The 288,358-nt window shown below is 44.8% G+C and overlaps 4 protein-coding genes across 9 annotated transcripts; 1 reads left to right on the top strand and 3 right to left on the bottom strand.

The window, feature by feature from the left end:
- Nucleotides 1–74,807: 74,807 nt before the first annotated feature.
- On the bottom strand, nucleotides 74,808–197,824 carry Pkd1l1 (polycystin 1 like 1, transient receptor potential channel interacting). The gene is made up of 53 exons (XM_036201099.1): nucleotides 197,746–197,824; nucleotides 194,550–194,652; nucleotides 190,560–190,671; nucleotides 181,526–181,629; nucleotides 179,934–180,382; nucleotides 171,268–171,438; nucleotides 169,935–170,054; nucleotides 169,336–169,504; nucleotides 168,656–168,895; nucleotides 167,077–167,209; nucleotides 163,629–163,835; nucleotides 160,036–160,217; nucleotides 157,106–157,324; nucleotides 155,079–155,239; nucleotides 151,595–151,948; nucleotides 150,697–150,756; nucleotides 147,915–148,091; nucleotides 146,456–146,533; nucleotides 144,240–144,382; nucleotides 143,291–143,408; nucleotides 139,177–139,288; nucleotides 134,122–134,320; nucleotides 132,883–132,939; nucleotides 129,427–129,636; nucleotides 128,143–128,385; nucleotides 126,397–126,507; nucleotides 126,146–126,300; nucleotides 124,779–124,879; nucleotides 122,481–122,673; nucleotides 117,622–117,705; nucleotides 115,360–115,567; nucleotides 112,539–112,645; nucleotides 111,133–111,349; nucleotides 108,552–108,725; nucleotides 107,417–107,536; nucleotides 107,262–107,336; nucleotides 105,826–105,879; nucleotides 105,506–105,632; nucleotides 104,157–104,292; nucleotides 103,146–103,230; nucleotides 102,537–102,713; nucleotides 101,001–101,119; nucleotides 95,965–96,075; nucleotides 91,570–91,690; nucleotides 90,788–90,871; nucleotides 90,124–90,266; nucleotides 88,579–88,813; nucleotides 86,373–86,477; nucleotides 85,725–85,865; nucleotides 82,003–82,109; nucleotides 78,722–78,983; nucleotides 75,705–75,866; nucleotides 74,808–74,960 (listed from the first exon to the last, which is right to left on the bottom strand). Exons 1-53 carry the CDS (start codon nucleotides 197,822–197,824, stop codon nucleotides 74,808–74,810), a joined length of 8,067 nt encoding a protein of 2,688 aa, XP_036056992.1.
- Nucleotides 197,825–204,436: 6,612 nt separating this feature from the next.
- Nucleotides 204,437–216,820, bottom strand: Hus1 (HUS1 checkpoint clamp component). Of its 3 annotated transcripts, none has more exons than XM_036201621.1 (8): nucleotides 216,725–216,820; nucleotides 216,164–216,291; nucleotides 215,908–216,084; nucleotides 214,532–214,642; nucleotides 213,499–213,573; nucleotides 209,223–209,322; nucleotides 207,378–207,497; nucleotides 204,437–205,903 (listed from the first exon to the last, which is right to left on the bottom strand). In XM_036201621.1, the coding sequence occupies exons 1-8, from the start codon at nucleotides 216,774–216,776 to the stop codon at nucleotides 205,821–205,823; spliced, it is 846 nt and encodes a 281-aa protein (XP_036057514.1). In that variant the 5' UTR covers nucleotides 216,777–216,820; the 3' UTR covers nucleotides 204,437–205,820. The 3 variants fall into 3 exon arrangements, with proteins under 3 accessions (XP_036057514.1, XP_036057515.1, XP_036057516.1); XM_036201622.1 differs by having other exon boundaries at nucleotides 214,532–214,639; XM_036201623.1 differs by having other exon boundaries at nucleotides 216,675–216,790.
- A 6,137-nt stretch (nucleotides 216,821–222,957) lies between these two features.
- On the bottom strand, nucleotides 222,958–257,174 carry Sun3 (Sad1 and UNC84 domain containing 3). Of its 3 annotated transcripts, XM_036201182.1 has the most exons (10): nucleotides 245,484–245,517; nucleotides 244,149–244,210; nucleotides 236,917–237,020; nucleotides 235,359–235,399; nucleotides 234,344–234,515; nucleotides 233,225–233,309; nucleotides 229,287–229,402; nucleotides 227,825–227,992; nucleotides 224,734–224,826; nucleotides 222,958–223,257 (listed from the first exon to the last, which is right to left on the bottom strand). In XM_036201182.1, coding segments are annotated over exons 1-10 (963 nt in total). In that variant the 5' UTR covers nucleotides 245,486–245,517; the 3' UTR covers nucleotides 222,958–223,137. The 3 variants fall into 3 exon arrangements, with proteins under 3 accessions (XP_036057075.1, XP_036057077.1, XP_036057078.1); XM_036201184.1 differs by lacking the exons at nucleotides 244,149–244,210; nucleotides 245,484–245,517 and adding an exon at nucleotides 257,052–257,174; XM_036201185.1 differs by lacking the exons at nucleotides 236,917–237,020; nucleotides 244,149–244,210; nucleotides 245,484–245,517 and adding an exon at nucleotides 257,052–257,168.
- Nucleotides 256,809–276,926, top strand: C10H7orf57 (chromosome 10 C7orf57 homolog). Of its 2 annotated transcripts, none has more exons than XM_036201187.1 (7): nucleotides 256,809–257,387; nucleotides 261,009–261,194; nucleotides 262,585–262,693; nucleotides 264,806–264,962; nucleotides 267,759–267,856; nucleotides 269,103–269,275; nucleotides 276,215–276,926. In XM_036201187.1, the coding sequence occupies exons 1-7, from the start codon at nucleotides 257,333–257,335 to the stop codon at nucleotides 276,259–276,261; spliced, it is 825 nt and encodes a 274-aa protein (XP_036057080.1). In that variant the 5' UTR covers nucleotides 256,809–257,332; the 3' UTR covers nucleotides 276,262–276,926. The 2 variants fall into 2 exon arrangements, with proteins under 2 accessions (XP_036057080.1, XP_036057079.1); XM_036201186.1 differs by having other exon boundaries at nucleotides 269,055–269,275.
- Nucleotides 276,927–288,358: the final 11,432 nt, after the last annotated feature.

Here is a 288,358-nt window from a genome sequence, read left to right as displayed (position 1 = left end):
TAATGGTTACCTATAGATATTAACAATGTGCTTAGTTATTGTAGGTAACTGAAGTGTTTTAGTTTGCATGAACAACCCACTTTCATTCTCTGCACTGTATTTCTCAGGTCATCACTGCCTTACAGAGTAGTGTCATGAGTGAAATGGGCAGCCAAGCAACTTTCTGGTACACAGAAAACGCTTTAGCAAATGAGCCTTTCCTTTGTGTGAATTGTAGAACCTTGCTGAAAGGTCCACATACCTGAGTCTTTGGATTATTGAAAGTTTACAGGAGAGCCTTCAATTTGTCAAGCCTCGAGCCACCATTGTATGATGTCATCACAGATCCTATTTTGATTTAAGACAATGTTAACCTGCTTTGTGTTGCCCTTCAAAACTGTTTTCTTTCTGTGTGCTACCAATTAACTCATAAGGCATCCATTATTTCCTCCATTGTTTTGAGAGACTGGCTTTGAAAACGTGTGAACATTCCAGGATCATGATACCCAGGGGCTCAGGATGGCCAGGCCCACAGACCCCTGGCGTGTTTCCTGAGCAGTATACAAGCCTGCCAGCCAGATGGGAAATACTAGCTCTGCTTTTCATGAATACCACCCCCATGCCTGAAGATTAACTGGCTTCTTTGGAATCCAATTTCGTTTCTACAGAGCTATTAAATGTGAAACATTTTTAAGAGAAGTGATAAGATTATTTACTTATATCTTTGCTATGCAATTTTGAACCATTAAATGTGACCTTTTCAGATCTTCTACTAAAAAGTACACTGGTTTATATTAAGTGCAAGTAGAAAATTCAATCTCCTCCAAGAACAACATGTAATTTTCAGACATATTTTACTCATATTAAACATGTGGTTATTGCATTACTAAAAATATCAAAACAATTTATGACTTCTGGAAAATCCACAATGCTGGTTCTTATTTATTATTATTATTTTTTTAAGCAGCAGGGTGTGGGCTGGTGGGAGTAATCTGTCCTAGTTATTTTCCTTCAGATATTTTTAGTGTTTCTCATTATAGAAAGCTTGTCAGGAGGAAAGCAAACTTTTGTCTTTGAATCTTAGAGTAGGATTCTCATCTTCCTTTAAAATTTTGAAGATTTAAAAATCTCATATTTTTCAAGTGAAATCATGTAAAATGCATTTATGTGAATAGTTTTTAATCTATTTCATCTGTTTCAAACGATCAAATAAATCTCTACTTCTCAGCTTGTGTTCCCCCCCCCTCCCGGTATGGTAGAATTGATATTTGGAAAATGCAAAAATTAAATCACAGATGACTGTGAGTCAGTGAGAGGAGCTACATCTCAGGCACAAAAGTCTTGGGGTATGTGTCTGGGGGAAGAGATGGCCACAGACAAGGCCAACAAGCTGATAAACCGAGGCACAGGCTATATGCTCCCAATAAGGACATCTAGAAACCCATAGGCATTTGTTCCTGGGGAGGACACAGCATCCACTTCCCAGCCTTCAACTGTGCTTTCTGGTTGTCTCCCTCCTGACACTTAGACTGTTAATGTGGGAACACGAATCTTGCCTTGGTCATGGCTGCTGGTCTTAGCCACTGGTCCTTAGCTAGTTCTCCCTCTACCTGCTTGGTCTTTATTTAAGAGCCAGGGACAAATTTCTTCAACTGTGAATGGACCTTGGAGTTAATTGCTAGTCTCTCTGTTCATTCTTGAGCCTCTAAAATTGCTGGATTCCATGAGACCCTTGCTGTTGAATGCTGTATCCATGTCTGTAGGTCACACACATCACCCTGGGGCCCAGACCTCAGTAACCAGTCACCCACCACCTGATTAGTCACTTATTTCTGCTCTGTTGACTTCATTTCCAACATTCCACTCTAATCCATCTACTTCTCCGTATTGCAACCACCTAGCCTTAGTCCAGATCACTCTTGCAATCTCTTCCTTCATCTTGTAAAAGCTGCTTAACTGGTTTCTTGCCCTCTCATTTCCCCATCCTACACTAATTTATAATCTACAATACAACCAAAGATCCTTTCAAAAACACAAGTCTGATCCTATCTTTGCTCTAATTAAAATGGTTCAATGGTTCTGCTTCTCATGAAGGAAAAACCCAACCTTCACATGATAAATAAAGTGTTTTGAGCAGACTCAGAGTTTTCATGTGTAGGTAAGGGCTGGACTCAGTAAAGCTGACTCCAAGAGCCTCTGACTAATGACAGAAATCTCCCTTGTCCTGGGGCTCTCTGAGGTTCAGCCAACATGTGGGGCTACATGGAGCAGTCTTCCTGCAGACCCCATCGAGTATCGTTCATTGGCACATCTTCTGCACATGTGGAGTTCTGTACTAAGAAGTCTAATAACTCATGTAAAATTGTAGGGGAATTTATCGTCTACTACAAGGGGCTTTGCAATAAATTCCTCCATTACAGGAAATATTTAGTCTCTACCACTGAAGGCATCTGTTTTCTGTTGTCAAAAATTTCTGTCTTTGTAACCCGGAGTCTCTGTTGGCTAGAAATGCCAGAAAAGTTGGAACCAGATATATTAGCCATGAATTTTAAACTGCTGAGCACTGGGGCCTGAGACCATGAACTCCTTTAGCTTCCTTTAAACACATTCTTCTCCATCATTCCTAAAAGACGTTTTCCCCTGCTGGTTCCTTAACAACCTAAGGAACTCAAAGTGGGGAGTGCTTAGTACACCATCGGGTTTCACCACAGTCACTTTTCATTTTGTGATTATAATCTTCCAATTGTATCCATGCTTCTCCCCACCCCCACAATATTTGCTACTTTTACATGCCATGAGAAGGACTCAGTCTTGTTAGCCTTCCTACCGTGCCTTGGGCTAGTTCTTAGTCTGATTCTTCTAATGTGTTCTTTAGATCTTCATCATTTCTTTCTTTCTTTCTTTCTTTTTTCCGAGACAGGGTTTCTCTGTGTAGCTTTGTGTCTTTCCTGGAACTCACTTGGTAGCCCAGGCTGGCTCACAAAGATCTGCCTGCCTCTGCCTCCTGAGTGCTGAGATTACAGGCATGCGCCGCCACCACCACCGCCTGGCTTCTTTATCATTTCTTACCAGGATATCTCCAATCTTCATTTCTGGACTGCAGTATCCACTGTCTTCTGTCAGACAAGTTTCTAAGTCCACCACAGCCATCTTTTAAAGTTCTATCAGGGAGTTAGAGCTCTGAGGATGAGAAGGATTTTGGTTAATATGTGTACCAGGGTCTTAGACCGCATCTCTAGTGGCTAAGAGGGTGCAAGTATGCTTAACACTCTGTTCTCTTCACAGGGAAGCAATCCAGTCCTTTCCCATTATCTCTACCAGCTGGCTAGGAAAGGGGAAGTTCAACACCAGTACTAAGGAACTTTAGACGGGAGGACCAGAAGTCCAAGGCCATTCTCAGCTACACAGTTAAGTTTAAAGCCAACCTGACACACATGAGATCATGTGTACCATGTCTCAAGTGCATGCATACACACACACACACACACACACACACACACACACACACACACACACACACACACACACAAGAGCAGGTGGCTCCATCTTGAAGAAAGGATGAGAAAAGGAGGATACTGGATCTCTACTGTTAGCAAGGCTAAGCTGTGAGTTTTCATGATCACATACAAAGGCAGATGGAATCACTGATACGGACCTGGCTGAGGCATTTCCCAGCTTGTCCTGGGCTCTAGGGAGAGTGCACTTTGCCTATACTGTTTAAGGTCTGTCCATGACATATTTTGGCCAATAAAGCATGGGCAGAGATGATGTAGATCACCTCTATGTAGAAGCCTATTTTTCTCTATCATCATCATTACCATCACCACCATAGCTGTTACCTACATTGCCATCATCACCACCACAACTATGGGCATTACCTCCATCACCATCACCAACAACACAGGTAGGTATTACACCCCCCTCCCATTGTCATAACCACTAACATAACCGTTACTGCCTTCACCACCACCATTGCCACCACCATAGACAATTATCTTCATCACCATCATCATTGCTACCATGGCAACAGCCACTGCTTCCATCACTACTAAATCCATAGCCATTACTTTTATCACCAACATAACTACTTCCATTGTAGTCATTATCTTCAACGCCACCATCCCCATAACCATCACTTACATCACCATCCTCACCACCATAACCATTCCCTCCATGACTATAATCACCACCATTATCACCACCACCCTCACAACTATTCCCTTCATCTCTACCATGACCACCACCACAGACATTATCTCTGTCACTATCACCATCTGCATACCCATTATCTGAGTCATCTTCATCATCACCACCACCATCACCACCACTAAGAACCATTACTCACATCATCATTAACTCATTATCACCACCGTTTTCATAACCATTATTCTGATTGATACTATTATCACTACCACCACCTTAGCTATTTTATCATAATCATCCCCACCATTATGACCACCACCTCTATGGACATAACCAGTCTTCCTCCTGCTGAACACTTAGCTGTATTCCCATGTTTAAACTGTTTTATTCTTTTTTTTTCTGAGACAGGGTTTCTCTGTAGCTTTGGAGCCTGTCCTGGAACTCGCTTTGTAGACCAGGCTGGCCTCGAACACACAGAGATCCACCTGCCTCTGCCTCCCGAGTGCTGGGATTACAGGCGTGCGCCACCACCGCCCTGCCTAACTGTTTTATTCTTAACACCTTAACTTTGTGGTATGATTTCAAGACACCAATAATGAAAAAAAAAAGTCAGTAACACCTTCCAGAGGAAAAAGAGAAGCCACTAATAAATATAAAGAATATTTCTGGCATCAGACTAGCATTGTGAATCCTGGCTGTTACACGTTAATAGCAAAGATTTAAAGGTTGTGAAGGAAAAGTCTGGTTTTAGTGAAACTGCCCATCAAGTGTGAGAATGGAATAAAGTCTCTGAGACATTTAAAGACTCATAGATGCTTTCCCCGAATGAATCCCTTGTCACAGCTATTCTTCATTGTCAAGTTGACTACATCAGGAACGAACCAAAACCCAAGCCTCTGGGCACACTTGGGAGGGCTTGTTTTTCTTAATTAAATCATTTGAAGTGGGAGAATCTACTTCTAATCTGGATTTTTTGGGGGTGGGAAGATCCACCTTTAGCCTGAGCTACACTTGCTGTTGGCAGCCTGTATAAAGGACATGGAAGAAGGAAGCTTGTTTGCTCTTGGCCTGCTGGCTCTCACTCTTGCTGGCAAGTCCATTCCTTCACTGACATAGAGCCGGCTTCTTTAGGATTCTGGGGGACACTGAAGGCCAGCTCAGACATCCAGCCTTATGGACTGAAAAACTACTGTATTCTTGGGCCTTCCATTGGTAGATAGCCATTGTTGGACTAGCTGGACCACAGCCTGTAAGCCATTCTAATAAATTCCATATGTGTGTATGGGATTTCTTATATATTATATTACTATATATTACTAATATATAGTGATATATATTCATTCTATAAGTTCTGTTCCTCTAGAGAACCCCAACTAATACATCCCCTAAGATGTATCCTAACTTGAGGGGAAAGAGACCAAACCCACAAAGAGGACAGATGGCTCCTGAAGAGTTGTCTCTAGGAACATGGGTCCCATATAGAAATGTGGTAAAGGAATAAGGGAAAGATGAAAAAGATGTTTTACTTTAACTAAATCTAGCAGTAAAACTAAGAACACTTATGAACCCAAATCTCGACTCCATGGGCCTTTAGAGCGCACAGTACAGTCTTATCTAGAGAACAAGAGGTTACAGATACTTAGAGTGATGGCAGGTGACCTCCCTGCTCTGTGTCCCCTCCCTTTACACACCAAGGAAAAGCACTGAGAATCCCAGGATTAGAAGGAAAGAAAGAGGAAAGAGGAGGCAGAGGTGGAATGAGGAGAAATATAAGGTAATTCTGTGCCAAATTAGAGGGAGACAACATGATGTAGATTTTGAGATACTGGTAGAATACAAGAAAATATGGTCAACATAAGAACATTTAAAAATAAATCTTAGTTTTCAGCAAGGTGACCTGAACCCATATGTGATAAATTTAAGAACCTGAAACACTTCTATGAAGACATAGAACATTCTCATGTCCTGTACTTCTGATCATACCCTTGGTCTTAGGAACAGTATCTTCCTGTTCTTAAAACAATTGCAGATTGTGTAATTGCAGCACCATTTTATAGAAGGACCAGAACATCCACGGATGTAAGTATATGGCAAGTCCTAGAACCCATGGACTAAGCTGCTTTGGGACCACTTTATTTTTCTAGAAGCAGGAAAGGGCACAGGGCAGGTACTGGTGCATAGTACTCACATGTCTGGAAATGTCATTGCTCTAGGCTGACAACTGATAATTAAATGAAGCAGAGAATTTTAAGCTCAAACAGAACCTCCTCTCATGCTTGAAGGCATCTCTTCGTCCTTGTCTGCCTCCTGAAGTAGCTGGAGGAATCAGCAGGCCTCTCTCCATCCTTTTGGACTTCCCGAGATAGCTGATAAGGATTCCGAAGGTGTCTCGTCCTCTTCTGCCTCGGAGGCAGCTGTGAAATCGTCAGATTTTGTTTCCTGTCCTCATCACGCTGCCCCTTTCCTCTTAAGTCTTTCAGGGCCCGCCTCTACTACTTTTGTGAGACTGTACGAAGGTGCAGCTCTGTTCCAGGCTGGTGGCCCTACAGATCCAGCAGTGAATGTCTGTCCTCTGAGAAAGTGTTCTGTATCACTTTCCGGCATCTCCCCTCACTGTCCCTTCTAAAATGTCATCCTTCCTTTGCTCTCACTCTGCTATTCTGTCCTTGAACTGGTTGAATGTAGCCCCTCCCATCATCTAATTTTCTTGTTTTTTTTTCCTCTTTCGTTTCTTTTCTATTTTTTTTTTTCTACTTCATGGCATCTTTAATTGCACATTTTGCCATTATTTTAAATATTCCAACATCTCTTTCTTTCTTCTTGGATTATTAATTAAAAAAATCATACACCAAGAGTACAGCATCAGGAAATATTTGATAAAACTAGCAAAGATTAATAAGGTTTATATTAACAGTAAATAAAAACACTCTACTTCTCCTGATCCTATAGAGGTGATTCCCTTCCGTCCATCATTTCCTGTGTGCAGACATGCTGGTCGGGGAGTCTGCTGACCACTGGCTGGGTTGGTGCCGGGTCTGTAGAGTGGACATTACTGATGTGACACATCCTCTCTGATCTATGGCTTGGGTCTGTGGAATAGCCACTCAGCAACAGAGCTGGTGAGCACTGGCGAGTGTTTTCAGTGAAAACACTGAACCACGCTTTGAGCAAGAAGAGATTAAAATTGTGAGTTGATAAGAGTCACTAAAGCCAGTAGGAAGGGATGGATTGATGTCTACCAGTACTGGTGGAATACAAACAAGAAAATACACACAGAAGCGTAGCCACATGTTAAGTGGCTCTTTTATTCAAGCGAGCTGAAGATTTCAGCAGCTTTCAGTGAGGAGAGGGATTGGAGTTAAGCTCAGACCTGCAGTCTTAGAGCTTTAAACAGGAAATGAACTGGATGGTTAATTGTGCACAAACCATTCTATACTAGAAATTGATCATTTCCTAAAAACTGTATAAAATTTAATCAGTATCTACTTTTTATTGAATTGTATCTAAGAAACTGTGCTGTATACAATAAATAAACATTCTTACATTAAATATACATGTGTATACACATGTACATAGATTATATTCTACACACACACACACACTTCACTGGAAAATATGATTCTTGGTAGTCCAGCATGCTGAGCTGCAGGCTGAGGGCATCCTGGCAGTGGGGGATGGGGCTCTGTGGGGAGCTTGGAGCCTAATAGCCCTCTGCTCCCACATAAGTGAGGGCAGCAGCAGAGCACCCCCATAGAATGTATTCAGGGCACACCTCTCAGGTTTTCATGTTTTGAGTTCTGTCTCTCTCTCTTTGGAAAAGCCCAGGAGGTTGGAGATTCTCGTGTCTTACTTAGGTCAAGGTGATGAAAGAGAAGCTCATCAGGCTTGCTCTGGATTGTTCCTGACAGGATGGTAGTAGGAAGCATGCTGTCCCTCAGCACAGGCCTCTCCAGTTTGGCAATATTGGTGAGAAGTCAGGCTGAAGAAAGAGCCAGGAACCCTGGTCCAGTGCAGAGCCTTCCACAGGTAGATCCTGTATGCCAATCGACAGTGGCCAGTGAGCTGACCGGCTCAGGCACACTACACTGAGTGTGATGGGCCTGGCAGGTGCACTGTTAGGGAGTTCATTTTGGGGTTCCTGATAGATCCGTGTCAGTGTGTACCAAGTGGCAGCTAGAAGCAGGTAGATTCTGGTGTTCTTCAGCTCAGCAGATGGCTGTGGTCAATAGTCCTGTTGTGGGAGAGAGGACTCCAAACATTTTCACTGTTAGGAAATGACATCTGAGAAGGTGGATATCCTAACACATCCTACCCTGAGTGGTTTACAGTTGTGATGTGTCAACGTCAACCTAAAATAAAAGGTAACATGAAATTCAACATTGTGGTTTACAATGGAATAAACATAAATGACAAAGTAAAGTAACCAAACAGCTCCAGAGTAGATATTCAAAGATGAAGGGTGCTACTATGATTTGGATACAAGTCCCTGAAGGCCAACGCTTGGACTAAGCTCTGGCACTATTGAGAGGTGTTGGGACCTTTAGGAATGGGGCCAATAGATGAAAGGAAGGCTATTTGGCACATCATTGAAAGGTTTACTGGACATTCATCCTTCTTCTTTCTCCCTTTGCTCCATGCGGCCACAATGAGCAGCCACAATTTCATGGAGTACTCAGCACCACGATGTCCTTCCTCTCCACAGGCCCAAAGGCAAGGTGACCAGTCTACCATGCACTGAAAGCTCTGAAGCCACGGAAAAAGAAACCTTTCTTCCGTGGAAGTTACCTATCTTAGGTGGTGTTGTCACGGTAACGGACAGTTGACAAATATGGATGTTAGAATTTTTCATATGATGATAATGGTGCAGAATGGATGTAGAGGGAGAAGAAATGACAAGGAAGGAGATTGGGAGGGAGAAAGCACAGGGGGAAAAGCTGGAAGAGATTGGCTCGTGGGGCCAGAGAGACTGCGCAGTGGCTAAAGCGCCTGCTGCTCTTGCAGAGGAGCCGTTTCCATTCCCAGCACCTATGTCGAGTGGCTTTACAACCACCTATAACTCCAGCTCCCGGGGGTCCTGCACCCTCTTCTAGCCTCTGTGGGTCCCTGCACGCACATGCACATACACACAGACGTGGACATAGATACAGACACATAAGTAAAGATTAAAAATAAATGTTTTAAAAAGAAAGAAAAAAGATTAGGTTTCTAAGAAGAGAAACAAAGATGGTGGAGGAGGAAGAGAACAAAAGAGATCCCAGAGGGGTGCACTAACTAGCCCCTCTCCCCTCCCTGAGAAAGGACTCCAGGCTCCTCCGCCCCCAGAACCCTGCTGTTTCATCTCACAATTTTTAGCAGCTCTCTGGCTATTTGAACTGCAAAAGACAACATCTGACCTCAAGATGTCCCTGTAAAATATAGCTGACAGAAAGGAGCCCCGTGGTGGACCTAAATATTCTTTCCTTGGCATGGGGCTGTGAGAACAGAAGGAGGAGAGACAGACGGGGGTAAGTCTGTGGCTACCAGCTCAGGAGATGCCCAGATGTAAACACACAATTTCAGTGGATGGAAAGAAGCAAAGGGGAGCAGAGAGAATGTACTGTCAGCCAAGCCATACGCCCCCGTGACTGCTTTTCTTAAACAGAATCCCCTTTCTTCATACTTCACGGACCTTAAGTGACCAAGATACATGACATCATCGTCTTTCTTTAATATCTGCTTGAGACAAACCTGCGAAGGGGAAATTACCATAAAAATTTAAGCCAAGATGACTGCTTCCAGCTCTGAACACACCTGAACTGAGGGCTGGGGTGACAGGCTCATCTGTTGACAGGAGCAGCCACAGTGCAGGAATTCATGGAGGTGCTTTTGTAACTGGGCCCCAGGTTCAGGGCAGGCCTGTGTCATGACCCCTCTTGCTTATGGCTAGGTTCTTTCCAAGCAGTTCTGAGAAGCCATCTCTATTTGCCTGGTCACGTCCTGGTATCAGGGACCCCTCAAGGGTTCCGTTGGGGTGGGATTGCTCATCCCTCTCTGCGGCCCATGACTGCCTTTCTCTGACTTCAAGAATTGTTAGTTTCCCTTATGCAGCAAATTCCGGTGGCCACTGTCCGTGGGAGGGGCGCTGGCTCAGGGACTGAACAGGTTGAAGTTCAGTAATGCTCACTCCTGTCGCTGGGCAAGTGGAGGCCATAGCCACACACAAACACTCCAAACAGATGAGAAGAGGGGTCCACGCTCTGTTTGATTAGGAGACCCGACTAGACGGCAGGAGTGAGAATCAGCAAGGTCACATGCCAAGCCACGGGAGGTTCCGGTGGAGAGCGAGCCACGTTACCCACGAGAGGATACAGATAGCAAGCAGAGTCCTGGCCACTGGAGAAACACAGAGGCTATCCTCTTTACCTGGGAACTGCTCTCTCCACATTCAGGGGTCAGCTGTCACTGAGGCCTTGGAGGCTCTTTCCCCTCCCCAAGGTCAGGCAGAGCCTCTGGGGAGAGGGGACTCCAGTCACCCAGCTCCAAATAGGTCTGCTTCTTCCAGAAAATGAGCAGATGTAGGCACTCTTGTCCTCCTTGCGGGGCATCTGGAAGGCCTGGTAGGAAGTCCCACGACAGAACCTTCATTGTATCAGAGTCCAGCGTGCATGCCTCACTCCAAGGCATCCAGCTCTCTGTTCTCATTTTATGCTGTGGCCGCCTCAGCCCTGATGACACAGACTCTGTATGTTGGTACTGGGGGTTGGCAGCTGCAGTGAGGGTGAGGGAGGCTTGGGAAGCATTTGTGCCTGCAGCTGGAGTGGTAACATCCCCCGGGGGCCTCTCTGGCTCTATAGTCCTGTTTTCACTCCAGGGTGCACAGGCTCTTAGCATTAATGGAGATCAGTAGACATCATGGCAGTGGGTAATACACCCCTGATGAACAAACCAAGACCTGGAGGCTGTAAACATACCCAAGCAGGCCTGTACCCTAAAAACCAAGTGTTGGAGGGAGGCTAGCATATCTGTGCTTAGAAGCTTCCTGAGATGGCTTGAGGTCTGACTTGGTGGCATACTGAGTGTGTCTAGCATTCCCGAGGATGGATCCAGTTCCCAGCACAGGAAAGAAAACAGAAGTCTCCCCAGGAACTGACAGGGTATACCTATGTCTGGAGATGGAGAAACACAGCCTGTTTCACACTGTTGAGGTGAGGCCCAGAGCAGCCAGCCTAACAGCCTAATGCACAGTCCTAGGATCCAGGTAAGTAATATTGGATGTAGGTAATCAATATAAATGTGTCAGAGGAAAAACAACAACAATAACAACAACAACCAAGGATGCTCTCCAAAGTATGAATAGACTGGAGATAAATTACCCCTCGAAATCAGAGCTGCGCATCTGCTCTTCATGCCAGAGATGGTGCAGACAAAGTTGTGCTCAGGGTCCTGAGGCTGCAGATGGTCTCCACCATGCTTGGAGAATATGTGAGCTGGGGTGAGCTTGGGAACCTTCAGAACAGCCCCTGGTCAAGCAGATAACCCCAAGGTCAGGTTAGCCTTAGGGATCAGAGACCCACCTAGCAGGATAAGAAACAGGCCAAGGTTCAGAAGCAAGAGTTATGTGGGGGGGAGGGGCTCATGCACGGATCCTATGCAGCCACTTGTTGGCACATCCAGAATCTTTTCATCACTGGAAATTTCTAATCATGCAGTATAGAGATCTGTAGAGTCACTTCCACTGAAACGATCTCCTAGTGACCAGTGGTCAGCATGGGGACCTCTATTGTGTGGGCACTGGACTGACAACTTCTGAACCAGAAAACCTCTGGATAGCCAGAATACATGCTCTTTGCATTCAAGACTGTCAGCTACTGGCTGTGACCCCTCACAAGGACGGAATTGACACAGAATCACATGACTTTCCAATCAAAAGACAGTCAGGCATCACAGGTTTAGAAATGAGGAGAAAGAGGGGCAGAGTCTTACTGAATGTGCCCTTGGTGTGTGCAGGGAGGAGCCCCTTAGAGCTGCACAGCAGCAGCCTCTGGGCTCCCAGCTGGGGCAAGCTACCAGTGCTGTTCAAGCTGAATGCTGACAAAGATGTTAGCTTGTCCTCACTCTCCTCACGGTGAAATGAGTGTTGGAGCAGTCTTCCTCGTAGGCTTTTGTGAAGTGAAGGTTTCCTGGGTGAGAAGCACAGCCCTTTATTGGATGCTGGCAACTGTTTCAGAGTCAGGAGAGAGGCTCCACACTCAGGGTCCTTACGTGGACTTCCACCTAAATGGGTTAAAAACAGAACAAATCAAAACAAGAACTACAACAGCCTTGTGACTTTGGTAACAGTTGCTATCAGGTCTGTGGGAAGACTCTCCTCATGTTGAACCCTTCCAGACTTCTCTGCCAGAATCCTACAAGTTTAAAACCTGCTTGGTTTATTTCGAGTAACATGTTGTGTCTGTGTGGCTACACACTGACTTTGAGCCACTTTCCGGCACCTGTTCATTTGAAGGAGACAAGTTAGCAACGGAATAAGGAACGCTTTCTCTTACTTTAAGTAGGTAGCAAGATAACATCCCAGTAATTATACTTCAAATGACATCTGGGGACTGGAAATTGTCATGTGAGACCGTGAGACACAGCAGCTGTACATGGTCTCATGAGGTCAGCGGTACCTGTTAACTTAGCCCCGGCCTCCAGCAGTCTGTTGATTTCAGGTCCAGTGGTTGATCGCCATGAGGAGCGAGATTCTCCAGGAGTGACCAAGAAAAGGATAGGACTGTGAGTGTTTCGGAAACTATGAGGATTTGCTTGGGAAATCCTGACTTTCATCATGTGCAAGAATCTCATAGCCCTGGAACTAAAATTCTCCATCTTGGCCAAATTAAAAATCTTCAAAGTAAGCCTTTAAAAATAAACATTAAAGATTGTCTTTATATAGCACACACTATGGTTAGAACATCCACTGTGTTCTCTGCCTGCTGAATTCACTCAGGACTGTAATCACACACCCTCTGCTGCCCCCGCCAGATGTTGATGGTCATATAGCAAGAGGATAACAACTCCAACCCACTATAGTGAGGGGCAGAGCCATGGCGACGTGATTCAGTTTAGATGGGGCCGTTAGGATGGAGACCACTTGATGGCTTCGCAGTAAGAGACAAGTGCTCATAGACACCCTCTTTGTCTCTTGCCCAGCGATGCTTCGTGTTACCCCAGGACTCCTGCCACCACGATAATCGCTATCAGAATGGAGCTAACACCAGCTCATTTTATGCTCTGAGATGTTCAAAAGGGTAAGTGCAATAAACCTCTTTTCTTTACACCATTAGCTTTCCTCTGGTAGTTCATTATACTAACGAAAATCAGAGCAGCTACACAAGAACCAAATTATCTGAAAAGTCCCCAGATAGGTGATATTTGAGAAGGATGCCACAGCACATTGCCTCTTAATTCTTCTACTTACCAAGTGCTCTCATGCACACATGTACCCCCAGGTTGAAGAAAGAGGATGTCTCAAGCCCAGCTAAAATCATGGAGTGACACCCTGCTCCAAACAAGCCATCAGCCAAAGCTTTTGCTTCAACAGTGTGGCTAGGATGATGAGTACACAATCTATGTACTTCAGACACAGGACCCAGAGGCCCTTAAGCTGGAATTGACTTGACTGTCCCCTCCCTGAGGACTAGCTTTTATTGTACCATAAAGTACCATGCCAGTTTCCCAGCCCATGAACCACAATAATGACCAAGTGACCAGTATGACACCATAACACCAAGGGTGCTGTATTGGCACACATACCTTGGCAGTTAACCAACAGCCCTCTCATTGGGCATGATACCAGCCCAACAAGAGGGAAATCATGTCTGGTACTGGAAACCTAGCCACCTTCCCAAGGCTATCGAAGTATGGATGGTAGAGGAGAACTCTGCATAATCCCTAACAGCAATCTAAATGTTTGCCCTCATAGCCACAGGTAAGTGTAGTCTTCACCCCAATCAAAGAAACTTCTTTCCCTTCGAAAGATGGAGAACACTACAGAAAACCACAACCAGTCAGAACGCAGAGTTGTGGAGCCTAGTCCCAATGGGTACACTTACAAAAATACACCTGAGACTCAGAGAACATTGCAGAAGAGGGTGTGCAAAGATTCTAAGAGTCAGGAAGTGTTATGTGAGACTGTGTCTCTTTTTCACGTCAGAAGCTACACCCAGTAAGTCTCACCATCACGACTGACCAAATGTGAGATGAACAAGGTTGGCGTTAATAGACGTGCCCAAGTGGACAAGGAAGAGCCCATGAGGACTCAACCTGACACAAGGAAATGCTGAGAGTAAGAGGAACAGACTTCTCCAGGGAGGAGCACACGGATTGGTTGTTCAGTACCGAATGATCAACCCTGAAAACATTCATCCAAGTAACATTATACAGGCTGAGCAGGTTCTGTTTAGAGACATATACATATGCATGTACACATATATGCATGTGATAGTAATCAATGAAAAGAGAGGTCATGAATTTGAAAGAGAGCAAGGAAGGGTATATAGGAGGGTTGAAAAGAAGAGGAAAATGTAATTATATTGTAATCTCAAAAATTAAAAAAGCTATTTTACTTTCGATTTAATTATGTGCATATGTATGGGAAGTGGATAGGGTTGGGGCAGTATGTACATATGAACACAGTGCCTGCAGAGGCCGGAGTGGGTGTTTTATTCCATGGAGCTTGAATTACAAGGGCTTGTGAGAAGCCTGACATGGGTGCTGGGAATGGACCTTATGACCCCTGGACCAGCAGCATCCACTGTTGGGTGTGGATGGAATGGACCTTATGACCCCTGGACCAGCAGCATCCACCACTTACTGCTAAGGGAATGGACCTTATGACCCCTGGACCAGCAGAATCCACCACTTACTGCTGAGGGAATGGAACTTACGACCCCTGGACCAGCAGCATCCACTGTTGGGTGTGGAGGGAATGGAACTTACAACCTCTGGACCAGCAGCATCCACCACTGACTGCTGAGGGAATGGACCTTATGACCCCTGGACCAGCAGTATCCACTGTTGGGTGTGGAGGGAATATGGGACTTACCACCTCTGGACCAGCAGTATTCACTCTTGACTGCAGAGCCCTCTCTTCATGCAACTGCTTGAAATTTCTAAGATTTATTTAACAGTTTGAAAATAATGTCTCTAATAATTGCAACTATGAAATGACTATCCTCATGAATAGTGATTTAAGCTGTAATTTATCAATATCTGCCCTAAGACTTCAATACTTTATATTCTTTGGCTTGATAGTCCAAATTTCAACAATTTATCCCCAGGAAACATTTCAAAAGAGGGGACAACTTAGAAGCATCATGATGTTCATTACAGAATTTTATAGTAGAGAAAACAAGACAACTGTTTACAGCAGAGGCTGGGCCGGGGCGAGTTTTCTCCCATTCCCCATTTGTTTGAGTAAATAAAGCTTTATTGGAACGTGGTTGCTCTCATTCATTTACGCTTCGACTCTGTCTGCTTTTGTACTATAAAGGCAGAGACACAGATCACATGGCTCACAAAGTTGCAAGACACTATCTGGCCCGATCTGTAGAAATGACTTTAAAACTTCTGCCTAGTCACCAAGTTACTCTCCGTATATCTTCTGGAAAGCCTGAGTTTAACTGTCTATAGTATTTTAGGCTTTTTTTTTCTTTTTACTATTGTGAGGGGAATCCTTTCAAAAAATGTTCTTTTTGTTGATAGTGATGGATATGGGAAAATCCTTTATCTTACAAATATTTACATAGCAACCAAGACTCTGAATTCTCTTACTTGTGTGGTCAATTAATCTTGACTCGATCTTGTTGAAGTTTTTTAAGGTGGGTGTGGTGTAATATCTAGAAGTATTAAAATAATAGTTTTTAAAGTTTATTTATTTTATTTTTTATGTGCATGAGTGTTTTGCTTGCATGTATGTGTGTGTAGTATGTGTGTGTGCCTGGTACCTGAAGAGGCCAGAAGAGGTCATCAGATCCCCTGGGGCTGAAGTTACAGATGGTTGTGGGTGGTGAGTTCTCAAATGCAGTCCTCTGGAAGAGCAGTGAATGTTCATAAAAAAAACCAAAACAACCAAGTGCTTGTGAGGATGAAGAAGAGCCTTCTTCCACTGTTGATGGGAATATCCAAGGTGTAACCTGGTGGCCAGCACCCTGACAGTCCTTAAAAATGTGCAACATATAATGACCACATCACCTAGTGATTCCTTTCCTAAACACATATAAAAATAAATTTAAAGCATGTTCACACAAAAGTTTTCATATGAAGATTTTGGGCAACATTATTTCTGATAGCAAAAAGGTTGAAATAATTTAAAAATGCCCCTCAGCGATGGGAACACACGTCATGTCTGTGTGACAGGATGCTATTCAGCCACAAAGAAAAGTGAAATACTAACACTCATCTCCACAGGAGTGAGCCTTTGAAACATGCTGAGTGAGTGAGCTACATTTGACATGATTCCATTTATAGCAATTGTCCTGAACAGGCTCATTCATCATGGCGGAAAGTAGACTAATCCATGTGGCAAGAAGCTGGAATGGGGGGAAAGCGCTAAGGGGCATGGAGTTCCTTTTGGGTGATGAGACCATTTGGCTGCTAGATCATGGTGATGGTGGCTTCACCTTGTGAATCAACTGCAGCCTACCACGTTGTTCCTGGTAGTGGCACATTGTATCTAGACAAGTAACCTTGACTAAGAACATGACTTGGAAATCATGGAGTAACTCAGACATGTTTGCTGTTGTGCCTACATGACAATGCCACAGTGCCACTGTCACTAGCTTTGACCTCCACATGGACAGCAGTCTCTGGGGACAGGGTGCCAGGCCTAGGAACACAGGGCTGACTCACATCCTCTCAGACTCGGAAGTGAGCCTTTGGAACCATCTTCTCTCTCAATATTCTGCTTCACATCCAGTGACCTCCCAGCTAGAAGGAGAGGATATAATACTTCGAGCTAGGATCTGTCTGACGGAATGAGGATCCCTGCTATGCATTTGTAGTCAGTTTTCCTCTGACTATCACATCTTGTCTTCATGTAGCTCAGTGTTTCTGCTTTATTAAGAATGCAGTTGCAGGAATCCGTGAGTGTTCTACTCCAAGACAGGATGTCTGTGATGTCCAACTACAAACAGTGTGTCTGTCTATGGTCTGGCTCCAAAGGTTCCACCAGGTGGGCACTGCAGTTGTAGAGGGGGAAATGGGAAGATGGGGAGGTTCTGGGCACATTAAACTACTCTGTAATACCGAGACTCAGCAGTAGTCATAATTATTCAGTCTTACAAGATGAAAAGATTCTGGAGACTGAGGGTGATGCCAGTTGCACCATTACATGAACACATTGAATGCCACTGAATTGTTCTGTGGAGTTAATTAATAATAGTGAGAATAGTGAATTGTATGCAATTTTTAGTCTATTGTTTGTTATTGTTGTTGAAAGAAGGAAGTGTAGAAGTTGTACCTTTCCATCCCTTGAGCCCTCAGACCATTGGCCATGGTCCCTGGAGCCCTCAGACTGATGGCCACAGTCCCTCAAGATCCTTAGACTGATGGTCATTGTCCCTGAGATCCTTGGCAGCTGAATCCTCTCTCCCAGCTGTAAGGCTGTTCTCTGATTGCCATAGTGATGGTCATTGTCCCTGAGATCCTTGGCAGCTGAATCCTCTCTCCCAGCTGTAAGGCTGTTCTCTGATTGCCATAGATTCTCTCAAGGCCTGTGACCAAGCTTTGAACTTGCTACGAACTCTCTGGAGTTACCCTGCTATCCTCTGGCCAGGCTGCTGTAAATAACAATGACCATAATGAAAAGAACTGCTTAGGATGCAGCAGGAGGCTCTGCAGACTCCCAGGCGTGTTGGGGAATGAGAAATGTCATGTCCAGGGACTGCTTCATGGACCCAATGCTAATAAATCATAATAATTAAATACAAGTCCTCATTGTTTGAAATTCATTTCTTTCATTCTGTGTAGCATGGCAGGAGGGTGAAGGAAATGGCAGATTGTCCTCAATCGTGATGTCTTCCAAGGGCTAAGGGCTAGTCCAGGGCTTACCGGCTGTTTCATCTGTGGCTCCCAGTTGTTGGGAGACTTGCTTATCTTTAAGGAAAGTTTTTATTTTCTTCTTTCCTGTGTATAGATGGTGAAGGTGAATCTCGGGTGTAGACAGCACAGAGCCTGGAGGTCGGGTAACAGTCCCTTACTCTGTTCTTGCCAGACTGAGTCAATCATATTCATGCCCATGTAACTGCACAGTATGGCTGGCACATCAGGACATGAGAAAGTTGGCTTCAGTCCTCTTCAGTATGTGTATTTTCCCAGAGGAAGCCAAGCTCTGGTGCACTAACATCTCCCAGATCTTTGTGTCTTTCCACTCTCAGAGTTTAGCTCTCACACTGGCAAAATCCTCCAAGGGCTGGTGCCTGAGCTGAACAGCTGTTCCCTGTGCAAGTATCTGGTTTGTGGCATCTTTTTCTGTGCTCCACCATTCCCTTTGCCTTCATGGGTGGGGCAATGCAAAGAGATTATACTTCTTACCATGTGCTTACACTTTTGTCCAGAAGTCTCACACACACTTCCTCTCCCAGCTGCTTACCCACACCAGCCCCACCTCCCTCCAGAGGTGATGGGGTACCAAGTTTCTCACTTCTCAGTGAGGAGAGCTGGGAAAGAATGAGGTCTGATGACACTGATGGCTGCATTTCTTTGTCCTGGCACACAATCTTTGGGTCTGGTTGTTTTTCTGCTGCAGAGACTGTCCTTGAGCAGAAACTGTGCACTGGCTCCTATGGCTTCTGTGCAGTAGCACTAACCAGGAGCAACACCCCCAAAGTCTCTAGACATTGTCAAATGTCCCATTAGGGCAAAATCCTCTCCAGTTAAGAACCTCTGGTCTAGCTCATCCTGTGTCTGTGTTGAAGTTCTCCTGTGCCCTGGATATTTGCTGGTGTGGGGTTGGAGCCCTTACTGCTCTTGGCCAATGTGTGGCTCAACTGTTTTTGCCTAGTGTGCTTTTGTTCCTGTTGTTACAGTAGTGTTGAAGGTCAATTAAGGGAAAGCCGCCACCTTCTAGCCAAAATAATAGAATCGACCTCTAGGTGGAGGTGTGCCACTGTTTGCTCTCTTAATAGTTAATCCAGTTGGCCCAGCCAACCACCTGGCCAAAGGACCATCCCTCAGGAGGGTAGATCTATCTTTAGCCACGCTGAAGAGATAGAAAGAATAATTAGCTCTTTAATGAGTGTTAGTTATTTATTTTGGCGCTCTTACCCCGTGAGGAACACGTCCCAAACACGACAAATCCACAGAAGAGCTGTTTATTAATATAGGATAGAGGATAGAGGTGACAGGCCTGTGTGAAGCACACACGTGAGTGAGGAGAGGAGAGAAGAAGAAGAGGAGAGAGAGAAGAGAAGAGAAGAGAAGAGAAGAGAAGAGAAGAGAAGAGAAGAGAAGAGAAGAGAAGAGAGAAGAGGAGAAAGACCTGTGCAAAATGGTGCCGGCTTTTTAAAGAGTGAGCCGCGCATGCATACAGGACCGCATGTGGCTACTCCAGGCATGCGCGTAGATTGCATGGCCGCCTGAGTGCTTTACGCAACCATGTAAAGCCTCGGAGTCCTAGCTACGAGAGATGTTCTGACCTGGAAATGGCTATTTTGAACCGGAAATAACTAGGCGGTACGCTGGAAAAGCCCAACCGTGTGGACATGTTGTGATTTCCTATCAATGGGACCATACCTTTCCTTCGAAGGATTTCTGCCCCCTAGCACACCCACTTATGATCTGCCATAAAATTCTGTTGAGTCTGTGTAGCTGGAGTTTTCTTCAGTCCTGCCTGGCCCACAGTCAGGACAAATCTCTCTCACCCGCCAGTCCTGCAGCCACTTAGACCCAACTGTGTAAACACACAGAGACTTATATTGCTTACAAACTGTATGGCCATAGCAGGCTTCTTGTTATCTAGTTCTTATATCTTAAATTAACCCATTTCTATTAATCTATAAGTTGCCACATGGCTTTTGGTATTTTAATATCTTTCATGGTGGCGGCTGGCAGCGTTTCTCTGACTCAGCTTTCCACTTCCCAGAATTCTCCTCTCTGCTTGTCCCACCTATACTTCCTACCTGGCTACTGGCCAATCAGTGTTTTATTTATTAACCAATCAGAGCAACACGTTTAACATCCAGAACATCCCACAGCAAGTCTGCTCATCTTCCTTCATCCCAACACAGAGAGGTGTGACTTTTTCTTCTTCATCTATTTAAGAAGTAGGAAGGATGCTGTATCCTGGAATTGTAGGAAGAGGAGGGCCTGAGGAATCAGACTGCGTTGGTCATTCCTTTGACTTCATCTCCCCCAATTTCAAGGCAATGACTGTATCTGCAGTAGTGTGCTAGTCAGCTTGGACTCCTGGAGCAAAGTACTCACACACCAGGGAATCCAACAGCAGACATTTATTCTGCCACAGTTCTGGGATCTGGCTGTCTGAGAGTACATGTGGGAAAGGTTGATTTCTCTGAGACCTTGATCTTTGGTTTGTAGACACTGTCTTCTACTGTGCTTTCACATCTCCTTTCCCTCTGTGTGTGTTCATGTCCTTATCTCATTTTCTATAAGTACAGTCACAGTGAGATCCACCCTAATGTATAAGTATAGAGTGGCAGTGAGATCCACCCTAATGGTTCTATCCTATTTTAATTTCCTCTTTAAAGACTTTGTTACCAAATACAGCCCCATCTAAGGTCCTAAAGTTAGGTCTTCAACACAAGAGAGAAGAGGGGAAAAGATTAATCCCATAACACCTAGCATTTGGCATGAAGATTAAGCAAAACAATAAAGGAGTGAATACAGCCATGCACCTCATGCTTTTACCCATTGTCATTAATTTAACTCATACTTGCTATCTGACTCTCCTGATTTCATCTCTAAACCCTCACTTTCTACCGTCTTCCCAATGATCAACTAGTCGGAGGAATTAAAATCTCCCAGCCTCAAATTCAATTTTGTATTTTCCCCAATTCTCATTTATCCTGTGCTGGCAACACAGAAGTGGTCCATAATTGCTCATACATATCAATGTATAATCAGTTACTTGTGGGGCGTTACAAAGCATGGTGGCATCATGCGTGTGTGGTTACTGAACTGTGTCAAGAGACTCAGACAGGAAAGCATAATGAAGAAGATTCCTGACAGACATTGAGACAGAATGATGGGTCCCCTTGGTTGTGTAGAGGAGCAGAGCCCAAGATAACAGCATGGCACATGGATGAACCGTGTGACCCCGGACCACACAGCACAGCTGTGAATGAAGATGGCTCACATCTGGCAAAGGCTGAGGATGCTATGAAATAGCTCCTGAGGTTGTAGGTGGTCTAAGTTTTCCCAAAAGGATTGAGTTCACTTCTATTATCTCTGTGGTCACCTTTTGCTCAGGTCTAAGAGGAGAATCCTGATCCCAAGTTAAGAGCTCCAGCTTGACATGATCAGATTCATTGTGTTTGTGACCATCACTGCTTACTGGGTGATCATCTCAAGCATCCAAGTTCTGGTTATTATTATTTTTGGGAGATCAGGACTATTGTTATTAATAGGATCATCAAGATCACTAGCAGTCAGCTGAGCACCTGTTGGTTATCTGTATTGTTTCCTCCTGACATTGAATGTTTGTGGTTTTATAAGTGCCCCTGAGGCTCCAGCTGGCTGGAGTCCATTACAACTCCTTCCTCCTGCCATAGGGTCTGGCTACAAATACTCTTCAGTTTCAGAGTCTCTGATGACTTGTATTCTATGTGACCTGAGATCTGCCTTTTCTTCCATTTCTTAGCCCTTCTGTCTTGGTGGAAGGGTCTTATTCCCACCCCCCCATGACTACCACCACTACACAAGTCACTACACTGGGATCTGGGTGCAATGATGACCCAGGTGGGGGCAGTACTACCTGTGTGATGGGAAATGTCTTGATGAAGGTGAAGGTTGTGTGAATGTTGCCAGACTCTTAGGGGAGTGGTAGGTGGATCAGATTTCTGTTTTCCTGGCTCCACCTTCCTGGCTTTGCTGCTGTCTCCTACTGGCATCTGTGACCCACCAATGCTATCTGCTCCAGGAGTCAGAAGAGGGGAAGGGATCCCAGACAGATGGGAAAGAGTGGGGAGGGTGCATAATAAGTAGTGATGAGAAATTTCTCATGTCCACTGACAGAAGCACCCATGTCCAGGCTGCACTCATCTCCACCACCTTGTGCAGCAGGCAAAGCCCAGTGTAGGAGCCCAGAGAGCTTTGTTTAAAAGGCCTGCAAGTCTTTGCCTGACAACAGGACAACAGGAAACCTTTGAAGAATGCTGTTCAAAATATTTAGTGATAACATCATCAGGATTCTTTTAATACTGCTTAGATTTCAGGTAACTGAGATTTTCATACTAGCAAATCTTCCCTCTCCCCTCTCCTTCGATCTTGAGACCAAGAGTGAGAGTTGAAGATGTGGGATTCGGGCTCCAGGCCTACCCAGGCTTCGCTCTGGAATTCCCAATGGTGAGGATGAACAGGAGTACATGGATGCAGTGTGAAAATGTACAGTCTTATGAGTGACAGGTCAGAGGAGAGTATGAGGTACCCATCAGGGTGCAGGGTACAAGATGGATAGTCTCCATCCTCTATCCAAGTGATTCTGATGTCTTCTGGATCTTGAGGGCCTGATGTTTGGGTGGTATGGAGTGTAGGAAGGTGAGCAACCTGCCCCTCTAGGCAGGCAGGAGTGCCCCCTTTCCTTTATCCATGCTGATGAGAGTACCTTATGCATTTATGCTAATGGGCCAGGGGGTTCCCTAGCAAGAGATAGTCTCAACCTAGTAGGGTGGGTACTTCTCTTCTAATCCCTATAGATGTCCACCAGTCATCTGTGGGAAGCTCAGAAACTTCACAAGGAACTTCTATGAGCAGGGTCACCTTTGCAGAAGCTCCAAAACTCTGACAAGCCCTCAAGGCCTGACCAATCAATTGCAAAGTGGGGTACATTTGTGCTTCTTATCAACTAGACATTCAGCTGATGGTATGCTAAGTGCCTCATCTCCAGGGCCTCCACGTGCAGATGTGCCCCCAGCTTGCTGTGCAGAGAGAGGGAAGCTCTCTACCTGCCAACTTCCCGTCTCTCATGAGACATCTCTGCACCTCCTTGATGGCACATCTACAGACCAGTCTTCCCTCAGCAGAACAGAACACACAGGCAGAATGTGGTACAAGAATAGGCAGGTCATGTTCTGCCCAGTTTCCATCACGTGTTCAGCTGTTATCCTGGGAACGTGAAGAAGTTCGAATAGAAGAATACATGTAGGCTGGCCTTGGATCAGTGGATTTCAAGGGCATTGGTTTAACCCTCCCACCCCTAAGATTGCAGTAAGATTTTTTTTTCTTTAACATACTACAATAAACATGGGAATTGGGTTAATGGTAAGCATTGAAAGTGATGATGATGATGATGATGATGATGAGTTAAAATGTAGTGCTGCTTAGTGGCCACATGGACAGACTTAGATAATAGAAAAAAATTCCATTGTCCTCTGTAACATTGCTTACTGCCCATCCACTCCTCATCTGCAGTGAGGCTGTCACCCTCCCTACTTTGGAAGTTAGAGTAGATGATCAGGTGAGGTAGGAAAGGTAAAACTCACCCCTTGGAACTGGGCACAATGTTCACGAACACCCTTCTGTACAGGGGGTACAGATGTCAGAGACCCTACTGCGGTTCATGAGGAAGTGCAGGCCAGACTAAGTGTTGTCCGCCCAAGCTGACTGGCTTACACCAGAACTGTTGCCCAGCCCTTTTCTTAAACAGAGAACACTGCAACTCCACCCAAAAGCCAATCCAGTTTCCAAGTTGGGCTTTGTTCCTTGGACAATTTAACATCCAGCCTGGTGCATCTGCACCTGGACCAGTTGGAGGCACTCTGGCCAGATGGTGCAGGATAAGCCGATTACTCCATGCAGTGCTGTTCTGGTTTGGGAAGATGTAACGACCTCCATTAATGTGTCAGTCTGTAGGGAGCATGATTTGAGTCACGATTGACAGGCTGACTGGTTCTGAACCCTCTATAACCTGGTGAATTCATAAATGTCCCTATTAGGAGGAAATTAAAATTAAAGCTCTGCTGGACGGGTTATAGACTAGCAGGAGGAAATCTCATTAGGAAAGTGTAAGGAGATCACATTTCCCCAGTATTCGGAACAACAACCAGGCAGCGTCAACTTGTTATTTGACATTAAGCACTGAAACCAGACTTTTATTGGGATTGTAATGGACTTGTTTTTCTGTTCCCACAGCAGTAAACAGTGCTCATTCTGCATATAATGGGCTGTGACTTGCCATGAAGGTCCTGAGATGGGGCAAGCACACAGGGATGACAATGAGCAGAAGCCACGGAGCTCCTGTGCCAAGTTCTATATCTGTCTTGTTCTGTTTGTTTTTTTGAATGTCTACTTGCTTATCTTTCTAGACATGCCATGTGTTATAGTGTGTGTGTGTGTGTGTGTGTGTGTGTGTGTGTGTGTGTGTGTGTGTGTGTGTGTGTGTGTGTGTGTGTGTGTGTGCCCACTTTAGCTGAGGAACTATTGTGAGACCCCAGGTTACTTCCCAAGCATTTACTTTCCCTTCAAGTCTCCCAAGAGAGGTAGTGGAAATCCACTCTTGGCAACAGAAGAGAGAGAGCATAGAAACAGGACCCCGGTAGTAGTCAGAACACAGCTGTTGTTCCATACATAAGTGGCACACACAAGAAGGACTTCTTCCTTTCTGGATGTAATTTAGGTCTCACAGCTTTCCTTCCATGCAGAAGCAGTTCCAATTCTCATTTCCATCACAGATGCAAGAGTGGCAGGTGGCAGTTCCTTCTCTGATTGCTAGAGACACAGGTGCTAGATCTTTGGTTACAGTCTTAGAGGATTCTGAGGCTGCTTTTTCTGTTGTTCAGGTAGGCAACCCCTGTGCCTCTGTCTTCAAGTTCAGGAATTCTTTCTTTTCCATTCTTCCATTAAACACACCCAAACAATCCTACATTTCAGCTAGCCCACCTTTCAGTTCTAAAATTTCTGTTCAGCCTGTCTCATATCTTCTGTTTTCCTGTGGGTCTTTGTACTTCGCTGTTTTCCATTTTCTAAGTGTATTTGTAATTATTCCCATTAACACTCATGTAATGACTGCTTTAAAAACATTTGTTTCTGTTTCCTTCTACTGTCTCTGTTTTATTATGCTCCGCATTTAGACTTTATTACACATTTACAGTGGTTTGAAAAAAAATGGTCCCCAAAGGGAGGGGCATTATTTAGATGTGTGGCCTTGGAGGAAGTTCGTCATTGTGGGAGTAGGCTTTGAGGTCTCTTTTGCTCAAGCTTCCCTCAGTGTGACACCCAGTCCACTTCCTGTTGCCTTCTGATGAAGATGTAGCCAGCATCATGTTGACCTGCCCATGCCATGCTCCCTGACTTGATGATAACAGACTGAACCTCTGAAAATGTAAGCCACCACCTCAATAAAATATTTTCCCTTAAGAGTTGCTGTGGTCATGGTGTCTCTTTCCAGCAGCAGAAACCCCAACTAAGACAACATTGGTTAGGAAGGATTTTCTTTTGATGCTGATGTGTCTTTAGTTTGGAATTCTAGGTTCTTCAGCTTTTGATGCTTTCCCAGGAGTATTTTTGATGGGAATGACAAAAAAGAATGTAAGCTCAGCACAGTCCACCACAGTCCATCTATTCCTTTCTGAGTAATAGACCAAAATAAGACTGATTATGCACAATGTGACTAGAAAAACACCACTGGTATTTCGTGTGACATCCTCATGTAAGTCATATCAGGCAGGGGCAAGCACACTGCCTTTCCTGTGTCCACAAGCTACTACCCATGAATGGCCCAAAGCAAGGCAGGGACATGGTTGACAATGTCTCTTTGATTCTACTACTTTTTGACAGTTCTTGGTTTTTATAAAAAAAATATGGGTCGTATATGTACTCCTTTCTTTTTCTTTTAGGACCACAAATGTGTTTAGGGATGACTGTTTGGGACTAGGCAACCTATCATGGAACTCATCCATGGAGAAAACTGAATCTTCCTCCTTCAGCAGCCATTAATGGCCTTTAGTTCTTTACCCAGCACTAGGGCCTTGTGAAATTTCCCTATTCATGCTGGCCAGTCAACTGGTGTTGCCACTGCACAGGTCTTATTTAGGCGACCATCATGTTGAATTTTCACGAGTATATCCTCTCTGTCATATCTAGAAGACACCATGGAGCAAGGAGTATCCTGATCCTCCAGCTCTTACAATCTTTGTTCCTCTGTCTTCTGTTATGTTACATGAGCCTCAAGTGTAGGGCTTGTGTGCAGCTATAACAATAGTGGTGGCTCACTCCTTTAATCCCAGCACTCAGAGACAGAGCCAGGCGGATCTCTGTGAGTTTGAGACCAGCCTGGGCTACCAAGTGAGTTCCAGTAAAGGTGCAAAACTACACAGAGAGACCCTATCTTGAAAAACAAAACAAAACAACAACAACAACAACAAAGACAACAGGGGCAGAGTGGTCTTCACTTATTCTCTGCATTTTGGCCAGCTGTGATAACTGTAATAGTCTCCATCTTTTGCAAAAAGAAGATTTTTTTTTTTAAGTGAAGGTAAGAACCTATCTGGGGCTAAGGATAAGAAATTAGTTTAGGAAAATGGCAGTAGTAGATTCTCCTCTAGGGCCTATGACCTCTCTAGCCATGGTAGTTGGTTAGGTTTACAGCACCAGGCATGAACTCCATTCTATTGAGCAAGTCCAATTAGACAGCTGTTCGTTATTCTTGAGATAAAAGTGCCATTATTGTACTTTGAGGATATTTGGCGTAGCCAGACATTCTTTTGGTTCATAAGCTTTACAGCTGGGTGTGACTATTGTTTGTATTTTCTCTTGGCAATGTGCACAGAGCCTTTAGGTACTATGAGAGCTATTTCTCAGGAAGGAGGTAAGCTCATTTGATTCTTTCTCCTTCTGGGGAGATCACGCATAAGATTTTGAATCTTAGTTATTGTGTTTTTCAGTTATAAACCTTCCATTTGGTTATTTATATCTTCTACTTTCTCCTGTGGCTTTTTGTTTTTTTATTTTCATTTCTCCTGAGTATACAGACGATTGCTTAATGAAATATTTGGATGACAGGTAGCTGAAAGTCTCTGTTCCCTGTCTTGCTAATCAACCTTGCCATAAGCCCTTGGTCTACAGAGAATAGCTCCTTTGGATCATTTTTTTTTTCTTTCTGTGCCCAGGGCCTTCTCCATCCCCCTGTCTGGAATATAGTAGGCAAGAAGAAATTCTAAGGAATTCACCTTGGCGACCCAGGATCTTACTCTAGCCAATTTATCTTATTTCCATTTCAAGGTCCTATTATGTTTTATCTAAAGTGGTTAGGCTTCTTGGTTACACTTGGCAGAAGGAACAAGGAAGTAACTCCATTATAATGTTCCATAACAAGAAGTGTGGCATGGTGTGGTGTGGATGGGGGTGGAGGCATGTCTCCGGTGGGTGGAACCATGAACAGCACATCCCAGTGGGCATGTGAAGCACAGTGTATAACCATGTAGAGCAAGCATGATAAAATCTGGCCAAAGAGTTCTTAAGAAGTTGTGCTCTTGTTTCAGGCCAGGGAGCTGAGGCTAATTAGGTCTTATTCAACAAATGCACCACAGAAATAAAGCAAAAAGAATATTAAAGGAAAGAACTCTGGAATAAGAGATTTTCATTAAAAAATATTTGGCTAATTCCAAGCTAAATGTTCATGGAAGGGACACAAGGAATGGGTGTGAGGTCAGAGGAGCATCGCCTTGACTGTGAGGCTAGGAAGATGGCTGCTCTCTTTTATTTGAGCCTTAAATGCCTATCTGAGCCACACCGGATGCTGAAATACTGGATTCACACAGGAAGTAGGGATGGGCTTTTGTGCAGAAAGAACAAAACAGCATATGCAAATTGAACACTGGTTGAGGAAGTACAATTAGAAACCCTTGGAACTTTCCATTACCATGTGACAATCAGGCAAGTTGATTGTGCCTGGATAGCCCTGAAGGGAGAACTCAGGAACCCCGGAGATCACACAAACTTTTTCTCTTAATTGTCCTTCTCTCTGTTGCTCTTGGAATCTCCTGTCTCCACCCATCCTTACCTCCCCCCACCCCATGTATAACTCCACACACCTGAGCTGACTGTGAACACACATAAGCCATGATAGATGGTGAGGGACTGAGAAGTCAGTAAAGAGAACAAGAGTCACAAAATAAATATCTAGATACATACATGGAGAATTGCTAATTCAACATCTTCTCTCCAAATGTTAAAGTCAACAAAGGGATCCAATTCCTTTCTTAGGGAATAAAGGCACTTAAAAGGCAACTTTAAAGAGGAACTGCTTCACCATGAAAAGGTCCAGATGTGCTGATGTTTTAAAAATATTTTTAAGTAAAAATATGACTGCTCCAATGAAGGTCTCACAGTTCTCTGTTTAATGTGGCTATCGTTTAGAAGGGAATAAGACTATTTATAAGCTAGGAGCATTTTAATTCTTTAAGTTAGGAGTAGATTCCAAGTCTTACAGAAGAAGCTTTTGAATTTTGAGACTATGTTACAGCAGGCGACTTTGTCCGCTTTAAAAAGCATAATTACAGTACAAACAAATCTCCCGCTGTAGTTCCAGGCATCTTAGCAACAAGGTCCTTGGCTTTAAAGTTTAAAGCCTAGTTTAAGAAGTGAAATTTAGAGCCATGCATGATGAATCTGCAATTTCAGAGCTTGGAAGGCATCAGCAAGAGGATCACCACATTAGAGGTTGGCCTGGGCTACCTAGTGAGTTCAAGGCCAGTCTGTGCTACATAGCGATATCCTGTCTCGAAAAAACAAGAGCAAATCAAATAAAAGGAATTGTATTTCAGTAGCTAAATAGATGCGTGGCAGTCATGCACGCACTGCTCAGAAGCAGTTTGTGATTGTGTCTACAGAAGCATTAACTTTGGGGTCCAGATGTCAACATCACGTGCTCCACCGGAGCTGCTTTCTGCTTCCTTGCCTGTGAAGTTTCTAAGATGGGATTACGCAGTAAGTAGGCCTTTGATCAGGCTTTTAGGGCTGACCTCACCGTGGTGAGGTTTGTCCATGTGGTTTCATGTTGTGCTGTTCACTCCTCCTCACGCGGCATGGTCTTCTACCGGGTGAACACAGACATTTGTGGGTCGTTTTATGCCTTGTAGTTTTCACTACTCACACCTCCGTTAGAATTCCTGCGGGATGTTTTTTCATGTCGATGGCCGGCATCCTTGTTACCTTGCAAGTCTGCATCTGTGCATGCTTTCCAGGTCCTTAGTTGTAATTTCAGGGTTTGTAGCTGCCACTCACGAGTGCAAAACCATGGGAGGCAGCATTGGCAGGTGGAAGCCAAGGGGCCCTAAAAAGTCATGCCACACGACAGAACTCCCGGGGAGATTTTATTGGGGGAGGGGAAGAAAGGGATGCACAGTGTGCCTCTGGAGATATAGTGCCGAGGATAGAGGAGGAAGAAGAGAGGAATAGAGAGAGGAAGAGACGGGAAAGGGGAAAGCAAGGGTATGTAGATGCGGCTTCATAGGAAGAGAGATGTGACGTGGTTTGCTTTTAAGAAGGGCATTTGGCGCATGCGCATAGAGACTACACAGCCATGCAGCATGCACACAGACTACGTAATGACGCAGCTGTAGGACCCTGGGGTTGGCTAGGTGATGCCGAAAATGCTAACAATGAGTCTCTTGAAGGGTTGTACCAATTTTCACTAGTTCAGATGATTTCCCTTTCTTTCTGTGTTCTTCACGTCCCACTGGGTCATGGCGACTAATTTCCCAGTAAAAGCTCCGGGATAAAGAGAATGCAGAGAAAGACAAATTCATGTTCATTGAGAGTGTACAGTGGTGTAGCCACTGTGGAAATCAGTGTTGAAGTTACTAAAAAACCTGAAAGTAGAACTACTATATAGCCCAGCATGCCACTGAGTATCACCTAAGTGAGTGTAAATTTACATGTTATAGAGATGCTTACACACCTGTATTTACAGCTCTGTTATTCTTAACAGCCAGGAAATGGAGCCAGCTTGTGTTGCATACGTAGAATAGAATTTGCCACAGCTGTAAAGGAAACTGAAGTTATGACAGTTTTCTGGAATCTGGGGAAATGAATTTAAGTTGAAATCATGTTAAGCTAAATAAGCCAGCCTCAGACAGACAAATTTCAAATTTGTTACCTACATTTAAAATTACACACACACACACACACACACACACACACAATATGTTTGCAGGTTAAAAAAATCTATAAAGGGGATTACAAGACAGAAGGAATAGGTCTTAAGGGAGGTGGGAAGTAAAGGAGTAATGGAATACAGGTAAGAGGAAGGTGGGAAGGAGGACTATTGGGGGAAGGAAGGGAACCAGCTGCAGGTAGGGCATGTGTGGAGGAGGCAGTGGTAGAGCAGAACCAGTAAGAGCCATGCACAGTGGCACATGTGTATGGCATGTCATGATCCAACATACTTTGTATGGTAACCAAAAGAATTAATAATAATTTTAAAAAGGACTACAACAAAACAGATTTCATTAATAGGCTGTCTAGCTGGAGCTAATCCTCACCAAAAAAATAGGTATCTCTACCCAAACAGTGGTCCTTCAGTACTACATGAAAATGCATACCCTGGATCTTCAGCGCCTCTGGGCTGGTCCTCACCTGCTGTGACTTTGTAATCAGTGAAACACAAGCCCATCTCACCTCTTCAAATACAAGTATTCAATTCCCTTGGCATGTATTCAGCATCCCTTATTTTATAGTCTCTCCTACTCACAACTCACAGTGATTTCACCTAATTATCTCGAAGAGCAGCATGTTAACTTAACTCAGGGCTCTGTTTGTTTTCTCGAGTGAGACCAGTGTCTACACTAGCTGGGCTCTGAGCAAGGCAGGCCTCGGCCATGGCCTTCTGGACAATGTTTTCTCCAAAGATAAGCTTTGTAAGAATTCCTGAAAACTGATGGTTTTAGTCTGTGTTACTGTAAAAATACACAAAGTGGGACAGTTAGAGAGATTTCCATGGCTCACAATTCTGGTGATTGAAAGCTGGAGACACCATGGCACTGGTGCCCTGATTAGGGCCCCTGGGTATGTTTCAGCATGGCAGCTGGCACCAATGGCAGGAGTGTATTTGTGAGAGCTCCTTTGGAGACTGAGGAGGCAAGTGATCACAGTGGTGGAAGCTGGACTTGCTCTGTTACAATAAGCACCCACTCTTGTAGGAACTAACTGGTCTTTTGATAAATACGTTAATCCCTTCTGAGAGTGGTGCCCCTACCATCTAGTCAACACATTACACTGGGGTTCAGCTTCTAATATGTGTGTCTTTGGCAGATACACTCAAGCTTCAGTCAAACCCTGGAACTAGACATGATTTTATGTCCAAAGGTAGACTGGCATAAGTGGCAGTCAGAACAAGAGAGACTGATGACAGCCAAGTCTTGGTGATAGCTGCTGGTGTGGTCAGTTTACTGAGGACACTGTTGTTCCTTATAGAGTGTTGTGGCTGTGAGTCAAACTGAGTCCCCTAAAAGATACACTGATATTTGAACTCAATTGATGACACCTTGAGATGCAGCACAAATGTGTCATCACCATTTCTAACCTGTTAAATTTTCTGCTGTGTCCCAGCTGACCCAAACAATGTAGGAGCATGTCTTTATGCACAGGCGCTAATGAATGAAGGAGACAGATCAGCAGTGGTCCACAGAGAATCATTAAATGATGCCACACATTCACATCTGGATTTAAACACCATAATCAACCATTCAGCAAAGTATTTCTCCTTTATCTTGAAGAACATGTAAACTACTACCTCTGTTATAAAGATGAGCAAGATCTGAGACATGGGATGAAGTCTCTCATTCCTTTGGAAATGTATGTGGCTTGGGGAAGAGTAATATTCTTGTAGTTTCTATTCAAGTGGGATGACACACAACTCAGAAACAAAGAGAATGATATGGTAAGTCAACTCGCCAGCACCCATGAATGCTTTTTCATCTGGAAGTGGGGTTTTACAAATATAATTAACATGAAGTGATGAGGGGAGCCCTAATCCAACATGACTCATGACCTCATAAGAGGGAAAGTTGGACACAGAGCCAGGAGGAGACTGCATAAGGAGAAGCAGAAGCTTGAAGGATGTTGTCACAAGCCTAAGAGTGGCCAAGAACACAAGGAATAGACAGGATAGAGCCTCCATTAGAGTCTTCAGAAAGAGTGTAGATGTGCACATCCTGCATTGCAGATATCCATGTGAGAAGCAGACGCCAGGCACAGGAACATGAGGACTGTTCTAGAAGCCAGTGCTTGCCTGTAACACCTGTCTTCTTGTCCCCAGAGCTCTTCCTGTAAGATTTTTCTTTCTGTAAGACTTTCTTGCCTTCTTCACCTCTAAATTTTATTCTTAAACAGATGACTAAATAAACCCAGCACACCAGATTTCTCAGTGGAGCCCAGAGCAAGGAAAGCTGGCACCCATCAACCCCCAGGCCTGCCTTCCTCAGGCTGTCTCACTGCTGAGTCTATAGCTTGAATGAGTTCCCAGGGCACACACTCACTGCTTGTCCATGTTTGCACACTCAAAGCCCTCCTTCCCTCAGACCCTTTGAGATCAGGGACTACATTTCCTCTGAAGAGGCCTCATAAGTGCTGGGACTTTCTACATGACTTGTCTGCTGTGGGATGTTCTATATGTTAAATATGTCGCTCTGATTGGTTAATAAATAAAGCACTGATTGGCCATTAGCCAGGCAGGAAGTATAGGCGGGACAAGGAGAGAGAATTCTGGGAAGTAGAAGGCTGAGGTAGAGAGCTGTCGCCAGCCGCCGCCATGACAAGCGAGATGTAAGGTACAGGTAAGCCACGAGCCACATGGCAACTTATAGACTAATAGATATGGGTTAATTTAAGATATAAGAACTAGATAACAAGAAGCCTGCTGCGGTCATACAGTTTGTAAGCAATATACGTCTCTGTGTGCTTACTTGGTTGGGTCTAAGTGGCTGCAGGACTGGCAGGTGAGAGAGATTTTTCCTGACTGTGGGCCAGGCAGGACTGGAGAAAATTTCAGCTACACTTGTCCTTTGAACTCTAGTTACCAAGTGATGGATTAGTTCATGCCAAGCCCCTCAGCAAAGTCTGTGCTCATGCTGGTGTGAGCCTGCAGCGGACTCTTCCCAGATGTGATCACATAGAACATGGTGATGACAGAGATGAGGGAGGCTGTTGGGGCCGGAGACAGACAGTTCTGTCACTTGTCACGTCAGCTCTGAGCTGCTGAATGGTGACGGAAATCTGCATACACAAGACGTTTAGAAGCAAAAGAAACATCTAGTTTCCTACCTTCTGCCCATCCTGACTCCCTGCCATGTCCTTCTACAGGCCTAGAATGCAGGAAAATCATGGCTGGAGTACACTAAAGGTGCCACCCATAAACCCGTGCCAGCCCTTGTAAGGAATTCCACCCACCTCCAGCCTGCTTTGTCAGGATGCAGGGGTGTAGAAGGTGGGAAGAGAAGAGGCCAGTGTGCACAGGTACGTAAGGTATAGCATTAGTGTGCTCTCATTGGGATTGGTGGCTTTGGTATGGAGATTACTGTGTTCTCCAGTGTAGTCCAATGTTCAGTTAACCACTACATTCTCACACAGAGGATTCTCGGTGTATCCAGCACACAGAGCAAAGGATTTCACAACCTTATTAATAGCCTCCTCTACAGATGAGGGAACCAAAGCTCAAAGAAGATGTTTCCCATGGCGAGGTCCTAAGTCCTATTTGAGTGCCAGAGCCAGGATTTCTTCATCTCAACTATTTCTCTATTAGGGTATTTGCATGTGCTGTTGTTTCAAGTATGTGTTGTCTGTCCACTCAGGGCACACAGTGTCCTTGCCCACTAAGAGCACACACTGTCTCTGTCCACTAAGAGTACACAGTGTCCCTGTCCACTAAAGACTCACACTGTCTCTGTCCACTAAGAGCACACAGTGTTCCTGTCCATTAAAGACACACACTGTCCCTGTCCACTAAGAGCTCACACTGTCCCTGTCCACTAAAGACACACACTATCCCTGTCCACTAAAGACACACACTGTCCCTGTCCACTAAAGACACACACTGTCTCTGTCCACTAAGAGCACACACTGTCTCTGTCCACTAAGAGTGCACAGTGTCCCTGTCCACTCAAGGCACACAGTGTCCTTGACTCTTTGGAGACACTATGTCCCTGTCTACTCAGTGTAAAGCCAGAGTCCCTTTGACTGAGTCCTTCTCCATCTCCCCTGGCTCATTTTCCTTCTCTTAGTTGTTGATGGGTCCCCAGAGCCTCATATATCTCAGAATCCTGTCCTATTCACAGTCCCACACATCCCTTCTCCTAAGGTCTTTTCTAAGATGGCTACTGTCTCTAGCAGCCTCTCATTGAATTCTGCAGCTAGCTTTCCACCACTCTCTCCTGCATCCTTTATGCCACTCAGATTATTCCAATATTTTCATAGTGTTTCCCCATCTCTAGATTTAGTGCCTTGTTCACCTCCCAGAGAAGTTACACCAAGTTACACCTTGCACCAAACTGTAGCCATAGCTCCAAGGATGTGATTCTTGTACCTTTCTGCCCACAAATACTTTCTGGCATCTGACACAGAGCATACATTGGCTATTTCCTGCCGGGGGTGGGGGTGGGGAGGGATCAGTAATTCATTGATCTAACTTCTCGGAGAAAGGCACCATGAGAAGCCTCCACAACCCTGGGTGATGCACCTCAAGGAGGCTGGGGTGAAGTGTGACATTCTCCAGAACACCCCAACTTGGCCACTGAAGGAACAGGACATCTTTTTAGAACAAGATGTGTTACCATGAGGTAGTAGCAGAACCCAGCATTCTATCTGCTATTCAGAACTGGCCTCTGGCTGCCCATCTAAGCAAGTGAACATGGGACCCAGGGCATTCACACATCCTCCACAAAGCACCAATAGCCCCTTGGAACCAGAGATGCTCACGCTGGCCCACAGAGCATAGGGTAGGCCCCGAAGGTGGTGTTCTGGCTAGAATTCACATACCAACAGGCTTTTCAATTCTCAGCATGACTTTTGTGGGTTCTCCTTCACCATCTTCCATCATCTGTTTCAGAATCAGCAGAGACCAACAGGCTGACAGATGACAGAAGATGCTGCAGGGCATGAGCCCTCTTGGTGGTGGCTGGTAGGTAAGGCAGTGATTAGGGCATGTGGACATGCCCTTAACTGTGGGAGAACACCCCAGGGTGGCACAGTGGCTGCAGTGAGAGTGGTGTTCCCCACTTGGAGATGACACTGAGAGTATCCACCCATAGAATGAGAGCAGGGAATGTGGCCTTGACCTCTACCCAGTTTGACTGGGTACACTGTCTCAGAGAAGTCTCCCCATCATGGGCTGAGCTTCCCATGTCTGCACCAGTCTTCCCTGGGCACCCACAGGCCCAATGTGTCAGACAGGTTTCCCATGTGCATTTTCCTGGGGAACACCTCTAGGCAGCAGCAACTGGCTGTGGGAATGTCACTTCAATGATTCCTGCCTGCCGCCTGTTGGCTGTGTACCGATAGTCCTACCTTGAGATATCTCAACAGAGTTGGGGCTTGTGGAAGGAATCCTGATGGGTGGCATTGGCACGGCGATCAATTGATACACAAATGCTGTTGTCATCTTGGGGAGAGGAAGTGGCTCTTTACCCTGAGTGACAAATGTAAGGAGTTCATCACCCAGAGGTCATGTTGGTCAGGTATATTACAAGAGAGATTATGAGCCTCTAGCAAGTAATAAATGGCAGAGGGGTGATTTGGAAATACCGAGTCCATCCTTCTGCCTTCTTCTGTGTTTATTTTTTCCATTAAAAGTACACTTCCATTAAAAAAAATTAGAAGTGCTAAACAGGAAAGGCAATAAAAAATTAAATACATCTAAGAATAAGATATGATGGTGGCTGTTTTGTTCCAATTTCTTCAGCCCTATTTTGATGACTGTACAATTAAACCTACTCTATCTGAACAATTCTGTATCTTGTTTTACAATTTAACATAATACCATAAATATCTAACCAAGGCATTTGCAGTTCCTTGCAAGCACTTGCTAAATGGTTTGGAAAAACCCAAGGATATTGGATTATTTCTAAACATACTATAATAATTAACACTGTACACCTAATTTCAGTTAGAGTTGCTTCTTTTGGTCATTTTTTCAATGTGCTAAGTTTTTTTTTTTTGTTGTTGTTGTTGTTTTGGTAAAGTTTGCCCATGCAGATAACTGGATAAAGGATCTAAACCATGGGTTAAAAGCACAGATGCCTTGTACGGTTCTCAGTGCAGTAGGAATCTGGATTGACAGGACTACAGCGCTCTGCACCATGATGGAAATTTGGCTTACCAGGTGACCTCTGCACTCATCCCACATCTTACAGGGCAAACACAATGGTTAAGACAGTCAGCCAAGCATTGTCCTGGCCACTGATGCCACACTATTTCTTGACTGATACATGACACGTTGACAGTTTTTGCGAAAGGCCAGTTGACTCTGTTGGGCCAAAGCCCATCTTTGTTAAGTTTGGCCCAGAAAGCCTTCCTCCTGTGTGGAGAGCAGAGATTCTTTTGTCTGCTGCTATCTGGGACATGCTTCTGCCTAGAGTCCCTAAGACATCACAGGCTGTGTAATCCTGGGTCTGTTTGCTTCTTTCTTTGGTATTTTGATCCCTTTTGACTTTCACAGGTGGTTCGTGTTACTGGGACCTGGTTTGTTTCTCCTAAACAATGTGCACTGCACTGCTGAAAGAATGGTTCCTATCAAAGAGACTGATGATAACAAGAGCTGGCTAGGATGTGGAATGCTGTGCATACTGTTGGAAGGAGCATAAGTCAGCAAAGCTATTATGGAAAAGCAGTCCTCAAGAAGTTTAAAGTAGAACTGCTGTGTGATGCAGCTACTCCATTACTTTTGGGTATCCATCCAAAGGATATGAGTGTAGCATCTTGAAGAGACATCTGCACTCTCGTATTCATTACAGTCCTGTTTACAACAGACAAGAAACTGAAGTGACCTAGCTGCCCACTGCCTGATGAATCAATGAAGCAAATGTGGTTCATGTGCTACATGGACTCTCAGACGAATGAACACTTGTCATTGGTGACAACATGGATGGGGCTGGAAGTCACTGTGTTAAGTGAAATAAACCAGGCACAAAAGCTAGGCACCAGGTACTTTCACTCACCTGTGGACTCTAAGAATTGCTGATCTCACAGAAGACAGGAGTAGAAAAGTGTTTACCAGAGGCTGAGGGAGAGCAAGGGCATGGGAGGGGGGAAGACTAATTGATGGGTTTGAAGATACAGTCATGGACAAATAGGAAGCTGAGGGTGCTGAGGGTGTATAGTAACCATAGACAACAGTTCTGTATTTCTGTTCTATGTGTTCGTGTGTGTGTCCTGGGCTCACGACATAAGTATATTATTTTGAATGCTTTGCTGCTTTCATAGGCAATGAAAGTATCTCAGTTTTCAGTTTTCCTCTCTTTTATTACTAATGGAGTTAACCCTATACACAGGCCCCATAATTATTTTCTGATATGTGGTAAATAATTACTCTTGTTATTACTCAGCTATCTAACTACAGGGATCTTGTTGGATTTGTGTGTGTATGTGTGCCCCCGAAGTAGTTTTTGGATCCCCAGGAGCTAGAGTTGCAGATGGTTGTGAGCCTGATGTTGGTGCTGGGAAGCTAACTTAGGTCCTCTGTAAGATCAACAAACACTCTTAGCCAATGACCATCTCTTCAGCCCCAATTTATTTTCTTCTTTTTTTTTTTGTTGTTGTTTTAAGTGTGTGTGTGTGTGTGTGTGTATGTGTGTACGTATGTATGTGAGCAGATTGTGCCTGTACATGTCTGCACATACATGTGGAGGACAGAAGTCATTGTCAGGTTCCTTCCTCTAATGTTCTCCATCTTGTGTTTTGAGACAGGGTGTCTCACTGAACCTCAGGTTGTCCAATCAGCTATTCTGGCTGGCCAGCAAGCCCCAGGATCCTCCTGTCTCTGCCTCTCCAGGGCTGGGTTGATAGGCTTTCTCTGCCATGCCCTGCTTTGTGTGTGGTGCTGAGGACCACACTCAGGTCTTTATGCTTATGTGGCAGACATATTACACACAGAGTGAGCCATCTCCTCAGACCCCTGTTCTTATAATTTCTATGGGCTACATGTGTAACATTACCTATGTTCTGTGATGTGCCCTTGCCTAATGCCAAGCATACTGCCTCATTAAAGGACTGATTTCCCTAAAAATGTATTCACTGTAGCTGCCTGAACCACTAGCCTGGCTGTGGAGAGTTGCTCTGTGCTGTAGCTGCCTGGACCACTACTAGCCTGGATGTAGAGAGATGCTTTTGCTGTAGCTGCCTGGACCCCTAGCCCGGCTGTGGAGAGATGCTTTTGTGCTCCTCTCTTGCTCTTCCCTTCCTGGCGCCTCCAGCCTCAGACTCACCCTTTCTGATCTGGGTCATGTTTGTTTTACTTTTCACGACAATTTATTAAAATAAGTGAGTCTCTGTTTTTAGCTGCGGACCATTTCCTCTCTCCTCCCCCAAGAAAAACAGAGATAGTTGGCATTTCTAGTGCTGGAAGGAATGTCTCAGAGAACACTGACCCAAAGACCCTCCACAGCCTCATTAATCAAACCCAAATGGGATGCACCAGAGCTGGACCCAGACCCTTTCTTACTGTGGGATCAGATTGCAAAGGCAAGGGAATTTAGACATGAAGTATTGCCAGAGGCCTGAGTGTAGGGATAGGCTGGCCCTGCCTCACAAGGGCTGCTGTTGGATGGAAGGCAGAGGAGAACACTGTGGCTATGGGATGTGGGATGATAGCCATGTTCATCATTCCACATGTGTACAGGCTTGTCATATTGGGATCATCATGCATGTAATGAAGCCGAATTCCAGTGGGGGTCTTTACTTTCTCTCTCAGAACTAGAGAGGAGCCAGGAATGGGCAGAAGAAGGACTGCTCCATGCACCTGTGGACATTCTACTATCCTGGGCTCATTGACCTCAGCACTGTGGTTTTGACATCAGAGGAGGCCAGGGCATTCTGTTGCCCCACCAGCACTCAGGCACAGACACAGAATTTCTGCTTTGTGATGCAAAAGTGTCGTCCATTTTGGTTGGAATGAGGCGAAGTAACTAAAAATTAGAGAAACTCATCTTGCTGAGGATAAACTTGGCATATTCAGCAAGTGGTGAGTTGAATAGGCATTTGCGATGTTTGTGTTTCATTCTCATTTTATTTTTCCTTACTTATCCTTTGAGAATTTCATTCATGCATTAAAAAGTGTTTCCATCATATTCACCCTCTACTCCTCCCTAACTTCTTCCAGAACCACCCCCTCTCCTTCCCAACACCATGTCCTATTTATTATTATTATTATTATTATTATTATTATTATTATTATTATTATTATTAAATAACCCACTTAGTCCAATTAGTGCATGAGTGTGGACCCATCTGGTGGATCTTGGTCAACCAACCTATCATGATGTTCCTTAAGACTTGGGGAGGAGGATTGTGATAGAGAAGTTGTGTTTACGGCTGTCTATGCCATGACACTTAAGCTCTACACTTGGATCAGTTGGGTCTCTGGATTTGCTGCCATCTGCTGCACAGAGAAGTATCTCTTATGAGAACCTACAGCTGTGCTAGTCTCTGATACTGAGATAGGTGTATATTTTTCTCTGAATTTTAACATGCTCATAGGTTTGTATGACAATTAAGATACAGACCCAGCTGGGCAGTGGTGGTGCATGACTTTAATCCCAGCACTTGGGAGGCGGAGGCAGGTGGAGCTCTGTGAGTTCGAGGCTAGCCTAGTCTACAAAGCAGGTTCCAGGACAGCCAGGGCTGTTACACAGAGAAAGCCTGTCTTGAAAAACCAAGGGGGAAAAGAAAAGACACAGACCCAATCCATCAGTGTCTCTCATTCTGTCCCCACCCCAACTGTTGGCCACCATTGATCCCTTTTGTGTAATTTTGTCCTTTCCAGAAGGTTGTATGAAGGAGATCACACATGCTAAGACTGAGTTCATCCACACAGGGGTCTTCTGATTCATTCTGTGGTGTGGGTCAACAGTTTATTCTATTTTGTTCCTGATAGAATCCAATATCTGATGTACCCTGCCTCCCGTGAAACTGTTGAAGGATTCTCTGAATTGTAGGAATAACCTGTTTCTAAGAATGAACCTACTATTTGGAGTTCCCACCAGCAATATGCTGGGAGACACTGCTGTCCCCTGCCTTCATCAGTCTTTGATATTAGTGATATACAATATCATTGACCTTAAAGGCCTTTCCAATAGTTATAATATGTCATTCCACTTTAATTCCTGTAGTGGCTGGTGTTGATCACCTTTTATGTGACCATATACTATTTGTATATTCTCTCTAGTGAAGTGCCCAGGTCTTTCCAAATTTTTTTTTTAACCTTAATTGGGTTCTACACTTTCTTAGTGTTGAGTTTTGAGAGTTCTTCATATACCTTGAAGTGCTTTGTCTAAGCAAGACAAATGCTGGCAGATGGTCCCAGACAGAGTTGGCAGCACAAGAGTAGTTCAGCCAGGTACAGGTACAGACAGTGTCAGGAGCCCCAATGCTGGGCTAGATCTGTCAAGCAAGCCCACCACTGAACAAGCAGGGGTTTAGCTTCACATGGACAGATCAATCTGTGTGTGTGTGTGTGTGTGTGTGTGTGTGTGTGTGTGTGTGTATTGTGTTAGGAAAGTTTTCCAGTGAGGTGTTTCTGAGCCAGAGTCTATCCCACTCCCCCATCTGTGTCCTATCATCATCTCACATCCATTCCTTACTCTACTCCAGCTGGCCACATGGTTGCTGTTCCTCCCCCCCACCCCATGATCCACATCTCAGCATCTCATGCCAGCTTCAGGCTGGGTGGACTTGTTTCCAGCAATGCTTGGATGTCGGACTCTCTTGCCTTCTGTACTTTCATCCCTAGGCTGTCCTGCAGCATGTTCTCCCCCAGCTTTCCTCTGGGCCTTTCCCCAGGGGCCACTGGTCCCGGTCTCTAGGATTTATTGGCTCTGCCAGCCCTTGCCCTGTATCTAAGATACAGCATATCTCAGATGGAGTCACAGCCTTGCCCATATCTATCTTTTGTCTGGGCAATGGGAACGACTGCCTGATTAACCTCCCTGGTCCTCTTCCCCGTCCTGGCTCGTTCTCTAGCAGAGATCCTGAGACTCCACACAGTCTCATCTCTGTGCATCACATTGTCCCTTGGCTTCTCACGACATTGCAGACCTTGCCACCACTGCCAAGGACATGCTCGCTCTGGCCCTGCTAGCCCTCCTTTTTGCTCATTTCTATTCTCCACCCCAGCTCCTGGCGTTTAGCTAACAACTCTCATTATAACCTTTCACTTCACCTCCTCTTTGCAGTCTCTTTGTGTTCAAGGCTCAGATTCTAGGCAGTGTATGTCCCCACCCAGGAGAGAGTAGAATTATGATTATGCCCACGTGATTGCAGCCAGCGGCCAAGAAGTTACACTAGGTCTAGGAAACGTTTGAATCAGCATCAAATTCATAAGGAACATTCATTTGAAATTTGCACAAGGTTTAGTCAGGGTAAGGGTCATTGTAGAGTATCTTAGAGAGAAGCGTTCACCCTTACATGTTGATGGTAACTGTGGGACTTGGTGTTTGAAACTTTTCACTTATGTGATAGTAATTGTGAAATAAAAACAGAAGTTTTAAAAACCATTGTTTTGAGCCCACTCCCAGGAATAGATTTATCAGTAACATGCCACTGATTGGCTCACAGGCAGCTCATACTTTACAAGCAGGGTCATGCGCTTTTTGCCCCCAGCTCATCTCGGAGGCACAGGTCTGTCACGTGGAGAGATAAATCACAACCTTAGCGGGAAGCAGGAGTGAACTGTTAGAAAAAGTAGAAGTGCACACTGCACCACTCTGGTAGACGAGAGTCATCTGCCCTGTGCCTACCTGGGTTTTCCACAGACCTCCAGGTCACAGGAAGTTAGAGGCTCCTCAGACCTGTTGTCTAGGAGCCCATGCAGCTGAGGGTCAGGAGCAACAGCAGTCCTTCTGGCTGCAGACGCAAGCTTTGTTCTCTGGGGACATTTTTCAAGTAAAAGGGGGAAAGCGCATTTTAATGCTGCCTTCTCCAGGTGCTGGGACAACAGGGCGACCTGAGAGGGAGGGACACTCCTGTGGCCCTTGGCAGCTGGATGGAGGAGGCTTCATGAATCCTAGGTTGTCAGAGCTCACCAGCTTGTGTCTTCCACTCAGCTGCCATGGAGGTAGGGAGCCATTCAGAGCTGCTCTAGTGGGCCACCAGATGAGTGCAGCCTCTGGGCCCCACTTCACTTCCTTCCTCAGGGAAGACTCTGAGTTAATGTTGATTTTATCTCAGCTCTTTCATTTTAAAGCCTATAAAACAATGAAATATTAACACACCGAACCACCACAGCCATTCACCTGGATCCAGTCAAGGTTAACATTAATCTACATTTCACTTCTGTTTCTCTATGGCTCCCTGCCCTTCACACACACACACACACACACACACACACACACACACACACACACACACACACACACTTTTATGAAACTATTTATACAGATAGACATCCTGATTCTTCTTGAGTGACCGCCTCAACGAGCACATTCTTCTGTGTAGTTATGGGGTTATTATCATGCCTAAGAAATTTAGTATTGACCCAAATGTTTCCCTTTCTCCACAAAATATCTTTCATATATATTCTAATAAAACCCAAGATCCGGTCTAAAATGCCATGCTGCAGTTGAATGTCATAACTCTTTAATCTCCTTTCATCTGGAGCAACCTCCTCTACATTTTTATTCCTCATGATTGTAGTTTTTAAAACTTAAGCCAGTGCGACCTATGCGCTTATCAAGAAGTTGACTGTGTGCCAGGAGTGCTTGACCTCACACGTTAATGGTGTATCTTGAGATTTACTGTGCAATTGCCTCCCTCATTTCGGATGAGAACCATCACAGTAAGAGCTTTATCCTAGAGTAGACCCCAAACCCGGTCCCCCCCTCAACACTGTCTAGAAGGTAGAGAGAAGGTCTGCTTGCGTGGATGACTTCACTGGGTTCCTCCGGATGGTTTACTACTGTCTGATGTTCAGCTCGAACAGGAGAGGTTCAGTCCCAGCTCTGTCCAAATTGCTCACAACTGGCAAAAGGAAACTCGGATGAGGATCTGCACAGTTGACTCTCACGCATCCCAGAGGTAGCTTGTTGTCTTAGTACTGCAGTGTCTCAGTAAGGAGATTAAATGGTCAAACTATCTCCTTTCAGAAAGCTATAAGCTCCTTATGTTCTGAGAGCCCAAATAATCAGGCTTTGGGGCAGGCTTAGGTAAAGCCCTGTGACTATCAAGGGGACATGTTCAAAGCCTGGTCTTCTGGCCTAGCTCTAGTGGGTGCTATTCATGGCATCTCATTACAAATATCTACATAGTGGGGCTAAAGGTAGAGAAAATGATGTCAGCAAGCATTGTGATGTCCAGCTGCACACTCATTCCATCCCTGAGATGGAGAGCTATGGGACACCAAGGTAGAAGGCAGCTAGACAAAACAGGGTAGCACAGTTACATTAGAATAGAGCTCAATGAAAGTTCACATTTTCTCATGTATTTCCAAAAATTCAGGGCAAACACTCTTGCCTTCCATTAGACATCAAGTGTTCCAACCCAGGAGGCAAACACAAGTATCAGTTCAGCTCCAAACCATAGCAGGCGGCTTTATGAAACACATAGCAGCACCTGGCATGTAGCCCATGCATCCTAACTTCATCCCTCTCCTCTGTCCCCTAAGCTCCAGACCTAGCAGCTCCTTGCCCAGGGAGCTGAAAGGAAAGTTTTCCTCTCCTGCCCAGGTATCTCACCAGCACCTCAAGACATCTCATCTGTCCAGGACAGTATAACACTTTACTGGCTGTCACACTGGCCACTGAGCTGTCATGCTTACCTGTGAACAAAAATGCTTTTGGGAACACAGGATGGAAGACAGCATTTTCAAACTTGTTCAGGAAATAGTCAAATTCTTTTCGTTCCACCCTGTCCCGCCCCTTTCCTCCCTCCCCTTCCCTTTGCTTCATGGGAGCACATAGCTAGCTCTCCATTGCATTTGACACGGGATGCTGGGCTGTGGAGAGAGCAGCTGACTACAGAAGCTCAGCTTCTGACCCTTTTGTTCCCAGCACAAGTTTCTCTGAAAATGGTGAAGGTGGTGGACAAGACAGACCTTTACCACCTTTGGTGAGGGTGATGAATGGAGGGAGAAATCCATCCTCCTGAATCTGTGGATTTGAGGAATGTGTCTAAGAGGAGACACAGACCAGCAGACACAGAGATGGAGGCAGACAGAAGTGCCCTTGAGTAGCACTCTAGGGACATAATGAGACCCCAGGAACCTCGGGTGCTGCTGACTGGCCAATAAAGCAAGAGCTCCCTCTCTAGGGTCCGATCTTGGTTGCCTGCTGTAGATGTCCCCACCCCAGCATTGCATTGCTCAGCTACCTGCACCTCTATGGTGGGCGGCAGTTCTAGCTCATCAGGGTTCAGGTCACAGGGACAGGACATCATCGCTGAAGAGCCCAGGAATGTACCCAGTGTCTGGCTGGGTATGGCCATTGGCACATCAAGCCTCATGTACATAGGCATTGGAGATACTCGATGAAGTCAGGCTTTGCCTGGAAAGGGAAGACTCACCACTTCAAAACTGAACTATGGCAATTTGAAGTAATGTGTTTTATTGGCGTAAATTCTTATGGAATACATTGTTCTGTAGGTTGATTTTGCTTTGCTTTGAAGAAATACCTCGAAGTTCATGACTGAGTCATCAGTTGTTTTTGAGAAGTGGATGTGATGATGTAGATCCTTCTAGCCTTGCCTTCTTGGCCCATATAGGTTCCCAGCTGATCATACCTTCTCAGGGGTGTGGGTACCATCTTAGCACTCCATTGGAAAGGATTGCACAGTCGCCCTTTGCTTGCTTAGGGTGAGCCCACAGAACCCGCATTCACGCTGGCTATCTATCTCTGCTTAATCATGCTCATTAAAATAAAGCAATAATTCAGTTTTTCCCTAAGAGCTTCATTAGAAAGAGAAAAAATTAAATTTACTAAGGAAAGGAGGAAACTATTGAATAAAAAATAAGACAAGTAATTGAATTGTAGGTCCGTGGCTGATTCGATTCTGACACATGGAACTAGTAATGAGATGAGAGAGTGCTCTGCCTCCACACAGCACCCGCTAATCCACGCAAATCCTCATCATCTGCTTCCCGTCATGGAGTACAGTCTGGTTTTCCCAGGATCCCCAGGACCCATGAGCATCACCAGTAAAATCTGCAGCACACCACCAAGTGGGATATGTTAACATCCATTTTGCTCCTCAAACAAAACAAAATAAAAATCTGAAGAAGGAAGTTAAGCTCTTGCCCATGTTATCTATTACACAAAGTCTTCGAGAGGCTGAGAGTCACACATGGAGGAAGAAGTGACAGTGCTGGGACTGAGACCCCTGTGCTCTTGCTTGTAAACATATGCCACCCCACCCGCTCGTGACACCCTCCTCTAGGAGGATGTGCACAGTGGGCCGGAAAATGACCTTGCCAGGTGTGGCTCTAGCCGGTCTAGATCTGGAATGTGTATCCTCTTTGACAACTTAATCAAGTCCAGCAGATCCAGGGGTGAATTATTAGTAAGTTCAGGAGCACAATCCTAACATATAATTCTTATATAGCTAATTTACTTAAGAATGGATTTTTTCAGTTAAAAAAATCCATAAGCAAAAAAGATGATGGTTAATGCTTTAAAATGGCACTTCTTTGTGGGAAAATTGAGTTGAATCCTTGTCTGGGATACAGGGCTGCCAATCATGGGTTCTGAACTCAATAGTTAAAAGCACTCGCTGTTCCTGCAAAGGGCCCAGGTGTGTTTCTCAGCTCACTGGGTAAAGTTGGGTAAAGCCTAACTCACATGGCCTTACCACCTCCTGAGGTACCGGGCACACATGTGGTACACTTGTGTACATGCAGAAAAACACTCATATCTCACAAAATAATAAAATAAATCTTAAATTTTTTTTCTTTTTTTTTTTTAAAGAAGGCTTATTTCCCCCTCCCCACCCCCCGACAGGGCTTCTCTGTGTAGCCTTGGCTGTCCTTGAACTTGCTCTGTGGACTAGGCTAGTCTCAAATGCCATACTTTCCTTTCTTCTCTTCGTGTATTTGCTTAGATTGCCCACCTGATTCTAAGCTGACTTGCCAGAGGCCAATGCAGCTTTATTTATCAACTAATCAGAGGCACATATATTAACAGCGTACAGAAAGACACCCCCCAGCACTTCTCCTTTTCTATCTAATCAAAAAGGAAGGTTTTAGCTTTAATATAGTAAAGTTATATATAACAAACAGTTTTCAAGCAAGAATTACTGTTACAATATCTAGTCTATTTGTATTTGGCAAAATTAAAGATAATATTCTATCTATCCTATATTTGTGAGTCTAAGGTTTTATTTCTAATTTATCTCTTATCATAACCAAGGAAAATTATAATTATAACTATTTAGTCTTCAACTAAATCCCAGAATGATACAATATCATCTAAGTAAACAGAAAGTGTATTGCAAGCAAATTCCATTATTCTAGAAATGACAGAGACATCTGGCTGCTTGGATAGTCATCCAAAGCTCCTCTGCAATGTTGGGGCATCCATCTTCAGCCAACAGGCCTAGAGTCTCTGGCAGACTTTTTAGTGACGCAGGAAATTTGAAGGACTGTCTCACCTATTGGCAAAGTTCATTAGTTGCTTCTCCCTGTGTCCTGTAGAATGTCTGGCAGTCTCCCCTGTGAAGCAGGAACCTGAAGGACCATTTCATCTTCAAAGTTCAGTGGTCAGCTTCCTAGAATTTCCTCAGGATCTCTTGCTGGGAGAAGGAAAGTATGAAGCCTAATGCCAGCAGAGAAGAAACTTGAATGGGATTTCACATAGTTCTAGCAACTTGTGAGATCACCATGTAGAAGAGACTGGGAGCCTGAGTCAATGGTGGTCAGTGCTGGGCAGGATCGAATCTGGCCGGCTGGGACTACTTATACTTCTTGTCTGCTGTTTAAATTTAAACCTCGTGTTGGGATCAGGAAGATGAACTAGGGGTGAGAGGATGTCACTGAACCTCTTTATTTGTCCCTCTTCCCATTGGGGACACATTAAATCTCTTTCTGTCTCTGTCTCTTTCTGTGTCTCTGTCTCTGTCTCTCTGTGTCTCTGTCTCTGTATGTGTGTGTGTGTGTGTGTGGACACGAACACGCCATGGCACTCATGTACTTTGTGGAGTCAGTTCTATGTTTGTACCAGTTCAGGGGCTCGAACTCAGGTTGTTGGGCTTGTGCTGCAAGCGCCTTTGTCTGAAGAGCCATTTCACTATCCTCCCACCCCCAACCCCTTATATTTCAGGACACTGTTTCCCACCGATGAACCTGGAGCTCACTGTTTCAGCTTGATGGCCGGCGAGAGAGTACCTTCATACCCCAGGCTGTGCTTATAGGTACCTGACATTTAGGTGGGACCTGCACTCAGAGCCTCATGCTTGTACAGTGGGCTCTTCACCTCTGAGCCTTCTCCCCGCCCTACCCGTTAAAGGACTCTTTAAAGAGGAATGGCCAAGCTTAGGGCTACCAAGACCCAGGCTCCGACCCTAACAACTCAGACCCTAACAGAGGCTGCTGGAGGTACCTGGGCCACCCTCAGCTTCAGGAAGTGATGCTTCATTTTGTTGGACATCACTGAGGATTGGATGGAGACTTGGGCAGAAGAATGAGGTCAAAATTAGGGTATGAAATAGTCCAGACTGGGAACTCTTCTCTACTGGAGGCCTATATACAACAAATGTGCAGGAGAAGGGTGAGCTGCACTAATGTCCCAGTGCAAAGCATGGGTGCCAGCGAGCCTCTCACCCTTCTCCTGGTCCTCTTCCGCCTCCAGAAGTGCCTTTAGTGAACTGTTTCTTCCTCTCTTACTATTCACATCTCCCTGTACAAATTCTGTTCAAGGACACAAGAACCCTTGGAAATCTCAGTGCCTGCCACCCATGGTTCCACAATCCCTGCCTGCAGTCATGGCGGCAGAGGTGGTACCATCATGACAGTCCTGGAGGACACCACTTCCCACAGCCAGCCCTTAGCAGCTGGACTGAGCTGTGTGCCCAGCTCCCTGATGACGATGTCCATGCTTCAAGACACAGGTTGGCCAATGTGTCCAGTCTCAGTGCTGACCACAGGTAAGGGCCAGAAGTCTTCATCCTGCCCCTGGCACGGGTATTCATGTGAAATGAGCCATTCGATGTCCATTTCACAGCTGACCAGCTGTCCACCCCTAGCCTTTCCTGAGGTGAGATGCATCCCTTGGCAATGATGGCATGGGAAACCCTGCCCCTTGTAGTAGACAGCCCTGGAGACAGCTTCTTGTGTTTCCTGATCTGTAACTGCTGGAATTGCCCCATGACAAAGGGGCAGGACACACACAGAGGACCCCACCAGCACTCAGCACTGGGGTGACCCCTTTGCCTTGGAAAGTTAGAGTGAAAAGAATTCTGATTTTAAACAGTCTCTCATTGTGTGGCCCCATTGGAGCAGCCCTGTTGACCTCGGACCTTTAGTCCATTCACCAAAACAAGGTGAGTATTTCTGAACCCCCCTCTCCTTGGCTTAGGGAGGACCAGAGACTAAATCTGAACCTATTTACATTCCTTTCCCTGAAGGTGATGAATGGCTTCCCCTCTTGGAGCCAGGCCCCTCCCGGCCTCTTTTGTTTGCTACTCTCATTTCAAGAGATGGGGAATGCACTGAGCATCTTTTAACTGTTTACCAGCAGAAGGGCAAAGATCAGATTACCAGCTTGGGGGCGATTCATCTTTCCTCCCAAATCAAAGCCATGTGGACACAGAGTCTGTGTACATATCAGTCCACTTTGTGCATTCAGCTGGGTCAGGAGAGGCCAGCGAGGACCAAGCCCAGGAGGAAGAAAGAAGTACTAATTAGGCCTGAGTGGGGAGCCAAGGGGGTCCTTTCTCCGTCTTCACATTAGGATTTTTTTTTTCTTTTAAAAGAAAGTGTCTCCCATTTCCTTGCTCTTAGACTAAATACCAATGCTTTTCCCAGGCTTCTGGTCTGATGTTTTAACCTGAAAGATGTTTCCATATGTAAAAATATATTTCTGACTCTGCTAACATTTATGCCTGTGTGTGTGTGTGTGTGTGTGTGTGTGTGTGTGTGTGTGTGTGTGTTTAGGCCAGAGGTTGGCAGTCTTTCTATCCTACTTTCTGATTGGCTAGACCGGTTGTCTAGCAAGCCTCTTGGAGCCTTCTGTGCCCTGAACCCCCAGGCTGGCATCATAGATGTTTACTGCTGCACCTGGCTTTTTTTGTGGGTCCTGGGTGTCTAAATTCAAGTCTTTATGCCCGCGTGACTGTAACTTCACTGACTGAGTCATCCCACCAGCCCCAGAATTATTTATGTCCTAACTATGAGAGCCCAGGTTCATTCCTGTAAAAAAATACATGATCATTCTGAGAGTCTAAGATGGTCAAAAGATGGGAGAACCAGTCTGCTGACATGAAATACACAGAACAGTATGGAATATACCACCAGAATGCCCAGGCACCACCTACAAGATTCTAATGTCTTGCCATGTGTGTGTCATTGTTTTCTAGTAGTTACTAAATAATAAAGCACAGAGACCATGGAGCCCCATTGGGTCCTTGTCTTTTAAATGAATGTTTCTGATTTTCAAAAGATACTATATTGTTGTTTCAGATGAATGTATCCAATCTTCAGTGACTGTTTCCTGACTATGCTACTCTGTCGTGAGTTTGCATCCATTGAAGACTGTGATCATGCATTTTAATAGTATTAGCAGAGCCAGGTACACTCATTTAAGTAGCATACAGTATTGCATTTCCTGCATGATACAGAGGCCAGTCATAGTGATGGTGATATGTAGATTCCTGCTGCCAGGGCTATGGCGGCTGTGAGATTTCACCCCTTACCACCTCACAAGGCAGGCATCTCCAGCTTCAAGGGTGATGGCACAAGATACAAGATTCCTGTGCCAGAGACAGGAGTCATTATGACTTACTTCAACGAAACAGCTCTCGCCACAAAGGAAAAGAAGAGATAAGTTTATTCTGGAGCCAAATGTGAATAACCACGATCAGGGAACACAGATTCAGATCTCTAGAAATACCTTGTTCCAATGGCATCAGTTTCATGATTTCTTTTTTAAAGTGACAGAGCAAGGAAAGTGATAAATCAACCTACTTTTCAAGTACACTGGTGGGTACATCAGGCAGGCAGGCTGCAGCAAAGCAGGGAGACTCTGCTATAGGACTTGAATGCTGCCTAACAGCTGTCTTAGCACTTTGGGCAGTGGAAACAGGGATCTAATCACACATCCCAAATGATTTATCCAGTGGTAACAACTGATGCTACATCACATACAAAGGAGAGCAATGAACAGGCATTAAGGGAGCTAGAGATACCCCAAGACAATTTGGCTCTGGACTTGCAACATTCCAACTTTTCCACTTCAATGTGGTTGTAGTCAGACTTTGCAGACACAAGACTTCTTCACAGTTACAGACAAAGCTGTGGGAGGGTTGACATAAATAAACGGGTTCTCTGAGGTTCTGTGACCACAGGGTGGCCTTGGAGGCCCCAGAGACCCTAGCATGAATAGCCAGTCAAGGGACAGAAGAGGTCCTGAGTCAGGGGATCCTGAGGGGTTTTAGTAGGTAGCAGGACACCCTAGTCCCTGTTTTCTCCTGGAGTAAGACACAGCCTCATTCTGATTGGCCTCTCCAGGAAAGAGCAGGCAAGGACTAGCTGTCTCCAGCAGGAAGCTGGTGGGAGAGCCAGATCTCCTGGTGCATAGCCACCTGCCGTTTGTCCCCTCCCTCCATAGACATGACAAGTGGATTTGTGATACATCCAGTTGTTCTCCTCAGCAATCCCGGGGCTCCGAATCGCCCTGCTACATCTGGGAGTTTCCCCACTCGTTCATTTCCCCGCTACTCTTGTGTTGGAACCTTTAATTTGGCCCAAGCTGCTGGGTGTTGAGTGATGATGCAGGCATTTACTAAGTGTGTTCTTGATCATCCACAGCTGTGGGCAGGCTTGTCCTGAACAGGACTGGCTAGTCTTTCCGCCTCTTTCTGCCCTTTGCCTTTGCACATCATTTATCTGGCTACAGATGTGCTTGCTTCTGATTGGCTGGGAGCGGTTCTTTGTAGGTCTAGTACACAAACTCTTCCACAGTTGCCTGGGGTAATTCCATCTCCTGTCTCCTTGGTGCTTGTCTTCTCGATTTGCTCATGAGCTCTTGTTTCAGAGGAAAATTTTATTTAATTTTTAATTTTAAATTTAGTCTTTAATTAAAATATATCATTTCCTCTCTTTCTTCTTCATAAACATTTTTATTTATTTATTTATTTTCACTGAAATACACTTACATCATTCCCCCTCCCTTTTTTCCCCTCCATCCCCTCTCACATCCCCCTCCCCTGCTCCCTTTCAAATTCATAGCCTCTTATTCTTTAATTATTATTGTTATTATATTGTTACATATATGCAAATAAATGTATGAACCCGATTAGGTAGGTTTAATGTTGCTTATATGTATATATTCTTAAGGCTGACCACTTGCTATTGGATAATTGTTTGGGGTGCTCATCTCTGGAGAAGACTACCATGCTCTCAGCAAGTTTTAATTGCCTATAGCTCTTCATCTAGGGGGAGCGGGGAGCTGTGAGATTTTTTCCATCCATGTTGGCATGTCAACTGGTGTTGTCATTGATCAGGTCTTGTTTCAGCAGCCATATTGTTATGATATCATGGGTGCAACCTTCCTGTTGTATCTACAAGTCTGAATCTTCTTTGCTTCCTGGCCTTCTGGCTCTTTCAATTTTTCTTTGCCTTCTTCCTTGCGGTTTCCTGAGCTTTAGGTAGGTATAAGGGTTGTGTTGTAGATGTATCAACTACGTACCCCACAGTCAATGTTCTCTACATTTTGACTGGTTGTCTTTCTGTAGTGGTCTCCATCAGCTGGTGTGAAAGGAAGCTTCTTTGATAAGGGGTGACAGTCACACTTCCCAGTGGATATGAGGATAAGTATTCAGAATGCAGTTAAGGATTATACTCATTTAGGAAATTTCCTCTTTGGGGGAAAATTTTAAACAGTAAAGTTATTTATTTTTAAATTTTTGAGCTGTTTTGTTTCTAATTAGGAAATTGGTTCCTACCTTTAAATAATTCCCAAACAATAATTGTTTCCTAATTTTCTTTGAAAAACATCAGATCAATCTCACATTTTTCATGAAATTTTGAACACTCTAAGAGCTTGAGGCCCTTTAGACTGAGGCGTGATACTGATTTATTTTGAATGGGAACATGTCTCAGCCCCTTTTAGGAGGTGCCCTTTCTTCCCCCTTGGTCAAGTAAAAGAGCCCTTTGGTCCTGCACAAATCACTTCCCCAGCTGCTTAGATTACAAGTGCTCAGACTTTCTGGACACTGGTCCCTGACATGACGTCCTGGAGCGCACCTGGGCTTCCCAAGGAGCTTCCCAAGTGAGAGTGTCCATCTCATCCCAGATTCATTTGGTGTGTCCTTCGGGGCATAGTGTTACAATGACATTCGTAACCGATGTCCACAAGATCACCCAGGGCTGCTGGCTGCTTTGCTCACCTGTTTCCTCCTGATACCTAGACTCTTGCTCTCTGTGCTTCAGAAGCACTTGGAGTTCCTCCCATTCAGACTGTGTTTCCATCTCTGGTCCTTTGCGTCCCGTTCCTCCTTCCTGCCACTTCTCTTACTGGGGGAAGCTCAGTAGCTCCTCTGAACGCCCATTACCAAAGGGCGCCTTCTCCTCTCACCTCTTCTGAAATACAACTCCTCCTGTGCATGTGATTTTTCTTCCTGACAGTAGGCTTCCTGATAACTATCCACTGTTGCAGTATGTCTTCCTTATTATCTCATGTCCTACCCACTACCAACATTCTATTGGTTTCCTTCACTGACCTGTTCTCAAAGTTCACAGCAGAGCTCGCCACAGAACAGAATTAGAAATATGTGTGTGTAGGTGAGCACATGAACGAAGGAAGGCATAGAGTTTCCAATTGAGAAAAAGTTACATTTTTGGCAACTCTCTACTGAGTTGAACTTCAAGCTCTTCCATTTGTTTCCTTCGCACACATTTTTTTTTTCCTCAGCTATTCCTAGGCCCTGTGCTTTTGGCTTGAAGTTTGAGGAAGGTACCACATTTCAGAGACTCACTGGTATTTCAGTTAGAAACATATTGATTGACTTAGCACACTAACTTGATGGGAATACGTTATGTAAACATGGAATCTCCATTTTTGCCAGTTTTCTCTCATATTTTCCAGTAGTGGTCAGTCAATTCACAAAGCAAATAGCATGCACATCTCCTAGGCTTACCAAGGTAGTGCACTTGTTGGCTGCACCCCATAATGACTGGAGTTTGAATGTCTGCAGTTCCCAATTGCTGGTGGAGAATATCAGTCACTTTTGGTGTGTTGGTCTTCTAAGGTATTTTGTCAGTTGCCTGTTGTGATCTGGAGAAAAGAACGAGCAATCATGTCTCCTGTGGTTGGGCACCATTTGAGTTACTGGTGTCCTCTGTTCATCCCTCTGGTTGATTGCTGTCCTTGTCTTACAGCAGTCCTCCTCTACTCAGAGGACAGAGGCAGGGAGCACGCACATCCGTCTTTATGCTTCTAAGACTGTGTGGTCAGCTATGATGTTTATTATCGGCTTAGCATAGGCATCCCATTTCCCTCATAACTAGCATGCATGATTTCATTATGAATTTTATAGACTGCCTTATTTTTCTTCATGTACAATGTAATAGATTACATTATTCTATTTTCCTCCAAGGAACCATGGTTCCATTTCCAGGATAAACTCACTTTTCATGTCATCATTACAGCCAGCTGAATTGTGTTAGTATTTTCCCTCAGATTTTTGAAATGATGAGCATTAATTAGGAATATCATCTTTGTTGTTTACAGTGCTGGAGACAAAATCCAGGGCTTCGTATGAGCTGGACAGGCACTCTACCCGGACAGTCCCTCAGTTCAGTAAGATTGCTCTTCCTTTTTCATTTCCTGTAAGGTACTCAGCCATTTTCTTTGAGAGTCAAGATTGTTCTAGTTTTACAGAACAAGCTTTTTGTATTGCCCTCCTATTTTAATGTTCTGGAAGAGTTTGTAAATTATAAACATTTCTATACCAGCAGGATGCTGCTTCCTGAACGTCTTGTACAGATGCGGGTGTAACTCGCTTTGAGTACCACTGGATTCCCGATTCTATCTCTTTAATGTTTATGATTTTGACTTCCTGTTTGCCTTGGAAAATTGATTGCATGTTTCTAGAAAATGGGTAATTTACTCATCTTTTCGTAAGTGCTGTGTTCAAGACGGTAGTATTAGTTTATTATTCTTTTTCCTTTGCTGGTGGGTAGATAGGTCTTTTGTTTGCCTGTCTTGCTTTTTGATTGACTTGGGATATTTCTGTGTCTCTACTAACTCTGCTATAGACTGCCATGCCTTGGCATTCTTTTCAAAATCCCGTCTTTGCTGTTGTCTTTCCACTGGTCCACTGTTTTCCACTCAATTAGCTTCAGTGCCTATCTTTGTAATATCTATATTCCTATGTTCTTTAAGGCTATTTTATATATTTCCCTTTAGGTTTTGGGGTTCAACATTAAAATTCTTTCGTTTCAAACTTTCTTGATTTGTAGTAAACATCTTTCAAAACACAAAATTTATTATAAATACTATACTCATGATATAAATTTGCATTATAATTCCCCTGTAACCCAAAAGTTGTTTCAGTATATTTTAAGTTTGTTGTTGGCAAAACATCTACCATTATGCTTTTTGTTTGGTCAGAGAATGAATTCCTGGTAATATTACACAGTCCATCTGCCTCCAGCAGCACAGACACTAACCCAGGCCTTTCAAAGCTAGTTAGCAGCCAAGGATATGGGCGTGTCCTCCAAATTTAATAATCTCCTTTGCAAATTCGAATCTGAGAATGTGGACTTTAAAAACAAGTTCAAACCCAGTAGCCTAGCTGACTTCAAAGCTGAGTGCGAGTAACCATTTTATATTGAATTAGTCAAGCCAAGGAGAGAGAGAGAGAGAGAGAGAGAGAGAGAGAGAGAGAGCTATTAACTTAACAACATTCAATTGTTCACTTTACAAATAGAACTTTATTTCAGAAATCTTATATAAATAGATTCTGTTCTGGTCTTGTTCAGTGCATTATTAGATCTGGATGATAACTTGTAGAAACAGATTCAGCAGGGAGATCAAAGCCTATAAAGTAAGATCTCAGGCTTTCCATGTTAGGCAGAGTCAGACAAACAATCAAACAGAAATACAGCCATGCTCAGCTCAAGCGCCACTGGCAAACACAACGCTCAGGAAAGGCCAAACTATGATCTGTGACCACTGATGTCACATGAACTGATTTACACCTTGGTTTCCTGTTCACTTTCGAGGACTGAACAATTAGCGGCTATTTGAACCTTAGCTCATTCTGTAAATGAGATGGCAGGCAAAATGGTACACAGGTGCTGGCAGTATGCTTCAACTCTTAGTTCTCAGCTGGTGACACTGTTTTGTGTTTGTGGTGCCAGCCTGGCCAAGATGGGTAGTAAAGTGCAGGCCTTGGGAGGTAGAGCCAAGCGCTGCTTTTAAGATGATTTGTCTTGGCTTGAAAATATCAGCCATTGCAAGTCAATGCTGCTCTGAATGCCTTCTTTTCTAGGGTGGTCAAAATTCTCTAAAACTGTGAGCTAAATAAATCCCTTGCCTCCTAAGTTGTGCTGCCCTTTATTACATCACAGCAATGCCAAAATTAACTAATATGTAAGTGTAAAGTGTCTGAAGGTAGTACCCCACGCCTACAAAATTACCAGAGAGCCAGGTGGTTAACAACTGCATCCCTGAACCAATGGACCTTGGTCCAGAAATGTTCCTAGTTTGTGGCTCAGGCCTTGCTTTTCTTAGTCTTAAAAGGTGATAATATACAACATACTTCACCGGGCTTTTGTAAAGATTAATTAAGATCTCAAAGAACTTAGAAAAATGTTTGGCTTCTAGCAAGCAATTATACACAGAGAGAGCAAGATCAAGAGCAAGAGAGTTAATATAAGCTGTCAAAACAAAACTCTCTCCATAAAAGTTTATATTCTCGTTTTTTAAAAGAATCTTACAAATCAGGCAGTTCTGGGCTAGAGAGATGGCTCTGAGGTTAAGAGCACTGGCTGCTCTTCCAGAGGTCCTGAGTTCAATTCCCAGCAACCACATGATGGCTCACAACCATCTGTAATGAGATCTGGCGCCCTCTTCTGGCCTGCAAGGACACATACAGGCAGAACACTGCATATACACTAAATAAATCTTAAAAAAAGAATTGGGCAGTTCTGCTGTTTCATGGGGGTGGGGTGTGTGCAGAGTCCTAAGGAGAACACAGGTACCATTTTACTTACCACTCATCCCACAGCAGAGGCATTCTGGGAAAGCAGTGGCACTCTGGGAAAGCAGTGGATGCAGAAGGGCTTGAGGCCCAGAGTGGTATCTTTGCTTGTGAAGGAGAACTGATCCACTGCCTAGAGATGGAGGCTGACTGCTGCTGTCTAAGCTACCTTACTCAACAGTGTACAGGAAGGAGTAGGGTCACATGGGCCCTGCCAGGGCCTGGTCCACTTGTAGGCAGCCCCTGCATCTCAGGTTCCCTGGCATGTGCTGTATACCAATTCAAGCACCATAGTGTCACTAAGAAATGGTCCTAACCCAGAGCCATCACCTTCCAAAACTACAGACTCCTCTGTTTTGACCTGGTCCTGGAGCTAAAAAACTAATTTCTATAGCAACATGACTCCTCAGACTAGAGTCTTAAACAAACAAACACACACACAAACATCAGACCAAAGGAGCACATTTCAGTCGATAAATAGGGTAAATATGTGAACAGTCAATTCACTTTTAGAGAAAGTGGTCAAGCGATCAGCAAGTATACATAAACGTTGAACTTCAGCGATCACCAGAGTGTGCATTTCAGTAGTAGTCTGGGTGGGTTGTCACAAACTGACCAGGACGTGAAAGAAACCTCAGTGTGGGCACTGACTGCTGGAGGAGAAACTGTCTTCCAAGAGGCTGCGGGAACCAGGAGAAAACGATCCAGGAGACAATTCAGTAAAAACCATCAGCTTCCAGGGGCCAAGTGTAGTCTGCCTCATTCACAGGTTCACAGGCAGACTTTTCCTGAGCCAGCAGCTCTGAGGATGTAGGAGCAGGCCTGAAGGTCCCCGCAACCACATCCATCCTCTGCTCTGCTCCACAAGTATGTGGGTCGCTGGCCTGGCAGGATCGTTACATTTTAATAATGTAAAACTACATGAAAACTGGAGTAGCAGACATCAGATTTACCTTCCTGCTCAAATTGGAGGAGGAGGGGGGAGGGGAAGGAGGAGGGGGGAGGGGAAGGAGGAGGGGGAGGAGGGGGAGAAGGAAGATGGAGAAGGAGAAAAGACTAAAGCAGCTGGGATTGCAGGTCAGGCCAGTTTTTGTTTGTTTTGCTCATTGCTGACTCTGCAGTAAACAACATAAAAAGTCTCACCCACGTGCACCACTGTGCTTTGTTCTCATCCCCTCTCCTGCCAGCTTCTCCCATTTCCCTTGACCCATTCTTTTCTGGTTCCTTCTCTCCAGTCTTTCCTCCTGCTGCATGTCATATAACTTCCATTACTCTCTCTTTTCCCTCATATCCTACTCCCTTAAAATTGTTTCCACGTCATGGTCCCCTTTCGATTTTCCTGACATCCCTCATCACACACACGCGCACACACATGCATGTGCACACATGGACGGACACACACACACACACACACACACACACACACACACACGCACCTAGATTCTGCATATGAGAGGGAGAAATGTAGTATCCAATTCTGGCTTATTTTGGTTAACGTAATGTTATCCCTGTGTTATTATATCATGCCGAGTGCCATGATTTCATATTTTTTATGGCTGAAAACTTCCACTGTGCACATGCTCCACAGTTTATCTATCCACCTGGCAGTGGCTGGTTCTATGTCTAGTTCCTGTGTCTAGTGCAGCAGTACACACGGGCATGCAAGCACCTCTGCAGTAAACTGGCTCGGAGTTCTCAACTGAGCATGGTTGGATCCCATGGTTGGATCCCATGGTTGGATCCCATGGTTGGATCCCATGGTTGGATCCCATGGTTGGATCCCATGGTTGGTCTAGTTTTACATGTCTGAGGAACTTCCACACTGGCTGCACAAGTTTCTGTTCCCACCAGCCCTGTATAATGGTTTCTTGTGCCCCGTGTCCTTGTCAACATCTCTTGTCCGTGTTTGCTTGATGCCAGCCATTGTGAAGGGATCCCAAAGCAGCTCTCATAACCTTTTCCTGATGGCTAAGGCTGGCTTCATGCCAGCCCCATACAACTGTTGTTACTGTGGCCCTTAGTAAAAAGTGCTATTAGTTATTATGACAATACAGCATTACACTTTCTGATCAGGTTTGTGTTGACTATCCAAGGACTTCTGTGCTTCAATACTAATCTTAGGATTGTTATTTTCTAGTTCTGTGAAGAGTGCTATTGGATTTTGACAGGGATGTCCCTGAATCTATAAAAAACACTTTTTGTCATATATCTGTTTTTACAACATTAATTTATGCCTAATTTTACTTGGAACTTCTCATTCCTTTGGTTGGTTTGATAGGCATTTATCAGTCTTGTTCATGTTTTCAAAGAACCAGGATTGTGTTTAATTGATCCTTTGTATTATTCTTGAATAATTTATTCAGTCTACTTGGTCCTGACAGTCATAATTATTGCCCCTTCTCTTTAAAAGAATTGAAATTAGCATACGAGTTAGATAATATTAAGACATTTTTGACCAAAGTGTGTTTTAGTGATTCTGCTTGCTCCTCTCCCTCATCCCTTGCCCACCTGATCTCCTCCTTCGGTCTCCCTCTCCCTCATCCCTTGCCCACCTGATCTCCTCCTTCGGTCTCCCCCTCCCCCTGGTCTCCTTTCCTCTTTCAAGCCCCACCATTCCCCATCCTCCTTCTTCATCCCTTGGTATCCTCTCGTGGCCACCTCTCTCTGTTTTACGTTTCCCTCACACGTACACCTGTTGATATGTCCACACGTCTACATCACAGGCTAGGATCTGCGCACGCGAGGGAGAACTCGTGGATTTTGTACTTGGAGTTTGGGTCACCTTGTTACCTTGTTTAATGTTGTCCTTTCTGAATCCATCCATTTGAAGAATCCCTAAGTGTTGCTCACTCTGCTGAAGAAATGCTGCGTGCTCACACTCTACAGCCGTCAATGGCAGATGGTGGCTCTACAGCTTGACCCACTTGAGGCTTAGGGCTACCAAAATCCAGGGTTATCTCAGGGGCCACTGAGAGTGGGGTCCGCACTTCATTATCTGAGCCCCGCTTCCTGCAACCTGCTGCTTGAGCATTCTAGTTCCTTCCTGTCATCTCTATCCTCAGGACCGGGGGGCTGTGGCAGGCCGAACTCAGTTGTTTTCTGTCCCCAGTCCTCCGGGTAGGATCTCTCTCGGGCTCATGCCTGGTTGATGCCCTCTGGGACACAGAGTGACACACCCTGCTCTTCACTGCTGACTCATTTGCCTGAGGAATCACTCTCTCCCGAGCCTGCAGCTGGATTTGGGGCTTGGCCCTTTGCATGGGGCTCATGGTTCCCCACCTCTGCCCGGAGCTGAGTCTGGCTTACTCACCAGTCACCTGGAGTTCTCCTGGGGCTTTCGCTTGTTGGTGTCTGTTGTCACCTTTGTGGATTCCAAAGCTCTTAATCTTCTTTTTCGATATAGTCTGCTCTTAGAACTGATTCTTCCCTTTGACCAGGTCATGTGGAAGTAGTTTATCATCCACCAGTCTACACGGAAGGCTTCTGTCTTGTGTTTTTTAAAAATGCTTTTGTTTTTCATTTTTATTCCCTTTCTTATATTTATCTGATTTTGTTTACATTTTTGTTTTCATTCTTGGGCAGTGTTTTCCCCTCCTTCTCCTCCCCTCCTTCCACTCGTTCCTTTTAAAATCTCCTGGTCTTTCCTCTTCTTCATATCATTCTTCTCTTTCTTTTTAGCTTTCTTTTACACAATTTACTTTTCTCCTTTCCCCATCCCATCCTTTATTTCACTCATGCAATAGCTCTACATTCACTCTTCATAGCTTCCAACTCCACATCACGCTCTATGTTGTCTTTTCCAGTATGTGTTCTTGGTCAATAGTGGTGTGTTCGTGGGATTTAATTTATTCCCACTCTGCCCTCCCTGAAACGTTCATCCTCACTCTTATATGATTATAAATGTATTTGTATATCTTGTTTGGCTTGCTGTTATTCTTTTCTCCTCCTAGAATGGTATTGGGAATAGAGCTTTTAGTAGCGGTCAGCTCCATAAGATCCCCAGGTAGAACCAGAAGATGGGATCAGAACACCAGATGAGCAAATTACAACACAGAAATGAAAAAAACAACAACAACAGACAAGAAGCGAGGCAACATGAGTCCTTCATTACACTCTAACTCAACCACTGAATTCAAAGTTTGCGCCATGGATAGAGTGTTGAGTGAAGAATTAAAATGTTTTAAAGATGACAATGACATCTATGAGACACAAATCAGCAGCTGAATGGAGTAAGGAAATCAATTCAAGATATGGAACAGAAAGTCAGAAACATGGATAAGAAAGTCAGTAAAGAAATCAAGATTTGGAGGGGAAAAGAACCCCGATAGAAATACTGGAAATAAAATGCATTTCAACTAATTAAAAACAAACAAAAACAAAACCCAAACCACCTCTCCAACAGACTGAATCCAGCAGGAGAAAGTGATAGAGGAAAAGAAAGAAGGGACTGTGACATTCAAACATCAAGAAAGAAAAGAGTTTGATTATAATAGCCATGAATTACAGGGTACAACCAGGGAAAACCTTGAGTTCACAGAATTGTGGGATCAGAGATAAAAATGGATGGCATAAAAAAAATCTGTTTAGTGACCATGTAGCAGGAACCTCCTAAATCCAGGGAAAGAATCAGACATCTAAGTAGAAGAAGCATTTAGAACCAGTGAAGAATCCCTCTACTACATTATAGTCAAGATACCAAAACTACAGAGAGAGAGAGAGAGAGAGAGAGAGAGAGAGAGAGAGAGAGAGAGAGAGAGAGAATATTAAAATCTGTAAAGAAAAAATGCCAACTAACAAAGGCAAAGACATGAGAATACTTCCCATCAGTTCTTTCAGCAACCCTAGGAGCCAGGAAATAGTTCAAGTGCTGAATGTAAACAGCTGTCAGCCCAGATTGCTATGCTCAGCAAAGCTGTCTCTTAAAATTGTGGAGAAATCAGGATAGTTCAAGAGATGCACAGACTAGATCAGTTCGTGACTGCCAGACCAGCTCTGCAGACAGTGCTTAAAGGGACCACACACATGGTGGACAGCATGCTCGGTGGGCAGCATACTTGATTGACAACATACACAGTTAACAGCATACATGATGGAGGAAGGAAAATAGCCTTGACATGAGAGTACAAAACAGAATAAACCTCATGAGGGGAACAGATAAATACAGGAGAATCAAGAAAGAATCCAATGCAGTAAACCAGCCAATCCCTGACATTCGGAAGAAAGGAAAAAAAAAATTCAACCAAGCAGAAAATAACCAACAAGACTCAAGAATTAATGAACCCTTCTCAATAATATTCCTAAATGTAAATGGTCTTAACTCTCTGGCTATATTTATATGTAATTATATCAAGAATTTCATCAGAAATGTAAACCCTTAACTTGTGGATCTATATAAATTCTAAAACCACATAAATAATGTCTTAAAGAACTATGTCCAATTAACAAGTTGTACTATAGGAAATAGTAATAATGATTTAATGTGCCTATTTTCCTTCACTTGAAAAATTAAAAAAAAAAAACTGATTTGTGGCAGGAATGTGGAAGAGTTGTAGCTGCAGATTAGGAAAGACATAGAATGACTGGTGGGAAAAATATTGCTTTAATTATGCCTAACCATATTCTGCTATACTCATACATTGGTGCCTAGCCCAATTGTCATCAGGGAGGTTCATCCAGCAACTGATGAGAACAGATGCAGACCCACAGCCAAACATTAGTCAGAGCTCATGGAATCCTGCAGGGGAAGAAAGGATTGTGGGAGCCAGAGGGGTCAAGGACACCACAAGAAAATTACTAACCTTGGCTCATAGGGGCTCACAGAGACTGAACTGACAACCAGGGAGCCCGCATGGGACTGACCTAGGCCCTCTGCATATATGTTACAGTTGTGCAGCTTGGTCCTCTTGTGAGACTCCTAACAGTGGGAACAGGGCCTGTCTCTGATTCTTACTGGCTTTTGGGACCTTATTTCTCACACTGGATGGCCTTGCCCAGCCTTAATACATGGGGAGGTGCTTAGTCTTACTGCAACTTTATATGCCGTATTTTGTTGATATGCATGGAGACCTGCCCTTTCCTGAACAGAAACCAAGAAGTGCATTGGGGGTGGGACAGAGTTGGGTGGGTGTGGCTGGGATGCAAAACAAATAAATAAAATAAAATAAAAGACATAGATAGAATGTTGTAAGCAGAAACTAACTGGCCATTTTGGTGAGAGTGAGGAATACCACAATGATGATAGCATTGTGGAAGTGAAGGCCAGACTCATGGGGCTTCAGAGGGAAGCAAGGACTCTATTGGAAATCAAAAGAGAGGCCATTGCATTACACTCTGACAAAGAATCTGACTACATACTGCTTGTGTTCTGACATTTCAGTGAGGGTGAATTCAAAAGAATTTATGGAGGAAATTCAAAACAGCATAGTATATAAACAGTTCAATGTGTTTAATCTGAGTGAGAATGAGAATTCAAAGCAAAAAGCAGAGCCAGAATATGTGAGTGATATGCAGTTTGTCCAAGAAAAAAGTGTGAATGTATTTAAGGTTTTAGATCAGGTGGATGCTGACAAATATGTGTAATTATTAGAGAGGATAGTCCCATTGAAGAGAAACAGTTCACGTTGCACTGGGACAATAGCAAAGGATCCTTTATGGCAGATCTCACACTTGAAGACTCCAGTTGTAAAACTAGAAACCTAATCTACATACTTTTGTTTAAAGAGAGTTCCTGAGAGACAGAACCTTCAGGGGCACCAGCTTAAACAGGACCACCTGAGGAAGTATTTTCCCTGACCAAACAGGCAGCTCAGTGGCTGCTGTAGTCATGGCCCCAGGGCACCAAGCCATGCCTCAAACTTGAGGCACAACCTGGCATTGTTCGCATGGTGCTGGTTTTGGAGGTTTATAGAATGTAGGAGTTACAGGGTCACAAAGACTTGTGATGAGGTTTCAGGAAAAGCTAGCAAGGCCAGGCGATGTACAGCAAGGTCAGAGTTCCCACAGAGATGTCAAGAGAGGTCACCGTGTGAAGCTGTAAACGTGAAACCCAAGTTGCAATGTGTATCCCAGGATGTTGGGGACGTCAGAATCATGGGGCACTGTCAAGACACCAGGCAGATCCAGTCCAAGAGATAGCCCATGTGTGTTGCAGGAAGAGGGATGTAGGTGCAGGCCTGTTGGAAGCCAGATGATGCCAATCACAAATGCTAGGTGCTGAGTGAAGCTATAAGGCTTGGTGTTTGTCTTGATGGGTTTTGGTCTTGCTTCAGCCCTGTCTGCCTTCTATTGTGCCCTCCTTCCTCCCTGGAATGGGAATGCTTACTTTGTGCCATTGAAGACCTTTGTAATTTGTTTCCTACTTTGAGCAGCTAGAACCCAAGATTTATCTGTGCTCAGTGTGTGTCTGTCTGCAAGAGAGACAGGCAACCACATTGCTAATTTGTAGATCTATGTCTTCTGAGAATTCACTTTCAGGATTGTCCCCCGTGTTGTAAAGGTGGCCTTTGACACTGTGGAACTTACAGGACTCGACCCTTCCCCTGATTTCCAAGGCCCTTGTCTTCTTGAAGCAGATCAACTTTGAATGCAAGGCAAGACTTAAGATTTGGGGAAGAATTGTACCAATGAACAGTCATGACCTCATTTTAACAACAACAACATCAATAGCAAAAGATGTTGAACAAACAAGTTCTTCTCAAGTGATGAAATCAGGACTTCTTGTCCTGTGGAGAGAATCTGAAATCTTTGAAAACATATTCTTTCCTAGCCTTAGGTCAATGAAGAACCCAAGAGAACTCAAAATAGACCATTGTCTTGCCCCACACAAATGTTTCCATTTATTTTGGGGCTCACTGGCAAACTTGCTTCCAGAAGGAGTGGGAACTAGACTTTGTTGACAGTAGACATTTTGCCAATGTCTTCCTAGCAAGACAGATGGGGTACATGTTCTGTCCAGGAGCACCCATCACGTCAAATAATAATGGCAGTGTGTGCTGGTAACACAGTTCTCTGTAGCCACTGGCTGGCCGAGTTTCCTATGGCAGTGTATCTATGGGATTCAGACTTCCAAATACTGCTGAGTACATGGCAAAAAATATGCTGAAATGCATATAATGCTTTTAAGGAGCAAGTTGTTGGCTCACTCAACCATAACATCACTCAAAGTGGCTTACAATTCAAGCAGCTTGTGTCTATGTGCCTGGGTCAGCTTGTCCTCACCACATCTGCTTACAGATACAGACACATTACTATAATCTCATAGGATTCAGGGTTCTGAGGCTTCCAAAATGACTCCAACTTATAGAATCTGAAAGGACAAAACTCTGCCTTCCCTCCTTTGCCCAAGAGCTTGATAGCATGGAAACGTGTTTAAGGGTCACAGGTGAGGCTGGAATCTCATGAGGTGGAAATGAGAGCAGATCTGGATGCCCAGCAGCTGCTGGGGTTCAGCAGGCATCTTGTGTAGAGTGTTCACCTTGCAAACACAGGTGAGGAGAGGATGGCTAGAAGCTGGAGAAACCTGATGTCTAGTACAGTCTTGTCTTTACTATTATTCTCTTGTCATTCTCTGCAAGGAAAATCACAAATATTTTAAATTAATTTCTCAGTTAATACAAAGTCCTCCCTACCAATACTTCTTGCTGGTCCTAGGCTGGGATGGTTTTGTTCAGCATCTACATGGCAGCTCAGAACCATTTGTTGCTCCAGTTCTGGGGGGATTTGATGCCCTCTTCTGGCCCATGTGGGTACTCACACACACACACACACACACACACACACACACACACACACACACACATACACATGCACACACGTGCACATGTACTCACCACTCATGCACACACATATGCACATAAAATAATAAAAATTTTAAGCTATGTGGGTCACATTTGTTTGTTTGCTTCTGTACTTCTGGGCCTGCTCTGAGACCTGTGTCTGCCCCCTTCCCAATGTCACACAGTAAACACTACTGTGGTTATATGTGAAGTACAGCTCCTTCCTGTGCCAGGCACCAAATTCCTTCCTCTTGGCTATGACTCAGCATCTAAGGAACCAGCTACCTATAAGAGTCATCCTTGTGTCATCCAGAGATTTTGAAACAGGAGACTTGGGCCCTGCAGGGCAAAGGGTGTTGATGTGTGTTTCAGAGGTCAGCACACATTCCTGAACTTTCTAACCTAGTTTTCTTGCTCGTGTCAGGCAGCAGGCCCTGGATGATGGGGAAAAACACCACTAGTGTTCACAAGGATACAGGAAGAGACTACGCAGGAGAGAAGCCATATGACCACAAATGTCTGGAAAACTACTAACTCACACCTATTTAAAAAAAAGGCCACAACTTGATCAAGGCCCAGGGCTGGTGTATTCCCACTTTTCACTAGTTCTACTGTAAGGAAAACCTATAGTAGTGAGAGAAGTCAAGGAGACTGTCGGTCGGAATAGATTTGTGCAACTTCATTCTACATTTTCCCAAACACTGAAAAGCAGACAAAATAATCACGGCATCATCACAGTGACTGGTGACATGTGAGACTGTGGCACCCCCTCAAACGCTACCTGTAACCTGAAATCCCTGTCTTCCATTTAAGACAAACCCAGCATGAGGCTGGATGAGTGTCCGTGACTTGGGACACGAGAAACCTTGCATCTGTTCCAATTTTCCTTTTCCTTGGTCTCACTTAAAACCAAATAATCACCAACTTGCCATGGAATAGCAAATCACTCTGGGCATGCCTGCTAGTGGTGACATCAGCACAGAAGAAAGACCTTGGGCACTATTTACCACCGTGGACACTGGCTGCCAAACTGCCAGAGAAATGGAGTTGTTGTTTTCCCAACAGTGCTGTGTGGGTGACATGGCTGAGGTGTGTCTTGGGGGTTCCCATGTGATTTACGAGGATCCTGGCCTCACAGGCCTCCACATACATCTCCGTGCTCTGTCACTTTTGAGGCCCTGTGCATACACTTTGGTAACCATGTAGTGCTTAGAGAAAAGGCCCCTCTATTCCTATTTAAAATTGTCACTTTATTGGAAGAAATTAATGTTTGAGTATTGCCCAGTCTCATCCAGGGTAAGAAATCAAAAAACAAAAAACTGAGATATCAGCTTCTCATATCATCAAATACTAGGGCCCAGATATCATTCTCTGTTTTAAAAAAAAATTGTGTGTGTGTGTATATGTGTGTGAGTGTATGTGCGTGTGAGTGTGTGAACGTGTATGTGTATGACTGTGTTTATGGATATACGTGTGTATGTGCTGAATGCATAAGCATGCTCATGTACATTAAATGTGGAGGTCAGAGGACAATTTGCAGGAGTTGGTCCTCTCCTTGTGAACTCAGGGATTGAACTCAGGTTGCCTGGCTTAGTAGCAAGTGCTTTTATCAACCGAGATATCTTGCTGGTCCCAAGTATCACTTTTATAAAAGCTTTACAGACTAAAAGGAGAAAGTGAAAAAAATATTTGAGTATTTTGTTTTCCTTTTATCAAATTAGTGGGATTCCTGGGAACACTGGAATCAATGTGAAACTGTGTGACCCTTGTCTTTAGTAATATACAGTTGCACAAGTGTTTGTGATGAGCTATTTCCTCCCCAAAGGAAAATGTTTTAGTGCTAATCTTCAATGTCCAGAAATTATGGCTTTGAGGGAAGTGAGATGCTCATCGCAGTGAGCTCTAGTCTGGCACAACCATGTCCATACAGAAAGAGAAAACCTGACAATGAAGAAACAAAGATGGGGAGAATGCCAATTAGAATTAGGTCACCCCAAGCCAGGGGATGCTGAGAAGCTAGGAAAACGGCCAGGCATGCTCTTTCCTCTGGGACCATGGACCTCAGGTCTCCAGACTATGAGACATCATATTTCTGATTGTGGAATTTGTTACTGCACTCCAATGAACTAATACAGCCCTTTTATGTAGTATTTGGGAACAATCATTATTGAAGTCTCCCCCCCCCCCCCAAAGCCGATGAAACAGAAACTGCTTCAAAAAGCAGCCGGCTCAAAGCACATTCCAAGCCTGGGAAATTCAAAGATTCCAGTCCCGTGACCCACCCCCACTAGAGAGAAGGCAGCTTTCGTAAATAAATTCCATGCTCGCAGTGACACAGAAGCTCTGGTCTATATCCAGTGTCACCAATGCTGGGCCAGCACCCATCCAAAGGAGGGGGTAAGCGTACCAGTATTTCAACTTTGCGGGCACATGTGTGCCAGAAAGGGGATAAATCGGGAGCTGCAGAACACTTCTCCCTGTGCAGCCACCTCAGCAGACCCAGGGTGGAAGCCGAGAATGCTTATCGCAGAAGGCTCTCTGCTTCAGCGTCTATGGCTGCGTTTTACGTTTCTTGCACTCCTGATACACCCAAGAGTCGTAAATCACATCTAAGATGTTCTATTAAGTTTAACAAGCTTTTCTTGTGATGTCCATCCAAGAAAAAAAATATACCAAGATATACTTAAAAATATAGAAAAGCTTAAGGGGAAAAAATGTTTTCTAAGAACTATTAAAACTATTGTTCACCACAGTGACCCTGTCTTTATGCATTATCTGAGCTTGAGCAACACAAGAGACTCTTTCAAAAAGGTTTGCAGTGGGAAAGCATTTCAAACTTAAAAAAAAAAAAAAAAAAAAAAAAAGAGCTCTCAGAACAACCCCAAAGTTCTTGCAAATCCTGCCCTTGAAGTTGCCCATCAACCTTTGCCCTGTTGTACTTAGCTTTGGGCCCTTTCCAGCCATAGGCGCTGTCTATCATGTTCTGCTTGCTAATCAGTTTACTAAGCATGGACTGTGTGTGTCTGCAGAAGCACAGGAACAGAGAGTACAAGGAAGGGGCTGTAACTCTGTCAGCACGGGCAGAGCCAGGACAGGAATCCAGGTGGGAAGATCATTTTTACTGGAGTCTGGGAACACAGTGGTCCCACATCTTGGGAAGGTCGGGTGCATTCCTCCTAGAGGCCTCTCCGTTTCGTTCCATGACTGCAGTGTTAGTGGCCCCTTTCTGTTTCAGAGAAGAAACACGTCACACCCATATCTAAATGAGCACAGAAGCTGCCCAGATTATTGCTCATCTTTCCAAGATCCTCATTTTCTGGGATTGGGAATTACATCTTCTTGGTGGACACAGCTCATTTTCAGAGTTTCAATGTTGCTCACCATTGCCTCGTGAGTCCCCAGAGTGGTGACAGGCACATAATGAACCTTGGCACTCCTTTTTAGTAGTCTACATTAAACCCATATAAAGAAAGAAGACTGTGTCCATATTAACTCCTTTTGCCTTGCTCAGCTGCCCTATGGGGAGTGACGCAGTGCTCTTTGTCCTAGGGAGGACATGTGGTAAGAGGCCGCACTATGTGCCCAGAGTCCCCACTCTGTAGTGGAATGAATCACTGTCAACAGTAGCTTAGCAGTGAGACCTTGAGACATCTATGCCTATGGCAGAAGGAGAGGGGCCATCCAGGGCCCTCTGTTTTCCTCATGTGAGGGCTGGGATGGATTTACTTGAACCACAGCCTGCCTCCCCCTCCAGGATTCCAGTTCAGTGTGTTAAATTACCTTGTACCCACCCTTAAGATAACACTGCATGACTGAAGGGGAACATTGTGGAAGCCAGCTGTCAGCACAAAGTCTGTATCAGTGGTCCTCAACCTTCCTAATGCTGTGACCCTTTAGTATAGTTCCTCGTGTATGGTGACCCCAACCATCAAATTATTTTGCTGCTATTTCACAACTGTAATTTTGCTGGTGTTATGAATCGTAATGTAAATATCTGTTACATGGCCCCCCTCTGGGGTTGCGATGCACAGATTGAGAAGTCCTGCTCTAGACAGAGGTTTGCTGTGGAGCTGGTTGCTCTAAACCATCCACATGGTACCTACCTCACAAACTGGCAGAGTTAAGGGAAGAAGCTGTAAGAAATGAACAGTGACTCTCAGAATTCAAGTTCATAGCACGACCCTGCCTGAAAACAGAGCCATTGGCTTCTGCACAGGAGGCTTCTCTGTAAGCGCAGGTGGCCTGTGCATCATCCCCCAGATGCGGAACATTATTCACCCAGTCTTTTCCACCTACAAAACCTTCTCTACTTCCATCCTAGCAGAAGGAACTAAGAAATTACACTTTAAAAGAAAAAATTTGTGTTAGGGACAGAAGCCAGGGTCTTATGCGTGCTAGACAGGTGCTCTATGGAGGATCTGCACCCAGCTTGAGCGTGTCAGCTGTGTCCTGAGATAAAGTGCCCCCTTCTGGCTGACTTATCCTGCCTTAACTGTATTCATGAAAGCAAGTCAAGAGTAAATTTTATGGGGCAAAGCCCCCACAGCATCTCCCAATTGCCCCTGCAGAGTCAGGCTTGGCTAGCTTCTGCAGAGAAGGGTCAACCTGAATGGTGAGGGGCCTGGGCCACAACAAGAAATGGAGTAGGAACTTTTCTTTCACTGTGGGTGGAGGTAGCTAAGAGGCAAGGGCTAGCCAAGAATCACAGAATGAGCAATGAGCCAGGGGCGAGAGGAGGCGGTGGGCGGTGGGCCTGGCAGCCACAGCATTCTGCTGCTGTGAGTCACTTAAGCACAAAGAACAATGCAATTTGCAGGTGGTTAGTGATGCTCCAGGCAGCCATTCCTGCTATTTTAGAGAGATACCAATCTTAATTATTATTGGTTAAGATGAAAAACAACTGCCCTGGAGTTAGGAAAATCAAATGGATCCTTTCCTTGGTTTCCATCACACAAAGGGGAGTCTGTTCTGCAAAACCCAGTTGGGCTTGGCCTGCTCAGGGACCACTGACACCCAGCTCCTTCCCAGAAAGACAGCTAACTTGCACTGCAGAACCTGGGTGCTGCAGGCGTTGGCAAACCCAGCTACGGTGGCTTTTGTGTAATATGCTTTTGATAAATGTCTCATAAAGTGACTGTTCAGAAAACAATTGCATTTTCCAGTGGGAGGAGAGTAAAATTGACGATTGTGGTCATGCCAAGTACTTCATGTCACACAAGAACAGCTTGTCCTTGGGGCACAGATTACAAGTATGAGCCTTTGCAGTCTCTGGCATGAGCATTGCAGAGTGTTAGGAAACGGGCATGGATTCTGATGCAGAAAGAGTGTGGAGGGGCTCACAAGAGCACACGTTATGCACTGTGCACATGGCAACTGCTCAGACATACTTGCAATTCTGGCCATTAGAGTCATGACATAGATGTCCACAAGTGTGCTTATAGGGGACTATGGGAGGAGGCTTGTATCTTAGAAATGCTTCAGTGGGAACTGGAAAAACAGCTCTGGCTAGAGTTCTTGCCTCAACTCTATCTACAAAAACAACTCAAGTGCACTTGAGGCCCCTAGCTTGAGACCCGGAACCATTGAAAAATGTCTTTGTGGGATTTCTGAATCAACAGTCTTCTGGTTTTTCTTAATCTTAGTGAAAGTGCCTCTGATGTACCCCTAATGGTCTGTTATGCATGGAGATCTGATGTAAGCCTAGTGAACTGTATACATGGAGATCTGATGTACCTCTAGTGGACTATATACATGGAGATCTGATGTACCTCTAGTGAACTGTATACATGGAAGCTAATGAACCCCAAGTGGACTATATACATAGAGATCTGATGTAACCCTAGTGGACTGTATACATGGAGATCTGATGTACCCCTAGTGGACTGTATACATGGAGATCTGATGTACCCCTAGTTGACTGTATACATGGAGAGCTAATGTAATCCTAGTGGTCTATATACATGAAATCTGTTGTATCTCTAGTGGACAGTATACATGAGATCTGATATACCCCTAGTGGACTGTATACATGAGATCTGATGTACCCCTAGTGAACTGTATACATGGAGATCTTATGTAGTCCTAGTGGACTGTATACATAGAGATCTGATGTACCCCTAGTGAACTGTGTACATGAGACCTGATGTACCCCAGTGGATTGTATACATGGAGATATCTTATTTAGGGTTGATCCCTTTTAAAAGAGTGCTTTAGACATTAGGAAGAGGCATTAGATTTCACTAAATACAGCTGTAGGGAAAGTCAAATGATACTTTACTCCTCTTTTGGTAAAGGGCATTAATATTTTTTTAATACTAAAAGTAGCCTTGATTTAAAACTCATGATCATGGAATATTATTCTTTGAATCTGCTGCTGGATCTTATGTGCTAATGTTTTTTATTTATTTGTTTATTTGTTTTATTTATTTATTTATTTATTTTTGGTGTCAAAATAAGTAGGACTGGTAGCTTTTGTAGTTTGGGATCTTTGTATAGTTTTTAATCAATGTAGTTCTTGTTTTATGACAAGACATTTGACAGATTTTCTTTTGTGTGTTGCAGAACAGTTTGCAGGCACTCTGGGCTTAGCTTTTCCAAAGTATGAATCTCAGTTGCTCCACATCTGCCTAGTGGTTTCAGAGGGGGGCCCTTCAAACTCTGCTTCTGTTTGTCTCTTTTCCGGTCAATTTAACTGCATTGGATTACAGACAGCCAGTTTGCCTTCCCAAAGTTTTTATTATCACCCAGTTTCCCCAAATGTGTTTCCTATTTCCCCTTTGTATTTTACATATTGGCATTCACTGTCACCATCATATTCAGCTGTAGGATAGAGCTGGTGGCTTACAAGTTTGCCTTCACTGGATCACTTTATCTTGCTGTTGGTTTTGCTCAATTGTGCTTCATGTTTATGATTTCTGTCCTCCTGCTTTGCTGAGTGCATGTAAATCTTGCTGACGAACTGGGTTAAATATAGACTGTTTCCTCTCATTTAGCTGCCTCTGTGAATACTGATTTTTGTTTTGTTTTGTTGTTGTTGTTTTTTTGTGACAGGATTTCTCTGTGTAGTTTTGGTGCCTCTCCTGGATCTCACTCTGTAGACCAGGCTGGCCTCAAACTCACAGAGATTCTCCTGGCTCTGCCTCCTAAGTGCTGGGACTAAAGGTGTGTACCACTGCTGCCCGGTGTGAGTACTGATTTAATAGTACACAACAGCCTTGGTTCTGTTCTCTCAGCCTCAGATCTCATGGCATAGACATTCACATGGTTCTCTCTCTTCCAAAAGTCTGTTGGGAATTTTTCAGATTTTGCATGTCACAGAGGTTGTAGGAACTATTTACTCTACATATGCTTTCTTGCTTTTTAAGTTTGTCATGCAATTGACCACTGTATTTCTTATTCCCAAAAATTATACTTTTCCTTTCATGTGTCCCACATTTGCTGATATGAGGCTTCAAATCATTTTAATAATTAGAATAATAATTAGTAAAGCAGAGCAGCTTTTTAAGCTTTAAATCATGTAGAAGCAGACAGTGATGCTATCTAGACAGTAATAGAATGATGTTTTTACTTTAAGCCTAGTAACTAACTCTGTTACGTTTTACTACAGATTTAACCGACTTTTTTTTTTAAACCCTGGGATAGAATTCCTTTTTAGATATATGGATAGTCCCTGACTTATGATGGTTGAAAAGTATAATTTTTCAGTGTTAAGGCAATGGTTCAGAGTTCAAAGATTAAAAGGTAGTACTACCCTTGCAAAGAATTCAGTTCATTTCTCAGCACCAGCATTTAGTAGCTCACACGTGCCTGTAAGTACAGTTCCAGGGCATCTGACTGTTAAAGACCTCTTCTGGCCTCCACAGGCACCAGCACACACAGGTGCACATAAATACACATACACATAAAAATAGATGATAGATGGATAGATGGATGGATGGATGGATGGATGGATGGATGGATGGATGGATTGATAGACAGACAGATATATATGATAGAGAGAAAGAAAAAAGGAAGGAAAGAAAGAAAGAAAGAAAGAAAGAAAGAAAGAAAGAAAGAAAGAAAGTAAGTAGCTAGATAGCTAGATAGATAACAGATCTTTTCAGAAATAATGGTGCATTCTGTAGAGACCATATTCAGAGTTGCAGATCCTGACTGATCCAGTAGGACCTGATCCTGTGCCATGCTATGTTGCTAATTCTGCCATTCAGCAATCCTGGTGAATCAAATGCCTTTCTGTGCCCCATATTTCAAGTTCCAGTGGGATTTTCAGGATGTAGCCCCATTGTCAGTGGAGAAATATCTGTAAAGACCTAGATCTTTATCTTCCCTCTGACTTATGTACAGCTCTCTTTCAGATTTCTCTGTCCATTATTATTCCTAAAATAATTTTAACTTTTTCCAAATTACTTTCCCTGTTTTCTCAGACCCTCATCCTTTGCTCATTTTCTTGCAAATCTATTCTTATTCTTCTCTTCACTGTGTATAGAAATGCATTTCTCTATATCTGTGGATATAGAGAAACTTCTTTCTCCATTGTCTACTTATTCTTTTCTTATTTCATCTTTGTGCTCTTTCTTCTTAGCTTTGTACTCGACTTTCAAAGAAGGGTTTTCTTCATTGAGTTATTTTTCACGAGAAAATACCTTGCTTGCCATCATCGCCCTTTTGTGGCAATTGCTTTTAGATGTGTGCTCCTGTGCCCTCTCCTTTGAATGGCACCTCCAGATGTGCTAATCTGGAGTCCTGTGCATGCTCTCGCATATGGCAGCATCCACATGCACATCTTTTCCCTCTCTGTTCTAATCCTCAGTGCACTCAGAAGGCTTCTTAGAATTGCCAGTCACATTCTATGCTAGAAGACATCCCTCATCTCTGGGAGATGCACTTTCCATTTCTGTTTCTCAGGCTCCTTATTGATTACAATTATAATGGGAAATGATGGGGCAGATAGATATCCACGGCACCACGGAAACTTGGAGTCTTGCCATACATTTTAAATAACTTAAGCAATTCTGGCCAGAGCACATCTTTCCACTAATATTATTTTTAGAGGGTTTCTTATACAAATCCATCTCATGACTTCAAACCACCTTTGGAATATAAAAATTGCTATGTAGAAAGTTAACAAAAATAATTTACCAGTCTTACCCCAGAATCTTGTTACACTCAAATGCCAACTGAAGGAGTATCCACTACCCTTGACTCCACTGTCCTCTCCCATTGTTTTTCTAGCAAAGAAAGTTCTAGGCTGTCAGACAAACCATCGATCTTCACCAGAAGTTCATCCAATAGGCTTGAAAATTCATCCAGGTAATAATTCTGAAGGGAAGAAAACTAGATTAATAAATACATACAGGAATGCAATGCTTTTCTTTTTCCCTCTATGTGAATTATTTAGTGATGTCAACTTAAGAAAATTTTTACTATGCTATAAAATATCTTGGACACAGAAGTTAGAAGACCTGGGTGCTGGTCCTGTTTCTTTCTGTCTGTCTTGGTTCCTTCATTTCTGGTGTGCACAAACTGCTTCATTCATAAGTGTTACAGCTAATAGTGCTTTGACAAAGAACCACTGAGTGAATCTGACGGCAGTCATGGGCACATGATGGGTGGTAAGCCCTATCCAAACACAGTGCAGTGACTGCCTCTGTCGGCCTCAGGATTGCATGGAACGCTATATAAACAGCAGTCATGGATGACAGCTGAGAATTCACTGTCAAAATACCTAGGTTTGACTTGTTTGCATTAGTGTCTGGAGTGCGCAACCCAAAGTGCCAAGGACTCCATGGTTTGGGTAGAAGCAAGTGGGTAACTCAAGAAAAAACCAGAGACTCTACCTTCTAAACCGTATAGGGTGATTATAGAGATGTAGAGAGCAGTGACTGAGACTGCCAACCCTGTGAGTTCTTTAGTATTTCAAGGGGAGATTCTGTGAGATCCACTAGGATTGAGAACTGATTTTGAGCCTTTGCAGTAAGAGCTGGTACACAATCACCATGGTGCTCTCACTGCAGAGAGCACGCCTTCATGACAGAGTCACTGCTCCGAGGCCCCCCAGCTTACATGGTCTGCAGCAACCTCAGTCTCTTCCGGGCTTGTTGTTTCCAGCCCCAGAAGGGTGAGGACTTTATGCCAGGCATAAACAGCAACATTGTTAAGTGTCACGAGAGATTTTCTGTGAAAAGACTTTCTTTTTCGGAAAAAAGTCAGGAGGGAAGCCCTCAGCTGGAGGAGAGAGAGAGAGAAAAAAAAAATAAAAGAGAAATTCAGTGTTATCAAGCTATGGAATGATTGCTAATTTGATAAACTATGAAGTGAATATTACATCTGCCACGGCTGCTTAAGGACGTCTCAGGAAGCTTGGCAAAACAAAATTAGGAAAACAGCACTCGTGTGTGGAACTCGGCAGTGAAAATGTATCTTACTATGAAGCATGCTGTGATTGTCTCATGATGGTGTTCCTGTGTATGACACAGCATCTCGGCTGGAGTGTGGGTCTGTGTCTGAGAGGCAGGAACGAATCAAAGACTCAGCAGGCTGCTGCGTCCTCCTCGTGTGTGCTAAAAGACTGTGCCCCCACCCACCCCGATATGAGTCCTTAGGTTATTTATTTCTTCACTGCTGACTGAAACGTGTTAGTTCACATCCCATTTATTTTGGAAAATAGCTCAAACAAGCAAAATATTTAGCCATTTAGAGTCTGTCTGCTTTGGACACCCTGGAGAACCTCACGTGGTGCTGTCCATTGAAATGGACAAGCTGTACTGACAGGCCCCAGGAGCCAAAATTCACAAACTCACTGACCCAGAGCCTCCTTCTCACTACTGCTGCTGAGCCACACCCTCTGAACATGTCAGTACCCCTTCCGAAGACCCCCTTTCCCCTCTCCTGGATTATTGTCACCTGACTCTGTTATAGCCTGTGTGTATGTGTTGGGAGGGGGGTTTCTTACAATGTAAGGGGCTTCTGTTATGTGGAAATACATCAAAACATCTCTCAAAAAATGTCTCTGTGTGTTGTCTCTCATGAGCATAACTTTGATCTTGATCATCCCTTGAATGCCTTCAACCCCTGGCAGAACTGTGTGGGGACAACAAGAGCTGGAGCATAGACAGCTGACAGCTGGACCTAGATATCTGCATGTCTGAGGGCTGACTTTAAACCACAGAAGTCATGTTAAATAACAAAAGAAGCTGGGTGTGATGGTGTAGATGTTTAATTTCCAGCACTCAGGAGGCAGAGGCAGGCAGATCTCTGAGTTCAAGGCTAGCTTCATCTCAGAGTGAGTTTCAGGACAGCTAGGGCTACACAGATAAATCCTGTATTGAAAAACCAAACCAAATCAAGCCAAAACTGGGCATGGTGATACATGGTTTTAATTCTAATGCTTGGAAGCAAGATACAGTGAATTCCTAGATTTTACTGGCTAGCTAGTATAGCTTACTTGGTGGGTTCCAGGCCAATGAGAGGCTTTAGCTTAAGAGTTTTTTTTTTTTTTTTTTTTTTTTTTATAAAAAGGTAGTTTCTGTATTAGTGGGTCAATAGATGGATGATGGGTAGCTAAGTAATGATAAATAGTTGGCTGGGAGGGTAAATGAGTAAATGTTGTTTTGTTTTACTCTTTTATTCTTTGGGAAACCTACAACCCAGCTCCCAAATAAATATACATGGAGGCTTATTATTTTTTACAAATGCCCTGTCTTAGCTTGGCTTGTTTCTAGTCAGCTTTTCTTAAATTATCCCATTTACCTTTTGCCTCTGGGCTTTTATGTTTCTCTGTTCTATATACTTTTTCTTTACTTCTTACTCCGTGGCTTGCTGTGTAGCTGGGTGGCTGGCCCCTGGTGTCCTCTCTCCTTTCTTTCTTGTTCCTTGATCTTCTCTTTCCAGATTTCCCCTCCTATTTATTCTCTCTGCCTGCCAGCCCTGCCTATCCATTCTCCTGCCTTGCTATTGGCCATTCAGCTTTTTATTAGACCAATCAGTTGTTTTAGACAGCATAGTAGCACAGCTTCATAGAGTTAAACAAATGCAACACAAAAGAACGCAACACATCTTTGTATCATTAAACAAATATTCCACAGCATAAACAAAGGTAACACATCTTTAATATTCTACAACAGGTAAGCGGTTAGGATGGAGGAAGAAATGAAGGATGGATGGATGGATGGGAAGCAGTGAGCAGGGAATGTGGACCATTGAAAGGAGCTAAGAGTGTCAGTCTTGGTGCCGTCAGGGTATGAGCATATGTAGCCACTTACAGTTTAACAAGCTATTAATGAGAACATTGGCAGAACTTTATGAAACAAAGAATTGGAAGTCATTGAGAAGGCAAAGACCAATTCCATTAACTTGTATTAAGCTTCACCATGCACCAGGAACTACCCTGGGGAGGTAGAGTTCCTGGTATAGCTGCCTTTGAACGTGGCTAGAATTAAAAGGGAGACAGAAAGGACTATCTAGGACCCTGACTCGATGAGGTCTGCTTAGAGTTTAAGGGGAGAATCAGCTGGCTGGGACCGTGGGTGTGAAAGTGTCACTCTAAACACCATCTTTTAAAATGAGTAGGGTGGGCTGGGCAGTGGTGGTGCACGCCTTTAATCCCAGCACTCTGGGAGGCAGAGGCAGGCAGATCTCTGTGAGTTCGAGGCCAGCCTGGTCTATAGATTGAGTTTCAGGTTAGCCAGGACTGTTTCACCAAGAAACCCTGTCTCGAAAAACAAATAAAAGCAAAAACAAAACAAAAAGAGTAGGGTACACACAGGAGGGATTCAGTAGAAGCTTGAGATCAGGTCAAGGGTGAGAAGAGATGTAAGTCATCAAGTAGGGGACCAGGAAGGCAGTGTCCTGAGGAGGAACAGCTGTGGTCTTGATGGACTGTTCTCAGTGAAGGGAGATCTCCCCCTCACAGGGCAGATCAGGTAGATCTGGGAGGATTTATTTTATGTTCCCATGAGATCTGGCCAGGGCAGTCTGGACTTGCCTGTCTATATGGACACAGATGGTTTTGTCCTGATAGCAGATGAGACCTTCATATACTTTGACTTTAGGGTCTAGGATGCATCAGGAGAGCTACGTACCATTCTGAAACACAGCGTTGCCGCCAGCAGAAAGAGGGCCCCAGAGTAACAACAAGTCACGGCTTGATGGTCAGACTCCAAACGATTGTGCGGTGCGTCCTTTGGGCTTCTTCCCAGAAACGGAAGCTGCAGCCCAGGAAGTGCATCTGTAGAGGTGCCAGGTGATGGCGTCCAGGTGAAGAGCAGAAACTGGTGCAAGTGGGAATGGGCCGCCAGCAACAGAACCCCCAACAGCTGCAGGGAGAAAATGCCAGGACGCTGACTGTCAACTCTCTTTAAGGAAGAGGGCTATTTGGGACTTCTAAATGATTTTAAATGGTTAAAAGCTTGGAGAAGGGGATTTTGTGTACAGCTTGTCATCCTGGTTTAGGATCTCCTCCCAAAGAGGCCAGCCTCCATCAGAGCTGTCCCTCCTAGGGTTCGTTCTGTTTTTCTATCTGTATCTGCACTTTCCAAGCCACCCAGTAGTTCTGAAGAGGGGCCTGTGCTCCCTTCTCTGTTGTCAGAGCTCTTTAAGCTCCACACCCCCATCCATCCTCCACTGAAGCTTGGGAGACTGTCTGATGACCAGGTCACAGTCCATGCACATGAGCCATGTGGGCCTATGATGGATGATTAGCTGTAAAGAGGCTCACCCTTTTTGGCCACCTCTGCTATCAGTGACCTGCCCCTTCAGTCTTTGGCCATGAGCATCTTGCCTGTACATTGGACTTCTTCTATATGGGGCTACTGCTACTATGATGGTCTCTTGCCTATACATGTCTAGCACCCAGCATGGGCTATGTAAAGATAATGACTTAAGAAGAATCGGGAAGGGCTACATAGAGGCAAACTGGTTCTGGTTCAGCTTGTAGTCTGGCTGTTAGAGACAGGGACTTGACTGGGTCTTAGGTGTAGTGACACCACCCAGTTTGTGTCACACTCTCTGGATGTGTGATGGTGTGATGTCTGGTTGACAGACCACCATCTTGCTACCTATCTCAGGAACCACTGGCCTCCATTTGTTTCCCCAGCCCTGCATTTAGAATTTCTTGTCTCTTGCCTGACACTCATTGAATAACCTCAACTCAAGTGGTTTGGCACACATCTCTGTGGGAACGAGGAGGAAGAAAGCATAGTCTAGGCTCAGCATGGTGGGACATGCCTGCAATCTCAGTGCTCGGAAGTGGAGGCAGGAGCATCAGGAATTCAAGGCTATCATTGGCTCTATAGTGGGTTTAAGACCAGGCTAGGTTACAGAAGACCTGGTCTTGAAACAGAATAAAAAAGGGATGGCAACTTTGCCCTGTGGGTAAAGGGACTCACTGTCCTAAAATGCCAGGGCCATTGACAATATCATAACTGACAGTTTAGGTTCAGCTCAAGCTGGACTCAGGTAAACAGAAGGATGGCTAGTAGGTAGCTCCAACCAGCAACTCCCTCGGGCAAAGGGGCATCTAGTTCTCTATTAACACATATCTGTAATAGACCATAGTCCCCATGCTAGCTCACCACCTCTTCTGTACCACCAACCACCTCCCAACTCTAACTTCCAGGCCTTTTCCACTCACATGCTCCCTCCCACTGATACCCACTTAAAACTGGCAAAACTCTCCCCACCTTTTGCTATTCTCTCTGACCCCCAAGAGACAGCCTTAGCAGTGTTGAGTTTCCCCCAAACAAACCTTTCTCCCCACCCACAGAGTGGTCTGGTTCAGCGGTTTCACTGTGCCCTTGTTTACATCGCCAAGCCTGATGAACCCACATGATGAAAGAACAGAAAAGATTCCTGAGAGCTGTCCTCCAACCTCTGTGCAAACGCCCCCCCCCCAATGAACAAAAACAAATAGACAAGTAAACAAAAAGTAAATGTAAACAATTCTTTAAATGCAAGAAGCAATGCAGGCAAGCCAACAACCACAACCACAAACACAACACACACACTTCGGACAGTGCAAATGCTGCTACATAAGTTAGATATCATTTATTGTACCTTGAGGTTTTCTTAACATAAAAGCACTTTCATATAATGCTAAATGGTGTCAATAACAGTTTATTGCTAGGTAGGGACCACATAGATCTGTATCGTTTCTAAGGCAAGCAGCCTTCTTGGGCACACATCAGCCATGTGTTTCCCGGAAGGTTTATTAGCTGGCCTCTGGTGACATCTGTGATTGGGTAGGGGCAGCCTGGGTTTAGGTGTAGCTGTAGACTCTGAGAGCTACTCCTTCTTCTTTCATTTGCTGGCCTGTTCCTCCAAGCATAGGACCAGCGAGGTCTGAGGTCCATATTCTCTGGAGCAGGAGACTCTTGTTTGGGTCGTTGTGGGCCTGTGTGAGCCGTGAGCCCTGAGAGCCAGAATGTCCTTACAGTAGCCACCTGGCCAAATGGTTCTCTTAGATTTGATAGCAATGCTGTCTGTGGCAGAGGTGGGAACTTGTGCTGCACTAGGCCTATGGGGCTAAAGTGAGCTCCTTCCCAACTGGGACCTGTTCAGAAACAGCAGCCAGGAACACCATCAGAGCCTAAGCTATACTCTGGGCCTAGTTTGGGCCTTCACTCTCCAGTCAGAACTTTTGTCCGATCCCTGCAGGGGGACTTGCCCTGCACTGGCACAGAGCTCAGGCATTGCCAAGCACCCACGCAAACAGCTGAGCACCATATACCCATGATGCTCTTTTGTCCTGATTGGTGTTTACTTCTGTGTTCTACTGATGCTGTGTGGTTCAAGTGAGGCAAATAATGCAAAGGGGGTTCTAGCATGTGAGAGGAGAAGTCTCTGTGTGCAGGGCTTGGGTGACAGATGGCGGGGGGGGGGGGGGAGAAGCAGCATGTGGCTATTGAAGCACCTGAAAGTTACAGTCCCAAGGCCAGTGCCATCCCCTTTCTCAGCTTCTTGCTCCATCATCTGAGAAAACCACCTTTCCTACCCACAGCTCATTGTGATCATTAAGCATGTTCACATACAAGAGGCCCTCCACAGCATTCCTGACACTTAGAGAGAGGTCTGTAGATGGTAATGACCACAGGAAATAACCATAATATGCTGTGGGAAAGTGTGACACAAAGCCAGTGTTTAATAAATCATGGCTATTGCTGTCACAAATGCAATTATAATACTGATACCCCTTATCTAAACCCCACCATAATGGATTAGGTGGCTAGAATTCTGGATGGTGTGTCACCCTGTGAGAAGTTTGCTATTCCCTGACTAGGGTGAACCAATGTGTTGGTTGGCTAAGGAAGTTGCTGGGGAAGGGGAGAGAATTCTTACTGCTGGCGCAAAGGCTCTGGAGAGAGACGGATGCGTCACTGTTGAAAAGGATGTCATGGTGCTCAGGAAGCCGAGGAGGTGAACACATTTCAACATCCAGAGGAACAGGAGGATCCCCTGGAGCCATCTTGCCCTCTAAGGGAAGAACACAGCGGGTCAGTGTGTCCTGCCAATGATAATAAGGAGGTGTAGGCACAGGCACACACCTGTGAGCTATGCTGAGACACATGTCCATTTAAGGAGTTGTTTAGACCACAGGTCTCTCAGGGACACCAGGTCTCTCAGGAACACCAAGTGTTAGTATCTGCAGAAGAACACATGTCAGAAGCAGGAGTCAGGACACATTTTAAGACATCTTCAGGAGGGCCAGGCTGGTGGAGACAGCAGAGCATGTCTGGCTGGTTGCCCCTCTGAGCTTCAGTCCACTGTGCTGTATGGAAATGGCCATGGCAGCATCACATAGGATGCTCCCTCATCATGTAACATGTTACCAATGCTTTCCTTGAAGATACTGAAACTTTAATCCTGTGATAACTAGGAGGGCTCCCACATTATAGCTTTGTAGTCTATGGCTCAAATAAATGCAGTGATGGAACAAAAGACACAGCAGGATGACCCAGGGGCACGCTCAGAGTCCAGGTCCAACACAGGTGACCCATAACTCCTGGGTCACTCAGAAGCTGTGTACCTGCCTAAGGCTCGCTGGGAAAGGCCTTCAGTACATGGCCTCATCTACTTTCCCCAAGAGAAAGAGAGGAATGCTGAATGCTAGAACTCCATGGGAGCATAGGCTCAAGATTTTCAGATTGTTTGGGAAATGACCAGCAGCCACCTCTGACAACTGAGGCCCAGGGAAGTTGTGAGAGGCTGGCACATCTGTGGCCCCTTCAAACCAGTAAGACTCAGCTGTGCTTGGGAAAAACAGGGATGATGGACAGCATAGCCAGGACTGGATAGGAGACCTACAATGTGAGACCTGGATAGAGCTGCACATTTTCTGGTTGCTGCAATTTAACAGGTGAAAACAAGCATGGTGATTTACTTTGCATTTTATTTAGACCAACATGTAAAATAACACGTGCATTCAGCACAAATGGAGACGTTTGCATATTAAATTTGTGAAATTCAACAAGTATTTTATATTTGGAGCACGTCTCAATTTGAGCTGGCCATACTTCATTCTCTATACTCTCAGGGGGTCAGTGGCCATGAGACTGGAGAGCACAACTATGGTGTCTCTCTGGACCTCTTTCTTGCCTATATCTGATCGGAAGGATACCAGAAAGCCTTCTTTTCATTATCATATTTACTTATAGGATATCTATCATGTGCCAAGAGGTGCTCTGCCCACACCAGTAAGAAGAGCATCCTACAAAGTGTTTCAGGAAAGAAACTCCAGGCTATGATGGAGTTGGGATCCAGGCTGATGCATAGCTGTGGTTGTTGGGTAGAACAGACAGAAAGTGAGCTGAACCATGCCCCTACCCCCCACACCCCCCAGTAAAAAAAAGTGCTGATGAATCAGGAAAGGTAGACCAGAAAGCCTACCAATGATGAGACAGTGAGGCCAACAGTGGAAAAGAGAGTCATCATCTGGCCCCATATTGCTGCTGGGGAACAGTAGTGAACAAGCTGCTAAACTTCCTTCATAGAGCTTCTGGCCTCTTGGTGTATGACAGACAACCACATCATACTGTACAACAAACATCTCTATAGATGCTAAGTTCTGGCAAGGAGGTCCTGGGGTGGCTGTGGCTGACCCAGCTCTTCTTTAACTTTACATATTTCACAGAGTAACTGAGACTGAGAACAAAACATCCTAAAAACAAAGAGAAGGCACTTGGAATAGCCCGAGCTGCTCATTACTGTGTGCAAAGGCATTACCCAAGGTGGGAGAACCTGAAGAGCAGTGTCCTGGGGTTCTACATGCTGCGGGAGCCATGAGGTGTTAGGCTAATGTTTCTTAAGACTTCCTGTTTTAGGACAGAAAGGAACAGAACTTCTTGTCTTGTGTGGATAAAAATAAGATGATTTTCCTGACTTTTGTGATTGGCATACTAGGCTCCTACAAGTTGCAGAAATTATAATCCAAGATGCAAAAATATCTGGAATCCTGCTATTGGTGCTTAGCACAGAGATGTCCTACAGTGCTCTCCATGCAACGAGTCCCTGCTAGGATCAGCAATGTGCACAAAGCATGGGTTGTGCAGCACCATGGGGGTGATGAGCAGGAAGTGGAGGAGGCAGGCTCATTAAGGGGGTGGCAGCTACTCATGATGTGAAAATGATGTCTACCTGGTTTGTGCCTAGCCTTGGGACTCATGAGTGCTTGTGGAGTTCAACACTCAGGTGTAGGAAGTACAGCTTCAGGGCTTCCCTCATGCAAGGGCTCTCTTCTTAGCCTGGGAGGGCCCAGGACTGACTCACAAAGTCACAGGACTAATGACATCTGCAAAGGGAAGATGATTTGTATTCTTGTCTTCCAGAAAGAAACCCAGATTGTCCTCTGCTTGGGATCCTTCAACACAGTGCCCCCAGGCTGATGAGTCTTTGGTGTTTCCTCAGCTGGGCCACTCTGGCTATAGGAAGGTCCTGACACCCTCTGGGCCTCAGTTTCCCCAGGTGTAGTGTTGTCTTGGCAACACTCTGTGTTTCTGCTCCAAGGTTTACCAGGAGTATAGATGGTAAAAGGTGGAGAAGAGAAGATGGGTGGAAGTTGATATACCCTCTGAGGAGACAGGGACAACATCCCTTATCCAGAAAAGGAAGGCTGGAGCTGTGGTGGAGGAAGAACACCATCCTTGTTCCCTCAAAGGCTCCATGCTCAGCAGAAAAGAAATGTGGGCCCAGGGTTCATCACAAGAAGAGCCAGAGGGAAGTTATAGAGAAGAGGCAGAGCTGGGAGCGCTGAGGTTAGAGGGGAGCCAGTTTCCCCACGTTTCAGGTTGTTCTGGGAGCATCTTGTCCAGGGTGTGAAGGTACTCTAGGTACAGGATGGCCCTGGGGCATTGACAGCCCTCAAGGAAGGTAGAAAAAAGACTTAGAGAATCTGTGGGTAGGTAGAGGTGTTAGCTGTGACTATAGCAGAGTAAGATAGGAATAATAGATTCAGTTTGATATATCCATTGTGGCATGAAGCAGTGGACCTCTGGGGAGCCTGGCTGGTTGTGATAGAATCCCCTAAACTCCAGGTCTCCTTCCAGGGACTTATTGGGGCCCATCCCGCATATTCTACTTGGTCTTCTTGGTAGAGGTCCCATTCTACAGATGGAAGTCTAGGAGATGGTGATACAGGGACTTATAGATGGCATTTCTCCCTTTCATGGCCTCAAGTCTTTTCCTGAGCCTCAGAGTCATCACTTATAGAAAATACCTGCACCTAAGACCATCGCCAGATGGAAGGGGAAGACAGGCATGATGTAGCTAAGCATGTTAGAGCCAGCCTCCTTACTGTAGGCTGTGTTGACTGACACCTGCTTCCTGATGCTACTGCAAGTCCATTGGCATCCCTGGCTCTCAAGTTCTGCTCTACATAGCATGCATGGATGCCCAGCTGGTGGGCACACCAAAATTATCCATATCCCTCATTGCTTCTAGTGCCACCATCTGTGAGCTCACAGCATTCCCATCCAACAGAACAAACCCATCTCACTGAACCTTCTATGACAGATGTCCTTGTATGACAGATGTCATTGAGCAACATCAGTTATGGCTTGCTTCTTTTGGGTACCCTCAAATCCCCTATCATACCTGGTTCCATGACACCATCAGACTTAGGTCCACATACATCTGATGAAATCCTTTGTGGAACTGATCAGTGATATTCTCAGCAAGGGTAGTGAGGTGACCAGAGGCTGCATAGTAGGCCAGGGCTACCCCAACCATAGAGAGCTGCAACACAGAAGAGAGAGAGGTCCTCAGTCGGCTGAGGGAGGACTCAGTCGGTATCCCAGACCCTTTGGTGACAAGTTGTCTGTCAAACATTAAGTTGGTGGTTGAAGAGATGACTCAGTTGGTAAAGTGTAGGCATGAGGACATGTGTGCAATCTCCAGAGCCCATGTAAAAATGCCAGTCATGGTGGCACATGCTTGGAATCCCCATTGACACCCAGGGCTGGCCTCTGGCCTCCACATGTTTATATACCAACACACACACACACACACACACACACACACACACACACACACACACACACACACACTGCTACTACCACCACCACCATCAGATGCCAAGGAAACCTGATTTCAAATGCTATTCTGCCTCTACACCACAGTGGAGAAGCACAGTGAGGTTGGAATTAGTACCTATAAGACTTCCTGATAAAAGGATTTTTCCTTTCAGATAAAAATACTTTAGTGTCATTGTTCCACATAAAGAGACTACATCAGAGAGGATACCTCCAGCCAGTGTCTTGGTTTTCTCCAGTAGCTGAGGACCCCCTTGGTGGCCATTTCCAAGAGCTGGAAACAGAGGTGGGTCACGTTGAGTACCAGGAACACCAGCTGGGATGGGACAAAAATAAGTAAGACAAAGGAAGGGTCAGCTAAGGAGTTTTTCCAAGGTCTAGACTTTTGCCTGGTTCCATTGCCCATCACCATTTATGTGGGCATGGTGCAAGCCTCATTCCTTCTCCACAGCATTTGATAACAAACTAGCCCTTCAGTAGGCACCCGGGCAGCTTGGTATCTCTTCACACTAAACACTCCCAGAATTCCATGGGAAGCATTAAGACATGCTATTGACCCTGAGGCATGGGAACAAAGCATGGGTGTCCACAGCCACTACCGGCTCACTATACCAGCCTACCATTTATTCACAAGTTTATAGGAAATTGAAAGCCATCAGCAGGGGCTTTGTGAATTCTCCATCCTCTTTGGGAGGTCTGTGTACTGTGCCTTTTTGGGTCCAATCTAACAAACTGCAAATCTAATTAGAATCAAGTTGGCTTTGAGTCCTCAGAGAAGGTGTGAAACAGTGGTAGTGTGCCATATTATCCTGGAGATTGCTTCTCCACTCCAGTGGGGAACCACAGTGATGTTGGAAGTAGTTAGTATTGATAAGACTCCTGATAAAAGTATTTTTCCTTCCAGATAAAAATACTTCAGTGTCATTGTTCTGCATAAAGAGCCTGAATCAGAAAGGATACCTCCAGCCAGTGTCTCCATTTCCTCCATAGTAAAGAGCCAAAAGAAAGGCCAGGGAACTGACCTGGTTTTCTAAACTCTTGACATTTTTGCCCAACATGGCTTCATTTTATTTTTTCTGCATGAATTATAATATTTTAAGATATCACACTAGCATACTTACCTTGTTTTCTGACTACTTTTTCTTTCTTGGTGCCTAAGGCGAGAGCCTCTCCTATCCCAGCCCTTCCCAGTAGTCCACACTTGTCCTTCATGCTTATCCCATTCCAGTCTCAGCCGTGGCTACCTCTAACACTCCCTAGACTTCTTTCCCTTCCTGAAGCCAAGTAGTCTTGACTTGTCCAACAGTAGAACATGGTTCCTTCAGAGAGAAATGCGAAATAAGATCAAAGCCAGTGGCATACCATGGAGATGGCTGCTGAGGCTTTTGACTGTTCACTGAAGTGATGTGATCCACTGGCACCTGGTGCTATGGACTGGGTTAGGGGGGGCAGATATCCCCAAATTAATGTTTTGGAGCCCTAAACCCCATAATGTCTCTATTTGGAGGCAGACCTCAATGGAATTAGTTAAGACTAGGTACAGGCATGAGCCAGGGCTCTGTGTCTATAACATTGGGGTCTATCCACATACTGAGGCCCAAAGGGCAATACTTTCTCCTTGTTTACTGGTGCAGAAATAGAGCCAGGCTGTGAAACAGTGAGAAGATGGCCTCCCACCACCAAGGAAGGACTCTTCACTACAGCCCAGCATTGCCAGGACTGGATTTGGGGTTTCTAGCTGCCAGATCTTTGTTAGATAGATGTCTGTTATTTAAGCCACCCAGCCAGCAGGAAGTAGACCTATTCACCTGACAGGGATACATGGCAGTCCCCAATGGTTGTCTGAATAGTGACAAACCCTATGAATACTGTAGCGTTCTTATAAATGCATAGCTAGCTATGAGAAGGCTTAGTTTCTAAATATGGCATAGTAACTGATTAACAGTAATAACCAATAATAAAATAGAACAATCATAACAATACACTGCAATTATACCACAATACACTGTAAGGTTGTTTAAAATGTAGGCGTCATTTACTTCTGGAATATTCCACTCCATATTTTCAGATCATGGTTGACTATAGAAAGTTAAATGTTGGATGATGATGAGGGATGACAGTCTTTTGTTATGGTGGCTGGGGCTGACTAAGTCTCCACGATGAATTTAGTACATCGAGGCAGTTGAATATTTATGCTCATTTTATATGTGATGGTTGGTTTCCCCACTGGGGATCTTCCTTGTCTCAACACATGATTCATACTGCATGAAAGGGACATAATAAGAATTACTCGGATGGGCCAATGGAGGGCCCTAGTTCTATGGAGGTAGAAGGTATTTAGCCTGGAGAGGTGTTTAGCCCAGGTGGAGCCCCAGTTCCCTGTGTCCATGCAGGAGGCCCAGGGCAGGTGAACTCACCTCAGAAAGCTTAAGAAGGTACTGTGGGACTGAGGCATTATAGAAGATGCTGAATGACTCTACCAAGGATGAGGGGACAAGACCTCCCGTGGGAAGCAGCTCTGCGCCTAGGGTCACACTTGTGAAGAGTCGTGTTGGAGGGTTGTAGAGAGTGAAGTGTACAGACACGGCGCTGGTGCCATGATCAATCCACCTGTTGGCCCTGAGGGCGGTCAGGGCTGAGTGGGCTTCATGCCTAGAAAGCAGCTCAGGTTCAGAGGAATGACAAGAAACAAGGCTTGGGAGTCCAGGGAAAATCCCATTTGTGGCACCATGACCAATATACCCAATGCCAGCCTTCATGGGGACAGATGACCCCTAGACTTCTGATTTTTGCACAGACAGTCCTTCTGTGGGCTAGGGTCCCCACCAGGAGCCCACTGACCCTCTTTCCCTCCTCCTCCTCCTTGTCTCTGCAGCAAGGATGTAATCCCAGCCAACAGACAGTGACTACCCTCACCTGTGCCCTGTGAGGGAGAGATGCCCAGCAGCCCTCCCCAAGGGCCTGCAAATATTCACATCCTTCTTTTCACAGTGGACTGTATGGATAGAAAGAGGCTATACTGATTCATATTTAGTAGCAAATCATGTCCTTTTTTGGGGGTCTGGGCACACTACTATAACTGCACAGATTGATTTCCTATGCAAAAGCCCCATTCTGTGGTGCAGGCTGTGCCATGAACTGTGCCCAGGGCATCCTGTAGACCTGGCAGGGCACCTGATAACAGACTGGGCTATAGGAAGCATAGTATATGCGTGCTGTATCCATACATGATGGAAAGCCCACTCCTCATCTGCTCAGTGAAGTTAAAGGCAGCCTCTGTGACAGGAATGTCCTTCTGTATTGTGTGAGTATGTGTTTCTCTCATTGGTCAATACAGAAGCTGCTTTGGCCTATGGCAGGGCAGGGTAGAGTCAGGCGGGAAATCTAAGCAGAGATACAGGAGAAGAAGAATGGAGCCTGGCAGATGCCATCCAGCCGCCCAAGGTGCAAGATGCTAGCAAACCAGGAATGCCATGGCCACATGGCAAAATACAGGTTAATAGAAATGGGTTCATTTAAGTTGTAAGAGGTAGTTAGTAATAAACCTGGCATTTATACTTAATGTAAGTTTCTGAGTGATTATTTTATAAGCGTCTGTGGGACTGGGCAGGACACATAAGAGCCTCTGGCTACACATGTGTGTTCCCCTAGGAGTTAGGGGAAGAAATAATCAAATAGTCAAAACCATGTGAGCACCCTGCTTGGCACATAGTGAGCAAAGGACAGAGGTTCACCTGCTTCCATGACTCTGCAGGCTCTGGCAGCCACTCTTAAGGAATGTCCTGTTCTGTTCCCCTCTATGCACTTGGGTCTGAACACCGGAGTCTGAGTCCTTCCACACTATTGTTCTGGAACACTGCTCAGGCCCTAGCCATGCTGGCCTGCCCAGAAGCTGAGCCCACAGCAGACATGCCTCACCTCGCAGCATGGGGCCCAGGAGCCTCTTGCTGATGCTCACTGACCTTGTTCTTCCTAGGCTGTGCATGGAGCCTTTCTTCTCCACCCCACAGGCCTCAGGACCACCAGGAGCCATATTTTGGTCCTCAAGGTCATGACTCTGTGTGGGTAGTGCATCTTCCATGAGCTCTGAGAATGGCCTGGGAGGCTATAGTACAAACCACCAATCAAGTCACGCCCCCATCAATCCCTGTCCCCAAGTCTATCTGCGTTGTGGGGCTCCCAAGCACTATCCATACAGAGTACAGCCAACTATGTTGTCAGGGACCCTGCCACTCTCAAGGACCATTCTGCAGCCTACTTCATGATCTCTGGGATCAAGGCTATGCAGGCTGCAGCAGAGGAGTTAGCTGTGTGGGGCTGGCCAGTCTGCAGAACATTGCATTTATACAGTGATGCTGTCTCCAGGCACCCTTCCCCATCAGAAAATAATGCAAGAATATTCTAGTTTCAGGGTTTTAGAAGAAAGAGACTTCTTTTGCCTAGAATGCCAACTCTAGAAGTGAAGAGAACAGTTCTGGGGAAGAATGTAGAGGATACAAAAGGGTGCTTGGAAAGGGCAGAAGGAAAGTTGGCCCTGGCACCTGGAGATCTCACGCTACCTCCCAACTGTCTGAGGAGCTTAACTGATCTGCCAGCCCCTGTCCCCGAGTCTCCCAGTATACTTACTGTGCATGCAGTACCAGAAGAAACCTTCAGCTGCTTGATCACAGAAGGGCCTATGAGATGGCACTGCCCTCCAAGAGCTCCAGGCTGAGAGAGGAAGCAACACAGAGTGTTAGAGCACTGGGACCTTCGATTGACACTGTACAGCATTGCCGACAAGGGTCAGGGAGCATGGGTCACTGCATCTGCAGAATCAGAAGTTCATTGTCCTGAGAACCCGAGGGGGGAATGCAACCAGTACTCCAGAAACCAACTTTCTGCAGATGCAGCCAACACCCCCACCCTCCAGCCTCCTCTTCGGAAAAGGAAAGCATTCAAATGCCTTCCCCTTGAAGTCTCCCTCATGTGAAGGACCCCAGGTGTCCCCATGACACTCATGGAATACAAGAAAACCAAATGAGGAATGATAAAATGACAAAATGTTTGAGAATCCTAGGACAAAGATCTTATGTTTTTCAAAAAACAGAGAAAGTGAATGAGAAACGGGACAGTACAAACTCAGGACCAGCCTTGCCCTTTTCTGGAAGCTTCCCTAATGCTGCTGCCTTAGCCGTGGTGCTCTGGGGACTTCTGAACCCTTGTCAAGCTAGCAGTAAGCTAGCTTCTTCCTCAGTCTCACCTTGAACCCTGGTTAAAGTGTCCAGGCCCTGCTTGGGCTGACAAGCATTGACTGGAGAGCATGAACAGCTTAGAAGGCCGTCATGGGCCATCAGCTCTTACACTACCTTGCAGTTCCCTTCACTGCCATATGGACGGTTTCTAACAGACAGGAAATGAATGCCCACCTGAGCTCCCCGGGCTCCAACAGAAGGTCCTTCTGGGTGCAGCCCATCCAGCAACGTGCTCAGAGTCCAGTCCCACCAGTCATCTGTGCTCCTCAGGTCCCCAAAGGAGTGTCTGGCATTTCTTAATCCAAGAACAAAACAAAAAGTGTGCATGAATCCATAAGAACAACAAGGGAAAAGTTGGTGCTTTTTTTCTGCCATTTTCCCCCACCCATGTTCTAGGTATTCTGTGAGAATTAAGCCAAAGCAAGCTGCAGTATGAAATACAACCCCAGAATTTACTTTGCTCCTCAGTGGCAGAGGGAAGAGAAACAGCAGGAAAAACATTTGTGCATTCACTTGCTCACTCATTCAACAAACATTACTGTGTACCTACTAAACACCAGGCAGTCTTCTAGACACTGGGAAACAAGATCAAATTCCTGTCCTTCTGTGGGGAAACAAATTATGTATGTATGTATGTATGTATGTATGTATGTATGTATGTATGTATGTATGCATGCATGCATGTATGTAGGTATGTATGTACATGCAGCCTATAATAAAAGAGTTTCAACTTATAATATTTTGACTTTACAGTGGTACAAAATTTCACCTGCCAACACTTCTGTTTTTCATTTTTAGCACAGTATTCAATTCCATGAGATGTTCAACAGTTGATAATGAAGCCGACTTGACCTCAGCTGAGGTCACCAACTGGGGGCAGATGGAATGTCCTGAGCACTGTTGGTGATGGTCAGGTTAGCCGAGCTACAGGGAACCGGTCACTTGAGCTGGTGTGCACCAGGCAGAGAGCCAGCTGCAGGCATCTCTTAACTCCATGTTCAGGGACATGACCTCCATCACTTGAGGAGAGCCACACCAGAAGAACTCACACCAGACGAGGCAGGCCAATGCTTCCTGCCAGAGCGCCTCTGCCTGGGTGGCAGGCAGGGACTCCTTAAGAGTAGCTTGGGAGGTGACGGGGGAAAAGGTACTGTAATATCTTACAAACCATGTAAAAAAAGCTGGACAGTTTGATAAAGAAATCAAGGGCAAGGAAAAGCCTTCAAATACGTTAATAGAGAGAAACAAATACCCCCACCAGCAATTTATATATACTGTCAATCCACTCAATTTCCAGAGCATATGTGAACAAAACCCCAGGAGCCATTGACCTGACTCCTTTTAGTTCATTCGTTCGTTCCTTCGTTCGTTCGTTCGTTCGTTCCTTCTCTTCTTCCTCTTCTCCCAAGTTTTTATTTATGACCCGCCCCACCTAATCCCTGTGTGTGTGTGTGTTTGTGTGTGTGTGTGTGTGTGTGTGTGAGAGAGAGAGAGAGAGAGAGAGAGAGAGAGAGAGAGAGAGAGAGAGAGAGATGTGTGTGTGCAGGTAACAACCACAGAGGCCAAATGAGAGAACTGAGTGCCCTGCAGCTGGAGTTACAGGCAGTGGTGAGCTGCTGGACATGGATGCTGGAACCGAACCTGGGTTCTCTGGACGAGCACTACACACTCTTACTGTAGAGCCTTCTCCAGCTGTAGTTCCTCTGCTTGGGTAGAGAGCATCTCCTACCCATTCAGGTGTTTGTTTTGTTGTTTTGCACGTCTGGAGCCTAATCTATGTAGGCCCCTGACCGACTGCTAGTTCTCAATCTCACACTTCTCCAAACACTTGGCCAAACATCTTGTCAAATTCTAAGCAAGTGGGAGAGCTGCAGAGGTATCTAGAGGTTGTGATAAGGAGACAGTGCATTTCCCGGCAAGGAGGAGAGAAAGGGGCAAAGTCAGGGTGGGGCCCAGATAAAGCCCTGAAAATAGTTCCAGCCTCTGGGAGAGAGCTCTGGACAAAGAGAAGGGCGAAGAGCTGGAGGCAGGGAGGGTTGTTTGGCAGTCAAGCTGGCTACATACTTGTCACTTAGTATGTCCCATATCTGTTTTAAAAAACAAACTAGTGATGTTTAATATCCAAACTGAGTTCCCATAACACTTAAAACTTTTTAGATTTTGTTTATTTTTACATGTATGAATGTTTTCCTTGCATGCATGTCTGGGCACCATGTGTGTACCTGGTGCCTTTGGAGGCCAGAAGGGGGCATTGAATCCCCTGGAACTAGAGTTACAGATGGTTGTGAGCCAGAGTTAAGAGTACCAGCCAGTACTCTTAACCGCGGAGCCATCTCTCCAGCTCCCCACAACACTGCTGAAGGTGCTGGAAAATCAACCCTGAGGTGGCTTTCCCCACATTTAAGTATGTAATCTATCACCGAAACGCACCTCTAGCCCAAGCTTACATGGTTCAGAGAAATGTCATCACTCTCTGATACTTGCTCCCTATTGGGACACCTTGTTGTGACCCAGAGCTCATACATCCCTCACCCACAGGAATCATCTCCTGCTCATTCCCAGCAAACTGGAGAGCAGAAGGTGAACTGGAGGATCCAAACATGTCCTGGTCCTGTATGTACTAATTACAGCGATTCTATCAAATGGGTCCATATCGGGAGCAGTGAGGAGAGAAGACATGAGCAATCAATCTCAGCTCACTGGGATGGAGCCTGGCTCTGCCTCCAGTTACCAGTGCCTAACTTGTGGCTTAGTTTTGTTTTGTTGTCTTGGGATTTCATGAAGACTTTGAGTTCAGAAGTACTTCAAATACAGATTAAATGTCACAAGTCTGCTATTAGGGTATATTTTGTTGTTGAAGAAATCTAGACTTTTCTGAGGTTTATAGAGGAGGACACTGAGTCCTGGAGCCAAAAAGGAGCCACAAGAGCCCTCCCTGGATTCCATAGGATTCGCTTCTCCTGGGCTTGGTCCCCTGATCTCTCTGGAATGCTACAAATACCAGCCCCTCAGGACTTGTTGATTTTTAGGATTAGGTACTGGGGGATGAGTGAGGCAGCCAGGGTCCACTTTAAACATTCCATTTTGAACCAGGATATATAAATATGGCCTGCTTGGTGACCAGACCTACAAGAGGCAGTGAAGTTTCTCTACGTTGTGGGAAACGTAAGTTGTTTAAGCACACCTGGGTCAACATCTCAGTGGTATAACTGAGCGTACTGGGCCCAAGTGCACATAGGGACCCTACAGATATTATCTCACCCAGAATTGGCTATCGAGAGGCATATGAGAAAGATCTAGTAAAAAGAACACAGTGAAATGTGAGATCGCAGTAAATTAGCCAAATGGGTGTTTCTAGCGTTTTGATTTCCGTGTCTACAGAAAGTGCCACACACATGGTCTCTTTGTTTTGCTCACATCGCCCCCTCCTGGCACAGTCTATGCACCTGTTCAGTTGAAGAACTCAGTTGTTAGAGTAGAAAGCTTTGCCAGATGGGGCACAGAAAATACCATGTAGCTTCCCCAGAGCTGCAGCAGTAAGAGGTGAGATGACCGAGCTATGGCAAGCCCAAGTGTTGGGACCTTGTTAAAGATCAATAGTCATAAAAATACAGGGAATGACATTCGTGAGTCACCATCTAACAGAGTACCAGTGTTCCTCTGCCTTACAGAATCTAGAAATATGCCCTTAAATCAAAAAGATGAAATGGATTTTACTGCTGCCCTCTCCTGCCCAAAAATGTGACAAATATATTTATATAAGACTGAATGAGAATCAAAGGCAACACATCCATGAAAATGCTACAGAAATTAGTATTAAAATATTCCCTACAGAAAGAGAAAGGAAACCCTGAACTTGTGGAGTTGTTACATCCCTGTCACTAGGAAGCAAGCAATTATTCATATTGCTAGAGTCAAAGTGCCTTGGAGAAATTGCCTGAGTTAGCAAAGTTCACTGACAAAGGAATGCTCTATTAAGTGTGTCCACTCATCTCTTTGGGCATCCTAATCTCAGGGGTGTCAAGATCTCCAAAATATCCACATGGCAGGTGCCAAAAGAGTGTGCCTCTGCCTTGGACTGTTTCTTTGGTTAGTGTTCCCTTATGATGGAAGTCTGTTGCATTTAAAAGAAAGAAAGCAAATGAACACTGGAGACGTGGTAGAGAGCTTGACAGAGTGTGATACTTTGTCACAAATCATAAACTTCAACTGTAGCCTTTGGTTGAAGAACACTGATGCTTTTCTGCAAAATAGATGGTATCACCCCTTGTTCTGAGAATTTCTTTCATTTCTGACTCCAAATGAGATGGCAAGCACATGCCCAAAGTCTGCATATGGAGCCTTCTTTTAACGTGGGTAATTAGACAGCTTTTCCCAGACTTCATCTGCAGCCGTGATGAAGACCTTTCTCTAAGCTCAGTCTGTAGAGGTGAAATGGGTAGAGGGTTGGTAGGGCACCCCCTTCTGGAACAAAGTGAAGGAAACTCGGAGTTCTCTTTGGTGTGAGTGCAGTGACCATGAACTAGTGCCACATTCCCCAGATCTGCAAGAGCTCCCCAAACCTCCTACCTTGTAAATTCCTTCCTGATGGCTTGATTGAGAGAATATTCACCTGGAGAGACTCTCCCATATGTTATAAACAAAAGCAGCAGCAGCATGAGGCTGTGCACAGAGATGTCTCTGGGAGGAGAGATTTGAGAGTTAGCATGCTTGGAGACCCTCACAGAATGTGTTTTAAGGAGCAGGGCATCTATGCCCCTGTTGGGATGTATTAGTGTAAGGCATGAGATGGGTTAAAGTTTGCATTTATTCTTTGCTTTTTAAAAGACTCCTACCCTCCTCCCCTCCTTTTTATTAGTTCTTGGAGAATGTCACACAGTGTACTTTGACCATATCCATCTCCTCGCCAACTCCTCCTAGGTCCACCCACCTTCCCTACCCATCAACGTTGTGTCTTTATTTTTATTTAACCATCAAATACAATCTGTGCTGCCCTTATACTCTGGAACGTGTGGCCTTCTGCCAGAGCATGATCAACCTACCTAGGCCACACCCTTAAAAACAAACAAAAAAAACCAACACAAAACAACAACAACAACAAAAACCCCACAAAACCTGGCTCTCCTCCCACTGTCTATCACTTGCCAATAGCTCCTTATCTAGCAAATAGGGATTTCAACACCTATGCCTTTGTCTTGTTCTTCTATGTTATCAATATTCAGCTTTCCTGGGTCCATTTTCTGAAAAGACTATCTGTTCATTGAATCATCTTCATGTTTTTGTCAATAAACACACGTGGGTTCTGGGCTCTCTCTTCTGTCCCGTTGATCTAGGTGTCTATTTCATTGGTCTATGACTTTTGTTTCTGACAACAGCACACAGCAGCTTCTGCACCTCCATAGTATTAGAATTCATATTAGAATTGCAGTGTCAGCCTTCCAAATTCATTCCTTTTCAGAATTGCTTTCATGACTCTAGTTCCTTTGTTCCCCCTTACTCATTTTTGTTACCAGTTTGATGACATCAGTTTTCTAGCGCCTAAGGTATTTGGTGAGTGCCCTGAAGCTGCAGATCAGCTTGGAACACACTAATGCACTGCCCTCTGCGGGTTGATGTAGGTAGTGCATTCTTTCTTCATTTTTTTTCTCATCAGAGTTCTGTGGGTTCGAGTTTACAGTTCCTGAATACTTGCTTACATTGTTGTTTGAATGCTTGGATTTCTTCAGTGCTACAGTAAACAGTTCACATATTCTTCACTGCAGGCAGGTAGGAGTGTAACTTATTTGTATTGTGTGAGTGCATGTGTGCAGGCTTTCACGTGTGTAGATGCATGTGTGTGCATGTGCACATGCGTGCATGCGTGTGCGTGTGCACGCAGGAGCCAGCTCTCATGGGCTGTCCACCTCATTTTTAAGACCTGAGCTTGTGCCTCACCCATTCTCCTGCACTGGCAGAAAGGGACTCTCGCGTCTCTCCTTCCCCAGTGTTGGGTTTCAAGTGTATGACTGTTTTTACATGGGTGCTGACTATGAAACTCGGGTCCTTATGTTTGTACAGAGAGCACTTTACAGCCAGAGCTTCCACCTCCTCAGCCCCCAGTTGACTTTTTTTTCTTTCTTTTCTTTTTTTGGTTTTTGAGACAGGGTTTCTCCATGCAGTTTTGGTGTCTTTCCTGGAACTCACTCTGTAGACCAGGCTGGCCTTGAACTCACAGAGATCCGCCTGCCTCTGCCTCCCAAGTGCTGGGATTAAAGGCGTGTGCCACCAGCTGGCCTCCCAGTTGATTTTTAACATCGCCTGTTATCTTAGAAGCACATACCTTTTGGCCAACTGCCAGTAAGGTGTTTGCTGTTTTTCCTTTAAATCACCCATCTTCCCTCCGACCTCACCCTCATCTCACTGGCCCACATTTCCAACCTGACGTTTAGTGGAAACGGTGAGAGGGTCATCTCCACCATGTTTCTGAGTATGTCGTGGGTAAATTTGCCGGTCAGGTGACATCGACACCCTTCATTTGTTTATGGGAACTCTCTTCCCTGTTTGCAAGTTTGTGAACTAACCCTTTCATGAATGAGTGCTTGATTCTGTCAAGCACAGTTTGTGCCTCTGTTGAGAGAGCCCATGTTTCCTTGCTCAGTCTAGTATGTGGGAGATTCACTGGCCGCTTTTCTGCGCAGGTCTCTGTCTATCCATAGCTCCATTTCTCTACAATTGCTTTGCAAAGTACCTGTTGAACAAGCTGGTGCTCTGTGCTGTAGACTGGCCACTTTACCTCCTCTCATTACTCATGTGATCTTAGTGGAAATTGCAGGTTCCCAAAGAGAAAAAGGAAACGCGCGGCTCTCATCTCATCTGTGTGTTTTGATCTGTGTGTTTTGACCGCTGTTCATGCGCAATGCCTACATTCATCAATCGATTTAGAGTTGCAAAAATGTTCAGGTTCTAAGTCTGCCATTTGCTTTCCTGAGCCCTGGATGGACCATCTCTCTAAAGAGAACATTTTCCCCCCTGCTGCACACTTCCTAGAGTAAATTAGGGAAGGCAGGATGGGTAATTTCTTTTTCTAATGTTTAACTGGTTTCTGAGCATCTCTTACTTAGATTGGTGCCGCTCTAAACCATTGGCATTAAATGTATTTCAGGAGCTTCAGTTCATACAAGTGCTGGCTTTGAGTTGATGCCAAGTTGCCCGTCTTGGCAGATACGGGCCCCTTCCAGTGGCTGCTGAGTCCTAGGCGATGGCTGCTCATTCTCAATTGCTTCCCTGGTTAGGAAGTGATCTGAGCTCACACGGACATTTTCAGTCACAGACCTCAAACCAGAAGCCAGGTTGTGTCTGGTTATTTTGTAAATGGACACAACCAGAAAAATAGCACTTTTCCCTTTTTAAAAAAAAGCTCTCCATAATTTAATCCTTATGCCATCTAATTCATGCTGAAGACGACAGGCTTTGGTACTTTTGAACTAGAATCCATGCTTCCTTTCTCCTGCACCATAAACAATTTTTTTCTAGGACAGAGGCAATGACAAAGTTAGAAGGCTGTCCAATTGCTCATGGGCCCTGTCTCACTGCAAGTTAGTTGTTAATCTGAAGGAAGGCACTGGTGTTCTGCCAATGACGCCACTGGGGACTAATGTATCCCCCTGGTTTCAGATTACACTTCAATCTTTCAGGATTGTTTTTCAACTTTCCTGAGTGTTTTATGCATTTCTCGTTAAGGTTTTACCAGCACACATGTGCCCAAAAGTCTGATGTTGAATTTTATCTCACTGCACACACAAAGGACAATGGCTCTGGATGCTTAGTTTTGCCATTGGCTACTTTGCTAAATTCTCTTGCCTGTGATTTTTTTTTTTTAAGATTTCTTTATTTCTTATGTATACAGAATAGGGCACCAGATCTCACCACAGATGGCTGTGAGCCACCATGGGGTTGCTGGGAATTGAACTCAGGACCTCTGGAAGAACAGATGGTGCTCTCAACCTCTGAGCCATCTCTCCAGCCCGCTTTTTTTTTTTTTTAAATCATTTTTGTGGGATTGTCCCAGACTTTTACCATGACAACTGCAAAAAGAGTTAGCCTTGTCTCCTGATCTGGCTGTACCTAGCTGTGCTCTTGGGTGGCCACCTTGGTGTAGACTCTGTCTGTGGCTCTCTCAGCATGAGCCTTTGCCCTGGGCAGTTGGGTTTCTCAGCTTTGCTCTGCTCAGCTCAGCAAGCTCATTGGACATCAGCTACCCAGTCTTTACATGCACCTGTGAACTGAGGGTGGGGTGGAGTGGGGGGTTGTCAGCAAAGTCCATGGAGAGACCCCTCAGGACCTCCTGATCTCCCCACCCCCATTCTCAGATGCTCAGGTGTCTCCAGTGGCCTTCATGTTCTGCTCTTGCAGAGGTACAATGCTCAGGGCTTTGTACACAGTGCTTACCCTACCTATAAGACCTCAGATGTGTAAGTGTGTGTGTGGGGGCTTGGTTGGGGGTAATTGAACCACTCTGCTTCTATGGGGGAGACTGGACAGGTTTAAAAGTCTTTGTCATATCTTATCTTCCCAGAATTCTTTTTTTATTCATTTTAAATGTGACTTCCTAGGAAGGCCACATCTCTTTTCTTTGGAAAAGGATTTGCTTCAGAATGTGTTTTTTTCTTTGCGGGGGTGAGGGTGATGGGGGGGGGGTGGTGTTTCAAGACAGGGTTTCTCTGCATAGCTTTGGAGCCTGTCCTGGAACTCGCTCTGTAGACCAGGCTGGCCTCAAACTCACAGACAGAATGTGCTCTTGATTTAAGGGAGCTGACTGTGGGCAGGTGATAATGTAAGATTTTTAAGAAAGATGATTAATTGGAGGTGACATTACATACTTTAGCAACATCATTGTGGGAAAATTATCTGGAGCTTCTAAATTCTTGACAGATTCAAGAAATCTGAAATCTAGAATTCAGAACTGGGAGACATGTATTGACTAGTACTTGCAGAAGGTTCTTCTAGGAACTGCTATTAATGGTCTCCACAGTTGGGGAAGGGGATGGGTACCACTAATTTAAAAAAAGCATGGCAGATGTCTAATTTGGAGAGGTTTGTCTCAGTTACTAAGCTTCATGTTTTATCTCAAAATTTGAAATGGATTTTATGTTGAGCCCCAGAACATGTCTGTGTAAACTATGCTGAGTTATTTTTAAACACCGGTCCCTGGGCCCAGTCAATGTCTATGAAGAGGTACAACATTTGTTCTTGGATTTTTCATTGCTGGAGGAGCAGAATGCCAGGCCTAGTGCTGAGCAGAGTGTGACATGAGGGGATTAAACATGATGCATGTGAGTTTGCATGGCTGAGGGAGCTGAGGTGCAGAACTCCAGGTCTCTGATTACAGGCAGGTGACGGAATGCTTTTCTTCCCCCAGTCTCTGTCCCATATGTTCTGGCACAGGCTGAGACCTGGGAAAGGTGCAGGTTGAGATTTCTTACACTTCTTCTTAAAAAAAAAGGCAGTACCAGAGAAAGTCCATTGTATTCTGGCCTTCGCCCACCTCGGGGCTGCCTGTACCCACCTTGGGGTTGCCTGTGCCCACCTCAGGGCTTCCTGTGCCCCCCAGGACTGCCTGCACCCACCTCAGAGCTGCCTGCATTCGGCTCTCTTTCCTCAGTCTCTCCCTGGTCACTCTGAACTTGGCCCTGGATGGTGGCTGAGCCCAGCGCAGTTGACGTTCTCGTTGTCGGGCAGCCAAGACCTGTGGTAGGGGAGAATACCATGATACTGGGGGCAGCACTGGAGAGAGAGAGGCCTTTCTTTGGTGTCCCTACCAACCAAAGAGCCATCATCACTGCTCTTTGCCTTGCATTCGGGGGACAAATAGGGACTCTGTGCAGTTAACACACTCTGTGTTGTTGGGGAGGCAATGGGAGATGGAGCAGGCCCACTTGAAAACTCTGCTCCATGTTCCAAGCCATTGGCTTTGGCATGGATTGCCTCTGGGCCATTACAAAGCATAGCGTGTCCACTGCTGACCAATCACAGGAGCCTTTTACATTTGCAGAGTAGTTCCTGTTAGAGACCTTTAAAGACTGGAAGAGTGATTTTAAAGTGGTTTATTTTAGTATGAAATGACCTTTGTTTGCCTGGTGTAATAAAAGCATTATGGCTTCCATGTTGTAGCTACATCTGTTTATGGGCAGGACTAACACTAGCCAAGAGCCAAACCCATGGGAAATAGCGACCCATTCATTTCTCACTCATCTGTTTACCTATTCCATGCACATTCAGGGAGCAATCCCTGAGGCCCTCAGTCCTTCCTCCCAGAGCTGCTGGGCTTCTAAGAAGTATAGAGCAAGCACTGGAAAGCGAACCTTTGAGGCTGGGCTTGAAGTTCAGCTATGCTTTGCATTCTGAGGACTGTGCACCGTAGCTGGGTGCATGGAGATTCGCAGGCAGAGAGCATCACCGCTTCAGGTGATCGCAGGCCCAGGTTTGGAGATCCAAGCCTGATCTGGACTGAGTTCAAAGGCCTCTCAGTTCAGAGGTTAGACTAGCTAGCAAAGGAATCTTGCTGATTGCTTCGGCTTGGACCCAGGTGCCCATGCTGACAGAGGAAGAGAGTCTTGGAAGAAGGAAGGGAAGCTGGGGGCCTGCAGGTGGGTAGAGAGTAGAATAGCACGGCTTCTCAGAAGGTGTTGAAGGATGGGGTCAGAGACAGCATGACCGGGGCCTACATTCGGAACATGGAGACCACTAATGTCTGTGTGGAAGCATGGGGAGACAGGGAAGCTATATATTTTCTATGTGTGTGCATTGAAAAGCAAACGATCTAGAAGTTCTCTGAAACTGTGGTCAGAAGTTATATTTCTCATTTGCCACTACATTTTCTAATGCGCCCATTTCCCTGTGGCTCTGATTTCACTGGGATTGGGGTAATGAAAGAAGGTAAGGAAAGGAGCATAAGAAATTTACACACACACACACACACACACACACACACACACTCACATACATACACACACTCACATACATACACACACTCACATACATACACACACTTACACACATGCACAGTGGGGCTCCAAAAGTGCAGCCAAATTTGAACTAAGGTCTGAGCTCCCAGCTGCATGGTGGGAACAGAGCAGTTCTGAACCCTGCCCCCTCCTGCTCACCCTTTCAGCCTCCTCAGCACTGTCAGGACAACAGGAGCTGGGAGAATGAGGAATGTGGGTTCTGGAGTATTCTTCCAACTCCAAATCAAGATTCCTGGTTGCATCATGTAAAGATTCAGTAAAAAACTGGCTGTCATGTTTCCTTTTCCAGGCAAAGGCCAGCGCTGCCAAACAGATCTGGAAGAGAGGTGCCATAGCACAGTGTCTATTTGTGCCTTTCCCACAGAGAGCCATGTTCTTGGTCCTGCACTGCCACCTGACTTCATCTCAGTTCAGAAATAGATACCAGAAGCCACTACCATGAAGTCCCCAGCACCTGGTCACTGGGTGTGGCCTTCACCAAGAAACTCAGGACGTCTAGGGCACAGTTTCAGAAACTAAAGATAGAGACAAAGTGGTTTATCTCTTTGGGGATTTTTCAAATAAAGATTTGGAATATCAGGTGGAGGTGGAACTTAGCCCAGGCTCTGGCTCCCAGATTTTTTTTTTTTTTTTTTATCACATCTAGTTCCAACTCAAAAGAGAAGATGCACACCATCAAAACACATGCACTGGTCCCTCTCCTCCCTGGTCCCCTGCTGACACCTCTACCACAGGGGAGTGTCTTACCATGAGTGGCTGGGTGACAGAAGCGCAGCAGATCACAGAGAGCAACAGCAGCTGCAGCCACCACAGAAACTGCTCTGACACAAACCTGTGCAGAAGAGGGCTCAGTCGGCATCACGGGAGCCAGCTGCCCATGAAGACAGAGTTACAGCCACAGGGCAATGATGCTTTCACTGCCGGGAAACGTGGGCTGTGGTGGAGGAGGGGCTGTGGGATGGGTGCCAGGTCTGTCTGCCCATCAAAGCAGAGTCCTTCCCTGTTGAGGGAATATCAACCTCCCGGAAACTTTCCAGCACCAAGACTAAAAGAGCCAGAAATGAAGACAGGACAGAGTGCAGACAAGGACTGGGGACATGTATTTCAATCCTCAAGCCTCAGGATTAATCACACCCAGTGCCCCTCTTTTACAGATAAGCAAACAGGCATGAAGAACATTCTAGTGTCTGCCCTGTCTTCACAAAGTGATCAGGAATGCAGGGAGCAAGGACATTGTCAGGAAGAAAGGGCCTTGGGTGACTCCTCTTTCTCGTGGGTTAGGCACATGGCGTAGGCTTCTCTAGAAACTCAAAGGATGGCCTTCCGGTCTTCAGTGGTGGCCTAAACCACCTAGGAGCCAGGTGAAGAGGTAACATGTGGGAAGACTGGTAAGGATGTTGGATGTGCCATCATACCCCAGCTCAACAGTATACATTTATTTTTTCAAATACCACCAGATAACAAATGATTGACTTTGGCTAGCATCAGTGTTTTCCCTCTGATAAGCTTAGTGGCAGAATGCCCTCTTTTTTGGACGCTCCCCCTGCATAGCTTCTTGTTTGGTACTTAGGACTCTGTCTAGACAGGGTTGAGTGACCCTTTGGGGTTTGCATATGATCATATTCACCTTCAGAAGGGATGGAGTACGGGAGAAAATTGGTGATTGCGTATAAGTTCCCCGAAACACGAGTCTCTCTCTTCACAGATCCTAGACATTTATCAAGCACCGAAGGATGTCTAAAAACCTCAGCTACTCACCTGTAGCCTAGGAATCCTGTCCCCAAACCACAGGCAAGGGAAGCTGATCCACAAATGGCCCAGGCCACAGAGCTTGACCAGAGCAGACAGACCCTGGACCCCTGGGGCACAAGTCCTTCAAAACCACCACTGGGAGCTAGGAAAGAGCAAGATAGACAGACACCAGTAGGTTAGCAGACCTTGTCATCCTCACCCACAGTGTGGTAGGAGCTTGTCACCTTGGTTGGGCCCCAGGGGACTAGTCATACAGTCAAACATTATCTGAGGTGTGTCCATGAGGAAGATCCAGAGGATAATAACCTTTGAATCGGTGGGTTGAACAAAGCAGATAGGCCTCCCCATGTGGGCGGGCCTCATTCAATCAGTTGAAAGTCTAAACAGAACAAATGGACAAAGGGAGTTCCTCTTGCCTGATGATGACCTTTGAACCGGGATACTGGTCTTTGCCTGACAGAGCAGGGGTATCAGTGGTAGAGCAGGAAATGAGAGAGTTGGAGTTGGCCACTATGGCTGGGTCATCTCGAACTGTCCTTTCTCTACACATCCCACAGTGACTGTCTCACTTTCTCTCTGCCCAGCATACACATCCAGCCAGAACTCTTGGGACAGCCTGCCAATGCTGGCATTATTTCTACAAGCCTGTCTAGCTGAGTGCTCATTTGTACATAGGCATGACTTTTTCCTTTTCTCCTAGTGTGGACTGTGGGCCAGGCACAGCCTCGTTAGTTGAGCACACAGACCGTGCTTACCACTGTCTACACAGCAGTGTCCAGCTGCTGCTCAAAGCCTCTGTTGGCCATTTGTCCACACAGTATGCAGCCCCAGAGCCCTGCAGTTATATGCTGACACTCCTATCCTCCATTCCTATTAGGCCAGGTTCAACAGGCCCTTCAATCCCAATGATCAGAAGAGATGAAGTTAGTTCCTGGGACCCTGGTTCCCAGAGGATTCAATGACTCCATTGGCCCAGCCTTCCTTATTATCACCCCTCCTCTTCCGGTTCAGGGAACATCTGCCATAATTTGAGGCTGGAGCTGTTACTCCAATTTGCATAGAAAAAAATGGAGCTTTGCCTTTCAGAATGTTTGAAGTGTAGGATCTCATACTGACTTTTCAAAGGATTGGATCAAGCTTATAAGCCAGACACACTAGGATTGGACTGAAGCCAGATGTCATGGCTTCCGATAGGTCTAGGCTCGTACCAAGGCTTGGATTTTAGAGGGGACCAGAATGTTTAGTGACATTTGGACCAAGTACATTCTGCTTGCTCTGTCTGTCTGGATGGGCACAGATCACTGTTCTGGCAGCAGGTATGGGGACTACCCATTCCAGCCACAGGGTGACTTTACCTTGTGACCTGGGAGGAGGGTGGTGGCTCTTCTCTCTCAGAGCAGGAAAGGATGCACATACACCACTGCTACTGGCCGCCATCCTCCAAGCTCGGTCCGGCCTCGGGAGAACGCCTGATGCAGGATGCTGGAATTGTGACAAGGTCAGGCCAAGTCAGTGCCACTTTTGCTGCTGAGCCTGAAATGCTAGTGCCCTGTGCCACCAACTCTGAGGACAGGCATGGTCAGATGAGGGCCCGGTCAAGCACAGGTCTCAGGTGGCTTTTGAAGGATGCCATTTTCTGTCTGAGCCAGCTCCTTTGTACCTAAACTCTTCCTACCGTGGGGCCAATGCTGGTGGCCTCCAGGCAGCTCCAGACAGTCAGGTTGATAGACTGCAAAACCCACCAGAGGAAAAAAGGTTGGAGGAAGAGGGCCAGAGCCCTAGCAAGTGCTTGGGGGTGGGGGTCAGGGGTTCATGTGGCACATAAAGCAAGTGGGGCCTGAGAGTGCCTTGCATAGGAACAGGGGGTGTGGAGCTGTGAAGCAGAGTGAACCGTTGCCTGGCAAGTCTCAATGCACTGCCACAGAGAACAACCCCCTAAGAGCACCAGCATCCCAAGGGCACCAGCACCCAAGGGCACCAGCACCCAAGGGCACCAGCACCCAAGGGCACCAGCACACAGATTCCCAAAGCAAAATCCCAGTGCAATGCAACCACAAGGACAGCATTAGAAATTGTCCTTCATTTGCATAGAATTCTGGGTCCATAGAGACCTGGCTCTCAAGCCCTGTCTACAGAAAGGGCAGCACTGACCATAGTCTCAGTGTACCTCAGCCTCTCCTCCTTCTCTTCCACCGGCCACCAGGATCTCACTGGACACACACACACACCACACACACACACACACACACACACACACACACACACACACACACACACACGGGACTTTCCAGATGCTGCCCTTCCCTGGCCCTACCTAGTTGTTACTTGCACTCCTTGACCTGGGAAATGGCCTGCACTCTCTGGAGAACCAGCCCCAGCTATCCTCTGGTTCTAACTATGTATGGCCAGGCCACAGCCACAGGAGGATGCCAGAGAAATCCAGTTTTTGGCATCGTATGCTGTAGAAATAGCAACTAACTGCATGTCATGTCACTCACCTGGGATGGCTGCCTCAGACCTGGTCTCCCACTGGGATCAGGGCCTGATGGGGGAGGGGGAGGAAGCAAATGTATGACTCTCAACTAGGCACAGCTGTGGTACTTTGGGAGCTGCTTCTCCCTCTTCTCCCCCTCCCCCCACCTCCAGAGTGAGCCTGAAAGACAAGCAAGGCAGGGCTGAAATGAGGACTTTCAATGTCTCCATCCTGGTATAGGCTTGGACAAGCCCTCACCCACTCAGAGCTCCTCTCTGGAAGCCACAGAGCTGGAGAAAATTGTGTAGGTAAAAACTTAAAAGACCCTTAAGAGGAAAGACTGATAAATGCGGTTATACAAGGTTTGCAAAAGGTGATTATTGAAAAGTAGGATCCAGGAGAGGGGATTTGCTTTTCTGCCATGGGGTGGCTAGCTATCGCTCATCTGGTTCTGAAAAATGGTAGTCACAAGAGTCTTGTCTACAAGGGATGATGATCCAAGAAAAAAAAAAAAGTGGCTTTAAATCCATCCGATGATGTTTATTTTCAATGAACAAGACAAGCAGAAAGCAGGGGGTATACTGCCTACTTAAGAGACCGGCCCCTGAGGACCAGGCCAGCTTCTGATTTTAGCTCACCATACCCTGAGGTCCCTCTGTCTTCACTCCTCTTAGAGGCCACTGTGGCGCAGCCTGTAGACGCCCTGTGGCTTCCTGTGAAGGAAAGAGGTTGGTTAGTAAGGGCAGTCCACATTGGGGGGGGTGTCTCCCCAGGGGCACAGGGCCACACACACCTGGCTGACCCTGAAGAGCAGTGATAAGAGCTGTGCAGCTGGGCAGGCCAGGAAGGTGCACAGGAGACTCAGACGGAAGGATTCCAGAGTGATAAGAGTAGGACCCACATCCAGGGGGCGCTGCAACATTCAACGACATGGTAATTACTTCCCTTGCGTCCAACTCCAAATACACAGAATTCCAAATGGATTCATTGTGAGTATGGCTCCTGTTCTAGTTAAAGCCCTTTCTCCCAGAAGCCTTGCCTCCACCCCAGGGGTTGAACAAGACAAAAATGTGCTTTTCTTCATAGACACCTCCTTGTGAAGCAAACAGATGCTTGCCGAGCACCCAGAAGACCCATGCTCAGCTGCAGTCCCACAATAAGGTGCCAAGAGCTTCGATACGCCCCCAGCCGAGGACGAGATGGCATCCTGGATCAGACCACTGGAGGTCCCCAGGGAAGCCGAGCTCCCCACAAAGCATAGCTGGTCTCTCCTTGCCACTTGATGACATTCCTTGTCATCTTTCATTTATTGTCACAAGTTCTACCAACACAGTATATTTGAAAATTCTGCAAATCTTTAAGTGTGATCATATCTGCTGACACATTTGTCCTGTGACAGATGACTGAACTCAATCTTGACACATCTACAATCAATGTATACTCCAGCTTGAGGACCATTTGAACCCCGGGGCTGGCCCCATGAATGATCCTGAAATTATCATAGAAAATGATCTTGGTCTAGAGAGATGGCTCGATGGTTAAGAACATGCATTGCACTTGCAGAGGATCCTACTTTTTCCCTAGCACTCACATCAGGCAGCTACCCCAGCCACGAGAGGTCTGATCCCTCCTCTGGACTCTAAGGGGGATCCTCTCCTTCTCTCCTTTGAACACTTGTACTCATAATAAAAAATGACAAAAATAAATCTTCAAAAAGATTAGCTTCTTTCCCCTCGCCCCGAATGTCACATTGTATGGAACCCAGGATGTGAATTCCCACAGGGCAGCAGTCTCTTGAAGGCTTGCAGACCCTCTCCGCTCTGTTTCCAGTCCCATTACCTGCTAGCCCACTCAGTTTTCCATGTTAAAAGAGCAAACTGTATGCCTGCGATTTGGAAGTTACGGTGGGAAAATCTGCTGCCTCCCACCTGTTCATGGCCTCCCACAGTGACCAGGGCAGCGAGGCAGGAGTAGACACACAGGAGGCAGGAGGACACTGCCAGTCGCTGTGTGTGTAGATAGCTGCTGGAGGGGGGCTGGCTGTACAGGCAGAGCCAGATGTGGAAATCTTCCAGGTACTCCGTGAACTTTGAGTAGAAAAGCTGAAACAGAAAGCACGGGTGTTTTCCCAGACACGGACACGCATGTGCCGAGTAGAATCCTGACCGATAATCAGCAACTTTTAGAATGATACTCCAAAATGTCTTGGCTTTTCTCTTTCAGCTGAAAGCTGGATGCTTCCTGGCTAATGGTTTGGTGCAGGCAGATGCCTCTCATGACCACCTGTTGTGCCTCCTCCCTTCCCGCCCCACCACCTACTTCTTTAGCAGCATCTCACGGGACATGGCTTGCACCGCTCAGACTCTGACCCAGTTCAGCCTCCTGCTGAAACTTCCAAAGGTTTGGTACCGATGAGTTCTCTGCTTCATTTGTGCTAGCTCACGGAGACCTCCTCTCTTGGCCCTCCCACCATTTCTTCCCTTTCTGATCCCAAAGGACTTTCTAAACCTCCCCATTCTCAGTGCTTTCCACAGAAACATAGCCACAGTTGAGCTGGGCACCAGCTCTGTGTGCACTGAGACCTGGGACTGACTGCCTTCTACCTGGTAAGCCTCACAAGGTCTACTGCTCACAAGTTGGTAATATCTTGTGGAAGTTCTCTGAATTTTTAAATTTTCAATGCAACTTGAATACTCTTTGGAGCTAAATATTCTAGAAAAAAAAACTACTTATAAACAGAACCGATATTATGAATATAATCAGAATAACTGGAAAACCCAGGCAAAGCAGGTTTAATAGACTAAGGATATATCTTTTGTATATAAATTCCCAGGTGACCACTGATACCAGAGAGCCAGTCATATGGGCTCTCAGATGATGAAAAATCAGTAAAGTTAGGTTCCTTACCTAAGGTTCTCAAGCACAACAGCCTGAGGGGAAGCATGGGGACTACTGTCTAAGGGTTGCTGCAGTCAAGCAGGGCCTTTGGTTTAAGGTGCTAACCTTTTTCTATATGCACCGTGGCTATTTGGAATAGCGTTTCCAATTCATATTGGCCATGTTTTGTGCTAAACTGCCAACGCCAGATACTTCTCAACTATGGTGGCACTGGGAAGATCGAAGACCCCGTGCCCAGGAAACGTCAGGTTGGCAAGAGAGTTCAAAGGGTAAAAAGCATTTGCTGCCAAGCTTGATGATCTGAGTCCAATCCCCAGGACTCACGTGGTGGAAGAAAAGAACCAGTTCCTGAAAGGTGTTCTCTAACCTCTACACATAGACTGTGACACACACACACACACACACACACACACACACACACACACGCACACACACACACACACACACACACACACACGCGCACACACACACACACACGCACACGCACACACACACACACACACACACACACACACACACACAAGTAATTAAAAAATGTTATAAACATTCCTAAAAAGAAATCATTCTTCAGAAGCACAAGTCACAAAGAAGTATCTCTTGTGGCATTTGCTGTTATGGAGATAAAGGAAGGAAAATTGTGGCTGTAGTCTCAACAAATAGCAGTGTACAACGGGCCATTCTATGGCCTTTAAATTAGTTTAGAGAAAATTCATGAAGAGGTTTATTCTATAAAGTGTGAATGTTTGCAAATGAGCCAATGTCCATCAATGAGGAGGAAATGGCAATATTCAGAAACCAAAATTTCATACTTAGTCTGTAATAGTCAATTCTGTCACCTATTAGCACTTGTCTACCTTCTGACGCTGCAGCCATGACCTGTCTGCATTCTGTGACAGTGGAACTGTTTATGGCACGTGAGTGATTACAGATCTTTCGTTTGGGTCCTCTCAGACTCTGCAGATCACCAGCATGCAGAAGTTCTAGAAACTGATTACTGTTGCGGCTTGAAGATGAATCACATTACTGTAAAGATTGCTGTGTAACAAAGGCATCGATACAAGCTGGCTGGTGAGCTGATCCAAGCATCATGTCACCTGAGGTGTGGTGTGCTGCAGCTGTCTCCTCAGAACTGAAACAACCCCTCCTGGAGGAGGAGGAGGGAGGTGCTGAGACCGAGGGAGCTCATGAAACAAGAGAGTCACAAATACCCTCTCCAAGGCTAGAGAAACAGTAAGCTACTGTGATGGAGAGCATTTACTGGTGAAGCTGCCGGCAAGTAGTGCGGAGCCAGGGATACCTCTTTAGTGAGTCACCACCCACTCTGGGGTCTGCTTTTCAGTGGTGTGGCTTCTGTTGAGTCACCCACACACTTGGAAGTAATCCATAAACCAAGTAGTTAACGAAGATAGACTTGGATGGAGACATTTCTTTAATGTGTCATTCACTGGTCCCTGTCTGGGGTGAGTAGGCTCTTGTTCACATCTTTCCAGAAGTCATACAACATGCTTATCTTGACAGTTAGCTACATAACTTTGAGAAAGAGAAGCAGATGTGGGCACTAAATAATACCAGCCAATCTGGTATGTCACAGGTCACCTGCATGGGGCCTACCTTCCGGAAGCCAAGACCGTGGCGCAGACAGAAGAGCTCTCGCTGTACACGGCCATCACATAAGCTCACAGCCAGCCAGCACTGGGCAGAGAAGAACCAGCCTTGGCCTGAACATAGCTCCTTCACCATCACGTGGCTGAGGAACCAGTTTGGGGAAGGTCCACTGCTGTCATGCCAGAGTCGGATCTTCTGGAGTGGCCCCAGTTGGTTAGGAGTGCTAACGACATGCAGAAATGTCTTATCAGCCATGTGAATTCAGCACCCGCAAACCTTACCAATTCTGATAGGGCCCTTAAGGACAGTGGGTTCCAATGAGCATTGACAAGTAAGGGCACCCAGGCCTTCAGAATCCACACTAGTTCCCCCTTTATAATCAGTTCACTTCTCATGGTTTCAGTTATTCACCAACAAGTACAAATCAAAACTACCAAGTGGAAAATTGTAGAAATAAACAGACTGTAAGTTTTGAAGCTATCTACTGCTATTCTACTTTATAATTACTGATTGATAATCTCGTGCTGTGCCTCATTAATAACTCATACTTTATCTTAGGTTAGGATGTCAAAGAACAGTCAAGTAGGTCCAGGGTTCAGTGCTCTCTGGTGATTCTGGGATCCACGGTGTGGCCTGGAACATGTCTCTTGAAAAGAGAGTGGCTATAACTTCCTTAAACCAAGTCACTCAGAGATCTCCAGCCACCTGTTCGGACGTGAGTTAGTCTGAAGTACAGTACTTTCCTCAAAAAACAACACTCCAAAACAATAAATATTGTAAGTAAATTATAATAAACATTATACATTTTTCATGAGAAAAAGATGACTCCACTATTTTCTTGTTTTCTAAGAATGTCAGGTACTTACACCTCTACCTTGGTAAATGATCTCTTCCCCTGACTCTCCATCTTTGGGATGCTGTGTAGCATCGCTCCTCCAGATTTGGGATGGTGGCACTAATTAATTTAATCATGTTTTGTGACACAAACACTTATTCTAATATACAAGCTTAGTAAGCCGCTACCTTTTTTCTGCCTTCATCCCCTCCCACCCCACTACCCCGCCCGTGTAAACAAACTGTGTCAATCTATCCCATATGTTAGGCATGCTTGTAATTCACAGCCAGGAGGATTGTTGCAAGTCCAACAGGATCTACATAGTGAACATCAGATGTGCTGTGGCTACATAGTAAGACCCGACCTTTAAAAAAAAAAAAAAAAAAAAGCAAAACCAGAACCTTCCTAAAATTAAGTGTATGAGCCAATGATCATTACTCTCTTTCTATGCTTCATCAGCAAGCTTTATTATAGGCATGATGCTCAGAAAGCCAGCATTCTCTATGCAGCATCTTTGTGATACCCCATTCTGATCAGCCCCTTTCCCAAGACATGTGGGTGGAGGTGTCAGGAGTACCTCAGTATAAAGGTGTGCCTGGAATTCCTTCCAAACAAGGACATCTCTGGACAGCAGAGTTCTTTGGTTTCTGAGAGTCCATTTTCACCACATAAAACAATGAAAACCTTAAAACAGACAGAAATGGGGGCTGAGGCTACACCATGGAGGGTGTGGAGTTCTGCAGAACAGTGTTTACTTGGCCCGTCCCCACTCCTTACTGGCAGCATCGAGCCCAGGGGCTGTGGGGGCCTTACATGGCTTGCAGAGCCCTCACTGACCAGGGCTGACGACCTACAGTGTAGCGTCTCCTCCACTAGCCAGCTCTTCACAAACTTCATCTAGGAAAGTGGGAGTCCCTTTGGGATTCCCCAGCGTTTCTCTTCCTCAGCAGGGCAGAAGGCCACAGAGGGCAGCATCTCCTACCCTTGGGCATGGTGTCTGGACAATGGGCCTGCAGGATACCAGAGTGGGTCCAGGGCTGGTGGGAGGGGTACCCATGTCCACAAGGAGCACCCTAGGGAAGCACATTGAACTGTGCTTCTTCTCACTTTCCCTGGCATCTGTCACACAGAAACCATCAGCCTTGATGTGGTGTAATTTTAATCTTTCATTAAAATAATATTAATCTCTTATCTTTCTTTTTTGTTTGTTTTTGTTTCTTGAGACAGAGTTTCTCTGTGTAACAGTCCTGGTTGTTCTGGAACTCACCCTGTAGACCAGGCTGACCTGGAACTCACAGAGATTAGCCTATCTCTGCCTCCCAAGTGCTGGGATTAAAGGCATCCACCACTACTGCCTGGCCCAATCTCTTGTCTTTTAAATCCTTTCCCAGTCCAAAATAATCTTTTGCTTTGAGTAGTTACTATTTTTTTTATCATTATCTGTTTTTAAACTTCTGAAATTTAGTGTGTGTGTGTGTGTGTGTGTGTGTGTGTGTGTGTGTGTGTAATGTCAATTAACGATTCTATATTGTCTTCTTTTGTAGGGACTGTGATTGCTCCTGATATTTTGCTGAACAGCCTCTCTGGTCTATAAGACCTTGACACACACCTGGGTCATTTCTGGGGTGTCTAGCTGTCCCATAAGTCCACTGGCTGACCTCAGAAGACATTACACTGTGAAGGCTCTTGCCTGGCTTTCTGGTGGGGAGTCACACATGTTCTCTTTCAGATGGTTAGGCCTATACTTATTCTCCTGTGTGTTAGTGCTTGCTTCCAATGAACTTTAGAATCAATAATTCCTGTCCCACAGATATCTTTCTGAAATTGTAGTTGATTTCATTGGCTTTAATCTCTTTATATCTTAGGGGTTTTGTCAGTAAAATGGATAGTGTGGCTGGGTGTGGTGACATGCCTTTAACCCTAGCATTTGGGAAGAAGAAGCAGATTTCTGAGTTCGAGGCCAGCCTAGTCTATATAGTAAAGTTCCTGGACAGCCAGGGTTACATAGTGAAATCCTGTATCAACAAACCAGCAAACAAAACAAAAATCAAATAAAACAAGTAATGTGGATATAGGAATAGACTAATTCATATTGCCATCATTATCATCCTACAGATTGATTTATGATTTATGAGAAATTAGTTGTCTCAGCTACTGTATAAAGATAGCTATTCTTGCCCGGTGGTGGTGGTGGTGCATGTCTTTAACCCCAGCACTCAGGAGGCAGAGGCAGGTGGATCTCTGTGAGTTCGAGGCCAGCCTGGTCTATAGAGCGAGATCGAGGACAGGCACCAAAACTACACAGAGAAACCTTGTCTTGAAAAACCAAAAAGCGGGGGAAAAAGATAGTTATTCTTTCTTTAGGTCTTTTATGAATATTGGGCAGATTCTTTCCATGGGGCTCCTGTGTGTGGTAGGTGAATTCACCTTCAGATACTCATCATTTTGTGACTGGTAGGAGGAACTTGCTTCCAATCATGAGCAATGACAGCCGCTGACTCTGTATGGATGAGTGGTGGGCTGCCCCACCCTGATCACAAACCTGACAAGCTTGTCTAACTCATCGGGTCGAATTGTTTTACATCGTTTTTGCACAAGCATGTCAAGAGCACGTGGCCCTATCTTCTGGCTTCGGGGGGGGGGGGGGCACTCTCACTTCCCATGCCTCCAGTTTTATGGATTCCATAAAGCAAACATGTTTTTAGAGAAAAGGGAGTGTGTATCAAACACCCATGCAGAATTCCTGGTGGGTTTGTAGGGGCATATTGCTAGCCCATGCCTCTGAATGAGTTTGTTCCTGCCTCTGCAGAACGCTCTTCCATCATCCACCTTGGCCTAGGCCTTCCCTGGTACTGCTAGGCTAGACTTCTTCCTTGACCCTCCTACCAATTCCTATCCCCCCCGCCCCCATCCACACCTCATCTTCAGCTGTTTCTCCAGGGAACCCTAACCTTCTACATGGCCTCTATCTCCCAACCCAGCCCCGTTCCCACTCAGCCCAAAGGCTAGCCTACAGACTTCTTACCCTTTTCTTGCTAGATCTTTCTCTGAGGTGGGCCATGGATTCAGTGTTAACTCAGAGGAGTAGAGTCCAAGTTACAACATCTCAGAGACCCACCCAGAAGAAAACCATCTCTGAAGCTCTTTGTCACCATGGAGGCAGAAGGGGGAAGGGGAGTCCAGGGGGTGAGGAGGTGAGGGTCCTGTCTTTTGCCCTTACAAACACACAGGACAGTGGAAAGGGTAGATAAGCGTCACCCCTGACATTACGGTGGAACAGTGGTCACAGGTGATTGACAGAGCAGCCAACTCATCTTACTGTTACTTCTTCTGCCTATCAGGCTCATCTACACCCTTAGACCTCGTTGTTAGAAGGCGTTGTTGGGAGCTCATGTTACCTTTGACGTAAATTGGGCTGGTGACCGGAAGCCAGTGTCAATGATGACTGCATACAGCTGGTGGCCAGGTGGGGTATCTTCTTCCAGAAAAATACAACCAGGTTTCTTTTTCTTGTGACAATCTACACATCTGCTTTTAGCCACCAACAATCCATAAAGAACCAAGAAAAACGCACTGAAAATAGTGGGAAGCAGGTTGTGTGGGCGACTGTAAACAAAGAAGAGAAACGAAGGGACTTTCTCACAGGAACTGGCATTCAGGCAGACGTACTCACTCTTCACAAACTCTCAATCTCTCCTTGGCCTTCACAGGCCTGTTTTCCAAATACCTTATAGCGGTCCAGTGGAAGGGGACTCTGAGAATACAGACCTGCCTGGGACCAATGACAGGCACCCCACAGCCCACAATGACGCCCCAGGGGGCCTATGATGATCCAGCTGGAGTGGCAGCAAGCTGCACCCTGCCAGGTCTGAGGAACCTGTATTGGGAAATTGAAAAGAATGCCAAGCATGGCTCAGTGGAGAACTTGCCTAGCGTATGTGAGGCTCTGGGTTTAATCTTTAGTATGGGTGGGGAAAAATGGAAGAGAGGAGGAAAGAAAGAAGGATGTCCCTATCTGAGACGTGCCTCACAATACTGATGTGACATTCTGTTCTCTCCCTGCCTCCTCCCAGCAGAACAAGACAGAAGAAGCTCCAGATGGTCCAATGTGCCTCTTCATGTACCTCTGTCCCCATGAGTGAGGCTGCTTTCTACCTGTTGCTTACACTCACCTGGCCCTGGTCTCATATACCAATTTTGCCTGGGAGAGCAACCATCCAGCTTCCTCCTCTGTAGATCCACAGAGAGTCATCCAGCTGGACCTTAACATACCTGGACTTGGGCTATAGGGGTATTTGACAAAGTTGCAGAGGGCCCACGCTGTGTGGGATTGCTACCTTCCTAGTCTCCGGCCTCATCACTCTGGCTCCATCCAAGGACTGACATACGCTCTTGGTCCCCGATCTGGTGTCCTCCTTTCTGCTTCCAGACCAGACTCAGAACCAGGTCACACCTCCTCTCCGTCACACTCTATGAACTTCCTGGCACATGGCTTCCTGGCTCTAGCCCATCCTTCTTATTTCCGCATTGCCTCCTGGGACCACTCAGACATCAACCAGTGCTTTGGGGTGACCTTTGGGTGCCATTTTCTGTCTCTAGTGTCTCCATTGTTCCACTCCTCCTTGTTTACCCACAAATAATATTGGGGTTGCAGAAAACCAGGACTGGAACTACTGTTCTCCAAGCCCCAAGAACTGGTTGGCTGGAAACCTTCCCTGGGGCAGCATTGGTCCTTAGTAACTAATGACTACTTGCTACCTATCAGGCCCACCAGCTAATCTATTCAAAAGTCAAGTGCAAAAAGTACTCAAAGCAGCTTGCCCTCAGTGCACTCATATTCCAAACTCTAAATACAGTTTTTCATTATGAAACAGTGGTTATGGCAACTTTTAAATTTACTTAGAATAGAGGTTTGTGGTGGATTGGATAGGAATGGCCACCACTGACTTGTATTTGAATGCTTGGCCATAGGGTGTGGCGCTCTTAGGAGGTGTGGCCTTGTTCAAGTAGGTGTGGCTTTGGTGGAGAGGGTGTGTCCCTAGCGGCTGGGCTCTGAGGTCTCAGAAACTCAAGCCAGGCCCAGTGTGGCAGTCTCTGCCTGCTGCCTGCCGATCAAAATGTAGAACTCTCGGTTCCTTCTCCAGCATCATGTCTGCCTGCATGCTGCCATGCTTCCCACTGTGACGATGATGGACTAAACTTCTGAAATTGTAAGCCAGGCCCAATTAAATGTATTTCCTTTGTAAGAGTTGCCTTGGTTATGATGTCTCTTCTCAGCAACAGAAACCCTAACTAAGACAAGGTTGTTATTGGAAATGAGGCCTCAATGTTCAGTATAGACCAAGAAAAGCAAATTGAGTGTCATTTTTGATTGCTGTAAATATTAATTAAATCAGTAATAATTGGCCCAGTCTACAATGAAATATAGCTGAGCTTAAAAATAAAAGGACACTGGATTCCTGGTGTTCATAAGGCTCCTGTCAGTGGCTGTTAAGTATAAACAATAACATAACAAATAAGACAATCATTCCTCACATCTGTGCTCCAGAAAACAAAGACATTACATAATTGTTAAGTATAAACTCAGCAGAACATGGGCATCTCTTAAGTGGTCACTGGAACACATGAAATGAAGTTCTGCTTTGGAGAGTGGAGCTCACCTTCGAAACTCAGAAATGGGGCTCACTTCGAAAGTGGCATTCAGCTTTCTTCTCAAGACAGAGAATGGCACAAGGCGATGGTAGCTAGAAGGAGAAAACAGCAGAATAACAAACATGGGATAAGTTCAGCTGTCTGTGATGGGACAAGGAAAAGCTGGAAAAAAAGAAACGGCAGTCATTCCGATGTTACGATGCAGGCCAGTTTGCCATGTCTTGGGTGTAACTCTCTGATGTACCAGAGAGCCTCAAATGTGGGTACTGGGAGTCAGTGGCTATGGAGACTATCCTAAGACATCAGGTACCAGGGTACACTGCCACCAACAGGCAGACCTGCTACAGCACAGCCCTGTGTCAGACTCGTTAGAGCCTCACAGTAGACTGACCTTTGTTTGTGTAAACACCTGTCCTGGCCTCACAAATGTCCTATCACTGCCAAACCTGTTGTGACAACTACCAAAAATACTTTTTTTTTTTTTTTTGGTAAAACATAAAACTGCCTCCTCTTTATCATCTTGCAGGTAGTTTCTGTATGTTCTTCCTTTGCATCCTTGGCTCTTGGGGAAGGAATACTATGTAATAGAGAACAAAGGACTGCTTTCATGTATAATTTAATAGCAATGAACACTGGATCTCTGAAACATTACCAGTCACTTCCTATGGCACCACGTTATTATAAAAGGCTACTACAAAGCAACATGGTTTTGGCACAAAAATGAGACACAGAGACCAATGGGTTGAAGTAGAGAATTTGGGCATAAGTCCACACAACTTCAGCTACTTGATTTGTGATAAATACACCAGAAACACACATTGGAAAAAAGACAGCATCTTCAATAAATAGTACGTGTAAAAACCAAGTACCTAACATGTAGAAGAATAAAGCTAGGTACTAATCTCTCTCACTCCATGAAAATCAACTCCAAGTGGATTAAAGATTTAAATGTAAAACCCAAGACTGTAAAATCAATAGAGGAAAAGGAGAGAGTATTCTGCAAGGTATAGGCATATATAAGTGCTTTCTAAATGGGACTCCAGTCACTCAGGAAATAAAACCAAGAGTTGACAAAGGGAAACCCATGAAATTAAAAGCTGTACAGCAAGTGATACTCTCAGTTGATTGATGAGGCAGCCTACAGAATGGAGGAAAGTCTTTGCCCACTGTTATCTGGCAGAGGATTAATATCTAGATAATACTTCTTGGGACACTCAACTGTGAGAATGAGAGGGTCTCTGATTCTAGTGCTTGATCTTGGGACTCTTCTCCCATTGGGTTGCTACTTCCTACTTTGATATCATAATTTTTGCTTCATCTTAATATATTTTATCTTGTCATTTTTGGTTGTTATCTCTTAAAAGCCTGTTCTTTTCTAATAAGAGACAGAAAGGGAGTAGATATGGAGGTTAGGGAAGGTGGGGGAATAAGTGGAAGGATTCGAGGAGGGGAAACTATAATCAGGATATATTGTACGAGAAAAAAATATTCTCAATAAAATAAAAAATGAAAAAAATAGGTTAGGTAGAAGAAAATCTAGATAATACAAAGAACTAAAGGAAAAAAATCCAAACATTAAGAAAACAAAAAAAAATGCAATTAAAAATGTATCTGAACAGAGAATTCTCAAAAGAAGAAATGCAAGTGAACATTTGAAACAGTGGTCAACAGCCTTGGCCATCAGGGAATTTCACACTAAAACTACCTTGGGAGTCTCTCTCCCCCAGTCGGAATGGCTGCTATCAAGACACCAAGTGACAACAAAAGCTAGCGAGGCTCTGGGGAAAGGGAGCCCTTCTTACTGTTGGTGCAGTGACTCTGAAAGCCAGTGTAGAGGATTTTCAGAAAGCTAAAAGTAGAACTACCATATGACCCAGCCATAGCACTCTGGGCACAGACCCAAAGGACTCTAGGGTCTATGACAGAGATGTCTACATATCCGTGTTCACTGCAGCACTACTCACAATAGCCAGGAAATGGAAACAACCTAGCTGTTCATCAGTTGATGAATGGATAATAAAAATGTGATAGATGTACACAACGGAATTCTACTTAGCATTAAAGGAAAATGAAATTTGCTGGAAAGTGGTTGGAACTGGAAATTTTATGTGCATGAGTTAAACCAGTCCTAGAAAGACAAATAAATGTCTTGTTCTCTTTCATATAGGTATTCTAGCTTCCAATTATTACATTTCCATCTTTAGTTGGAGTAAGGGCCTGTAGAGGCAGGAATCAAGAGAGGAGCCCTGAGAGTGGTGCCAGGAAAGGTCTTGGAAAGGATAGTAAACACATATATGAAAGTTGGGGAGGGCTCTAGGGGAGAAAAGGCTCATATGGGGAGGGGAAGCTATAGGTCAACCAAAATTAAGAACTTACCAAAAAAATGGAAACTTACTACTTTATAAATTAAAGATATATGAAGAATACTAAATTGTTTCAACTGAGAAATCCTGCGTGAGTGGGCAATGCTGCTTCAGAAGTGCCAAGTGTGGCACTCCCTATGAGTTATTGGCCAGAGAGTCCCCAGAAGCTCCCCAAACAATACAGAGTGTTACCATTGCTCTTGGTTAGCCACAGGAACTAGATGGTGAAACCCACTGCTGAAGACACTATACAGTTAGAATACAGAACACAGAGAAATATGCTGGAACTGAGTTGGGCGCTTTCTCCCTGCTGGTGAGCATTCACAGGTGTTATTTGGATTGCAGGAAGAGAAAGGTAATCGGTGACCATTTGTGGACCTTGCACCATCTGCTACTGACTTGCCAGGTAATAGATACCAATTGGTGCAATAATGGCAAGTCTGCTTTGGGGGTAACCAATAGCTTTCTAATTGGATTTGAGGCCCTTGTCACTGTGCAGAACACATTGCTGATTCTGTAAAACTGTTTTTGTTTTGTTTTTTTTCAGCCTACATCTGGGGACATTACAGGCCCTAGAGAGGAATGTACTACTGATATTTTGCTAAATGGACATGTAGTTAAATTGCCTTCTAAATATGCATGTTTATAGACAAAGATTAGCATTGCTTTCAACCTTGGTCAGAGAAGCTTGTGTTTGCAGTGAGTTAATGCAGTGAGTGTGTTAATGCCAAAGCTCAGAACTCATCAAAATGCTAAGAAAGTCACTGTTGAGGGCTCAGCCCTAAACAGGACATCTATACGACCTCCTTCAGGGCCCAGGAAACATTGGGATGAGGAGTCATAAAGATGGGGGGGGGGAGGCAGATGATGCCTAGGAGCACTCTGAAATGCTGACTTACGGATAAGACATGGTTACTGCTATCATGAACACACAGCAGCCATGGCTACTGCACAAGTCTCCAAGGAAACAGTGTATTCCAGATACAACAGGACTGGTGCTCATGGGAACTCACAGAAACTGTGGCACCATGCACAGGATCTACACAAGCTCAAGCCAGATTGGTGTCCCAATGCTAAGAGGGGAAGTCGACATTCTTCCACCCCTAACCAAGATGCTATCTCCAACTAACAACCACTTGCAAAGGAAAAATCAGTTTTCTCCAATGGAGTGTCATTGGGTATATAAACCACACTTGGGGGGAGGCCTTATTCCCAGCAATAGATGGTGAAAACAGAGAAACTCTGGTATTTTTATATATTTTGTTACCTTTGGGCATTTTTTTAAATCTCACTGATCTTTTGTGTGCATATTATGGTTTTCAATTTTGTGGGTTTGTGTGTGTTTCTTGTGCTTTTTTTTTTTGCTGTTTATTTTATTCTGGTTTGTTTTTATTTGCATGTTTGTCTTCTAAACAGAAAAAGAAAGAAGGTGTAGAGTTGGATGGGTAGAGAGAGGGTAGGGAGGTGGGGAGGCTCTGGGAGGAGACAGGCAAGTGAGAAATCCCAACCAGAATATATTGTATACATTTTTAGTTAAAAAAGACACACACTTTCTCTCTGTCTCTCTGTCTCTCTCTGTCTCTCTCTCTCTCACACACACACACACACATGAGGTAAAAGCAGAAGGGTAATCAGGAGTGAAAGGTGGATAAGAGAGGGTAATGTGGGATTAATATGATCAAATGTATTGAGTACATGTAGAAATCGTCAAAAACTTTAAATGAATAAAAATGATTCAACACAAGAAAAGTAACACATAACTGTCAATGTCACCAGATCAGTGCAATTTGAACATGTTTGACTCCTAATGGGCAGGCACAATATGTGACTCTTTGTGGCTTCATTGTTCTTGAGGGAAAAGATTGTTTCTGTACTAATAATTACTGAATGTCTACCCCATTGAAAAGGTAAGGGCAGCACAGAACTGATCATAAGATTGTTAAATTTATGCCCAGGTGAATAAAAAGCGTTCATTTTAATGATATGACCCAGATATCTCGACGTGACCAAGAAGGCTGCTTGTGTCCATGCAGACTTCTCTTTCCATGTGAAGTTAACTTTCAATCCAAGCCCTCTCTGACAGGGAACTCTTCTGCTCACCAAGAGATGGAAGGGTAGGGATTGTAACAGTAGAGAGTCTGCCTGCCTGACTACAAAGTACATAGTCACAGGATGCCCTGAATCTATGGATCTGATGGACACATGTGCCACTCATCTGATGCCTCATTGCTCAGGGGGCACTAACAACTACCTGCAACATGCCAATCATTCCAGGTGGCTCAGACAGGATGCCCCGCAGACATCAGCCCCTTTCCTTGGGAGCCCCAAGACTGACATGCAGACAGGTGTAGCAGGCACATCTGTTAGGGTAGCATCAATCAAGACTGCCCAGTTTTCATGGGGGGACACCACTCGTGGGAGGCCCCAGGAACCAACACAAATGCAGACAAAGATGGAGCCAGCTGCTAACACTCCCAGGCTTTTCCCCAGCAGGATACTCATACCTGCAGCTGACTTTTTCAGGAGACGTTCCTGGCTGTGGACAGGAACCTTCAGATCTCCACCCTGTCTTGTCCCAAAACACACACTGGGTCCACTGGAAATGCACTGTATAGTTTACTATCCTGGCAAGGTATTTGTTTGGAGGTCTCCTGTCATACTCAGCATCTAATAGGGATAAATACCCCACATGGGCTCCTAGAAAAAAGGGGAAAACGTATCAATAAAACATACAAACTTTGCAAGGGACATGCTCCATTCCAAATGCAGGTGGAAGGGCCACTGGGGACGGAGGGTCAAAGAGGAAGGACTAGAAGGTGCCTCAGATTCTGGCCATTCCCTGCTTTGGAATTTACAGTGATTCAAACACAGCAAGACCTTCATTTGTGAGTGATAGAGTGCCCGGGAGGAAAATAGTGTTTCCAGTGCCGCCATCTTCCAAGTCCTTCCTTTCTGACATCCTGAACAAAGGGATCATCCCACCCTGGAAGGGATGGAGATAGTTCAGCTCCTCCTTAGCTACCTTTCAAGCCACTTCTGCTTCCTCTCAGACCACCAGCCACTCTGTCGAACACTACGCTTCTGGGTCTGCATGGCTCTGTGGACAAGACACAGACCATGTGGGTTTGGCTAAAACCCTAATCATCTCCAGGTAATTTTCATGTTGAAAAGTAAAAGTATTTAACTCTCCATTTATTTAAAGTTTTCTCCTGAGATTTTTTTAAATAAATGGTTTTGGAATAATTAGATATTAGTTGTTTGTAAAACTATGGAATTGATAGGGAGATGGCAAGTGGGTAAGAGTGCTTCCTGTGCAAGCTTAAGGACATGCGTTCAAATCCCCAGAACCTGCATAAAATGTTTGATGGAGTCACACATTTCCTCGTAATCTAGTGCTGTGAGGATTGGAGACAAAATGATATCTGGGGGCTTACTGGCTACCAGTCTAGTCCCTGGTTCACAGAGAAACTTTGTCTCAAGGGAATGAGGTGGAGAGTTATGAAGCAGGACACTTGATATCTTTCTCTGGCTTAGCACACACACACAGATTTGCACACCTGCCCACACATAAGGGCACAAACCACATACATCATAAATTCATACCACACACTCTCTCACACACAATAACTGAATGAGTGAGTGAATGAATTTGTACCAGTCTTCATATTATATGCAATAACAAACAATTGGTCAGAGATCTAAAATGCTAAAACACCAACATTATACCAATGCTAAAAGACATGTAAATGATTTCTCTTAAAACTCAAATATAAGGAATTGATTTCTAACAATGGCCCCAAATCTAAGAGTCCTCCTCTTCAAAGAAACCTCGCTTTGCAATATAAGGAAGCAACTACAGAAACCCACAGCTGGTCAAAATTCAGTGTACAAGGGATGGTGGAGAGTCCAGTCCCCATCAATGCAGCTACAACACAACCTGCACATACCCTCAAGGAACATTGCAGAAGAATGGGTGGAAAGACTGTAATAGCCAGATGACCAGGGAATCTACTGTGAGATTGTGCCTTATAGAAATGTTAGGGGAGCAGGGCTGGAGAGACGTCTCAGAGGTTAAGAGCACTGGTTGTTCTTCCAGTGGACATGGGTTCATGTCCCAGCACCCACGTGACAGTTCACAGCTGTCTGTAACTCCAAGATCTGACACCCTCACACAGATATACCCACAGGCAAAACACCAATGCACATAAAATAAAAAGAAATGTTAGGTAAGCTTTACCCATGATACTTAAACAGCATGATTATCTAAATAAACCCAAAGAAGTACACCACCAATAGAGCCTGCAGTATGGAAAGAGGAAAGTCTCACAGGCCCCACGTTTAGACAAAGAATTATAGGTAACTAATGAATGATGAGAGTGAGAGGAGGGAGGAGCCACCTGACTGATTATCCAATACCCAAAGCAGTCAGCCTTGAAGATTAAATATATGTATTTCACCAAATGGACTGAGCCAGTTGTTACTTATATATTTAGGCATGCAGGCATGTGTACATGCATGTATATGTGTGTAGCAATAACAAAGTAAACAAAACCATGGTTTGAAGAGATAACAAGGAGGAGCATAGGGTGGATTGAAGAAAGGAAAAAGAAGTGGAGATATGATATAATTTTAATTAAAATAAGGCTGATACATTTTACTATTAAAGTGCTTTTAGCTGTGTGTGGTGGTACAGACTTGAATGTTGATACAACAAAGAAAAACACTGCTGTGCACACACAGGCCACAGCAAGTCCTCAGCACATAAAGAGAACAGAGATTTCAAAGGCTTAGCACCCACTGACCTTTCCATGGAACAGCAGGTACATAAATTTGTACAGTCTGCTCATCCCAGGAGTAGACCCGCTTCACAAGAAAATCAGAAGGCGTGGCTTTCTTGGAGAACCTAGGGGCAAAGAAGTAGTAGTGAGATGCAGCTTTTCTTGTCTGTGTAAACTTTACTTATGCACTTTGTGACAATTGTACTTTTCCCTAGAAAGGGATAGCTGGAGACAGTTAGGGCAACAAAGAACCAATGTGTTTCACCCCAGGTACACTTAGCCCCTTAACGCCCCCCCCCCCCCATACACACACGTAACACTTTATCCCTTATATCTGTAAAGAACAAACCAAAGCCAAACCCGAACACACTCTACTTCACAAAAAAAGTAAGGATAATAACCAGCTCTAGTTGTGGGATGAGAACAAACCCTTGGCTTCCTGCTGAGGAACAGGGCACCAGTGTAAGCTTATCTGCATAATGCCTTATCCTGCTGTCAGGAAGTAGGGAATTGGCAGGGAGACAACAGAGGCTCAAACTGGTCAGGTAAAGAAAATTCCAAGCACTTCCCTCTTGTATGGGACTTTGAAGAATTAAGTGAAAAAAAAAATCCAGATTTTTTAAACAAATGGAAACCTTTAGACATCTGATGCTCAGCTCACTTGGCAGATAGAGTCAAGCCAGTGAACTGAGACAGTGCTGTGTGGAGCCTGTCTGCCCAGCAGAGGCCTAACACTGACCCTGGCTCCTGAGTCCCCTCTAGCCAGTGGAGGGTCTCATCTGGTTAAGCAGGTACAGTGGAACAGCCAACATCTGCCCAAACACATGGAGATTCCCGGGACACAAAGACCCAGAGCTGCTTCTCCCAGAAGACACTGCCCCTTCCCACTTCCACTCAGACACTACAATGGCTGCTAGCAGTGTTTTCTGCCTGAAAATCCAAAGACTTCAACAGCCTTTGCACATAGTATAGCCACTAACTGAGACCGATCTAATCTCACATACTCAACATCACTGAGAAAGAGAATTCATTTATCAAGTCTCTATGGAAATGTAAAATTGAATACATTTTCTCCTGAGGGGAAAAAGAGAGAAAAGAAACAAGTAAGGGAGGGAAGTGTGGTGTTATCAGACTTCTAAATGGTGTCCTATATAATATGACTGAAAGTTGGGTGTTTCTCATTTTAGTTAACAGGCAGGAATCTAACTTTGAAAAACGTAGGGAGGCTCATTTCTAAACAGATCTATACATATAGGCATATGTATAATTTCTTTAGACGCTGACCCTCATTATTCCTTTAAAACTAATTCACCCATTTGTTCACAAAAGCCCTCAAGGACACTCCATCATTTTGTGATCCTATTTGCCCTGTGGCTGCCACCTTCACACACCTCACTAACAGCATGACGGGGAAGGCTCTTGTAACGGGCTTGGAGAATTCTATGCGTATCTGTAAGGTTTCCTGGGGGTTTTCAGAGAGCCCAGTGAACCGGTGGAGATTCACCTCATCCCGAAGCAATGCAAACGTGGTTGGATTTCTCTTGTGCTGTCCATTGGAAAGAGAGCCAGTCAGGAGGTTTGTCTTGGGGAAAGTGAACACATTAGAAAGCAGCCAGCCCAGCCTAAATGAAGCTACCGTTACCAGGTGATCTTCCTCCCCAAACTCCACCGTCATGGGCATCGTGAGTCGTCCTCTGAGAATAGGTCTTCTGCTCTGGCAGCTGTAGAGCCTAGGGCTCACCACACCACCCACCTTGGGGAACAAAGGAAATGAAGGCAACAGTTGACTCAGAGGAGAAAAGCAGATAGGCACAGTGGTGCACGCATTTGATCCCAGCATTCCCTGGAGGCAGAGGCTGGTGGATCTCTGTGAGTTTGAGACTAGCCTGCTCACCATAGTGAGTTCTGGGATAGCTGGGCTGTGTAGAGAGAGAGACCCTGTCTCAATAAACAAATGAACAACCAAATAAAACAAAAACAAAGAGAGGCAAAGAAAAGCAGGAAGTAATTGGAGTCATACTGTTTTTCCAGTTCTGATCAAACAAAATGAATTTAATGAGGTAGGTTGACAGAATTTATATGGATGGGGGTAGTTAATGTTTCTTATATGTTTTCCTTGCCAAAATGATAACTTTTAAAGTTAAAATAAATGTTAGGAGCTCTTATAAAAGGAAGTGTCTGGGATGGGTGGTGATGTCGCAAGCCTTTAGTTCCAGCACTCAGGAGGCAAAGACAGATGGGTCTCTGTGACTCCAGCGGCTACATAGTAAGACCCTGTCTTATTTTTTTAAAAAGGAAGAAGGAGGGCAAAGAGAATCAGGAAGAGGAGATGGAGCAGGAGGAGGAGGAGGAGGAAGAGGAGGAGGAGGAGAAGGAGGAGGAAGAAGAAGAGCAGGTGCCCCATTGAGCTGAGCTAGGTGGGAAGGCAGAGGATGTAATAGTCATTGTGCACACTACTTCCCGACCCACGTGATCCACACACCCAGGAGCAGTTGTGGATTCTGAAGGTAGATGCTCACACCAAAGTGCAAAGACCTTGGAGGTCCTTCTGACTTCCACACCCCTAACCAGGGACAGACCGCATGCACCTCTCTGTTAGCACGGAGGCAGAGAATACCCGGGACTCTTCAGAAGCCCCTCCATGTGTTTTGTTCTGATTGAACTCTATGTCGATTTCAGGAGCAATGAAACCTGCCTGAGGCCTGACCACTCGACCACGTGTTCCAAACTATACTCCCTGACACAGAATAGAAAGCCCCACAGTGAATGCTGCAAGGATCCTCCTATCAGACACCGAGGACCCTAGTTCTGCTAAGATTTTTCTGGAGACATTTGTAAAGACAAAAGACCAAGAATAAAAACAGAAATCCCAACACTCGAACAACCAGGCCATGATCTCCGGGAGTCTGACTTCAGAGACCAGGGACATCTTGGGCAAACGACTAGAGTTTAACTCCTAACGATCTGTGGCACCTTAGCCCAAATGGCCAGTATCAAAAAGGACACTTGTGCTGGAAGCTGCTGTACTAATTAACAAGGCTGTGAGAAGCCCGCCCACCTCCCCAGAAATGGACCCCAAAACAGCACCAGAGGTAAGGTCAAGCACTGCCTCCTTGGACTTGCCCACAGTGCCTTCTGGGGTATTATCTAATAACTTTTTGTCTGTCTACCTTGTCTCTGGAAGATACATTTCCCACCTTCTTGTCACCAGCCTTCTACAGGCCACCTCAGACACAGCAAAAGCGATCTCTAGCCACTTCAAAGTGGCTTCTCTTTGGAAACAGGGACAATGGGCAAGCCTGCCAACCTACTGTCCTTTTTTTTATGGAAGTCGAGTTACTGAAAATTTGAAACCGCCATTAGAAGTGGAAGAGGCCACGTGCTGTACCTGTCCAGGAGCTCGTCCTCCTGGATAAGGGCTGCTTTTGAAGAACATGAGCTGGCTGATGTAGCATGGGCTTTGTGATTCCTCTTGAGCAGGACTGTGCAAGGCCAGGCCACCAGGGAAATGGACCGAGATGAAGCCCAGGTTCTGGATAGAACTCTGAAAGCTGTGATGGAGAAGAGTCCAGAACTCCATCTGCCCAGTGCTTATGTGAAGCTGATGCTGGTGGCTCAGGGAGAGACAGGCCTGCAAACACGGGACGGTGAGGGGGTGCTCGCAAGATGATGAGCAAATGGATACAAAACACAAAAGGCAATAATATTGAAAGCACAAATGGCTTTTTCCAGTTTGGGTGCATCTCACTAATGTTTTATTGATTTATAAAAAATCACTATGCTTCTTGGTGCTTCTTAGTTCCTAAGAAGAGTCTTGGTGGTATGGCTGATTTTCAAAACCTTTAGGTCAGTTGGTATGTGCACAAGCCTAAGCTTTCATGCAGGTTCAGATGGAAGACATTTTCATATGTGCATGAGAACAACAACAACAAACTGCCAGATTCAAATATTGTATTATTTGCTCTGTAATTTCCACAGCATTTTGATAGCTATTAGTTAAACAAACCATGAAGCCTGGGAGGAAGGGAAGGCCGAGGGAAAGGAGAGGAAAACGTCTCCTGCTAACTCACTGCTTCCTCAGAACATTGGCCATTTCAGAAGATTCAAATAAAAGATCTGAGACAACTTCTGAAAGCCACTGCATCAGAAATAGATGAAATAGACATCTGCTGTTTCTCTTAAGAGTCATAGATCAGCAGGGAAACTTTCAAAACTAATGTATACAAGCAATCTTTTGGGTGACTTCATGCCATTCTGTAGAAAACAAAGTATGTCCCCAAATCCCAAATGAAAATCTGTCAGAACACTGGACGCACAACACTGCTGCCAAAAAACACTTAACATTCCAGGTGAACATTTCCAAGCACTGAGCTGTAACCCGGAACCATAGCCCAGCTCTTCAGGAGCTCACTCTAATTTTCACTGGGAAAATGAATATAAATTCAGGAGAACATGTAATAAGGGAGCAGCTGTTTGTTTTATTCATTTGTTCATTTGTTCTTTTGGTGTGTGTCTGTGTGTGTGTGTGTGTGTGTGTGTGTGTGTGTGTATCTATGTCTGTGTATCTGGTGGGGATGGCACCAAGGGTCTTGTGCACACCAAGCATGCATTCTACCACTGAGCAGCATTCAGGCCTGTGGCTGCATTCCTGTGGGTGGACAGAACATCTTACTAGTAACATGTCAGAGATGATCTTCATGCCTTCTTCTTGCAGGTACTCCTCATTCCTCCTGTCTTCTTTGGCACCTTCCCAGACTCCAGAGATGAGATGGATAAATTCAACTCCCAGCTTTTTGTTGACCAGCAACTTCTCAGAGAACTGACCTTGAGCAAGCGACATCTGGGCATATTTGAGGATGTGCATGCCACTCATCAAGCTCAACTGCATGGGAAGAGGAGATGGGATCAGATGTTCCCTGGCACGTGGTGTGGAGACTCATGCTTCTTTCCCTGTTACTAGGGATCGGAATGACTCAACATGTACTTAGCTTTTTATACAGGAGCTGGGGACATAAACTCGGGTTCCATGCCTGTGCAGGAAGCATTTTACTGGCTGAGACATCTCCTCAGCCCCTGGAAGAGCATTTAAACTGCTTACAGAGCTGACATCAAAATAGGATTTAAGATTTAAAGAACTGTTACCCAGCAAAACATGTGAGGTGCTTTATGCCCAATATTTGCACTGCACAATTGCTAAACAAACAAAAATATCAAGAATGGTTATTTCAGACATGGCAAACATGTTCAGCTTCATTTCTGAAAGATTCACAAAAGGACTGTGGGTAGGCTTGGGTTGATCTCTATCATGTTCACCCTCCTAGCCATCTGAGGAGTCTTGTCTGAGCAAAAACTCCATATCCTAGGTCCCGGAGTCCAGATGAGGCCACATATGCAGCAGTCATAAGGAAAATGTGTGGAAGGAGGCTTATCAATTCCAGGGTGACATTAATGATATGTGGCATACCTTATCTGTGTTCTTCTCCCCTCAACTGGGGAGCCATAGAGTGGAGATGTCAGATGCATGAGAATGGGGAGGTTGGGTCTCCATGACAGGGTCATTCACAAAACACCTCTGTGTTCAGTTATTGGGACACCAGGGCTTTTTCTTATAGCAGCTGACATTACCATAGCCTATCCTGGGAGAATTAGAGTTAGAAGACAGATATGCCCCAAATTCCAAGTGCTACATTTATGTGGAGTCAAATGAACTCTGTCACCAGATCCATGGGGGTTTCATGGAGATTATGACATTTGAAACCAGCTTCAATGAGAAACTAATATTTTTGAAGAAAAAGAAATAACCCATTCCAGGTCAAGAGAAAACTTACTACTTCAGGAACAAGAGAAACATCCAGAGTGACAGAACACTGAAGAGATAGCATGCAAGGGGAGGCACAGAGATAAGGAGCTGGGCCAGATGAGGTCTTTGTGTGCTGTGTGGAGAATCTAAACATTATCTGTAATGTAGGGAGTCATCAGGCATAGTGAGTAGCAGATAACATGACCAGATGTGTTCTTATGAAGGCAGATCTGTAAGAGAAGAGAGTATGTGGTCAAGGGAAGTCCAGCCTTCCGACCCAGCCTTGGCATGATTGGTGATCAGAACTGAAGATGAAGAAGAGACTGAGGAGGAAGAACGGGAAACAGGTGACAGGGTCACAGTGTCTCTCACTTGTCTACTCTGTCTCTCGGTCATCATGGCACTCACACTCCAGTGAGGGAAAGAAGAGGAATAAGGAAACACACAAGACAGCTACTAAGTACAAAACCAGCAAAGGAGAGAGCCCAGGCAATAAGAAGGGGTGTGTGTGCCAGGTGACATCTGTGGGGAAGAAACACTTAAGCTGAGTTTCTAAGGCCCGTCTTCAGCTCTCTGCTGAGCCAAAGGCAGGGCACAATAGGACAACTACCCTAGTTATGGACCAGAATAGACCAAGAGTGTGGTGAGTTGAAGGGCCCAGGCAAAGAAAGTGTAGGTCAGAAGGAGCCAAAGCATGCAGGCTTTGGGGAGATGTTCGCATTCCTGAATGTGAACACAAAGCTGTAGATTGGTCTTAAGAGAGAGGAGGTGACTGCCTGATTTAGGCTTTTCCACAAGGGTGCTCTGATTGCTGCTGGTAGCCAATGTTATCAAGATGGCAGAGAGGAAGCAGAGAGAGCAATGAGAGAGATACCCAGCCTTGATGAAAGATAGTTAGCTTGGAGGTTAGTGGGGAGCAGTAGAGATGGAAAAGACAGGGAGATTCTGGCTACATCTTTTTAAAAGAAGAACCGACTAGTTCAGTTATACTTGATGGATGCAGAGATAGAAAGATGCTCAGGTGACCTTGGGTGTTTCAACTTGATTTTTGGTAGCAGTGCTGTCCCATCTTAAGCCACAGGAAGCAGGAAGAAACTGGATGCCTCTGAACTTGGAAATGTGAGGCTGATTTGCCACACGTGAGAGAGGGCTGGGCTGAGGATGTAAAATGCACAGTCTGATAGAATCACACCAATTTAAGACTAATAGACTAGAAGAGGTCACCAGGAGAGAATGCTGGAGAAGTCTAAGGGACTCTCTGCTGAAACCCTGACCATGTCAACATGATAGGGAGGAGGCCACTGGAGAGCCAGGGATGGCAATCAAAACCTGAGTCATGGGGCCATGAAATGAGGACGCCCACACCCCCAGTATGTCCCATGAAGGGCAAAAGAGGCTAAGAAGAGCTGTCTAGTAGAATTGAAAGTGTGGGGAATCTTCCAACTTCAGCACTAAGAATATGCAATGCCATAGCAACAGATAAAGCTGCAGGACAGACAGCCAGCATTGCCACAGCAAACCCAGGCACTACCTCAATGCTTCTACTGCCTAGAAGTCAGAGCTGCTGCAAGATGGTAGACATTACCAAATAGATACTTAAAGAAATAAGTGGGAGTCGTGACACACCTTGGGATCATCTAGAAGAAGGAAAAAGAAGTCGGAGAGCATGGACAACTTAAGGAGACAAACCATGGAGAACAGTGTGACGGAGATGGAAGTACCAGCACCAGCCATTTAGGTTGGACACGTCTCAACCCCTGGGATACCAGTCACACAGGCAGGACTGGGGCTGCACAGGGTGGTGGTGGTAGGTTTGTGGGCACAGCTGGAGGGAGGATGCTTGCTGGGAGCTGGGAATTCTATTTCCTAGTGACAGGGTGTGAAGACAGATGTAACTGCAATAAGATTTGCTGACTGGTGGCAATGAGGGACTCCCATGAGTTCTTTGTCAGCTCTCAAAGAACTGCATAGTGAAGACACCTACTGAAGGACTCTGGGGCATGTTACAGATTTGAGAAAAGAGCAGGCGTGACCATGGGAAAATCCAATACCACACATTAGCAATAAAGAACAATCTGCCCACCAAAGTGATTCATCCTGCCATGGGCCTTGTTGTTGCCCCTATATACTTCTATTTCTGCATGAAGAAAAGGTCCTCAGGCTCGGCTTGAGGGGGATAATGCTGTTCAGAGGGACATTTAGGAGAAAGTTCTGTCTCTAAGCTCAATGTCACAATAGAATTTCAAGTTATATATTTATCAAGTCTTGATCATGGCCTTTATAATTATGCAAAATCCAGGAAAATCCAGAGAAAGAAATAGCACTTACCTTATTAGGGAAGCGTATGAGGTCTCTCAATATGTGAAGAGAATCCACCATTGCTTCCTAAACAGCAGAAACAAGCCAAGAGAGAGAGAGAGAGAGAGAGAGAGAGAGAGAGAGAGAGAGAGACAGAGAGAGAGAGAGAGAGAGAGACAGAGAGAGAGACAGAGAGAGAGAGACAGAGAGAGACAGAGAGACAGAGAGACAGAGAGAGAGACAGAGAGACAGAGAGAGAGACAGAGAGAGAGACAGAGAGACAGAGAGAGTCAGAGAGACAGAGAGAATCATATTAGTTCAAATGCAGCTTGCTTGTGAAGAAATGGGGCATGTATCGTGTTTTTCTGTGAAGAGACTTCCTAGGGGCCAGCCCTTTTGTAGCAAGATCATGACTTTTGTCTCAAAGCTTCCTTCCATTCCAGCATGACTCTGATGTGTTTCTGGCCAGCCTCACCAGGCCCTAGTAGGAAACTAACACAGTAGAAGCTGAAATATGGGGATAGAACTAAATGGAGCTTTGAAGAAGGGGCAGAAAAAATGTCAGAGGAAGGAAAATGATTAGGTCTAGTAGAGTATCTTGTAATTCTAATGAAACAAGGTATGCTCTTCACAGATATGAAAGTTCACTAGTGACCATTACAAAGCAGAGTTGCAGAAAAGCCGGAGGGGCAGTAATCTTTGAGTTGTGGTCATTTATTAAGAAACTGCACTTGGGGCAGAAAAAGATGGTTCAGTGGTTAAATGTACTGGCTACTTTTCTAGAGGACCTAGGTTCAATCCCTAGCACCTATATAGTGGTGGCTCACAGCCATGTAACTCCAGTTCCAGAGGATCCAGTGCTCACTTCTGGCCTCCATATGAGCAAGAGGTACATAGACATGCACATAGGCAAAATAACCATAAACATGAAATAAATCTCTAAAAACTTAAAAACATTGATTACAAAAAAATTACATTCAATTTTGACTTTATCCCTTGGCTTATGGTTTTTAACAGAGTAAAAAAAATCAGATTTATGGAATGTTTTTATTCATAGAAACATTAGGAGAATTATCCATAATGACAATCAACTTGTTTCACTTTCTCCATTATAAAGCAGAAACATTCACAGGAGCCTATCAGCCTGTATACCTGGTCTCCTTTCCTGCCTGAATTTTAGGAGCAGGAGCCCTTGCTAAGAAGCCAGCTTTCAGAGGACTGCTGCTGTCCAGGTTTATACACACTGCCCTGCCCTGCTCAAGGCCATACCTGGTCTGTAAGAGGTACTTTGCATGCAGCAGAAATCAATACATCCTGTATCTGTGACCACAGACCACACGAAGAAGTGTCTGTGCTCTTCACATACAAACGGCTCAGGATGGCAGTGATCATGGTGACGTAGTTCCTCACTTCTGTGTAACTCCCCAGCAGCTGGAGAGAAGACAGGTTTTCCAGGGTGGAGTGGTATCTGAAGGAAACACAGAACCATGGTAATGGTGTGACGACAACGTAAAACTTTACTCTGCCAAACGGGGAATGGAGTTTGTTCTTGAGTGGGTCTGAACTGAAAGAGAATGGCATGAAGGGGAGGTGGTCTGTATGGGGGAAACCGGAAACACAATTAGATGTGTTACCAGAATCCTAATAACATGTCACCTTTGAATAAAACTGAAAAAAAACACAAGATGTCAAAGAGATACGGATATACAAGCATCACGACAAAGGAAGGAATGTGGCCCAGAGCTGAAGGCACAATGGCTAGAGCTGGCTCGAGTAGTGTGGCAGCTTAATCATTAAGAGCTCATGTGTGTAGACCCAAATTAGAGGGGGGATGTACATCACATTTGCAGCTATGTGTAAAATCACAAGCTTCTGACTTCAGATTTTGATAATTGGGCATTTTACTTATTTATGAATGTAGTGATAAACTTATTTGCACCTAGAAAGGCAACATCATGTCTTAGACAGAGCTCTGTGCATGGGGCCAATGCCTCTTCCAGTCCCTGCTCTACACTGCCTTTGTTGTATGACTGCAAGACACCATTTACTTGAATAACTCAGCCTGAATCCCCAAAGATAAAACAAACACCTACTGAACAAAAATTCTTGGTGAGCAATCACATACTAAGCAACAGAACATGTTGACTAAAGACTGTAGGAAGCCAGGTGAAAGACAAAAACACACAAATGAGAAGAAATAGTACACACTGCATAATTAGGGGAAGTATGTTTCACAGCCAATAAATGTACAAACAAAACACCAAGTAAACCAAAGCAGCCCCAGTAAGCCTTAGAAAATGGAGCCCATACCCAGAGAGGCAGAATATATTATACAATGAAATCTTATGAAACTGTCAAATAAACTTTACTATCTGACCCAAACCCAGGAAAAATAATAGACAATAGGAACTTCCTGTGAGAGGACCCAAATGATGGACTGATCAAAGACGTCAAAGCAGAAATTATAAATATGTTCAAAGAACTAAAGAAAACTAATTTTAAAGGTTAAATAAAGATATTACAGTGACTAATCAAATACAGATTAGCAATAAAGAAAAGCAATAAATTTTCTATAAAAATCACATGCAATTTCTGGAGCTATCTGAACAATAACAATAATGAAAATTTGCTGCATAGTTCAAAAAGCAAATTTGATAAAAGCAGCTGTGAATTTGGGGACTGAACATTAGAGATAGTGAACAACAGGCAAAAAAAAAAAGTAGGAAGAAAATGAACATAGACATGTAGAAATGCTGGATAGCAAGTTCGCAAATTGTATTTTTTCTTTCTTTTCTTAACAACAAATCCATTGCATAAGATAATATCTATAAAATGTTATGGTTAAATCTATAACACGTAGGCATCAATTCAGACAGATACCTTAAGGCACCTAGAACAGTTATACTTCTATCAGGCTAAAAATAAAAGAAGTGGGGAACAAGTTTTAATGATCCAGAGGGAGATTTTCCAATCACAAAATGGGCCAATCCACCAGAAAGGTAAAAGTTATAAATATATAATTGGTCAACATGTGAAGAACAAGGGAATGAATGTTCCTCCTTCATCTGTGTTAACCACATCATCATCAACAAGGCTTAGGAAACATGGTGGAGGAGGAGATAGAAAGAATGTAGGAGCTGGGGGTGGGGAGGAGTGCTGTGCAGTGCTCTCTTGCACATGACATGGCTGTCACAATCATGGACTCATAGCAGCTGTGGTCACCTGTACAAGACCTATGCAAGATCAAGCCAAGCAAAGCCCCAGCATAGATGGGGTAGACAAGCTCAGCTCTACCCCTTGCTGTTGGCAGTGGATAGTTGCTGGGGAGGCAGAATTATTCTTTTTTGAGGATGTGGCCACTCATGGGATTCCCATGCTCCAGTGGTCAGCTATACCCCCATGGGTAGCACTAACTATACTTGGTGGGTTGTTAAAAGAGAAAGATGTGAAGTAGGGGGGCATATTGGGGCATATGGAGTGAATTTTAGGGGGAAGTTGGGTCAGAGATGATCATATTTTATCATATCAATATGAAATCCTCAAAAACAAAAAAAAATTAAAAACTTAAAAACCTAATGCACAAATGTTCACAATGCATTGTTAAACAGAGACTACATTATCGCACTATAATGTGCCTACAATTGCCCAAATACTTAACACTGTAATTGTGCAAAGTTATGAATGCATAGGGAATCAAACAAGAGAAAATTAAAACTGATGGTGCTGGAGGGACAGGAAGGACTTCAAAGGTAATAATGCTCTCAGTAACGGGCAGAATAACAGCAGGAGATCAACAAGGTCTATAAGACTCAAGGTAAATATGATCAAACACATTATGTATGAACATAATAAAGAACAAGTAAATTTATCTATTATTTATTTTATGCATATGAGTATTTTGCCTGCATGTGTGTCTGTGTACCATATGCATGCCTGGTGCCTTTCGAGGTCAGAAGAGGGCATTAGATCACCTGTAACTGCAGTTACAGATGGTTGTGAGTCAACATGTAGGGGCTGGAAATAAAACCCTAGTCCTTTGCCAGAGCTACAAGAACTCTTAACCACTGAGCCATCTTTCCAGCCCCTGAAGAATAAATTTTTAAAATAGTCACAAAATAATTTTGAGACCAGAGAGATGGCTCAGCATGTAAAGATATCTATGCAAGCCTGACAACCTGAGTTTAATCCTCTGAACCTAGACTGAGGTGGAAAGAACAGATTCTACATAGTTGTCCTCTGGCCTGCAGATAGTTGCCATGGCATGGAGTGAGAGTCAAGAAATGCAGTAGTCCAGTCAAAGAGAGGGAAGAAGGATCATATGAGCAAAGTCGGGGTGTCAAGATCATGATGGGGAAATCTACGGAGACAACTGAACCGAGCTCATAGGAACTCAAGGACTTTGGACTGACAGGTGTGGAACCTGCATGGGACCAACCAGGCCCTCTGCATACGGGAGACAGTTGTGTAGCTGGGTCTGTTTGAGGGGTCTCTGGCAGTGGGATCAGGATCCATCCCTGGTGCATGAGCTGGCTTTTTGAAGACCATTACCTATGGTGGGATGCCTTGCTCAGCCTTGATGCAGGGGGGAGGGGCTTGTACCAGGCTTTGCTGACTTCCCATGGGAGGCCTTACCCTTTTGGAGGAGGGGATGGGGGGTTGGGGTGGAGCAGGGAAGGTGGGGGGTGGGGGCTGAGGTGGGATGAGGGGATGGGGGTGGAGGGATAGGGGGTGGGAAGGTGGGGGAGGGACTGGGAGGAGGGATGAGAGGGGGATCTGTAGTAGCTATGCAAAATGAATTTTAAAAAATTCTTAAAGAAAGACTTCTATGTAATTTGAAAAACATATGGACTAACAACAACAAAAAGAAATGCACCTTAGTGTTTATGGTCTGTCCCAGTTTTCTTTCTGTTGCTGTGATAAAAGAAAACAGCGTGGGGAGGAAAGGGTTTATTTCATCTGACAGCTGCCATGTCACAGTCTTTTACGGAGGAAATTCAGGGCAGGAACTCAAGGCAGGAACCTGGAAGCAGGAACTGAAGCAGAGGCCAAGGGAGAACACTGCTCACCAGCTTGTTCCCCATGGCCTGTTCAGTCTGCTTTCTTATACAACCCAAGGCCACCTGCCCAGTAGCTGGGCCTTCCCACACCAAGCATTAAGCATGAGAATGTCCCATAGGCTTGTCTACCGGCCATTGTGATGGAGACATCCTCTCAAGGTTTCATCTTCCCAGATGACTTCAGTTTGCATTAAGTTGATCCAAAAACTAACCCCAGCCCAGTTAGCACAGAGAAAATGACTCCTCTCAGCCAGTGCTGGTGGGAATTACCAAACAGTGCAACCCCTCTGGAGAAGTGCTAAGCAAGAGGTGTCATATGACCTAGTGATTGTACCCTTGAGAAATGAAAATGCTCACCTACACCAAAGCTTGCAAAAAAAATCTTATCTTCAGAAGAACCTAACTTACAGACCAAAAAAAAAAAAAAAAAAAAAAAAAAAAAATTAGGCAATGTCACCTGTTCAATGTGTAAACAAATTGATGCAATCCAATAAATATTATTGAGTAATTAAAAAATGAGGTACTGATTTATGCCAGATCATGGATGAAACTCATCAATATTTGTGTTTGAAATGAAGAACTCAAGAGTGTATTTTTCATCATCCTGTTGCCACAAAGTTTCTAGAATATGCAAATCTTTAAACACAAAGATGTTGGTTTTGGAGGGTTGGGAGGTGGGAGTTGGGTTGATGATTCAGGAGTGACCACTGTTTAGTACCAAGATGTTATGATGACCAAATGTTCCCATACTAGATGGTGCTAAAGGCCACAGTGTTCTGGAAGTGTGAGGAATTTCAATAGGTAAGCTATATAATGTGTAACTGATACCTCAAATTGTTTAAGGGGATGGATAGTGGTTAAGACCACTTGTTGCTCTTCCAGGAGACCCAAATTCAGTTTCCAGAACCCATGTAAAGTGGCTCATAATGGCCTCTACTCCAGCTTCAGGGGTTCAATGCCTTCTCTGGGGCTCTTTAGGCACCCACACTTGTGAGAAACCCCAAATCCCACTACCCTCCCAAAGATGCATAAATAAAATAAATCTTTAAAACTTGTTTTAAAAAGAAAAGAAAGAGCCTCCTATGCCCTGAGCATTGTGCACAGTGCCATGCAAGTGGTGTTTAACAACAGGCCATGCCTGGGGAAACCCTGGCTTTTGCCCAGCATGAGAGGAGCAATTACTATTGCTCTTCTCCTGGCTCTTTGCCATCTCCCCAGGGAATATAAGCTCTGCTATAGGGTGTCTTTGTTGCATCCTGTTACTTACAGGTCCTTGTCAGGGCAGTCATTTCCATGGTAACGGGGTAGCACAGTCACTTCCACAGTGCATGGTTGCACCTGGGAGCCTTGGCCATCTGTGATCTCAGTAGAAACAATGACTGTGAAGGAATATGACAGAGGAGGGTCATCCCAGACACTGGTTGTGGAGAAGTGTCTTCATACATCAGCAGCAGCTGAATAGTGTGGGTGATGGTGACAGGGGGTGGGATGTTGGCAAACCTCAGGTGAGCTGTCTTCCCTCCCACATTAGACACACTGAGGATACCAACAAATCTGTAAATAGAGTATCTGTTAAGCAAAACTATGAGTTATAGTGTCAAGGTATGTGCATGTGAATGCAGGTGCTCTTGGAGGCTAGAAGAGTGTACTAGATTCCCCCGAGCTGGGCTACAGGTAGTTGTGAGCCACCTAGCTGAGAATTAAACTCAGGCTTCAAGAGTCGTGCATTGCTCTTAACCACTTAGCCATCAATGCTGCCCCATGGTAATGGCTTGTTTACTAGGGATTCAAACACAAGGCATGGTATGAGAAAAGACCTCAAGATTCTTCTGTCCTTCTGGGGAGATGTCACAGCCCAACCTCAGGTGACTGTCCAGGCAGCTGGCTGTTTCTGTCAACTCACATTTTTTTGTTTGTTTGTTTTGGAAGCTGCTTACATGCACTTCCTGTTTTTATTTTTTATTAGGTAATATTATTTCCTTCTTGGGTCTCTGAGGGAGTTGAAGATTAGTTATGTTGAAGATTAGATAGTTATAGTTTTCCTTGTTAAGAATTTCAGGAAAGAAACTCACTAAAGACGTGTAAGTGTATAAATTTGAAAGACGTTATAAGACAGTTCTGTTAGTAATATAAGTTAGGACAGAAAGTGAATCAGGTACATTTTGGACTTACCAAAATAGGATAGATAATGGAATTATTTTCTCTGAATTTGTCAAATACAAATGGACTAGACATTGTTTAGGTATTTATTGCTTGCATATATGGTATATAGTTATTATACTTTTGTATATAGTTTTTCTTATATTAGTTATAACTTTTTTCCTTTTTTCTTTTTATTAAAATAGAAAAGGGGAAATATGGTGATATTTTATTTGTACTGAAATGTGATTTTACTTGTATGTTAATAAATAAAGTTGCCTGGGGGTCAGAGCTAATAGCAAGCCAGAGCAGAAGCTGGGTGGTGGTGGTGGCTATGCCTTTAATCCCAGCACTTGGGAGGCAGGCCAGGCAGATCCCTGTGTGTTCAAGGACACAGTCAGCATGGAGACACACGCCTTTAATCTCAATACCACCATAGAAAACCTGTAGGACTGTACAGACAGGCAGTGAGGAGGAGGTCATGTGTTTGGATTTACAACCAATGAGAAGGCAGAACAGAAAGTCAATAAAAGGACAGACACACAGGAAGTAGGTCTCTTGCTGAGAGGAAGGACAGCAGCAGCAGTGAAGGGTAAGAAAGGGTTTTTAGCTCTTAACTATTGCTCTGACCTCTTGGGCTTTTAACTAGGCATTTGGCTCTGTGTTTCTTATTTAATAAGACTGTTCATCTACACCCAAGTAAGGTCAGTGAATGCTCATCGGATAGGGAAACAGGAAGTGTCACAGAGGGCAGACAGGCAGATGCCATCACTGTGTGCTGCAGGAGGCGGGGGTAAGTCATCATCCATTCACAAGGTCATGGTAGGTAAGACTGATTCTGCCCTCCAGAGTGTTCCTGTCACCAAGCACATAAGGAGTGCTGAAATGGGGCACCAGGGTAATGGGGAGTATAATCCTGACTCTGCAATGGATGGGCAAGCGCTAGTGTCACATTTTAACTTCTTCCTAAATGATGGAGGCAGACTTAATAGGCAAAGGTAAAGAAGAGTTCTGAGAGGAGGTCTGTATAAAAACGTCTGTACGTATCAAGCAAGCAATGGCTGCTTGTAGACCTAGGAATTCCTTCATGTAACAAGGCTCAAAGGTGTGATGAGACCTGCTGGTGACATTGGGGTTTGGGTGATGGTCACAGGTACAGTTGTGTGTACCACACAGGAAGATCAGCACACATGTGAACCCTAGATATCTACGTAGTAGACTCAACTTGAAACCCAGTACTAAAGGTTGGAGACTTAACTTGGATATCAGTCCTTCTTAGGATGTGGGACCTAGGCACGTGTATCACAATCACTGAGAAGCCCAAATTCTAGGCTCTATCTTCCCGCAAGATTCTGAGCCAGTAGGTACTGTACAAGCTCCTCAGTGCATCACTGAAGATAATGTACTGTGAATCAAGAGAGAGGATGGCAGAGGAGTAGGTGCTAGATAAGAATTTAATTTGATGTGATAACTCTGTGCCATATTCACTCATGCAAAAGATGGGACAAGATAAGGAACATTAAACATCCACTCTACTGAATTTATTTTACTTAATTGCTTGTGTTTATCCTATTATCAATTATGAATTTAGATAGTCACTGGGATCTAATATAACAACAGCTACCAGTACTTATCACACGTATAAAGGATTTGAGTACCAAATGACACTGTCCCAGGCCTGTGACCTAAGATTTGGTACTGTAGATTTACATCAAGACATTCTTCATTCCAACATGGTGCTGAATCTCTGACTCAAGATCTTCTATTTAGATGTCTGTCTAAACCTGTGAACTATGGCTATCTGGTGGAAAGAGGTTCTCATGCTCCTATGTGAAGCTCTCAGGTAAGGAACATGTCAGGTGTTAATGTAACCTGCACCATAAGAGGCATGCTTATTTAGTTGAACATCTTCATCTAAGGCATGTACTGTTTTGATTCAGCTCTTAGGGTGAGCCTCTGGCCACCACCAAGAAGTGGGGGTGCTTGGCCTGTGCAGCCATTATGAGAAAAATTTCCAGAAGGCAGGTGAAGGCAATTTGAGTATTTAAAGATTTATGGATGGAAGATCCATGACTGGCACCTCCATCTACTTAGTAATGCCTACTGTGCTGGAGAGTCTGTTTGCTTGGCCTTAGGAGAACTTGAGCTCAGATGCAAATATAAAACTATCATCACGCCATTCAGAACAGGATCACAAAGCTCAGAGAAGTTTGCTTGGTGTGACTTGAATCTGGGAGTGAGGGAAAGTTTGGAGGAGACAGGAAAGGTGTCAGAAAGAAAATACTTTGTTGACTTAAAAGGAGAAGGGGGATTCAAGTACATCAGTTAGATGGACTAGATCAGACTTTGGGCTGAAATCATCTTACTACCTCAAATTGAAGAAATTTCTACATTCCTGACTTTCATTCATACCTATACAATGGAATCATATAGAAGTTCAAAAATAAAAATAAAATACAAATCATTCCCAGTTAACCAGACTGGGTTGTGTGAAACTGGACACTTTGTCAAATGGTCACATCAGGTCATACCAGGCCTTGTGTGCAGGATTGGAATTAGTCAGGACCTAAGGGACAGTGCTTGAGATAGAAAGCTATTGGTACCACAGGCTTCGTTTGGATTGAGATTTCTGTTATTTGGGTCTGCGACATTACCCAGAGGCCCATGTATTAAGCCTTTAGCTCAGTACTGTTGTAAGTTAGTGGAAACTTTGAGAGACAGGACCTAGCAGGAAGTCTTCTGTTCATGGGGGACACTCTATTAAAGAGAACACAAAGAGGAAATTTAAATGCTCACTGGTGTCAGGTGTTTTTAATGGGAAACAGATTACAGAAATCACCAGTGGCTCACTCAACAGTCTTTCCTCACATTTTAGTTTTTGGAGGGTGTGCCTTAATTTGTTTTCAATGATAATAAATTCAAAATCCAGAAAATATGAGCTATTTAACTTGTAAGTGGGGATATCCTACTCTTGCATATACTAATCACAGGTAAGAGCTTTCTCTGATGTTTATCATCTGTATTTTGATTGAAATTGAAGATATGGAAATCCCAATTTGCTAATAATGTTTCTAATATTCTTTCTGTATTAAAAGACAGGTAAAGGGCCTAAATTTACTGAGGTAGATAAATGATTTTAATTTCTAGGCCCCTCCAATACTTTGTAGTTTTTAGAAACTAGGAGAAAATGTTTGGAGGGATAAGTAGGCATAGCTAGTTGCATGGCTGACACTGTGACTTACCTTTGTAATGATCTGCGGCCTCACCAGCTGGCAATAAAAAGTAGTACTGGGTATCTCGTCCACGGTACAGGGTGTGTGAAGTGTTTCCTATCCGGTAACGAAATTCGTAATGAAAGTCCTATGATCCAATCCATGGGAGTAGAAAATTAGGAAACTGAACATAATACTGTGGATGGAATCACCAAGCAATGCCATGCACCTCCACCCTCATGGCCACTGTTGGTTATGTTTTGCAGCCCAGACCAGGGTGCCTGCATCATTCTTGGTGCACATAGGTGGGAGAGGCCTCCTGGCTCTGTGGGACTCATCTGCTTTTAAGCCTAAGGGCTTCTCACATGAAGCAGGATTCTGCACTTGGGGTCCCCTAACACAGTGGTTCTCAACCTGTGGATCGCCACCCTGTCTCTGTACATGAGGGTAGGTTTCTGAGAAGGAAGATGGGCAGAACAGGACAAGGACTGATGACATCCATAGCCAGAGGACAGTGACTGAAAGCTCAGAGCCTCATACTGTGCTGCCATCTGACTTCAAAGGGAGCCTTAGTACCTTCATACCTGATTCTCCGCAGATCCTCACAAGATCCTATTCAAAAATGCAGAGTGACTTCTGCATTGTCCAAATTAGGACAAAGAGGTCGAGTGTAGGTCAGAGACATGTTCTGGTGATGGAGTTAGGCCTCAGGCTGAGTCCCCCACCTCCCACTTGTATGCCTATACGTAGCAGAGCCTCCTGACTTTGTGGCAAAGCCCTGCAAGAATCCTCTCCTTCTAATAAAGAGGCTGCTCTTACTAGTAGGAGAAGCCCCTCCCCCCATTCATGCAGGAACAACTTTTTCACCTTGCAGGGCAGGGCCAGCCCTGCAGCCCGCCATGCAAAGAACTCTCGTGCTTTCCAAGAGTTGTACTGAGGTTGCCTGAACCCCTCAGGACAGACAAGGGTTCTCACATACCGGTTTCCCTGACATGCAGAAGACACTGAAGATGGTATGTGCCTCCATACCACTGTGGGGTCGCACCTGACAGGACATGTCCCGTGGGACTTGGTTGACCGTTATGTAGAGCTGAGCTTTGCCTAGTAAGGCATGCTTTGAAGCTAAGAGAAGGACAGGATGAGGATTTCAGCTGGCATAGAGAATAGTGAATATATATATATATATATATATATATATATATATATATATATAACATACACACACATTTCCCACATCCTCATCTTGTGTCTAGAATCTGCTGTAAATGTCTGCCTAAGAATTCTCTGGGCAGATATACCCCAACACCATGTTATGTACTTTCTTCTTTATTAATCACCCGATAATAATTTATTATCATTCACAGTCTTTTAAAAAAGTAATATATTTTTAGGATAAATTACAGGCTTGAGCTTTCTATATCATGTTGTCAAAAATCCTCATCAGGTCCTGTGGGGACTGTAGCTCTGGCAGGCTGACCACTGGGCCTGTGCTTCCTATTTAACAGTGGCCTGACAACACCAACCACAGAGAATAGACCCTTCAACATGATTAGCTCTGCCTTGCTGAACTGCCCAATCCTCAAAGAAGAAGCAGCAGCAATAAAAGCTAACAACCCTGGGGGGTGACTAGCATACTGAATTAAGAAAGGGACATAGGGGCAAGAGTTTTCCCCGCAAAGTAACTCAAGGAAGGACAGCCACACAGCGCCATGTGTGATGACGAGCACAGGAGAATGAAGCCATTAGGGAGGCTTTGTGTGGGCTAAGTGATGAATAGCTGAGCTCAATTCTTCCTGGTAGCTGAGGACACTGATCAGGACCCAGGGATGATGGGGAGAATCTCAGGCATATAAAGAAGGTACATGGCCTAAGATAATGGCTTTTAGTTTGTTGATTGGTGGATTTTAAAACTGGGGTGAGGGGGTGCATGGCACATGAGCTATTGAGGAGCAAAGGTATCCATTATAACAGAAGCAAACATTGTCTCTGAGTGGGCAGAAACGGGGACGGAGGCTTAGTGTCTAGACAGGGCAGGCAGAGGCTCAGAGCCGTGGTGAGAATCCAGAGCCAATCTATGAAATATCAGAAAACAAATAGCCTTGTGTTTCTTCCATGAGGGGTGTATATACAAACCCAGGAGGCAAATTGGAAGTGCATGTTAGGTTTTGCTTATCTGTTTTTGCTCTGAGGTAAGACTGGCCTTGAACTTGCAATCCTCTTCCCTCAGGCTCTCTACTGCTGTTATTACAGCTGGGTCTCTGTTGCCTGGCTCATGGTGGGTCCTAATGGATGCAAAAATGGATGAAGCATCTGCTCTGCATATCACTTGAATCTTCTGTGCTTGTGAAACGGGACTGAAAGTCCCCAGAAATGGGGGAATGTTTAGAAGTTACCCAAAAGAATGCTTTCAGATTGAGTAGTGGAAACAGGAAGAGTTGTGGGGCACTTAGCAGGGTAAGCCTGTGGATAAGTTCCAGCCCACACTGAGCACTCAGAAAAATGGCAATAACCTCATGGTTAGGATCAAATATATGTAGTGAAGGTGACCTACTCAGGTGTGGTAGTTTGAATGTAATTGGCCCTCATAATCTCATAGAGAGTGACACTTTTAGGAGGTGTGGCCTTATTAGAGTGGGTATGGCCTTGTTGGAGGAAGTGTGTCATTGTGAGGGTAGGTTTTGAGGTTTCCTATGCTCAGAATATCGCCCAATGTCTCAGTTGACTTCCTGTTGCCTGCAAGATATAAGGCTCTCAGCTACTCCGGCACCGTGTCTGCCTGCATGCCATCATGCTCCCTGCCATGATGATGATGGACTGAACCTGTAAACTGTAAGTGAGCCACTCCAATTAAATATTTATTTATAAGAGTTGCCATGGTCATGGTGTCTCCTCAACAGCAATAGAAAACTCTAAGACATTAGGTATCTAGCAAAAAAAAAATCCAACATACTAGAAGGACAGTAACCGATCATTGTTTATCTTGTTCTAAACAATCACCTGATTCCATAAGAAAGGAGAACATCTCAGCAACTAAAGTGAGTAACAGATAATGGGAAAGTGGCAGGGGAGAAGGAAATGGGGAGGCCCAGAGCAAGGGGTTGCAGTAGAGAGTCACTGCTGTTTCTAGGAAAAAGTATATAGTGACCAAAGCCTTCATGGTTCCCCACACCAGATCCAACTTACACCTTGACATACCTACTGAAGCCTGTACGACATACATCTCACCACTGCTCAGTGAGAATGGTGTTATTGTCACAGCTGGTCCCATGATACCTACAGAAGAGGAAGTGTCCACATGAAAGAGGCAGTCAGTGGGATCCCAGGAGTGAGCCCCACCCTTGTTCCGAGGGTGGGAGTAAATAATACCCTGGTTACATGTTGTGGTGGTTTGAATAGGTATGGCCCCCATAGATGCATGTGTTTGAGTACATGGTCCATAAAGAGTGGCACTATTAGGAGATATGGCCCTGTTAGAGTAGGTGTAGCCTTGTTGGAGGAAGTGTGTCACTGTAGGGGTCGACTTTGAAGTCTCATATGATCAAGCTACACCAATGTGGGACATAGTCTACTTTCTGCTGCCTGTGGATCAAGATGTAGAACTGTTAGCTCCTTCTCCAGCACCATGTCTAGCTTCATACTGCCATGTCTCCCTCCATGACAATAATAGACTAAACCTCTGAACTGTACATTGGCAATGACATGTTTTCCTTTATAAGAGTTTCTGTGGTCATGGTGTCTCTTCACAGCAATGGAAACCCTAACTAAGACACATGTTCTGTTCATACTTGGGAAGGCCACTGTCTGCGGGGTACCAGCATTCTTTAAGGAACCCAAATTCCTATCTCCAGGCCATCCTCATCCAACAGAAGCAATATTGAGGCGGGCCAGTCACCCACAGCTCAGAAATGAGGTAGATTTCCCTAGTAATAAGAGAATGCTGGTAAGATCTCATTTTGTGCATTTACAGTAGTAAGTTTAATGTTTGAGTTTTTACTTTATAAATTTGACTTATCTGTTAAAATATGATGGACATATTGAGTTTCTGTAGAATTTTGATTATGAAAAGTTTTTAACTTTTCCCCTTCAAGAGTAAGTTGACCCATACTGCTTAGCCTTCCTCAAAATTGGTAGAGATCCAAAACCCAAGACAGGTGATTGGAAAGGGCAAGTAGAAAATCCCTGAAAAATAGCATGAAATCCATAGCTTCCCCCAAAGTCTTATGGCAGTTACCTACTCTCGTGTAGTACTCAGAAAGACAGTGCCCCACAGGAGCAAAAAAACAAATATGTCTGTGCTGGGGAAGACAGGTTAAAATTTCCTTTTCCACGCAGGGCTTTACTCGATCCTTCCATGTAAATGGAACATCTTCTCTATGCAAGGTCTTAGAGACAGGCAGAATCTACATTCTGGGGTGCCACCCAGGTCTGAAGCTCCCTACTGATCTGCAGCTGGGGACTCCTAGGAGGCAGATGACTAGCTTCATCCTTAGAGAAGGAGCTATGGGCTGTGGTCCCCAGAAGGACAGACATGAGTAGATAAGGCTGAGGGGTTCCATTCTTTCATTAAGACAAAAGACTTGGGAGAACTTGAGGGCTGGTTCCCAGACTCTTCTGAAATGGCTGTGAATCCAGGGTGCAAAGAGCGTGTTCATACCTGAGGAGGTGTATTTGTGGAAGACAGCTCGGCTGACCAGGGTCTTGGGCCAGTCGACCATGAGAGCTGGCTTTGCTCTGCCTGTGTGAAGGAAAGGACCCAGCAGGTTGTCCCCACCCTTGGCACTCTCCTCAGTGCTGGTACTTGGTCCCGATTCCTGGAAGTTGGCACTGGTGCCTAGGAAGAGAAAGCATGCCACAGGAGAGAAAGGGAAAGGTTACAGTCTTGTGAAGCATGACTGCTTCAAGATTGATGCTAACACTGATTTCTGTGGTTGCTGGATACAACAATGCCGGTAGTAAGTATGCATATTCAAGAGATGTACTTTAGTGTTTTATAATCACCTCCCATTAGCTCCTTTCTGTATCCCCCCCTCCTCCCCTTCCTCCCCCTTCTTCCTCCCTTCCACCCTGCAATCTGGAATTTCATACTGCAAAGTCAGGTAATGATAAATGGCAGAGGAAAAGCACAGCAGATTCATAGAGAAAGTGAGCATGAGGAACAGAAGGAAGCAGGGGTGGGGGATGGGGCTTCTGTTGGAGCAGAAGGCAGGGATTCAGAGCAAAGGATGAGTTCAATAAAGATCTGGAGGAAGTCTCCAGGTTGGGTAGAAACCATGTGTGGTGGGAATGGCCATCTGTGGGTGACTGGAGAAGAAGAATGGGGCCCAGAAGGTGGGCAGTGAGGCGGAGACATGCCTGTGGCCACCAACAGAAACATTTGTCTTGAAAGTGACAGGAAGCCACGAGTGGCCGAGGAAACTGACTATCTAGTTTGTGTCTGAGAAAGGCTGCTGTATGGAGGTATGTATGATTGCAGGCAGTGTGACTGCTATGTAGAGGTATGATTGCAAGCAGCAAGCACAGAGGCAGAAAGCCACTGCGTAGTCTGGGGAGGAATGTCATGGGACAGTGCTAGACTGGTGGAAGACTTCAAAGAAGGCCACGGAAAGAAGACAGAGTCCCAGAAACCCTGGAGGAATTAGGACGACTCCTGTCAGAAAGAGTCATGCTGGAACAGGGTAAGATAATGTCTATGTTGTCCATTTGCTATTACTGATTCAGCATCTGCCATGCCTAAGTGGGAGCCCTAAAACAGAGCTGTGTATATATTATACATTTTAATTTTTATGTATGGGTTTTTATGGCTTGAATATGAAGTTATCCTCACAGGCCCATGTTAAATGCTCAGTTCCTAGCTGCTGGTGCTGCTATTTTGGAGGTTCTGGAAAGCTTAGAAGGTAGAACCTAGCTGTGAAGAGCTCACTGGGGGTGGATCCTTGGTGGTGTGTTGTCCTTAGTCCCTTCCTATCTGACCCTCTACTTTCTATCCACCATGAAGAGAAAACCCCCTTTATATACTCCCATTGGCATGACTTTCTACCCAGGGGCATAGGGCCAAGTGACTGTAACCCAAACCCTGTGAAACCGTAAGGCAAAACCAGTAACCAATGTAGTCTCAGTATCCTACAAATAAACCACACAGCAGCAAAACCTGCCTTTCTGGCTAGAAAGATGTCACCCGTTCTGATCTAGACAATCCCTAGTCATCTTGAGGCCTAGTCAGGGGTGGATCTACCCAATCCACAGCCAGGCTCCCTCTCTTCCGCTGTATGTATGGAACAGTCCTCGGCTTACTTATCCCAGAGCCAGATGCCATGTGACTGGGAACCAATGCGGTACCAGGCATCACTCCCATTGTCCACAGCCCACTGGAATTACTCAGATTGCCAGATCCTGAAATACACACTGACTGTCTTGTTCCTCTCTTTGAAACCCTAGTGAAGCTGGAGCGCATAAGGCTTTTTACAAGGCCCAGAGTGGTGGGCCACATGTCTGCCCCATGACCTGTGGCCATAACACACTTTGTTTTTCCAGGTCTCTCTTCTGCTTCCTCCTATGACCGCCTATGAAGAGCACCTCATACAAAGAAGTACGACACACAGGAGGGACAAGAGGGGCTGAAGAAACTCTAAGTCAGAGGCAGTGAATCAGAGGACCAATATTAACCCAACCATTTAATCACTCTAAAAATAAGCCAACCACTCATTGTCTGCCTGTTCTGTCAACAAATCAATCACCTGCCCATTCATTTGGCAGATATAGCACGCTCCAATTATCCATCTTTCACTGGACAGGTAAAGCCAGTGTTTGCTCCTTGTCTGTCTATTCTTCAGAAACATAGATCACCTACTGATCATACACCTCTTTACATGACACATTGATCATCCTGTGTTCACTGGACATTAAGATGATTCTGGGGACACAAGAATAAGTGAGTTGTGAAGTTTTTGTGGGGATGTCAGGTGCATAAGAGACAGACACAGAAAGACATTGTTGGCCCAGAAGCCACCTGCTTAAAGAGTAGGTTGGAAACAGTGAACTGATGGGGGCCATCACAGTGCTGAGGGAGAATTCAAAGTGGGGAGGGAGAGGGAACCTGCAAGGAGGATGATGAGCAAGGAGGCAAGGTGGAGATGTCAGTCAGGGAGGCCCACCAGCTGATGGTCACCATGCAAGGCACCTTGGATCTGGATCACCTACTGTTGGGCCTGAGACCATGGGGAGTGTGGGAGCAGAGGGTTCAAGATGTGCAGCAGTAAGTGAGCCAGGAGAGCGGTCTGTGTCATAAAGAGGAGCTCGAAGTCTCTGTTTGAAAATTCCCTGGGGGAGTTTTAGGTAGCCTTGATGGAAGGACAAACATGGAGCATCCAGGAGGGCTGGTACATAGTGAGCCTGGGTTCAGGGCTCTTCTATATGGGGACAATCGTAAAAGCTGTCACCTGGCTGTCTTCCTAGGGATGGGATGTCTTCTTGGATGTCACTATAATAGGCTTCAAAATCTATACAGGAGGAAAAAATTACATGTCATTTGAAGACACTATCAGTGAGTGCTGAATGCTGTAGACTAAAGCCCATCCCCCACCCCAAGATCCTGTAAGGCCGGAGGATTAGAACTTCATGATTGTGCAGAGTTAGAGTTTTGCAGATCAGAGCCAAACTATCCAAACCATGTTTTAATCCCTTAAAATCCTCATTCATTATTCACTCCCATGTCTGACTGAACATCTTTTTGACTATTAGTAAAACCTTTAAAAATGTATTCTCAGCAGAGGACTATTTGCTACCAATCCATAGCTAAAAATGCTGTCAGTCCAATACCTATATGACTTTCCCCCACTTGACTGTAAAGCCATTCATTGGTGGTTCCCCCTCCCCGCCAACGTATTTGATACAACTTTCTTTTTTGTATAACAATAATAACTAATCAAACATCATGTAACCACTTTCACTGTGGAACACATCATTAAGGGTAGAATTTTTGTGTTCCTGGACCATTGCCACTCATATTTGGGTCAAGTTTAAACTATCTCTAAGCTGGGCCACAGTGGCACATACCAATAATGCCAGTGCTTGAACACTGAGGACAGGCGGATCATGGATTCAAGCCTTAGCTACATAAGGAATTGAAGGCTTGGGCTACATTAGAACCTGTCTCAAAATAACAAAAGCAAAATACTATTTTATTACCCTGAGGTTGAAACTGGGCTCTGCATTGAATATGAACACAATACTCTTAGACTCAGGACAAAGGTGGGAGTGACTGCCCCATTCCATTCACTGCTTCCCAGGTGAGCCTGGTGTCTATAAGGGACAATGAGTAGAGATGGTAGAACTTACCATCAAAGGCAGGGGAGGAGCTGGAAGGGGCCCAGCTTCCCTCTGGGGTGCTCATCATAAAAGCTTCCTCCTCCAGGGAACCTGGTGCTGGACTCAGTGAGCCGTAATCCTCCATAGGCTCCCCGGAGCCTGCCATGGGACCCCCAGCAGGAATGTGGTGGCCACCTGCCGTGGACTCAGTGGAAATGCTTCCCAGGTTGTGAAGAGCTGTCCAGTTCAGGGGCATAGGTGACTGCTCTGATGAGTGTAGCGTCTGTGATCCTCTGGGGCTTGACTGCAGGTCTGACTTAGACAACTTCATAATGGCCCCAAATGCTGAAGCGCCCAGCAGCCCCACGGTGCTACAGAAGGGAACTTAAATATAGGTGTGACAGGGTTAAAATTCTGCACTGAAAATACAATATATGGTTTGTTTGTTTTTTTAAATATGCAGGCCATGGGGCCAGTGCAGGATGGCTCAGCTGGTGTGGTAAAGGTGCTTGCTGCAGAAGCTTGGTAAGCTTAATCTGATAACCAGAAGCTTTGTAACGGTGGCAAACTTCCAGGTATGCACTATGACATCCCCATCCAACACACACACACACACACACACACACACACACACACACACACACACACACGTACATTAAAAAAAATAAAAACACATATAGGTTGGAGGGTAAAGATATTTTCTGTGAGCTTGGAGTGACCATTGTCCTTGTGGGGCTGAGGTTGCTGCAGTAACCTCCATAGTCATGGAAACACAAGAAGCAAAACAGCACAGAGACAGTGGGGACTTGGCTGCCAAAGCTCCCTAGTAGAAGCAGGGAAAGGGCCCCAGGATTCTCACCTGGGATTCCAGCCATTTCTTCCAATTGCAGGTGGTCTGGAGGTGGGCACTAGAGTGCATCGGGTGGGGTTGCAGTGAGTGCAACATGCTGGGGTGGCCTTTTGAGTGACATACCTGTTTTTAAGTCACCTGCGCTCCTGTCACTAGCCCTTCAGTGATGCCCCTGACTTGAGTAGACTCATCATTGGTGTATCTTGGTGCCCCAACTGGGGTGAATGAACACTTGTTCGCATCTACCAGGGAAACACTACACTACTTTAAATAAGCCTACATGGAAAGCTGATGCTCAGAGCAAGGCCCTGGCACACAGTTCTGGACTGGTGCTGTGGGAGCCAATACATAACCTAAATATGAGCAAGTAGGAAAAGGAACTCCCAATTCCCTCCCTGGAACTTGCTCTCTCCCGTCTACATTCAGATTAGAGGGTCGGTCACCATACCAGGTTCTTTCTACAAGCCCACTGTGGGTGACTCTGTATTCTAGAAGGAATTTCTCCCAATCATCATTCCTCTCCCTGACATTGAGGATTCAGTAAATAATTCTAAAAGGCATCACTAGGAATTATGATAAAGGATCAAAAACAACAAAAATTCACAGACAGAAATAACTCCCTTAAAAGGCAGCTTTTGTTTTTGACCAGGATAGACCTCTCTACTTCTGTCCTCTGTGGTGTCCTTTACAGTGAACTAGTGGTTTGTTTCCCTGTGTTCCCCGAACTGTAAGTGGGGATGATGGGAACCCTGTTCAGAGTTCTCTGTGACACATTAGCCTCAGCCAGCACTGGCCTTGTTGAAGCTTAACTATTGTTAGCTTTGCTACCACAGGTCCTCACTTACACTCTGGGCTTTGATTCAGGGAGGTCTGGAGGTCTAGTTTGTCTTAAAGAATTCAGAAGCCCCTCTCCTGCAATGTGGGACACAATCCCACTGGATGTCCCCATTGTGTGTGTGTGTGTGTGTGTGTGTGTGTGTGTGTGTGTGTGTGTGTGTGTTGGGGGCATCTGTACTCCACGCTCTGCTTTAAGAGGTTTTCTAAGAGCCTCGGATGGACTAGAGAAAACATGGCAGCCAGCCAGTGGGGGCTGAGCAATGCTGGATGTCCATCACAGAAACCCAGCTCTTCTGGGTCACTACCTGTTGAAACTCAGCCTCACTCCTCAGCATCCCGCTACTCTGTGGAGTCATATGAGAAAGGATGAACACAGGGATAAGAACAAGTTCACAACATTCTTCAGCCCAGGCAAATGTGAGGCCTGAGGCCACAGACCCTCCCCCCCTACCCCACCCCACTTCCCGGTCATTCTGATCAGCCTGTGGGTTTCTTCAGACATCCTAACATGGAGGAAACAACACACACATCATAGTGAAGGCCCTCTCTTACTTCTGGAATGCCCCACATCACTGACTGACTGCTGGTCCACATCCTGTGCTCTTGCTACTGACCAATGCAATTCTAACAACCAGTTTGATAGGTAACGACTGCCCTAGGGTATAAACACCAGAGACCATCTGGTGTCATTTCAGGAGCACTTACCCTGAGTAACGACAGTTTTCTCCCTGTACCCATCTTCATCGGGACTTAAATAAACTCTTTTCCCATGCTCAGTGTGCCTCAACTTCCCATTTAGAGTGACACATTGGATCGTCATCATTCACCTAAGCAATTTGGCGGTATAGACTGAAAGCTAGGATCAGGTCCTGCTGGGCATCTGTCCCAGAGAAGCAGGTCAGGAGGGAGTGTGCAGGTAAGACTGACTCAGACTCAGCTCAGCTAGTCTCACTACACAGATGGTTTCTTAGATGCCCAAATGGTATGGGAATTTTCCCCACTAGCAGCAAGCCATTCTGAACATCATCAGCTGGCGTCCTCCAATCCAGTCCCCACACTGTCTACCTGGGCACTGTATCGGATGACACAGCCTGAGAGCTAGGTTCTCCATCTATCCCACCTCTGAATGTGCACATGGTTTTATGGTTCTTTGAATCTAAATGGGAGTTCCCACCATCCCCTCTTACAGAAGCTCACATAGTTCAGGGAAACACATTCACAGACCAACTATAAACGATGGTACAGAGGATACAGGCTAAGAGGTTCACAGGGTGAGATGTGTGAGCAGAGGCGTGAGCTGCCACTCCTTTCTGGAACTCCACCCTCCATCAGTGATCCTTACAGGGCTCTACTGGAAGCTTTGTTACACGGACATGGTGGATTACGTCATCCTACCAGTGTTGGGAATGGTCAAGCCTCATTTTAAAGATACTCAGCAGCTCCTAGCCACCTGTCAGCTCCTTAGCATATAAAAGCAGTATTGAACAGAAGAGGCCAAAGATTTTAGGAGTTGCATGTCAGTAAAGCAGAGCACAGACCCAATACATATGTCACAGTTCCAAGGGCCACAGCTCTCTAGATCGTGACCTTCATCACATCCTTTGCAATGGTTTCCTGTGATTCTCAACCAATAAAACAGCCCAAGTGAATCTGGGCCCAGCCTCCTTAGAGCACATATATGAGAAACCATTTTTAAACCATCACTAGGTGTCTGGAAGACTGAAGTGAGATGAAGTCTCAGCCCTGGGTAGGTTAGATATGATGGTCCATCAACCACAGAACAACCCTGAGCTTTTTCATTTGTCAGAAAAAGAGTAACCACGTTACCTTCCACCATATTCTTTTCTGTTGCATTGACTAGGAAGAGATCCCAGGAATAAGTGAGGTCAGCTACATCTCCACAGTCTTCACACACAGCTCTGAGAGACAGTTCTTCATTCCAGTTTACACGGATGTCTCTAAAATTGACCCATGAGATGTGGACGAATCTGGAACAGGCAATCACTTTGATGTTGTAGGAAAATACCACATGTATCCTTAGGCTGCATTCATCTGGAATGGTCATGTTTGGACCATCTGTCCTGGCTCTGTGTTATGAGAACTGAATGTATCATCAGAGCCTGTGTAGGGGAGCACAGACCATGTGACCAGCTTCCACACTTCACACAGCATGATTTGACCTAATTCACCAGACGAGCATATCCACACCTCCCCAAGTTCAGGGAAGCTGTGAGACTTCGTGTCAAATAGTGCTGAGTTTTATTCTCTCTGTCACTCAGCCTCAGCTCTGGCCATGCTGTCCAAATGCAGAAGTCAATACCTGAGTTATCTCTTTACCTTTTCACCACATGATTGATTCCAGCTACAAACCACTCACACCTGGGCCTTTCCAAGACATCTGCCTTTGCCACAGCCATCTGGCTCAGCTTTGCCTCTCACAATGTCTGTAGTGGGTAGCTGTTTGAGCCATGCCCTGAAGAACCGCCCCTAGTGAGGCAGCTGCAGCTGTTACACCTGCCTGTGACCTTAAAGTACCTGTCCTTAAAGGGGACCCTTAAAACCTGGGATGCACATATGCTCTCTCTCTTGGCTACCTCATGGTTTTGGATGTTGAAGATCTCAGACCAAGCTGTTCAGCATGGCACTGTAGCTCAGCTTTCCCAAACCCTGCAATAAATCTCCCATGGTTGTAAGTTTACCTCCAAATAAATTCCTTTGATCATTAAGCTGATTCCGTGGATTGCTAACAATTTAATGACATTAAATGCCCACAGGGACTATACCTTACACAGTCCCACATTTCATACACATGTTTCTGAGTCACTATAGCTAGACCCTGGCAATCTCTCCAGGCTCTTTGCTGGCCCAGGGCCGAGTCCCAAAGAGCATTTTATGAACTCTGGTTCTTTGGGACAGGTGGTGTGAGGGACTGTATTGGGCCTCGTCATGTAGATTCCTTTCCTATAGGATGTGAGGACTCTTTAAAAGGCTCAGTACAGAGGAGACTTTCTAAGTGGAGGAGTCAAGAAGGACCAGGGCAGGGCAGGTCTGCTGCTTCCTCAAAGGGAATCAGCCTGTCACACATTTGTGTGTGCCTCTGTGTGAGGGTGTGTGTGAACACATGTATGCAGTAGTTGTTGTCCATAGTTTCAGTTACTTGCAATCAATCAATATCTGAAACATCCCAGAAATAAACTATTTGTAAATGTTCAGGTGTGCTAGTCTTAGGAATGTGTAAATTGTGTGCTATCCCTAAAGTTGGTTCCGCTGGAATCCAGCCCCTGTTCAATCCCATATAACCTAGACCTTGAAGGGAGGAACCCAGAGGCTTTTATGTTCTTGCATATCCTGGATGTTCAACTCAAGTCCTGGTACCTGCTTTTGATCTCTGGGGCTGTACACATGAGTACTTTGGTAGCCTTGGTGATGAAGAGCTTATGGGTTCTTAGCATCTCTTTGTAATCCCTGATGCTCCAAGATGTCACAACTGAACCCACACTTTCATCCCTTCAGTTCTGCAATCCCCAGAATACTCCCAAGTCTGGAAATCAGATTGTCTTGCCACCCTCTAACATCATCCTCAAGCATTGGTCTTCCATCTTGGGGATGGGTGCTGTAACAGGACGGACCCAATGCCAACATCATTTAGAGTGACTGATGTGTCACTGTTAGCCCAAGAGACAGCAGAGCTATCCAAGACACTAGCCCCTCCCTGGCCACCACCTTCTTCTTCCTTAGTGGCGTGGTCCCCACATGGCCTAACTTTACACTGATCTCCATGGACACAGACTCCTTTCAAGCTGCTACCACCAGCCAGAGTGCTCAGCTACATTTGACCAGGGCAAGGGTACTACCTGAAGTCTGGGTCAGGATGGGTGGACAGGAATATCATGGCCTGAGAAGAGTTCTGTCCATTGCTGGAGACTGTCAGTGTCACAAGGAACTGGTCACAGCATTCACTGAGCCATTTTGCTGGGAAGGAAATGGCAGGGGCCTGAGTGTCCACTTGGTATGGAGTAGAGTCCTCAAAGCAGGACCTTGGCAAGCTGGCTGCAGTACAGGTCCAGTGATACCTATTGAAGAAGCCATTGGAGGGGCGAGGTCAGCATCGCTGTGTGTTAAAGGCACATGTGGCTGGGAAGAAATGATACCCGTCATTCCTTGACATCAGTGACACAGGAGCTGGTCCTGTCTCTCCCACTCCCTGGCACAAAGACCACTGTACTCCACCTAGAGTTCTGCTTCCTGCTGCCTTGTGTCTTGCACCCTGGCCCTGGAGCCACTCTGTCCACTCCTTCCCCTCCCTGTGTGTGGTGACCCCCCCTGCTCATAAGCAACACAGCCCTGCAATTCCTAGGACTCCCACACGCTGACTCTGCCAGCGCTGCATCTCTGTCTTTGAGACAACACCACACGGAAAGACAGGAAGGTCACACTATCCCACATTTAGGAAGGAAACACTTTGGTAGAGGCCTTGGGGAGCTGCCCTGTTTTGCTCAGAGCTGGTGAAAAGTGGGGCCAGCAGGAACCTCGGGCTGGTTCTCTTTCCACCTCACCATCTCTGTAACATGATAATTGCTTGAGCCACAAGACGAAGATGGTTGCACCATCAGGGTGGAATGGGAGACAGCATCACCCCAGCTTTGAGCAGATCTTAATCCACAGAGCATGTTTAAAGGCATGCGGCAGGCAGGAAAACATGGCAACCTGGCACCATGGCAACCTGCTTCCCTAAGTGTCACTTAAACCTGAACTGCTGTTGAGCCTTAAAAGTCCATTTCCATGTTTAGCCTGCAGGTACTGCATTCTGAGGTGGTACAGCAGCAGCCTCTTAACCTCCGCTAGGAAGAGACATCCCTGGGGCACAACAGAACTCAGTGTCCAGTGCAGTTCTCAAGCTGGACAGAGAAACTGTCCCATAATTCCCCCAAAAGATTCCTTACTGCCCAGAAGCACATGCAGCAGGAGGCACTGAACTCTCGTTTTCAGGCACTATGAGGAGTCCTAATAGTTGACGGTGTGAAGATGATGGAGACACAGCCTTGGTCTGTCTGGCTTGGGGGTGAAGAACTGGTAGCTGAGAGCTGTGTCTTCAGCATGTACATAGCTGGAGTGGGGAAGGGCACCTCTCACCTCCAATGCACTAAGAAGCACCAAATCCCACACTTGGGTGTGGCAGACACACAGAGTCACAGCAGGGGCTCCAACAACAAAGGAACTTCTCTACTGTCAGGCACGAGGGTATTATATCCAGTGAGAGTCCTGCTGCTCTGAACTTAAACTCAATGAAGGAGGGTCAAGAACAGCAGCCACATGAGTGGGGAGAAGGTGTAAGACAGGAATCGCTACCGACAGGACAGTGGCTTCCCCTCTGAGTCAAATGGGTGTGATGAAGGTCAGAGCAGGCAAGTAAGGGCATCTAACTTTTTCTAGAAAACTCCATCTTGTCTTGGAGGATTGGCTGCAGTTGAGGATGGACTTAAGCTGAGGCCCTGGTGACTCCACCCAGGTGATGCAGGGGCAGTGGGGGGCGCTGGTTCCCATGGGAGACCTAATGAGATTTCCTGACAGAGGAGACACAAAGTGTGAGAGAGAAAGAAGCTGAAGACTCTGAGGAAAGTTTTGGTCTGAGTGACCAGAAGAAATGTTTCCTTGGGGTCCCAGCACTAAGAGATGGAAATGGACATGAACCCCCATCCCAACCAAGAAGCTATCTCCAATGGACAAATGCTCAAAGGGGGGCCTTCAGTTTCCTCCCATGGAGTCTCACTGTGTACACAACCACACTTAAGGGCAGCAGCAGATGGGCAACACAATATGAATTCAGTGGTATTTTTGGAGTGTGTGTGTGTGTGTGTGTGGGGGGTGTGTGTCTTATATTGTTTTGTTTGGACAATTTTTTTTAACTTAACTGAGCTTTTGCTTGTGTGTTATGGTTTCTGATTTTGTGTTTCTATGGGTTTTATTTGTATGTGTGTGTGCTAGTGTATATATGTGCTTCTTGTGCTTTTTCTTTCTTTCTTTCTTTCTTTCTTTCTTTTTTTTTTTTGTTCTGATTTATTTACCTGTTTGTTTGAGAGACAGGGGCAGGGGCATGGAGTTGGATATGTGGGGAGGGTGAAGGATTTGGGATGATACAAAGGAGGGGAAACCATGATCAGAATATAGTGTCTAAAAATTATTTTTAACTAAAAAAAAAAAAAAAAGAATTGTTTCCTGGACAGAGGTGGGGCAGGGCAGTGAGAAGAGGTGGAGTTTGTGACTGGGTGATTTGAGGCACAGGAAAGGGGTGCACAGGTGGTGGCCATGTACAGCATAGAGCAGATTGGTGGAGGACATGAGTCTGAGGCTATGGGAGGGCTGCTTGTGTGGAGGGTGAGTGCTGGAAAAAAGGGGACCACCTCAGAAGACTGGGAAAGGCCCGCTGGTTGGGCCAGAGCCCGGGACTGCTGTAGATCAGAGCCACACTATACTACAGGCAGCGCTCTGCCCCGCCCCCCGCCCCCAAACACACACACAAGGGCATCTGACTAAGGAGGCCCAGGGAAAGGGGAACATTTACACCGTGCATTCCAATATCACTTTCTAAGCATCACCGTAAACAAGTTACTTACACTTTCCTCTCCTTTCCTCTATTGGCTAATGACTAAAGAAAGCATTTCAACTAAAGAAAGCTGCTATACATAAATGTCTCAAACTATGTTGGCAGAATTCCCAGACTAACTCTCCTGAGCCGGAGTTTGAAGAAGTAGGAGCCTGAGACCTCACAGCTCTGTGTTCTTACCTGAGAGCGGCCCCTGGGCTGTCAGGGTCATAGGACTGGAACCCTCTGAGGGTGATGGAGGTTGTGGTGGACCTGGGGATGAAGATGTGTGTGCCTTCAGAGATGACACTGACAGGAGCCCTGGCTCGAACCTCCACACCAACACAGTAGTTGTTATATACCATGCTTCCCTTGATCTGAACCTGAGAGACCAAAGACAAGAGGGTATCACCCAAGAGAAAAGCAGATGCTTTCTGGATCTATACATGTGACACTGGCCCTCAGCTCTAACTACAGTAGTCATCTACAGTGTTCATCTGAGGATATGGCTAAGGAAAGAGCATGGATGTTTTTAATATCTAAGTCTGCCTAAGTGTACAGTTATCTAGGTGTGTGTTGATCAGTATTTTTGTCAACTTGACACAAGTTAGAGTCATTGGAGAAGATGAAACCTCAACTGAGAAAATGCCCCCATCAGATTTGCCCATAGGCAAGCCTGTGAAGCATTTTCTTGAGTGGTGATTGATGTGGAAGGGCCCAGGCCACTGTGGGTGGTGCCATTCCTAGACATGTGGTCCTGGGGTGTATAAGAAAGTGAACTGAACGAGCCAGGAAAAGTGAGCAGTATTTCTCTACAGTCTCCCCTTCAGTTTCTGCCCTAGGTTTCTGCTTTGAGTTCCTGCCTTGACTTCCCTCAGTGGTCTGTCTGTGATTCAGGATATGTAAGCCAGATAAACCCTTCCTCCCCAACTTGGTTTTGGTTTTGGTGTTTATCAGGGCCATAGAAAGCAAAGTAAGACAAAGCGTATGGATGTGATCACTCAAATACCCATGCTCCCTGTGTACATATGGCTGGCAGTTTTCAAACCTCTGCTTCCAGCAGTAAGTTTCTCCATGCTCTTGGCATTTGTTGGCTCCCTTTACCTTTCTCCATCTATTAGCAAGGAAAGGGGTTGGCAGTGAAGCCAGGAGGTTCCCCTTCTGTGCATTTCAGGAGACAGCCAAGGAGGTGGGGGTAAAACACACAATGGTCTCTGAGAAATGTAATTTAAATGTAGGAGGAATAGTTTTAAGCTTAGAATGACTAAAACATGTTGCAAGGAAGGTAGGCATTCAAAGTATTCTTTAAAAATCTTGATGTTATTTGGAAAAAATACACATCCAACATTTGCTGTGCCTTTCTCTGGGTTTCAGCTTCCACTCTGGATTGCCTTTCCACAGTCACTGGAGCAGCCTGCTGGCCACTCCCCTGAGCAGGACTAGAGATGATGGATAGATGATACAGCCATGAGGATTAGTCTTCATCATCAACTGAACTGGATTTAGAGTCATCACAGAAACACTCTGGAGTGTGTTCCTGAGGGTATTTCCAGAAAGGGCAAACTGGGGAGAGAAGACCACCCTGACTGTAGGCAGGGCATAGACTGATCCTGGAAGAGTGTCAAGGAGAGAGCAAAGAGAGCATTCCACTGCCTCTGCTTTCCCAGTGAGGATACAATGTGACCAGCCGCTTCACACTCATGTCATATACCTCCCCACTGTGATGAACTGTATCCTTGCATTAAGAGCCCAAATCAACCCCGACTTTAGTGGCCTTTGTCTGGCATCTTGCCACAATGAGAAAAGTAACCAATGTGCAGCTGAAGCATCCTCGTACACCCTAGCCTGCTCTTCAACCCCAGCCTGTTCTTGCTACACACTGCAGCAGTGAGCAAGTTCTGAGCAGCTGTCATGTCTGCAAAGGCCAGTAGCTCAATGTGGAGCTGCTGTGGAAGGGGCCCTGGTGTCAGGGGCAGAACCTGAGGTCTGACACCCGAGTATCACAAACCAATGAGAGCAGGCAGAAAAATGCTTCATGAGAGGGTCTCCAAATCGGAGACATAGACAGGGCACCTGCTAGAGAGTCGGATACAGCTAATGAGCACATGTGGCAACAGATAGTGAATAAGGGATGGGTACTGGCCCTAGCCATGACCCCTCACCCTTCTAGCAGCTATATGAGAGCCTGGGCTTATTCATTCAGCATTTTACCCATCTCCTTGGCTATAATCCCAGACCCACAGTCTCCTGACATGTACAGAAGGGGACCTCTTGGCTTCAACCTCTTTCCTTCTGACCTGCTATTAATGAAGAGTCCAAAAATAATGGTGATGTCTTCTAAAAGTGACATCAGTACTTAGCCATCGGCAAAGCCAAGTTCACACCAGTATGGGGTTTGTCTGAGAAGGCAAGCTGTCTCAGGCACCACCAAGGAACATTCTCCACCTTCCCATGTTCCTACCAGGGCACCAACACATGAGGGCTGATAAGGGCCAGTTCCCACAGAGACCTGGGAGCTTCCTCTAGACTATGACAGGATCAGGGTGACCTGAAGACTTCACTCTAGGCATCTGCTCTCATGAAAATAAAATCTGCTAACTCTCAGTCAGTATTTCCAAAGAGAACTATACATCCTGCTTAGAAGCAGGATTTTTCTGCCACCTACAACTAACACAGTGCCTCTCAGAGCATAAACTATGGCCCTGTGTCACCCAGCCAGTTGTTAGCATCTGGTTCTTAACAAGATCATCACAGAAGAGTGAGAAAATGAGCCCCTGTTCACAACGCCAAACAGGCCCAGTAGACTTGTTTTTTGAGGGATACAAAGGTAAGTCGGGTGTTTGGGTACTTTCTGATGAGCTCCCTGAGACCTGGGCTAGGACCAGTCCTCAGTGGGACTAGGTGCCCCATCTAGTGAAAACACCCCCCACCCCATTGCAGAGATTTGGGTCCCAAAGAGCACTTCCTCATCCTGGTCTTCCCACTTCACTATAATCTGACCTCAGGGCCTTCTTTCTGATTCTAATCACTGCACAAGGCCAACCTGTGGCCACTCTGTCCTGTTTCTACATTTGTGAACACTGTTCAGGGCCTTCCTTCATGAAGCCACTCAGAGTGATGACTTCCCTTTTCTACCCCATGTGATTCTATATCATTTTCCAGCCCTAAACATAGAACTGGCTGAGGGTCACGCTAGATACTTCTCTCATGGCCCTGCCCTCTGGTGGACATCTTCCGTTCTTCTCCTCTAAATCAATATCCTTCCATCCCTCCATCAGCACAGGGTTTATTCAAAGTAGGTGCACAGGAAAGGTGTCTTTAAAAAAAGTAGATTTTCATTGATTACTTGGCCAACATTAGAACATATATTCTCTGGGGAAATTAACAGGTGTGTGTGTGTGTGTGTGTGTGTGTGTGTGTGTGTGTGTGTGTGTGTGTGTGTGTGTGTGTTACATGCACCAGTTTAGACAGTGAGTGATTCATCTGTCTTTGCCTCTCTCTACAAATACTGGGGTTACAAGTTCACATTGCCATGCCTGCCTGTTTTACATAGGTGTCGGGTATTTGAACTCAGTTTCTCTTGCTTGCACAATACAGCTAATGTTCTCCACGGAGTCACTTTTCTAGCTGAAATAAAAGAGCTCTCTTAAAATCTTACCCACACTTTTAAAACAAACAACCAACCAAATCAAACCAAACGAAGACAAAATGAAAAGACCTCCCTTTCATTCTCTGGGGCTTGTGGAAAGGGTGGGTTGGCTTGACAGGGCTTGAGGAACTGTGAGCGAGCCCACCTTGGCCACAGCGGTGTAGTTCCCACACTCCAGGCTGTAGCTCGGGAGCATGACGGTCTGTCTGTGGGTGTTGACAGCAGCAGGGAGGGTGACAGCAGTTGCCTCAGCATCCACAATGCTCCAGGTGTAGGAAAGCCCTCGGGAAATGTTACAGAGGACTGCAGCTTCAAATGTCACTCCCAGTCTGAGGGGCTGAGATCTCCATATCTGCGAATTGACAGGAGAGGTCATGTCAGCCAATGGCCACCAACCCCGAGGGTACAGTTGGGGACTGTCACTTGTGAACCGTCAACCATTGGTCTGCGAAACTGCAGGAGGGGACCTGGAACTGGGCTTTCGATAGCAATAGTGCACTTATTTTACAGACAAAAGGAAACACTGAAAATATAAAAAAACAAGAAAAGGATTTATATTTACATCCTCATAACAGGAAAAAACAACCTTTCAGGCATGAAACTGATGGGAAAATGTCAAAGGAAAAGGCTACTAGATTCACTTACATTAGACTTTCATTTCATTGTTTATCTGTTATCTGTGTATTTATAGTACTCAGAGCTGTGCTGTTCTTACCAAGATCTTTATGCCTTCTCCCCCATGCCCTGGAACTAGCTATAATCTGCCCCTCAACATCCTGGCCCAACTTTGGGATTTGTTCCTGAATGTGGGAAAGCATTCCAGGGGAGCCAACCTTAGGAGGGAGACTGTCCAACCAGGACCCCCCTCCTGTTCTTGGGCTGATGCTAGGTGCAAGGGCGCCCTCTGGAGGTAGTTCCATTTAATTGGAAAGAAAAATCTCTGGAGAAGTGGGATTTTGAAGAATGCAGCAACTATAATGTTAGTTGTCCTTCCCCATATCCCCTCTTTTACCCAGCCATCACATTTCCTCCCCCATTTAATCCTCCTGTTTCAGCTCCCCTTTGTCTCCTCATAGGACCGCACCCCAGGGCAAGCCCCATGCTCAGGAGTAGTTGGCCAACGCAAAACAGTCTCCGAATTTTTGTTTCTTTTTAATATCTTTTTTGTTATTGATTTTTTTTCGTTCAGATGTTTTGATTTTTGTTGTTTTCTAGTTGTTTTTGAGAGAGAGAAAATGAAGTTGGGTGAGTAGGGAGATGGGGAGGGTCTGGAAGGAGCAGGGTGGTGGTGGGGGGAGAATATGATCAAAATAAAATATATGGAAAATTTTTAACAAAATGTATCTAAAGGTAAAAGAAGGTATTGTCTGCCTCCTCTCACTACTGACTGGGACATTTAATCTTAAAGTTTAGTTGAAATATAGTTTATTATAAAGAAAACAAATGATATAAAGACTAGAAAAAACTAGTTAAAACAGGAAAAGAAAGAACTTACTAGTCTTATAAATGGAAAATTTACCTTTTGAGTTTTCTACACCATTTAACTCACTCTTCAGTCCTTCTCATTGTTTCTACTCTACCTGATTTTATTATAGGACTTGCAACAAGGCTTCCAGACTCATGCAGGCAATGGCAAATTGTAATACTCTCAATTTTCAGACCTTATATACATAGTCAAGATGATGAATACATTAAAACTATACAGTTTTAATTGGAGTAGGAGTTGGCTGTGCATGCTGACAAACTGGGGTGCACAGTAGCACCTGGGAGACACAAATTTTTCAAGAGAGGCATTCTGTCCCTCGGCTCTGTGACATGGAGATACTAAGGACATGAAGAAAAATGTGTGCACCAAAGCATTTCAGGCTAAAGATGTGCGCACAGAGGGCCACATGCTACTTGTAATATTAGGAAGTTAAGAATAATCAAAGTTCAGTAATAAAGACACTGGGAAGCGGTGTAGAATGTGTACATATGATCCAGTATATGCCACCATTAAAAATCAGTAATCGAGATGATGTAATAAGGGACAGTGTTCATGCTATAACACAATGATTCAAATTTTGTGATAAACACACATATTCAAAACTGTGACTCACTCTCTCTCTCTCTCTCTCTCTCTCACTCTCTCTCTCTCTCCACATATAACAAAACAATAGCAGGGAGCTGGAGAAAGGGCTCAGGGGTTAAGAGTATTTTCTGCTCTTACAGAGGAACTGAGTTTTCTTCCTAGTACTCATGCAACACATGGAACACATCCTCCTATAACTCCAGCTCCAGGGTATCTGATGCCCTCTGCTGGCCTGTTCAAGCACCTGCACTCATGTGCACATATCCATACACTCACATAATTTTAAAATAATAATGATAATGTTTTAAGCAATAGAAAAACATTTAAAATAAATACATCTATCCCCTGCTGTTTGGATCTTGTACAATTCCATTTTTTCTTTATACCTTTAGAAAACACAAGTATAAAAAACAAATGGAGTCATCGATATTGTTTTCCTTTCTTATAGAAAAACTCAAATGAAATGTTTTACAAATTAAAAACTAAGCTCCTTTATTTGTACAATATTTATTTCTATGTATCTGTTGAAAGTAAGTATAAATTAAAACAAATAAACAATAGATCCATGTGTGGGAGTGTGAGCCCAGCATATAAGAAGCCGAGGTAGGAAAACACAGTGTTGGGATAGCCTGGGTAACGCAACGAATTCAAGGACAGCCTGGGCTAAATAGAGATACCCAATCTCAAAATAAAATAAAGATAAATGAAATAAGACAACAATAATAAAAAATATTCCTTAAAACAAAACAAAATCAAAGGACAATAATGGCTTTGCCACAGAGCAAGAATTCCAGCCGGAGCCTTGTGAGCTGTGATCTTTCCCTGGAACCCCTCATTTTGGTCCATCCCTCACACAGAGAGCACAGAACAGCCTGGCATCACGGAATGCTGGTCTCGAGAGCAACAGAGGTCTTGCCTCCAGGGACATGGACATCTGAAGGCCACAGCCTGCCCAGGGCAACCCCATACTCTCTTTGAAGTCCACTGCACTCTGAGGCTGCTGGGACCTGAGAAGCATAGAGCTGGCAGCTGATCCATCAGAGAAAGTATTTTGGCCAACGCTCGGCAGCGAATTTGGATTCCCAAGTGTCAGGCTGAACACCTTTGACCTGAAAGTAAAACCGCTTGAAATCAAAGCCCTCAAAGGAGCGGAAGAAATCAAAGGCAGCCTGTTTTTTTTTTTTTTTCCTACTCTGTAGTTAGTACTCAGTATATAATTGGTCATTTCATTTTGGTGTCAATTTTCCATTTGACTGAAAATGCCATAACTCTATATATAATCAAAAAAGAAAGAAAAGAAAAAAGCTACTCAAAGCAAGCTGCGCTGAACGTCAGTCATATAGGTAAATAAAAGGCTTATTCACCCAGTAGAAGCCAAGCCTCCCTCCCAAGCCCGGCTTTCCCTGCTCAGGGACCCCACTTCAGAGTCCTCACAGGAACTCCATTGTGTGAACACAGCGGGACAAATTCAACAAAGCCCCCTTCATTCCCCAGCGAGCTCAGCGTTTGGAAGCAGCCCTACCTGCACCTTCTTAGGCCCCATGTTCTTCACCGGAGGTGGTTGGCAAGGCTCATGCACAATGAAAAGGGGTTTTCTTAGGACGGCCGAGCTGATGTTATTGAAGGCAAGGACTTCAACTGTAAACTCTCCCTCCCTGGAAGGGTGGAAGAGCAGAGGCATGAAGAGATCAAGGTTGTGGTGCATTGGTCCTCATTCCCTCTTTATAAACATCTGTGACCTGTGGTTATTCTATCTCACGGCAAGTGAACCCAAAGAGCAGGGTCAGAGAGGCCTGAGTCGTGAAGGTGATCTCCACAGAGGCTGTCCTCCGCCTGCTTGGTGGAGTGCCCATCCTGCGTGGATAAAGCCCCATGCCAGTCAACTGGTAGTTACACGCTCCGAACAACATCACACTCAGGCAAGGGCCTGCTGTTCCCAGTAGCCACGACCCAGTTTGCTGCTGACCATAGGGCCACTCAAAGGTTGGGCCTCAATTTTTTTCTAACGATGGACATTCCTGACTGGAACTCTGGGTCTCTGGACACATCTTCTGATTCTAGCAGTCAGATTTCCTGAACCATCCTTAGGGTTGGGAGGACTAAAAGGGAACAGAATGGGTTTCAAACCTGCACCTTCATCCAGCCCCTGGGCAGAATGGAAGGTTCTGGCTACAGAGAGAAGTAGCAAAGGAGGATTGTGTGAATTAGGCAGCTCATGACAAACAATGATGGCCAGTATACGGAAGATGACAAAAATAGCTATGTGGTTGGTTTATATATTTATAAACTATAGCTTTCAGAGAATGTACACCTACTTACACAAAGAAATGTTTCCTATAAAACAACATTACCTGACAGTGGCTTTCTGCATCTAATATTTACATCCTCTCTTGAATGCATCAGACACGATGTAAGATCTACGGCATCTAAGTTTGTGTAAACACACTTATGACAGTTGCACACTAACGGAACCAACAAATAATGCCTTCTCAGAGCTCCTCTGGTGATTAAGTGACACACGACGATCCCCATAATGCCTTGCTCCGGGTAAGCAGAGGGTTGAACTATTCATACTCTACCTTCAGACAGAGACCCATTGTAGCGTGTCCTCGGAGCCCTTACAGTTTCATCTACACCCCCCCCCCCCCCCCCCCCCCCCTCCCCCGTCTACCTCCTCTCCCAATCATACCCACCTGCTACTGCAGGCCTCTCCCACTGATGCCCTTGTCTTGGGTCTCTGTTGGTTCCCCATCCCCACTTTCCCTCTAGGGACTTCCTGCTGGAAGTTCCCCTTCCGGTCATTCGCAAATACGCAAATGCCTGAGTATGGTTCCTCCATCTACAAAGCCACATGTGTGGGTTGTGCCCTCTGCGCCCCACACCTTCTTTGCTGACGGAACTCCCGGGAATGAAGGCCTCCATTTGCCTCCTCTCCCTGGACTGCAAGCTCCCCGAGAGCCCTAGCCAGGCCTGGCAGGTTTCCATTCACATTTGTCATTTGCATCGCCCGCCAGCCTGGCTATGGGGTTTTCAGCATCGGTCCCCCAGAAGGCATCCCCACACGCCACGCAGTCAGCTGTCACCTGTCCTTCATGGCTCACCTGCTATAGACATGGCTGGAGGAGCTGCTGCCAAGCTCAGTGGTCCCATCCCCAAAGTTCCACAAGTAGGCCACGTCAGTGCCAAAGTTGAGCCTGCACTCAAAGGACACATTGGCATTTACCAGGGCTGAGGCAGTGGACATGAGCCGATTGGCCGTGATCTTCTTCTGTACCCTGATGAGGTGGGACTCAGAGACCACACTGCCAATCCTGCTGGTGGCCTTGACCATCACATGGTACCTGAGGATGGGGTACAAGGCAAGATGAGAACACAAAGCTGGAGAGAATCTCCACATCACTTCAGCAGAAAGAAAAAGAGCTGGAAGTTTAAGTTTTGGGCATTATCCAATGAGGTAGTTATCAAAGCCAAGATGGAGGGAATTCTTCTGAAGATCCCCTTTCTCATTATCTAGTTCATGGGTCTAAATGAGGTGAGCACCTCACCCTTCTCTACAGGAAATTCAGTCTAGATTATACTGAGGGCTGAGATGAGATTTGAATTTAGTGTACACTGGGGGAGGTGAGGCCCTCTTCTTTTACATGTTATGGCTAAGCTAAATACACAGAAGTGCTTAGGAGCTGGGTATAATGTAAGCACCAATAAAACTGTTGTGATAGCGCCTGGGTGATCTTTATCCTGACCATTGGCTGTATCACCACTAAAGAGCATATTGACAGACCACTGAGGGATGCTCAGCCTTCTTCTAATGCTTCTGGAAGTTGTCCTCACTGGCGGGTCATCTCCAAAATGCCATGCAAACTCCAGGGGTATAGTTTCATTGGTAACAGCCACAAATGTGATGTTCGTGTCTGCAGCAAACACAGTTCCATTGGTATGGATAGACACAGCTGTGATGAAGAGAGGAAGATAGGGGTCCATCAGCACAAAGGACTGGAAGCCACTCAGAGAACCCCCAATACCGCCATCTAACTGAAGCATGAACACAGAATGAGCCTGTGAAGATGAGTGTAAGGTAAAGCCAGGGAGTGAGGGAGATCTGTGGGGCGCAAGCAGGAGGTAGAGCCCAAGTCTGAGGGCCATCTCCTTTGAGAATTGTGCTTGAAAGGCATGGAATGGAGGTGGAGTGGGGGCAGCAGATGACCACATGATAGTCCCCCATCTCCCACACTCTGGTGGGAGCTCAGAGCCTACTGTTTCTAGGAAAGTCCCAGAACAAACTGCATGTATACAAAAGCCAGTTGAAGGACCAACAGGAAGGGTCTTGGGCTGAGCTGCTAAGGCAGAAGGGCTATATCTAGAGTTAAAACAGAGACATACACTGCAGCTTATACTCAACAGTCACACCAAGCCAAGCCTGGCCGCTGCCCACTTGTTCCTGAGAAATAAAGGACACATTGTATGAAGAAACAGACGAATAGCCATGCATCACAATGGTGCCTAAAATGAGAAAAGACAGGAGAAATTTTAATCCACTTAAATGCGCACACGCATTTGGGATATTAAAAAGGAGATGGGCTTAAAAATTATTATTGCTTTTTTATGAATTTCTTTTTATAAAGAAAAATGTTTATCTACAACATAAATAAAATGGATTGCATACAGATACTTTTTAAAAGCGCCCCACCAATAAGATTGGCATATTCTCCTTAATGATGACTAAAAATCTTGATCACAATCTGGTTTTACAACATGTATGGAAAGAAAAGTTATGGATTTGCACAAGGGTGTCCAATTACTGATCTTTAGCACAGGATTTCTAAATCACCCAATTCTAAATCTTAGCAAAGGCACACATGGCCCCCTTTACTCAAAGTTTTGATAAGACAAGTCAATACGAATGGTCAGCTGGCTGGTTACAGTGCGCCACTTAGCAGGTTTAAAAGTCCCCCTCTGTGTCATGTCATGCTTACAGTCCATATGTGATATAAGTAATATGGATTCTCAGGAATGAGTTCTTTGGACTGTTCTCTTTTTATAAGCCTGTATCCATCTACAGGAATGGAACATTAGGGCTCTTCCTGCTCCACTCTGGCTCTACTATAATGTGTCCCAACTGTTTCTTCAGAACCCCTGATTCGAGTCCCTCTTCTGACTCCTTCTGGACTGTGAGTTCTTAATGCCTTCCCCCAAGCTGGCAGCAGGGGAAGGGGCACCTTCAGGTAGGCGTGGGGCGAGGGTGAGAAGGCAGGAGTTAGAAAGCTCTGGATATACGACGAGCACCCAGCACCATATACCATTGGCTGTGACTGCGCCATCTGCCAGAATGTCCCCATACCCGCTCCTCACTGTATGCACCAACTCCTACCCCAGGTAGTATCTGTCCCGTGGTGACACATAGTCTAGGGGATCTCCCAGCCCCATGGCCATGCTCTTCTTCAGGCACTTTTTGTCCTTTCCTCTATTTTTTTATACACTTAACTAAATATCTTTACTGGATTACAAATTGCCTAAGGTTGGATCCCTGTACGATTCCATCTTATCTCTCCCGACATACAACATTCCACAGTACCTATTTTCTACATGAGGTCAAAATGAATGAATGGCAGTGTATTGAATAAGGGGGCTGGGACTTGGACAGCGAAACTAAAGCCGAGTCAGGCTACACACACAGCAGAGACATGAGTGCTCAGCTTCCACACGCAGGCCTCACCTTTCTGCTGTGGGAGGGAGTCAGCAAAGGAAAGAGCTTCTCCATGGTGGATAGAGCTGGAATTCATGAACACAGACACATTCTCACGGCCAATGTCCACGTAATAAGGTCCCAGTTCCACATCAACTCCATGAACGTTATGGACAACAGCCCTGAGCTTGTAGACTCCTTCTGGAAAAAGAAGACAAAATAGACATTTGATGACTTTTCAAACAGATATAAGAGTTAACACCTTCAGGATAGTCACAGTAGGGTGACTAGTCTGTGAACTGATACTGTAAATGAGATTTTTAAAAAAATTCCTTGCAACAACAGGGGCATTTCATGGGCATGCAGCCACACAGCACACAGAATGTTCCACATTCAACATGCCTTGGTGTAGCTTACTGTTCTATTGTCTGAAAATTCTTAATAATATTAACAATCAGTGTTCGTGTTTTCCACTAGACCCTGAAAATGATGTGGCATATGTGTGCATCAGAAATTATTAGACATATTAAAATAGATACTGCTCATTTCAGAATAGCTAGGTTAATATGTATGTGTATTTGATATACACATTTGCTTGAATAAACATCCAAATAGTATATGTTAAAGGATTATAATAGACTAAAAATGGCCCCCAACCCTGACTGTGTTCCTGAAGTTTTTATAATGTCACTATAATATAACTTTATATTTTTCATTAAAGTGGTAGGAACTTTTCTTCCTCTTTTAGATTGGTGTAAGTCTCGTGGTCAATTGCATAGCCCCTCTGACTTGCCTCGTCTTGTCTTTGGACTGGTCACCATTATCATGGTAAGCATCTGGGCCTAACTTGCTGAAGAAGAAACAAAACTCAGTTGTCCCATGGGGTCACTCATCTCCAGAAAGAGGCATCAATTTGGTTGATTGGCAGCTGCCTACATAACCATAATGAATCCTTTGAGGCCCACCTAGACCCAAAGAAGCTCCTAAAAACCTGGGTGAAACTCAAGGATTGAATTCTATTTTGCTTTTAGTTCTTTGAGACTTTAAGGCACTAAGTTCCACTCTGTTAAGACAGCTGCATATGTCTGATGCTGCTCTGCAGACTAGAGGCCTCTAGCAGGTGGCTAACCCTAACCTCCTACCCACTATTCTTAAATTATGCATTTGATCCTGCTGTACATTGGCTTTAAAACATTGGGTGACCCTTGTGTGTCACAGGATTATGTCCGTTGCTGGTCCCAGTGACCCATTCCCAGCTCTGTCCCTCCCAGGCCTCATTCATCATCCACATAGAACAAAGATCTCCTTCCCAGCCTCTCTCAGCTTACATTGTGTTAGCATCTTGTCTCCTACTGGCATCTTGTCTCGTGCTGGCCAATTCAAACCTGCCATGACCCTTTTGAAACGACACAGGCAGAACAAGTGGCTTCATCTAGTGATCGCCCATGGCTCTTGTGCTGTGTTTCATTTCCAAGTTCACTATATTCTGTCTCCTTTGCCCCCAAAGCTCCTCCTGGTTCACAGAGAACATGCATAATGACTGCTTATAAAGCGATCGATGACATTACATAGGATAGAAAACTAAAGGCAAACAAAGAAAACAATGTTCTCAAGGCCTGGTATGCACTGTTCCTTAGGAATTACTACAGCCTTTACTGTCCTAGACAGCGGTAGGTGGTGGCATAATACATAGAAAGTGGGAGAGGCACAGCAGAGAAAAATATATCATCTATAAGAAAACTCAGTGCATATGGTGAGATGCAGGGTTTGGGAGCAGTGTGCTCAGTATCCTACCTGGAATGAAGATTTAATTAATTCTGTGAGAATGGGCATACCCAGGGCTGGAGAGACAGCTCAGCAGTTAAGAGCATGTACTGCTCCTGCTTACAGTTGAGTTTGATTCACGGCATCTGCACTGAGCAGCTCACAACCTCCTGTAACTCCAGCTCTAGGGGATCCCACGCTCTCCTCTACCTCTGCAGAGACCTGCATTCGATTGTACATACCTACCCACATGCATGCACATATATACATAATTGAAAAATAAATCTCTTAAATGCACACTTTTCCACCTTAGAGAAGCTGTACCTTAAGTACTGAATCATCGTTAATAACTTTAGCACATTTACAAACACACACAGCTTCTCACAATAGAATGCAAAAGAGATCTGCATGTGGATTTTAATAAACAGAAAGCGAGACTAATATTAGGCTATCACAGTCATAGGGACCAGGATGAATTAAGAGTTGTGCTATGGGTGAATCAACTTGTTATTCACACTTCATTTTAAGAGGCATATCTCATCACCCCAGCATCAGGAAACTGGTTGATCTAACAGTTAAAAGACCTGTGCCTGGACTCAGGAATTTGGCTTCAGGTCTTAGGCAAATTGGTTAGCAATTTACCTTTAAACTTGACCTCTAGGAAATGATAGAATACTAACTCTGTGCCGGATGGTTTTATGTCAACTTGACATAAGCTAAAGTCATTTGAGAGGAGGGAACCTCAGTTAATAAATGCCTCCATAAGATATGTCTGTGGGCAAGCCTGTAGGGAATATTCTTAATTCGTGATTGATGAGTGTTGCCATCTGTAAGAACACAGGCTGAGCAAGCCATGAGGAGCAGCCAGTAAGCAGCACCCCTCCATAGTCTCTGCATCAGCTCCTGCCTCCAGGATCTTACCCTGTTTGAGTTCTTGTTCTGACTTCCTTCAATGCTGAACAGAGACATGGAAGTGTAAGCCAAATAAATCCTTTCCTCCCCAGGTTGCTTTTTGGTTATGGTGTTTCATCACAGCGATAGAAACCCTAACTAAGACAAACCTCTTACTTTATTTTTAAGGCAGTAAGAAAATCGATTCACACAGGTTTACTAAAGTTGTAGGCGTTTAAGAGCAATCGAGCATGCCCCGATTTGAGTATTATGCAGTTAACCTTCCACGGAGTCTTCCAGGCATTATGCAAATGCAGAAGGGTAAGAATGAACTGAAGTGAAATGCCTTTGGGGGAGTGATGCAAGGTAGCCCTATGCATGTTCAAAACACAAAAGAGATACAAGAGCTGCTCAAAGCAGTGAAGTAGCAAGCATGGATGGGCAGGCACCCTGCTGGAGATGGCAAAGGGGAGATGCTGTAAAGAGAACTCAACAGCAGAAGGACTTGGGGACTGTAAATTTCTCGAGCAACATCACCTGCAGACAGCCAGTCCTGCAAAAATGAACTCAGGAGAAATGCTACAAAGGAAGCAGGAAGGAGAATGAGGAACGGGAAGAAGAAAACACCGTTCAGAACATATGAGATAATACAAGAGTTAGGAGGAGAGCTTTAGGGGGCACTCAGTGGATGAAGATCATCCTCCAGAAAAAAAATATATAGTTCAAGGAAGATGAAACAACTGGAGACCCATCATCTTCTGTCATGAATGATCCAGGAGCAGAAGTGAGGACATTTCTAAGATCTCACTGGAGGGCAGAAGAGACACAAAAGAAAAAAGGGGGGGGGCAATCAAAAGAAAGTAGAGATATTGGAAAAACAAATGAGACCGAAAAAAGAAAGAGAGAGACTGGACAGCTCTGTCACAGATTCTCACAAATCAAAGTTAAAGTGTTGGAGCAGAAAACAGTTTAAAGGCATGATCAAATCAATATTCCATGAAGCATATTCAAGGGTAATACATGTCTGCATGTGCAAAAGTCCACTGTATACCAGAGGCAGTTGATCTAGAATGGCCGATTTCCAGGTGTGCATTCTGGTGAGGCCAGTGGAAATTACATATATAAACGCTACCATTTTGAAAGACCCCAAACCAGTAAGCCATCTCTAAGGAGAAAGGAACCATCCCAACCCGAGAAAGAATGCAAACACATAAAAGAGGGGTAGCCAAGACATGGGTGTCAAGGACCTGGAGGGCAAGGTGGGCCTAAGAATCTGCATTTCAAGGCATCACTCTGGTGATGATGATGATGATGATGATGATGATGATGATGATGATGAAGCTTGTCACACATGGAGAACCACCTTTGTGAGAAGGAACCCAGTGGAGGAAGGATTAGAGTCCTCAAGAAAACAACACATGCCCAAGAACCTATAGGCCAGTAAACGATCACTCAAGTACAACAGCATCAGCTGTAAACTTTTCATGTGAGATCTCCCCACAAGTCAGCAGTGAGCCAAATGGGGACAGCAAGGAAGAACTGGGATGAGAATGGAGCCTGTCTCCACAGAGCCAGAGTAAACCGTGTGTGGTGAGCTGGTGGTGGACAGAGCATCAGCACGATGCCATGAAGATGTAGAGTTTACATAGGGACAGAAGTGGGAAAGGAAAGAGATGAAGGCTGGAGTTGTGAAATAGCATGGCTACACTTCCTTGTCACTTTGACTGTATGTAGAATCACCATGGAAACACACAGTTCTGGAAAGGTTTGACGGAGGGAAGACCTGCCCTGAATTTGGGCTGCATTATCCCGTAGTCTGGTATCCCAGAGTGAATTAAAAAAAAAAAGTGAGCTGAGCACCAGCATTCATCATCTGTTTCCTGAATGTGTGGGGGCCATGTGACCTGCTGCTTCCTGCTCCTGTCCCCCCAGGCCATTCCTGAGCGTGCCTCCTCACTGTGGTGGGCTGTGTCTTGTCAAACTGTAAGCCAAAATCAGCTCTTCTTTACTTAATGTTTCTTGTCACAAACCAAAAGACTAATACAAATCATTGACATGGTTGACATCTAGGATAAATGAGGAATGGGAAGGAGAAAAGTGAACACACACACGTATATCCTTACTCAATGAGTAGTTGGTGGTAAAAGGGATCAGCTAACCTTGACCATTCTACTTAGCACAGGGGGCCAGCTCTGTGGGTCACCATACCTTCTGGCTCTCTTGCTCAAGGTCTATATGTCTCCCTCCCTGCCTCCCTCCCTCCCTCCCTCTCTCTCTCTAGTCCCCCCTTCTTCCCCTTCCCTTCCTCTCCCTCCTCTCCCTCTCTCTCTCTAGTCCTCCCTTCTTCTCCCCTTGCCTTCCTCTCCTTCCCTCCTCTCCCTCCCTCCCTCTCTCCCACTCTCATTTACTCTTACTAATCTTTCTACTGGTGGAGTTTGGTGGTAATGAGTCTCAGGAGAAAGGTAGCACAGGAACTCAGCACCTAGAAGATTCAGGAGCCACTTAAGCCTGGCTTGTCAGGATGGACACAAGGTATAGCCCACCATAACCTCCTGAGCAGTCTTGAATTCTCATTTCTAACACTGACTGCATTTTAAACTACAAAGATGACCTTGAGACTTTAAAAAGTCAGAACACTAGAGAAAAAAAAATATTTATTATGGCACACGGTGACTGGAAATTAATAATGAAACAATCCAACATGGGTCATAGGACATATAGATATGTTAGAAAAATAAGAAAAAAATAACCACAAAAGCAAGAATTAAAAAAAAAAAATCAAAACAGAAATTGACCAACTAGAAAAAAAATATGTAATAAACACAATCTGCCGGGCAAGGTGGCTCACGCCTTTAATCCCAGCACTCAGGAGGCAGAGGCAGGCGGATCTCTGAGAGTTTGAGGCCAGCCTGGTCTACAGAGTGAGTTCCAGAACAGGCTCCAAAACTACACAGAGAAACCCTGTCGTGAAAACACCAAAATTAGTTAATTAATTAAAAAATTAATAAACACAATCCATGCTGATTCCTTAGCTAAAGGACATCAGCCCTATTTGATTCATAAGAGAAGAATGAAGTTAAATAAAAAAGATGAAGGAAATAAGTCAATATCAATAAAAATTTAAGAACCAGAGGGGCCCACTTTGTTGATGTCTCTATAATTAAGCTTGAAGACTTGTATTAAAAGTGTACTTTTCTAAGAACCTAGAATTTTAAAGAATTAACTATATGAGAAATAGCAAATATCAACAGAGAAAGGTATCATTGAGTTAGCCAGAGGCAACAAGAGAGTAAGCACATACATTCATCTAGATAATAACTGTCTCTAATGATGTCTTTGCTCTTCCAGGATGAGAGAATTAGAAAGCTCTCCATGTATCACTGATGGGAAAAATCTAATGCTAATGCCCCATAACCAGTGACTGGACTCAAGCCCAGTTGATGAGCACCAGCATAGAACCCTTGAGTAGGATTTAGAAAACTGAATTCAACCCCCTGTTTAAAAATAATAAGGCAAAATCATACGGTTTCCCTCTCCCAGGAATTTGGGAATGTCATTACTAAGTAATGTAACTTGAAACTTGTGAGTTCCAAAGGTGAAACTAATCATAAAGTCATCTCAACAGATAGAATCTGTTAGAAGCTGGCAAATTCAACAACTCTTTTATTATGTTTTCAGTCCTTAATACAAGATGAAAATTTCTGTGCCAGGATAAATTGAATCTATACAAATTCTAGCAATGAAGTTTAGAGAAAAAAAAGTAGCAGAAAGTTCTGAAGACAAATACACCCAATATTGTCTGCTAAAACGTCACCCACAACACTCTGGAAATCCAGGCCAATGCAGTTAGACAGGAGAAAGGACTGTGAGGTGATCACCGGAGACAGGAAGGGATACATCAGCATTTGTAAACAGTGTATTTGCACAGCTAAGAAAACACTTGAGGATGTATGCAGGAGACGGGTCTGTGTCAAAGCTCAGCAAGACTGGAGGCCACAAAACAAAGAGCAGCTTCCTCATCTCTCTGCGTGCTGTGGCAACCAGATTGAAGATAAATCACTCATTTGTGATGGCACAAAAAAAAAAAAAAAAAAAAAAAAAAGAAGTGCCATGTAATGTAAATTTCATATAGAAACAACCAAAAAACAGTTTTTACATTTTGTGTGTGTGTGTGTGTGTGTGTGTGTGTGTGTGTGTGTGTGAACATGTGTATGTGTGTGATTTGTGGGAGTTAATTTTCTCATATGGAGAAAATTTTAAATGTTTCCAAAGGAGTGAGGAAGGATAGAAAGGAACAGGGTACATTCCATTAAAAGAGGGACTTGGGAGCATAAGGCTTCTACATAAATTAATGTTTAAGTTAAACATTGTGCAAATAGAATTGTCAATCCCTTCATATTAGTCAGTGTGGCTCTAAAGTTCATGTGGAAAAATCATCAAGAAAATATGACCAAAATAATCCCAGAAAAATTGAGGCACCAGGAGAGCAAGCCACAACAGTGAGACCGTAGGAAAGAAAACAGTGGCTCACACAAGCCGGTGGGGCAGATAAAAGGGATCAGAATGTCTGCAGATGGCCTAGAACAGGAACCCAGCTTGTAAAAAGTGGGGAGAGAGAGAGCATTCCAGATGCTTTTGAAAAATGGATCATTCCAGCCTCCTGAGCAGGCATCCTGACCTCAGCAAAGTGAATGCGCATCCAATGTTATGCCAGGATATGTATTCAAAATATTAATTACTTAAGTGTGAAAAATTCTATCATGAAAACACTAAAAGATATGAAAGAATTGCTTTATGAATTTAGAATAAGGAACACATTTTTAACTGGGACACGGTATCTCAGAACCTGGGGCTTAGGATCTATAGCTCAGTGGTAGAATACCTGCCTAGTGTGCAGGAAGCTGGGTTCATTCTCTAGCACCTCCATAAATAGAAAGCAAAATAAATAAACATTTTCACACAAAAGCATCTAAAAGCAAAGCTGACACACAATAAACGAAGAAAAAATATTTGCAATGTATTACCCTCACAATAAAAAGACTAATTTTCTCAGTAATGGAAAAATACAAACCCCATGTTATACAGAGCCACAAAAGTGCTCTTTTTGGCTAAACATGTTTTTTTAAAAGGGTACTTTAATTTTGAATGAAGATAATGACACACAGAGCTTCAGAAAGAGACTGTTTCCATCTCAGACTGACAGTTGTGCTGTTCACAGAGCACAGACCAGACAGCTCTAATTGAGAGCAATTGGGCAGTAATTTGGCAAATTGCTACTGGACATGGCATCTGAGACACAATGTCTTCTTCACTATGAGCTGCCATGTACTCACTGCAATGTTACTTTTAAAACTGAAAGATCAGGAACCATCTCAACATCCACCAATAAAATCCAGTTAAACAGACGTGGGCAGTTAAGTCAATATACAGCAGCCACCCGAAAGAGCAGGGAAGTCCTTTCATGCCTGACTGAGGAGTTACTCTAAGAGATTCATAGTTAAGTGAGCAGAGTGGGACATTGTGCTTAATGCACTCTCATTTACAGAGAGCAGAATAAGCCTGATGGAGGCTTACATGCACACAGGATGTAAGAAATCAAAGATGTGGTTGCCTGTGGGTTAGTGAGAAGAGGATTCTTGATGTGCACCTTGTCAGTTATGTGCACTTGCACAGAGACTAGACCAGGTTCAAAACAATGGTTTTCAAAAGAGAAAGAAAAAATTCAATTCTCCATGACTCCCGAAAGTTAAGTTTTCCACTCACATCCCATACTTGTCCAACTAACACCAAAATGTCCATACAAACATTGGTCATTGTTTGTTATTATTGCTTTGAATTTGTTGGATTTTTTAACTCAAAAGAAAGAGTGTGCCCTATCACACGTGGGTCCTTGAGGAATGTAAGGGATTTGGGGGTGTCACCATGTCTAGGAAGGAGGCCTTGTACTGACTGTGTGACCCTAGGGACTATTTCTCAGTCTCATCCTCCTACCCCACAGTTCTGAGGGAAGATTAATGAGCTGAAGTATTTAGAGACTTAGCCGTAGTCTAAAATGTGAGCTTCCGCCATACAGAAGCCACCAGATTGGTTCAGAAGGATCCAGAGGGTGGAATGTGGCTCCCTCCCTCCCAGCATCTCAATGCTGCCAGTGTCCTGGGATGGCCCCTCCTCCCCAAGCTTCCAGAGAAGGATACACTGCACCATACCTTTCCTGTACCGGTGGTAGCCAGTCACTGCAGCCACATCTGTCATTGTACACAGTCTTATCTCAGTTCCACAACTGTCCCCAAAGTCCACCAGCAGACCAAGAGCAGCTCCGGAAGCCAGGTGAACACGGATTCCCAGAGCTGGAGGTGCCTGAGCACCTGTTTCTGGGAGGCAGCAGGGGGCAAAGAGCCCAGCATTTTCAGGCTGTGTCACTGGGATGGACCCGGGAGGATACTGAGTGAGAGGTGAGGGACTCTCAGGATGGTACCAGGCTGTGAGGAGTCTGCAGGTACAAGCAGTGCCAGGAGGGAGATCCGAGGAACTAAGAGAAAGAAGCACATACCAGATTTCAGGGCAGTCTACAGAGTCTGGGAATAGAGAGGGTGTGGGGGTGGGAGGGTAGACATGAATAGACTGTCTAGGATAACTGTCAGGGAACAGGTGTGAGGACCCTGAGGAAGGGCTCTGGTGCTCAGTGGGCTCCCCACCTGCAATACCAAAATCACTGGCCACTTGTGAGACAGGCACCTCTGACCACTGGTTGAGACATTGAAAGAAGGGCCAGAAAGTCCCCTAGAGACTGAGGTCAGCCCCCCTAAAGACTGAAGTCATCACTTTAGAGATGAGGCCAGTTCTCCCAAAAGACCGGGATCAACACCCTGGAGGCTGAGGTCAATTACTGGAGCACAACTAATCTAGTTACAGAAAAAGGGGTAAAATAATTTTTTTTCTTTATCATTGAAGTCATGAGCCAAAAGCTAGTCTTTCCCATGAGTAACCATTGGCTGGTTTTGTACAATGCGATCTTGACCTACAGTTTCCCATTTCCACATGTGCTGGGGGAGCAGGGCACTGGAAAGAGTCTAGACTACTTAGCCTCCAGTCCCCAAGAATATAGGACTTCCATCCCTGGCTTACTGGGAACTGTTGCAGAAGGTACCAATGATGAGCATTTAAGCGGCTAGCAGTCTGAACAAAGGACAGAGCCCTTCAAAGCAAGAGAATGCTCCCATGAGCATGGGAGGGTCCTGAGTATTGGGAATACTTCACATATCCCTCCTCTGCCTGTGCTATGCTTACCATAGCTACCCTCCCCAGCACCACAGACAGACAGGGCTGCAGTCAGAATTCCTGACGGCTCTAAAAGACAAAGGGACCATGTGGCATTGGATGCAGGTGGCAAAGAGCAGCTAATCATATCATCTGGAGCACAGTGACTTGGCACACTCCCAGTCACAGCTGGGAAGAACCAAGAGACCCAAATCATCAAGTGACTGGTAGTGACTAAGACAAGAAGGGTGTGGCCTCCGCCCTCCTTCTGCCTTCTGGTAATGGTGGGGAAATGGAAAGCCAGACCCCCTGAGAGCTGTCTGCCTGCTGGTCTGTGGGGTGTGACCACCCTGGTGGGGACCTCCTGGTGACAGACCTCAGAAGCAGCATGTTGGGCAAGTCTTCCACAGAGCACAGCAGTCCTTCACAGCAAAGATCCTCCTTCTTGGGGCTGCAGAGGGCCACTGCCAAAGGGGCCTCCTGCAACACAAACGTTTAAGGTCACAGGAGTTTCTCCAGTCGCTGCTCTGGCACAGGTTTTCCATGTCAAAGTCAACTTAGTAAATGGACTGTGACATTGAGGTCTCTGAGGACTAAGGACTCTGGTTTGGTTGGGGAAATGTAAATCAACCTGTCCATGGCACTGCCATCAGAATGAAATGGGGCACACCCCTAGAACTCCACAGGAACTTCAAGATTGCCTATTATGGCTTCACATTGTCAGCCTCTGCTAAGGCAATAGGTTAGTTATTTATATGATTGTGTACTCATGAGGCTGGCCGCTAAGAGATGACAGTACCACAGGCAGGGAAACATGGAGTCTTTTCTTTTTTTATTGCAATGACATATTTCAATTCTCCACGACTGTGCAGCATCTACCAGAGTTAGAAAGGCAAAGTAGAGGTTACTCATCAGCTCAGAGGCAAGTTCTTCAGGGGCTGAGGTCAGACACCAACCTGCTGCAGACGGGAGAACGATCCATCTGCTCTTTCAGCCTCACACAGCCACATGAGACAGGAGCGGGGACTGTCACTGTTCCTGATGCTCCTGATGATGACAAAAAGCAGAGAGACTCTGTCCTATGCTTGGCACAGCTGACTGTTATGTGTTCTGGCTTATCCAAAAGACCCTCTCTATCACCCAAGCCTGTTTTGCTGGAGCCCATAAGGTGGACCATCAGAGACTAGATGTGCTGTAAATTAATACACTGTGGCAGATGTCAGGGAGAAGTCCTTAGGATGGAGGAGAACACAGTTAAAGCCATTTGCTAAAATTTGCACCCACCTAGGTGCAAGTCACATTCCACACATGCTGGGCCATCAATATATACTGTGGCATATGTCCATGTGCTATAGCATAGACAGGGAGTTGGAGAACCTGGGAGGCAAGTTCTGGTTATTTATGAGCTCTAGACAGTGGCTAGCACCTCCTGTCCTGTGCCTCTCTCTCTTCACTACAGGCTCAGGTCTGCAGAGGACAGACTTGTCCTCATGGGGGCCAGTGGATTGCAGCATATGGTCAACTTCAGAATTCATCTCTGGACCCTGGCCTGCTGCTGTGTCCACCTCCCCAGCCTCTCTCCTGGGCTGGAAACATACACTGTTCCCTCCACTGATGGAACCAGCTCCCTTGACACTTTCGATGGCACATCCTCCTGCACTGTCCTCTGAGGGGGCATCCTAAGTCACTTTGAACATTCCTAATGGATCATGTCCCCTGGCTATTTGCTTTCTGGTGTTTTGTTTTGTTTTCATTTCATGGCTCTTTACTTTTTAACACAGAAATGTTTTTGAAAACAAAAATCTAGGAGCTAGCGATGTGGCTCAGGCTCACTGTTCAACATTAAGAGGATCTCCCTTTTAGAAAACATGGCCCTTCCCTTCTGCCCAAACACGTTCTCAAAGAGCCTTACTCACCCAGTTACTACTGTGGGCAGCAAACAGACTGCATGCTGGGGCAGGAGAGAACACAGAGCTCAGGGCTCCTGCCAGAGACAGCAGCACCTCGCTCTTGCTAACTGTTCGTTGTGATCATACACGGCTGAGGAGGATGACATTTCCTTGATGACCCATAGGAGGTGCTAATTCCAGGGAAGGTTTCCTTTTTAATTGAATAGTTATACCTTGCCAAGTCCTAAGTAATTTAAACAAGCTGTGTAATTCTTCAGTGCTTGACTCTCATGTTGGAGAGGGTTATTCTGCCCAAGCCAGAAAGAACATGTTGATTGACACGGGCTTGGGGGTGGGATAGGATGCCAGTTGGGCCAGTAAAATCCAAGAGTATGCATTTGATGCTGAAATGCCCTATAATAAAACATGTGACACAGACAATAGCAAGCGAAAGGCAAAATCCACCCCAACAGGAAGCCCCATGTTTGTAAAGTGGAATTCAGGAAGGCCATAGTGTTAGGCACAGCCTTCCAGTGATCTGGGTCATAAACCCTGCAGCATGGGGAGTGGGCATCTTATGCTCCCCCAAACTTCAAATTTTTGGTTATGTAATATTGTTTTGCTTTTGGACTGTATAAAGAAAAAAGAAAAACAAAACAAAACATATAAACTGTATTATGGTCAATGTGTGCTATGGGACGTTCTGTATGTCAAATGTGTTGATCTGACTGGTTAAAATAAATAAAGTGCTGATTGGCCAGTAGCCAGGCAGGAAGGATAGGTAGGGTAGGCAGGACAGAGAGGAGGAGAATTCTGGAAAGTGAAGTCTGGGAGAGGGAGATACTGCCAGCTGCCACCATGACAAGAAAGAGATAAGGTACTGGTAAGCCACAAGCCATGTGGCAAAGTGTAGATTAATAGAAATGGGCTAAATCTAAGAGTAAGAGCTAGACAATGGTAGGCCTGAGCTAATGGCCAAGCAGTTTAAAGAATATTTTTTCAGGCAGGGCTTACCCCGAGAGACACCATTTTAAAAGCAGCATCTGGCTCCCTTTTGAGTACAAATGCAGGTACAGAATGACGCTGCACCTCCGTGTACATGTAGACACCACCACTGACTTCTCTATGCCAGCATGACTGACACATGGCTTATTCCTAAATGTCACAAAATATCCCTGGGAAATTCATCCAAGCAGCTTGGCAGCATATGAGCACATGAGTGAATCTCAACTGTATCAGGAAAAGGCCCATGATGTGGTCATATGGCCAAGCAGGTAAAAATGATTGCCATGTAAGCTTGATGACGAGTTCAAAGCCTAGAACCCATGAAAAGTCAGACACGGCAGCTTCTATCTGTGATGCCAGCACTCCTAAGGCAAGGATGGGAGGAGGAATCATAATCAAGCCTGCAGGCCTGCAGGCCTGCTAGCCTAGATACAGAGTGGCAGAAACAATGGCGATGCTGTGTCAATAAGGTGAAAGGAAAGAACCCACTTCTGAACATCGTCATTTGATCTCCATACCTATATCAGGGCTTCCAAGTGCCCCCCTTCCCTCACACACACAGTAATGATGATGATGATGATGATGATAAAGAACTGGTCTCTGTGAGATATGCATAGTTTATTTTTTTAAATGGGGACAGGGGTGGGGTGGGGTAGGAGAGGAAGGAAGAAACAAGTGAACAAAAAAAAAAAAAAGGAAGCAAGCCAGCCAGCCTAGAATTTACAAAACACACTAGATTGAGCAAGGTTGCAACATTCTTACCTGGAAGAGGGAGCTAAAACTGCAAAAGGGACACCCTCTTCCACATCTGGCTACCCAGTGTTAGCACCAAGGACCGAAAGGCAGAGAGCTCCTGACGGTCCTCAGGGCTTTAGTTACCTTGGTCTTGGCCACAGCTCAGGCAAGCTTCCATTTCTCTGGGTCCCATTCCACTCCTTGCCCATAGCTTCCATGAGCCCTGAGCCCCTGCAGCTGGACTCAGTTCTGAGGCCTGACAGGCCTGGGTCCTTGCAGCTGTGCTAGGTGGTAGTGTCATCAGTGGCTCTCCACATGGTGACATGATCTAATCTCTGTTGTGGATGATTCATTGGTAAATAAAACACTGATTGGCCAGTAGCCAGGCAGGAAGTATAGGCGGGACAAGAGAAAAGAGAATTCTGGGAGGTGGAAGGCTGAGGTGGAGAGAGCTGCCAGCGGCTGCCAGGACAAGAAAGATGTAAGATATCAGTAAGCCACGAGCCCACATGGCAAAGTATAGATTAATAGAAATGGGCTGAATATAAGAGTAAGAGCTAGACAACGGTAGGCCTGAGCTAATGGCCAAGCAACTTAAATAATATAAGCGTCTGTGTGTTTATTTTATACGTGGGTTGTGGGACTGAGGGGACTTGGTGGCACCTGGAGAGAAGCTCTCTAGCTATAAATCTCTGCTGTAATTCCACGTCCCTAACAGCCCTCTGCCTGTCTCCCAGTAAGGTCTCCCTGAGAAGTCCTTGAACCCCACTGCAGCCATTGAAGCCCATCTATAGCCATTCTATGACTACACGTGTATGTATATATAATTACCGTGTGATGTGCAACACACGATCTGAGAGTTAATATTAGTGATTAAGATCAGAGTGAAAGAACTTGGGTTTGCCTCAGCCTGCTTTCATAGCAAATCAGCTACTTAGCAGACTGCCACCAACAAAACCAACTCAGCTCTTAAATTTATTTTTGATTCGTGAGAACAATAAGAAGGCTCCTCTGCCTTCTTGTTGTCCTCGTGACAGAATGAAGGCTTTAAAACTTCAATGTGTAGCTCCCCTGCTCAAGGGAATTTTAGTATTGTGGGAAGGTGCAATGTGTCTGTCCGTCTGTTTCTGCCATAGCATGCTCATGACTAGAGTTCCCAATAGTGACATGAGGACTCGTACCTGGTACTACCTTGTGTAGCTCCCAACATTTGGGGTTAAGTTTACTATACAACCTTGTCGAATAATCATAATGATCGTATATATACATATTTGTATATATAATATATTTTACACACACACACACACACACACACACACACACACACACACACACATTCTTTTTCCCTTAGGTGCTGAGAGGTTCAAATCTACTTGGAGGTAACAGAACAGACCCTGACGTTGGCATCTGAGATGTCCCCTATGATTCTCATGCCATCTGTATACTCAGAAATGCCAGCCTGCCTGGGCTTCTTTGACCTACCTGCCAGTACCGCCATCCCCGTGTGGAGGAGCTTGTGTTTCTGTGTTCATAGCACCTCGCCTTCCTTCACAACTTGTGTTCAAAATGCTCTATAAGGAAAACAAAGTAAAACTGTGAGAACATCGGGGGAAGAGGCATTATTCATCCTAAAAGGGCAGCCTCCATCCCTGCGTGCCAGGCACTGTCCTTCTCCCTAGGGAGAGCAGTGGGGAAGCCAGACTGATGGACACTGCTCCTGGGGTGTGGAAGGGGATGCTGCAGAGTGCAAAGCTGGCTGTGGGAGGCTGGGATGAGGGCAGGGAGCCCATCTGGATGGGAGGAGATGGTGGCATGCTTCAGTGTGGCCTGGGAGGTCGGGGAGGATGGGTGCTACTTAAGTTAGAACAGATGGAGCAGATAGAAGTTGGAAGTCCGTGGTAAATCCAAGGGGCTTGGCCTGCTTAAAGTAGAACTTAGGGGGTGGGACAGGAGAGGGGCACCTAGAACCTAGATGGGCCATGAGCCTGTGACCCAGAGGCTTTGCCACCTGCACTTTGACCCATGCAGACCTCCTTGAGACCTGTGAGACCTGGACAGCTGGGCTGAGAATTAGGACGAAGTCTCTATCAAAGCTGGCCACCTCAAGTCCCCACACTTGAGCCACAAGTAACTTTGGGCTGGTTTGCTTGTCTGTTTTCATCAGATTTCATTCCTGTTTAAGGCAGGTCATTCCAAGTTACTTTTGTTCTGGAACCTCACCCCCACCGTGCCCCACTCCCCTTAAGACAACTGCCTCTCCCCCTTCATCTCCTTGTCTTATGTTTCACAGTACCGGTGAGTGCCTCTCTGCCCTAGGATTTCACACTCCATCTCTCTTTGCCCTCGGGGAACTTATGGCCCTCCACGTAAACAGTAACTCTTTAGTAGAGGCCTTCACATAGCTCCCATGCCCCACTAAGAAAATTGCTGTTTCCACATTTTGTGCTGCTCGCAGCCTCACCGACACTGGAACTATGGTGGGAGGTAATCCCCCCCACACACATGAGGAGCAGCAGCATCCCTAGACTGAGGGGTGGTACTACCCCTCACTTAAGGAACAGTGCCATATCCCTCCTGAGGGCAATCTCACCCTGACTCCTGAGGATTGCTATCCCCCTACTCAAGGGCCACTCTCATCCTCCAACTGAGGGGCAGCCCGCACCCCACCACTACCCAAAGGATAGCCCCATCCCAACTGGAAGGACAGCCCCATCTCCACCTGAAGGGAAACCCCACCCTTTATACCTGAGAGACAGCACCAGTTTCTGTGTGAGGGGTAGCCCCCCACCCCACCCCACCCCACCCCACCCCACCCCACCCCACCACCACCATTTGCCTGGGCTGAGGCACAGGCCCCTCTGCCTTCTTGTCCTCATGACTGAATGAAGGCTTTAAAACTTCAATGTGTACCTCCCAGGCTCAAGCACGCATGCACACACACACACACACACACACACACACACACACACACACACACTTGTTCTCAGAAGGAAAAGCCTAAGTGGCCCAGTGAAAGGTGCACCTTGTCCCAGGGAGCTGGTGAAGATAGCCTCTGTGACTGTGTGTCTCCTGCTGTCCCTTTTGGAGCATACGAAGGACATCTGCCATGCTCATCACTCACACAGAGCTCTGGGTTAGTCTGGATCTCTAGAGAAGGAGAAACACATTCTGAGGTTGGCCGCTTGCCGGAAGATGAGAGCAGAGACGGAGGAGCCTTGGCTGAAGCATGGGCTCTAACTCCTCTTCAGGGGCCCCTGTGAAAAGGCCCATCCTGAGGATGCTGTGTCCTGTGAGTCTGTCTTCGTTCTCATTGCCTGAGAGGCCTTGGGTGTGAACCCACTGGGCAGCGTGCAGGAAGCAATGCATAGCCCTGGCCGCCCTGGAGGAGGGTGATGATGGAGGGGAGCACAGTGCTGTGTGTGTGAGGATGAAGGCTCAGCCTAAGTGCACTGCTGCTTCTGTTTGGGCCGGCTTCCTTTCACAGGCGGGAGCTTGAGGCCTGAGAGCTGAAGGCTGCTTTGGGCAGGGCAGTAGATTTTAAACCCAAATCAGAAGAGGACGAGGTCATCCCAACAGGGACCCTGCTTCAAACCCTGTAGTGTTCACAGCACCTCTGGGCAAGGACGCAGGCAGTCAGTGTCCCCAAGTTTTCAACTTTCTAGGGCAATGTCAAATCTAATTTAAACACTTTGGTTGATGCTTCTATTCACGATCCAGAGTCCAGTGTATTGATATGAACTGAAAGAAGATAATCTGAGGTCATGGCACCAAACATTCTGAGTATATGTGGAATAAGGCTCTGCTGCCAATCATGCAGCCAACTCAGGTCTGAAAGAGATTTGTATTTGTGTGTGTGTGTGTGTGTGTGTGTGTGTGTGTGTGTGTGTGTGTGTGTGTGTGTGTGTGTGTGTGTGTTTATATGGGTGGGTTTTTTGCTTGCAAGTATTTCTATGCACTACTTTTTTTTTCTTCAAGATTTATTTATTTATTTATTATGTATACAGTGTTCTGCCCAGAAGAGGGCACCAGATCTCATTATAGATGGTTGTGAGCCACCATGTGGTTGCTGGGAATTGAACTCAGGACCTCTGGAAGAGCAGCCAGTGCTCTTAACCGCTGAGCCATCTCTCCAGCCTTGGTCTGAAAGAATTTTGTGAACTGCTCACATCCATGAGGAAAATATTTACAAAACTGAACTGAACCAGAAGAGTAAAATGTTTTGTTTCTCTGATCTGTCACCATGTTACTGAGCTCGAACAGGTGAAGAAAGAGCCGCCCTGTTCTCAGTGGGAGCTACACAATTCACTGACATGAAGAGCTTTAAAAATGATTTTTACATTTTTAGAGAAAATGCCCCAGACCTGTCATCTCTTCTCCTCAGTCAGTTGTAGAGCCCCAGGTGATAACGCCTTTTTGTAAGGGATGTTGGTCATCAAGTTTGGGGCAGCCCAGCTCGGAGAGAGTTCAGTGGTAGAGTGCCCTGGCTTCAGTCCTCAGCAATAACACACACAAACATTTAGGATGGTGGCACATGCCTGTCACCCCAGCACTTAGGAGGCTGAGGCAGGAAGATCACAAGTTTGAGACCAGCCCATGCTTCACAGCAAGAAGCAAGACCTCGCCTCAAAACACTACTACGACAACAATGACGATATAATATTAGGGGTTGTGGGTTTGGCTCAGTGGCAGAGTTCTTGTCTAGCATTTGTGAAATTCTGGGTCCCATCTGAACCACCTAAATAATAATAAGAGTAACAATGAAGCAACTGTCTGTGTGAAGGAGACCTGGAGCCAGGGAGCCAGGGAACCAGGTCCTGGAACCATTGCACCCTGTCAGTCTTTGTGGTCTTTGTGGATTTCATTGTAGACTCAGGGTTTCTCTGGGTGTGGTCCCTGCACTTCTGAAGCAGAGAGTATGGAGTTAGGGCCCAGTAAAGAGATTAAAAGTATACTGCTTGCTGGGCAGTGGTGACACATGCCTTTAATCCCAGCACTCAGGAGGCAGAGGCAGGCGGATCTCTGTGAGTTTCAAGGCCAGCCTGTTCTACAGAGTGAGATCCAGGACAGCTAGGACTGTTACACAGAGAAACCCTATCTCAAAAAAATAAACAAACAAACAAACAAACAAACAAACAAAAAACAGATACTACTCTGGCACAGTGACCATTGACCATTTCCAGAGCAAAATCTCTGTATTTCGTTCTGTTTCTTAAAGTACACAATGGAATTCCCACAGGAGCAGTCTTTAGTAAGAACAGTGTGACATTCTTATTCAGGACAGGAAGTTGAAGCCTGAGGAATTCATTGTTAAACTAAGGACGTTTAGCTTCCTAGCTGCTTCTCTGCCTGCTAGACTGGTAGAGCCCAGGCCTTGACCTATCCCAGTCTCACGGCTTACCGTGGTCTAACTCCCGACCAAACTCGTAATTTCTAACTGCTCCTTTGGCCCTGATTTCCCTTCCCAGAAAGGCGTCTGAGCCTCAGAACCTGTGTTTGTCCTGTCTGTTTCCCCTCCGTGCATCCATCGGACATTATTTTACCTGTGGATGCAGCAGGGACCCTTTGAAGACAGACATGAAGTTGGTTGCTTCTATGCCTTTAACCTGCATTTGTTAATGGGGTATACCCAAAGGCTGGGGACCCACCAGGGGCTCCAAACCACAAGCCTGCCTCCCCCTAGGTAGGAAGCTGGACAGATGGCGCATGGAGTAAAACCGTCAACACGTGGGTACCTGCGGCCTGGCTGTGGTGGCTTTGCCCCTTTCCCGAGGCCTTCCTTACCAACTGGCAGGCCACTGCAGAAGGCTCTGAGGCTGCAGCCACAAAGTCGAAGACACCCCGTCTCCCCAGGCGCAGCTGGGGTCTCATCACATGAGGAAAGGGAACAAACCAGCTGGAAACACCTATGCATGGGGGAAAAATGGAGGAGTCAGTGCAGCAGGCTGCCACGTGGTGCTGCTCCTTGTCCACGTCTGTATTTCCATCACAGATGCATCAGGCACAGTGCAACTTTCACATAAGCAAAGAGTGACTCACTTCTGTGGCTTTTGCATTTTCACATCAGAGGCTTTCTCTAGTTCACTGAATTCAATTCCCACCAGGCTCTTTGGAAGCCTGGGTCTGTCTTTCGGCTCAGGTGGAAGGAGCTGACACTCAAGCTCAATCCCAGGCTCTGGGATTTCTCTGCATCCCACTTCCGGCCTCATTGGCTGTTCTCTAGGCCCTGAGACCACATTCTGTGGAGGAACACTAAGATTCAGCCACCTACACAAACCATGCATTATTTATCCTCTGGTTTAGCCTCCAGAGAAACTCAGATCAGGCTGTGGCTCCCAGAGGTCTGGATATCAAGAGCTTTGTCCCCAGAGTTGTGTTATGGGAAGGTGTGGAACCCAAGAAGACCTGCTCTCCCAGGAGGATTGTGGGACCTTTTAGGAGCTCTTCCTCCACCTCTAGACTGTGACTGGTAGTTCTGCTCTGCCACTCACTTGTGGCCCTCACGTGCTGTTCCTCTGCAGGTCAAAATCAGCAAGGCCAACTCACTATGGGCTGAAACAGTCCAAGCTGTCAGTCCAGACACATCTTTGGTTACTATTAGGGGATTGTCTTGGATCTGTGGTTGCAGGAACCAAAGGCAAACACAGGGGGTGGGTGTAATTACTTTGTATGGCGAGGTCATGAAGGTTGAGGGAAATAAGTTAACCTGGAAGTGTTGGCATCATTAACAAAATATTCATCAGCCAGCATTCACACTGAGCTGGCATTCACGCTGGTTCTAGGGGCACTAAAAGCTGCTGCCCAGCTCCATTCAAAGACTTTCCCCTGTACTCCCTGACGGTTTCTCCAGACTCTAATCTTTGGTTCAGCCTGAGGCCTTGGACCTTGCCCTCCAGACCTGGCTCCTCAATACCTGAGCTAATTATGGCCAGCACTCAGTTGACAGTCAAAAACAATCTGAGAGCAGCAGATGGCTGATATGGAACTAGAATGTGGGTTCCAGTTTTGGCTGTGGAGTAATGAAATCACCACCCATCTCCTAGCTCCTGCAAAATATGGTGCCCTTCTGGACAGTAGTGCCTCCTCTCCCCCCTCCCACTTCTCTTCCTCTTCCTTCTCCCCCCCCCCCCCCCTGCCCCATCTTCCTCTAATTCGATGGAGAAGAAAGAATCCTGTATCACAGAGCTGGTGCTGGGGTTGCTGCACCAGCAAGGGCTGCCTGTGCTGTTCCATTACAGTTAAGGGTCTTAGTCTGATCCTTTGGCATTGGATTCGTGTGTGTGTGTGTGTGTGTGTGTGTGTGTGTGTGTGTGTAAATGCATTCAACTCTTTTTATGCACTTAAATCTATAGTTTTCTTTTTACCTTTGTTGGGTGTTAAGGGGATGAGAAGGATGTGTGTATTTTAATTTCAGTAAGGCTGTTTAAAGACCAAAACCCTGGGTGGTTTCTAGCCAATTTTCATCAATTTGGTTCTTGATGTAATAACCAGGAAACCACCGCCAGAGGGCAGATGAGGACGTCATGGAGGCAAAGAGAGGCGGAGAAACCCAGAAGTACTCAAGCAGCCTAAACGTGAAATTTACAAGAGGCAGCAGGTGCGGATGGCCTCTGTTAAACTACTGAATAATTCCAAAGGTAACAGTGTCTAACTCTCACTAGGGTCACCTTTCAAAGACCAGCGAAAGGGGGAGTGAACAAGAAGATGACAGCCTTGGAACCAGCAACCACGTTGCACACTCAAAGGATGGCAGGACTCTGGAGGTCAGAGGACTGTGAAAAAGGGCTCCTAACCTCTCTCCACTGTGAGGATTACCATGCTGAGGGGCAGTCTACTTGCTACTCACAGCAAAGGGGTAATTTCTTATAACTTCTGACTGACAGCATCGAATATTTTAACACCAAGAATTTGCAAGTCGGCGGGAGAAGATCTTTGAGGAAAACAAAGGGCAGGTAATTTTAAACAGGCATGGGGAAAATACAGCGCGAAATTGAACAATGTTTGGCAGTAGTGACATTGAACAGAGGCATTTCCAAGTAGCAATAAGGGCAGTCCAATTGTTCTTGCTTCTTGGTGTCTTTAGAGAAAGGATGGTTGGGACACAGAAGCAGACAGTGAGTTCAAAGGCAGGTGTGCAAACATTCTTCTGATGCTCCTTCACCTCTTGTCTGCAGTAACTTGATAGGGTAGACAGATGGGACAGTAAGGGTACTCAGGTTTGGAGGTGAGGACAGTGGGGATGAGGAGAAGTGTCCTGCCAGGGTCCCACACTGGAATTTGGGACATATTCAGTCTGACTCAGAAGAGCAGCAGGGTCCCAGCAGCAGCTGCCCCTCATGCCAGGCCAGAGGACAGTTATCTTCCAAGGCCAGACCAGCTTGACTGTTTCAGGACTTAGAAAGGGGGTATGGGAGATGTTTGCGCCACATCTGGCCACCAGCAGCCAGCGGACAGCAGTTTAAGGTAACACATGTCCCCAGAACAACACTGGTATGCCACACTAAAGGAGTAGGGAGGAGAGATTGGAAATAGGATGTGCTGTGCCCTGGGATCAGTGTTTGGTTTGGTTATGTTTGGTTTCTCCGGAGGAACTGACAGGCAACCTTTGTCCTCTGCCAACAGCAGGCAACCTGTTGGGTTGGTAGGAAGGATGATGGGCATGGTTCAGGGATGAAAGAAGCCTTGGGAGACCTCTCAAAGACCTTCGTGATAAATGCATTCTCAGCAGCATCTACTGCTACAGTTGAGAAGGCAAGAGCTTGTGTCTTTCTCCTTCTCCATTTAAGTAAGTACAGAACCTTCTTCAGGGTATGGGATAAAGAGAGAAAGCCTGGGATATGAGAGACCAGGATGCCACAGCAGAGCTCAGAACCCTCTGCATGGAACTCCAGAGAAAAAGCCTGGGATATGAGGGACCAGGATGCCACAGCAGAGCTCAGAACCCTCTGCATGGCACTCCAGAGAGAAAGCCTGGGATATGAGCGACCAGGATGCCACAGCGGAGCTCAGGCCCCTCTGCAGCAGAGTGTTGGGAAAGCTAGAAAGACTGGACTTTTCTAAATTTACACACAGCTATTTCGGGTCAGACTTTGGGACATCACAGGCACACCTTGACTTATTATAAAGACAGCAGTCGGGCTAAAACAGTTCTAGATATGAACAGTTATTTAATCCAGGCAACTCCTTCAACATCATCCTGCTTTTCTTCCACCAAAAGAAGAGTGGACTATTACTGTCTTACCTTTTTGTCACTCCGACAAAATATCTAATATAAGCCATTTAAAAGCAAACATTGTTTATGAGATACGGTGCCCCAAGAATGTGCTCTGAGTGACCTGTTCCCTCCAGCCATGTCTCACCTCCTAGTTTCCACAAGCTCCCCAAATAATGCCACCGTTTGGGAGCAAGTGTTCAATGTCTGAGCCTTTGCCTGGGGCAGTTCACATCCAAGTATAACCATTCATTGTGAGAGGCTAGAGAGATGGCTCAGAGGTTAGGAGCATTTGTTGCTCTTGCAGAGGACAACATTCAATTCTCAGCACCCACATGGGTGGCTCACATTCATCTGTGACTCCAGTTCCAGGGGACCTGATGCCTTCTTCTGACCTCTGTAGACACCAGGAATGTATATATATACACGAGGGGAAACATTCGTACAAATAAAATAAGTAAATCTAAACCAAATCCAATTTCTTTTGCAAGAAACATTTCCGAGTGCAGAGTTTGCAGTCCAGCTCATCTCCCCCACCCAAGCCTAGAACAGTGCCTGCTCACCTTTTCCGGTTCTCAAAAATGTCCTCGGCCTTTGCCTCAGCCATGTGCTGTGCTAGCTGATCCTGGATGCCACACTCAATACACCAGCTTTTTCCTTCATTCACTGCAAGACACAGGGTGACAGAGACACTTGAGGCTTCTAGTGTCTGTACTGAGAACTCATGTCAGAGTACCCAGCATGCACGGAGAAAAAGATAAACGGCAACAATAGTTTCCTGTGGGGCATTTACCCACCAACCCCACAGCTCCCCAGAGTTTTCTTTAGTGTAAGCATCAGGAAATATTAGATAAAAGGATTCATATTGCGGAGATAAATAGAAAATACAGGATAGCCTCAAGAGGGCCTGGAACCTTTCCAACGGGCCCTGTCTCTGCCCCAGGGTATTTATAGAGATGTCAAGGGGTGGAGCAAAAGACCTCCACCCAGCACAGCCAAGTGCAGACCATCTCAGACACCTTGCACTCAGGCCGGTGGTCCTAATCATCCTTCTCTATGCGGACCTGCTGAGTAAAGCCACGAGGAACCTGAAAACGGGCTCCCACATTTTCCCAATCAGAAAACTTACTTCTCTACCCTCTCCTTAGGAGACATGTTTGTTTAGGAGATTTTTGGAATAGATCAACCACTCAAGCTAGTGCAAAAGAAGTGAGAGAAATCTGGTAATAAAAACAGCTTTAGAAGCTGGTAAGCCCAGGCACCCAGGGAGCTGGGACATCCAGAATCATATCCATTACATCAGGGGGAGCATCCTAAGCTCCTCTGCATTATCTCTCATGGCACCCCTTCTCTTGCGAACCCAAAGAAGGAACTGTTCTGGGTATCTGTCATCTCATTTCCCATTTTGCCATTCAGAGGCAGGGACCAAATTCTCTGTGGTTGCAAAGCAACCCCTTATTACTGTTAAAAGTGTTTGGTAGTTCTCCTAATTCTAAGTTACAGAAACTTTTCGACCTCTATAGAGAGTCTACAAAACTTAGTCTTGTTTTGTCTTACTCGGGAAATTAGAAAGTCCTTCCTTCTAGAATTGTCTGTGGGTCTGCACTCAAGAGGAAAGTATTAATTGGCAGGTTGGGGATTCTTTTCCTGTACAAAGTTCCTTCCCAGTTGGGAAAGGGAAGGAACCATGGGGGCACAGAGAAGAGCCTGCTGGGCTGGCTAATCTACCTACATCCTGTATTTGCTGAAAGTCCTTTCAAGTAGGCAGGCTGAGTACATAGAACCTCTGCGCCCCATGGAGACTAAAGGTCCACGTTGACACCAGTGTCCTGTCTTTCCAAGAAGGGCTGATGGTGGTCTCCAATCTTCTTTCTCTCTCTCTGTTAATTCCTTTGATTTTTCTCTCGTCTGTGCTTGTTGGGGTAAGTGCAAGGGATTTGGGGAAATGTGTGCTTTGCGGCTTCATTAGTAACTCAAAGTGGATTTGTTCTCAAGGACTGAATCAGTTTCAATTTGCAATTTGTTTGTATGCAAACAGTTTTCTCTCTCTCTCTAACACCCCATCCTGGATGCCTTGTGACAGATCTAACACCTCATGTTTAAAGTGAGCCAAGAGTAAAGACACCTGCCATGTCCAGCATCAGGACCCGACGGCCACCTTTGGCCTTTGGCAGGACTGGATGTAATGAAGATGAGAAATTCAAAGTTTGTGGCAGTCACACTCCTAACCACAGGCTCCAGGGAGGGACAGGAATGAAGAAAGGGAAATACCCAGCTCTGCGGGAGCTACTGGAATGTAAGTGAAGATTAAGAATTAGCTTCCCCATCACTAGGCAATAATGCTGGGGCTCAACTACAGTGAGCAGGAAGTTGTCATTGCCTCGGAACAACCTGGTAGCCTGTGCTTGGCTCTTCTCTCTTTTAATCATGTGGGTGCTGTGTTCTTAAACTGCCCATATCCAGCTAAGGAATGGTGTTGCTGGCTGTCCACACTCAGCCTGATTCTGCATGGCCTGGGATCTGCTGAGCACTCACTAGTATGATAAGGAGCATAGCACAGAGGGACCTATAGCAGAGGCCAGAGGCACGCCCCACTTATGCTGAGAACTAGACATGCTTAAGCCAACTGGAGAAGGCCACGTGACACCCTACAGACCACTCCAGGTACAAACATCTGGATGTAGTTAATGCGGTGGCTTATGAAAATGATCCGTTTCATAACCACTTCGTCTGGGCTTCACTTAGGAGCCATCCAAGATCTGGCCGGGTCCCCCATGCCCTTCTTCTTAAGGGAGGAAAGGGGAAAAAGAAGGGATGGTTTCATTTCTTCGCATGAAATTAATATGTAAGACAGAAACCCCTCTGGAATGACCCTCAAGAGAATCTTCTAGATGGCAAGGAATGAAAGCAGCTACCCAGCTCCACTGGTCTTTTCTAAGCTTTGAGCAAAAGCCGTGTCTTTTGAAGGCATTCTTTGAAAGCCCCAATGCTCCATTCAGATTTAACACACAACTTTTGACTTAAATGATTGTTTAAGGTATTGTTAAGGCACAAAAGGGTTAAGGTATTTAAACTGTATACAATGAAAAGGGCAGATGGATACTTGCATGCAAGTAGCATATCCTGAAGAATTCAAATAGTCTAAACAAAATGGCAAACATTTGTGTATACAATTTATGGAATAAAGAAAGTAGATCATCTGTTGTATCAAAGGTTTGGGTGCTTCCCGAGAAAAATCCTTGTATGTTAGGATGTTGCGGATGGCATCTAACATCCGGTTCAGATGTGGGCAGTAACACATTTGCAGCTGTGATAGGTGCATCACAAAAGATACAAGGAAGATAACCCCAGAAGGATGTTTGGAGGAATAGTCAGCTTTGCATCCCAGGTCTCCAGCCCAGATTCTGATTAGCATGAGTTCACAGCTAACATACACTTTCAAAGTGAGCTTGCCGGAAAGGCACCAAAGGGCAGGCCAGCATCACTCCACCTTTCACTCACAAGCAATACACAGGCTAGTGTGTCCTTTCTTAGGCAGCAAACTTGCCAGTACTCATTTCTGCTCTGTTCCTGGAGACAGCTATTGCCTATCTTTGGATTCTCTGTGTCTTTTATGGCACCATTTCCCAGCCTCCGCCACCCTCAGGGTCCCAACACACATAGAGCATCAAACAGTGTCTGGGCAGATTTTGGTAAATTGTGGTGGCACAGCACGGGATGAGGGTAGATGGCTAAGACTGTGACAGAGCTGAAACTTACCATTGGTTGAGCCCATTCCTGGAGTGGAGTGCTCCAAGGAGTACAGGGCCCAGGCTGTGATGACCACCCTCCAGCCCATTCTCAGGCAGCCTGCTCCCATGGAGTCTTCTGCTCAGCATAAAGATCACAATTGGCTCTGAAGAGTGAGTGCTGGTGGGAGGATGACCACAGAGGGTCCTGATGCAGCCCGGCCTGGCCCTCCTGCCCTCCCTCCCTAGGAACCAGAGCAGTGAGCCTCCCTGCTCTCATTAGCATATTAAGGGCAATGAACCAATGACAAGGCACCCCTGAGAAACATCTTGCAAGGGAGCCCTAGTAGGCTAGAAGGCTGTTCCCTCAAAGGTGAGTATGCCCTAAAAGGACAGAGATCAACAGTGTCTCATTAGAGGGAACAGAGTATTAAGTACTTTAAAGTCCATGGCTTTGTGACAAACAGCAGGGTGGCCTGTCATCTGTAATGCCAGGTCAGTGCACACTTTTAAGGTCATCTTTAAGTGACAGAAAACAGTTTTGCTACATCTGATGCCAACTGTGGGAAATGGAGGGATGGAGGCGTAGTCAAGTGACAGAGCATGTGTCTAGGCCTTGGTTTCAGTTCCCCAGTAGAGAGAGGGGAGCTGGGGAAGAAGGAGGGGAAAGAGAGAGGGGAAGAGTGGGGAGTAGAGGGGAGAGGAGAGATGAGTTACTTTGGCACACATAATTGAATTACAAATGATGTCTATCCCTTCTATAATCTTCCATGGTTCTCATTTACTTCAACATAAAAATGTTTAGAGCAATAGTTGAATGTCTCAATGTTGCCTCCAAATGCCTTTGTTCCTTTGACCATTTGACATGTGGGCAGACACCATTCCTAACTGTTCTCTGTCTGGATGGCATCAGTGATCATAGTAGAGATGACGACAATGTTGTAGGGTTTGGTGACCACTGTGATTTTTCTCTCTTGATACTTTTGTGAGCACAGGGAATCCACATGACCACCTTTTTATCTAAATCGTTTCAACACCTTTTTAAAGAAAAGTACAACACACATATGTCCTCTGGGGAAATTTATTGGTCTGAATTTTTTAAAGATTTGTTTGTTTGTTTGTTTATTATGTACAGTGTTCTACCTGCATGTGTGCCTGCAGGCCAGAAGAGGGTGCCAGATCTCATTACAGATGGTTGTCACCCACCATGTGGGTGCTGGGAATCGAACTCAGGACCTCTGGAAGAGCAGCTTATACTCTTAACCTCTGAGCCATCTCTCCAGACCCTGAAATTTTTTTAAATAACCTAAATTTTTTTCCAGCTTATAATTACATCATTTATCCTCTTCCCTTCATTTCTCCCACCTTGCTCTCATTCAAATTAATGCCTGCCTCTCTCTCTCTTTCTCTCTCTCTCTCTCTTTTTCCTTTTTTTGGGGGGGGGGGGCTGTTCCAGGACAGGGTTTCTCTCTATAGCCCTGGCTGTCCTGGATGTTGACCTGTAGACCAGGCTGGCCTCAAACTCAGACATCTGTGTGCCTCTGTGTCCTGAGTGCTGGGATTAAAGGCATGGATCACTACTGCCTGGCTGACTTTTTCTTTAATTGCGCGCGCGCGCGCGCACACACACACACACACACACACACACACACACACACACACACTTCAATATATAAATGCAACCTGCTCAGTCCTTATAATGTTATTGTATGTATATATTCCAGGGCTGATCATTTGGTGCTGGGTAACCAATTGGTGTGCTCTTCCCTGGGGAAGACCGTTTCTCCTGCTCTGAGACTTATTTCTTAGTTACTTGTAGTTCTTTGTCTAGGGCTGAGGCCTCCTGAACTTTCCCCCATCCAAGTCAGCGTGTCTCTTGGGGCTGTTCTTGTTCAGGTCATGAAGAGCAACAATGCTATGCAGGAAGGTAAGTCTTCACAGGTGTAGCTTCTCCGACATTTCTAGGGGACACAGTTTTGGAACAAATGTCCTGGTCCTCTGGTTCTTCCACTCTTCCTGTCCTCTCTTCTGCAAAGTTCCCTAAACCTTAGGTGCAGGAGTTTTCATCTAGACCAGGCTCTAGAACTCTGCATTTTGATAACTTATGTTTTTCTGTAATGGTCTCTGTCTACTGTGAAAAGAAGTTTCTTTGTTGAGGGGTAAGGACAACATTTATCTGTGTGTGCAAGGATAAATGTTCAGAGTGTAGTTCTGAATTGTGTGGGTTTAACAAGTGGAGGTTGTAGGTTCTCCTTCAAGATCCAGGATTTCACTATCCCTGGGTACTTGGCTAGGTTTCCAGTACCTGGCGTGATCTCACTCTTGTTGAGTGGTCTAAAGTTTTATTAGAGACCTGTTGGCTATTGACAAGGTATGCATGCCACTGCACCCGTAGGGTTATAATAGAGTAAGTATATTCTAATTGATTAGTGTATAGTTATCTGTATTGGCTTCCTGTGCCTAGCCCTAACCTTGCTTGAACTCCTTATTTTGATCTGGAGAGCTTTGCCTATACTAATATAAGTGCTCTGTGATACAGACAATGGACACATATGCACGTGTCATATTGAAGTATGAACCGTATCATTTGAGACACTGTGCTACTTTTCAAAAGTCTAGACCATATACACACATTATGGATATACAGCACAAAGGCAGATTCAGAGACCTGGTGCCAGTGTACATCCTCTTTCTTCCCTGGATCTGGGGTAAAGCAGTTGTTCTTTCTCCTGGGAACTTGCAACATGTTCAGTGAGCAAGGAGATCCCCTGGGTACTTAGGTACTCTAGTTACACTGAGCATCGCATTCTTGATTTGAAACTGCTGCATGCTCCAGGATCTGCGGAAGCCCCAGCATGAACATGGAGTGGGACCTGAGGAAGGAGGCACTGGTCCTGTGCTGCCCACCTACAAGGGTTCCTTATACCCTTTGACTCTTTGGCAGAGTCATCTGCAAACCACCAAAGAAATGGACAGACTAAAGCACAGAAACCCAGGGAAGACACTCAACTCATTCTGGTTCCTGCTTCTGTCTGGTCATCTGTATTTTCCCCTTCAGACAGGGTAGCTCACAGGACAAGCTCCATGGGATGGCGTCTCTGTCAGGAAGATGATGATAGTTAAATGAACACGTGTATGGTAAACATGCTTAGGGTGTTCACACATGGAGCCTCTGGAGCTTACGCTTATAAACACCCCTGAGTCAGGAACGGAAGGCTACCTGGGGAGAGAGCTCCATGGTAACTGAGTGGTGTCATGGTGTACTGGACACACTGACAGTCCATAGTAGATGCCACTGCAGTCCTTTGCCTATACCATACCCATAGGCAAAGCACCAGTGCACCCTGCGGTGTTGGGAACTCAGCTGTGGCCATCAATGCCCCTTGGAAACAAAGTTGATTTCTGGGTTTCATTTGTGTGTAAAGCCTGCAAGTGCTGACACACGCCTTCTAACTTAGAAATGGCCTGAAGTGCTGCATTTTCCCTAACTCCAACCTCCCACTAGCGGCCCCTTAGGAGGTCACCAATTGTCCAGGACTGGGTGCTGGGAAGAGGCAGGTCTTAGCCCCGGGGTGATGATGAGGAATTCTGGTTTAGCTGCTCTCTCCCAAACTGCTTAGACTAAGAAACCTTAATAAAGCGCTCTGTAGACTGTTAGACACTGCACTCAGTTATGATACAGGTTAGATCTTGGATGGCCCCGGAAGTCCACATGTAGACTTGATCTTCAGCTGCTTGGACTGGAGGGACCTGTAAGACACGGGGCCTGGTGGAAGGAGGCTGGTTACTGAGAGTGTGCCCCTGAAAGGGATACTAATGTCTCAACCTTCCTTCTGCTTCTTGCCTAGCAGAAGGCAAATTTCATTCATTTATATGTATATATGTCTTTGTGCACAGGCATACATGCCATTGCGTACACATATGGAGACCAGAGGACAACTTCCTGAGAAGCTGGTTCTCCCCTTCCACAGTGTGGACCACCGGTTCAAACTCAGATAGGGCCCTTACCCACTGAGCCATCTTACCAGCCCCAACCTTTCTTCTTTTTCATGTTGGGCCCATGATAAGAAGGAATTTTCCCATATAAAATGGCCTTATTAATTCAGGCTCCATACTCTGAACCCAGTGTAACTTTAACATGGCAAAAAGTCTAACTTTCCACTACAAAAAATTAGGATGTATTGTCAAAATTAATCTTAAACTGTATGGTTCAAGAAATTAAAGTTGCCAGATGAATATGTGTATTAATACATTTCAAGTAATCATCAAATAATACATATTTATTTAATTCTATAAAACATTTTCATTACAAAGTTGGTTGTGAAATTGTTAAAAAATACACAAATGTACAAAGATTGAAATAAAAACCACCCAGAGCTAGCTGGGTTTAGACACATGCTTCCTGGTCGTCTTGGTCACACTGAACACCAACTTCTTTTTGTTTTGTTACGGTACGCACAATACTTGTCCTGCAGCATAGGAGATGCTGCTGCATCACAGCACCGATCATCTACCAATTCCCTATTCATTCACATTAAGAAACCCTTAACTTCTAACAGTACTAAGCTTTGGCTATAACCTGTCGAAGTCTTACAAGCATAAGTAGTACATCAAAGGGAGCAGATTCAAGCTTTCCCACAGATAGTAAGTAGCAAACTGAATACAGGAACGTGTACTAATATCCCCACCACTACTACCACCAATGTCCAAGTGATCTAATTTATCATCTTCCAGCTGAAGACTGTTCTTAGAGAAAAATCCATAAGCTCAATCTCCCTTTTAGATTCTCCATCAGAATCCTCACAAAAGCACAGAATTGGAGTGTGGCATTAGGAAAATGGCAGAGCAGAAATCTGTGACTTCTCCATGTTCCCACACAATTCCAACCAGTAACTTTCCAATAGCAAGATGAGCACCCAAATTCCCCAAACTCCAGAGTGAGGTTGTGGTACCCCTTGGGCCCCAGAGAAATGCAAATCCATGAGAGTCAGGGTAACTATAAGGCTGCTCTATCAAGCTCACAGGACGACACATGGAGATTCCTCTTTGATTCTACAGTGGAACAAATAGTTGGAGCTGCGCATTTGACTCCCTCACATTCTGAGACTTTGTAGGAGACCTACTTGGGTCTGGTCTCTTCACATGGGACAGTGTGAGCAGAGCAGAGCTAGCCTACGCAGGGCCATTAGAATGAAAAAACGGGACAAGCCTCACTGCAATCAAAGTGTGAATGTTGGGAGCCTACCCTTGTAGAAATGGTAATGCCACCAAGCTTTGCAATGCGTGCAGTGTGTGCCGGCATACAGAATTTCCAGACAGACTTACTACACAAGGATGGCCATGAGCGAAAGCCAGGCTGTGAAGGCTGAGGTAAGAATGCATTCAGTATACAGACACTGATACAGAACTACAAGGGTCAAGAACCTCCTCTCAGGCCCTCACAGCAGTAGTAAAGGACGGTAGTTACCAGAGGCCTGGGAGCCTGGGGAGGAGTTTCCAGAGCTGTCCAGACAAGCAAGCACAGGAACAGAGAGTAACTAATCAGTTGCCCAGGAGGGAAGGAGCATGAAAAGTGGGGAATGACTACATGACTGAACTGTCTAAAAAACCCTCTAGATTGTGCACTTTGATATCCCAATGAAATCTTTAAAATAAAAAAAATAGAGAATTATATTTCTTTTTTTTTCCCCTGGAGCTGAGGATCGAACCCAGGGCCTTGTGCTTGCTAGGCAAGCGCTCTACCACCGAGCTAAATCCCCAACCCCTAGAATTGTATCTCTTAAAAACAATGGATGACATCGGGTGACATTTACCAAGATGTCATTGGTCACTGCATCTGGTGAAAGAACCAGTATTCCTGCCCCAAGACTAATGCTGAAGGCTTTTCATGCTTTCAAGAGCAGGTTTCTTTGTGGCAGGATGCAGAGCAAGACACAGTCTGGAGACCTGATGGGCAGGAAGGTCCCTGCTGGACCAAGGGAGGGATAACAAGGGTGCTTGGACATTGGCATGAGTGGCTGCAGGAGGAATTCTTCATCCCTGACCTGTCTCAGGATAGTCTTAAATATCAGTTCAAGACATGGCTACCAGGGACGTGGGTTCTGAGGCCTGGCAGACAAGGTCAGGGGGTACCGTACTGGTTCCCACATTCAGGAAAGTATTCTTCAAGCCTCCGTGTCTTAGGCCATCAGAGTAAATGAAAATGCATATCCAGGCCTCAGACACCATGCTCCTACGGCAGGATTTCTCTGCTCTCACACAATCTCACTTCAGGATGGGGTTCCACAAAGTAGCTCCAAGCTCCCTCCCTTGACTACAGCTGTGAGATACAAGCCATGAACACTATGCAGAAAGTTGTGACAAGAACCAGAAAGACCACAGCCTCTTGACTGCCGAGGAAGGCTTCTTCTCCCTCATGCTACGTTACTGTAATGTCATCTCCATCAGAATGTGGCACAGTGGGGACGTCAGTGACCAGTGAGGCACAGACGGAAACAAGCTTCATAGGGAACATCTTGAATTTCATTTGCATCATGATTTTGAGCCTCTATCATCGTACCTGGATTTCCTTTCATTACAAGCCAAAGGAGAGAGAAATGCTTTACCAATTAAAGAATTCCTAATTCTAAAATGTTAGTTTAACCAAATATATCTTATTAAATATCAGAAGAGCCAGAGGTATGGTGGCTCACATCGGTCTTCTCAACACTTGGGAGTGGGAGGCTCAGGAGTTCAAGGCCAATATTAGCTACAACTCATTCAAGGCCAGCTTTACTGCATGAGAACCTAATAAAAACTGAAACAGCAAAAGAGAATCCCAGCAGCACTTGAGGACCAGTACTTTCCCTAAATAATATGGAAAAGCCCCCAAAGAAATGCTCTAATTTGTTTTGTCCCCCCATCCCCTTTTAAAAAATCTCATCCTAGGCAACTTAAACTTTGACTCTGATGTTATAAAACAGTTTCTGTTGCCACCCCATGGGACACTTGACACCTAGTCAAAACAGGAAGCCTACTAGGGTGTTTTTGGAGAAAGTACACCCTCCAGCGTGAGCCAGCTCCAATAAGGAGAACACAGCTTTGCCCATGATGGTCAAGCTTCAAGCGTTTTATGCAAAACAATGTGCTTTATAGCAGGGTAGATCTGATACTGTGGAAGAATTATGCAAAATTATAATTTAAATGACTGGGGGTATAGTCTGGCATAGAGGAGTGCTTGCCTAACATGTACCCAGTCCTAGGTTTGATCCTGAGCACTACAAAAACATAAAATAAGTTATAACCTAAAACCAAAGTGGGCTCAGGCAGAAAGCACACAAAAGGACCAGTTCAAGACGGGACCTGGGTTGGTTGGGCTGGCCTTTGGGCTCTCAGGCTCCCAGTCTCTCCAGGCTGTGAGAGTCTGTAGGTTCCCCAGGCTGTCCGGCTCTGTAGGCAGTGAGAAGGAAATGAACTTGACTCTTCGGTAAGTTGGGCAAGGCTGCAGCTGTATGCTCACAGTGTGATGAGAAGCCAGGCATGCTGCCGGGGACAGAGCGGCTGTCTAGTTTGCACTGAGCTCCCAGACGTGTGGGGGTGGAGAGATGCGCACACTAACATCTGAAAGCAGACAGCTACTCCATACCGAGGACTGAGCGCGAAACTAGCTGGGCAGTACTCCTGTGCATTCTGACTTCAACACCAATTCTATAGGGATGATGATTTTTGCAACTTCCGTGACAAACTACTACGGAAATTTTAGATAGGGCTGGGAGCAACTCTGTGGCAGAGCATGTACTTAGCACACACAAGGCCCTGGTCTCATCTCAAGCACCAATGGAAAACAAAAACAACAAAAGACCCTATAAAAAATAAATTCCACCTTTTCTTCTTAATGTCTTAAACCCAGGGATGAGGCACAGGTGGTGGTTTTGAGTGCTATGAAGGAATGACTATCCAACTGTACTTCATTCATTCCACTTGACCTTTAAGCAGCATAGGGGGAGAAATAAGCCCACCAGTACCAGTCTGTGGTGCTGTGAGGACAGGCAGCTGACTGACCACATCATCCGGTGCTTCTCTCATCACGGCAAATGTCTCTGCGCTCCCAGGTCTGGTGAGATGGGGCTAGGACAAGGCTGGGATGAAATACTGAAGGGAGATGTCTTCCAGAAGCAAGTCAAAATGCACAGTTCTGTTACTCACAATATCTAGAAAAAGACCCAGATGTTAAAGACAGCTTTTCATCCTCACCTGTCACGACAGCTTCTCTGCCATGGACAGCTCCTACACTTGGTGCCTGCTCCCTCTGAGGGCTCACGAGGGGTCAGAGCACAGGCTACTGCTACCCACTGGGGACAGTGTGAGTGATGACAAAGGAGGCTGCCCAGGCTGGAGGGGAGAAATCGGGCTGATTTAACCAAAGTGGCCTTCCTGGTAAAGGCAGGTACCCACAGTGAGGTGACCAAAGTATACAGACACAGTCTGAATGCTGTGGTCCTGTGCACTCTGACAGGCTACACCACATACCACCAAACTGTCCCTGTATCCTCACCCCACAGACGCTCACAGTCTCTCCTGTGCTTTCTCATCCTGTGTTGGCTGGTTTTATGTGAATTTGACACAAGCTAGTCATCAGAGAGAAGGGAGCTTCAACTGGGAAAATGCCTCTGTAAGACTGAGTGGAAGGCAAGTCTACAGAGAGCATTTGATTAATTAGTGATTGATGGGGAAGGGCCCAGTCCATTGGGAGTGGGGCGATCCTTGGACTGGTGGCCCTGGGTTCTATAAGAAAGCAGGCTGAGCAAGCCATGAGGAGGAGTAAGCCAGTAAGCAGCACCCCTCCATGGCCTGTGCGTCAGGTCCTGCCTCCAGGTTCCCGAGCTGCTTGATAATGAAAAGAGATGTAGAGGTGTAAGTCAATAAACCCTCTCCCCCCACCCCCAAGCTGCTTGTGGTCACAGTGTTTCATCACAGCAACAGTAACTAGGATACATCTTTCAGACAAGCTGGTCCTTGACAGAGCTACCCAGAACTCTGTTCCATCACTATATGGTCTAGCCCCAGGTCATCTTCCTCAGCTTTGTGATGAATGAGAGGTCATCCTGGGCACTTTCCACACAGGGAGGGAGGTCACATCTATGTGACCTTGCTATGCCTTTTTTAAAATAAAACAAAATAAGGAGACAAAGAGAAGCTCTTGATGAACTTCCTGGCTTAGTAGCGAGAGCAGGTGAAGAGGAACAGGGCAGTGTGCAACCAGAGTCAGGACGAGGACGAAACCATCAATAAGCAACAACCGAGGAGACTTTGGTAGTGAGCACAGGTCAGGTGGGCAATGAAAGGAGCAGAAATGCCTCAAGCTGAAACTCAGATCTAGAAAAGGCATAAACCGGACTCTGATTATGTCAAATCTGATAAAGTCAGGGCTGGGAGATAGTTTGCACTGTGCAGACAACACCGCAGGAGAGCCCACTGCCCTACAGCGACATCATCCAGCCCACTGCCAGTCCCGCACCTCACTGCTCGCCATCACTCTTCAGTGTCTCCAGATACCTCTTCTAGCTCAAGGAAACTTTACGACCTGACTGCCCAGGGCGCTCGAGTTCCCGGAACTGGGCATAGCTACACTTAGAAGACTGCACGCATGTTAGACTAGAGGGAGTACTGGAGGCTCAAACTCACTGCACACAGCCTTGGTGGGAGCCACTTGCTGTCCTGCAAGGAACTGGAGGAGCTTCCTTATGTCGATGTGCACCTGGGCCATGTCTTCGGGGTGTCTGTTTTGAGAGACGCTCTCAGAGGCTGAAATAACATGAATTTTTTTTTTAATCCAAAAATCTCTGGACATAACAAGGAACTAAGAAATATGCAATGGGTGTTAATGAACTGATCAACCCCATTGCTCTTCTGAGCAACCTAGTAGACTACAATTTGTAAATGTCACTCATTCAGCAGGTATTTGAATTGTTTAAAATACAGTAACCACCATAGGAGTTTCACTTAAAACGTCTTGAAGTATAATTCAGTCACCTCTTTGCACAAAAGAAAATTGTAGTTCAATATGAATTCAAAAGTTGAAATGCAGATGACTAATGCCAGATTTCTAACTCTACATAGTAGAACAAACAACAGAAATCAGCCTTTCTAGTGCTGATAACCTGCTTTGTGCCTGTGAAACAAAATGACTGACACCGAATAACTCAAGTCAGGGCTGGGGATGTAGCTCAGTGGTAGATCACTTCCCTAGCACGCAGAGGCTCTGGACTCAGTAAGTACTGCAAACACAACCGCATGAAAGCCAAGGACATTCCACACACCACTGTCAGAGCTTCCATGCTATGGATTTCACTGTGCTGGAGCAATGTGCCCCTCACTACGAAGTAAATGTTTCCTTCAAGGCTATGGTAAGATCTGTGCTTATGTGAAAGCAAACCTACAATAACCAGGCATAATTCTAAAAGGGATGGAGTCCTCTTATCTGTTTAGCAACACATGTATCAAAAACTGGCCCTCCTCCCATCATTCCAGATACCTTTCCTCTGGCCCTTGGGCTGCTTCCCTCTTTGAGAGGAGGTCTCTAATTTGGGCTCACTGCTCACCAAGCTGCACAACCACCCCTTCCTTCAAGGCTCACTGAACTGACTGCACATTCCTTCCTGACCTTTATAAGGTGAAAAGTATGACCAAGTTCATCTGTATCACATCTGTATCTGCCAATCTAACTTTGCAGGGATTGAATTGACTAGAGGAGAAAATAAGAAACACAACTTTTGACTCCAGTCCAGACGAGAATCTTAACCTTTTAGAGCACAGTGACAAATGAAGAACCATTTTGGAATATTTGTTTGACTATGCAAAGATGTGTTGCATTTGTTTAACTATGCAAAGACGTGTTGCTGTTTTACCTTGCCTGCCTAAGGCACCTGATTGGTCTAACAAAAAGCTGAGTGGCCAATAGCAAGGGAGGAGGTATAGGCGGAACTTCCAGGCAGGAAGAGTTAAGTAGGAGGAGGGATTAGGCTCCAGGAAGAAAGAAAAGAGACCCCAGGAGCCAGCGAGCCAGACAAGAGGAAGCAGGAAAGTCGAACATACAGAATGAAAGAAAGGTAAAGAGGCCGGAAAATAAGTAGAAACAGGTTAAATTAAATTAAAAGAGCTAATGGGACAAGCCTAAGCTAAGGCTGAGCATTCATAATTAATAATAAGTCTCTGTGTCTTTGGGAGCTGGTTAGCGACCCAAAGAAAATGCCAACTACAAAGAGCTTTTGAACTTTTGGAAGTCACTGTTTGTGACCTGAATCCCAGAAGAGGGAAGCACCCTTCTGCAAACCCTCAATGCTTGGTGGCCTGGCCCCTTGCCTAGTACTAACTGCGCCTCATTATGTCACAGGGACAGAACATCTAATCTCTACCCCTTCTCAAGTGTGAAACAAGAAAACCAAATTTCAATATTTTCATTAAGAGAATCAATATATATTGAAACAATTTATTTATGAGAAGAAAAATATAACCCATAAGAAAACTCACGTAATACAGGGTTTCCAAGATCCTTAAAATGTGTCGTCACACATACCAACTCTGTTTCTATCTTTAGGTTCAGTTCTCCGTTCAGGTTTGCTTCAATAATCTGCAAATTGAATAAAATTCAACATTGGAAAGAGAAAAAACAACAACATGTAGGTACCAGCTTCCACAAAAGCTGGGTAACAAGGCAGTGTCACAAACCTAACACCACACAGGGCACTGAAGCCCCCAAGGCATCAACCACAGAGAGAAGTTCTAAGAGCCCAGAACTCAGAAATCCCCTAAAACCAAGAAGATACCCCCTAGTGGAGAACTCAGTATGGGGAGGTGGGAGGGACCTGGCTGGGACACTCTGCCAAGGATCAGGGCTCTGGAGGCCCCGGCAAAGTGATGGGGGGGGAGGGGAGGGGAGGGCTCCCTTATAGCAGGCATGGAGTGAAAGGATCCTAACCGAACAGGACAAGTGCTCTGGCAGGTAAGAGAAAGAACATTATATGAGTAAAAAGGATCAAGAAGGATGGATCAAACCACCAAAACTATGCATCCTTCAGAGATGCCATTTTCTCCTTTCTCATTTAGTACAAGAAGCATGGTAGGCTGTGTCTATGGCTCTTGCAAGAAGAGCAGCCACCTCCCCACACCATCATCACACTTGTGTGCATGAGAACCCCTGAGACCTGGTTAAGATGGACTTTAGATTCGGGCCTGGGCCCAGACTCTATACTTCTGACCAGTTTCCAGGGCATGCTAATGTTGCCTGTTTTCTGACACTGTCCTGTAGCAATGCTTAGTGACGGGTGCTCTGCTGGATGTGACTTCAGATGTGATGCTGGAAACACTCTGTAGGAGCGGCTCACTGGAGGATTTAGGGTGAGAAGCACTGTGATGCAGTGAGAGGGGAAGCTAAGTGAAACCTGGGGCTGGAGGCATTATGACCTATGATGGGGCTGCAGTGCCGCTGTCACAAGCATTTTATCGCTCTGGTGAATTCAGAGGTGGTTTATAGTAGGTACCAGTACAATTAGTCAGCAGTCAACTAAAGTGATGATTAAGGGAGCCACAGGCAAAAGTAAGATCTTATCCTGATGCTAAGGAAATTGAACATGTCGATGTGCGTGATAGTACAGAAATCTGCATCTGAAAATGGCTCTGAGTAGTATGTTCAGGGCGTGGGCTCCTGTTAATTCTTTCACATGCTGACTAAATGCATCATGTGTCCGGCACTCTGGATTATGTGTGAGTTGAAATCTAATGTTCCATTACTCAGACTTTAAGAATTTGAAGATGGGCTGGAGGGATGGCTCAGAGGTTAAGAGCACTGGCTGCTCTTCTAGAGGTCCTGAGTTCAATTCCCAGCAACCATGTGGTGGCCTCACAGTTATCTAAAATGAGATCTAGTGCCTTCTTCTGGCATGCAGGCATACATACAGGCAGAACACTGTATACATAATACATAGATAAGTAAATCTTAAAAAAAAAAAAAAGAAAAAGAAATTGAAGAAAGCATAAAAGTACGCATGCCTGCAGAGAATCTAGAGCCAACGCAAGCTGCTTTCTTAATAGGTATTTATTTCTAACACCACGGTTTTTCAGAAGCCATCAAATTTACAGTTGTTGGAAACAAATGGACACAGGCCACACGTGAGCTTTACAGAGCTCCAGGGAGAACCCCAGAACATTCACAAGCATTGCTGTCTACATTTTGTTTTGGTGACTGTCAAAGCGGACTATAGGACAGTGGGTTAAGAAGAGCTCTGGGTTGCTGAAAGAAGTCTTAACAGGAAAGCTTCTGACTGCAAGGAAGTGACTAGAGGAGATGACTGAGAGCTTAAACTCCAGGTATAATGTCAGAAGCTCAACATAAGAACTCATCCGAGTTCAAAGAACTTACCACATTGTGTTTCTAGAATGAGGAAGATTTGGAGTTCAGAAATAGTCTGGAACAAGCATGGGGGACACCATGTGCTGACCAGTTTCCAGGCATGCTGATGTTGCATGTCTTAACCCACAGCATGACTGCAGAGCTGTGCCAGGTGACTTCCTTTCCTCTCACTGACCTTTCATCTCCTGCCTGCCATGCCCAGAGGATGTCCTACTGGCACGGATGCCCACCTCCTTTCCAGATTAGGTAGCGTGTTTGTGCTACTGATTGGCAGAATGCTGACCGTACACTGCATATGGCCTTTCTATAGACCAGTTAGGCAGACACCAACAACCAAACCAGAAACACAGTGCTAAGGCAACAGCAGCCCCAGCCCCTTCTGAATCTGGACCTTACCCATCTTCTATGCAGTGTCCTTGTATGGGACTCAGTCATGATCTGTGGTGATAGTTTGTGTACACTAATAAACTTGCCTGGGGATCAGAGAACAGAGCCAGCCACTAGATTAGACACAGAGGTCAGGCAGTGTTGGCACACACCTTTAATCCCAGCACTTGAGATCTCATGCCTTTAATTAGGAAACACACATGCCTTTAATCCTAGGAAGTAATATGACAGGGCAGAGAAGGGTATATAAGGCGTGAGGAAACAGGAACTCACTCTCTTTAGGCTGAGGATTTTGTAGAGGTAAGAACTAGTGGCTGGCTGTTCTGCGTCTCTGATCTTTCAGCTTTCACCCTGACATGTGGCTCTGGGTTTTTTATTAAGAGACCATCTAAGATTAAAACAACAATGATCCTTTACTGACGGTTTGTCAGTGAGGTTGGGAGGTTTCACCATAAATGTGGAAATGGACCAAGATAATTTCCTAGCTTTGTGAGGTCTTTATTCTACAAACTATTAAGACATGCCACTTCTCCTGGAGGCATCTACTTAGTTCTTTAGAATTCTGGCTTCCCAGGCACCCGGAAAGATCTCATATGCATCTGGTTATTTGTTGACATGCCAAAAGAGAAACAACTGCCACTGCTGTCACTACACACTTCTCATGCTCCACTTTGTTGACCATTTCCATGGAACAGAAAGAACAAGCAAATGGATCCCTCAATCCAGTGCCTGACTTTTCCCGCTGGACCTCTTGAACCTCCTAGAAGTCCCGGGTACCTTAGAGGAAGCCGGCCTGACAACTGGATCCTTAGAGGAAGCTGGCCTGACAACTGGATCAACACCGCTGCCAGCGCAGAGCGAGCTACTTCAAGCGAAATTGTTTTCCATTCAGGTGGCAGCTCCAGAGACTACTGCTCTGAAGTGAGGCCTCCAGAGAAAACAACACCATCTAAAAAAGCCCACTTTCTAGGTTTCAAAATCCTTCCGTGATGTGACGATTCCTAGGAGCTAAACTGTTACTCTCATCCATGCAAGAACACAGTAGATCCCTTCCTTGAAGCTGGCACTTCTGGAGATTCCAAGATAATGGTGGATTTACAGGCATGCTGGAGAAAAGCTCAGTGCAGGGAGTTTCCAGTGGGCCACATGGAGCTTGGGCTGAACACTGCCAATTGCTGAGCACTTCCAAGGAGATGAGGCACAGCAACTGAGTGTAAAACAGCAGAAACAAAACCTATGAAGGGGTACTAAGAGGGCAGACGACAGGGCCAGCCTAGTATGGATCAGCCAGGAGGGCCTGGCTGCCAGAGATGTGGCCTTGGAGGTTGGGAAAGTCAATGGTTTGTGGATCAGGTGGGCAGGGGCTTTGAAAAGATTCAGGAACACAATGGAATGTGATTTTTAAGGAGTGAATAAAGGTGGAATTCAGGATATGCTCATATGTGAATGATGATAGTCCTCATAATTTTCCATCACTGTTGTGGTGTTTTGGGGCCTTCAAAAATATATAGAAAAATAAGGGGAATCCATCTATGTTAGTGTATAATGTGCCCATGCATATTAACATGTGAAGATACTGGGGCTTCGACTACTCATGCAGCTTGGCGGTAGAATATGTGCTTCATTTGCATAAAGCTTTCTGTTTAATCCTCAGCATCAAATAAAGGACCAGCAAAAACTGCAGTGTTTGTCCAAGTTACAAGAAACAAAATACCAGAACTGTCGGAGCAAGCTCCTGGTATCCTATAAACACGAGGGATCAAGGGCAAGCTGTCCCCAGCGAATGAGAGCTGAAAGGCATTAGAACAGGCCCCTAAGGGCCAGAGCTCAACACCAAGCTCCGTCGTCCTCCCCAGAGGGGCCTCGGTGAGAGAAACCCACCAACTGAGACACCTTGTGGTGGCGAGGGACCACCCACTCCTGGGTCTACAGTGAAGCTGCCACTGTCCCAGGACAAGCCACCCACATGGCTAGAGCTCGCTTGGGTTCTTTTCAGGAGTAATCACTTACAAGTTGATTGCTGATGTTTCTCATTTTTTCCACAACACTCTTCATAGTCTTCAAGGCTGGTAAATAAATACTCACCTAAAAAACGAGTAAGAGAAATCACAAGTATCAGAAATCTTAATATAGTCTATAGTGACAGGTACTCAAGCAATTTTTAATTTTTAACTTTTTTAATTTTCCACATAAAGTTCCTTTAAAATTTTGAACATTTCACTACCTTATTCAAGGAAATAAAGATACTTGGATACCTGGCTCTGGTTACCATGGTGACCATACTCCCAAGAGCATTGTTCTGGTTCACGAAGAAACACAGTACAGAGATACCTATATATAAGTCCAAGGGGAATACAGCTCAAGTGCTGAGCAAGAAGCCTTCTTCTGGGAAATGTTTTACAGGACTCAGGGGCCTTCTGTGTACTGTTTAACATACAGCCAGTCATTATCACAACTCATTTGTGCTATGTTACCAACAGTGCTGTATGTAATGTTGGCTTTTTCCAAACCTATAAAGACACCTTCTAGTCAACTACACATTTCATCTAGTATCTGTTTAATTTCCTTACATATATGCAAGAGACAAAGGACCATTTGGCATCCTCTTTATTTGCAATGGCTCTGAGGTTCCTAGAAGGTCACTGTTAACCTAAGCTCCAAGTCAACAAAATGCCTTTTCTGGCTCTTTCATCAAGGCCTGTGAAACATGAGATTGTGCCTAAGGCCCAGAGTCATGGTAAGTACAGACTGTCTTCCACAGCATAACTTAGGCTCTGTTTCCTTTGTCTACCAGCTGTCAGTGAGCAAGGCATTTGCACTCTTGTAGGGAAAGTGTGGCATTTCTAAATGGGAACCGGCTCTGTAACAGGATCTACACAGACAGCAAAAGTTACATACTCACATCTGCAGCCTTGCTAAATGACTTCTGTTCTTTTCAGAAACTGTACAAACTCAAACAAAACACACGCCGCAAGACGACAACATGCACGGGAGAGTTCAACTCCTGCCCTTTAGTGTGTGTTGAACAACAGACAGCACTTACATCAGAGTCCGGGACAGACGGCTCTTGTAAGTCCTTCCACAATCTTCGAGGAACAACCTTTATGGGGATATCATGTGTCACAATTCTACTGCTGCTTGATGAGGACAACTGCTAAGAAAAAAGTCACAGTACTTTATGTTGTCCACACTAAAAGAAAACCGAAACACAAGAACTGATGCCAAACCTTTTGAATTCCAAATGGAATGTTCTTAATTCATCCTCTCAAAATCTATTCAGCCAATACTATTGGCATGGTGCATCTGTTCTGCTTTGGGTCCTGTGAGCCTGAGAAGTGTGGTGAATGAGACAACAGGCCCCAGTGGAACAAATGGAGCAACTAGAAGGCAAGAGCGCAAAGCTGCACCAGATGCTCATCAGAGCCTGAAGAAAGCAGAGTGGGGAGGAGGCTGGAGGAGGGAGAGTGGGATGAGGGAGAGTGGGATGAGGGAGAGTGGGATGAGGGAGAGTGGGGAGGAGGCTGGAGGAGGGAGAGTGGGATGAGGGAGAGTGGGGAGGAGGCTGGAGGAGGGAGAGTGGGATGAGGGAGAGTGGGGAGGAGGCTGGAGGAGGGAGAGTAGGGAGGAGGCTGGATGAGGGAGAGTAGGGAGGAGGCTGGATGAGGGAGAGTAGGGAGGAGGCTAGATGAGGGAGGGCTGCCAGAGGGGAGTGAAGGACAACCCTCTGGGGTGATGCTTCGGAGGACACAAAAACTAAAGAGGCACACAGGCTCTGGGAAGCTGAAGATGAGGGGACAGGGTTTCAGGCAAAGAAACAGTGTCCGAATTCATAAACCCAGGAGATAGACAGAGGCAAATCTGCTGGGTCACCTAGACACCACTGTGTACCACACCCTCAGCATTCTGCAGTTTCTACACCACTAAAAAGATAAACCATGATTATTTCTAGATACATCTCTAAAACTCAGAAACCAAAGTATTGCCAGGAATAGTGGCACACACAGCACTCAAGAGGCAGAGGCAGGTGGATCTCTGTAAGTTTGAGGTCAGCCTGGCCTACACAGTGAATTCTGAGACTGCCAGAGTTATATAGTGAGACCCTGTCTTGAAACAACAACAAGAAGAAATAAACTAAAGTATCTTGTATTCTTCCTCAGACAAGTATTGTATATTACATCTTGCTTTTCCTTAAGAAAGTTTATTTAAATTCAAACTTAATATCAGAATTTGGGACAGAGGGTTCTTGTAAATCCTTCCACAATCTTCTAGGAATAACCTTTAGGGGAATATCATATGTCACACTTCTACTGCTTGATGAAGACAACTGGAATTACTCAGAATGCTCTAATTAGCTCTAAGAACACACAAAAAGTTATGAAGCCATGAATTAACTTCAGAAATCTTTGTCCTCTTACTTACCAGCTCTACAGACACTGTAAGACAGGGAAAGTGTTTGTTAGTCAGCTTGATTTTCAAGGCTCTGGCGTTCTGGGCAGTCTTCAAGGCTCGGGATAAGTTTTCTGACGTTAATTCTAAATAAATCTCATTGTTTTCTGCAGAGACTCCTTCCATTTGAAATTCACTAAAAATGTTCTCCTGCAGGACAGAAACAGGCATTTATGGCGTTTTCGGCACTCCTGGCTGGAGCCCAGGGCCTCTGGGTGTTCCTGCTCACCTGCTCCAGTTCACACCACATGCTCACCCCACCACTGGCCAGCTTGTCCGAAAGGACGAAGTTCAGCTTCTCCGGGCTGATGCGGAGGGTGCAGGTTTTGGCAAGCCTGGCTATCATGTTACTGACGCCTGTAGCGAGGGGGATAAAGTAAGCACTTACTAAGCTGCACAACCGGGTAGCCTACCGGTCACGGATCACGCTAGTACTTCAACGCCGCTGACATCTTGCCGGAAAACCCTGCGATGCCCACAGCCCACAGCACCAGTGTCCCATCATGAAACAGTCTCAGAGAACAACTGACAACCGGGGGCCACATTCCACATAAACGTGGGGGCAGCTGGGTACTGCGGCACAGAACTGCCTGCTTGCAAGATTAGGCACAGTCCCGGCAGAAGGAAGAGTGAGGATCACTGCCAAGCGCACGGTCCCCGGTGGACATCCGCCCGCCCTCAGGGCCGCCCTCCCAGCCGACGGGCCCCAACTGTGCCCTCCACCCCGCCCGTCCTCTCACAGGGCTGCAGCCGCACTCTCCGCTCGCTCCCCGCAGCCCTGCCAGCTCACGTGTGAAGTGATTCAGACAAGCCAGGTCCACGATCTTGGCGCGAAACTTCATGGCGGCTTCCAAGCCGGCAGCAGCTTCGGCCCACGGCGGACGATAGTCCCTCCGGAACGTCCCGGCGGGGAAACGCGGGCGCTCGCTCAGAGGTTCCGCCGGGACGGTGCGGCGGGAGAGGTCCGCCCGCCGCTCGCCCAGGTCAAAGGCGGACGGAGGTAGGGGGTGGGGGCGTCCTCAGCCTTGGCGACCCTCACACCCCGGGTGCAGGGAAGTCACGTCCTGAACAACCCCTGGATTCCTGGCAACGGACCATTTTGAAGTTTTGAAAATTGTTTGAAACGTTTTAAAACCTTCAGCACATTGCTTGGTAGGATGCCCGAAGACCACTGACGGAAAGTGATAATTCTGCACCTTTGTCTCTATAGAAACTCATCAGAGCCTATAAAATTCTTCTTAGCCCTAGCTAATGAGGGTGCTTAGGCCAGGGGATCTCAGGGTGGAGACCTGCCTGGGCATCCTAGTGACGTTATGTCAACAAGTATTTTAAATAGAAAGAAAATGAAAGAAGGAAAGGGGTAGATAGAAAGGAGGGGGAGGGAAGAAAAAAAGAAAGAGAGTAGGACTCCTCTCCTCTCTCTCCCCCTTCCCCCTCTCTCTCCCCCCTCTCCCTTTTTCTCTCTCTGTCTCTCTCTCCCCCCCTCCCTCTCTCTCCCTTTCTCTCTCTCTCTGTCTCTCTCCCCCTCCCTCTCTCTCCCTTTCTCTCTCTCTCCCTCTCTCTCTCCTCACTCTCCTCTCTCTCTCTCTGTCTCTGTCTCTCTCTCTGGAGATCACTTGCTGAACACAGTTGTGACTTTTCATTAATCCGGCACCCAACACAAACAAAAGCCTTCTTAGTATAGTGTCCTTAGAATTTTTTAAAAAATAATTTTTAACCCAGAATAGAACACTTGGTTTTTTTCAAGGGTTATAGCTGTAATATTTTCAAAAGGACATTGGGGTTAAACTCCCAGGCTTCCCCCACTTTCTAGGTAAAGCATTCTTCCAAGTCACTACATATTCAACTCCCACCCCAAATATTCTTAAAGTCCTTTGAAAATGATATAAAACTAGATCTCGGGGGGGGGGGGGGGGGGTGTTACATGAAGGTTCAGCTGTAACAGTGTTTACCCTGAAGGCCTGAGTTTGAGCCTTGGTGTAATTCCAAAAGTTGTCCTCTCCCTTCCACATGTGTACCTTGGCATGAGCATGCTCACATTCACACACACAGTAAATTTAAAAAAAAAAATTAAAAATTTGTCTCTACCTTGGTACAGAGAATTAAGATATTAATAAAACAGCTGATAGTGCAGACTATTGGTATAATGAAATATATGACACGAGGCTAAATTCTAGTCTACTCTATGACATACAAGTGGTTGGCAAGCCAAATGCCACATATTACTTTTGAATTCACCAAAATTTGCTTTTTTATTTAGAACTTAAGAAATAAGGTAACTGTTACATGTATTTTGTGATTAAAGGCTATACTGTCATGTGTACATGCACGCACTCAGGATCATCCATGCACTGGAGCGCATGTGAACACCAAAGGACAAGCTCTGGTTTTGGGATTCACCTTCCACCTTGTTTGAGACAGGGTCTGTCTTAGCCCTCAGCTGATGAATACCCCAGGCCAGCAGGAGCCTGAGCTCCTGGGGATCTTCTGTCTCTGCCTCCTGTCTCACCATAGGAATGGTAGGATTACAAGTGTTTGCTAAGCTAAGCATTTGGCTGTTTTTATATGTTCAAAGCGAGGATTCAAACTTGGTTTCCTATGATTTCAAGGCAAGAGCTTTACCACTGAGCCATCTCACTAGTTCCTAAAGACTGTGTTTAAATAAACTTTGTAAGCAGTGTGGCATTATATCTGATCTCTATTTGAAATTGCTTAATATTATGCAATAAAATGGCAAAACAAAAATTTAAATTCCTAAGAAGAGATGTGCATAATAATGATGGTGGTGATTATACTTTCCCTATTGATGAATCTCAAATAATATAAGAATTCTGCTCAACAAATATATACGTAAGCTATAACAATCTTTTCTTAGAAGAAAACACTAATCTTATATATTCTTGCAATTAAGCTAAATAGGTTTAGCAAGCAAAGTTAATGATTTCAGAATTGATATTTAAATATGCTGGCATTTCCATATTTTCTTTCCAAATGATTTTCTCAAGAAACCACTCTGGAGAATTCCAGAAGTCCTATGTGCCAGAGTATTTTCTAATGCAATGTCTGCTTCTTATTTTCCATCTAGGTAGTAAATGGGCTTTTGATTTTTATAAAGTTCAAATCTTCAGGATGAGTCATTCTGTCACATGAGGATCTGCAGAGCAATATTAGTGTTATGTTTACTTCTAGGAGTAAAACATCCTACCTGATCTTGTCTTAGGAAATACATTACATATAAAATGGCACTCAGTATATACAGTTGGGGGTGAGGGAAGTGGCATCTTTAGAGCTGCTATCTAGGTGAGCTGCAGGTCTCACTGTTACCCAAAGCAGGCGTGGCTGTGTCTGTCACATGCCTGATCATCCGCAGCAGTCTCGGGGGAAGACAGACTCATTTCTTTGTGGGCTTGTTAGCAGTGAGTGTTGAAAAACCTACCCCAGAGGGAAAGAAAGTGGCATCGCTCAGAGTTCTACAGCAAATCTGGAAGTCAGTTTTCATCTTATTGTTTACACAAGAGAACAGTGAGGTGGAAACTCACATGGTAGAGATGGCGCAAGTGAATGTCTTTTTGAGAACCACCCTCGTCTCAGGAATGTGTTTCTGCTTCAGAAGCTGTTCAAGGGACTCCTCGTCTTTTGGATGTCAAATAAAAACTCTTCAGTAAATCCCATAGGTTTTTAAATTGCATTAGTGCAGCACACTAGCACTATAACACAAAGTGCAGAGGGACAAAGACTTGAGAAGGATCACATCCAACCCAGGAGGAAACAGACCAGTATTGGGTGGGTGCAGACTATATGTACCAACATTTGCTATGGACTGATCAACTACGTAAAACTTCCATGATGGATTCACATTAGTGCTGCTGCTTGAGAGTCTGTATTAGAAAAATTAGCCTTTGTAATGTGAGTGGCAGATGTGTTTCCATCTTGTTTAAGATTTTATTTGCAACGCTGTTGTTTATATAAAATTTTTATGCTTTTGTAGCTTCCTGTATCCAATATCATACAAGAATTAGCCCCAGTTTTGTTAAAGCTTTTATGGTTTCATTACCCACTTGTAAATAATTTACCATGCTATATTGGGGATTTATCACATTGTAAAGTAATAAATAAAGAAATCATTTTGTTTTCTTAATGGCTAGATAATTGTTCCAAGCCATTTGCTTGGTTTTGCTCAGTTGCTATGCCTTTAATATGGTTTGTTCCCTCCCTTGAGTGATTCCTGTTATATCTGTGGGTGAGAGCACTAAGTGGTGATTATGGCTCCGCACTCATTGACCGGTTAACCATTCATATGGTTAGTGGATTACATGTTATCTCCTGGGTGGACTGACACAGAGCCAGTTTGTCTAGGTCTTGTAAGCTTCCTGCTCTTCCCATGAGTCTTGATCCTTCAAATGTATCCTTCAGAAACTACCGGAGCTGTGAGCAGAAATCACAGTTTTTCCTCATAACTTACAAGTTCATAGTATTGTAACATTAGCAAGAGAAAACTAAGACTCTGTGCCTGTGAGTTTGCAGCTTACTGCTCACACAGTTAGAAATATAGTCTTGGACGGGCGGTGGTGGTGCATGCCTTTAATCCCAGCACTGGGGAGGCAGAGCCAGGTGGTTCTCTGTGAGTTCGAGGCCAGCCTGATCTATAAAGTGAGTTCCAGGACAGCCAAGGCTGTTACATAGAGAAACCCTGTCTGGAAAAACCAAAAAGAAAAAAAGAAAGAAAGAAAGAAAGAAAGAAAGAAAGAAAGAAAGAAAGAAAGAAAGAAAGAAGAAAGAAATCTAGTCTTGGACCTGCCAGCTCCCCTGAAGTGCCAGTGTCCCAACACTACGTGGTTCTAACTACGGTTTTAAGCCTTTGTCACAGAACTTCATCATCTGATGATACTTTTTCAGGTTTCTGTAAATAATGACATGACATTGCACATAAATCTTAAAGAAGACGGAAACATATCTGCCACTCGTATTACAAAGGCCAGACTTCCTAATACAGATTCTCAATGAATAATAGATGCATTGTTATGAAATTTAGAATCAAGTTAATCTTTTGGGATTCTACCTTCTGAGGTTTTAAAACCATGCATATTTTGCTCTTCCAAAGCCAATTTAACATTGACATGTCAACATATGTGAATGTCACAGGACAGTAACACCCACGGAGAGCTGTATCCACCTCAGTGACCATTTCACACATACCTTCTTTTTCCACCTTCCTACTTCTTTTCTTCACTTTGCAGAATTTGAAAACAGATCCATGGTGCATCATATCACATACAAATATTTTAAAAATATAAATAAAAAAGAACAATATTCTTTTTCAAAAGTGAGCCATTTGTTAAATCATGGCATGGTAAGCATATTTTTATATCTATTTATTTTATGTGTTGTGTGCGTGCGTGTGTGTGTGTGTGTGTGTGTGTGTGTGTGTGTGTGCACGCCCTGGCCTACATGCCATGATGTGCCTGTGGAAATCAGAGGACAGCTTGCATGAGTTGGTTTTCTTCCCATCGTGTGAGTTCCAGGGATCAAATTCTCATCGTCAGAGAGGATAGCCTATGTTATTGGCTGAACCATCCTGATGGTCAAGACATGTTTTTATTTGAGATAAGGACTGTCTAATTGTCCCAGGCCAGCCTCAAATTCAGGCTCTCCCTGCCTCAGTTTCCCTAGTGCTGGGATTCCAGGTGTTCTGCCTCTATGCACAGAAGTAATTCTTTTTAAAATAAAATTGTAATACCAATTTCGTGCAGATGTTTATGAATCTTTTTTTTTTTTAGCAATGACTCTTCTTGCTCCCCTGGTGGGGATAGAACCCAGAGCTTCACAGATTCTGGCCATGTGCTCTGCCACGACTCTGCAGGTGAGCCCTGTTACCCATTACTGTCTCATGACTGCACCATAACTTTCTGGTTTTACTTGAGATCATTATAATTCTAAATTAGATTAGAGAGAGTTGATGTCTTCACAGCTGAACCAGGCTTGCCCTTTATTGAAAGCTTTTAATCATTTTCTGTTACATAGGGCCTTTCCCTCATACAAATTCTCCTTTCTTTTACCGGATGCTTATGGTCTTTGCTGTGGCTTTTATAAATTATGCCCTTGATCTGATTGCTGTGGAATAATGCCTTTTCCCAAATGTTGATTGGCCAGTAGCCAGACAGGAGGTATAGGTGGGATAAGCAGACAAGGAAAATGCTGGGAAGAGGAAGGCTGAGTGGGCAGACACCAGCGAGCCATCCAGGGAGGAGCATGTAATGGCACACAGGTAAAGCCACAGAACGTGTGGCAACATATAGGTTAACAAAAATGGCATGAGTTTAAGTATAAGAGCTAGTCAGTAGGAAGCCTGAGCTAATAGCTAAGCAGTTTTAATTAATATAAGCCTCTGTGTGATTATTTTATAAAAGGCTGAGGGACTGTGGGTGAGAAATCTGTTTTGACTGCAGGCCAGGCAGGACACAGAAAAACTTGCAGCTACATCTGATCATTGTTTTTATTTATGTGTTGGTTTGATTTACATGCAGCAGTTTCACATCTAACAGATTGCTACAGATTCTACTTGCTTGCAATTTTTATAATTATTATATTTATTTATTTATTTTGCATAGGAGGTCATAGGACAGTTTGGGAGAGCTGGATCTCTCCTTCCACCATGTATGTTCTGAGGACTGAACTCAGTTCATCAGACTTGGCCACAAAGGGCCTTCCTCAGCTGAGCCACGAGGCCGGCCCATTTGTAATTTTTAAAGGGACAGTACTGAATTCCGAGGAGTCCATCAAATTCACGACCAGAACTTGCTGTTGACTTTTATCTCTAACTTAAACATTATCTGGGGCTTCTCCACTTCCACGGCCCAGAGGCTGTAGCTAAGGGTTGGGTAACAGTGGCGATAGTGGGTGTTGTGCCTGATGTGGAGGACCAATAACTTAGAGTGCAGAAGCTGTGGTGGGTTCCCAGGGTGACCCTCTTCTAAATACGAACTCACCTCCGGATGCTCAAAGTGAACTACCAGAAGGTGTTGAATTGACTTTCATGTTTTTATTAGTAAAATCCATTTACTTCTTACTGCCTAGTAGGGGTGAGTGTGAGGCTTCCCTCCCACTCCAAATCTTTGGTTCTTAGGGGTGCAATCTGATGTAAGGGAATGGCAAGCATCCTTGGACATTCTGGCTGCACAGCTGCCACCTTCTGCACCAGCTCCTCTAAGTGTGATCACTGGGGATGCCATGGACTCTGAATCTGTACAAACAAGTATACTTTGGATGTCCCCAGTTGCTGAGGATTTGAAGTTTCACACATAACAAAGACTCAGAAGCTGCATTCTGGAAACAAAGAAAACATGAATGACTTATACAAGCTGCTCTCAAGGAATCCCAATGAACACAGATATAGTGGGGAATGTGGGCTCCTCTTTCCTTCCCCAACACAAGTACTTTCAAATAGTGCTCTAATGGATGGGGAAAGGAGCTACTGGAAGGGAAGAGCTCATGACCAGATAGATATTGGGGCATGAAGGTGTTCAGGAGGTCTAAGCACACCAGGGGCCCTCACTGTGGCTGACTCCCCTCCTCACACTCACTGCTGTGCCAATAAAAGGATAGTTGTATGAAAACAAGACCCTTAAAACCATCTGTGAAGGCCAAAGTAGAAGAAACATGAGTTAAAGGCTAGCCTGAGCTACCATAGCAAGACCCAGTTTCATTAAAACGAAAATAAACACAGCCTCAACAAAACTCAAAGCTAATATGAATCCAAACCTATATGGATATGCAAATAAGACATAGAACTCTACAGATATGCTCATTCATCATAATTAACCATCCCTTGGTATCTAGGAAGATGGCTTCCAGGAACTCCTGTTGATAACTAGATCCATGGGTTCTCAAGTCCCCTATATAAAATGGCATAATATTTGCATAGAAGTCAGGGTTAACTTTCTACATAGTTAAGACCATCTCAAGATGTCTTACAATCCTGAACTCGGAGCAAATGCTATGTAAACCATCACTATGCTGTAGTGTCCAAGACAAACTACCAAGGAAAAGCTTTACTTGCTTAGTACAGTCCTAAAGACTTTTCTATCTGTGGTGTGATTCTGTCTGTGAGATCAGAGCTGTTTAGGCACTTGGTTTGGGTGGGGCTTGGACTAATTTTATTGTTAACCAAAAAGTATCATTAACACCTATCCTTACATAGTATGAGATGCTTTCTACCTCTCTTCAGTTACGTCAATTCCTATGGCTAACTATAAATAATGAAGAGATATTTTACACATTTTAATGCACTTCAGGAAGTTTATCAGTTAACCGTGGCTGTTTTCCCCCATTGGCTTAGGAAGAAAAGATTTATCTATATTATCTGGCATTAAATATTGACTGAGTTCATTTTTCCCTCTCTCCACCTCATCACACCTTCAAAGCTAGCCCCTTTACTCAAGACAGACGAGGCAGTCACTATCAAACTGAATTGCTCATATGGTAGATTGTTTCTTGTTCATGTGCTGGGTGCACTATTTAAAAAAAAAGTACTAAGAACTTCAATACATAGGAAAATAGGAGCAAATGAGAATGAGTTAGAAATTGCTTTTGTAATTGTCTACTCTAATTAATTGTGCACCCATAACATACTGTTAAATGATGCACATTAACATACATGTGAGCATTTGAAGCAGAGAATGGATTCATGACAGCCTTCCTTAGCTTTTGCTTCAGTCGCAATTATTTTCAGGCAGCAGTTCTAGCAAATCCCTCTTAGTGATGAGGCCAAACAGAACTTAGCATTTCCCAGTGGCTTTTTACCTGGAGCTCGAACGTTTGAACGGTTGTTTCTGTTTTGTTATACGTAAACTGACCTAGGAGCATTTCTTCTCCTTCGCATTTTTTCAGAATGCCCTGCAAAGAGATCAACAGGTATGGAGGCTGCAACCAGCAGGTGGGTGCTCTCTGGAAGGCAATGGATGCGGGCGGGGGTTCAAACAGAACAGTTCACCTGCCTGTGCTGCAGCCCGGGAGATGGCTCAGAGGATAACACTGCTTGTTGTGCAAGCTTGAAGACTTGTGTTCAGATCCCCAGTTTCCATGTGAAAAGGGCTGCCTGTGCTTGTAACCCTAACACTGGGGATCAGAGACAGACAGAACCTGAGAACCCACTGGCCAGCAAGAGGACAGCTAGGTGACTGGCCAGCAAGAGGACAGCAAGGTGTGACAAGTTTCCAGTTCAGTGAGAGACCCTGTTTCAAAGTAAACAGGACCAAGAGCAACAGAGGAAGCGCTTGGTTCACCAATTCTGCAATATGAAGGAAAATGGGAAAGACTTGTTATTGCTAAATGATTCCTGCCTGGAGGAACCAGCCCGGATGCCTGCAAATAAGGAACAGTAGTGTGTAAACATAGATGTGCCCGGCCTGCCAAAACTCATCCCTAACTCAACCCTGCAATGCATGTGAGCACCAGAGGCTGCAATTGGGAAGCCTCAGCAGCATGCAATTAGAAGCATTGGTGGGTACAGGAAGTGGGCTCCAGACTCCTCTAGCCAGTCATATCAAAGGACAGAGGTAAGGCCTAAGCCTTCGAGGAAAAATGGGAGCAGGCACTCAGACAAAAACCATGGGGAAGGTCAAAGGGCAGCAGACGGAAACACCAACTCCTGTAGCTTGAGGATACACTAGCACCACAGGGACTTAGGCTGCAAGCCCAGAAAGGCTCGGGATCTGGGCCATGGGAAGCTAGAGGACAGAGAGCAGAGGGACTCAGATCTGAGGCTTGGCTGACTGTCATTTCAACAAAGGGAGCTGTCAGTCCATGGCAGTCCCTGCCCACCAACCCCTGCCAGAGATCTTTCCCTGAGCCAGCTGGTTGTGTAGCTGAGGTCTGTCCTGTGCAGACCAGCCAGGTTGACACTTGCCACATGCAGGAATCCTTTCAGAGTCATCTGCATTGACTGTGCTGCCTGGCTTCAAAGGAGCATCAAGGCATTCAAGAAAAGCAACTTAAAAGATCAACAGAGACCCTGTAAACAAACAGATGATACTAAACTCTGCTATCAGTGTCTTCAGATGCAAAGAAGACAATATTGCCAACACAAAAGACTCTAAATAAGCAATATTTATGGAAATCAAAGTCTTAGAGAGTATGATTATGATGGAAGAAAATTGTACATAGGTGTTAAAGTAAAATAGATACTGTCTTTCAGAGATGGACTATGAACCAGAAAAGGAAAATGAGAACAGACTTCAGGATGCAGGAATGAGACCCTGCAGTAACAGCCATGCACCAGGCTCATCTAACAGTCATCAGATTGGAGCCAAAGGGTGAAGAGCTCCAACGGGGTGGCTGGGAGGAAGGCAGAAGGTGGAGGGAAGCACCATTAATCTGACTTGAATTAGCAATGGGGAATACGCACCTCTGAGGAAGAGCTTGGCAATGTGTTAGAGACAGAAATGTACCAAAGTGAGCAAATTAGACAAACAGGTGGCAAACACCTTTGGAAATGTTTTAAAATGTGTTCAGTAAAAAAGTAACTTTCAAAGGCTCTATGGCTCAACAAAAAGTCACGCCGAGTAGTCACCAGGAAAACGCTGACCACTGATTGAGACAAACAAAAAAAGACATTCATCTGTATTCGCCTGAGCCTCAAACATGAAACACAGGTTTAGGAGTTGTAATCCAATATGTATTCCACAGAAACAAAGCCCAACATCCGTGGTAAACTCTTGCACACAAATATTCACCGTCTCACTATTCATAAAAGCCCAAATAACTCTTAGATGTCTACCAACTAATGGATAAGTAAAATACAAACAATCAAATATTTATTCTTTGCTTCCAAAAAGAAGTCAAATATTGACAAGTGCTACAATGTAGCTGAACCTTGCAAGCACGGTGTTAATCATTCACTAGAGAGCACACAAAACCGTATGATAATGGTAATGCCCGGTACAGGTGAATTTATGAGTCAAAGTCCTTTAGTGGTCGCCAAGGGGTAGGAATGTGATGGGGAGGAGAGCTGAAAATTAAGCAATATCAGGTTCCTTTGGGAGGCAACAAAAATGTTCTAAAATTGGCCTGGGCGGTGATGGTTCATACCTTTAATCCCAGCACTTGAGAGGCAGAGCCAGGCGGGTTTCTGTGAGTTCGAGGCCAGCCTGGTCTACAGAGTGAGATCCAGGACTGGTACCAAAACTACACAGAGAAACTCTGTCTCAAAAAACCAAGAAAAGTTCTAAAATTGTAATGGTAGACTCAGAACTGTGAATATACATATACTGGAACCACTGAAATGTGTACTTCAAATGGTCCTATGCTATGTGGATTATATCTCTGTGAACCTGTTTTTTAAAGACAAAGATAGTGGATGGGCAGAGCCACAGAAAAGATGTCATTTTTCATCTTCCACTGGAGGGAGCCATCAAATAATATCTAACACTGAAAAATTAAGAAATAACAGTAAAGGAAAATATGGAAGCAGGTACCTCATTAACAGGAAAAACTGCTGCTAATCGGAGCTTTGAGATAAAAAGAATTGGGAACAGAGAGAAGCAGGAAGGTGTATTATGAACTTCATGTAAATAGCCAGCATTCTGAAATAGGTGTATGTATAACTTTTAGTTGTAAAGTAAAAATATAAAGTCAAACATAAAAATCATCTGGTCCAATCCTCCCAGTTTGTAACTAACAAGGCAAAAGCCCTTGAAGTAAAATAATACACAAGAAGTTAGTGCACAATTAAAACGAGAGTCCAGGGCTGGCAATAGCTTAGTAGTAGAGTTCTAGCTTAGCCTACAAGAGGCCCTAAATTCAATCCCCAGAGACACGAGTCTAGCTCTTCCTTCCCAGTCAAACACCCTCTATCTCAATCCACACTGAATGACAGGTTGAGACAGCTTCTCACATAGACAGAGAACTCCTTGGGTGCGCTCGAGGTATTTCCTGAAGGGGACACCTTCTCTGAGATGTGCTCCATGGTAACTGCTGTTGGGATGATCTTCCTGGCTAACTTGATCAGGATATGGCCTTGGGAGCCTGGAAAGGCCCAGCACTTTCCAGGGTGGACATCTGGCTAGAAGGAAACCATGAAATTAATCTCTTTTCTGGGTGCATAAATCTAATCTTTCAATGCCAAACACCTCATCACTAGCAACTGTAAGATTCTTAGGACATCTAGAAAATAGGAGACCTTCCCAAACACCCTATGTCTAGTTCTTCACCCAGAGTACTTTGCACTTCAGAGCCTTTACCACAGCAGTGTGTTTTTTTGTTTTTTTGTTTTTTTTTTTTTCACCGCTGTTACTAGACTGCTAAAAGGCAGCCAGAGGTAGAAGTGTGGACGGTGCTGGTGGTGCTGATGGTGATGATAGTGCTCATGATTTGGATGGTATTGGTAGTGCTGGTGGTGATGATAGTGCTCATGGTTTAGATGGTATTGGTGGTGCTGGTGGTGATGATAGTGTTCATGGTTTGGATGGTATTGGTGGTGCTGATGGTGATGATAGTGCTCATGGTTTGGATGGTACTGGTGGTGCTGATGGTGATGATAGTGCTCATGGTTTGGATGGTACTGGTGGTGCTGGTGGTGATGATAGTGCTCATGGTTTGGATGGTACTGGTGGTGCTGGTGGTGATGATAGTGCTTGTGGTTTGGATGGTGCTGGTGGTGATGAGTAAGGAGACAATGGTGTTTATGGTAGAGGTGATGATGGTGGCAATGGAAATGAGGGTGATCCTAGTGATGGCTGACGAAGAGATGACAATGGTGGATAATAGTGGTGATGGAGGAACTGGTGGTAAAGAACAAAAACAAAATATTTCTTTTATTAGATGTAAAATTGTAACCTGGCAAGAAGAGATTGTAGGTTTGACTCTGAAGATACAATTTGAAAGCACCCTCTGATATGTGGCTCATAGTGTGTTGATAGTCATGATCTTTCCAAGTGAATGAAAAGGCTAGGTGGACATTTCTGTTCTAGTCAACTCTGTGAGAATATGTGATTGGCATAGTATCTAATGCTGCCTGGCATTTGGGGGACAGCCTCTTTTAGCAAATGTTTGTTGAATGGCTTGAAGTTTTCAGTGGAAAAGGGAGGTCACAGAATCAATGAAAGTGAAAGGTATGGAATTCCCTGTTCTGACAAAGTCTAGTTTTCTGAACTCAAAAACACAATAATTATAGTTTAGTACTCTATGATAAATAATCGAAATGGTATAGAAATGTAAGAAGTGCCTAGGTTCTGTAGGTATCATGGATGTTATTGCCTCCATTTTAGACATTAATACCATCATGGACCTTGATAACAAAATTTGAAGATAGATGTGACATCGATAGATGTGACATCGCCGTCCCATTTAGCACTTACCTGAAGAATCATGTCTGGTGGTGTCTCATAATTGAGGAACCCTATCCCATGCCAGTACAGTTTTGCTTTATTGTTTTTGTAACTTTCTGAGGTCCCAGCTTCAATGACAGAGGCTCCTAAAATTTCAAAAGATTTTAAACTTAATACATGGCATCTGGATTTTAATATCTCTGGAAAGTCAAATCCACACACAGGCCTCAGTTAGGCCAGTACCACTGACAGTCTATCTTTTTCAGAAGGTGTTTGCTCATTTGTTTCTTGGCTTTGAAACAGGGTCTCACCAGGGACTGAAGGCTGACTTTGATCTTGTAGCAGTCCTCCTGCCTCAGCTTCCTAGTGCTTGGAGTAAAGGTCTGTGACACCATATCTGGACAAAAAGTCATGTTTGCAATTTCTAGTTTCACAAAATGTCTTAAATATTGGAGCAATTGAATCAAAGCTAAAATTAATATATATTATATTTATCATCATCCAGAAAAATCAGACTTTCTGTCAGCCTTGTTCAACTCAAAAATGGAAAAAGCAGCAACACCATGCCACACGCATGCCATTCATGTTATGTTTGTGACAGTAATTATGTAAGTTTATTAGTCTTTAATTTTTTTGTAGGAGATATAATTGTAATCAAAGAAATGTAAAAATATTTACCAAACATAATCCCTTCAAGTTATTTCATTTTAGCAAGGAAACATACTTGAGACATGAGAAGTTTTAAAATGCAAATCGCTTCTTCAAATCTCACTTGAGTAACACAGCCTAACACTGAGGTCCATGCACTTGTATTAATGCCCATGTTCTTGACCAGGTATCTAGTTTATGTACTTTTTCTGTGATAGCACAGTTTGAAATATTAAATGTGGGCCCATGGTTGCCAAGTGCAGCAAGGGGAAATACAAATTTCCCACTTAAACTTGTAATTTTAGACACTGAATAATATTTAGGAAGATGGCTCAGTGGTTAAGAGAGTGGTCAGCTCTTCCAGAGGGTTTAATTCCTAGAACCTACTTCAGGTAGCTCACTACAGCTCCAGAGACACCGGGGACTTCTCCGGCTTCCATGAACACACCACACACACACACACACACACACACACACACACACACACACACACACACACACACACACAATTAAAAACATATATTAAAAAGTTTTGAGTAACAGTCTTACGTTATACAATATTTAGGACATACTTTTCCTACAATTGCTTATTCTCTAGAACTGAAATCAAAGCAGGCATCTTTTATCTTAATTAATATTCCTACTTGTATGACCAACTGGACAGGAAAACCCCTTTTGCATACATCTGATTCCCAGCTACAATCCTCCCATGGGGGAAAAAAAAAATTGAATTGTGTGTTTTAAAGAAACTCATACTTATTCATTATTTTCATTCATTCATTTTTAGGTTTTTGTTTTTTGCTTTTGTTTTTGTTTTGTTGTTGTTTGTTTAGTCTTTTTCAAGACAGGGTTTCTGCCTGCCTCTGCCTCCCGAGTGCTGGGATTAAAGGCGTGCGCCACCACCGCTGGCTTAGTTTTTAGTTCTAATGATCTTTCTTGAGAAATTATTCACACACCCAATAATTCCCCCATTTCAAGGGTACAGTTCAGTGTTGCTTATTCAGAATTAGGCCAGCCATCACCACAGCAAATTTAGAATAAGTCAGCTCCAAAAAATCCCATAATGAGTAGCAGTCCTCCATTTGCTTCAACCTCCATCCCCAGGCAGAGACAGCACTGATCAACCCTTCACACGCTCACCTACCATAGACAGTCCTTTTACCGTCTCTTCTCAGAGCATCACAATCTGCAGCTTCTTTTCCCTGATACTTAGGCTTAGCATAAAGCATTTGAGATTCCTGTGTGTAGTAATGAGCACCACAGAACCATTCTTTTTTTTTTTTTTTTTTTTTTTTTTTTCGAGACAGGGTTTCTGTGTAGCTTTGGAGGCTGTCCTGGACTAGCTCTGTAGACCAGGCTGGCCTCGAACTCACAGAGATCCACTTGCCTCTGCCTCCGAGTGCTGGGATTACAGGCGTGCGCCACCACCGCCCGGTGATTTCTGGGCCTTTATAATAATCCTGAAAACCTGTTATCGAATGTTCCAGCTTCATTCACACACACACACACACACACACACACACACACACACACACACACCCAATATAAACATCAGTTTTTCTAGTAGTTTGCCCTGTTTTTTCTGTGTTGGCAATCATGTTGGTTATAAGTTGACATATGTTAGTCCTTTCCTAATTTGCCTCCTTTGTCTTCCCTCTCTCTTTCTCCCTCTGTAGTGGGTAGCCATCCCAGCCTTGGCCTGGAAGTTCCAAACCCCACTGAAGCTTCGGTAATGGTCACACCGAGGGCAGAGGAGGAAGCTGAAGACCCAGGATCGAGAGGAGAGGCTTCTCTTGGTTCCAGGACCCTGGACGCTGGAGGTAGACCGAGCAGAGTTCTCCAGAGAACACCTCCGGACTGCGCCATACCTTTCCCAGACTCTGGGTGTTCAGCATCTTCCCTCAGCCCCGCTTTGTGGGCGTGACCATTCCCCGAAGCCTCGGTGGGGGTTGGAACTTCCAGGCCAAGGCCGGAATGTCTACTCACTACATCCCTCTGTTCCATTCTTGTCTTGGAGCACAGACAAGGACTTCTGAGGTGATGGTAACTAAGGGTGATGAGAGTGGGCGTCCTTGCTGTTTCTGATCTTAGGATAAATCGTTTAGTCGCCCAGAAATCCCTGAATGTTAACATAAAGAACTATGCAGGCATTCTTTGTCAGGTTGAAGAAAATTTCTCTAGTTTGTTGACAGTGTCTAACCATAAATGAATTGAAAGTTGTTAAATGATTTTAATTTATCTAAACTTATAACCACATTGACCAGGTTGTTAAATTTCTTGATGTACCAAACAACACAGATCTAATTTCAAAGGATAAGGCTTTTAGTCCCAGAAGAGGACCTACTTATTCACACAAATTTATTGTCACTCTTGTGTGTTCCTGGATTCAGTTTGCTGTAAGACATTACAAAATGAAGCTGGGGCATGGCGGGGTACACCTTTCATCCCAGAATTTGGGAGGCAGTGGCAGGCAGATTTCTGTGAGTTTGAGGCTTACCTGGTCTACATGTATAGTGAGTTCCAGGACAACCAGAGCTACATAGTGAGACCATGTCTCAAAAAACAAACCATATTACAAAGTGATAAAAAGGGCAAGTGGATCATTTCAGCTAGAGTTTTCTCTGTTTGCTTATTAATTCATAGTATAATTACCACAGTGCTCAGGGGCCTAGTTTACAACAGGCAAGTACTGTGTCACTGAGCTATAGCCCCAGACATAGTTTTCTTTTCAGAGAAGTTTTAAGTTAACGATTTCATCACTCAACACATCACTATCCACTTCTTATTGAATGACTTTTGATGGTCTGTACATTGTAGGAAATCAGTTCACTCCTCAACATTGTCTCTCACACTGCCCTTCCCTCTTCCCCTCTGCACTGCCCATAGGCCGAAGCGATTACACAGCCTAAGTAAGCTCTTAAGTGTTCATTTCAATTGGAAGATGTTGAGCGTATTACTTTGTAAGTCACCTTTAAACACCAGCCTTTAGTCTGCACTAATGCATTTAGCATCCCTGCAGGGTATTTCATTTTGGTTCATACAATACAAGTGTTGCCTGTCTGCTGAGCTTAAGTATTCTCTTCCTGCTTGATTTCCCTGTGGCAGCTCAGCTTTCTCTGGGGGTCCTTCTAGATTCATGCTAATGGAGTCCCGGAAGCAATCAATGGCAATCATTTCTAATATCTTCCTTAGCATCTAATTTGTTAATTTCACCCCTTCTCTGTCATTTTCTAATAAAGAATTTTAAATGGTCTTAAAGCATTCCTTTTTTTTTTTTTTAACATGCACCTTTCTTTCTTTTCTTTTTTTCCTGTACTCACCAGCTGACTTCAGGGCATAATCAGCCATCTGTATTTGGTCCCCTCTGAACTTTTTAAGTACATAATGTACCAAGTTTGACATTTCCTGTAGAGATTGTAAGAACAGTTTTCTGTTATTAATCTCTACCAACTGCTTGCATTTTTACCCTTTGTTTCATGGACTTGGACCTGGACTCCTTAATCTGAAGAATTCTAACAGTTTGACTCCTAAATTCTAACAGCTCTCAGGTGCTCTCAGAGCTAGGCATTGATGCACTTAGATGTCTTGTCCACAGCTCTGTGGGAGTGACCCTTCGCAGACGACTCAAAGAACTAAAGCTAAGGTATGATTGGGACCACAGTTATACAGAAAGGTGTGGCTCCCTCTGAAGCCCTCCCCACTGCACCATGGTACCCTCCCACGGGATGAGATGGAGCCGTGCCAAGTGTGCTGCTTGATGCCTCCTTTACCAATGTCCTACACTTAGCAATAAAGACTGGAATATTCTATAGCTATCTGAGAATCTGGCAGCTTACAAAGGCCAGATGATTGCTTATAACAGCAATTTTTCACCCACTTGAATCAGTGTTGGGCTCTGAAGGACACGCTTGTTAAAAAAATAAGCAAGCACCCTGAGCAGGTACAACAGTTGGAGTTATCATTGACTAACTCGAACACGGTGCCACAATTACAAGGACGAACTGGAACTTGGGAGCCATGGAAGGCCAAGGTTAGATTTCTACATATTTTAAACATAGACATGGGGAGGAGAAATTGGAAACAGTCCAGGCAGTGGGGGAGCAATGCAGAGAAGCTGCTGGTCTAAGTGTGGAGCTCACCAGAGGCATAGTTCTCAGGAAGGATGGAAACCTCTTGCTAGTGAGTATTTGCTATGGACATTCAAACATCACCATTTCTGAATCACTGGTTGCTTGTTTTGTGGGAAGTAAGTTATATCACAACACAATGTCCTCTCTGTGACACAGCATTGTGGAGAAGAAGAGTCCCCGGGACAGCACTAGCAAAAGGAAGCCAATTGGGGGGCTCAGAGGACATAGCTAACGTCAGTTGGTAGAAGAAATGAAAGGAACATCCTGGGGCTAAATGGCTCACCCCCTCCAAGCCCCAGACCACCTTGCCTCATCTAGAACCTCAGTGGTAGCCTTGTCCTGCACAGCCTCTCGGGAGACAGGCCAGCTGTGATTGTGTACGCCGTCCTTCATGTCTCTAAGCAATGCCTTCAGAACATCTATTTGTTCAATTAAAATCAGAATTTCACGAAAATTGTTCTCCAAAGTCTGGCTTTCCTTCCTGCATGCAGAAGAACCACAAGGTGAAAGAGGGGAACAGTGAAGGTACCGCCAACAGCATCAGGGCCAGCAACCGGCAGAGGAGTCAGCTTAAGGGGAGGAAGAAAGATTCAGCAGGTAGGGGAAGGTGGGGGTGTGCCTCTGTCTGCTCATTACATTTTGCTGTGTAGGGAACGCAAGGTGGCCACTCAGAAGACTAGAGTCAGAGGGCATCCTCACTTGGCTTTTTCTACACTGAGCAGGCAGGAGGCAGCCAACCTTGCTTGTCCTCAGTCAAGTGACTTCATGTCCTCAGTCAAGTGACTTCATACAGGTGAATGCTAAATCCCTGTTGAGTTGGGATGGCCTGCATTCCAGGTGCTGGGTAGAAGTGTTTTCCCAGCTGTAGCCTGGAGATCCACACAATGTCTACACTTGAGATATTTACTATTTCGATTTATTTACTTATGCATTTTTATTTGAGACAAGCTCGTCGGTTGTAGTTTCAAAATCAGGATCTTGCTGCTTCAGCCTTCTGAGTACTAGAGTTCTAGGATCCTGCTAGGCTAGGGTTATAGGAACCTGTTGGCTAGGGTTTTAGGAACATGCTAGGCTAGGGTTATAGGAACCTGCTAGGCTAGGGTTATAGGAACCTGCTAGGCTCTGCCAAACATGGCATTTTAAACAGATGTAGAGTTTGTGGTAGTTCAGAGGAAATAGTCAGGAAAAATGCTCTTGACTGGCATGATATATAAGATATAATTCAGGAAAGTTATTTCAATGCTATAAATTTCCAAAACTGAAACCCAGTGTTTTGGTGTTTGGAGGCATAGCAGAAAGTGGCACATACAAAAACCTCACTTACTTTAAAAGTTCTAGTTGCTCCTTAGGCATGCGAAGTCTGGCCTGGAATAAAGGAGATAGATGATTCTGAATCTTGTCTCTTCACTGGGTTGTCTTTCTTCTGAAATCACACTCAGACCCTTGAAATATACCATGGGACATAAGAGCACCTTTCATGTTTGTCTTCCCTGACCTGCCATGGACTCCATCGTTACCATGTCTGGGAAGGTGGCCTTATTCACACATCTAATAGAAAGTGACATTCAATATGAACTCCAGGATGGAGCCTTATTTGCTGTTTCTGAAGGTGGGATACTACTGCTCACTTTGGATGTACATCTGTTTTCCTGAGGATGGCTTAGGTGCTTGGCCAGGTCCTGCTCCAGGACCAAGAATGGGAAGACCTCAAGCTGTAGAGGTTATCTCAGGTAAAGCCTGTCTGTGAGGTTTCAGGTGGCTGGCCTTTCATCCAGGACCAATGTTGGTGTGCTAGTTAGGTTTTTGGCAACTTGAAACAAGTTGGGCAAGGGAAACCTCCACTGAGAAAATATCTCAGTCAGATTGTCCTGTAGGCTAGCAGTGGGCATTTTCTTGATTAATGATTGATGTGGAGAGGCCCAGCCCACTGGGGATGGTGCCTACCCTGGGCAGGAGGTTCTAGGCTGTATAAGAAAGCAAACTGAGCAAACCATGGGAAGCAAGCCAATAAGCAACTTACCTCTATGATCTCTGCTTCAGTTCCTACATCCAGGTTTCTGTCTTGAGTTCCTGCCCTGAATCCCTCAGTGATGAACTGTGATGTGAAAGTGTAAGCCAAATAGACCCTTTCATCTCGTTGTTTTTGTTCATGGTGTTTATCACAGTAACAGAAAGCAAACTAGATGGTGGTGGTGGTAGCACACGCCTTTAATCCCAGCACACAGGAGGCAGAGGCAGAGGCAGGCAGATCTCTGGGAGTTTGAGCCCAGCCTGGTTTACAGAGTTCCAAGACACCCAAAGCTATACAGAGAAACCCATCTCAAAAAAACAAATGAGGATGAGGAGAAAGAAAGAAAGAAAAAGGAAGAAAGAGAGAGTAAAGGGAAGAAGGAAAGAAGGAAGAAAGGGAGGGAGGGAGGGAAGAAGAGAGGGAGGGAGGGAAGGAGGGAGGGAGAGAGGGAGGAAGGGAGCAAGGAAACAAGTAAGCAAGCAAGCAAGCAAGCAAGCAAACTAAAGACTCAGGAATGCTAAGAGGTGCTTATGGAGTATAGAGTGGATAGTGAAAATCTCACTGAGATCTCTGGAGCTTCCAGGCAAAGGAAAGTACTGTGCTGGCTGGGGATGGGGGAAGGTTAGTCATATGGAACCACTTGTCTTTCCCCCTTCTTCTGGAGCTTCTCCTAGAGTCTGCAGGGGTCAGAAGGCATGGAGAACTGGGGAGATTTCTTAGCCATAAAACCACTTAGAAGAACTGCACTTGCTGTAAGATTGCTATTGGCCATTCTCCCCAAACCAAAATAATATAGTGCAAGTTGGACTCACCTTGTAGCATACTCAGTTTTAAATGAGTAACATGCAACAAGAATTTAATGAAACATCACCTGGTAATTATAGAGCCGGGAGACATACTCTGCAATTACGGTATATAATTGTCTGGGTTTTTGAGGAAACTCTTTTTCTTTAAACCACTGATGATTTTGAAGTCCTTTAAAGAAAAAGCAAACTCTGATTAAAGAACTTATCTAGAAACACTTATAAAATACTTTACATGTACTAATAACCATTTCTGTGAGTGTGAAAGAGAGAGTAGTCTTAAGAATTAGGAGTATAAAGGCTAGGGATGTGGCTCAGCGGGAGAGCACTGGCCTATGTGTATGACCACAGCACTGTAGAAAGAGGAAGTTGGAGCGATGGCTGAGTAGATAGAGTGCATAAATGTGAGGACCTGAGTTTGGATCCCTGGCAGCTACCTAAAAGCTAGTGTGGCCATGTGTGTTTATAATACCCACTCTGCAGAGATAGTGCTATCTGAGACAGTTGAACATCTGGAATTCTAGATTCAATGAGAGATCTTGTCTCAAAAATTAAAGTGAATCAAAATGGAGGAAGACACCTGACATTGGCCTCTGGTTTTTGCACATGTACCTGCGCACACATACATATACATGCATACATCAAACACACACACACACACACACACACACACACACACACACACACACACACACACGGTTGAGAAGGACACGGAGACAGAAACAGATTCTTGGGTGGCCTCACAGAAACCATCATAGCAGAAGGGGGGGCAGGAGGAGGGAGAGGGAGGAACAGGACCAACACTTCTGGAAGCCCAGACTGGTCAGCACTAGATCTGAGCTGCAAAACCATAAGTTTACTTGAGGGTGGGACTGTAGCCCTACAGATTGATCAGAAAGATAAAGAAAAGTGAGCAGTCAGCGAAGCCTGTGGATATTACTGGGATACACACTATTCAGATTACACATACCATCCAGAAAGAGGAAGAGGCCAAAAGAGAGAGGAGGAATATCTGGAGGAAGAACATTCAAAAAGTTTTTGAACTGATGAAAATAGCAAATCTATTCACCCAAGAAACCCAACAGATGCGGAGAACAACCTTAAATGTTCCCCACACAAGAACATGTAACCAAACTGTCAAAAGACACAGAGAAGAACTTGGAAACAGCAAGAAAGGAATGCTTTGCCATGGATAAGGATTCTTGGCAGGATTGTCATTTGATTTCTCATCAGAAACTGTAGAAGCCACAAATCAGTGAGACGTTGTGTTTAAAGGGCCCAAAGGACAATCAGTGTATTTATGGAGCCAGATACGTTCGTAGTCAGCACAAGCAGAACTCTTGGCAAGTGAAGAGGCAGAGGGGAGGGTGTGCTCAAACAAGTCCTGGGGATCTGTGGCTGCCTGTGGTGGTACTGTGTTCTCCAAAATATTGTGCACTCTAATAAACTTATCTGGGATCAGAGGACAGAACAGTCACTAGATATAGAGGCCAGAAAATGATGGCACTCACACCTTTAATCCTAGCATTCCAGAGGCAGAAATCCCTCTGGATCTCTCTGAGTTCAAGGCCACATTGGAAACAGCCAGGCTTGGTGACACAAGCTTTTAATCCCAAGAAGTGTGCCTTTAATCCCAGGGAGTTATGGCAGAAAGATATATAAGGCCAGAAGACCAGAAACTAGAAAGCATCTGGCTGGTTAAGCTTTTAGGCTTTTTAGCAGCACAGTTCAGCTAATACCCATTCTGGATGAGGACTCAGAAGCTTCCAGTCTGAGGAAAACAGGATCAGCTGAGGAATTGGCGAGGTGAGGAAGCTGTGGCTTGTTCTGCTTCTCTGATCTTCCAGCATTCACCCCCAATAACTGGCCTCAGGATTGATTTTATTAATAAGACCTTTTTAAGATTTATGCTATAGCCAGGTGATGGTGGTGCACACCTTTAATCCCAGCACTTGGGAGGCAGAGGCAGGCAGATCTCTGTGAGTTTGAGGCTAGCCTGGTCTACAAAGCGAGTTCCAGGAAAGGCACAAAGCTACACAGAGAAATCCTGTTTCAAAAGAAAAAAAAAAAAAGATTTAGCCAGGTGGTAGTGGTGCAGTGGTGCACACCTGCAATCCCAGCACTCAGGAGGCAGAGCCAGGTGGATCTCTGTGAGTTCGAGGCCAGAGCTAGTCCAGGACAGGCTCCAAAGCTACAGAGAAACCCTGTCTCGAAAAGCCAAAAAAAAAAAAAAAAAAAAAAAAAAGATTCATGCTACAGCTGCCTTTCAGGTTAAGTGAACGTAATTTCTGTGGGGCAGCTATGTGAAGACACCAAGATATTACCAGTTCAGGTGACAACCCATATAAAAGCCAGCATTATTATAATGCTGGTTGGTGTGTTAGTTACTTTTCTCGTCACTGAGACAGAACATCCAACAGAAGTAACTTACAGGAGGAGACATCTGGGCTCAGTTTTAGATGCTGGGGTCTACCCCAGTGGGGAAGGTGTGACCGCCACAGTAGCACCACACATCATGGTAGCAGCTTGTGGCATGGCTTGTTCACATCATGGTACATCAGCAAGAAGAAACCTTGGACCAGAAGCAGGACCAAACAATAACCCTCAAGCCTACCCCAGTGTTCTGTATCTGCTCGCTCCATATCCCAAAGGTTCAATAACCTCCCAGTGTTCAAACATGAGCCTGTGGGAAACATATTGTATTCAGACTATAATAGATGCTAACTCAGGTTCAATTTCTTAAATGATTTAAAGGGTAAACATACAAAACATAATGATAAATCCATGTTAATAGGTACTTGAGTATCTGCATGATTTACAAGCTAGTTGGCTATCAAATCATTTTGTTGTCAGTTCTGGCTGTTGTAATTCCCACGGTAACCACTAAGAAAACATTTAACATGGGCGTGAGAAGAATTTCCAAAAACCATTACAGTCAATTCAACATAAAAGATGATCACAACAGAAGAAATTAGAAACAGCCAAAAAGTATAAGACATACGAGAAAAATAGGAAATTGGCAGAAGAAAATCTCTTCTTATCAATAATTGGTTTAAATGTAAATGGATTAAACTCTTCAAGTCAAAAGTGGTGGCACATGCATGCAATCCTAGCACTTTGGAAACCAAGGCAGGAGGACCAAGACTTCCAGCTACAGAGATGGTTTAGCAGTCAAGAGCTCTTGCTGCTCTTCCAGGGGATCCAGGTTCAACTCTCAGCACACACATGGCAGCTCACAAACATCTCTAGTTCCGGGTGATACAATGCCATGTTCTGGCCTCCATGGGTTCAGATATGTATCTCAGTGGTAGATGGCTTGCTTAACATATGTATTACTTGGTGTTTGATCCCCAGAATTGGAAAACAACAACAAGAACAACACACACACACACACACACACACACACACACACACACACACACACACACACAAAATGCTAAAAGAAATTAAAGAACAGGCTGGAGAGATGGCTCAGTGGTTAAGAGCACCAACTGCTCTTCCAGCGGTCCTGAGTTCAATTCCCAGCAACCACAAGGTGGCTCACAACCACTTGTAATGAGATCTGGTGCCCTCTTCTGGCTTGTGGGGATACATGCAAGCAGAATACTGTATACATAACAAATGAATAAATCTTTTTTTTTTTTTTTTGAGACAGGGTTTCTCTGTGTAGCTTTGTGCCTTTCCTGGATCTTGCTCTGTAGACCAGGCTGGCCTTGAACTCACAGAGATCCGCCTGCCTCTGCCTCTCGAGTGCTGGGATTAAAGGTGTGCGCCACCATCGCCCGGCAAATAAATAAATCTTAAAAAGAAAGAAATTAAAGAACTATGTGAATAGAAAGACAAATCCATAAACCTATGTTCATTAATTAGACCATTTATTTTTATTAAAATGTCAATACTTCCCAAATCTATTTACAGATTTGAAGCAATCCCAGACACTGGCACAATAGGTTTCTGGGCTAATGGGAAAGACTTAGACAGGCATCTATAACCAATTGAATTTTTGTCAGGATGCCAAGGCTATTAAAAATATCCCCATGGGAGAATTATCTCTTCAGCAAATGGTGCCCAACTAGATACTCAAGTGCAAAAGAATGAATTTGGAATTGTACTCTGCACCACATGACCACCAAATTGGCCAACGACATGAGTGTAATTGTTAAAATCATGTGACTATCAGAAGAAGACAGCAAATCTCCAGTTGAGATTTTCTAATGGATTTCTTGATAAAATGTCATTGAGATTATAAGCATTTTTGAAAGAAAAGATAAAGTAAAAATGAAAAGACTATGCACAATGAAAGAAAGCATTTTAAAATCAAACATCTGAGATGGACAAATTCAGTGAAAAAAAAAAATGAACAAAAGACAAATAAGTCTGCAGACAACACTCATCCACTTCTTATAAACTCATGAAAATTAGTCTCTAGGACACTGCATATCAAAACCACAATGACTAATAAACAGGAAAATGGCAAGGAATGGTGAAAGGCAGACCACCCCCTAATAGCTGGTGGGAATGGGCAGTGGGGTGCTCAGTGAGAAAAACTATCACCACTTCTTTCCTGGTATTCTCCACTTCTAGATATTTGCTTAAAAAGAATCTAAAATAAATGTTCAAATAAACACACATGCATGTGTTTGTAGCTGTACTGTCCCTAAGATCCAAAAGAAATAAATAGCCCAAATGTCCATCAATGGACAAATGGATTTAAAAATGTAGTATATATACCCACAATGCAATACTGCTGAGCCACAGAAATGAGCAAAGAACTGATATACTCTGCAACAAGGATGACCCTTCAAACATTAAAATTAATGAAAGCAAACACACAAGAAAAATGCCATTTTTATCACATATTTGAGCTGGGCAAAGAGGCAGGATGCAGACTTGTGGAAGAGAAAGAGAACAGGAAGCTAGCAGTGTGGGATACAAAGAGTTTCCCTTAGGAGCATGGGTGCATGGAATACCTAGATAGAGGAAGTGGTTGCCCAACACAGCACACCCAATAATAGTGCTGAATTATCACTTCAATTCAGTAGAGAACAAAAAACAACAGTGGCCAGTTTAATGCTTCTGAGATTTGTATGCAGAGGTGTTTAAAGTTGAGCCAGCTTGAAACTGGAAATACAAAGAAGCAGTTTATATCCATTATAAAGGCTTCAATGTACATCTTAAAAGATGATGCCATTGTTATACAAGGATACCCCAAAGGCTAATGTGTCTTCAACTTGGTAGTACTGGGAGACCATACAATGTTGAGGAGGTGTAGCTTAGCAGATAGTTAGGTCCATGGAAGCGTATTCTTGAAGGGAACCTCAATGAGACCATGCAATATTGACCTGCCAGGCACAATATGCCTACTAGATCAGCAGTAACACAACAGCTCTGATGTAACTAAACAGTTTCTCATTGGATTTGAGGCCTGCTCCACAGGAGGGAATTTCATACCTAGTACTAGAATCTTGGTCAGAAACCTGTGGCTGGAGAGATCACAGGCTCTAGGTAGAAGGTGCAATTGTTATCTTGCAATAGTCATGCTGTCAAAATACCTTCTAGATATTTATGCTTACACGCATTGACCTGGGCTGCTCTCAACCATGGTCAAAGGGAGCTTCTGTTTGCAGTCAAGAGCTGTCAATGGAGAGATGGTTTACTGATCAAAGAACTGAGACCTAGTGATGAGCCCTAAATGGAATGTCTGTGTATATCTCACTATCAAAAAGACTCAGAGAAAATCAAAGAAGAAAAGGTGGTGGTAGCCGGGCGGTGATGGTGCATGCCTTTAATCCCAGCACTCGGGAGGCAGAGCCAGGCAGATCTCTGTGAGTTCAAGGCCAGCTTGGGCTACCAAGTGAGTTCCAAGAAAAAGGCACAAAGCTACAGAGAAACCCTGTCTCGAAATCCACCCCCTCCCCCCAAAAAAAAGAGGCGGTAGAAAGAACACAGAGCTGGAGGATGGGGAAGAGTGCTGTGAGATGCTGACTTCTGGACATGGCATGACCATTACAGCCATGAACTCACAGCAACTGTGGTTACCTGTACAAGGTCTACACAAGATCAAGCCAACCAAAACCCTGGCATGGATGTGGTGGGTGATGTACAGGCTCCATCCCTTCCTGAGGAGCTTTTGGTAGTAGACATTTGCTGGAAGAGGGAAAACTATTCTGTTCTGAGGAGGTGGGACTGGTAGGTTTCCCATGCATCCTGTATTAGGATGGGCCCACACCTATTTGCATATGGGCAGCACTAACTGGACTTAGTGGTTTTCAAAGAACAAGTTGGGGCGGGGGAAGCATGAGAGAGACAGAGAGGGGAAATGGGAAAAAGATATGGTCATATTTTACTATATATTTATAAAACATTGTATGCATGTATTAATATACTATGACAAAACATATTATGTATAATTAATATATGAATTAAAGCTTTTAAAAAATTGAAAAAATCTCTAAGCTCAGTCATTCAAATTTAGAACAGGTAAAATATTAGATATTTCTTTAGAAAGCATATTGGAGATTCTTTCCTTTTTTCTATCTATCTATCTATCTATCTATCTATCTATCTATCTATCTATCTATCTATCTACCAATCATCTATCTATGTATATGTGGGGGGAAGAGGTGGTGAGTGTCTATGTGTCACAGCATGTATGTAGAAGTCAGAAGACAACTTGATGGAGTCAGTTCTCTCCTTCCACTTTGTGGAAGCAGGCACCTTTCACCTGAGTCATCTCACTGGCTCCATAGTAGGGATTCTTAACTGCCATGCAACTTCTGCGTCCTTTTGCATATATACAGTATGGCTTCCAGTTTGGTGGTATGCACACATGTGTCTCTGAATCTCTGTGGTTCTCATGTTTTTCTGTGTCTCTTTTCTTTTGTTTGTTTTATCCTATTCTGGTGTGTTTTATCTTATTTTACTTTATTGTTATTCTTTACATGCTTGTTTGTTTTCTAACTAGAGAAAGATAGAGCATGGATTCTGAAGGGAGGGGAGATAGGGAAGGTCACAGAGGAGTTGGGGGAGGGAAAACCATAATCAGAACATATTGTGTAGAAAAAAATCTATTTTAAATAAAAATAGAAAAAATAAACTATATACTTACAGAAAGATAATTTTTCAATTTTTCTAAGAAGAAGCTTATATTACTTTCCAAGTGGAACATGAAAGGAGGAAAGAAAGTTGAAGAATGTGCAGGTAACTTCCAATGTCTCAAACACAAGTCAGCCCACTGAGCCCTCCTCTCTCAACCATTACTCTATGAGTCAGTTCAAGGATCATTACTGCTAAGACTTACCGACAAGAAGAAAAGTTGATGTAAACACTGTACTCAGGATAATCTTCCATGATAGAGTTAACCTACAAAGAACAAAGAGCTTTAAGGGTTTAACAGTGTAATCCATTGCTGTTAACTTTTAACATGGACTTTAGTCAGGACACCCAAGTCCACAAGCTTGATTTGTCTCACTCCTGGCTGCTCTAGATTAATTCCATGAGGTTATTTAATGTCTGATCTGTGATCTTTGAAACTGACAGAAAGTAATTTTCAAGATGTTGTATGTGCATATACATTTACATTCCTCCTTCACACACATGTACTGTGATGCTACTGGGTTCCTATTTATGGTCTTTACATGTTTTTAAGCAAACAAAGTTTTTCTAGAAGTCAAAAATGATGAACGCACTACATGACAAACGACTGAGGTTAATTGAGTTCACCAGACTGGTCCCTGAACTGATAGGACTAGCATCCTTAAACTAGAAGAGACTGGACGGCTGTCCATGTGCTATCTGGACATGGTGAGAAGGTGGTTGTCTTTGAGACAGGCAGAGAACCTCCACCAGACCCATAGTCATCTGGAGCCTTGGCTTTGAGCTTCCTTGGCTTCCAGACTGTGAGAAAAGAAAAAATTAATGTTATTTTTAATCTCCTAGCCTCTGGCTTTGAACTGTGGCCCAAGAGACAAGTAGACCTACCTAATCCAAAACAAGCCCTCCTGTGGTTACAACTCCCACTCTGAAAGTGTCTCTTTTGAGCTCTACCCCTGTTCATCAGGTATGTTTGGTTCTGTGTTTCTGTGAATGGACATATGTGGATAGCTCCATCTCTCGACTCTTTCTCAGCACTGTGCTCTGAACTACCACACTGTGTGTGCAGTTGTAACTTACTATTCCCCTGAGCTATACCCCAAGTTCCCAAATTCAATGTTAAAGAAAAAAATCCCTGAAGGAAAAAAAGGATGCTAAAGCCATTTGAGCTTGAATCTGTAAGCATCTGGACCAAGTATTCCAGGCTAGTACGCAAAAACATCGGTCCTTATGAGTTAGAAAAACCAGATGAAGATGTTTGCAACTGGTAGGTGGCAAGTAGATGCAACAGGAAAAGAGCCCTGCCTCAGAAGTTAGGAAAGACCAGTGACACCTGTCCCAGCATGTCAAGTCACTCCCCAGCCTGGCTCTCAGCATCTCATCTGTTAGCTCTGAACTAGACTCTATCAACTGAAAGGCAGTGAGGAAGGGCTAAGAGGGTGACCTCATCTGGAAATGATGTCATCTACATGTTGACACCCTCCTTTCTTTAAAATTTACTCTACTACTGTGTTCAGCTGTCGGTGGTAAACAGGTTACTTACATTGCAAGTTAGTTGACCAAAGGGCATAGGAAGTGAGTCTCTCACCAATCCTCCTCACAGGTGTGATGTCAGCTAGGCTTTGTGAACCACAGCTCACAAAGAGAAACTTGCATTCCCTGGATACAGAACCTAAGCCGCTTGACTCCCCTCCTTGATCATGCTGAGCTGCAGCCAGGGCTGGCTGGCAGAACTTAGGCAGTGCTAAAAGCAACTAGGAGGAGACCGGTCCTGATCCCTGCTCCTCTAAGGTAGCCTGGGTTTTTTGTTTTGTTTTTTGAAACCAGGCAGTGACATGGTTTCAATACTCTAGAGAGTGTCGTGTAGGTCTAATCACAACTCTTTGGTAGGCTGAATTACATGAATATTACTGAATTTCCATGTTTTCTAAAGCTTAGGGGGTCCCCTCCATTATTTTTCTTTTTAACTAGAAAGCTTGGCTGCCAGACCCTGCTTTGTGAAATTCTTTCTATCCCTTCACCTAGCCTGTGAGATTCTGCCACTAAAGGCCAGCATGTGTCATTACTGGGATTTTCAAGGTTGCTCTTCTTGAACAAGGTCACTGTGTTAACAGTCCTTTAAAAAAAAAAAAAAGACCAGCACCTGCTTCTGGCTTCCGTTCCGGTGCTCTCTTACAGTTAGTAATGGTGGTTGTCAGTGTTTCAGCCCCCAACCCACCCCACCCCCGAGGAGGGCAGCAGATTTGGCTCACCCACTAGACAGGGCTCTCTCTCTACTTATGGGAAATTTCTTACCAGAGGAAGGACAAGTATTAGCACAGATTGTGCATCAACCCTTAGGCTGTTCATTCTCACCCATGGGTGCTGCAAATGCCTCTCTGGTCTAGTGTGTGAAGCCCAGCACTAAGGTCTGTATAGCCCGGATCCTCAGTGAGGCCCTGTGACCACAGACCATGCCATCTGTATGATTTGTTACCACTGCCAAGGTTCACTCTTCCGCAAAGCATGACTCCTCTGTCTTAATCCTTTTCCCTTGTCCACTGCGATTAATCAATATTCAATAGCAAATGACTCATGTGCCATTGGCAGTACTATAATTGAAAGCTTCAGGGAAAACTTGAAATGATTTTCTCCAGAAAAAATACTTGCTGAGTTATTTTAAAGGTCGACAAGGCATGAATGTATACCATACACACTGGATTTCAGTAGGGGATGCTGGTGGATGTCTATAATTCCAGCAGTTAGGGTAGGAGGAATGCCCTAACTTTAAGACCAGCCAGAGCTATGGTATGAGGGCCTGCCTGTCTCCAAAACCAGAAAAGAACAGATGTATGGGAATCATTCTGTAAAGTGACATACAGGTTCATATCCGGGGTTCTTGCCCTGACAACAGGACATTAACACTCGAAGTACTGCTGGGTTCTGCAAAACAATCCTGAAATGGCTGTCTATCCTTCCTCTGCTTTGTTCTTTCACTCCAAAGAGCTCATAGAATCATGAACACTGTTTGTTTTCCCATCCCCTTTTTTATGGGAAGAGGAAGCCATAGGTATGGTTTTGGATGTATGTCTTCTTTACAGATACTCCTTGTCCAACAGCCAAACTGTGAGTGAGCAAATTTTGTAAAGTCCAATGACTCACTATTACATCATTCTTTGTGACATCTCACAATGGACAGCAGGTCACCACACCCGTGTAAGGATTGTGTGCACATAAGCCTCTCTGAGTGTCTCTGCTTCCCACGCCTTACTGTATCAGATTTCAAACCTAATGAACAATGCAAAGATCTTCTATGCGTCTACTGCTTTGCTACAAAGACTTGGGATGCCTTGATGTGTTTGTTTCAATACTCAAAGATATCAGAAACAGTATAAGAACCAACCCTCCCAATCTCATTCCTCTCATTTTCCTCTGAAGATAAATAACTTAGAAGTTATTACTGTACTTCCATATAATTTTCCCTCCTTTTTTGTTATTTATTATATTTGTGTGTTTTGGGTTTTTTTTTTTTTTTGTATGTGGAGCTGAGGATCGAACCCAGGGCCTTGCGCTTACTAGGCAAGCACTCTACCACTGAGCTAAATCCCCAACCCCTATATTTGTGTTTTAATTTTACACATCAGCCATGGGTTCCCCTGTCCTCCCCCCTCCCTTCCCACCCCCACCTTCCCCCCCAGGCCCTCCCCTCCAATTCCATCTCCTCCAGGGCCAAGACACCCCTGGGGTTTCATTTAAACCTGGTGGATTCAGTACAGGCAGGTCCAGTCCCCTCCTTCCAGGATGAAGAAAGTGTCCCTGTGTAAGCACAAGGTTCCAAACAGCCAGCTCATGCACTAAGGACAGGTCCAGGTCCCACTGCCTGGGTGCCTCCCAAACAGTTCAAGCTATTCAGTTGTCTCACTTATCCAGAGGGCCTGATCCAGCTGGGGGCTCTACAGCCTTTGGTTCATAATTCATGTGCTTCCATTCATTTGACTATTTGTCCCTGTGCTTTTCCAATCTTGGTCTCAACAATTCACACTCTTACAGTCCCTCCTCTTTCTCAACAATTTGATTCCTGGAGCTCCACCTGGGGCCTGGCTGAGGATCTCTGCATTCACTTCCATCAGTTACTGGATGAGAGTTCCAGCACGACCGTTAGGGTATTTGGCCATCTGATCACCAGACTAGGTCAGATCAGGCTTTCTCTCAACCATTGCCAGCAGTCTACAGAGGATGTATCATGTGGATTTCTGGGGACCTCTCCAGCACTCTGCCTATTCTTGTTCTCATGTGGTCATCATTTATCATGGTCTGTTATTCCTTGTTCTCCCTTTCTGTTCTTGATCCAGCTGGGATCTCCTGCTCCCCTAAGCTTTCTTTCCCTCAAACCTTGCCCTTCATTACTCCCACAGTTGTCCAGGTTGTTCATGTAGATCTCATGCATTTCTCTGTCATTGGGCGATCCCTGTGTCTTTCCTAGGGTCCCGTTTTCTAGGTAGCTTCCCTGGAGTTGTGTAGCTGTCTAGTCATCTTTGTTTTACATCGAGTATCCTGCTATGAGTGAATACATACCATGTTTGTCCTTCTAAGTCTGGGTTACCTCACTCAGGATGATTTTTTCTAGATCCATCCATTTGCCTGCAAACTCATGATGTCATTGTTTTTCTCTGCTGAGTAGTACTCCATTGTGTACATGTACCATATTTTCTTTATCCATTCTTCAGTTGAAGGGCATCTAGGTTGTTTCCAGGTTCTGGCTATTACAAACAATGTTGTTATGAACATAGCTGAGCAAATGCCCTTGTGGTATGATTGAGCATTCCTTGGGTATATGCCCAAGAGTGCTACAGCTGGGTCTTGGGGGAGATGGATTCCCAATTTTCTAAGGAAACGCCGTATTGATTTCCAAAGTGGCTGTACAAGCTTGCATTCCCACCAGTAGTGGAGGAGAGTTCCCCTTGTTCCACATCCTCTCCAGCATAAGCTGTCTTCTGTGTTTTTGATCTTAGTCATTCTGACAGATATAAGGTGGTATCCCAGAGTCGTTTTGATTTGCATTTCCCGGATAATTAGGGATGTTGAGCAATTCCTTAAATGTCTTTCAGCCATTTGAACTTCCTCTGTTGAGAATTCTCTTTTTAGTTCTATAGCCCATTTCTCAATTGGACTGTTGGGCATTTTGATGTCTAATTTCTTGAGTTCTTTATATATTCTGGATATCAGCCCTCTGTCAGATGTGGGGTTGGTGAAGACCTTTTCCCATTCTGTAGGCTGTTGCTTTGTCTTGTTGACTGTGTCCTTTGCTCTACAAAAGCTTCTCAGTTTCAATAGGTCCCATTGATTGATTGTTTCTCTCAGTGTCTGTGCTACTGGTGTTATATTTAGAAAGTGCTCTCCGGTGCCAATGCATTCAAGACTACTTCCTAGTTTCTCTTCTAACAGGTTCAGAGTAACTGGATTTATGTTGAGGTCTTTGATCCACTTGGACTTAAGTTTTGTGCATGGTGACAGATATGGATCTATTTGCAGCCTTCTACACGTTGACATCCAGTTATGCCAGCACCATTTGTTGAAGATGCTTTCTTTTTTTCTCACACTAGTGACTTCCATATAATTTTTAAAAACATATTTACAAATAATATGTTTTAGACAAAATAAATGCCATCCTATGTTATGTTTCAATTACACATGTCCTGAGATATATTAACCCAGTTCAATTGCTCCACCAGCTCTATAGTATTTATTATACAGCCGTCCATTTCCTCATTTCCCCACATATGGTTTTTAGTGATGAAAAACCATGTTCACTGCCTGTTTCTGCATGTATACCAGAGTGCACTTTAGTTACACATCTAAAAACCAAATTGCTGCATGGCAGGGTGACTTGGCTTATTTCGAACACACAACTCTAGGGTGACAAATTCACTCTCAACACTTAGTGGCCTCTGGTCATATCTACTTTAAAATGTTAAGTTTTTGGGTTGGGGATTTAGCAGCTCAGTGGTAGAGTGCTTGCCTAGCAATCACAAGGCCCTGGGTTGGATCCTCAGCTCAAAAAAAAAAAAAAAAAAAAAAAGGCTGAAGAGATGGCTCAGAGGTAAAGAATACCGACTGCTCTTCCAGAGGTCCTGAGTTAAATTCCCAGCAACCACATGGTGGCTCAGAACCATCTGTAATGAGATCTGGTGCCCTCTTCTGTATATATAATAAATAAATAAATAAATCTTTTTTAAAAAGTAGAAAAAAATGTGAAGTTTTTGGACAGGTGTCTGCAAGATGACTCAAGAAAAATGTCTCCTGTTCATATCCCCGACGCCTGTAGTTTTGGTGGACATTATGGCTAATGGTGCTTTTGTATTAGCTTTGGGATCTGGGTGGGAATTTTGAGATATCAGTAGAACCCTGGACTGAACAGGGACTCTGTGAAAAGGACGACTCATCCTGCTCAGTGACAGAATTACTTACCATGGCCTCAGCTAAAGACCCAGAAATTTTTTTTCCACTTTAGACTTGACTGAACACATACTGTCCTCAGTTCGGCCTGTGAACACAAAAGTCATCTGGGACCAAGTAAGAGCCCCTCCCCCAAGCCACACAGTCTGGAAACAGTCCTGATAGTCCTGATCATCCTGGCCACACAGTAATTGCAGGGGAGACACACCCATCATCTTGGTTTGGGGCAGGCATATCAACTATCCAACAGCAGATTCTGAAGCATCTCTGTAACACAGCTCTATCCATGTAACATGCTTTAGCCGTGAATGGATCATCTAGTCTATCCAGATACCCATCAGGAGACATGGCCATCCAACTCCCAAGAGAAAGTCCCACTGATCTTTATGTTATGGAAGGTCCTGACACACGTCTGTGAACTGAGGTGGAAGAGCAGTTTTTATGCCCATCCAGGAATCTATTGGGAAATGAGCCCATCTCATCCCTGAGGCAGGCCTGCTGACTCTAGCCCTAGCTGTGGGCTCTGAAGTATCCCTTTGGCTTGGTTCCCAGTCTTCTTCATTCATGTCTAAGAGACAGCACAGGCTGCCTCAGGGACCCTCTTAGCAGAACAGCAAAATCCACTGCAGATCCTGCAGGACCTGTGTCTGCTCACATACCAAACAATAGACCTGTATCTGAAGATAGCACCGTGTGATTGACCACAGTGCCAATTCCACTGATTAGTGTGCTGCAGGCATTCTAAGCTAGTGTCAGGAATACTTTAGCCTCTAGTAACAGGTCACACAACGGAAGACAGCAGCAGTCAAGATGTTTGACTAAAACCCGCTCTATAGACACTTTTCTATCAGCCCAAAGACATAATGGGATGAAGTCTTTGCCAGCTGAAACCATTCTGTAAAGACTGGGAAGGTGATTGCTCCATCAGAGGTACAGATGTTGTCCAAGTCTCCTGGGATGACAAAGAACCAGACAAGCAGGAAAAAATAAGGTTCAAGTGATAACCCCACGGGAATGGAGATCTGCTAATTGCCTGGTTAAAAAATAACACGGATAACTGAATTTAAAGAAGCTTGGTGAAGGGCAAGAGAACACAGATAATGAGACAAAGTCAGAACAGTAACATATAGGCAAAAAAAGATATTAAAGAAAATAGGCACAGTAACAAATGACCAGAAATCTTTGATCCAAACTTGCAGTCACAGCCTGAAATTTTTCCATAGAGAGACCTGGCAACAGATTCAGTCATCTGAAGAAAGAATCAATAAATCAGAGATATTCTGCTGAAAGCCCAGGAAGAGTGCTCAGTGGGCAAAAGCGCTCACCCCGCAAACCCTCTGACCTGACTTAGATCCAGGGAACAAGATGAGGTGGAAAGAGAATATTGACATCTGAAAATCATACTCTGTCCTCGACACACACACAGAGTGTCATGGACACTTACACGCATTCACACTAATAATAATCCATAAAAATTAAAACTAAAGAAATAAAGAAGCAGCAAAAGCTAGTCTATTTGAAATTAATCAGTTTGAGGTGATAAAAGACTGAAAAAGGTGAGGAAACTGTGTAAAACCTGTAAAACAGCATACAAGCAAGCAGGTTGTAAGGAGAGCACAAAGAAGATACAGGTGACTATTTAAATAAATACCAACTGGTGATGTCCTATATCTTGGCAGTGACTGGGACATTTGGATTTGTGATGCTTCCAGGTTAAGGAAGATTGGTCCCCAAAATACAACCTGCTGGGGGCACAAAATGTCCTTGTGCCCACAGATCACAAGGGAAACCAGGAAACACAATGGCCTCCTCTCAGTGGGGAAGACAAAATACCTGTTTTCCTGCCCAGAAAGCTGAGAGTGGAACAATCTGGTGGTCCTTTTGCTATCAGTGGCGGCAGACCTCACCCAAATCCCCAAAAATGTTTATCCCAGACTCTCCCCTCCCCCAGACCGTTACCCATCCTCAGAAGGGTGTCACATGTACTTCATAGCCTGCTGCCTCTTACACTATCTTGATCAGATACCACTCCAGATTCTAGGCCTGTTAGCTATAGAACCCACCCTATGGTCACGTGCATTTTGTAAAGGAGTTTCTATGTCGTCACACCTTAACCTTTATTGTGCACCTGAAATTGGAATGCTTGTTGCCTGGAAACCTTTTTTCTAGATTGTACTGGGTTTTAAATATGCTGACACCGAACCACCTGGCATTAGACTCCCCAATGTCTGATCCAGGTGGACGAAGTCGTTCTGAACTGGTTTTCATTCTCATCTCTTCTCAGCTCACTGCCTGCATGGTCCCCCTCAACCACCTAGAGATACCACAACTGAATCATCAAAAGACAGAGAATTTTAAAAGCGCTAGGAGAAAACTCTTGTCCCATAACACGGACCTCAGACAGAACCTGGAGAGGGAAAGACGATGAGCCCAGAATTCTGAAAGCAAAGCAAAGCTGCCATCCAAGCAAACCTGGAGAAGCTGTCCCTCAAGGACAGGACAGGCTGGAGAGATGGCTCAGCAGCTCAGAACACCTGCTGCTCCTGGAAAGGACCTGGGTTCAGTTCCCAGCACTTACATGTTGGCTAGAAACTGCCTGTAATGCTAATTCCAGGGAATTGAATACCTTCATCTAGCCCAATGGTTCTCAACCTGTGGGCTGCAGTCCCTTTGGGGGTTACATATCAGATGTCTCGCACAACAGATATTTACATTACGATTCATAACAGTCACAAAATTACAGTTATGAAGTAGCTATGAAGTAATTTTATGGTTGGGGTGTCACCACAACATGAGGAACAGTATTCAGGGATCACAGCATTAGGAAGGTTGAGGACCACTGTTCTAGGCCCTGTGCACTTCTGTATGCATGTGATACACATACATACGTACAGGCAACATACTGATTTGCATATGAAATTTTAAACATTTAAAGAAGAAATAAAGGGTGGTGGTGGTGGTGGTGGCGGCGGCGGCGGCGGTAGTCCACAGAGTGAGATCTAGGACAGGCACCAAAACTACACAGAGAAACCCTGTCTCAAAAAAACAAAAAAAAAAAAAGGGGGGTGAGGGTGGGGATTTAGCTCAGTGGTAGAGCGCTTGCCTAGCAAGTGTAAGGCCCTGGGTTCAATCCTTAGCACTGAAAAAAAAAAAAAAGACAAATAAAAAAGAAAGAAGTGACATAAACACTTTGTCAGAAACAAAGCAGAGAGGATCACCAGCACTGACCGTGACTTGGAAGACCCACCTTATAAGGAACCCTGGTGATTACTCAAGTTTAAATGACAGGGAGCCAGACAGTAGTAGCAGCAGACAGAAAACTCACTGATGAACATTCGGAGGTGAACTCTGAATGCAGTTAACACTGGAAGGAGGGTGGGCAGGCAAAGCAACTGGAGTTCACAGGCTAGAGGATGAAAGAACTGTAACTACCATCTCTTGTTATTTAAAAAAGATACAAAATATGGCATTAATATAAAAAGATGTCAGGAAAAGTGGAAGTGTAGTTTTGCATGTTATTGAAGTTATCCGCTTAAAACAGGCCATTTTAACTACAATGTTTTATGTAGGTTTCACAGTTACCACACACAAAAGGAAACTTGAATAAATAAGAAATGGTGAGAAATCACAGCACATGGCTGCAAAAGAATAAACATCACACACACACACATACATGCACACAGAGGCATGTACACAGTCATAAAAAATAGGAAACCAAGTCGTATGTGACAATGTAAATTAACTCAGGGGACAATGAGCCAGACACAGAGCACGCCACACAACTTCACATGTAGAATGCAGAACATCACATTTACAGAAGCAGAAAGCAGAGTGGTGGTTACCAGAGGCTGAGGGGTGAGGGCAACCAGCAGTTGGGAGAGGCTGTCAAACACAGCCCAAGTCAGCTCTAAGACTGAGAACCATGAGGAGCCAGCATGCAGCACGTGACTATTGCTAACCATTCTGCCTGGAATCGCTTGAAAGGGTAGAAGGTAAGTGTTCCTTCCCCACCACACACTAAAATGACAAGTGTGAGGTTCTGAATATGGCAATTAGTTTGATTGGGGTAATCTTTTCACATTGCATACATATATTGAAGGCCAAATTGTATAATTAACATATACAAAATTTGTGTTAGTTATACCTCAAAATTGAAACATCAAAATGCCCCCCCTTTTTTTAATTGAGAGAGCACTGGAGAAAGTGCTTATAGAAATCGGCCTTCTCTTGACTCTGTCTATGGATATGATGTCCTTGCTTTTCTGATAAGGTTGACAACCCAAAATGCTACATGACATAAATATATGTATGTCAAAAGGAAAAGTCTGACCTTTAAGTAGTTCAATTTTCACTGAACAGAAAATGAGAAATTAAAACATTTTGGTTTGTGAAAATGTGCCATATTTGTACATTGCCTGATCAAAGGGAAAGCTGGAGCATAGCAGGAGCAAGAGCAGGGAAGGGGTTCACACTTAGGCCTTTTAGCTCCCTAGAATGGGAGCCGTTGGTAGCAAGGATTCGAAGAATTGGAAAGATGGAAAGTCCTGCTCGTTTAAAACCACAGCTGTGGCCAGGCAATGGTGGTGCACGCCTTTAATCCCAGCATTCGGGAGGCAGAGGCAGGTGAATCTCTGTGAGTTTGAGGCCAGCCTGGTCTACAAAGTGAATTCCAGGACAGGCTCCAAAAGATACACAGAGAAACCCTGTCTCAAAAAAAAAAAAAAATCAAAAACAAAACAAGACAAAACACAGCTGCATTCAACAAGGGTGAACCAACAGAGACTCTCGGCAGGAAGGAAGGGCCAGAAGGCTTTGAAACTTTGGAATTTGTACATATGCACCTTTTCCTTTCCTTGAAATGCTCATAAGCAGGAAATATCCACATATGTCTACCAACAAAGGTAGATAACAAAAGCACAGGGTGAGACTGCATGACAAGGAATATCCCATGCTTCCAGAGCCTGAAGTTATTCTGTGTCAGAGGCATATGTGAAGAAAATTAGGAAATAAAGACAAGGATGTGTCTCTCTGTACGAACAGGCTATTCTTGAGTCATTTTTCATTTGGATGTGCCTAGATTATTATGGATATGGCACCTGCAAATTCCTTCATTTCAGTAATAGACCAGATGTCAAAGCTGTCTTTTTAAAGCATTAGCACACTTCATCACCACTTAGCTCATGATTTTGGCTTGGGAAAATGCCAAGATTTTCTATTAACCCAGTTGAGAATCAGAAAGACACGCTGCGTTAGTCATCACAGCTCTGGTTACTATAATCAGCTGTTTTTAAAAATAAACCCTCTGGATTGTCTGATCGTCTGGTCAGGTGATGGTGTGACTTCCAAATACGGAAGCAGTTGTGTGTGGTGATAAGCTAAGCACCTATAGGCAGTGGAGCACACACACTATTCAGTATAGAGGCTGACACTATGTGATGGTATCTGAATGTTTGAGGTCTATCATAATACGTTAGAGCTGGGGGCTAAGTACACACACACACACCACACCCTTACCTCCTCACCCAGTCATACATTATCTGCCTTCTGCTAGATTTCTAAGGCTTTACTTGTGTAACAGAAACAGCACATCAGTTAGACCAAATTGTCAAAAACCCACCATTTCAAAAAAAGATCTTGAATTTAAAGAAAAATTTAAAAAGACGGCTACTTACAGCTCAGTTGTCAATAGAATTTCTTAGACGGTTCTAATAATTTATCTTTAACTTTTGCAGGAATTGAAAGTGAGTGGTTATGTCCATTATTTGGTCAGAGTGATGTGAAGCCTTCAGGATAAGCATGGGGTCAGAGGTTGTAGTTCTAAACTCTTGGCAGTAGAAGCAGAGTTAAGAGCTTTCTAAAAACAACAATGTCTTGGCTTATAGAACAAATATTCCTTGCAAATAAGACAAAGAATTATTTTGTGTGGTAAACTGAGTATTGACTTAATTTGCAGAAATTTCTATTATCTGAGTTTCCCAAGTAGTAAGTTTTTCTTTAATGCACTTAAGCGACTCACATGCCAATTTCTAGAACTCAGTATGAAGCCCAAGATGACCTTAAACTCTTCATCCTCCTGCCTCGACATCCCATCCAGGTGCTGATTATAAGCCTTTGTCACCATGCCCAGCTCTTTTAAAAAAAAAAAAAAAAAAAAAACTCTTGTCTGGAAAATGTGGTAGATGCTTCTAGCTAACCTGAAGTTACTAGGGTTCCAGTTGGGAGCTCGGGAAGGGGTCGCTGCAGCCGCTGTTGGAGCATTTAGGGCCGGCCCCGCCCTCATACTCCGCCCTACTTCGCAAGGTGGAAGCTGAGGGCGGTTGTCAGGTGGCTCCTGCGCTCTGCTCCCATTGGCTCCGGGCACACGCGCCGCACACGCTGGTTGGCCGCCCGGCCGTTGCCCTAGCGACGCGTGCTGCTGTGGTTCCGCGTCTCTCTAGGAGTTTGTAGCCGGTCCGAGAGCCAGCCCTCCCGGTACGAACTTCAGCTGCAGGGGTTGTAAACCCTAGATCCGGAGAGTCCCGAGCCTCGCGGTGATCTCGAAGCCTGCCAAACTCTGCGGCCCGTGATGACCTACAGGACACTTAGTATACTCCTGCTGTCTACCTGGTGTGCACGTGCCCTTGCTGTTTACCCCGCTTAACGTGCCGGGCGCTTGCTTCCCCTGAGGTGTCCCTACTGAATGCTCCTGGGCTGAATACTGTGTCTCATGTGCCCCTGCTGGGTGTCCAGCGTGGACGCAGCGCTGTGGTGTGCTCGCTGTGGATGTGCCAGGTCTTGGGCGTGAGACGTCTGCAGGTGTGTCAGCTGGAGGCGGGCGGAACCTCGAGCGCGCTGACTTTGCCCCTGTAGCTTCTGCTCCCAGCGGGCGGGTCGGCAGCGCCCAGATACCCGGAGAACCCGGGCTCAGCAGAGCTCCTTTCTCTCCTGGACGCCGGCCGTGCTAGTTAGCGCCAGGCCATGAGGAACACCAGCAAGGAGGTGCAGAGTGCCTCTCACCGCTATGCTCCCTGCGGTGAGTGAGGAGGGGTGGGAGGGATGGGGAGATAAAAGTTGGAAGGATAGGTGCCTCTACTTTTGCTGTTTCAGTGTGCACGGGCTGAAGCCGGGACCCTGGCATGCTAGACAACAGAGCTACCCCCCTTTTCAGTGCCGAGTGCAGGCGCTCATTGAAATTCATTTTGTAACAAGTTAACCCCCCCCGGCCCCCGCCCCATAACTCTCACATTTCGGCTCGGGCTGTTGACTGAGAAAGTCTCATTTTTGACAGCATTCACCAGGTATCTCACTGACTCGCTAGCTTTTGCTCCTAATTTAGGCCCCAACCAAGACTAATGACTCCCGCTTTCAGCATCTGGATCCGGGAGAGCCGAATTCACTGAAGTTTCATGGGTTGTGCACACCAGTTTTTGAAGCCCAGTAGGGAAGGAAGACATTTCCTGACACTGTCAACGTTTTGCACGGGTCTGGAGAAGGGTTGGAAACGGGAAGGAGAAAAAGAGGTCCTGGTGTTCAACTGGGAGAAAACAGGTGGAGCCATCTCACCTGCATAGAGGGGACCTTTCCACATACGCTGTGCATGCTAGCCTATGTCATTGTTAGTGACAGCAACTGAAAACTGGGTTGGGCTGCATACAGTTCAGGAGGCCTGGCCAGTTCTTATCCCATGCCCGGCTCTGTAACCTTCCTGTGACTTCTTCGTGTCCTAGGACAGTAGCCTCCATCACTGTGAACCATGCTGACAGACACTCACTGCCAGGGGTAGTCAGCAAAGCCTGTGTATAGTAACACGTTTTACTTCATAGCATCCCCACCAGAAATCATCGCCCCATTTTAAAGACCAGGAAAATTGAGGCATGCAGAGTTTGAAGTAAGTTGCCCTTGGAATACTTCCACCTGCTTAGTGGCTTTTTCTCTGAGCCTGTACAGCCTAAAAACAGGAGGAGCCTGTGGCCCCCATGTGTGTATATATAACGCTACCTGTAGTTTAGAAGCCAGAAACTGGGGCAGTCTATAGTTTGGTTCTTATGGCCTCTGTTTTCTTTTTTTTTCTTTTTCTTTTTCTTTTTTTTTTTTTTTTAAAGAAGGGCACAGCTTCAAATGGGAAAGCTGTACAGAGAAAAGCAGCCAGCCAGTGGTTGATCTGGTGTCACACAGGTACAAGGAATCTGTACAGATAAAAGCTAAAAGGATACCCCTGTGTCCCATTTACCTCCTACATGTGTGTGCTGGGTGGCAGTGGTTTGTCCTAACTGATGGGGCCCAAGATCTCTGAGCTGCCCCTGTGTGCACATTTACAGAGGCCTTGGTGTGCTCAGTGCCTCGCCAAGGCTTGCAGTAATGAGATGGCAGAAGATACACTATTCTCTGTGGATTAATTAGTAATTGACACACAGAGAGAAAATAAAGCAAGACAAATAAAGCAAGAACCAAACAGCTTTCCTCTAAGAGAAGAAACAAGGAGCTGAGCCTGGTCAGTAAAAGGCTATGGAATTCTCGGGGACCCTTTGTGCAAGTCTTTGAAACTGGATCACATTGATTCAGCTAATGAGTATTCTTTAGATATTTAAAGTTCCCAGGTGAAATATCCTTCACTCTTAGGCAGCAAGCCCAGCTTTAGTTGTCAGGAAAAAACTGGCAGTGTGAGCATTTAGCCCCAGAGAATAGCGACTTCTTGGGTCTATGTTTAGTCTAGTTTTTCCTTGCTGTTTCCCTGTGCCCTGACTCTGTGAGCAGTGTGGCTACTCAGCCACCCACCTACCTGTAGGAGAGGGGTCTCTTGCACGAATTGGCTCACCTGATTGTGGGGCCCATTAGTACAGAATCTGCAGGGCAGGCTGGACAGCAGGGGAAGAGCTGAGGTGGCAGGCCAAGTTCAAAGTCCATCTGGAAGCAGAACTCCCTCTTCCTTAATTTCTCTTGAGATGCAACTGAGTAAAGGAAAGTCACTCTGTTGCAGAGAATCAGCTGCTTTATGCTAAGTCCTCTGATGGAAGTGGTAATTCTCATTTTAAAAGTACCTTCACAAAAGCAGCAGGAATGATACCTGCACAAAGTCTGGACACTGAGGCTGAGTCGGATAGACACTAAAGTTCGCCATCACACTGCCACAAAGGACCAGGCTCTGGGTTTGGCTCTGAACATCACAAGTCTGTGCTGTGAAACATAGCCAGCATCCATGCCACAGAAATTGCATCTTTTTTTTTTTTTTTAACTTTTCCCAAGTCTTTGTTTCCCAACTTTTCCACTGATGTGATGATTTTTATTTTTTATTTCTTTATATTTTGTCATTTGGTTGATTTCTGATGCAGACTTACTTAAGGTGCCTACAGTTTGCGTGCCTTTTCTTGTGCATACCGGTATGTGTGTGTGTGTGTGTGTGTGTGTGTGTGTGTGTGTGTGTGTGATTATACATCAGCACTAGTAACTCCAGGACTTTGAGTTTCTGCTAATCCATCTGTCCCTTGATAGAAGTTCATACTCTGGCACTGAATGTCCCTGGGGAATCTTACAGGTGGTTCTCAGTCAGCTTGCTGCCCCCCCCCCCATACCATCAGCTCAAAGTCTAGGGAGCTTATTCACCAGGCCATGTTCAAGTCCTTTCTCTTTCTGCAGAGCACTGATGTCACTCAGGGGAGGAAGGAGGTGCAAGATGCCCACACTCCTGTCCTGCTCTCTGTGAGCTGTCCCCTAGTTCCCTCTTTAGGCTAGAAGCCACACAACCTACACTCACCATTTCCCCTCTGTCTTTCCCCAGGAAGACCTTTGAAGTCTTGGGCTTGAGAAGGTTTTGCATAAAGGTGGTTGCTCCAGCCTGGTGAATTCCCCATTCAGGACACTGTTTCTAGGCCTCTGTTGCTTGCCAGTGCCCACTGTAGCCTCCAGCACAGTGCTTGTGTACAGCTGGGCTGCCACTGGGACACAGGGCTGTCTGGCTGCTGGAGGGTGTGGGAGGCAGGTGTTGGCTTCCCACACAGCTGTTGAGCAAGTGAGGCTTCTCGGACCACACCCTGGCCTATCCCTTCTGCTCTTGGAAAAGTGACAAACGAGTTTGATCAGACTGTGTGTCTGTGACAGAATGAAAATATTAGTATTTTAATATGTGAAGCTTATCAAATCCTGACCAGTACCTGGTTTATTCACAATGGCTTAAATGATTCGGTATTTATTCAAGTCTGCATGTCTCCAAACATTACCAGAAATACAGCTAAGCATTTTTCTGGGATATGGAGGGCAAGAGGGAGGAAGGGAGGGCAAGAAGGCCAGGGGGTAGGGAAGAAGTGAGACGTGGGGGTTTGGATGGTTCCTAGAGTTACTGCAACAATGGAAGAGGCTTTGGGAGGAGACCTGGGCCAGAGTGGTGGGAAGGAGGTGATGTTCCTTCTATTTGCCTCAGTGACTGATGTAGTTAGGGGCTCTGGAAAATTAACTGTGTTCTAGGTCCCCCTGTCGATGTCCTGATTAGTCACACGTGTTCAAGAGCAGGCAATTGCTTTCTTGTGTGTGTGTTCTGTGGTATGCGCTGCCTGACATATGTGTTATATGTGCCCAGGAAATCTGTCAGGCAGCAGAGGGCCTGCTGGTCAGGTGTCCCCCTGACCCCATCTAACTGTGTGCTGGCCTCCCTCCTGTCTAGATTGGTATTACCACCTACCTGTGAAGCGCTCTGAGAAGGCTGTAGGTGCCCCACCCGCGTCCCAGATCCCAGGGCTCAGTGATTTGGGAGATTCCCCAAATGGAAATCTGCCCCGTGCTCGGAGATACTGGATAAAAGAAACAGACTCCGACTATGTGAAATTGGCGAAGCAAGGCGGCAGACCTGGTAAGCCCTGTGAACCGAGTGGTTTTGTGAGCAGGAAGCGGGGCATTGTTTCCAGTCAAGCCTTTGGAATTTTGGCTCCTTGTGGACATTGGGAATGTCTTCTCTTTGATGAAAATCTGCTTTTGTACAAGCATACAAGGAAGGCATATTGAGTTTAATAGAAAGCACTGGTCAGAAGGTTAAGGGACCATGTCCCACACGTCTCAGTGAGGCTTTGGAGCATCCAGTCCTGAGAGAGACTAAAGTTTTCCCTTCTTCCCTCTGGCCGTCACTGTCCCTCCACTGAATATCATGCTTAGGCATTCCAAACCTAGACCATACCACTTGATTGACTCAGCCAGGAGCAGATGGGGTACAGGATCAAGGCAGCCTTTTCCTAGGTCCACCTCCTTGCTCCTGGTTCAAAGAGACTAGTAATACCTGATGGAGGTCATCAGTGACTGTGACAGTGTCTTCGCTGTGCTGTGATTATATGAGGACTGGCTTTTGTGAGTGGTGGCTAAGGTACAGAGGTTGAAGGGACAAGCCTGCCTGCAACATGCCACTCAACAGGGATGAGACCTGTAATGATTCTGGTAACAGTGGAGATGTGTGGGGACAAGGAAGAAGTGACTGAGCAGGCAGGATAGGCGTGGGGGAGTCTGGGTTAGGCGTGTAGAGGAATTCACACAGTTCTTTCCATTTGTCCGTAAGTCTGAAAAATCTTAACAGCAAAAAGACTTGGAAGTTTAAAATGGAAAGTTAAACATTTCTCACTGAGAGGAGTAAGTCGGTACACTCTCTGCTGCTACCATGGCTATGGGTATTGTGAATTATTTTGCGGTTGGAGTTCCCTAGCAAAATTTGTTCTTACCACTCACTGTCCTTGGACACCAGTGGACAGGAGGGGGAGGAGGGGTGAGAGGAAGAATGTCCACTGGGGAGTGAGGGGCCAGTGGAGAAGGAGCCTGTGCTGAGTACTTCCCTGAATAGCCACATAGTCACTGATACATCCACCTGGGACTTCCCATCTGGGAACCTGGAGGGAACAGTTTCTCTAGGAAACAGCAGCGGTGGGCCAAGATGGTCAGACTGCTGTAGGATGGAGAGGAACATGGAGGTAGCTGAAGGCTGAGGAGCATTTCTCACAGCCTCTGGAGGTCTCGGGAGTGGAGAGATGAACCTCTGAGGGAGTACTGATGGTGATTGGCACAGATACCAGCTCAGGACCAGGAGAGAGGTGGGGGTGTGTGAGGGATGTCTGTCTGAGTGCCAAGCAGGACACTCAGCTCTCAGCCCGTGTAGAGGCCACCCTAGGGAAGATGGCACAGTTCCCAGTGTGGAGTGTTGGTAATGCCACATGCCCCGTGGGCAGCAGGACCACATATAATGGTGTCCCTTTCTCCTTGAGATTTGCTGAAGCACTTTGTCCCTGGGACCAGGAAGGGCTCCCCAGTAGCCTACTCCATGCCAGACTGGTATATCCACCACAGCAAGCCTCCGACAGGCCTCCAGCGAGAGTGAGTATCTCCAAGTCCGCCACATTTTTGTCTCTCTCTAATATAAAATATTGGTGCCAGCAAAATAGCTCAGCAGCTTGACAAGCCTGATGAGTTTGGTTCCCCAGGACCCACCTTGTAGAAGTCGAGAGTCGACACCTGCATTTTATCCCTGATCTCCAGATGCTTACTGTGGAATGTGTGCGGCTAAGCACAGATAAAGAAAAATGTAATGAAAACAATTTTGAAAAATCTCAATTTGAACTGGAAAACTATAAATATCTACTATTGCTGGAATGTACGTGTTCTTACAGCCCTGAGTACTACTGTATGTAATAGCTAATGCTTTGAGAAATGTAGCATAAGCTGACTGGAAACTTGAGTCAAGGAGACAGAGCCACACCCCCTCAGCATGTGGTTCTTTTGTCCACTTATTAGCTTCTAGCTTTAGGTTTTAATTCTTTTCTTCTGGGCTCTGACCATGTCTGCCTATCACAGAGCTGCCCATCCCAACCTTTCTTCTCACTGTGGATGAAAGGTACTATATTCAACTAGAAACGTCCACATCTCTCAGTCTCTAAGACATCATGGCAGAGCAGAGCCATGGCCCCCAACCCTGTTAAAATGTCTAACAACGGTTACTTGTGGCCATGCAAACTGGACCCTTCAGACACCTCTCTTGGTTTGAGAGGAAGCATGGAAAATCATTTTAGGATTTTTTTCCTCTGCTCTTTAAAGACTTGCCTTTTGTTTTATGTTTCTGCTTGAAAGATTGAACCAACACAGATATCTGTCCATGCTGCTAGGCAGTATGCAGTGTCTCTTGACTGTCCCCAGGCACCCTGTGAGGTTGTTTTGTTTTGTTTTGTTGTCTTCGGGATTCTGGTTCTTCCTGTTTTGTTTGTTTTTGTATTTTTATTTTAAGGTGTGTTATTTTGTATTTTAAACAGACCCCAGGTTGTTTGGGGCCTCAGAATTTGAGGCCCAAGCTGATCTCAAACTCATGGTCTGTCTGCCTCTATCTCCCGAGCGCTGAACTAACAGGCGGCCACCACTCTCTTGGCTTTGTTTTTTTACGTTTTTTAACACGTAAAAATAAAAAAAGCACATAATGCTTTTACATGCCTGTGCCAAGTGAACATTAAACTCCTACCACTTTTTTTTTAGAATAGTTTGTAGGCCAGACTTGTGATGTACAAGGTTTGGGTTGTTGTTGTTTTGGCTTTTTGCTTTTTGTTTGTTTTGTTTTGTTTTTGTGTTGTTGTTGTTGTTGTTTGCCTTGGCTGTCCTGGAACTCACTCGGTAGACCAGGCTTAGCCTTGAATTTGGAGATCTGCCTGCCTCTGGCTCCTGAGTGCTGGGATTAAAGGAGTGTGCCACCACAGCAGTTTTAATTCCAACACTAGGACAGCAGAGGTAGGAGAATCTCTGTGAGGTTAAGGCTGAGATCAAGGCTAGCCTGATTTACTTACTGAATTCTAGGCCAGTCAGGGCTGCATGGTGAGGCCCTGTTTTGGTTTTGGTTTTGGTTTTTAAGAGTTTGTGCTAAGTTCGGAAAAGAAAGGGAATCAGGTAGAAAGAGCAGGAATAGGCAAGAAAGGGCAGGTGACCCTGGAGCTGACATTTTCCTGTGTAGTGTGAGGGAAGACCAGTTGTATGCTTACATACCCACATTAGAATTGGCCATCCGACAGAGCAGCAGGTTGTTATTAGCTTAGATAACATTAAATGGTAAATGTTTTGTGGGCACTTATCTCTTTGAAGGGAACAACATAATAAATGCTAGTCTACAAGAAATAATTACCATTTATCTGTTTTATAAGCTCATACTTTAGAATGCCACCCTGTGATTTCCTTTGTTGTTCTGGGGACACTGGGGGCTAGCTTGGAGTGGGACCGGTGTGTTTATTCAGTAGGAGAAGGAACAGGCCTACCTATGTTTTCAAGGAAGATGGGGGAAGTGGAGAGACAGATGAAACAGAGGGCTGAGAAACGGGGGGCAGGGTAGGGAGGAAGTGGAAAAGAGAGAGAGAGAGAATAGAGGGAGGAGGAGGGAAGAATACAGAGAGGGGGGCAGAAAGCATGAACCAGTGCCAGGTGCCAGACTATAACTTGTCCCGTCTGTCCTTGCAGAGTCCCTGTGGTCTCCATGCCAGATTACATGGTGTATGAAGAATTCAACCCTGGTCAGGCCAACGGGAGCTATGAGTCCAGACGAGGCCCCTTTGACTTTGACATGAAAACAGTTTGGCAAAGAGAGGCTGAGGAACTTGAAAATACGAAGAGAAAGGTAACCATGCTGACAAGTGGGCATCACCCCCATCTGCTTTGCTTCTGTGACTCCAGGAATAATTAAGGGAGTGTGCTCCTTAGCTGCTGCTGCGGCTGCCTGCTCAGGCCGCCTGCAGTCTTGGCCGAGTCCTCTGTGCTCTGTTGTAAGTTTAGAACTACTAAGGAGAAAGCAGCCACATTTTCTTTCATTTCCTTCCTGTGTATGTTGGCTTTATAGGTAAGATTGCTTTTTACCACTTGGCATCTAACCAGTTAATGGTTATCTTGGGGGAAACTGGCTTATCGCTTCTATCTGACATGTAGAACAAGGATGTGTTTATATGTGTTCAATATCACGCTTCTGGATGTTCTCATCTTATTTAAGTCCAAATTACCCACAGTGCTCCTCGCTGATAAAGGAAGGGAAGAGGAAGCACTTTCTTCTGCAGAGATGCCCAGGGGTATGTTAGCTATGAGGTCCTAACTGGCCTGCAAGGTGAAGCCTTTTCAGAGGACTTGACCTGTCAGAGCAACTGGGGATGCCAGAAACAAGCAATGATTGGCAGATTGGTTGGGATCTCTACACCTGTACTCTTCCTAGAGCCCAGGAAAGCAGAGGCAGGCCCATGCCAAGTGCTCTACATTGCCGCTAGCACCCAGGTCTGAAATGAATTTTAGCACTTGAGACATCAGTATTCGAGAGGAAAGTGGTGGCATTTATATTTAAAAGAGCACTGGTGTTTTGAGACTGAGGACGAGAGTGGACACTATGGTCCTTTGAACAGCAAGGAGACAGGTATGTCTTGGACACATTAGGCCTAGCTTCTTGGTGTCTCTGGGTCGGGGTCGGGGGACCAAGATAGCACCAGCTGGCTGCAGTGTTTGCTCTTCAAGCTGCTCCCCCCCACCTCGTGTCCAGCTGTGACTCAGGCTTTGGGTCGCTGGTATGAGTCCTTCTAAAGGACTCTGCTAAGGACCAGGCCTGTTTCCTGATGACATGTAAGTGGCTGATTGTGTGGAGCCGAAGCTTCAGCAATGAATGGAAGGCTTGGATGTTAACTAGGGTTCCAGCATATAGCTTTGAGAAAATTTACAAAGCAGAGACGCTGCACCATTGTAAAATCTGCGACTTCATGTGGCAGTCACTCACACAGGGTTCTGCTGATGGCAGAAATACCCGAAGCCAGACTGTCCTCCACCTTCTCAGTGCTAAGGAAGGAGGGGGCAGAATTGCAGACACCAACACTGACCATGCAATAGCTGATGGGGCAGTGTTATGTAACTCACGAAGAGTCATATTAGGGATGGCCCTGATGGCCCTGAGGAAATAGAGCCCCTCATCACCACTGGGCACAAAGCTCCCCTAAGTGTCTATTCTGTAGAACTGGGGGTGTTTTCCTCTTCTCAAATCTCAAAAGACCTCTGGGCACAGACAGAGTAAGGGCTTTAATGTGAGCATCATTTGGCTACTGTCCTAGACTTCGGCATGCCACCTTGCCCAGTCTGCCCCTCTGCCACATGTCCCCCTGCCACTCAGAGACTTGTCTTCTCCACCCTAGGAAAGGATGGATAGCCATCGGATCCTCTGCTCTTGCCCTGGCCTTTGTCACTCAGCCTGATGTCAACTCTGGCCTGTGCGGAGGACAGATGTATCGACATTCTAGAGGGCGACTGGGATGTTCTTTTTTCATCTTTCATCTGAGGCCATTTACATGGAGTACGGTTCACCTGTTGCACAGGACTGAGCCACATCTTCTAACACATGCATTCCTCATGTAAACACCATGGACACCGAGCTCCAGAGCAGTTCTGTCACTCCTCATATTTCTCAGCCCCTTTGTCACCAATCCCTCCTAATTCCCATCTCTAGCAGTCACTGGTCTCTTTTACATCTTACAATTGTTAAGTTTCTGTCAGCTTCACACACAGTAAGGTTATCTTAAAGAAACTTCAAGTAAGAAGATGCTTCCATCGGATTGGCCTGTAGGGAAGTTTGGGGGGCATTTTCTTGATTAATGACTGATGTGGAAGGGCCCAGACATTGTGGGTGGTACCATGCCTGGGAGGGTGGTCCTGAGTTGCATAAGGATGCAGGCTGAGCAAGCCTCAGTGAGCAGCAGAAGGCGGTCTTCCTCCACGGCCTCTGCTTTAGTTCCTGCCTTGAGTTCCCACTCTGATGTCCCTCCAAGATGGAGTGTGACCAAAAAAATCATAAAATGAATTTGCTTTTGGTCATGGTGTTTGTCACAGAGACAAACCCTACCTAGGAGATAAGTCTTTGGAGCATTTTCCTTTCTAGAATCTCAAATCAGGGGCATCAAGTTAGTGATTTCAGTCCCATGGGCCTGCCTCTGTCGTGTGGCAGCATGTGTCAGAACCCTGGCCCTTGTTCTTGTTGAGTGATGTTCTTTTGTGCACCAGGGACCGTTGGTTTACTCATTCCTTTGCAGGTGGGTATTTGTTTAGTTCCCAGTTCTTGGTGACTATTACAAAGCTCCTGTGAACCTCCCCATCCATGCATTTCCATTTTATGTGGGCTGGTGGACCCCTCCCTCCAGGAGGACCCCTCAGAATATCTGGTGTCCCCAACGCTCATTGATTGTCCTCCTGGGCAGGGAACCTCATTACTTAAACACAGCAATTGCTTCTAAATTCATTGTGTCCCTATTACAAGTCATCCTGTTGACTTGGTGATTATCTAATTTCATTTTATTGTAACAGCCTGCGACCATACTGAAAGTCCAGTACGGCTGTCTCTGCCGCTCCTGGAGTCCTTTCTTCTTCCCTAATTCATAGTTGGCATTTCTTCACACAGGTGAAACTGCCAGCCATCAACTCCAAGAATCCCAGCAAAGTGGGGACCCCGGTGGGCCACAAAGACCCTGAAGGGAGCAGACTGTCATTGCCTCCTATGTAAGTGCCTAACTTAGGAGAGTGAATGCTGTCTGTATGAGATTTGGGTTGCTTTTCTGTCCTTCTTCACCCAGGTGATGGCTGAGCTGCCCCGGCCCTAGCCAGAGACAGGTTTGCAATGGCCGCACCTGCCTGCCTTGCCCACAGAGCCCTGCCCAGGCTGGCCTGGGGACCTGGCTGCACTTTTTCTCCCTCCTCAACACCGGTTCTACTTCTTTGATCACATGCCTTGTCTCCCGCATCCTGTTGGCGGTGTAGGTTTGTGGTTGGTGGCTGCTTGTCCCTCCCTGCTCATGCATTCTGTCCTGAACCTTGCTGTCATCAAAGCCTGAGGACAGGGGTTTCCATCTCCAGTGCAAACGCTCTGGCTCTGTATTCATCTGGGCATTCCCTGGGTATGCTGACACTTGTTGGTCCTCCCACCGAAAAGAGAAATCCTGGAGGCCCCTGTGTCACCTTATTTGCCAGAAGTCTAGTTTAGGAGAAAACAAATGTCATGGCTTGCTGACTGAGTCTTCCAACAGCTTCTCATTGGTGGGGAAAACAATCTCATTAGTGACATTGTGACAGATGGGCAGGGACTCACCGGGAAGGTGATTCATAAGTCCGAAACTTGTGGCTTGGGAGGAGACAAGAGTGTGCTTGTCACCTGCCTGACTGCAAGACTCACACTACTGCCCTGCCACCCTTCAGCATCAGTTATGATAGGGTCTGTGAGCTGAAGCAGGTGACAGATGACAGGAGACAGAGGTGTTCAGTGAGGGGACAAGGAAGAGATATTAAGACAGGAACAGCTATCCTAAGTAATCTTTTGTTAGTAGGGGGGAGGTGGGGGGTAAGCAGGGTATTTTCGAGGACCTCCTTGTATAATACTGGTGTTCTTTCTAGATTTAATTAATTAGATAATAAGAGAAAAGGGTTGGGAAATTTGACTAAGCACGGTATCACTTGTTATAGGGATGGAATGAGACCATTTTTATATTTGAAATGGGGAAAGAGACCGACCGATGAGAGACACACAGAAAGAGAGAAAGACTTTGTGTGTGTGTGAGAGGCGGGGTAGGGGAAGGGAGAGGGAGGGGGCAGAGCTCAGTACCAGTGTTTCCTCACAGGTTAAGTTCCCTGAACACGGCTTCTGTTTTTCCTTTTTAAATTAATCTTTGCGCTCCAGTTTAACATTTACATGTCTCTCTTTAAGGCCTGGTCAAAAAAACAGTTCACCAACAAACTTTTCCAAACTTATCAGCAACGGCTACAAGGATGAGTGGCTGCAGCAGCAGAGAGCTGATTCGGACGAGAGGACTCCAAGGACATCCAGGGCATCCTTGTCCACTCAGTCCACAAAGGACTCGGAAGGCACCCAGGACACAGAGACGCCCCAAGATCCAGAGGCCCCTCAAGACTCTGAGGAAGCTCCAGGTGAGGGGCACCATTACGTGCGCACGTTTGGTGGTGAGGGCGGTAGGTGGTTTTCTTATCTCCTGGTATATCTCCAAGTGAGATACGCAGATAAACGTCAGGCTAAAACTCCACAGAAGTCTTAGGGTATGGGGTAAGCATTCGGATAAGTGTGTACTTGGGCTTTTTTTCTTTTCATTCAGATGAGAGAGCAAAAACTATGACTCATGGGGCTTCATGTTTTCACTATATTTATCAAAAATCTTGATACTCTATTTGGTACAATGGAGTGTAGAATATACCACATTGGTTTTGGTCTTCTGAATGTGAAGACTCCTCACAGGACAATGCCACTCTCCCTCATGAGCTTGCCCTCTGTCACCCCTTCACAGGATTCCTTCTGTCCTTTGAAAGGAAACCCAAGTCCAAGCATTCCATTTCTCCATTATCAGCATTCCTTAAACTGAATAATTTAGGATGCCCAGAATAAACACTGGCTTTTTTTTTCTTCTTCTTCTTCTTTAGCATTTACAGAATTAGTTCAATTTGCTTGTTTGCACATCTGGAAACTTACTGAGGATTGTGTTCAATTTCTGTCACTGATGCTTATTGAGAACTTGAAAAAATTCATTATTCTTTCAGGGCTTCGCTGTAAGGGGAGAGAAGGCAGGAGTAGGGAGCAGGGGTGTGCTCAGGCATTTGAAATACTGTGGTATTGGCTTGTGAGCGGAGCTCTGTAAGGGTTTCCACATCTGACTCTTCCCTGTGTCAGCTGAGTATGACCTACCAATCAGTCTCCATCCGTCTAGAGATGACCAGCTGACTGGTGAAAAGGGACCCTCTTGAACTTTACAGAACCAACAGGATTTTATGACTAAGTGCTATTTGAAGTAGAATAGACCTTTTACTCATTCTTTGAATATGGATTACCTTTTTAAAATTTATTTTTATTACTCTTAATTATGTGTAGGGATGCATGTGTGTGTGTGTGTGTGTGTGTGTGTGTGTGTGTGTGTGTGTGTGTGAGAGAGAGAGAGAGAGAGAGAGAGAGACAGACAGACAGACAGACAGACAGACAGACAGACTTATTTCTGTCCTGGGTCTTTGGGCTGATATTGTCTCTTGGCTATTATGCACTGTACTTCAGTGAACACAGGGCTATGGCTTGTCCTCAACCTTATGATTCAGGTCTGGGATATACACCCAAGCATGAGAGGCACTTCATGCTGATTTCTTGTACTGTGCTTGTGTGCATTCTTGCTAGCAGTGTACTGGGCTTCCGTTTCCTCACATCCTTCCCAGCGGCATTTGGAATCTTCAGATTTATGTATTGTATGTAAATGAGTGTTTTATCTGCCTGTATGTTTGTGTACCACACAATGCCTGGTGTCAGCCATGGACTTCTGGGAACTGGAGTGATAGGTGGTTGTGAGCCACCGTGTGGGTGCTAGGAATCAAAACTGGGTCCTCTGAAAGAACAGTCAGTGGCCTTAACCACTGAGAAATCTCTCCAGCTCCATTTTTTTTTTTTTTATCCTATAAAAAATACCTGGCTGGGCAGTGGCGGCACATGCCTTTAATCCCAGCACTCAAAAGGGAGAAGCAGGCGGATCTTTGAGTTTGAGGCCAGCCTGGTCTACCGAGTGAGTTCCAGGGGCATCCAGTGCTACAGAAAGGAACCCTGTCTCAAAAAACCAAACAACAAACCAATGTGGCATGTGTAAGGTGTCATCTAATTGTGGTTTTAATTTGTGTTTTCCTCGTGATTATCAGTGTTAAACAATTTTTCATATATGCACTGGCCACTGTATACATTCTTGTGGAAAGTTCCTATTCAAGCCTACCACCTAGCTCTCATGGTTGGGTTTTATATTATTTTGAGACAGGAGCTTACTATGCAACTCAAAGTTGCCTGGATCTCCCCACATTTCCAAAGCTGTCCTCAAGCTTGTGGCAATCCTCCTGCCTCAGGCTTTAAGGGCTAGGATTATGGGCATGAGCTACCAGGCCCAGCTTCTTTGCCCATTTTTAAAACCAACAGTTTCCTTTCTTGCTAAGTTACTTCAGCTTCTTATATAGTTTGGACACTAATCCCTCACCAGAAAAGCTGTTTCCAAGTGTTTCCTCCTATTCTGTGGGTTGTGCTTTAATTTTGTTGATTCCTTCTTTTGCTGTACATAAGCTTATTAGTTTGATATAATCTAATTTATCTATTTTGCTTGTGTTGTTTGTGTTTTCGCAATATAAACATCTATAACCACATGTAAATGTAACATTTATATATAACATTATGTATAACAATATTTACATACAGAACATATGTCTGTGTGTATATATATATATATGTGTATACACACACACACACACACACACACACACACACACACACACACATATATATATATATATATATATATATATATATATATATATATACATACACATCTCTGTGGCTGGAGAGATGACCTAGACCAGTGGTTCTCAACCTTCCTAATGCTGTAACCCTTCAATACAGTTCCTCATGCTGTGGTGTCTCCCAACCATAAGATTATTTTCATTGCTACTTCATAACTATAATTTCACTACTGTTATGAATGTAATGCAAATATCGTGGCCCACAGGTTGAGAACCACTGACTTTGAGGTTAAGCATTTACTGCCATGGCCAAGGAGCTAAGTTCAGCCCCAGCACCCACATCAGGCAGCTAAGAGGTGGCTACCTATGACTCCAGTTCTAAGGGATCCATCTGGCTTCCCCAGGCACCTGCGCTCATGTAGTTCACAGAAGCTCATGCAGCCACACACAGAGATACACATACATAAAAGAAATAATAATAAATAGGACATATCTTTTGAAAAGGAAAGAAATCCATACCATACTAGAAGATTTCCCCTGTAGTTTTTCCAGTAGCTTTGTAGTGACAGGTCTGCTGTTTAAGCCTTTAATCCGTACTTGGGTATGCTGTATGAGCTGAGTGGTCTTTCATATTTTGCTTATGAGCATTCATTTTTCAGTAACATTTAGTGAGGAATCTGTCTGTTCCTACTATATATTCTTTCTACCTTTGTTGAAAAGCAACTTTAAGTCTATAGATTTGTTTAGGGGCTCTAGCCTATCCCATTGTTCTGTGAGTCTGACTTTATGTCCTGTTATAACGAGATTATGTCATAAACATAAACATATGTCTGTCTCTTTCTACCATGTCAGAATTAATTGAATAAAAACACATTCATGATTAACAGTCACATGCACAAGTAACAATGTGTTTGTTGGCAGCAATCTGCCAAGTAGTCCTGCTTCCCTTGATAGCTGCCTAAGGCAAACACAAGTTCTTTCATTCCAGGCTTAACTAACTCTCCAATCACACCTTTCACATCACACAATACTTGTATCTCTGTGTATGCATATATGCAGGCCATGGAGCAGTTATAGAGGGTATAAAAGGCCACAGCAGAGTTCAAGGAGCTCCTAAGATGGAGCCAAGCCAAGAGCTGACAGGGTTGCAAAGGGATCAGGTAGTGAACCATGCTGCAGGTCTGCTGGAAACTATGCCGCAGAGTCAAGCCTCAGGGTCAGAGTTGAGCCCAGCCACAAGGGCTAGTCAAGCTGTGGAAGTGAGATGCGGGACTGTGGAGGCTACAGACGTAAAGGTCAGGACTGGTCCAGATGGACGAGTAGTAGATGAATGGACAGCAGGTCTAGATGAGTGAATGGTGCATGAATGGTAAGTCAGATAGGCCACATCAGCAATGGGGGAGAAACGGCTGAAGCCCTGGAGACAGTCAGGAGTTCTTCACTTGTTGGTCTTTTAATAGTATACACTGAGTGGTCAGATGACAAGTTGGAGTAGCAGTGGTGTTTTGTGAGGTCTAAGTGAAAATGTTGTGTGTACCTTTGCCTCAGTCCCTGGTGTATCCAGTAAATTCTTGGGCCTCATTTTCTTGATAGGATTTTAATATGCCCCTGTGTTTATAGGTACATTGATACATTTATAAGGTAACTCCCTTTTTACTGCTAGCAATAAGTTATTTACCATTCTGTGTCTCTGTGGGTGGTGGCAGACAAATGCTGGTGTTAATGTGTGGGATGGGATGCAGAATCATCCTGCCTCTGTGTATTCCCTCAAAATACAGTCAGCTGCTACTTTTCAAATCGAGTCCTTCAGGACAAGGCACATCCTGAGAAACTAGTTTTCTACAGTGTGGAGTAACGCAGAGCAGGCCCAGCTTGACTGTAGCATGCCAGTTCCAGGTTGCTTTGATCTCCCTGACTGTGCACAATGCTCTGGAGTAAGGTCACATGATGCCTGCAGTTTTATTCTGGGTGTCAGGACTGCTTGGGTAATTTAGTATTTCATAATTCTATGTGAATTTCAGAATTTTTCTCCATTCCCATGAAAAACATTATTCACATTTTGGTAGGGATTGCATGGAGTCTGTAGATTATCTTTTGAGAGTATGAACATTACAACAATATCAATTCTCCCATGAACATGCAGTGTTTCCCCATCTGTCTATGTCCTCTTGGATCTCCTCCATCATCCACAGTGTTTAGTATACATATCATTTACCTCTTTGATTCAGTTTACGCACAGGTGTTTTTATGCAGTGTGTATATATGCTGATGCGTATGTGTGTGTGTGTATGTGTGTGTGTGTGTGTGTGTGTGTGTCTGTCTGTCTGTCTGTCTGTTTGTGTGTGTTGTGTGTATTCTGTACTCTTTATTCTAACAGCTTATGGTGTGCTTTTTGAGATTTTCTGTAAATAAGACTGTGTCAGCAGGGACAATTTATTTCCTTCCAAATATAGGTGGTTTTATTTTCTGTGCCTAATCCTTTGGTTATGATATCCATTGTTGGACTGAATAGAAGCAGTTTTAGTGGCTCCCTCATCTCCTTCCTGATCTTAGAAGAAAAACTCAAATTTTCCACCATTGAGTATGATGTTGACTGTGAACTTGTCACATACAGCATGCATTGGGTTGAGGCAGATTCCTATAGTGCTTATTGTATTTTAAGTTGGTTTCTTTTTCGAAATCATGAAGATATGGTGTTGGATTTTTAAAGTGCTTTGGCTGTATCTATTGAGATGATCATTTAATTTCTGTCCTTTGTTCAGTTAAAGTAGTGGGGTGTGTGTGTGTGTGTGTGTGTGTGTGTGTGTGTGTGTGTGTGTGTGTTGAATTGCTCCTGCATAACCAGGAATAAACCTCATTTAATGATACATGATCTCTTTAATTTGTAGTTAATTTTGGTTTGCTAGCATTTTGGTAAAGATTTCTACATCTGTTTTTACCAAGGGTATTAGCCTGTAATTTTCTTCTCTTTAGTGTCCTTGTCTGGATGGGCATGAAAGCAGTGTTGGCTTCATAAAATAAAAATGGAAGTGTCTCTCTCTACCTTTTACTTTTTGGAGAAGTTTGAAAATGATTGATAATATTTGTTCTTTGAATGTTTGATAGACTCCAGCAGGGAATCCCGCCAGATTCCAGACCTTTCTATCACGGAGTCTTTTTATCACAGATAAATGGATTTAGCCTCCTTACTGGCTTTAGATCTGAGCACACTTTGTATTCATGATTCAGTCTCAGCAGGATCTATGTTGATAGGAACGTGTACTTTTGTCTAGGTTACCCACTTTGTCGCTGGGGTTCTCACATACTACCCTTTGTGAGCGAGGGTAGCACTGCACTGGGCCTTTACTTTCTGATTTGCATTTTCTACGTTAGTTCTAGATTTTTCATTCCTTTCCCTTTAAAAAAAATCAAAGACAAAAATCTTCATTTTGTTAGCGTTTTTCCTTGTGTCATTAGTTTTTATTTATTTTGTCTGTTGTTATTTCTTTTCTTTTTCTACCTTTGGTTTTAGATCATTCTTTTTTTGTTAGGACCTCAGCTTAAATATGTGCATGTGGTATGCACATAGGCTCACCCACATAAGCTATGTTTTAGTATTGTGCATTTTATCCTCAAGTAAATAAAAATTGCCTCACCATCAGTATATATCTATGTGTACATACATAAGATGTAACCAAGGGACAGCACTTGGCACTGCTGTAAACTTACTCACTTTTTGGAAATAAGTCATTGCAGATGTTTTCTAATACAGGTGTTATAATGGAATCTACATCGCCACTGGCAGCAGGTCCTACTTGATTACAGAAAAAGGTTTTACCATCAAAATCAGTGAACCCCCCATCAACAGAAAAGCACACTGTCCTTGGGGATGGCGGGTAGAAGGGACTCAGGACCTGCTGCATGGGAAGCAAACATCCCCACAGAAATCTCGGCTCCTTCCCTCCCTGGGGCTGGTACTGTTAATGCCACATTTCCTTCCACCATTCATCATGGTTGCTCCTCTGTCCATCAAAGTTTGCATTTCATAAACAACAACAATGAAGGCAGCTTCTTCCCTACCTGAAAACTCTCCTCTCAGAGTTGTTGTAGCTTTCTGGAAATGAATTTACTCGAAGCTTCTGATTATCCATATTTCTTCCCTTCCACCAGACGCAAGGTTGTTGCTATTTTAACATGATCTTTTGCAGACATTATCGAGGTGTTGACATAAAAGAAAGCTGGCTGTTAGGTCACAGGTCCAGCTATAGACTTTGGCAAGGGTCCCCAGTTGTTGAGGGGGTGTGAGACTCGGGAGCAGAGAGACAGATGCCACACAGAGACCTCTCTGTAACCACACTGCTTTGTTCTGTCCTGTGCATTGGCAGCAGAAACTCTGCATCAAGGGTGGACAGGACTCAGGGATACAAAAGTGTGGTGCTTGCTTTAGTGCCAAAGCTGGAGTCTTATGTTTTCCAACCATGCTTTGTGCTGCAAGGTAGGATTGCATGCTCAATTTTTATAGACTTTTGGGATAGGAGCAGAAATGTGTATGTTCTATACTTTTCAATTAATAAATTAAAAATTTCAATTTATTAAAAATGCAGCTTTGTCTTCTTTGCATTGCAGCTGCAGAAGGAGCCCCATCAGAATCAACACCAGCAGAGCTCAAATAATCCTGGATATGCTATCCAGGGCAACCTTCTTAGTTGCTATCTGTAGGTTGACAATGGACAGCTGTATATGCAGGCTCCTGTTCTATTTTATTAACATAGAGTCTTATGGACCAACTTGCCTTGAGTATGGTTGAGATCACCGTAGCAAACACAGGGTAAGTGTGGGCTTTTGTTTCTTGCATTTCTCTGGGGTGCCTTGCTGGCCTGGTGACTTCTGGGACCAGAGTCTTCCTGAAGCTGACCTCTAACATCCTGTCTGCACCACAGTGTGGAGAGTTGCTCTAAGGCTCTGAAAGGGAAGAAACTCACAAGCTGCAGCTTTTTCCCCCCGAATTTGATCCCATAGTCAGAAATAACTTCCGGTTACACAGAAATGACTAATTCCAGAGCTGAGAGACATAATTTGCTGTAACAATATTTTATTATGCCTTGAACTTTTTAAGCATGTCATCTAAAACATTATAACATTAGTTTATATTTTTTTGCTAATAGTTTGAGTGCAAATTGAAGCCCAGAAATACTGAAAATTTGTTATTTTATATCCTTTAGGTAAAACAAAAATATTTAATCTCAGTTAGGCTATTTTACTAGGCTTCACAAAAACGTTCTAGTAATTGGACTGAATGCTCTTGTTTTATAAATTTTATTATTGTTTCTGTGTTAGTAATTAGCATTAAAATATATTTTATATTTTATTCATTAATAAAACAATAATCTTATCAGGAAAAGTTTCTAGAAAGCCAAATAGGGTCAGCACTTCTGTGTCATTCCTGGAATTAACTTATCATGTATTTGCTTGGTTAAAGTTTAAGTTTCAAATTGGTTCTTTAACTAAAATATTTAATTGAGCACTTACATCTATCTCTATTGCTTTATCAGAAGGATACTACTATGGGAAATATATCTAATATGTAAAAATATGGATGACTATATGTATTCAATAAACATAATATACCAGTATGATGCAGTTCCTGCTGCTTTTTTCCTTTCCCTCCTCCTCTTTCCTTCACTTATTTCGCTATCTCAGTCCCACTTACCTGGAAGATCGTTAGGAGCAGATATCAATAATGAGAAGACTTCAGTTTTTCAAAGGTTATTGAAGTAACAGAAAACCATGGCTTGTGCAAAGAGAAGACACAATTTGGGATGAAAACTGATGAGCACAATTTTAGCCTCAACCACTTAAGAGAAGCCAGGGTCAGTTCCATAGTTACCTGTCAGGTTGGTAAAATAGATCTTTCATGGTTTGAGTGTGAAATGCTTCCCCATACCAGGACCTTTAGATACTCGGTCCCCAGCCGAAGGTGTTGCTATTAGGAGGTTGTGTGACCTTCAGTGAGTAGGCAGAGCTGAAGGAAGTGGGTTCTGTTTCCTGTTCTCTCTACTTCCTGTTCTGCCAAGATGTAAGTGGATGCCACATGCTTTGGCCACTGTGGAGCGGCTTCCATGCCTTTCCTGTTGTGATGGGTGGATACCCCTTACACTGTGAATCAAAAACAAAGATCACAATCCTTCTCCAAGCTGGGGTGGTAGCTTGAGGACCTGAATTCAACCCCTAGAGTATATGTAAAATGTTGGCTATGATACCAGATAGTCAACATCTTTAATCCAAGCATTTGGGAGGCAGAGGCAGGAAGATCTCTGTGAATCAGAGGACATCCTGGTCTACACGGTGAATCCTAGGCCAGCCAGGAATATATATTGAGACCCTGTCCCAGTATATCAGAACAAAAACACTGGGTGTTGCCAGGAGCCATCCCCGGTGGTGGATGGGTCCTGCAGAGAGTGTAAGGAGTCAGCGGGGCAAGAAGTGAGTGAGGCCATGGTAGTCAGGAGAATCTTGCAGCCTGACTGACTAGCAGCCAGAGTGTTTATTTATACAGAATTTAGTTAGCAGGGATACATTCATGATGTTCCAAAACATAGATCATATCATTTTTGTTTTTGGACATGTGTTTCATTTCCTTTTGCTCATCTTTTATTCATCATTAATAAACTATGACAGAACAGAGTTATCATTTCCAATCATTTTTTTCTCAAGTTTTGACATCATTAATAAACAGTTATCATTCTTACTCATTAACCCCATTACCCAATTTTTGAGAATCTAGAGGCATATGACAGCCTGTGCTCAGGCTGGTTGTTTTAGTTGCTTCAAGGACACTAGACCAAAACAAAATCTTCAACCACCCTGGGTATTTTGCCATGTCTCAAGCAGTGTATTATTAATGCCTAGTGGTCAGAGTGCCCAAGAAAAATCCTCAGGCTAAAGCTGCTGTAGTTACTATTCAAATTCTGGCATAATACAATCAATGTTCACATTTATATCCTTTTTATATTTATATAGAATTTGTCTATATATCTAATCCTGGCATTCTGTTGTTCCTTGGTCATATGACATTGTAGTGGCTCTACATGAGCTAACTTCTAAGAGAGGGAGGTCCTGACACCTCATACTTTCATTATCTTTCCACTTCATACTTTGCTCATCAATATGCCTCTATGCAGGGCAGAGTTTTATGCCACGTAATTGTCTGAGTGTACAGTGGGAAGAGCCCTGTACTCTGAACTGTGGAAATTCCTTTAGCCCACTGAATCTTATTGACCTTTTTGAATTTACTTTGTTTTGAATATCTTGTTCCAGTGTAAGTAGAGGGACAGATGTTTCAAGAAAGTCTCATAGCCTCATAAAGAGACCTGTGGCTACTTTGTGTCACAACCTCCAAGGCGTAAGGAAGACCTTCAAGTAGATAAGGATATCTCCCTCAAAGTGTGTGTGTGGGGGGGATAGTATGTTCAGGACTTTCCTGGATAAGCTTAGAAGCAGCATTCCTGGGAGAAGGCATAAATGATTCATAAGGAATTTTCCATCAATCCAACATCCCCAAATTGTACAAATATTAAAAATGCCCCAAGTATGTAACAGGTGGAGATGAAAACCAAAGGTGGCATGGCAGGTGGCGTGGCAGCCATCATGCAACTCAGCTCTGCTGGATCTTTGTCAAGCAGCTGTGCTGGCTTTATGACTTCTGCCATTCCATTCAGATATGGCTGTGCCAGGTGTCATGGTGTTTGCTTGTAATTCTAGTTCTCAGGAGGCAGAGACAGGCAGATCCCTGGTGCTTGTGAGCCAGTCAGCATACATTACTCAGGAATCCCTTAATTCCATCGAGAGACCCTGGGAAGACAAGGTTTGGGTTGGGTAGAACTGAAGAGATGGCTCAGTGTTTAACAGCACTTGTTGATCTCACAGAGGACTGGAGTTCAGTTGCAAAACCCATGCCTGGTGTTTCACAATAACCTGTAACTCTAGTGCTAGAAGATCCAACACCTTTGTTTGGCATCTACACAATTTGAAAAAGTAAATTTAAAAAATGAAACGATAGCCAGGCACCAGTGGCACACACCTTTAAACCCAGCACTCAGGAGGCAGAGCCAGGTGGCTCTCTGTGAGTTCGAGGCCAGCCTGGTCTACAGAGGGAGATCCAGGACAGGCACCAAAACTACATGGAGAAACCCTGTCTCAAAAAACCCAAAAATTAATTAATTAATTATTAAACAAAACCAAAACAAGGTGGAGGGCTCCTGATGAGCAACTCTCAAGGCTGACCTTTGGTCTCTACAGGATTGCACACGAATATACCCCCACACACAAATGTAATGCACATACATACAAACCTTTACTTTCCTTAAGTGGCGTCTGGCCAGGGGTTCATTCGTTCACAGCAGTAAGAAAAGTAAGTAATAAAATAGCTCACAGACTATGAAAATTGATAACTCACAATTCCATCTGGTTGTTCCGAACAAAATGGCTTTCCTCTAAAACCTAAAACTATTACAAGACAATACTAAATATATTGTCAGTTAAAACCAGCAAACATCTCTCCGGGCAGTGGTGGTGCACGCCTTTAATCCCAGCACATGGGAGGCAGAGGCAGGTGGATCTCTGTGAGTTGGAGGCCAGCCTGGGCTACAGAGCTAGTCCAGGACAGGCTCCAAAGCTACAGAGAAACCCTGCCTGGAAACCAAACCAAAACCGCAAACATTTCAGATACACGCCAATGTTTATGCTCACTACCCTCTCACACTAGTCACTTCTCTGTTCCATTGCTGTGGGAAAACACCAGCAGTCAATGGAAGGAGGAGTTTATTTGGGTTGTCGTACCAGAAGGTAAGAGTCCATCATGGCAGGGAGACATAGCGTCAGCCTGGCAGCAGGAACAAGAAGCTAAGCACTCACATCTCAACAGGAAGCTAAGTGAACAACAAATGGGGTGAAATTGTGAAAACATAAAGCCTTCTGCCAGTAATGTACTTCCCATAGCAAGGCTGCTCTTTACCCATTCCCTCTGCAAACAGCGCCATCAACTGGTGGCGAAGTGGTTAAACACCTGAGCCTATAGGACACATTTCTCCTTTAAAGCACACCATGCATGGTGTGCACCCAGATACTCGCATATGCTTCAAGTCCTGGCACTTCTGTGAACTGCAGCTAGCCATCTTAGCTCACCACGGCCTTAGATCGGCTTAATTCCAAGAGTTGGGGCGTGTCTTGACTCTTATGAGCCTCCTGTCTCTCACATACCAATATGGATCAAAAGGGCATTATTATTGTTGGTAAACCAAGAACCACCCACATCCCAGTACCAGGTGCTCCCCCAGCCATTGAGAAGAGAAATTGAGAATTAAATAAATGCAGGGGGTTGCTATCTCCATAGATGGGAAGACTAAATCGTGTCATGGTGTTTGTTGGTGTCATTAAGACCTATATATTGAATACAATCACAATTGAACCCTGAGCATGCTATTTTATGCATGCTGACAGATGATTCAAGAGACACAAAAGACCCAGAAAAGGCAGAACAGCATCAAAGGAAACCGATTTCAGAGGAAGAACACTGCACAACCCTGAGACTTAGAGTAACACTAAGGTGCTCGTGATGCTGCGTTACCAGGAAAAGAATAAACAATGAAGTACATTGGAGAGCCCAGAACAGACAATCCACAGAATACAATCCACAACCCACATGTAGAACAGGTGATCAATGGAGAAAGGATAGTTTAAACAAACGATGCTGGAATTATCAACAGCTAAATGAAGAAAACTATCTAGACACAAACCACATTCTGCTCACAAAAAACTTACTCAAATGATCACTGATTTAGATGTAAAATGTGAATCTATAAAACTCCTAGAAAATGACATGGAAGGAAACATAGATGGCCTTGCATTTGGTGATATTTAAATATAACACCAAAGGTATGATTTATGAAATAAAGAGTAGAAAAGGTGGATTTCATTAAACATTTTTGGAATCTGTTTCACTGAAAAGAATAATACCACAGAGAAAGCCAAAAATCAAGTTACAAACTGGGGGGAATGTCTGGTGAAGGACTGTTGCCAAATATTAAATACAAAGAACTTTAAAACTCAGTGGGAGACAATAAGCAAAATAAAAGAGAGTCAAAGGTGTTTACAAACACTTCACCAAGGAGGTAGACAGAGAGGAGATAAGGATATGATAAGGTCATTGGTGTGGTATTTCATCAGGGAAATTCAAATTAAAGGCAGTCAGACACAAATCTAGTACAGGCCACTGTAGAACACATGTCAGGGGTTCCATATAACATTGAACATATTCTTCATTTAGTCTAGGGATCAAATCCTTTGGTGCTTATCCACAGGACTGAAAAATCCATCTCCACATGAAAACCTGCATACAGATAGTCACAAGGGCCATATTCACAATTACTAAGGTCTGGAAGCAACTGAAATGTTTATTACAGGTGAGTGGGTAAAGAAACTGTGGTGTATTCAGACCAATGAGTGTTAGAAATGTCCAGGAGGAAAGGAACCATGAGGTTATCAAAAGACAAGAAGGAACCAATCCATATTCTTAACAGAAAGAAACTAACCTAAGAAATCCATATTGTGGGACTCCAACCATGATAGACTGGAAAAAGCCAAAGGTGGAGACAGTATAAAGATCATAAGGCCAGATGAGAAGAATGACTGGCCAAGTGGGATATGGAGGATTTTAGAGCTAGAAACTTACTTTGTACTATATGACAACAATGGATCATATGTATACCCTGAATAAATCTTGTACTGTGGAATAATCTTCTTGAACACTGTAAAGATTTGTCACTTAAATTGGTTTCATAAAACATTGATTGGCTAGTAGCCAGGCAGGCATTATAGGTAGGGCAACCAAACTAAGAATGATGGGAAGGAGAAGGGTGGACAGAGGAGTCACCAGCCAGATGCAGAGGGAGCAGAAGATGAGCATGCCATGCTAATAAATGTACCACAATGTGGTAGAGTGTAAATAAGAGATATGGGGTAATTTAAGTGAGTTAGCTAGTTACAAGCCTGAGCTATTGGCTGAGCATTTATAAGTAATATTAAGCCTCTGTGTTGGTTATTTGGGACCAGGTGGTCAGGACAGGAAACATCTGAGTAAACTCTTGAGTGATAAAGCCATGCCTCTATAGATTCACTGATTTTTAATAGTTGACAGGAAAAGCTATGTCTATTTGGGCAGAGGGTGAATTTTCTGTACTTTGTGTTTATTATCGCTAGAAACATAAAACTATTGTAAACAGGTTTATTACAATGAAAACCAAAATATTCCCTTGTTTTTTTTTTTCCTCAAAAAGGAGAAAGAAAACTTAGAGTTGAGAAAAAGGAAGGAGTAGACATGCTATGTGAGATAGACAAGGATGACACACATGAGTGACTGCATGTGACAGAGTTGATGATAAAAGAAAGCAGAACAATTAAATCTAAGGGACAATCCGTGTAATACAAAATGAAGCAAATAGAAGGGTAAGAAATATTTTCAGCTCATTATGCTAAGAGAGCCGAGCACAGCTGCTTTGGGTGGTCTCCATTCTCACTCATGCCATAGATATGGAGTACAATAAACATTCTTTTAAATTGATTTGAGGATAGGTCATAAAATAAACTTATCAAATACCAAAAAATAAAAATAATTTTATATCTTTATCATAGAATAAAACTATAAATCAACAGCAAGAGATAGCATAGAAACTGCATAAATACTTAAAGACTGAATAATACATGTTTGGATAAATGGGCTGTAGGAGAAATCAGAAATGAAAACTTTAAATTGCTAGAATCAAATGGAAAACATAAAAGCAATACCAGAGCTTCTTAGATATAACAAAAGTGTATAGGAACAGCTGCTTATATTAAAAAAAAGAGAGAGATAACACAAATAATCTAATAATAGAATGTTCTAGAAAATGTTCTAGAAAAACAAGAAGCTAAACCTAAATGCTGTAGATGACAAGAAATACTAAAGATTAAAGTAGAAATTAATGGAATAGAGACAAAAAGAAAAATGTAGAAACCAATCAAGTAAAAGGTCCAAGTCGGTTCTTTTGGTCAGATAAACAAAACTGACCACAAATTTGTCAAATCCCTAGACAGATAATCAAAGAAACAGAAGAACTAGAATTAATAAAAATTAGGGATGAAGAAGTTGTTTTAACAGACTTCAGTGGAATCCACAGGATCATGAGGGAACATTTTGAAAACTTATTTTCTCTAAACCTGGAAAATCTAGAAGAAACTACTAAATTCCTGAACACAAATGACCCATCAAACTAAACAAAGACGGCAGGAACAACTTAAACAGATCTGTATCGGGCTGCTAGATTGAAGCAGTAATTAAAGTCTTCAAAAGCTTTCTTTGTTTCCTACTCGGGTCAAAAACCTCAGACGTCACTTCCCCCAGGCTTTGAGGGCGACCAACAGCCATGTGGTGGGAGCTAAATACTAACTTTATCTCCTTATGTTCTCTGGCACAGAATCTCAGGTTTTCTGTCTCCACGGAGGTTCTCGCAGAGAGTCTGGAAGATCTGGAGGAGGTTTGGCAGCAAAGAAGAAAACAGACAGCCACTTGGCGTGGCTAGGTCTAACACTGACATATTTCCATGAGGTTACTTTTCCAACTGGTGGAAGCAACATGGAACACTACTAAGGTTTTCAGTGGGGATTAACTACCTGTAAGAATCGAGTTTCTTTCTTTATATACTCATTTTTTTCCCTTTGTTTTTATTGTATGTGTGGGTGTTTCACCTTCCTGTGTGTCTGTGCAGTGCCCCTGGAGACCAGAAGAGGGGGTGACATTCCCTGGGACTGAGTTGCAGATGGCTGTGAGCCACCATCTGGGTAATGGGGATTGAACTGGGATCCTCTGAAAGATCAGTCAGTGCTCTTAACCAAGTCAGCTCTCTAGCCCCCCACCCCCCAAGTTGGTTTCTATAGGACTTAAACTCTAGCCAACATGGAGGGTCACAGATCTATCTGATTTCAGACCAAGCCTGCTTACTTGAGACAACATGGCCGCAAGGTCACCTTCTCCTTCCTAGTGTCTCCATGTGCTCTCTGCTCCTGGTACTTCCCTCCTGAGTTCCTTTCCCTGTGCATAAGGAAGAGCTTATACACAGTAATCAAGCAAAGATCAAAATGAGATCCGGGGAACAGCCTTGGCAACTCACTGTTACAGACCATGAGATTCATTCCTGTTTCTTTGCTTGGCCTTGTCAGGCCTATGTGCCCAGGTCAAATATACTGTCTCCTCCTTATTTGTGATGCCTAACTCAGAATTTTATATATATATGGAAAAACAAAACAAAAACAAAAAATAGGCAGCAATGTCACATGCCTTTAATCCCAGCACTCCTGGATCTCTGTAAATTTGAAGGCAGCCTGGTCAACAAGGCTAGTTCTACAGACAAGGCTACACAAAAAAAAAAACTCTGTCTCAGAAAACAAAAAACAAAAAACAAAAAACAAAAAAAAGGAAAGAAAAGTAAAATGTGGGTAAACTTCACATTTAATGGGAGGTGGCTCATTTTATCACAGAACTGAACTTGCCACAAATAACCATATGGCCTTGTCACTCTGGGCTGGTGACCACTGAGGTTTTTGTACCCTGATAGGCCTCTCTGCATATGCAGCAATCTAAATCAGACCAAATCAGATTGAATTAGAAAAAGCCCCAGTTTAATGGGTAAAGCGTTCCTGGGTGATTCTCTGGCCCCCCAGAGAGGGAGGAGAGACTAAAAAACCATGGGTCTGTTTTCTGGGGGGCAGTTTAAATACCTTGTGGAAGTGGTCTTGAGCATCTCTGGGGGAGGAGCTGTGTTTGATGGGACTTTCTGAGGGGCAGGGCAGAGAGGTGGGGCTTCTAACAGAACACTCCAGACTCTTTGGGTGTATGGGTGCCAGGGTGCCAGGGGCTGAGGTGGAGCTTTCATCAGAACATTCCAGACTCTTTGGGTACTTGGTGCCAGGGGCTAAGGTGGAGCTTCCACCAGAATAATCACATCATGATAGCAGCAGCTGTGAGACATGGCCACCATCTTGGTTAGTGACATTAGGGTGATGAAGGCCCCCAGGCAGGGTGGTGTTTGCCTTTACCAAAGCACTCAGGAGACAGAGGCAGGCATATCTCTGAGTTCAAGGGCAGCCTGGTCTACAGAGCAAGGTCCAGGACAGCCAGGGCTACACAGAGAAACCCTGTCTAAACACACACACACACACACACACACACACACACACACACAGAGAGAGAGAGAGAGAGAGAGAGAGAGAGAGAGAGAGAGAGAGAGAGAGAGAGAGGTGACAGCCATTCTGAGTTTACCAACATCTTGGTTAATGAAACCAGATGGCATAAATCAAAATGGTGGCACCCCTAAAATTTTCCAGCATTATTAAGCCCTCAGAGATCAGGTGGTACCCCTAGAATTTCCTGCTCCACGGGCATTCATTCACATGCCCCAGGCTTCTCTCCATCTGGGTTTTCAACTTCCTAGATGCCTAATTGACCCCGGAACTGGGAGACCCAGAGGAAACTCCAGCACAGATACTATTGACAAGTGACCAGACTTCCATGGTGTCCCGTTTGTTAAAATGTTTGCTTGTTGTTTTGCATGATATATTTATTGGTTGCTAGAGGAGACAGCATTTTCCCAGCCATGTGCTCCCAATACTAGTCAGCTATAGAAGCTAGCACTTTAAAATGGATAGATCTGGGAAGCTCCTGTGTGAATCTACAGTGGCCCAGAGAAAGCACAGAACCAATCAGGACCCAATGGATGGATTGCCAGGTGCTGGGCAAGCTGATGCTTGTGGGCAGCTGCTATAATGTGAGATGAAGAGGGACCAGCCTGCTTGAGTGGGAGGCTGTAGATACAGGCTCCTCCCCTGAGTCTCGATGCCTGCTCTTCTGCCTGCCATCTCCAAGCCTGTCTTTCTCTAAGATAAAATATTCTTTCCTTTGCTCCATGATCATTATCTGCTTTTATTTCTTCCCCACCAAACTCTGGGTAACCTTGATTTGTTTTGACTTTCCAGTTATGGTGATACAGACAAAATAACAAAAAAGGACAGATTGATGCTATCTCTTTCCAAGTACCTTTCTATGTGTTTTCTGTGTTCCATATTCTCTAGATTACTGCTACTAACTAAAAAATAAATAAATAAAAGACTTGGCAATCAGTCTATGGAAAGTACAAAGAGGACCTTCTCCCTAATAAAAATTATCCCAATAATAACTCCAGTGTCACAGTTTTAACAGGGGTTCCTTGGCTGAGTTCTGCTGGATGTTATAAACATCAATTTGATGATTCACTATACAATGCTGCTTCTCTGTCTGCAACTATTTTGTGTTTTCTCTATCTCTAAGGTTTACCTGGTAATTTACTTACAAAGCCTCATAGTTTGATAGTTTGTAGCTAGGTAATATTTATTTATTACATTATCCTGTGTATGTAGTTTGGATTCAGCAGTATCCTCCACACCAAATGACTGCCATCTCCACAAGTTTAGCTATGCCTGCTTATAAAAGACCGTCACATTGCCGGGCGGTGGTGGCACACGCCTTTAATCCCAGCACTCGGGAGGCAGAGCCAGGCAGATCTCTGTGAGTTCAAGGCCAGCCTGGGCTACCAAGTGAGTTCCAGGAAAGGTGCAAAGCTACACAGGGAAACCCTGTCTTGAAAAAAAAAAATCATCACAGCTGGGCTTGTTGACTATTGGTGTCCCTTCACAGAAGAAGGGGGAAGGAAGCACAAGGAGATGCCCATCTGAGTGTCCGGTCATTCATCCCAGATGGTTGTATGTAATTCTGTCCTAATTCCACATGGCCTCAAGGGCTTGGAGAAGAGCTAGAGTACAGAGGCATGAGGGGGAAGACTAGGAAGAGGGCTTCAGCTATGCAGCTGTGGGGGAACTGTCATCTCTACGAGGTAGAGACTTTCTGGGGCAGCTGTTTTCTGGTTACCCCTCATCTATGCTCTAAAAATAAGCTCAGTAAATTCTTTGCTTCCCTGTTGTAGGACAATCTTTCTGTACACTGTAAACATGTGTCTCCGCTTAAGGTGCCTTCTGATTGGTTTGATAAAGAGCTAAATGGTCAATAGCTAGACAGGAGAGGATAGTTGGGATTTCCAGGAGAGAGAGGAACTCTGGGAAGAAGAGAGGAGAGGAGAATGGCATCAGCCAGGTGCAAAACAAGTTGGACGTACAGAATGAGAAACAGCTGAAAGCAATATGGCAGAATGTAGATCAATAAAATTAAGTTAATTTAAATAATAAGAGCTAGTGGGACAAGCCTAAGCTAAGGCCATAAGTCTCTGTGTCATTATCTGGGGGCCTGGGAGCCTGACAAAAAAGTACTGCTACACTTTCCCAGGATGAATTTTGGTGAAATAAAACTTCAGCTGGTCATTGAACCCTTACAAGGAGGGGATTGACATTTCTTAGTCTCCCTTAGGGATATAATTCTCACAACAGATGGAAAATTTATTTGTTAATGTTCCTGTGTCTCACAGTATGAAGAAAACCAGTAAGTAGAAGAAAATGTTATAAGAATATAGAAATGGAAATATTTTTTGAAGGGTGACCCTAGTTAGTCTTATTAAATAAAAACCCAGAGTCAGATAGTAGGGTGAAAGGTCAGAGCAGCAGCCACTTAGAGACTTCTTACCTCTATGAAATCTCAGACCAAATGGGGCATCCTGTCTCTAGGAATCCTCAGACTGAGTGAGGTCTTGAGATCTT

This window comes from Onychomys torridus, chromosome 10 (genome assembly GCF_903995425.1).
Source record: "Onychomys torridus chromosome 10, mOncTor1.1, whole genome shotgun sequence".
Taxonomy (NCBI): Eukaryota; Metazoa; Chordata; class Mammalia; order Rodentia; family Cricetidae; genus Onychomys; species Onychomys torridus.
This window is presented reverse-complemented; position numbering and strand designations above follow the sequence as displayed.

What these genes read in the sequence shown, in the direction of transcription:
- C10H7orf57 (XM_036201186.1), top strand. Translation starts at nt 257,333, where the DNA reads ATGAGGAACACCAGCAAGGAGGTGCAGAGTGCCTCTCACCGCTATGCT. An exon ending in TCACCGCTATGCTCCCTGCG is followed by an intron (nt 257,388 to 261,008) that starts GTGAGTGAGGAG and finishes CCTCCTGTCTAG; the next exon opens with ATTGGTATTACCACCTACCT. An exon ending in GAAGCAAGGCGGCAGACCTG is followed by an intron (nt 261,195 to 262,584) that starts GTAAGCCCTGTG and finishes TTTCTCCTTGAG; the next exon opens with ATTTGCTGAAGCACTTTGTC.
- Pkd1l1 (XM_036201099.1), bottom strand. Translation starts at nt 197,824, where the DNA reads ATGGGCTGGAGGGTGGTCATCACAGCCTGGGCCCTGTACTCCTTGGAG. An exon ending in CTGTGGGAGGCCATGAACAG is followed by an intron (nt 107,537 to 108,551) that starts GTGGGAGGCAGC and finishes TGAATGTTGCAG; the next exon opens with CGCCCCCTGGATGTGGGTCC. An exon ending in CTGAGGTTGCTGCAGACCAT is followed by an intron (nt 74,961 to 75,704) that starts GTAAGCTGGGGG and finishes TCTTCCCTTCAG; the next exon opens with AATTATTACCTGGATGAATT.
- Sun3 (XM_036201182.1), bottom strand. An exon ending in ATCAACTTTTCTTCTTGTCG is followed by an intron (nt 237,021 to 244,148) that starts GTAAGTCTTAGC and finishes TTTTCTTTAAAG; the next exon opens with GACTTCAAAATCATCAGTGG. An exon ending in CACCAGACATGATTCTTCAG is followed by an intron (nt 227,993 to 229,286) that starts GTAAGTGCTAAA and finishes GTTTCCTTCTAG; the next exon opens with CCAGATGTCCACCCTGGAAA.
- Hus1 (XM_036201621.1), bottom strand. Translation starts at nt 216,776, where the DNA reads ATGAAGTTTCGCGCCAAGATCGTGGACCTGGCTTGTCTGAATCACTTC. An exon ending in CGTCTGTCCCGGACTCTGAT is followed by an intron (nt 213,574 to 214,531) that starts GTAAGTGCTGTC and finishes CTCGTTTTTTAG; the next exon opens with GTGAGTATTTATTTACCAGC. An exon ending in TCCCACCAAGGCTGTGTGCA is followed by an intron (nt 205,904 to 207,377) that starts GTGAGTTTGAGC and finishes GTCTTTTTCTAG; the next exon opens with ATATTGTGAGTAACAGAACT.